Here is a 206,518-nt window from a genome sequence, read left to right as displayed (position 1 = left end):
CTGAGTGTCATTTAATTGCTGCAGGCTGCTTGAGTATTGCTCCTGACCATGTCCATCCCTTTATGATCACAGTGTGCCCGTGTCCAGTTTCGTGAACATGACAAAGACATATAGAGAAACTTATTCAGCTGCTTTTTAAAGCCATATGTGTAATTCATGAAAAACTCATGTACTGATAAATATTGCGCCTTCCTTCCGTTAGGTGGCACTGTATGCTCCCAGATGCTCAGACAAGGTATCAATGAAGGTATTTGTATTCTTTTAAAAGCAGATTACAGCGTTGGATTATCGGATACAATACGCAGAGTTAAAGTGACTGCGCAGTGGTCTTCAAAAATGTGAAATGGCATGTTTTGGTATCACGGGATGCGATGACTGGGAGAAATGGTGGAAGAGTCGCTTTTTAAAGTTTTGCATTTATAATTTCTAAGACCACCCAAGTTAGATTTTGAACACTGATTAAGAGCTTCCTGACCATGGCAGCTGGAAAATGTTCAAAGTGTCCGAAAATATGATATGTGGTATAAAAATCCAACATTATTATATTTGTACAGCCCCCGATTTAAACTTTATCATGAGGTTATTATGGATTCTTTACAGTGATGACGTAACGCTGCAGTCATCGTCATTTGTGTGTGTGTGGAAAAGTTTTATGATTTTTAATACGGGGGGAGGGATAGTGCCTCTCCCTGCTCCTGCGAGTCTACTACGTTCACAAGGCTTCTTAGAGCAGAGGGGCAGGTGAGAGTTGGACCGAGCTGGCTGCTTCACCGCAGTACTGGCACACAGTCAGCTCAGAGACGCACAGGGGGCAGAGGGAAAGTCATCCACGGACGCCCCTCTCCGGTGTGTAGTGTCGAAGGATTCCCACGCGCAACACGGACGGCGACGCGGTCACCTCGACGCGGTGAAGCCTCCCCACCCCACCAGCCCCCTGCTCGGAAGTTGGCTGTTACTTTTAAAACAACACAGAGAAGAGCGGTGAAGTCCTGGAGCTCTGACCTGAGAGGCTGTAACAGACATGTCGGGACACCGGGTGCAATTCGCGGACCTTCCTCCGAGTGATCATAAAGGAAGTCCCAAATCTCACAGTAAGAAAACAAATATACATATATATATATATATATATGTCTGTTGACCTTGATTTTAACAGATGCTAAGCCTAAATTATGAAAACTTTGCAGAAAATCTAAAGATGCCGTGTTTAAAGTTTTTACTCACAGTTAAATACTGCTGTTGCTTAACTTTAGTTACCCAAATAGATCCGTTACATTGCTGCTTTCCTTGTATCCTGTATCTGTGCCCCACTGTAGTCAAAACAATTGAGCTGCCTTCTCAGCGCTGTCTTGCATTGTATTACACTCCTCTTCATGATGCAATTACCAGCAGAAAACACAGTCAATCCTCGATGATTACATGTATTTTTATTTAAATATGAAATGTTACATGCTGCCTTTTCTGCCTTAAATAGGGTCATATTTTGTCTTGCTCATTGATATCTATGTTAATGTCATACCCCACATGTTATATATGAGTGACAGTGTGTGGCCTTTGTGTTGACCCCCTGCTTTGCTCCACTCCTCGGTGTGATCCCATTCAGTCTCCACTCAGGACACTTATCTGAAGTGGCAGTTGCCCTTTACGTGCTGCAGCTAACTTTTTCTCCTCAGGCCTCCTCTCATTGAGTGTCATGCTGTGTCTTAGGTAAGGTGACACTCAGGTTGGGGCGCATTTATTGACCACTACAACTCACAGCACAACGCTATTGGCTAAAGAACAGAGCCGGATTTGTGGACTTGGATTTAGTGCTCTTTATTGCTCTGCTGGTTTAAAGGCGTGCTTCTGATTGCATGTGAGGTGTGACAGAGTCAGCGGTGCTCGCCTCTGCTGCTGTATGCTGCAGTGTATGCACTCCAGCATGAGACACAGCTCATCTCCATGGTGACAGGTTGAGTGACAGAGCACGTGAAAAAGGATGCAATGGAAAATTGCCAGTTTGCTGCAAACCCCTCCAGAAGGGTGGCATCTATAACACACTGTGGTTCCACAACGGCACATGTGCACGGCTTGGGATTTATATCTTCGATGGCAGCTGTACTAACACCATGATGTGTGTGTTTGTGTCACATTCAGTAGTGTGCGTGTGAACAGCAGAAGTGCTGATGTTGTGTGCAGGTTAGGCTCAGCTTGTATGCAGGGCATGCTGGGTTTGATGGTGGAAGGACACAAAAGCAGCTTCAGCAGCAAACTACACATTCTGACTCAGCCCATCCATGTTTTTTGTGGGTTTTCCCCCCCGCTGCTTGCTTGGAACCAGGTGATAGTGGGGTCAAGTTTCAGGCTCTTCTCTTTTTGTGATGTGCAGACACACAGCATCCACATTCCACAATAACATAAGCAACTTGACGAGTTTATTGCGAGCAATCATCTCTCATTCAAATATTGTATTAGCAGCATCAAATTAAAAAGAAAAAAAAAAGTACCTGCATAGCAGCAGAACAGCAAGTCATTCATCACTCTGTTCATTTTCACAGCTATGACAGCTAATGATCTTGGCATCATATAGAGGGAACATTACAGCAGATGCGAATATGTCAACTCACATTACTGGTACTGAGGAAGCATTGTTGCTTTTGCCGCTGTGCAATTTGCATGAGTCAAAGAAGGAATCAGCAATATGTTTTTGTCGACATTGTCAAAAATACACTGTTGTTGCTGCGGCGTTTCTGCCCTGGATTTATCTTTCCGAAAACAGGCAGCATTGTGGAGTCTTTCTTCCTCGGTTATTTTATATTCATAACGTTTGCTTTGCTATCCAAGCAGACTTTTCAGTTTATAAAACTGTATACGATTGCAAGTTATTACTTCAGTTTTTAGAATTATTGAGAATCTGTGCATGATAGCATCCGTTTTATCATACCTATTATCCACAGAGCTATGTGCATACAATGTAAAGTATTTAATTTATTTGAAAACGCTAAACACATCCACCCCAGTGGTCACTTTTGGGGGAAATTCAGGTTATGCTAGTGTGTATCAACAGCAGCAGACATGTTTTCAGATGGATGTGGTCTTGAAGACAAGGTCACGCTCTTAGTTAGTCCATAGGCTAATGTTACTAATGAAAGCATGGCCCACTAATTTTGTAGTTCTGTGCCACTGCCACTGCCATCTTTTTGGTACTATCTTTAGCCATTATTATTACTGATGATGATGTTTGAAATTTAAATACATGGAACATTTTTCTCTATATTATCCACCAAAAAATGGCATTGCATTGTTGAAAAGAAGTAAAACCTTAAATCTATTTCTAGATGTCTTCACCTTTTCCTTAGTAAACACTTAATAGAATCTCTACGAATTTCAATGATCAAAGAGTCTTTTAGATTTTACATTGAAATATTACCACCATTTATCTTTTGTCTTTCAGAAATTTCACAATGTATATGATCAATACATGCTTTTGATTCAAAGACTCATCTGTGTTTTAGAGAAGGATTAACTGTGACTAAGATGGTGATATGTCTTTCAGTGAGCTATTATACCCTGGACAGCTGCACTCGGGACCATGATGTGCATCATCTCATGTTTCCAACAATATTTGCAGATTATGTCAACAGTCTTGGGTGGTGAAAAGAAGATATCTCGTACGGAGTTCCCATCAAAGTTCTTATACAAAGAGAATTGTTTCACTATTCATCTCAGTCTTTAACTACGTCTTAGGTGGTCTATACCAACATGTTATGTTAACCAGTGCTGTTATCCTGTAAGGCTTCCATGGCATAACAAACTATGACCATATTCCTCTTCATGCCCATTACTGATCATCACTAATCTCACTTTGACAAAGCTTATCCGGTCGTTAAGTCTGACGTCACTAGCCGTGTCTGGGCCTAAACTCCGCTGCAGGTCCATATATCAAACGATCACTATGGCATTACCGAGAGTTGAAAAACTGTCTAAAGTCTTTCATCTTTAATAAAATGATCAGCGTTCTGCTCTACCAGGTGTAACAATTGAGTTTAACATCCAGGCATCCATGAAAACGGAATTTATGACATTTAACGGAGTTAGAAGTTAGCAGGAAGTTAGCTCGCTAGCTTCTATCAAAATACAATATAGCATGTCCTGACTGCGGGGTTTTGGAAACAAATTAAAACGTACAGCTCTGTTATCACTTCCAACATAAATGAAGACAGAAAACTAAACAGCAGTGACGTTTGTAGGGTTACTGAAGTTTGGCCAGCTGGTATATAATGATGTGCTACGTGACCACTAGCGACACAGCTATGTTAGCATAATATAAACAAGCGAACTTTTTTTCCACTTGATAAAAGTTAACGTGAGTGTTCTCGGTGGTCAGGAACAAATGTAATCACATGGCAGGATGCTGTAAAAGAACCAAACTTCAGCCAGGAAAACAACTGAGATAATCCATCCACAATACGAGGTTAGTCATAGTGCTGCATGGGCTGGGCTGTAGTTACATCCTAAGCTATTAAAAACTGAGCGTTTGCTATCTTCTTTTTCCCATCACCACCAACTGGTTGTGGCAAATAGCTGCCCCTCCTTGAACCTGGTTTTGCTGGAACTTTCTTCCTGCTGAAAGGGAGTTTTTCTGTCCCACTGTTGCCAAGTGCTTGCTCATAATAGATCGCCTGCTCATTGGGTTTTTTACTCTAATATATTAGCGTCTTTAATCCACAATGCAAAGGGCCTGGGGGTGACTTTATTGTGAATTGGTACTTGTTATGTGCAGCAGTGAATGCAATGTTAGGTTTGTTGTAGTGTGAATGTGTAAAAAGCTGCTTTAAATTAAAAGAGCAGGAAGACAACTCGAGATGTATAACCAGTGCGTCACATTTGCATGTTCAAATGCAATAACTTATCAGATCTTGATTTAATTACTTTACTAAGTTCTGAGCAGATGGCAAAATTTGCTTCATATAATGTGAAAAGTTGTTGTTCTCACATAGAAGAAACACAATTTAATAACAACAACACTGTAAAAGAAGAGGGTCAAAGCAAATGAACCAAGAAATATTCAGTCATAATTAAAAGGGACCATGCCGTGTTGTTTAATCCATTAGCCCATTAACTTTTTGTCAGGATGTCCATGGCGGCATGTTATCATACTTTTGGTCTCCGTGTGATCGTCTTGGGAAATTGGCAAATGATGTGTTGGTGCGATAATCCCAAAATATGCTTCTTTACCAGCTCAGGAATGCAGGCAGTGTCTGTGCCAGTGTCAGGCTTTTGAAACCAGTGGGAGATGCACTCTCTGCAGCTTAAAACACGCTGTGGAAACAAATCAAATGAATGTAAAGTTGAGGATGATGCATAGCTTTAATTTCCTCACACAGACTTTTTATTGATAGTTCACTTACTACTATATTAACACAATCTTTGAGTGAATGGCTGTCTAGTAAGGTGTGAAATGTAGCGGGCTGATCAAATTTGATGGTCACTTGAACGGACTCTTCTGGAAATGGCCAAGCTCCTGAGATGCATAACAGCTGTTTTCACAGCAGATTGAAAGTGTGTCCCTTAGGGGCTCTTAAGTTTCTTAAGAGAGTAAAACAAAGATTTAAGGGTATGCAGTGGCTTTATCTGCCAGACAACAATATATTGGTGCTTTTCTGCCTTTAACTGGGGATGCTGCATTCTGACAAAAGGCAGTAATCTTGAGTTTTTACCCACTGTGTTTATTTTTCCACTGAAAATACTGATACAGCTTTGTATCTAAGCTTATGAGCTCCATGGGTGTTAGACATTGTGACTGTTATTACTACCACAACATTACTGAACATTTATATTTTTAAAGCAAGTTTAATTCATTGATATTAATATGTAGTGCAGTCATATTCAGTTATTGTTTAATTCTGAACTCTGTTATCTCACCTGTGGACTTAAATACGAGGACACAGGAGTGTGGCGTTATCTGTGACCTTGCAGTGCTTTTGATGGGAGCATCTCTTATCCAAATAACTACAAACTTGACACTAGGATTAGATCTTGAGCAACACATGTGCCAAGTTTTGAATAGGATTGACTGGTGATCAAGATTGGCAAAGAGCAGACAGACTAACATATACAACAGGTACAGCAGGTTGTCCACTGCTGTTATAGATTCGGTGGTTTGATCTCTGACCTCACCTCACCTCAAGTGTCCTTTGACAAGATGCTGACCAAGTCCCTCCCAATACCAGGCAAGGTCCTCATGTGACAGCTCTGCAAACATTGTGTGTTTGTGTGTGAAAATGAGTGAACGAGAAACACATTTTAAGCACTTAAAGGACACGAGTACAGACCATTTACATACAGAGATTCCTTTATTTAACAGTGAGATTACATGTAATGTACGTGGAGTGCTCAGCAGTCTGTAAAATGTCCATTTATGGTAAATCTTTTCAAATATACTTGTGTGTATTTGATCTTACATTTCATCCATTTTCTGCTGACATTTTCACGTTGCTCACTTTGTTCAACTTCAATGTTATTAAGGAAAACTCAAAGCACTCTCTACATCTGAATATTGAAAAGGGGGAAAAAAACAGAAGCGTTGCATTCTGCTTCCTGACTTGTGATTTTTTTTTTGTTCCATCATCAAGTATTTGTGAGAAGGGCGAGTTAACATAAAGGTCATTTTTGAGAAATGAAGTCAAAGGCAAATATTGTTTTGAAAAGCCCCCACCCCCACACACACCCCTCGCCAAAAAAAAAAGGAAATACCACAAGAGGAGTGCGACTTATTGTACAGTAGATTGTGGCTAGAATTACTTTTGGTTGAGTCATCACTGCTGTCTCACAGAATGGCTTTGCATCATTAAACGTTGCGTGCCTAATGAATTATCCATCCTCTTCTGGCTTCTCTGTCTATCCAGCAGCAGGACGCTGATTTGCTGCAAAGAGGAACCAGATGTTTTCTCTCCTTTTTTAAAAAAATTCTGTGGGGTTTTTTGTGTTTTTTAATGGTTCCTTCTCATGAGTTCCTTCCTAAAGAGGATGTAATGAAGTATCTACATTTTTCTCTCAGAAGCAGTAGAACTTTGGAAGTGCAAAATTTGACAACGTCAGACGAGACGAATGGCAGGATAAGGAAGTATACCTGTGTTCCACGGCAACAGCTGCACACAGGCCGCTAAGCACGATGCAGTTAAAGCTCCTCATTGGCTGCTGCAGCTTAGAGCTCGCAGACTTCTCAACATTGTTGTTCCCGTCACTGAGTTTTCGTCGCTTGTGGAATGAGTTGAGGAGTAAACAAACACGTCTATCATGTTTATAGTCATCTTAAGTCTGGGAGGATGTAAGGCTTGATAGCACACAGGCAGGAAAGTACACTGTTAAAATGATGACTCCCGAACGCGCCATAGCTCCCTGCACAGCTGTCATTCATCCACCCCGAGCAGTGGTTTTTGAAATATCTGGACTTCTTTATTGCTGATTAGAGACAATCTGGTTGCCTTTCTGTGCAGTTGGAACACAGAGTGTAATAACATTCTTTGCATGTTCTCCCCCAAGCACTAATGATGCATGATATCAGGCCTTATGACATTTTTTTTAGCAAAGGGAACAAAAAATTGACTCGGACACAGATGAGTGAGAAGTCAAATAGCCTCTCCTTTGATGCTGCAGCGAAGTCATGTTCAAAGGAAAATATCAAATAGGTAAGTTGGGGAGAAAATGAGCCAGTGTTCATGTGAGTGAGGCTGTGTGGTGATGCTTAATATTAAGTGTGTGTCTTTGTGTATATGAGTGTGCAGGGTTACCTGATAATTAGGCTTCTTTGGGGGGGCTTATCATCAAACTCCACGCTGATGATATGAAGTCACCAACTGGGATTTTAATGACTTTCCAAATCAATCAAAAGTTCTGGGTCACTGCCACAGAGGTCAGCCTAGACACACACAGACACACACACACACACACCCATGTTTGTGTAGTCTTTATTGTCTTAATTAGAAAAATACAGAGCCTTTTTTTAAACTGATTTTTCATGTTGTGAGAATAGGACACATTCTGGGCAGGAGGTCTGTTCCCTTTTTTTGCAACTAACTTTTATATCTGCTCATTAGATGTGAAGTTAAAATCCACAGCTAGTTAGCTTAAGTGATCAAAGACTGGAAAATTAGTGATGCACCAATTGCAATTTTCTTATCTGATTCCAATTTCCAATTTTTCTCTAAGGCTACGTTCACACTGCAGGTCTTGATGCTCAATTCCGATTTTTTTGTCTGCTTGTTCACACTACAAATAAAATGCGACAGCAAACGCGCTCTAGTGTGAACGCTCAAAGCGGCCCGCATGTGCAAAAGAAGACGTCACACACAGCGCGCTCTGTTTAGAACCAGAGCAAACAATATTGTTTGACTGATGGCCCTTAATATAAAGACTTCGGACTTTACGTTTCCCAATTTTTGCTTGAAGTTATTTTGTTATTTACATAATAATGTACATAACCTAATAATTATCCTTATTGCTGTTTTAAAGAGGAGCGGTGCTTCAAAGGATAGTTGCAGATTTCTGTCAGAATCTGCAGATTATACAGTACAAATAAAATGTTCAGGTTGTCTTCCCAACAGTTTGACTAACATCTACACTGGATGGCCAGGAAGCGTTCGCGATGTCTTCTCCGGAGCTGATATTTGGCGTCTGTTTTGTGTCAGTGACGTAAAAGACGGATTTAATGCGACTTGACCATTCAAACAGCAGTCGCTTTCCAAAACATCGGATATGTATTGGATTCAGTACCACATAAGAAAGTGACCCAGATCGGATTTGAAAATATCGTATTTGTGCAGCACGGTGGCACGGTGGTTAGCACTGTTGCCGCACAGCAAGAAGGTCCTGAGTTCAATTCCACCATCAGGCCGGGGTCTTTCTGTGTGGAGTTTGCATGTTCTCCCCGTGTTTGCGTGGGTTCCCTCCGGGTACTCCGGCTTCCTCCCACCGTCCAAAGACATGCAGTTTGTGGGGATAGGTTAATTGGATAATCCAAATTGCCACTAGGTGTGAATGTGCGAATGAATGTGAGTGTGAATGGTTGTCTGTCTCTGTGTGTTGGCCCTGCAACAGACTGGCGACCTGTCCAGGGTGTACCCCGCCTCTCGCCCTATCACAGCTGGGATAGGCTCCAGCGCCCCCCGCGACCCTGAAAAGGATAAGCGGAAGTGAATGGATGGATTTGTGCCGTTCACACTGTCATACCATGATCGGATATGGGTCGCATAGGGTCAAGGCTTTCGCCTGCAGTGTGAACGTAGCCTAAGGTGACCTGCCAATACGGATTTTTATCGCTTATCTTTCTAAGAACTAGAATAGAATAGAATAGAATAGAATAGAATAGAACAGCCCTTTATTATCATCGTACATATACAATGAAATTGTGGATGCTCCACACCAACTGTGCCAGAATAAAATAGAAATAGTAGACAGCAGGAATAAATAGCAAACAGGAGAAATATATGCAATCAAGAGACGCATTAGAAAACAAAGTTGTGCAAAGAAAAGACTGAATAAAGTCTGTGTGTGAGTGGCTGAGTGATGGGGGTTACTCAGACCGTGGCTCAGATTATTGAGGATGTGGGGGGATAGTGTTTATTGACAGTTCGAATGGCCCAGGGGAAGAAGCTGTTTGTGAGTAAGTACTGTAACTGATGTGCGAACAAAACCCGACTTCTCTTCAGTTTTTTTTTTCATAATAAAATAAATTGTTACATTTTCCCCCCCACACTGCAGTAAATTACAGGATCTGCTGTCAGTTAAATTTATGAAAATAAAGTAATGTTCTACTATAAGGAGGTACAAATAACTGAAAAAGCAGTTTCTTTACACCCACATTGAAATATGACATGACATATTTTACCTTACCAAACAACAGCAAGTGCATCAGATTTATACAATAAAACAAATGTCAGGTACTTACATAATTTTCCATATTTATAACTTCACTCATTTTTTTTCACTCATCTCTTTAATTTTCCTCAAATTTACTCTGATTCTCTGCTCATACCGAGGCTGTTGACTTGTGGCTGGCTCTGAGCTCTGGATAGCTTTGGCTTTCGTCACTTTGCCTTTGTTGCCTTCTTTAAAATGTCCATGTTCAGCTGGGTGAAGGTCATTTCAGCGTCTGATTAGGTTTGTTGTTAAGAACGTTTCCCCTGTGGTTTATTTTGGTGAGCTTTGTGTCTTCCTCACTCACAGTGAAGACACACTAGCGTCCAATCACCAGTCGGGGCCAAGACCGCTAAATATCTCTCGATTTGTGTCCCTGGCCAGTCAGTCTGTGCTTGAACAAATTCTTTAAGTTTTTGTTGCCTCGGTTTTGGTTCAAGTTCAATTGAGTCTTCTTCTTCATGTTTTTTCCAGAAACTAATATTTTGTGGTAAGTATGCGTTGCGTTGACACACGATCTGTGCAAACTAGGATGCAAAAGACACATTTCATCAGGACCTATAAGGTAAACACATTTTCTCACTTACATAGTCTCTCTGACAAGCCCCTCCTGGTTATACGTAATTTATGCTCACTTCGATAAAAACAAGCCATCTGACACCACTCATTTGAAATTCCAAACATTTTGCTTCAGTATCTAATTTGATAACTGAGCTTGTGGATGGGAAAATAATCCACTCCCAGTCAATAACCACAAGCCACTCCTGTCAGTGTGATAAATGGGAGGTTTAGCACGAGGCTACAAGTGGGGGTTTGTAAGTGGATGGGTTCACTGATTGGGTGCGGTCGTAGCAAAGGGCTGTGGGAGGAAAACACAGAAAAAAAGTTTGGTGATGACCCTATAGCACATTATAGGAGTTTCCAGCTGGTTGCTGGAAGACTGAAGGGAGAATAGGGAGTGACAGACTAAGCAGTGCCCTGTTGCTTTATCAAAAAACTTTATCAGTAATACTATTTCTCATGAGAGAAGGCAAATAATTATAGGCATTCTATGCGCAGTAAATTCTTTGCCTTCTTTTCACTTGCTGTGAATTTTCAGGTCAAGTTGGGCTAATCCACTTTGCTCCAGCATGCCAATAAGTGTGGTGCTGGCATCGGCAAAGGGCTGCTGATCCTTTGATTCATACTTTAATCTGAAGACAAAAGTTTTTGTTTTTTTTTAAATTAGAGCCCTTTCTATTATATTAAACCACCTACTGCATTTAAATCCAGCCATTCTCTATTTGAAAGATGAATAGGGCTCTTACAGAAACGTAATTCTCTCTCATTTCTTTTGTATAAATGCTCCCAATTAGAAAGGGAAAACACATTTGAAATCACTCTGTGGAGTTCATTCTTTGTTATGATTGATGACTGATGATGATTTTGCCTCAGCCCCGGCACCTTTCACCTTAGCTTATCAGAGTGCGTACAGCTGCTTTAGTGGCCGAAAAAATGTGATATTTAACGAGACTCTCTGTTATGCACTGTATGTGACACTGAATGCCATGATGATGCGGACTTGGCTGTCAGGAGCCACTGCAAAGGCCAGCAGTTGTGTAAGAGATTTAATGGCTGTGGCTGGGAGTCTAAAGAGAGGGCAGCAATCATCAGACCTTTTGGCAAGGTTAGCTCGGTCCTTTATTCTCTGCTTCTCTCTTTCAATCGCTCTGTTAGTCATCCTAAAGTAATACTCTGGTGCTTCCAAACTCTAGTCCTTATGTTGCCAGTAACTATTTAACAGAAATCACAAATGTAAGTTTGATGATATCTTTGATGCACCAGTGTAAGGAAGGATGAATTAAAGCTTTCATTTTACCTGTTTTCTTCTGTTTTCTTCTGTTAGATCTGCCACTTAATGAAAATGTTAAGTCTTGGAAATGGTCTTTTTATATATATATATATATATATATATATATATATATATATATATATATATATATATATATATATATTAGGGGTGCAACGATACACAAAATTCACGGTTCGGTTCGGTTCGATACTTTGGTGTCAGGGTTCGATATTTTTTCAATACAAAAAAAATGTTCATGCCTTTTTAATTTGTCATTTATTAAATTTTCACGGCACATTCTGCACCACATCACTGTGCGTTCATCATTTGTTTGAAGCCAGCTCACCTCCTGCAACCACTTTTCCGAGAATACGCGCTTCTTTTGTGGTTAGGACTCCTTCTGACATTTCTTTGGAGGTGGAGGAACACCAAAGTAATTGCTTAAAGGAGCTTCTTCGACATCTTTAAGAGTTCTAAACAAATGTCTGTCCTCCTCCAGAAAATCTTATGTATGCAAACACGCGTTGCAACTTCTTATCTTGTGCGCGTTTTTTATTTTGACAGTGAATGCGCACCTGCGGACCACTTATGTGCAGCCCTGGTTATTTAGCTCGTCATATTGCAGCCACAGAAATTCTTTGTCCATGAAACCATAAAGCTGCACTTTCTTTTTGCCTTATAGTCTGATTTGTCATAACTTTTCCGTTTTGTGGTAAGCTTTTCTTTGGCTGTCACTTCTTCACCCTGACCTGTCTTATTTGGCTCAGCAGAACTAAAATATATATCCTGCTGCTTTTACACAGGCACTCACATAACGCTCAGATTCTCTGCGCGATCAACCTCTCACATGTTTAAGCTTGCTGCGGGAGATTTCACTTGTCATGTTTGCATAGTAAGCTAACGATTGATAAGATGATGTCAGAGAAATTGGTGCGCAAATTATCATCACTCACCAATCAGTGCTGTCGCTCTCTATACACAGTTTGCGCGATTGCAAAGTGAAAGCAAAAAACAAGCGCAAATTCAAACGCGATTTCAATATGTCACATATTGACAGTGGCTCACCGATGCCAATGACATAATTACCCAGCTACATTTCCGAAAGAATGCAAAAGCATTGACATATATTTTTCCTTCCTATGATAGGCCGAAGGGCAGGGCAGAGATAGATTTTGGTAGCCCGACTGGAAAAATCGCTAGCCCCGGGACGTCGGGCTAGCGATTTTGGAGCCCTGTATCTGATTGAGGAATCACTCATCTTTGGAAAAGAGAGTTTATTACAGAGAAATGGCTCTTTCCAAAATAAAAGCTATACTATACGCTTCTTCTGGGCTATATTCTCAGCAGCATATTAAACATATCAGGTCCCCATACGGAGAATCATGTGCTAACGGCTGTCTAAATGACTCGGGTAAAGTTTGTAGCATGCATGCTTGTTGTTTTCGTCTGCTTCCACTTGTCTTTGCACTAGGATGATGTCGGTGTAAATGTGCAGTCATATTCGTTGTGTTCCCACTAGTGCTGTCAGCGTTAATCTGAAATGAGGTTAACGCCACAACACGGCAAATCTCTGTTAACGAGCTACCGTGGATCGCCTCGTGCGTGGGGCTGGACGGCCAACACGTTAACGAGCTAACTGCGCTAACACACTAGTTCCCACCCATGTAATTGAGCATTGCTGGCACATCCAACATACTGTTTTACTTTAGTCCATGACGCGCTTACCTTCAGGGTCATACGTCACATGAAAACCAAAATAGTTCCAAACGCCAGATCTGAATGAGGGTGGGGGAGGTACAATTTGCCATGTTGCAAGGAGAGCTTAACTTCTGTCTCGCTAGCTTGCCCTGCGCTCAGTGAATCTGCGTTCGACTACTCCGCCTAGGCTGCACTGTCGAGCACAGATCCACTGAGTGCTCAACACAGACAGCACCGTCAGAAGGAAAGTTGATAAAATAAATTAAAAATGTTGTATTGTTCGATACATATGCGTACCGAACCGAAAGCACTGTATCGAACGGTTCAATATCGATACGAGTATCGTTGCACCCCTAATATATATATATATTGTTTTTAATACTTGGATAAAAATGCTTTACAGCCAGTGACTGTTGGAAGTGTAGAGTCCATGGATATCAGGAAATGTTGAGCTTCCAGATGCTGCTTGTTTGATTTTGTATTTGATAAATAGAATTCATGCTCTATTGTGTTGAGACTGATTTGGACATTGAAGAATGTCTAATTTCTTTGCCTTGAGAAATGCTTATGCATCTCCTTTGACATTGCAGTGTGCCATTACATACACAATTCATCCTGCTACATTCCACTCATCAATCACATTATCAATAAAAACTAGCGGCCCTGATCCGATGGGAGCCATACATGCCAATGATGTAATCCAAAGAACTCCTGTCCAAAGAACTTTTTAAAGGCCTGTGTAGGTTCTGTTACATGTTTTCTGACAAAGTCTACTTTGGCCTTTGGTTCTTGAGTGTAGCCGGTGCTTTTTGCATTCACAAAGGCGTCTCTTGACTGTAGACCTTGACCATGATATGTCTAACTCCTTGAGAGTATTCTTGAATTGTTTAGAAGTTTTGAAGTTGTTTTTCTTAATCATGGAAATAATTCTGTCATCCTGCACGTTAGTCAACTCATGTGGTCTTTCCGGCCTTTTGGTGTTGCTGAGCTGTTGTTGTTGTTGGTGTTGCAGTGCATTCCTTATTTAAAAAATATACCGGATTACTGATTTTGCCATGTCTAAAGGTTTTGCTAGCTTGTTTATTTTGGTTTTTCCATGTAATGGCAATTATGATTTCCGATGAACAGCTATCAAATGCATATCCAGCACTCTGGAACCTACTCCAGAGCTTTTATCTGCTTAATTTCTCATAAAACGATAAGGGAACAGGCTTCAACTGACCGTGAAACTGGTTGTCAGTCAGTGAGCCTGTAAAAATGGGGAACTATGAATAATATTGGTTATAATTCCTAATTATTTAATGCAATACTTTTGTGAAAACCTTTGAATTAAAGCTAAAAGTTTGCACTTCTTGATATATCTTTTTTGATGAAATAAGAAAATCCACCATGGTGTAAAAAAGGCAAAACTACAGAAATTATGTAACTGTCCAGATTTTTATGGAATTAACCGTATGTCTGAAACAAGGTATTGTAATTCTGCTCACTTTAAAGTTGACTACAGTGACTTTAAGCTAACCTTTCCTGGCTTCTTGACTTTTCTTCACAGAGCTCTTTTGAATACCACTTGACGGAGATGACCATATTTAAGACATCCCCTCACTTGACATTAAGCTGAATCATAAAGCACAGAAGTTTGCATGTGTGTGTGTGTGTGTGTGTGTGCTGTAATTTATTCAATTAATTTATAAGTATTTCAGACTTACTTTTCTTTGGATTCATGCCTCACCCGAGCCAAATAAAACAGACATTGTTACTGTTTTTTGTCCCCAGTATCAACAACAGACGCTGCTGGTTGAGTCATTCTGGTATGATGCAATTAGAGTAAGCCCAGCTGCACATTTTGGACGACCAAGATCAAATGTATACTCATTAACTGTTGTAAACTGTAACTGCAACGTGCACTATTACGGTTAAGAGTCCATTTCTCTAACAATTAATACCTCCAGAATCTAATTTTACTGGTTGTTTTTTCTTTCTTGTGCGTCTTTTTTATACCTTTGTGTTTTTTTCTACTGCCCACACATTTTTTTACAGTGAAATTAGCAAATGTAACTGTAAAAAATAAATTACTTCGGTTAAATAAACTGATGCCTTGTCTTTGCCTTGAAGCTGGTATAATCAGCATTTTCATTATGATAAATAAAAAAAGTTGTTTCCCATCTTTTTTGAAAATGAAAACACAGCATACTGTGATTAGCATTCATTTCAAATAAAACGAAAAGTCACCAAGCGTTACCTCAGATGTTTACATTATTACTACCACTGCTATAGTTATCATCTGTATGGGGATAGCTATAAGAAGTAGCTCTTGAAGAAGTGACCTTGATACAGCTTCAAAGCGAGAGTATAAATGTTACTGGAAAGTAAAGCTGATTAGTGACTCACGTGCATGTGACTAAACCATTGTTGACTGAGCCAAGAATGTACTCCCAGCTGCTAGTTAACATTATTAACCCACAGCTGCTAGTTATCATGGCCGCCTACTTTTTCTGCCATCAAAAAGCTTTTTCACAGTAGGGAGTGACTGAGGTGAGGAAGAGTTAGCTCAAACTTTCCGCTGACCTTCATAACCTCAAAGTCTCTCTGGCCCAGATTTACCCGAGTCCCTGCGCCTTCCTCAGAACTTGACACTGAATGGCGCCCAGGACTTTTAATATCATGGCGTTTGTGGGTGCTCCTGACTGATAGAGGTTTGGGGTTAGTCTTTGATGTTCTTTGTGCTTCTTAATGAGGATCAGACTCGGGGGTTTTTTTTGGCCAAAGTCCTCCCTCCTCCCTTTTCCACTTGGAGCAGTGGGGCAGCAGAGATTGAAGAACTAGTTCCACCTCAAGAGAGGAGCATTTCTTCCCCCCTCCTTTCCCCCTCTATACATTTTATCCTTCCTCTCTCTCCCACTCTTTCTTTAATCAGCCTCTCTGGCACCCAGAGCGTCTCTGGGTCTCTGAGTGAGTTCATCATTTCATTAAGGAGGCCTTGGCCCAGATGAATCAGGGCTCTGAAGTTCTTTCATCAGCACCTTGGGGAAGCGGGAGAAACAGTTAGGGAGACCAAGTGCGACAAAGCGCAGGAAACACACCAAAGGGGGTTCAGCTCAGTCTGGACTGGGCCCGAAGGCTGAAACGTGTGCGTACACAAGCCTGTGACAAGGCAAAGGGTCAGGGCAGATGTCAGATGAGGGTTGGGCCCTGACTAACCTCTGATCTAACTTCTAAGAACAAAGGCCAACCAAAAACACGTGTGGGCTGGTGCTCTAGTTATGTTCCCTTTCCTCATGAAAAGACACGTTTGATGAATTAACTTTAGAAAACAAAGACCCACTGAAGTGACACTTAGGAGTTATGTAGAGCTTAAGCACAGCACAGTCTTGAAGCTTGTGAGTGAGTCTTGTCGGTCAGTGGTTGCAAAACATTTCACTTCTAAATGACACTGACAGAAACCCTGTGTTTTTTTTCCCCCCAAAGCTTCTCAAGACTGAGCAGATAAATATGTTGTTGCGTGAGAATAGATTTGTCCTTCAGTACATTTCGACCTAATGCACTGTTTCCCTTTAGCTTGGGCTGCCAACATTTGCTGCTAGCTATTTTGTATGCAATTTATTACAATTAGCCTGAAGCAAATGCTATTTCTAGCCCAGGAACTGGACTGTTAATTCAGATTATTGCCATAGAGGAAAACCATAAAGCTTGGGGGCCATTATTCCTGCAGAATTTCAGGCATGACATATTGAAGAGGAGTGGAGCTACTGAATATGTTTCTTTATGTCTTGAGAGAAAACCCTTAAAACTCAGCCTCATATCTTGCATGAGTGGCCCCTGCACCCCTGTTACTCGTCCATTCAGTCATGCAACTTTACCTCCATCCCATCATTCATAGCGCCATTAACTGCGATTTAATTTAACACCACCCACCTATCTCACACCTCATATTTAAACCCCAATGTGCCGCCCTTTGTGTCTTCATTCCTTTTGTGTCCCTCCTCGTCAGATGCTTATCTCTGTCCCGCGTTTATCCAGGCGGAGCCCATGCTGTTGGTTCAGCAGATCTCTGCTGCTGACTGAAGCCTTGCGTGTTTGTGTGGCAGTGCACGTGTGTGTATGTAGGTCTGCCCACTCGCATCTATGCGTACCGCTGGAGGACTTCCTGTGGTGTTGTGACATGGATGCTGGTGTTTGCTGTCACTGCAGTTCATGTGTCGCTTTGCCCCCACTGTTGCTCCCTTACTGCAGAGACTTTGGGAACTGCACACACGCACACACACAGACACATACATTTAGGAAAAAACATACTTATTATGTAGGTTTTTTGTCTTAGATCTCTGGCTCTTGAAAACTCTTAATGTTTCATCCTCACTAGAGTCAGTTCAATATGTAATATAAATGTGTAGCTGATACTAGCTTGTTCTGCACGTGGCTATTAGGTCAGTTGATACCTTTTTGATGCTACTGTTAATACTCCCTGTAGCCAGAACAGTGAGGATGGCTACTTTTGAAAGCTTATCAACCCAAGCTTAGCATATTTGAGGGTGTTTGGGTGTTGTGCATCTAAGGTCAAGAGCAGTTCTGCACAGTTCCTGCTAAGTTCAAACTTAGGCTAACTATATATAGGAGTCATTGTTCATTGCTATGCTAACAATTGGGTACAGAGTATCCTGTACCTAAAACAACTAGACTCCACTGTAATGCAGGGTCGTAAATCTTATATAAAAAATTCAGTGGCTACCCTATGAAATACTTTTTTTCCTTTCTTGTTTTTCCCGATTCAACAATCAAGAATGGGTTTGATTGATATCCTAACTGACAAAGATGGATCTACTGCTCATTTACCATATTACCATGAGCATGCCAGTTCAGTGGCTGTCATGATAAATCAGGAAAATATGCTGCACTTCTTGTAAAAAAAAAAAAACCTTATTCGTCAGCCTTTCCTCTGGCTTCTGGTTTTTATGGCCAACTACATTTTGAAATACATGCACTGCATTTATCTGCATTTTCATTAAATATAGAAAAGCAAATCCACACTCTGAACATTCTCCTTTGTCAGCCACGAATGGAAAGCACAGCACTAACAAACATCACTGGATGACACTGAAAACTTTGTCACTAGACAATTGAAAACATCAGATATGTTTGAATGAATTAAGGTTACATAAACACTGATAGCAGCACCACTATAAAATTAGTTCTTGTCGCCCATCCCTTCGAGTGACACATTGTTGCGGTACAAAAAAACATATTTGAAATAACTTATCAACATGATCTACACAGCATAGTTTCTGCCCTAAAATACACCCGAAGAACACCCTCAGTTATTCCCCATGTGGCTACTTCTTGTAACCCCCTATTCCAAACCTACATGTTGCTGTTGTCTCTAGTTTTAATTTGGCATACCTCAGCCTTTGTCATAGCTTTGTTACTTTGTTGGTTATGCTCAAAATTATTATTAGCTTTTTTTTTTTTACAGTGCTTTGTACCACGCTTATCTGCTGTCTGTTGTGTCTGTATTGAAAATGTGCATTGAGGATGGATGACTCATGACTGCAGACCAAATCTACCTACGGGTACAAATAAAGTAACCTGAACCTAGTTCAACTCGAGAGCCAGATTTATCTCCGGATTGCCGTGTCTTTGCTGGGTATGACTTTCAGATACTGTTCATAACTTTTTTTAGGCCTTTTACTTCCTTTGTTTTTCATTTACTTCAACTTTATTTTCAAGGACACACTGCACAGAATGCTGAGACACTCCACATTGCTAATTCTCTTTGGGAATCACTTTGTTAGTGGAAAAAAAAAGTATTTTCTGTTTCATGAACTGTGCTATTTTTTATGATTTTGCATAGATTGAATTTAAAAATTGGGAACTAATCATGTATTTTTGTGACAGGCTAAAAGACACAGTTTAAAATTGGTTCTTTGCTAAGTTGTCTGTTATGTGTGGACACAACAGTGGCACACACTTTGAGTGAGGCACCTTTTTATGCTATGAATTATTCATAGGTATGTGTAAGGTGGCCTGACAAACAACCAAACATACATCGGAAAATGCTCAGGTACTAGGTTGGGACTTAAAACGAGTGAAAAAACAACCGGTGTCCAAAGAAAACCTTTAAAAGACCTTCAGAAAGCCTGAAGAACTTTTGCTTATAACCACACAAAAAAGAAGGTTGGCTCGAGATTTTTTCTCAGTTCTGTAAGTCACATCTCATGCAAGCACTTTGCAGGATATACGGTTTTATGCACTGGAGGAGGCCCAAGATGCTCAATGAGGAATGGAAGAAATTTAATGCCACTGAAGCTCTGCAGAGCTCCTTGCATGGCTGGCTAGCTTAATCTGTCTCCCCTTTTCCCATGTAGGTATAAAGATTTTGAGATTAAAGCAAGCTTTGAAATTAATTACAGATTTTAATAGACACTGTTAAGTGGTGACAATTTATTACTGATGAGGTCACGTTGTAAACAATCCTATAATGTTTTATGCATGCCTCCGTGCCTTTACCACTGTAAAACTCCCATAGTGTGTTCCACATAGTCTGATTTACAACTTGTGATATAATTTAAATGACTGATATATTTGTGATGTGGTGCGGAGTGGTTTTTACCAGTGAAAGTGTGCAAAATTATGGGCTGGTAATCGCTCATTTGAAAGCTGTCAGCTCAGTTTTGAGACTGAAGCCATGAAAACCTCTAATGAAAATCTACTTTCTTGGCAAGCATGTTTACACACAGACATGCACACATGCAGGATATAGACACAGACACACACACACACACAGATTATTCCCAATCCCCCTGAGAGCGCTTAGACAAATGGCATTTTCACATGTTAAAGGTCACAAATGAAATAGCTGTTGTGAGCATAAATTTGGACACACTGCAGCTGCGACAGTAGAGAGGAAGTCATCGATATAAAACACTGGTTACTTCAGGTTGAAAAACCTCCTGAGTAATTGCTGTAGGATTTATGGTTGGCCACATTAAGGCTCATATTGTTCTGCCAGCAGATTCTTGAGCAGCAAATGTCAGCTAGGATGAAACATTTCTTAGCTTTAAATCATAATATCCTCACCATTGTCTGGAAAATATATATTTTTTGTTCTTTGCACCATAGAATTATATTCACGTGAGCTCACTGGTGAATAAAACAGGAGAAAACAAATAAAATGTATCACCAATCACCGATTGGCTCAACCCCAGATTTGCTGACCTTTGAACCAAGAACACGACACACACATAAGTTTATATTTCCATAAAGTTAAAGCTTGAATTCTGTGCGCTATTTTGTTACTCACGAGTGAATTTATTTTGTTACTCACGAGTGAATTTAAATTTAATTGTCTATATTTGAACGTGTGCTCGATCCCTCTTTCTTTAAGAGCCAAAAGCAGAAAGAAACCAAGGTTGCAGCTGTCCCAGCACGCCATCGTTCGTCCTCCATAATATATGATTCCCTAAAAGGCTCCTTTAGCTCCTTCTAGCTGTTTACATGCTGCTAAAAACAAGATCTAACAGGCCCTTACGGCTTGGATTTGTGTGCTCCTACTTGGGTGTTTTCATGTGTGTATGTTTTTATATTCACATCTAATTAAGCTGCGCTAATGACGAGCAGCTTGGAGATAAAATTACAGGTTTTTCAGATATCTCATCTTGGAGTTATTTGCTTTTGAATATGTTATATTTCCCCAGCTTGTAAGAGAAGAAGAGCCGATGGAAGTGTTTTTCCTGGGTATCCTTTGCTTTGGAGCATTTTCCTTTGACTGCTCAATCTAAAAGAGCTCAGAGCTGATGTTGGAAACCTCATCTGCCTAATTCCTTCACAGAGGTACTATTGTTTTCACAACATAATACATTTTTTGTGGTTTCTTATCACATCTGTCTGGTAGTTTTCCACCTTGACCAGAGACAGAAAGCACTGTACCACAGGAATCTATGTCATAAGAATCTGGTACTTTTTGCTGGATTGTATATATGCAAGTCCGTACTTTTTCACTCCCGTGAGCTTTATGATATCATTTGTTATGAATGTGCTCTGTCTTTGTTGTAAGACAGATGCTGCTCTTTCAGGATTTGGTAACAACACCTCTCTGTCTCTTTTCTTTCTATTGCTTTCTCCTCTTTCTGTCTCGGTCTGCAGCCAGTGATTGAACTAAAAATCAATAAGCCATAAAGAGAGCAGAGAAGCCTCTTATTTACATCAGTCTGAATGGAGAGGTAGTTTGTCTGTCCTCATATCCTCTTTATAGACTTCAGGCAGAAGCATTCAGTTTTCCTCCAATAACACACTCGACAGGCTGTCCAGATAAGAAGCTAAGCTCTGATAAAATGCTGAGGCGTAAAGGATAGGACGAGGCTGTGAGTTTAACGCTTAGCCGCTGCCTCTGGGGTAAAAGGGGGAAAATATATGTTTGGACATTTCCAAACTGTGTGTAAGGAGGCGGTTAGCATGTGACTGCTCACATGTCCGTGCCCGTCGAGGGTGGAGAGCCGGAGTGACTCATAAGGCCACAGGGGGGCCCCAAAGACAGGACTTGATGAGGTAGACTTCACAGTGACGCAGAATCAGCATTCTTACTAAAAGCTGTGTTAATGACTCTTCATTCAGCTCATTCTCTTCCTCTGTTACAAAATGACAAGATCACACCAAAAAGAGATGGTATGACCATAGAGTTTGCTTTCTGTTGGGGTCATTTTAAAGGTAGATGGTAGAGTCCATGCAACAGATCAGTCAGCTCGCATCAGGCATTGCTTAAGTCACATTATAATTACATGGAACTGCAGTTGTTTGACGATCTTGTAAACTCTCTGAACGTGCTCTAACGTGCTCTGAAATCATTTGATACGAGAAGATAAATTCATCATTTCCTTTTGAAGAAACTCCCGTTCTGTGCTTAGTGGCTCCAATGAGAAGTTTGAAGTTTTCTATTATATTTCTGCATATTCCAGATGTCCACACCTGGTACCACACCTGAAAAGTCTTGAAACTTTAAAAACGCAATTTGTTTCCAAGAGTTAGTGATCAGACACTTGAAGCATAGCGCAACCAGATGAAAATCATAAATTAAAAAACTTGTCAATTTGCCAAAGTAACAAAGACCACTGTGTATTTTAGGCTGTCGAGCAGTGGTGTCGTGTGTCAAATCCACCAAGAGTCTAGAAATCTAATTTAATCAGTCTAGCTGTACTTCTTTAACAAAAACGTATCATGTCATTTGTTTGGCAGGACAACTGTTGTGTTCTGTGCTCCTAGTTCTAAATCATATACACTCGCTGGCCACTCCATTAGGTACACCTGTTCAACCGCTTGTTAACGCAAACATGTAATCAGCCGGTCACATGGCAGCAACTCAGTGCATTCAGGCATGTAGACATGACTGCTGAAGTTTGAACTGAGCATCAGAGTGAGGAAAAATGGTGGTGCCAGACAGGCTGGTCTGAGTAGTTCAGAAACTGCCGATCTACTGGGATTTCCAGAGATTAGTCTCAAAAAGAGAAAATATCCAGTGATCAGTGAGTGTGCTGCTTTGAGCTGATAGGAAGGAAATAGCAATTGAAATAACCACTTATTGCTGATGAGCATCTCTGAACACACAACTAAAGCTACAGTTCACAAAATCTGCAACAGAACATTAAAAAAAAGACCATTGTCTTGATTTCTGCTGAACGATTCAGATGGTAGGGTCAGAATTTAACGCAAACACGATGTAAGCACGTATCTCTCCACAGCCTGACCCTCCTATGGATTCAAAAATCTGTGCCATGAGGAATTAAGGCAGTTCTGAAGGCTTTAGGTGCAACTAATGAAGTGGCTAGTGAGTATATATCAGCTCATCGCTCATGATGTACCAACATAACATATCCTACTTATTATCTGTGGCCTTACTGAAAGCTGCTGTGTCTTCCTTTAAGTTTCAGTCTGAACAGAAAAGAGTTGCGAGTGGACTGTAGCCAGCTTTAAAACATCAAGCCGCGCTCTGATGTTTAATTAGTGCACAGATGAGTCAACAATAATGTAGACTCACCTCCGTCAATTTTGTTTGTTTAAGCAACAGCTGATGATAATGCTCTAGACAGCGGCTCTCCTGACCGGGCAGTCGTCTCTGCTGTCTGTTGAGTGAGTGACAGCCCCTGCTGCTGTGATCAGTCCTGCATTTAATGTCTTGAAGCAGCAGATAATGTGACATGCTAGGTGACTTTCCCCAGGGAGCAGCAGAGCGTTGGGACTAATTGGTTCTGACTGTCAGTGAGTCTCATAGTCTTATAGACTTCTTTAGTTGCCTTTTCTTTACCCCGGGAGCTGTAACCAGTCCAACAGCTAAATCTAAACTGGAGAGTAAAGGATTTTGTGTTGGAAAGAAAAAGGATAGTTTTAAGTTGTTAATGCTGTTGATCAATTTTAAACAGAGTGTGAGGTCTAGACAGAGACTCATTCATTCATTTTATGAGTATGTAAAGTACGGAGAACAAAAGTGTGGTGGTTTGCTTGGCTGAGGAGCTGTTATTCTGAAGAACATTTACATTTTACTGTAGCTTCCATGAGAGTTTGACTCTCAGTGATGTGGGTTGCCTGGTTAAATCAACTAAACCCGTTCTACACGATACAGCAGTTTCCAATGAACTGTATGTTTAAAAATTATTCAACAGTATTTCTGTGGCGGTGTGTAATGCGTCGTGGACGATGACAGAAAAGCCAGGAGAGAGAGAGCGTTGCAGCCTAGTTTGAAAATCTGCATTTTTGCACATAGACAGTGTAGCACAAGTTGCCTCCCTGCTTGCTGTTGTGTCTGCGTGTGCCTGTGCGTTTCTGTCAAGCTTGTAGTGTGCCTTCAGTAACTGATTCAGCTGCTGATATTGAGTGAATGTTACAGTCAGTAATGATTCACGATATGGTTGGGAGGGAGCTCTGAGATGGAATGTAGGAAAAGAAACAACCAACCCCCCGAGGGCTTGGAAAACATACACAACTTACCCTCTCCAACCCCCGTTCCCTCCTAAATCCCACAACTCTCAGGTCCACCTCCTTGTCCTTTGTAAGTTACAGATACTGACATTTTGGGTTTTTTTTTACATTAACAGACAATCAAGTCTGTCTGCAGATACTTTGCGGTGATCCGCAGCTTTGATTCACTCTTTTTAGCTCTCATCAACCACAGCAGACAGCTGTTTCCAGGAAATCAGCTCTGATAAACCCACCTGCTCAACGCAAAACAGCTCCCAGACAAAGTTGCTGAACATACTGGAGCTTTTTGCTGATAAAGAGACAGGCGTTTTCCAAAATAGTGCTGTGCAAGTCGTGAGCCACAACTTATTTCTTCGTATTTGTTGTAAAAATGAGAAATAGGTGAAAACAATTTATTGAAATGTGCAAACATACACGGAAATACAAGGCAAAAACAGAGTTTGTACAATTCTAATGCGCTTGAAAGTCAATATTTTTCAACACAGCTTGGACTTTTTTAGGCAAGCTTTTGTGTCGTTTTTTTTTTTTCGTCAGGAATAGTTCTTCAGGCATCCTGAAGGACATTCAAAGCTCTTCTTTGGATGCTGGCTGGCTTTTGTCCTGTTCTCCCCAAGATGATCTCACACTGCTACACACTGCTACACGCTCTGGGGAGGCCAATCCATGACTGATATTGTTCCATTGCATGTTTTTTTTTACCTAGATATCCTTTTTAGTGCACTGACAGCGTGTTTGGGATCATTGTTAATGAATGAAGCCGCTGTCAGATGCTTTCCAGACAGGACTGCATGGCTAAAAATCTAACAGTTCTGCATTCATAATTTCACAGATTTTGACAAGCTCCAAACCATGACAGAGCCTCCACCCTGTGTTAGACATGGCGGTCACTCCTCACCTCTGTATATATTATTACCGCGGAAGCACTAGCTGGTGGTCGGGCCGTACGCGTGTCTTAGTGCAGTTGTACACAATCCACAAAGTCCGCTTGTAGTCGAAAAACAAACAGGCAAACATTTATTTCCACAGTGATCCACAAATACAGTGATCCGTTTGAATGTTCATGTACACTACAAACACGGAAAGAAACTGTTTTTCTCCACAGCTAGTTAAAGCCCCCGTTGCTCCACACTGTCCGTCGCAAACGCTCCCCCCGTGCACAGTTACCGTGTGTTAAAGGAACAGTACGTAAAAATTAAATAAGGCAAGAAAAAATACAATTTAACTGTAAATCTTACACTAAACAAATTATAAAGTAAAAACTGAAATTCCCCATTATCTTACACTTATCCTTATCCAAAATGATTCAAATTATTAACAAATATACACTCTGTGCAATCTGAGTAAACTAAGAGATGATTATACCTTTATCCTATACATATATCAATAATGATTCAAGCCAAAAATGTTTTGGATTTCCCGTTGTTAGGAATGGCTTCTTAACAGCCACCCTTCCACTGAGCCCATTTCTGATGACGCTTCAGTGAACACTTGGTCATCTGAAGGGCCAGATGCAGTCCAATCTCAGGTCTTTGCTGGAATTTTCCTGTTTCTTAAGGATATGATTCCTGTTCAACTGCTGCAGATGTTTTGTTTTTTTGTTTGTTTGAATCACCTTGTTGCTACAAAAATAAAAAATTTTGTCTGACAAACTGTTTTATTTTTGCAATTTTTTGACTATTCGACAAAAAAGAAATTGGAAAAAATATGTTTCTGCAACAGGCTGCAAGAAAGTCTGGCTCCTTTGAAGCAAAATATAAAGATTCTTGCATAGTAAATAAGCACTTTCAAGTTCATCATAAGCCACGTTGCTGATGTTCACAGTTTGTTTTTGTCATTATTCAATTTTAAAGGCATTTTACTAAAGAAAAATGTGCTTTGAAAGTGATGATAGGGATAAGAAAATAGAGCTGCATCTGGGTAAAATAAAAATAATTGGATGAAAGTCACAGAAAACTCCAATAACCACCTGACCTATTATGACAAAAATGTTCGTGATAGCAGCTTTAGACTATCTCTATCAGACGTTTGTCAGGTCTGACAGCAAGCGTTCTGCTGATTATCAAAAACTGTGCATATGCTGGAAAATATACAGGAAGCTGTGGCTACAGCTCAGTTAATGGGGAGTGAGTTTTTAACCTCTGCCCCCAAGTCCAATAATAACTGTCAGATTCTGAAGGCAGTTAATTAGAGAAATACCACAAAGGCACTCAGACAACCCTGCTGAGTCTTCTAACGTTCTTAAGTATGCCGAACAGCCCCTCCTACCCACACATATAAGCCATAAGCAGAAGTTTTCTAGGATTTTGCTCCTATAACAACCCATGCCACAGTGCCACAACTCAAACATAACAGTCCTCCAACTGCTGCCTACTCCCTGCTTATATTTGAAACATTGACAGTAGGGCTGCCACAAACGATTATTTTGATAATCGACTAGTCACTGATTATTTTTGTGATTCGTCTACTAATCAGATCATGCATCCATTGGACGTAAAACATACAGCTTACTGCACAAGCATGCATCTGCTCTTATATAACTATCATTAGCTTACAGCTTTAAGTGTTTAAAGTATGTGCTAACTAAAAATAAAGACAAAATGATAGTTTATTAAATTTTAATGAAATTTGCAGATTGTTTCGGTGAAGTTTAATAAACTCCTTGCTATCTAAAATATAACGGGACACCGGAGTATATTCTGGAGCATCTCACACGAACTGTAACTTTAATCTCAGCCAAACCGATTTACTCAGGAACAAATAAAATACTAAAAAAAGCCAAACAATAACATTTTTAAGTTATTTAAGTGACTTATATATATTTAACCTGAGTAGCGAAAGACGGCGGTGGGTTTGAAAACGATTTGCCGGGAGTCCGGTGTTCTCACAGGCTCTAGTGAGCCTTGCCCCCGGCTAGCTATCGAGCTAGTGGGTAACAGACGTCTCCAAAAACTTCGGAGCACTTTTGAAAATATGTGGTGTCTTGATAAACTGAGCAGATATTTGAGGTTTACACAGCTACATTCTCGCCTGAAAATATGTTAAACGTTTATTTTGTCGACGATTTTGATAGTCGACGTAATCGTGACTAGTCGACTAATCGTGGCAGCCCTAATTGACAGTTTTTGCTGTCAACACATCAAATAATCCTCTTTCACAAATAGTGTTTTCTGAAGGTAGAATACTTGTGGGTGATTGTTTTGCTCCTCTAGTTTGAAACGCACATCGATGCCATGTCTGGATATTGCTATTTTATGATGTATCACATTGCAAGCTCAATTGGGAAACTCAAATTACATTCCCATGCCTAAATACTATGTTTTTAAAAGCCTTTGAACCAAGTTCCCGGCGTTTGTCTGCTGTACAGTCAGAACTGGCTTCAAGCCTGGGAGGCATCCAGCCCACAAAGAGGGCTTTCATTTACTCCCAGCATACAGATGCACAAACAGCTTCAACTATAGTATGAGAGAGTTACCATTCAGTCACAGAGTAAAACCTATATGGAGTTGGTTTTATCACGGTCACTTTTTAAAATTTTTTATTATTGACGTAATCCTTGGCGCTACGGTTTCGTAAACATGGGAGAACTCTGCCAAACGGGTGACACAGAAATATAATCTGACACAATTCTGATGTTTAATCTTATGGTAATGTCTCTAGCTTCTTCACTTTTTCTCCCTTTCTAAAATCCATCTGACATACAGCAGTTCCCATGAGGTTCTTAGCCCTCAGATTTTTGTCAGCGAACGGTTCATTGGGAAAGTATGTAGGTCAATCTGCTTCGCTCTTTATCTAAAGCAATACAGTTATGTGGCCATATAATTATTATTTCATATCTATATGATGAGTAATGTTTCCCATCATGATGAGAGGGTTTAGTAGTGAAAATGGCAATCCGCTGGAGGGAGGAGCTTGAATCTTCTGTACAGAGAGTACATGTGTGTGTGTGTTTTACCTCTAAATTGCTATGTAAACTTCTATTGCACTATTTAATCATGCCATCCGGTTTAATAGTTCCAAGCATAGCAGTGGATGTCACATCTGGCTTTTCTGTATTGGGACTTTTCTGTGGTTTTTTTTTCCTATCTGAGTGGTGCAGAACCAGTTCAAAAAGAGAAATTGTCACTGAGCTCGTAGCCCAGTCCATGTGGATTGTTGCTCTTTTATAATGTGTTGCCTGGCCACAGTTGATCCTTTCGCTCACTGTAATCCATTTTCTAGTGCTTAGTCAGTACGCACGCAATCACATCCCTGTGCAATATATCACATGTCCATTTTGCATCTTTGTTAATATTACACAAGTGCCACAGCCTCAGAGCTAAAAAAAAAAAAAAAAAAGGGTGACCTGCTGGTAGAGTTAATGAGCCTGTCAGCATCAGCAAACTGTGTATATATATATATATATATATAGAGAGAGAGAGAGAGAGAGAGAGAGAGATGTATATACATATTAAATTTTTTTACACCATATAAACAGATAAAAATTAATGACAAGTGTTTTGCTTTTAAGATCGAAAGCTGCTCTTTCTCTGCTTGCCTTACCAACATCGATTCATACTTTTATGTGCTTGTCTGGCAATGATCACTGTGTGCTGTAGAAGAAATTTCATGGGTCAGCTGATTGTTTCAAGCACATTGTCAGAAAAAAAGAAAAAGAAATGTGTTTGCTTTATGTGAGAAAAGAGAGTATTTTGGGGGATTCGGAGAGAGAGAAGAGCTTGATGTTCCTGTCTTTTTCTCTCCCAGCCAACTTCTTTTCTTTTTTTTTCCCTTGTCACAGCCGATGTCGTCGGTGCCGCAGTTCAGAATAGCTTCACTGTGTGTGTTTTGCACACACACACACACGCTGTAACATTCCACTTCTTAGGGCTCTGTAATTCTCTGTAAATTCCACCACTGAGTGTGTTGTGTTGTGTGTGCGTGTGTGTGCATTCCTGCCTCTGGAAGCCGAACATCTCATCACATTGGGAAGGCTACAGGCTGACTGGATGTTAATAACTAGAGACCATCAGAGCAAAAAGACGAACAAAGAGAGGGAAAAGAAAAAATAGGACGAGGTGAAGTGGTGATTCTACCAGAGCGTGGCTCTGAGCGGTTGGCTGATGACGTGAAGTGCTGCACACACATCTGGAACAGCTTGAGCAGCTGCACCTGAAGAGCAGGGCTCCTCCACAAAGCCTCTGCCGGCACTTTTTCTGTATCCCCGGTGCTCTTTTTCCTCCCCCGTTTTCTCTCGCAGTCTCTAAATCTTTTTCTCTCACTCTCTCTGTTTACCGCCTGCCGGAGCGCGGGGATGGTTACCCGCTGTGCATCAGCAAAGAAGAGCGAGTGAACCGAAGCAAAAGGGAAGAGGAGAGACGAGGCGCAAGAGGATAGTGACATGGGGGAGAAGTATTTACCATGAAGTAGAAGAGAAGAAGTTGACAACCATATTATGAGCGTAAGTGAAGAAGAGAGGGGGCACGAGAAAAAGAGAGAGGGCGATGGAGAACGAGAGAGTGTGACAGACACGAAAAGAGAGGCAGAGAGGGGATTAAGAAGCCGGAATGCGCTGACACTGGAGACCTGACTTTCTGTTTGCATTTGGCACAGCACATCCTGTCACTCCACAGGTTTATCCACACACACACCCATTTACCAACACATACACACACTTGCACACACATCTACCGTTTGCTTTGGATGATGATCTCAGGAGGCCACGCCAGGAGAAGGCAACACCTTCCAAGGAGCTATTAACCTCCAACCACACAGCTCCCCACCCCCTCACCATCATTTTTGCCTCCCACCCAGCTTCCCAAAAGTGCCCTCCCTCCTGCCTTCCCTCCGTCTGCCCCTGTCAGCCTACCTGCACTACCACACAACACGCTGGAGCTAAAGAGTAACAGAGTCACACTCACTGAGACCTAAGAAACTTCTGGATTGCTCATGGGACATAGCTGCAGTACCATCAGCTGAGAGGGATAGAGAAGCTTTACTGATCCACTAACCTGCAGGATGTCTAAAGCCTCCAGGCTTTCGCGGCCCCCTCCGGCAGGGGGTGGATCCAAGCTGCCCTCCCCAAGGAAGGAATACCCCAGTGCGCCCGCTTTTGCAGGTCGAACCCGGGTCCTGAGCGTGGGCGAGAAGCTGATGAGAGCAGGTAGTGATGCTATCCTGAGCAGACAAAAGTCTTTAACAGCAGCTGTGGCACGGGACAAAGCACAGAGTGAGACCCAGTCTGAGATTCAGGCCCCTAGCCAGAATCCAGGTGAGAAGAGCCAAAATATGGAGGGGGTCCCTCCCAAAAGCAGGATCAGCCCACCTAAAGTGTCAAGTCACCAGCAAGGCTCTAAACACAGTAAGTAATAAACAAACCACACACCGCAGTAATGTTTTACGTGTGAAAATATGATCCGTTCGCAGTAGAAACTAGAAATTCCAAATTGATTTCAGCTTGCAAATAGTGCAGTCATTGCTACTGTCATGGTCCAAGTTGTGTTGTCTGCATCCTTATAGACTGTTTAACACTTTTGGTTTATGACTTTTATTTGCTGTCTCTTCCCTGTGTCGTGACAACGGATGGGTACAAGCATTTGCTCTTCGTAGGCCTTGAAATCAGACTGAAAAAAATTATATATTTTCACTGACGATGCCATGTCCCCACAGCCAATAAGCAGATCAAACAGGAATCAGAGCATCCACTTTGAATCATATGTCCATGAGTTTTAAGGATTTTTGAATGCCAGACTCCTCCCAATGAGAGCAGGATTAAAAAAGAGTTTTTGCTGGACACCATGTTGCATTAGTGGTGTTCAATGTTTCTTCTCTTGTGCCTTGTGTAGCCTTAACTCTGCTGTGCTGATGTATTGGTCTCACCAAAACAAATGGGAAAGGTTTGTCTTTGGACACTGAGTAATGATCTGTCTGAGCTGGGAGAAACAACTGTTTATGGGATCTTTTTTCACTATCGCACTGTGTTGTTCAACTCTGTTGGGTGCACATTTTTCTTTGAAAAAAATGAGGCAAGAAGGTTGAGCAAAGTATCGTTCCCTTTTGGCCTTCTCACTAGATTCACAGGTCTGCAGGGCAGCGACTTTCATGTCTCATCAAGACACAGTCACCTCACACTCTCAAAGGCAACTTGACCAAGATTGCACGAGGGTGAAATTTGTGTCCTCTGTGCATACAAGCTGTTACTATCTTTAACGGTCTTTTTTTCCCCTTATCTTTTAAAATGCGAACTGACAATCACTCTCGACTGCTCAGCCTGTAGTCAGAGGCAGCAGTTGAGGAGTGCGAGGGGGTTTTAAGTGTGGGGGGTGACGTCGATGTAGGCAACAGGGGTGAGTCAAGTAAAAGAGTGACAGAAGGAGGTCAGGAATGTAAGCAGGGCATGCTGGGAAATCAACAGGTCTGGAGCTGTTTCTGTGTGCGAATCCCTCCCTGCAGTAAAGACAGGTTATAAGGGGGGCAGTTTGTACTGGAAACCAGATGCTCTTTGTGGTGTTATAGAAATAAATGGCCTTTCTACACAGTGGATTCCTTTTTTAAGTGTTAAGGTCAGTTTCTACTCAGTTAATTTGCTTCCAATACAAGTAACTAAGCTACTTTTTTAAAAAAAAGAAGAGATAGGAGCAGGAAATTAGACCTAAAATCTAAACTGAACACACCATACACCTTCAGCTGAAGGACGTAGAAAGCATTATTCTACTTTTTAAAGTAATTATTTTTTTTTATCTTCTTGCGCAGTTCTGCTTTTTTCCCATCTCACTCATTATTTTTCTGTTGCTCACTGTCTTGTTTCTTTGTCTCAACAACACCCTCTTCACTTTTGTTTCTCCTCTTCATTCCTTTCTCTCCTGTCTAGCTTTGACAGCATTTGAATCGGTTATTGAAAGATGCCACCATCACCACCCACCCACCCCCACACACACACGTATAAACTCACAAAAGGCCATGAAAAAGAATAGATTAACTGTGTGTATTCTCTATATTTCACCCATGTCCCGCTGTGCATTTTCAAAAAGCTTTTTTTTTTTTTGAAGGCTGAGAGAACTCTACATTTCTGGACAGTAACTTTGAAGTTCTACACTGAAAAGCCAGTGCATCAGCACTTCAGTCTCTCTAGAAACTGGCTATACAGTGGAGTGATTCCTCTACCCTTTGATACATCACGCTTTATTTTTACAGGACATGGAACTGCTGTTCACTACATAGAGTCGTGTGCTGCCCAAGAATCGATATTAAGTAGGCCAGCACTATTAAATACCCTTTCATTGCAATCTAATGGGCAGCTCCTCGTGTTCCCTAGTCATTCATAGTCTCTATACAAGCCAGGCTGGTTAATGCAGGGGGTTCTGACTGCAGCAGGTCTCGATCTCCCAAGCTAATTGCAGTTATAGGGCATGACGGTAGCTAAAGCACAGACCCAGAGGGTCAAACAGAAGTGATGCACATAGGGCTGGCAAACAGTAAGTCCGTATGACAGGTGACATTTCCGCCGTGTGAAAGTTTCAGAGCTGACTGCTGCTCACCAAAGGGCCCAATTTCATCCTGTGAATGAATCCTGTGGCAGCTTCCACCAAAAAGCAAAATCCGTTTGACATTTTCTGTCCAGGGACGGTGTAATACAAGTGTCAAGCATACATTAAAGTCCAGCTTTCCCTTGATGGTGCAAAACACTGCAGCAAACCACTATCAAACATTTTGTCAAACGCTTTTTTTTCTTTAGGTGTCGCTCATCTTATATGTGCATTTATAGATTGGATTTACTTCTTATCGAGTATGCCAAGTTCAGAAAAACGGAAGCTGACACCCAGGCTTTAAACCTGAATGTGATTGTGAAACCTCCGTCTTTTGAGAAGGCTTTGAAAAAGATTTAGAACCTGGCTGTTAGGATTTGCAGCAACAAGAGCATTAGTGAGGTCTGGCTCTGATGTTGGATGATAAGGCTTAACTCGCAAAAAAATCTTCTCAAAGATGTAGGGTGGGATGGACGTCAGGGGTCTGTTTAGTTCAGTCGAGTCTTCTGCCATTCAAAACTAGAAAAGAATAATCAGACCAGGATTAATTAGACCAAGCTGTACTTTGGAGGTGATCTTCAGTTACAGTAAACAACGGTCACTGTGGTGAACAATCCATCCGTTTTCTTCCATCTGCTCATGATCACAGTGTGAGTTAGGTCCTATTCCAGATGTTGTAGGGTGAAAGGGGGTGACACCCTGGGCAAGTCACCAGTCTATCTCAGGGCTTTAGACACAACCAACCATTCACGCTCACATTCACACCTACAACCAATTCTAAAACATGAAAAATTAGTTACACACCAGTCGCTGTTATCAACCATTATTACTTACTGAGTGTACCAAACCAAGTAAGATTGTATTACCTTAACAGATGAAGGTATATTTTTATATTCCAACTTTTCAAGGCAAGATTACTGTTATTTATCCTCTAAAAGTGTAGTCCATTCATCTTCATGCTTTTATTTTCTGGAATTAAAGAGTTAACCATGAACATCAACCCGAACTATTGTGCAAAGCTAGCTGGGAGGTTGATAAAACTTCATGGAAAGGTTAAAGTCTGGAAAGACTTTGGCTGATAATGACTTAACCTTTCTCTAACTCACATCAGTCGTTGCTATCTTCAAACCTCGCAGACGCTTTTCTGTATTTCTTCTGAAACTTGAAAGTTTTGCTGCTTGTGAATAAGCATTTAAATCCTTTGATCCTTTGACCGATCGGGCAAGGATTTGTTCTCAAGATGCATTTGAGATAAAAGTCACTGCTCAGATTCTGGATGACCTCACCGTCTGGCGATTGAGAAAGTGTGTCAATAAAAGGTCGTAAATTATGTCTGCATTTGCTTAGCTAGTCCGGACATGGGCTGCACTCGGGTTTTGTTGAGTTTTTCTGCCTCACGTGGTTTTGAAATGTGTTACCACATCAGTATGTGAAGAGTTGCTTCAGCTTGTTTTCAAGTGTCAGAGATTATTAAGACTGCTTCCTGTTGACAACAGTGTTAGTAGCATATGGACGTGATTCACTGGGTTACATGTTTCTGCATGTAATTCTGCTCACCCTTCAGTATATTTCACAGCTTTGCACAAGCATTAATTGTTAATAATCTTGAGTAATAGGGACAGTTTGTATCTATGACTGGCTGTCTCACTTCCTTGTAGGAGAAACTGTTTTGTGTGATGGGAATGCGTTTCTGAATTGGGATGCAATCATCCATTTCTTTGAAACTGAACCCAAAAGTGGGGATTACAGTAATTGCAGTCTCTCGTGACTCTTAAAGCCACCAGTTGTCCCAGACTTTTTCCTCTTTGACAACCATCAGACACACAAGAGAACACAAAATGCTCCCACCACCACAACAACTGGCCCAGTAAAACAGATATGTCATTTGAATTCAGGAATCGGTTTAAGTGACTTTTTATATATTTAGTTTTCATTCTTGAGGATCTGTGAGCTGCGTTTCATTCTGCCAAAAGAGGTTTGAGTTCCATTTACCTTTTTCGCCATCCACATTTTTGTGATTTACTTGACAAATTGATGTCAGTAAGCAGGGGGTTGATTTTAAGCAACCCCACCTCCCACCCCCAGCACTCCCACCTTGAATCAAGCAATCACAATTTTTCATTGCTGGGATTTATATGATGAGTTGCTGTTTGCATTCATTTGCATACGACTGAGGAAAATATGTTTAATCTTTTACACCGTATGAAAAAGAAATGCACCGCGCTATCTCAGTAGTATTCGAGAAAAGACCACACAGCGAGAGCAGTAGCAGCATACCAGCAGAAAATTAAAATACTGACCATAAAAGTCAACATAATTTAAAGGAGGCAGCATTTTTTACTAAGGTTTGAGCTTTTGTGCCTCTATTGACTGAAGTCAATTAGCAGAGACTAAAGTTTTGAAAGAACTTTTCCTCCAAATGCCGCAAGGGAGGAAGCGACAAAGCCTTGGTGTTTTCTCAGCTGTGGGAGACGGCTTAGCTTTGTCATTGGCTTGTCAATAAGTACCTAGTGACTGAAGAGGAGTCCAGTGAGTCAGTCTGGGAGTAGGTGAGTTAATGGTGTGTGTGGACCCGGGGTCTGTGTTCAGAAAAAGAAATGTGACTCATCCGTCAAGAAAAAAAAAAGCAGACAATAATTGGGCCACTGAGCAAGAACAAATAGCTTTGGTTATGTGTTAACTCATGAGTGTGTACTGTTGAGTCTGGTGTGTGTTTTTCTTTTGGGGGTTTAGCTCGGGGCAGCGATGCTTCTTCCTGATTCCGGAGGCTGTGTGGTGTGGTTCTCATAGAGAGACAGCAGAGGGGATTGGGTTTTACTGCATGTCAGATTAAGGATAAAACAAAAGCCTTAATCTCTTTCGTGCCGGCCCTGTCTTCAAGTTCCAGCATTTTCACTTGTTGATGTCAAACTGGTTATCAGCCCTACATGTCTTTTGCATATGTACTTTCCTCTGTGGCCTGTCATTTGGCTTGATTACACAGACAGTTTCTTCAAAGTTAACACTGGAAATGGGGCATAAAATTCCTTCAAAGTAGACATCTCACTATTAGATTTTTTTTTCAGCTTGTGTGTTCTTGCCCAAAGCGTAAATGTGGTTAATTCACTCAGCTAAAGGGATGTAAGCGGATGCAAGGGCTCCCTCAGGGTTTTCTATCAAAGAGTTGACAGAGAAATCAATATGTCTCCCCCTCCCCCTCTTACAGCTTTTTGCCCCTCAGGCAAATGTGTATGTGCGCATAAGTGTGTCTGTGTGGTTTTCAGCATGTCTGGGTGAGCATGAGTGAGTGTGCACAAAAATCGCTGTATGCCAAAACTGCGAAATGTTCTCATACTTTCGTCTCTGTAGCTCCTGCTGTGTTTATTTCCTTGATGGTTCAGGGGAACTGGATTTTCATGAATATGTTTCATTAATCGATCGAGTTATTTAAATAAATGTTATGTCCATGTGCTGTACAGATAAGCAAAGCTGTTTTTGATTTGTGTTGAAGGTATGTTTGAAAGAAACTGTTCAATACTTTTTGGAAATATCTTTATTACCTTTCTTACTGGGACTGTTGTTGTGTCCATTCTCATGTCCATGTGGTGTTGAAGAACAGTGAGAAAATGGTCCTAAGTACAGACAGCTTTTCAGATTATCGTCTACATGCTGTAGGTATTTTCTGCCACCTGCCACCAGGGGGCAGGTTCATAAACAACCAGTCTGTGGGCTACTTTTGCTTTATCTGCTGTTGGTGTTTCATCCAGCTGCAGAAAAGAGCAAACTTGTACTGAAGGAGGTGAAACAAGTGTTAAAACAGTGAAAACTGTCTCTTGGAGCCACAACTGGCTTCAGCAGATGCCTGACCTTCACTCAGCCTGGTTTTGCTGGAGATTTCTTCCTGTTAAAAGTTTTTCCTTCCCACTGTCGCCAAATGCTTGCATGTAGGGGGTCGTCTGATTGTTGTTTTTCTTTGTATTATTGTACGGTCACGCGTGTCTCTTTGTGGCCACATCCGCTATCACGCCTTTCCCTGTTCTGGCTCACTTTTAAACCAGTAATCGCTCGACTAATGCACAGCGTCCTCTACGCTGAGCTACATGCTGTTGATCTTTTGAAGGACTGCGCACAAGTATGTTTGCAAATAGATTGCATAAGGCTCTTTGTAAGTGCTTCATAGGCAAATGCATACACAAACAGACACAACCATTGCACCATAAATCTGCCATGAGCACTAATCTTGTGGACTGAAAAATTACTCAACATGCAAGTGCTGGAAACTGCAGTGTCCCAAACAGCCACTTCAGCCCTATAAATATGTCTCCAGAGATTCCAAAATGACAAAAACCTACAGCAGGAATAAATATGCAACATCTGACACACACAAAACCTCTCACTGTACACTAGCTGATTTTTGTTCCTTTTGTTCCTCCTTAGTTATGCATGATTAAAAGAATGGCCTCTTTGAGAAGAGTGCTTGCATAGTAACTCTACCCCTTAGCTGTCTGCTACACATCACGGATGCTATTGTTAGCTGATGATGTAATACTTAACCCTGTCATTGAAATATCGTCACTTCTAGCCGGAGAAAGATGCAAGTGGCCACATTGCTAATGTCAAATGCCATCTTTTATATACAGTCCAATGTGGAGACCAATGGAAAATAAGTCTACTAACATGTCACATAGTAAGCTCACATACAACTTAATTTGGCCAATGGATATGCTACACAGTCAATAAAAAAACAAACAACAAAACCCAGTAAGGAAATATATAAACAAGCTTTTGCTGTGAAAACTCAAAAATGAGTTTTGTGCTGTAACCATTTACTGTGATCTTATAGTGATGACAAGACTGTGGAGGTCAAGTCAAAGCACATTTGGAGTGAAGTGGAATGAACATTTGATTCAGGAGGAAACCCCCCTCCCCCAAAAAGCTCTCTTTAGCATTGAGAAATATCACCAATCTACAAATCACAAAAACCCTTTAAAGCTCAGCAATGAACCTGGTGGGGGTTTTTTGTTTTTGTTTTTTACAAAAACTAAAATATAAAACATATAAAGCAACATTTTATTTGCGAATAGATTGAACAAGACAAATTTATTGTCCACCAGCCTTTATGCCTATGTATCACTTTCATGTTGATTTGGCATCATTTCCTCATTTATTCTGGCCAAATAAAGTGCACACTCATCCGTTTTCCTAACTGCTTGTCCAGTTCACGGTAGTCGGGGTGGGAGCTGAAGCCTGTCCCAGCTGTGAGTGTGTGTTGTACCCCGCAGCAAAAGGCAGGGTAGAACTTAGACAGGTCACCAGTCCATTGTAGGGTTAACACAGAAAGTCTGTCAGGCACAGGCTGTGTATCAGGAAGGAGTTGGACCCAAAATGCAAATGTCAGGAAATGAGAAATAAACTCAAAAGCAACATTAATGCAGAGCTCTCATTTAACACAAAATAAGGCAGGTCAGGATAAAGTAGTTAATCATTAACTACTTTCAAGTAATGACACCCTTTCAAGAAGTAATGTCACTCTTTCAAGAAAACTCGCACTTCGAGGAAGGACACAAGACATGAGAGAGAACACAACAAAGGACAAAGAAAGACTGAGACAATATATACACAGGATAATGATTGAATGGAAAACAGGTGGGAACACAGCTCGGGGATAAATAACGTAATGACTCTGGAGGAAGTTAACCAAGACACACGATACAGAGAAGAACAGGCAACGAAATAAAACAGGACGAGAGTCACAACTGGAAAGGGAGACAAAAAAGACCAATCCAGACAGAAAAACATAAAGGAGGCAGGAATAAACAGGGATACAAGGAATAAAGTATACACCAAACTAACACCAAGAACAAGTATACATCTACCACCAGTTACCAGATTGTGTGTACCATAGGATCCAATGTGGCTGCTAGATTAGAACATGATGTTGCTTTCAAGCCCCTTTTAAGTTTCAGTGTTTCGTTTGTGCTTCTTCTGCCTTAACCAATGTAGAAATTTGTCGTTCTATCGGGGAATCAATTTTCCTTCCCTGAAATGTCGGTCTCTTAGACACTGACAGTGCTGTCATTATGTTACACTGAGGCAGACATGAAAGTGAAACTGAAACTGAATTTCTGGGTTAAGCCCTGCTGACCTTTAGCTGACACTAGTCTGGTTAAATGCTCCTCATGCAAATCACTTATCAGAAACATAAAAAAAAAAAACAATCAGTCACTGTTTTGAAAGTGTGTCCAGACATTTGAGTGAAACCCCAAAGTTTCTGTATCTGCCAAGTTTGTTTCATTTGGCCTCTTTGTGCACTCTGTGTGGTCTGCGTTTGATAAAGCAGGATTTCTAAGCCCACTTACCAAATCAGAAACTTCCAAGATGCTCAGTAGACAGGCGGCCCTGTGAGATCCTCCATCAGGTCATACATTGAAGGTCTTTTCTTGAAAGTATATTTTTTGGTTGGTTGTCAGTTAGAGCTCTATTTATTCATGAGTTCAGAGAGGGTTGGCTTGGCGCATTTGATTTTTTAGTTGACCCTTGATCTTTGTGAAGGGGAATGGATACTTCGTGTTAACAGAATTCCATTTCCCCGCTGGAATAAAAGCCTCCTTTTGCTCAGTAAATGGCAGTTACAAAATCAAAAACTGAAGCATCATCCATGTCTGAAGCGCCACAGTCATTTCGGATTTTCCCTTTTGACTTTACCCTGTCGTCGTCTGTGCCCCTTTACTGCAACAGCAGCTTTTAGTGCCTCAGAAGTGCACTCTTCTGTTCCAGTTTCCTGCACTAAAAGTGACAGAAGACTGTGAAGATATCATATTTGGTGCGACAGTCACAGAGCTCAGCAAATAAACAAGATAAAAGGAAAGAACTGTTCAACTTTGTTCATTTGTGATCCAGATAGTTATCCATGTATGATAATTTATAAATTATCAGATGTAGATAATTTATACATTTCTTCACTTTTCGTTTATTTATTTCAAAGAAGTGAAATGCTGCCAAACCACCGAGCACACAGCCAGCATCCAGTCTTTTAATATCACCATATAGCCAGCTAGTTATATTATATCCTGGCTGTCTGGCTCTTTTTTAAATGTCTTTATGCAATTACATGCAGAAAATAAAGATGGAAAATGAGTTCCAAGATGCCTGATTGGGAGCGTGTGGTTCCAACAGGAAGGCGCTGGCTCGTAAAAATTATTGATGCTGTACACCATGTGATACGAGGGCTGAGCAAGATGAGGTAGCATTAAATCCCACTGATGTATAGGCCTCGTCTTCTCTCTTTATCACTCCCTTTCTCTCTCTCTCTTGTTCCTGTGAGAGCGGAAGACAGATGAAGAGGAGAAATTAAAAAAGTTGGAGCCGGGGGGAAAAAGCGGATATAGCTGGTTCGAACTTTGCTTTTGTATTTTGAAGGTTTTCTCTATATTTTCTTGGCAGCACACAGGACGTTTCTTAGTCACAGCACAGTTGTAGCTCTGAGACAGTTCATACAGGTACATGTAACAACGTGTATTTAATAAAGCTCGCTGTGAGGTGCGATATGAAAAAGGTTTGTTTACGCAGAGTTGTAGTTACCTGCGTGGTTGATATGGAGGTTTCCCCTTTTGGTGGGGGAAATTATGGGTACTCTACCGGATTCATTGCATGGATGATAAATAATGGTTAGAGTAGCGAATGAGTAAACAGCTCTTTCAGCAATAGCTTGCTTTGGGTTTGCAAGTTGAGACACATGAAGTGTTTTCTGTGAAGCCAACTGTTGCTCAGAGTGAAAAAAATCCCCCTTTTTCAGAGTCTCTCTGTGAATGTGAAACTGATAAGTCAGGCAATCCCCACTGCTTGAGATTTATTTCAACCCCCATCAGTGTTTTCTCACTACTAAAATCCCACCTCAGTTTATTTGCAAAAGCCAACTTTTTCAGTTTCTCCGTAAACCCTGCAGCATGTGTGTGGTTTTACTTTTAGGGGTGAAATGCCAGGAGTCAAGTGAGAGGGGCTTTCCCCCCCCCCCAGTCGTTAAATGTTTATGAGTTGTGGTGCTTCAGGCTTTTGATAATCAAATAGTTCATCAAAAACTTGGAGTATAGAGTGTGGATATAGAGTTGACCTTGGCTCATCACAGCACCACTGAGGGTTTAAAGCCAGAGTAATCATGCATTATAAATGAGGTGAAACAGTAGAGAATTATGTTTGTTTCTCACACTGTTCCCATTCACCAAAGCACTAAAGTACAGTGGCTGCTTGTAGTTAGAGTTAGTTTTTGTCTGCATAATTTAATAATTTGACATTTCTACCTAAAGTTTGAACCACCAAGGGGCAGTGTTTTACCAGAAAGTTTTGATGTAGCTGTCCAGTAAACAAGAAGTACATCCAATGTTTGATTCGAGATTGTGGTGGTAGATTAGCAGTGAGTGGTTTTCTGCTTCTTTGTGTCAGCCATGTTCACGGGGCGCTTTATGCTTGGATTGGCTCCAGTCATGTGACCCTAAGTTGGATGAATGGTTAAGTAAAAACTGAAAAGATGGATGGATGGATAGATGGTCCGGTACACCCTGGTTAACCGTTTTGTAGATGGTTTTGAAATGCTCATTGTGTTGTTGCTGCAAGCTGAACACTGAGCGTATAAGCATGAGGGATTTTTAACAAAATAACGCTACTGTTAAGCTAACATATAACCTGCAAGTAAAATTATTAAACATTCAAAAAAGCACCAAAAGGTAATAAAGAAGCTAAAAATAACTTAATCAAATATAAAGGAAACTACAGTTACTTAAAGCCATTTTCACCATTGAACTAATATTGTTTAATTATTTACAGAGAGCTAAAGCCTGGATTAAACTCTGTTATGGACACGGACAGAGAGAGTAATCATTCCTGTTATACTTCTTTGAAGCCCACTTACAGTGTGCCGCCTGGGCACAGGCGTAGTTGGTGCATAGTAATGAAAATTAAATGTAAATTAGTCAACATTCAGGCAGACACGTATCCTCACATTTACTGTCTGATGGCGAATTTGACATCCGTGGGACCCTGGTGGACTTATAATCCCTGCTTTATTCATCCATTGTTGTTATTGAATACAGTTAAATGGGAATCGGACCTCTCTCGTCTTCCTCTTCATGCTGGAAATGGGACAACCCACTGTCTCTCTCACCCACTGTGTTTGCACAAGAGGTGGCAAGAGTAGCTTTCTGTTGAGGTTTTCCAGTCATGCTAACCACACGCTAACTTCTCCACCATTGTGGACGTGTGACAGTCATGATGACAGTTTGTGTGAGTGTAGCCTTATTCCATATTCCATATACTGGAAACAGAGACTGTTAAATCTTTTGAAAAGTGTTGGCATAACTTTTACTTTGGAGGCAAAAGTGCTTGGTGTCACACATTTTCAGGTTTTCACTATCGTTTGGTTAGCGGTTGGTGAGCATTTGCAGACAAGTTAGCCTTTCCAATGAAAACAACAGTTGATCACGACAACCTATTAGCAACCAAAGCAATCCTAAAGAGGGTTTTAGTGCGACACCCTCATTGTCATCTATCAACCGCTTTGAGTTATTTGCCAGCCAGTTGAGAAGCGATCAATATTCTTTCACAACCAACAAGCGGACAACTCTTGAGCAATTTATGCATAACGTCGTGTCAGAAACCTCTGCCTATTAATTTATACTACAAAATTAACTTCATAATGAGGGTATAGAGCTACATTAATCATTTTCTCCGTTTTTAAGCTATTATTACAAGACAGACATTAGTTAAAATAGTTTTTACTGAAGTCAAGAAGATAAGAGAAGCATCCTTCAACAATGTAATGAAACATGGCAGTGACTCGCTATACCATCTATTACACAAAGCTTCAGTAAGAACCCATTTTAATTGCAGTTGACATCTCTTCGACACAATACATAGATGTGTGAGACATACTTGTGGATTGCTTTTAGCTATTATTTTAAACATATTCCTTACCTATCCAGTACCTTTAAAGGCAACAGCACTGATGAGAGAATATTGTCTAAAACGACCACTGGACTCAGACAGGCACTAGCTCCGTATGTGCAGCCTAACTGTGCGTTAACCAAAAATAATTGAGCCAATTTTCAAATGTACCACTTTTCCTGCAAAACAGATGTGATCTAACTGCCATCTCCTCAGCAGGGTCCCAATCAACCACATTTAGCACAGTGGCTGTACATGTTCTTTCTGTTCTGAAGCCATTAAGAGGACGCTAACCCATGAACCCTGAATTATAAACTGGTTTTCGGTTAATATAAGAAAATTAAAAGAATAGATTCATAACACAGACTACTGCTTCTATCATTTTGTCCTGAATTGTGTGTCTGACATGTCATTTTACTTGATTTTTGTTTCCTCTAACACGGCAGCTAAGTATATTTTTGCATCCAGCTTTCTTTGGTCTTTTGATATTAATATTAAATGTAGAAGTAGCATGTCTGTTCTTTACACGGCACGAGGAATACGTAGAAAAGGATCATATTATATTTGTTTCTGCTAAAAGAGAAGAGATTTATGCCTCGTGCATTGAATTTTAAATTGAACTTTTTTTTGGCTGGAAATAAAACAGACTTCCTGGTCAAAAATGGCACACGCCATCTTTTCCTTTTGATTCAGGTTTCCTATCACGCCACATAATTACATCTTACAGCACTTGAATCTTTGACTTAGGTGAAAGTGTCTTCTGCTTCACATACTCCTGCTGCTCAGTAGCTCCTGGCATGTACAGTAGTGCCCTCAGCTGTACAGCTAATAGGATTTCAAGTTGAACTTGATTTATTTTTCCCCACACTAGAGTTTCACTTCTCCCATGCTGTTTTGTCAAAGTGCACGATGTGACATTTATTCATTTTATCCCTGCTAGCACAGCTTGTTCAATTACAGTGTGACTAAAAACTTCACTTCTCGCCAAGTTTCTTTCCCCCTAAATATGAAACGCTGAGATGGGTTTGACAGCAGCCCTGTGCCTCTGAGCATCTTTGGTACATTCTTACAGTATTAAACACTAGAAACATTGAATAAGGGATCAAGTGCGCTCCTCCCCCACCCATATTTAAATCTGGGGATTTTTACAAAAAGGGAATAATACAGTTTGGCTGTGTGATGAAGCCATTGGTGAGGCAAGCGTGTTTTTCAGCTAGGCAGCTAAAGCTATCATGAGACTGACGCAGCATTTCAGCCTGAGCTTGCAGGCAGAGGATGAGGGGATTTCTGCTGAACGGGTGCTAACAGCTGGAGGTTTAATATTTCACAGAAAACTGGGAAGAATTCTGAGACAGTCGATTTCTCCACATTTTTTCACATTTTATTTTTATCTAAACTCCGAACTAAGACATTCCAGTTCAGGAATCTAATCAAAAAAAGGTTAATGTGTTGTCAGGGGTTTAAGAAGTGGAAACAAATTAAACATTCAGTGATTCAGTGCAAACTTTTCATTATTTTCATTCTGCACAAGTCAATTGTTCATAGCCATTATTTGTTGAAGCTGCTTCCTGACAACGATTGTCTCCTAGAATTACGCCTAGCCGAATGGCCATTTGTCTTGATCCGTCCTGACCAACGGCTTTGCAAGCCGCCCAGCAGAAAAATGTAGATGGCTTTGATAGGCATCAGAAACCCTTATCTCACATCCCATGTTATATAAGATTTGATTTCTTATGACCAGAGAGACTGGACGAAAAAGACAATGTAAGGCAGGACAAACAGGAGCCATCGTGCTGTTATACAACTGGCAGTGAAACAAGGACAGGATTCAGATGTGACTGTTTTGGAAATGCAGTAGAGTGTGTTTTTGCATGCAAAGAAAGTTTTGGAGTTCTGGTGTGAAGTCGTCTCTTTTTACCCGCCTTTGAACAACAACAGTTTCAAGACAAACAAATCCACAGGTGTATAGTGTCAGGAAAGATGGTTTGTGTCATGTTCCTGGATGGTGATGTATACACAGTGTGTGTGTGTGCGTCTAGCCCTGTTGCATTAAACCATCCTCTTCTGTGTTTGACTGCTCCCAGTTGTTCATCACAAGCAAGTGGTGGTAAAGTTAGAGTAAAAGTGAAGTCAGCATACCAAAAGCGGTTTGGTTTCCACTTTGTGCGTTTGCACGTGCACAGGTTTATCATGTATCTTCACACTGTGACCATACGGAGCTGCAAAACTGCCACAGTTGAGATGAGAAAGCAATAATTCTTTTGTTTTCTCTGCGCTGTCGTTTTATCTTCTCAGAGGCAGAATATTAATTCTTAGTGCTGCATCATAACACGTTTGTTTGCTGTTTTGTGATCCCATAAAATCCTTTGACAGGCAGACGGGGAGCGTTCTCATAAATAGGAAGTCAACAAGGGTATGCAAAGTTGCTGATTGAGGCCCACAGTTCACAGTGAGACAGCCAGCAGTTAATGTGATGCGTAACCAGCAATCATCAATTATTCATCGTTGAAACATTTTCCAGAGTACCAAGAAAGAGTGCTTTTATGGATAGGCAAATTACTTATATCTTTAGGGCTGCTTTATCTCTAAATTCCTTGCAGACATGCTTTGCATGTTAAATATTTTGCTGCAACAATGCTAGCTTTAAAGCCCTTGCTTATAGGGAATACTTATTTGTTCATTTTTATTGTGACATTACATAAAACATCTGATAAATATTTTAGTCTCATTATTCTTAGACATTATAAATGCATTTTATGAAGTCGGTAATTCGTGTCTCGCACCAGAAGGCACAAAAGTGCACTTATGGGGCAAACTCAATTAAGCTAAATGCTTTTTATTACTCGATAAACCTGATTAGGAATCACATTTCTGTGACAACAAAAAACATGCATTTACTGTTATTGTTTCCTGGGCTGCACTTGCTGTGATTTGAAAGAGTTACGTAACAGAGAGAATGTATGAGAGGTAGGGATGGAGGGATGGCCAGATGTAGACTCAGGTGGGAGAGGAAGAGAGCCTGACCTGACTGACTAACCCAGCTGGTGGCCCAGCATTTCCATCAGTCATCGCCTTTTGTCTGTCTCTCACTTCTTTGTTCACAGGTTAGTCTCAGATTTCTTTCACTTTGTAAACCTGCATGCCTCGGGTTAATAATCTGATTGATGTCAAGTGAACTCACCTGTTAACTGGGACATTTTTGTTGTGTCTTTGCAAAGTTCAGACCCAAACCTTACCAGAGTTTTGGTGTTAGATACGAGTTTTTAGGGAGTTTAAATTCTGACATATTTCCCATGATGGAATTTCGGTTCAGAGCTTTTAGGAAGTGTTTATGTAAGCATTTGTTTCCCATAACTTGGCAGTGTGTTGTGTTAATATACTATAAGGTTGCCAAAATAGGAGAATCAGGAAAACACTTGATATCATTCTGACAATAGCTTGGAGTCACCAAATGAATTTTTTGGTCTCTTTGGTCTTTGCACCTTGCTGCAGATTGCTTCCTTTGCTAACACGGATTTGCACAGATATGGAGATGTGAAAGGTACGGAGCCCCTCTGATGACATGGTCCAAAATATAAATAAATTGTGGCCACAAAATACTATTTATGGGCACGAAACACTTGACCAATAACGGTGATCCTTCCCAGGCTCTTGCAGTTGGTTGACAATAAAATCTATTAGCATTATACCCTCGAAATAGTATTTCGTGGCCACAAATAAGTATTTCATGGGCACGTTATACTATTTCGAGGGCACGAAGTATTTTGTGGCCACAATGTATTTATTTTTTGGACCATGTCATCAGAGGGGCTCCGTAGAAAGCAGTGTTCTGAAAGTGCGATAAAAATCTTCTTTTCCCACTAAAATCAGTGACTAATCTGAGATCTGATATGGTTATCGAGATGATCATTTTGGCCATAATCGTGTAGCCCTAATCTCCAGCAATGTAACTTCTGCAAACTAGCATGGAATGTACCAAAGACGCCAATATTTACTCAGATGTGCTGCGTACACTGCTACATGTGCTCCGAGCAAAGGACATGGTACTGCTCTACTCGATTTTTGATTAACAGAAACAGTTTCTGCATTAGGTTCTGTTGAATACATACATTGTATATATATATATAATATTATTATTATTATTATTATTAATATCAGTGGAAATTGAACAACACACATGGAGATATATAGTTCAATATTGGCCAACAGATCTGCAGACTTTCACTAAGACCTGTTGGTTCATGGGTATAGCAATTTGATACAAAGCGGATGTCTGTGGAGGACAAGAGGGTAATGGCATTACCTTATCTTTCAGCGTCCCTTGTGTCATTCTGACAGTTGCTTCATGCTTCACTTACGTTGCGCTTTAGTTGTCAAAATGTTGCTGCAGTAGCCAAAACAACAGGCTGCACTGTGTGAAAGTCAGAGTTGTATGCAAGGTCAAACACTGCCTAACATTTGAACATAACATGGACTTTAAAAGCATCCCTAAGTCCACTTTCAAAATACCAATGTTTTGTCAGGCCAAGACGATTATTCACAGTTTTTTATTAAAGCATGAAAAGCTTGGTTGATAAAGAACACGTGTTTGTATATCAAAGTGAGGATCCAGCTGTTTGCCGTGAGTTATTGTAGATTTAAACAGCGGGTTCACAGTTTTTCAAATCTGTCTTGAACCGAGCCATAAAGACTCCATCATACTTGCTCACAAGCCGAGAATCAGCAAAAAAAAAAGAAGCTGAAACTTGGCAGGGGTGTGTTGAATCAGAGTTTGGTTAATCACTTTAATGCATGAATGTCTCTTTGTGTTGTATTTGTAATACTTTGCTCACATAATTACACCCTACAGCACTGGAGTCTTTGACTCAAGTGAAAAGGGGGTGAATTGTTAAATTGAAAAAAAATTGTGGTTTTTAGTCATATTCTTTGCCCGACGGCTCTTATTGGACCTTTTTTCTGTATTTTATGGCATTACAAGCTGTTACATTGAAACCACTTCCAAAACATGCATTTAATCTTTTGCCCAAGTTGGGATGAAAGAGCTGTTTTTGTAATATACAGAAGATTTAAGATATATTAACAATTACAATATTAATGCTGATAGAAGCTGAGACCTAAGACATTGTCATTATGAGTATCAACCAGTAAAGATTTAAAGGGTGTGAAAAATTAACATAATTCTTTACAACTGCACATGGTTGTAAATGGATTTTCTTTCTATTCTGGATTCTTTTTTCCTCATGTAAAGCAGTTTTTAAGCCATTCTGACGCTTGCTCCTGAAGGAGAGAACTGCTTGTGTCTTCTCCTACTTTCTGCTACTCCCTTTAGAGGATCTTCCTGTCACGATCAGGTATCTGGGAATGGAGAGAGCGGACCCAAATGAAAGACTCGGCAGGCCAGCTCGGAATAGACACAGTCTTTATTAACTGGAGCTAGCTTAATAAACGATTGAAATAAACAGAGTGCATGCACACGAGGAAATTACGACAGCATGACCGGAAACAGAGACCAACTGAGTTCTTAAAGAGACAGGATAATAACAGGATAGGTAACAGGTGGGAACACGGCTAACTAATGAAACAGAGTAACCAAAAGTAAACCGCACATAGGACAAGAGACTTTCACAATAAAGATGGAAACCGACTCGAGAAACTAAACAATGACAAAAAGTCCCAGGTGCCATGACACTTCGTCTGTCTCATCCTATCCCTAGCATCCTCTTCTGCCACACCAACCCTCTGCATTTCCTCCTTCACATCCATGAACCTTCTCTGTGGTCTCCATCTTTTCCTCCTGCCCCAGTTCAACATACTTTGTCCAATATATTCACTCTTCTTCCTCTGCACGTCCAAACCATCCTAGCCTCGCCTCTCTAACTTTGTGTCCAAACTACTCAACCTTCTTCTCCTGACTTTCACTCCTCTTCTCTTCAGAGCATACTTCCATCTCTTTTCCACTTGCTCCCTGCTCTCACAGCGCACCACGTCATCTGTGAACATCACAGTCCACAGAGTCTCTTGCCTGATCTCATCTGTCTACCTGTCCATCTCCAGTGCAAACAAGAAGGGTGTTCAGAGCTGATCCCTGGCATAGTCCCACCTATACCGTGATCCTCTCTGTCACTCCTACTGTACACCTCACCACTGGCTCACTGTCCTCATACATGTCCACGTACAGTACCACAGATTCTCTTTTGGCACCTTATCATATGTTTTCTCTAGATTCACAAACACACAGTGAAGCTCCTTCCGACCTTTAGGTTAAGATTTTCGCTACTCTGTCTTGTGAACATCTCCATACCTCCACAGATATATTATAGCTGCCTTCACTTCCTTCTCAATAATCTAAAATTGTAAACTTCCTGATTAACCACTTATGTAATTTACTTTGTATTAACCAGTTTCTTTACTGAAATGTCTGTGCAGTTTTACATTCAGGGCTGTGATGTTAAAGTCACAGGCCACTTTTTCAAACCATTAGCAGGCTAGCTGACTTTGAAGTAGCTTCCTGTCTTAATCTGTGATGACTTCAGTGCCTCGCTCTGGTTGTCTTGTTCTTTGCTTCTGAGTTTTGACTCTGACAGATCAGTGCTGGCCAGTCTTCACCACAGAATGATGCACATAATGCTCTCTGTAGAATATAATTTCCGGTGCTGCCACTTTAATTCATTTATGCACGTGTGACTCAAGGACAGACAAACAGAAACAGAGTCATGTGACCCCTCTGACTCTTTGTGCTATGTTTCCTGGGTGAGTTATGTCTCATTGTTCCTTTCTGTCACTGTTGCAGTGGGCCACAGGACAATCAGACTGGCCTCATAGTGCCACATTCACTTCTCCGGCCAAGCTGTGATCTCACACCTCTCACTTCGCATTCTCATTATTTCAGCCTCTTATTAATTTATTTAATCAATGGCCGTTTAAGATCTCCTCCCCGGAAATGCATAATGGCAGCAGATTCATTGGGCTGCTACATCAAATTATGGGCTTGACTGGTAGGGTCTCTGGAGGCTCAGATGTGTGTTTGTGATGGGTTAAACACAGGTTGTGATGCCCGGTACTGTGCATTGTTTACATAATGATAGCTCATCATCTTCAGACAGTCCCTCAAACCTGAAGGGCAGTGAGCCTAAACTTCAATAAGACTTCTCCTCCTGTACTCTCAGAGTATCCGATGCTGACTCAGAGATCACACTCGTCCAGTGACTCCATTGTTGCCATAAGCTCAGCTCTGAAGCCTCCCTGTGGAAGATTATGAAAGTGGCTTTAAAATACAGAGCAGCAGCTCAACAGGGCTTTAGATGATTTCAGGCTAAATATATGTAAAAGGCAGCTCGGTCCACAGGGTAGAGTGGGATCTGGGTGGAAGGCAGCCAAGGCCTTTGGTGCCTCCTTTTTTTGCTGTTTTTGTTATGTGCTCTGTATCAGTTTGAAAGATGCCCTGCAAACTAAAACCAAAAATAAGAGCCAACAAAAACTGTCACTTTGAGTTCAGAGTTTTTAAGTTAAAAGAACTCAGCAACAATACCCCTGACTGTAAAAACAGATATAAACAGGTGTATTATTTTAGTTTATATACTGACTGTTCCATCTGTGCCACTTATAGACTCAACTTCATGGAAAAACAGTTGCTAAATACATCAATAACAATTAAAAAGGCTTAGAGTTTATTCATTGTTAACGCTGCTTAAATGTTAGAAGAGAAAAAACAAAAAAAAAGTACATTAAAATCATAGATGTCAGTGTCACCAGTAGGTTTCAAATGTTTTTTGGTTTTTTGCATTACATTGCAGTCCTTGTATCAGCCTTGTTTAACACATCCAGCAGCAATGCATCAGCTGGCTTAAAGCAAAGGTCACATGACAAGCTGTCCTTTTCAGATAAAAGGAGGTGACACAGTGTATCCAGTTCTTTTTCTTCGTGTGACTCATCTTTATATTGTTAAGCACGTTGGCCTAAAGAGGAAAAAAAAGTTAGCTTGCAAGCCTCCTTTCCCGAATCTTCATTTGTGCTATTGAAAGCGAACGGCTTGTCATTTCACTCTCTTTGCTTTACACGAGCACGGCTGAGATCAGCCTCTTCCAAGGCACACAGGTGGCTCATTCACTGGGTGACTGCAGGTTCGGCTCCTTGGTGGCAAACTGGCACAGGCTGAGCCGCCAGGCTGAATAGCCTCAGGTGTAATCCTCACCTGCTTCTTTGCCATTAAATCCCGAATATTTTGATTTATTTTGCTTCCACTTCTATTTTTCTGAATGTCTTTTCAGCACTGGAAGGATTTAGCGCTAGAGGATTAGTCAGAGTGGGCCCTGTTTATAATGTGCATGCAGTAAGAGAGAGTAAGGAAGAAGTATTTCCATTTTCTTATGGCAACACAAGTCCAGAAACATGTTCACGAGTACATGGGCATACAGTTACATATGTGTACACACCCATCCAAGTACGGCACTCTATAGACATCACTGCACCTGCTTTCTGTTATCGTGCACAGAGTCAAAAGCTCTTTCTCTGTCTTTATTATGTGATAAAAGCAGGAGAAATAAATGCTGACGTACAAAGCCTACATGCCGGCACACCTGAGCTGCTGAGGGAGTGACTGAGCACTTTTGATCTTTTCATGCTGTTTTTGTAATAACTGCTGCTTTGAAGTTTTGCCGTTTTGTGCATCTGAGCCCCTAAACAATGAACCGCAGTTGTGATTGTCCGGATCATGTCTGTCAGCGTGGGGGTTTTTGTGCTTGTGTTCACAAGAGGAGGGGTCCGTGAAGGAGAGCAGGCTCCCTGCTCCAGCACATGGTGCCCAGACTAAACAACAAGATGAATGTTTCCTGAATTCGACTTGGCACAGAGGCATCCCCCAATCTACCCATGCGGCTGAACTCTAAAAAGACTCGCAAGCCTAGCTGGAACAAATGTATTTGAAAGAAAATTGCGGAGTTACAGTAGCCTTATTGTTGAAACGATCTATGTAAACACCTCTGAGCAGAATCCGCTTTAATCTGCCAAACTTACGGTAGTTTGGTTTATTATTTTCCCCATTGGAGTGCCGTGATTTTTCACTTTACCATCATACAAAGTGGTTTAGATCATCTATGTTTGTCTCATAATCCAGAAATCGTAAAGTTTATCCTCTGAATGAAATGCTTTCTTTTTATTCCAGTGCAAAGTTTTACCTTAATAGCAGATTATAAGCGGTACAAAGTCGAAGTGCTTGCGCGGTGCCTGAGTTGTCTAAGGACTTCCACAGCCCGCATAGTGTTACCATCTTGTGATGATAGAACTGTTAACAGCGCCAACAAAAGCTCAGTGTGCCGCTGTCAACCTGTCCCCTCCCACACATCACCTTTCACCTCACTGCCCTGCACCCCCCCACCCCACTCCCCCCCCCCCTCCACACACACACACACACACACATCACACCTCTACTCTTTCTTATTTCACTCAGAGGCTGGAAAGAGCTGGGGATGCATGGGGCTGGGCAGCTATAGTGAAACTGTGAATTGGAGGTTGGCACTGTGAGAGCGCATACAGTACAGTGAAAACCTTTGGCAGGCTATGGTAAAGGGAACTTGCTGTGGAGACCAAGCTTTGAGGTCTGTGACGGGCTGAGCCTCATTGCGGTTTATAACAACAAGCTGTTGGATTTGGAGAGAAAGTTCCAGTCACGCCCCCCAGCTCTCAGTCAACACAGCCAACCCCCTTTTTACCCATGCCTGAAAAAGTGTATTTGTCTCAGTAAGACTGAAGCTGGCAGCCCCCACTGTGCATTTTATTTCCTATCCTATCCTATCCTCCCTCCACCTTCTCTCTTTTAGCTCATAGTTTGCGTCTCCCAAACTCTTCTTCTCGTGACTGAGGAGAGCCCAGCTCCAGATAGTGGCAAGAGGTTAAAAAACCTTAGTCATGAGGGAACACACACATACATAGACAGACGTCTACATGTGACAAGCCCCTGCCAAACAATCGCTGCTGGCTCAGAGAGAGTAGGTGGGCGGAGGGGCAGCGGTAGTTTCTTGGATGGCCTGATTGGAGCATAAACAGCAGCCCAGGAAGTCTAACAGAAAGAGAGAGAGGGAGAGAGCAAGAGACGGAGGGAGGGATCAGTGGAAGTGTAGATCTACCGGGAGAGAGCAAAAAGTTTTGGGACTGAGGCAGTGTATTAGTTTGTGTCACTCTCGGTGAGTGTGAAGAAAAAAAGACTTGGTTATCAGGACATACTTTACCACAGCCTACCAGAAAGAAAAGGTGAGTAGCTACATCTTGCACAAGAGCACACACCTCTCTTAACCGATACATAAATGCTCACAGGACTATAAACTCCCATCTTCATCAGTTTTTCCATCCATAGATTCAGATTGATGCACTGTAAGGCAGACATCCCTGCACTGTGAGAGAAGTAGCACGCTGTTACTGTTGCATGCAGTGTCATTTAAATTTCCAGACAGTTTTTTGGAGTTGCATTCACTATGGTGTTCTTGATATGTGTGTGTGTATGTGCTGCTTGCTGATGGTTTCCCCTGGCTCCGAAAGCTGCTTGTTTTCCATAGCTGTTTTCCTTTTTTTTTGCTGTGCCTTGAACCGCAGCCAACCATTCAGTGTGTGAAGCAAAAAAAAGAGAGAAAAAAGGGGGAGACCATCTAATGTGTGTGTGGCTGTGTCTAATTAAGCTGTTGGAGGGAGAAGAGTGGTGAGGGTCAAACCATGAGAGGGTGAACTTGGAAAAACAGCGCTGTCCCTCTTATAAAACGCATCCCTTGCACAAACTATCAGTTACATTAATTGTCTGGGATCAGAACTTTGAATAAACTAACAAGTTTTCTTAATCTTCTAAAATTCATCTGCCTTTTGAGATCACACAGAAATGTAATCTGTATCATCAAAGTGGCTGTTTGGGTATCAGCTTTAGTGCAGATTTTGTGATGCTGTTTGGTCACGTCAAGCAGATCGCAACATTTCCCATGCTGCTGCTTCTCTCCTCTCAAAGGGAACATCAGTATATGTCTTGCGACCTTTAAGTTACTGTGTTCTTCACACTACATACAGTAGATGTATTAACTAGGGAAAACGGTGAACTACTCCTTTTTACAGTTTGTCACTAATCTTAAAGCTGAGTCGAATTTGAAGCATTTTACTGTCTTAACAGGCCTATATTTTCCTGTCTGGATCTCTTCAGCACTGTGGGAATTGCATTAACTTTTTTCCACTGCTGAGTAGATTTACATCTGGAAAAGACTGGTCTGCCCAATCCTAGGCAAATGGGAAAAAAGTGAGAGTTAATTTCACAGATTTTCACATGCAACTGTGTAATCTCTATTTTTATTACCATAAAGTCACACAATAACTAATCAGAGGTTCTTCTTCTTTTGTTGTTGGTTTTGACAAATAAAGAAACCCTCAGTTGTGCTTTGTATTTAATCCCTAAGCCATATTGGTCCTTTAAGTTCCATCATCCACTTTTTACCACTCAGATGTTTAGTGATGGGTGTGATTTGTTTTGTCTCTCACCAATAAACACATCAGCTTCCCTCCGTCCGCAGGCGGGGAAGGTAAACGGGTCAGAGAGACAAATGAGCTCGCACACTCGCACCCCTTTACAGTGCCCCTAAACCTCATCTTTCATCGCTCGTTTTGGCACTTTCACAACGTTAGACTGTCTCTCACAAGTTTTTATCACCGCTTTGCTGATGTAGCAAGTTGTCAGTTTCTCACAAGACCAGAGGAAACTGTTATTAACGGGAAGGCAGGGGTTTGGATGCCAGTATAATTCTACCAAGCTATTTGTCTAAGTGATAGCATATGAGGTGCAGTGATTTTGGCAGTGTTTTTACAAGCAAAGGCACACAGTAGCTCCTGACCATATGCCTCCATTTGTCAAATATCATTAAGAGAGACTAAGGTTAGGACACGAGCACTTGATTACTTGGCTGGACTAGTCTGTTACATCAGTATCCAGACATAACACTGCAGATCAGAATCTCTACAGGAGATCAGGCATGAACCTGACCAGAGTTTGACGGCTTCCATGAGCTAGGGGGAAACACACCTGGGCCAGCGGCATGCGGCCAAGCAGCAGTGAGGCCAGTGGGGGTGGATGGGGTGAGGGGCCTAACCAGGTGTTTCTCTGCACTGTCATCCTTCGCTGGGCCTCAAGCCAGCTCACGCCACGTCTCATTGAGCTTCAAGGATTGATCAAAACTCATTAGAGAGCTTTCATTCTAGCTCCCATTGGTGGGTGAGTTATGGATGCAATAAAAACACACCCACGTAGTGGAGATCACCAAAGTGTTGGTGAAAAAGAAAGAATGATCGTGAAAGAGAGTAGAAATGGTGCTAATGCATATTTTTCTAAACTTTAGACGTCATTGTGATCTGGTCACATGGGGGATATTTTTATGGACAGGGAGCTGCAGTTGTTCACTCTAAGAAATAGAGAAATGGAGAGTTTTATTTAGTAAGCCCAAGTCAAACTTGTGACTTGCTGACTTTTTTGTTGTCAGATTAAAAATTCCCAGGTGAAAGTGAAACCTTGTAGCCATCTTGGGTTTTTGAAACCACATGTTATTATGACATTATAACTCAGAGGTCAAGAACACGACATCCTTACACTTAAGTCAATCACAGAGAAACCCCAGACTTTCCTTTATCTTTGACTATGAATTTGACTATAATTTGACTATAATTTACATCATAATTACAACAAGAAGTAAAAGAGTCAGTAAACTAGGGTTGAGACCATTAACTCAATAAATTGTTAATAAGATCACAAAGCAAGTGATCGTTAGAGGCGCTTTCTTGTAGACTTATTTACAGACTTCTTTGTATAACTTGGAGTTGCCCCATGCTGGCCATTAGAAAAGTAGTCTATGCTCAAACCTCAAATTTTAAATTGATATATTTTGTTCTTGTTCATCTTTCGACTTGCTACTGTTAGAGCTCATCACAGCGGATCATCTGCCTCCATCTCCCCCCATCACTAGCATCTTCTTCTGTCTCAACCAACCCTCTGCATGGTCTTCCTCTTTTTCTCCTCCCTGACAACACCATCTTTGACATCTCTTATCTAATATATCCACTGTCTCTTCTCTGCACATGTCCAAGCCATCTCAGCCTTGCTTTTCTAACCTTGTTTCTTATTTTGTCCATCCTGGTCACTCCCAGTGAAAATTATAGCGTTTTCAATCCCAGCATCCTGCACTTCAGCGTGTCTCTTTGTTATCAGCCAGCCCTCTCTCTTTACCAGTCATGGTCTCTAAATTTAAAGGCCCTGCTCTCACTTCCACATTCCTTCCTTTCCTTCTCTTTCGCTGCCTAAGAACACACCTTCCCCATCTCCTGTTCTTTTGTCTTTGACCAACAGTAGCGCACTTTCCTCCAGCACACGGCTGGCCAACAGCACCGGAGGTGGTTGTTGTTAACTTGGACCAATATATTGACAGATGTTACACCAAGCCATCCTGATGATACAATGTACGTGTATATAATTTGGATTGACCCTTTAGAGCTAAATATTCTAGTTTTTGTTATTCAAACCAAGCTAATCTCAATCTAATTCTTGGTATTAAAGTTGATAGAAAGCTTCATTTCTCTGGGACTGTGTCCACTGCTCGTGTAACATCCACAGTATAAAACTTTGTTTTATTTTAGTCATTATGCTTTAAGACTCTGACTGAGGCAGATTACATTCTCAATTAGCTGCGAGTAACATATCTCATCTTGCAGGAAGATTTTCTATCAGTTCAGCAGCTTAGACCAGAAGCTGTCTTTATGGCCAAAACATCTTGAGTCTAATAGAGGTGGGGATTATAAGAAGGTGTTATCACACAGAATCTCTGTCATGTTAATTGACTTCTACTTGTTGTAAATTAACCTCATTGTAAGCCAAATAATTTTCTGTAGAATAGTTAAAGGTGCTCTTTGAAAATCTTTCTTCTTCTTTTTTTTTAAATTCCTGCAGTAGCTGTAAGATAGTATAAAAACACCTTATCTTGCTGTTCTTTAAAGCGCCAGAAGATATGTCATTTTTTATGCATTCCTCTTAGTCACAAGTAAAAGGCGGCTGGTAATGGCAACATTTTAATAGAGAAATGTGACAAACCAGCAGAAAATGATTTAATAAGGCAGCAATGTGTAGTTAGCCTAACAATGATTCATTAACACCAGCCTTTTAAGTTTTTTTTCCTCATTTCTTTACACTCTTTGATATTATAATAGGTCTGGCTTGATGGTTTTTAGCCTTATAACATTTCTAAAGCTTTAGGGAGATGCATAGTTAAGCCACAAATAAAAATCTTGAGATGTGACCACACAGAGAAAACAGGAGTGGTATGGCAAATATCTTCCCAGTCTGTTATTGCGGCGCTATGGGCAATGGTAGAGGTCACTTATGTGGGCGGCTTCTATGCCAGGGATTATCCACAGAGGGAAATAATAGACTTGTAGTGACGTCAGATGCTTGTGGAGCTAACGGAGACTTTGCCAAGATAGAAAACTAAGTTCGTATGTACCGTGAGTCTACATGCAGGGAGGATCTTAGATCAAATTGGGCTTAGAGTAAGAGAGCAGCTATAAAACACCTGGCAACTGGTAAATACAGGTTTTGCTTCTTTTTTTTTAAGGCTGGCTTATTTGCCTTAACTCGATGGGGACAGCTGAAGAGACGCAGGGCTTACCATTCACTCAGTGAAGCCATTTTGTTGAACATCCTCTTCCTTTGGCAACAACGAGAAGGGGGTAGATAGAGGTGGGACACACTGCCGCTGACAGTTGCTGTTAAATGCCCTTTTCTCCCAATGTAAACACCTACGCCTGTCCCATCCATCTCCTCTGTTAGTTACTTGGTTTGACATAGTGCCTCCCACAACACACAAGAACATCCCCGGGTTTTTTTTTTCTCCTTCTGTTCAGTACCAAGCATGCTTTGTGTACACATGAAAAGGAGTTGTATGTTTTTATCTACAGGGTCTGGTCTCGAGCGAATTAACCTTGGGACCAAACTTATGTCAGAAATAGATGAAATGCAAAAAGTGCACTGATAATTAGAATTTTGTCTCTAATTGGCAACCTACAAATGCCCTAGAGTGTAAGGTCTGTCAGACTTTATTCGCTAACATCATTCTCACTCTTTAAAAGCATATAAAGCATTCAAGGTTTTCTGTCCTCATAAAGCGTTTTTTTAAGGAAAGTATGAATTTGAGTTTTAAAGCTGCCTAATCCTAATAAATATGGATGAGACTTCTGTCCACCACCCTGTTTAACAACCTGCAGTGTCTTGCCCTTGTCCCTCAGATGTTGGCTTTCTATTGTTTTCCATTGACCCAATTGACTGCTCGCTAATGACGCCATTATGGTGGCACGATTTTATAATTACCCCTCTGCCTGACAAACTCGGTGCACTTTCGTTTAGCTATGGTCCACATTACGAAACTTCAATCTCTGTAAATATATTCTGTAAAGCCTGTGACACACAGGATGTTTTTGTTAAGCTGGGATATTCTAGGAACAGTGGCTAAGTGAGCTCTGGAGCTGGAAGTTTTGAGGAAACCTGTCCTCTATCTGGACATGGTTTGTTTGAAGAACTCCATCCTGCTCTGACTGATAAATAGGCGGCACCATGTAAATACTGGAAAGAGGCCCGGCAGTATCAAATAAAAGCATTCCAGTCAAAAAGTAAGGACAGTTGTGCAGAGAGAGTTGAGCGAGTTTCTATTTTTTACTGTGTCTGGCTACATGAAGGCACAGAATCAAGTCCGTATACTCTGAGGACTTCATTTAAGTAGTAGAAGGATTATACAAGCGTGACACTGCTTAACTTTAAATCCACATTGCATTTCAGGACAGATTTTGTCACACGTACCAAGCATAGCCTTTGGTGGCAGTTTTGTGGCTGTTTTCTGTTTGTATAAAACCAACTGTTTTCCACGCTAGCATGGCAACATTTGTCTGTTGATTGGTTGGGTCGACCAATTTAGGTGACACTCGTTTTTGATGTATATGTCACTGCCATTAAGCTTAAACCAATCTTCTTCCGTAGAGCAGGAATGTTGATTGTGGAGATGCTCTTTCTTTAACATCCTTTCCTTGTGATGTGGTATAGTGGACACCTTTGTTTTTCTCCAGTTGTCTTGTCATCATATCCAATACTGTGATACATATTTGTATGTATGCAACATCAATACTCACTTTCTTCTTTCTCTTCTTTACTCTTTTAAATGTTCACTTGTCAGCCATTGTCAATGTGATCACTGAAAGATTTGTAAATAGCTAATGCTGGCCAATAGAATGAGCCTGTTTCCTGATTGATGCTTGTTTCCTGTTTAGCAGAGCTAAATTTCAATTTCAATTGAGTTAGGTGTTGCAAACGTTTGATTTACTAAGTCAAAGTTTGGAAATTTTGACTAATGGATGGCAAACAATGTGGCAGCAGTTACTGTTGTAAATCCTATGTCTTTTTGTCCAATCATACCAGCAACTTCACAGTGTTTTGTATTGAAATGTAAATTAAAAAAAGAAAAAAGAAAGAAAAAAAACTCATTAATAATGAGTTTGGTGCAGAGACCTGTGTGGTTCGTGTGCACGTAAAATAGGGTGACCAACTGTCCTCTTTTCCCCGGACATGTCCACTTTTCACGTTCTGTCCGGGGTGTCCGGGGGGATTTTCAAGATTGATGAAAATGTCCGGATTTCCGTATAGAGGGCCCAAATGTGTGACGTCATCCCCGAGCTGCTGCTTTGTGAGTTGTTGTTCTTTCTAAACAAATCCCATGAAAACACCAAAACCAGCAACAATCAGTTTGTAGTTGCAGCAGTCAGTCCTCTAAACTTGCTTAGCATCTCCGCGGCGTTCATCCTCAAAGCCTTTTCATTCTTATTTTAGCTTTTTATAAATGTCACCTGTTAACAAACAGGAGTAAATGGTGCATTTGTCGGGGATAGGTTTCAGCTAACGCTTTAGTGAGCTTGCTTGTATCAATAGCAATAAGAGCCCACATTCGCCCTAACAGAGAGCATGTCAGCCACTGCAGCTTGTACAGTTTGTTTCTATTAGTGGAGATTTTATAGACAAAACAAGAAGTGCAAGATAGGGATTAATAAGTAAGACTTTGGTCATATAGGCTAAATGAGCATTAGTGAAATCTATTTGTTGTTGCGTTTGGTCTTGGATCTGTTGACAATACAGATACATACAATATTTCCAAAGGCTCTTTGTATAAGAACATTTTCAGTTCCCTCCATATTTCCTGGACCAAGCTCTGCCAGTGAGCTATTCCACCCCAGGCTCCCCTCAGAGTAATAAAAGCCATCTTGTAAAACTTGACATTTTCAATGTATGAGTAAGTATTATACCTTTCTACTCCACCTCAGTGCCCTGAATGAGCTCTATAATATTATTACTTTTAATAAAAGCAGCTGCTTTCCCTAGGGTGAGAATATTTTAGTAATATTTTGCCATCTTTATTGCTGAAAATCACAATAGCCTTTAGGTATGCTTCAATTTTAGCTTGCCAAGTAGTGGGAAGGACTTTTTAAGTTCAAAAGCTCAAGATGAGTGCCTGTGTATTCTGAAGCTCATCTTTACTCACCATCTCCGCAATATAGAGCAGTCACAGGGTCTACCAGCCTATCATTACATTCTCCTTAAAAGCTATGGTGGAAAATATGGCTAGCTGTTGGTTTTCTTGGATTTTCCATTCACTCAAGATCCCAATCTGCTTTTACCTAAAATCCAAGGCCAAGAACATTCCTCAGAGCATTTCCATTAGTTTATATAAAAGGCCGGAAGAGCTAAAAACTGCGTCTTTACACACACACGTTCACCCACACAGCAACCCTCTCCTTGCGCCTTTTAGCACCATTTTCTTAGCACTTTGTTTCGAAGTTTCCTTCCCGTCCGGGTTTCCTTTCACAAGCATGTGCATCCTTCCCCGGCAGCAGCACAACAATGCCCTGCTTCATTTCAGCTCTCCAAGATCTGAGACGACTGGAGCCAATGAGCGGCAAGGCACATGCAAAAGCCATTAGCTAGTCGATGATGGTGGTAAGCCGCAGAGGCATCACAAAAACAACCGTCCCAGAATGTACATTTTGTGTTGAAACCCGGCACGCTGCCTGTTCAGCCAGCGGACCACCAATAATGAAACAAGCCCTCGAAAAGGAGGGTTGTGCCTTACATCCCTCGTTCACATGCTGAGCGATCAATTCATATTTGGCTTTGTGTGAATTAAAGCAAAAGTTCCTAAGTGTCTGCTCAGTCTGACAGATGCCTGCCATGGTTGTGGAACACTTTTATTATTAGACGCATCCCATTTGGCCTCTCAATGCTCAGCTCAGGCAGTTTGATTGAGGACTCTCTCTGGAGCTGCAGAACGACTTAATTACAGTCACGATCTCAATCTGAATTTACTGGGAGTGCATTCATAATGCATGTCTTACTTAGTATCAGTGGCCCCAGTTAGAGCAAACCAATGATCATGTCATCATGCAGATGTACAACCTTATGTCAACAACTGAACATCAGGGTTGTAAGGGAGGTTGATGTTCATAACAAAATAATCAGTAGATTTTTTGCTTTAATAACTGCAGTGTAGGAGATTTTAATGACAAATATTATGAGAAATGCCCCTCAAAATGCAACTGGGCATGCTTGTATTCAGGATCTATTTAATATATATTTCTCTAAAAATTCCATTTTACTTTATTTCACACTATTTTTAGATAAAAAATAGGGGTCGATGTAGAGAACATTTCATTTTGGAAGACTAATACATTTTCTGAACTTAACTAGCAAAATCGACCGTTCACTGACAGAAAGCATGTAAAACTAGGACAATAAAGTTGGCAGACTGAACCCTATTAAAAACTCATATACAGGAAAGTTCAAGCTTCCCAGAAGCTGTTCTAAGTCTCTAGAGAGTTCTTCATTGATAATTGCATCCTGCAACCTAGAGCAATTTCTGGCAGTTTAGCCACTAAATGTTCCTCTATCTTCCCCAGATGGTTGTTGTGCATTTTATTGCTGGGCAGGTGGGGAACAGTGAGGTTGTCATAGCCATTTCACCAAGAAAACAGCTGCTCAGTGCTTGTTGAGTTGCAGGGTGGGGTCACAGATCCACAACAGTGTTGCCAGTGGCTCCATATTTGCATGTTCAGACTTGAAACAAAAGATCTGCACACTATTTGGCTCCAAGGAATAATGTCATTTTAAAACAATTATACAAAAGGAACATTTGATCCAAAGAATCTTCCTCAGGCCTCATTCAAGAAGTGTGCAGGTCTTCCTCTTTTTTAGCAACACATTGTGTTTTTACTCAGGAACCAAAGAAAAACCCCAAACAAATGTTTGCCTGGATGTGCACACATCATGAAACCTTAAAAAAAAAAAAAAAAAAAAAAAAAAATATATATATATATATATATATATATATATATATATATATATATTTTTTTTTTTTTTACTTACTTTCTGTCAGGCTTATGAAATTAAATGACTTAAGCTTTTGCAGATCCAGAAAATGTTGTTCTGTGTTTCTGGGATTTGGAATTATGTTGTTGTAATCTCAGAATCAAAGATGTATCTGTGTCACCAGAGGAAATTTTCCAATACAATTTCTTTGGACTATTTCGAGTACAATTTCTAAGGCGCAGCTGACAGCTGCATGCTTCACACTTGATGGCTACACTTAGAGTTCAACTTCAGCTTTTTTTCTGATGAAATCTGTCATGACGATCGGAAGGACACATACAAAAAAGAAAAAAAAATATCAACTGATCCATTTAAACATCTTTGGTGCTTTGTCCGTGAGCCTGCAGTATGTACAGTATCACTTCCATGGAGGTTATGCGTTACACAGTATGCCCCAGTAAGCTGGATTCTGCGCTGCTTTGATCAGGGTAGAGTCCCCTCACTAATCTGCTTGAGTTCTGGATGTTTGCCCAGGACACACGTACACACATACAAACACTCTCGCAAATTGTGATTAAAAAAACAGATGTGAAGTCAAGCCAAAAAGAAGGAATAGTCTGAAAAAAAAATCAAATGGGGACAAAGTGACATAACACTCAGATGGCTGACTGCACATTTGCACGTACTTACAGTATGTGCCGGTTTAGGTTACTTAGATTTGATTTAAAGTTCACTACATAACATTATAGCACTGTGTCTATTCATCTAAGAGTACAGACTAGTCTCATGCTTTGTATTTACAGAGGTTATAACTAGAATCTAATGACGTAATGCACACCTGGGTTTTTTTAAAAGTCTTTACTCACACTCAGCTGGAATAAAACTGGCGTGATCTTTGATCCATATTTTAATTACAGCTGCGGGACACAGACAGGATTAGGAAGTGTAAATGCTTCTGTCATTGTTCCTTGTCTTTTTAGCAGCCGTTTAAAATCTCTTAATTGCTCTGGGCTTAACTGCAAATCTCCATGTCCTGTATTTAAGCACTAATAAACAGGTGGGAAAAGATGTTATCTGGCTAAAGCCGATGAGCTAAAATGGAGTGATCAAATAGTGAAGCTGGAAAAGGGAATGAGAAAGAAGAAATGGGAGAAAGAAGTTAGGCAAGGAAAGAGGAAAGGGGTTCTACTTGACTGTTTGCTATGGCCCTCCCTGCATTACATCACTGAGATGCTTCGGCACTGATGACATTGTTGAGCTGAGGAGAGGGTTGGTCCTGGAGATGATGTCATTAATAACCAATCAGGGGACTTGGGGGTGGTGGATGGTGGTAGGGTCTGGCTAGCTCCTTAGGCTGAAATATAAAGATCTCTGAAAATGTCTTTTCTCCCCTCCTCAAATCATCGAGCCTTTGTGTCCGGCGCACTTTTCCTGAGGTTATTTTTAGGCCTGTGTTAAAAATAATTTATATCAGAGGCTGTTTCTGCTGCTGCCACAGAGCGAAGGAACGAACTACAGCGGATTCTGCTGAAGAAGACAGACACGTTAATATAGCCTTAAAGGATTTAGCGTGAAACAAATTAATAGTAAATGAAGTGACGGTTTTATGTCTGTCTTCTGGAACAGATGAGTGTCTTGCTGCACTCTTTTCTTGCTGGTGAGGCTTTTGATTCCCAGAAAAATTTGAGATTTGGCGGCGCACGCTTGTAGCTATACTGTTAAGCTACTTTTGGTGTGGCCCTTATTTACAGACTAGCTCGGATTCTCGCCTTGTTTTGGGCAGTGCCGCACATATTAAGCACCAACATATGATTAATAAAAAGCGGTTATGATGTAAATACTAGCAATTAATTTGGAGTTGACACTTTGGCTTCCTAAGAAATCTAAATTTGTACTCTGTAGCTTGAGCTTTTAGGTCTGTTTTGGTCTTTGCTGCCTCCTGAAGTGTCTCTTTAGCTGTGAAGTGCTCTGCTGTGTCCACCAAGTACTTTCTAATTTTGTCAGTGTATTGCTTGCTGCTGTAAAGGGAGCATCTAATCTGTTTATCCGCGAATTTCCCATGGAAACAGATTTAAAACAAAGCAACAGGAACGCTGAAATCCCAGAACACTAAAGTTGCTGTCTGTGAAACCAAAACAGATGGCTGAAAGACTTAAAGCCCCTTTGTGAGTTCATCGCTAGGAGTGATAGCTTGCACGTTGCATGAAGTCATTGATCAGAGCACAGTTGAAAATCATTCGATGAATAACCATCTTCACTTTGCCCGTTGCGACTTTTAAACGGGCAAAGTTTTTATACTGTACAAGATGACACGATGAAGGTCACAGGCCAAAACATGTTAGTCAAGTAATAAAGCTGTTCTTTATACTAAGAGTGGAGCTTGTAGTATAAAGCTTTGACCTCTGTAGTGTCCAGTTGCTACAATAGCCTATTGTGCCAACAGTGTGAGCACTCAGGGAGTTTAATATAGTATCAAATCAGATTTAAATACAAATTACTTTCACTGTTGGGGTAAACCAATCACTGGCTGAGAAGCCTTTGCTCCCGTGACCTGATCCCGGCTTTTGCTTGTCACCACACTGTGGGAAAACTATTAAACTTTGCAGGCACTCACTTTTCTCCTGCTCTGCCATGGGAAAGCAACAGCATTTCATCATCCTGCAACCACACTACAATAAAGCTTGTGTTGTTTCTTTTCTTACTTCGCCTCACAGTTGACCACCTGAACTTTTGTGATCCCATAAAGCAAAAAGAAAGTCTCCTCTTTCAACTACTGAAAATATTTACAATATGTTTTCTGTGGTAAAGCAAAAAACTATATATCTTCAAAATGACCATTTTAGTGAGGGGGGAAGAATGCACTTAGCCTACAGCATTACGGTTAAATCACCCTTTGTGCATTAAGGAATTCTCTCCGTCACAGTGGTTGGGTCTTCCAGCCTCAGTACCTTCTGTTCCAGAGAGGTTTAAGCCTGGAGTCAGTCCACCACATGACTGAAACACATATACATACATCAATACAGGAACACACAGCCACAAACACGCAACACATGGACAGCAGGCAGCAGGCTTTACAGATAAAGTCTGGGACAGAGGCACTAGTGTTCTCTGGATCTCAGAGTGACTTCCCCTCCAACGGCCCGTTTCATATACCACCAGCACCTGCATCACTTATCAGCTCGAACAGCACTCACCTCTCCAGAGTAGAAACCCTTTGCAGCTATTCAGCTTCACACAACAAGCAGGGACGGCACCGTGGTGCAGAGGCCAACTCACAGTGAGGAGGTTCCTGGTTTGGATCTCCTGGCTAGCTGTGGGTGCTCTGTGTGGAGTTCCCAGGGGCTCTCTGGCTTTCCTTCAGGTGCTTCCTCCTAGCCTGCATGCTGTACGGCACTCCGCAAGTGCAGTTAAGAAAAGGGACAGATTGCTCAAATTCAGTCAGATTAAAACTACCTTTGTAATCTGCATTTTTAAAATGTCGGTTAGAAACAACCTTTAACGCCGGTTATGCCCTGCTAGCATGAGCGAAAAACGGAGAAGGAGAGATATACAGGGCAGAGGGGGAAAGTGAGGAGCATACGACTGGCTGGTTGAGAAAGTCTGGGCCCTAAGCTGCTTATCACTATGAAGAGAGTCAATTGCAGTGCAATCACTTTTTAATAAACTTGAGAGAGAGCTGGCATATTGAAAGGCGTATTTAAATGGATGCCATGTGCTTTCATTTGCTTAGGACTTTGCTGTACTCTAACTAGCGTATCTTCATCTGTCTTAAAATCTGTCTGAGTCTATCTAATAATCAGAAAAGAGTGCTTTGTCTCATCAATTTAAGCCTGGTTGTTCATAGTAATATATATGTATATATATATATATATATATATATATATATATATGAGTGTATGTGTGTGTTTGTTTGTGCTAATATGCTTGTGTGAGCTTTTGTATGCAAAAGTCGCACATGCATTTCTGCTGTGTGCACTTAATGGTAAATGTGTTGACGCGGAAAACTTGCCAAAACAGATAAGAGATACCTTATCACCAAGCACACAGTGTGTGAGAGGCCTGGCAATTTGACTTTTTATCACTTCATGCATTTAAACTTGCTGCATCACTTATGACTTATGAACACTCTGTAGGCAGACTGGGCGTATGTGGCGAAGTTATCATGAGATGCGCAGAATTCAGCAGAAAATGACATCTCTCTGTGTCAGGAGAAAAATCAGCAATGTAAGATTTTCATGGAAAAGCTGATAAAGAATAAAATTCACATGCAATGAAAGGGCATGGAAAGTGGCATCAGTTCCTTGCCAGTGAGGTATAGCTATGTCAAAAGATATTGAAACCCAGAGATCGAATCTGTGCTGCTTTTTGGATGATACCAAGCTCCAGTCACAATTGGTAGGGTATTAAACAGATGAGTCACGCTGGGGATCGGTTGCCATTCAATTAACTGCAATGAAATGTTTTCTACCCCAGCGCACTCTTATCTCTTTATCCAGGAAGAGAGTTCAAGACAGGATAGTCTCCGGAGATTCGGATACAAAGGAAGGATGACTCGAGATTCAAAAGAAAAAAGTTCTCTCAGACAGGCAACAAGAGGCAGCATATACCTCCCCTCTGACTCATGGGTAGTTGTCCTCCTCCCAGTCGCAGCTGTTGTCAGCGTCTCCCCATCCCTCACCCTTGGGACGCCACCAGCTTCACCGTTGGCCCAGAGACTGTTGTCACGGGAGACAAGCAGATATCTGAGCCAGTGGCTAGGTTGACTTACACCTACTCTGGCCAGGAGTTAATGAAGTGTGCACGCTGCTGGCGTTTCCTGGCAAACATATGTGCCTACACATTTATAATTGTGCACACAGGCACACTAACAAACACACCAGTTCATTAAGCAGCTCTTACTGTCTTAGTTAATAAATGACAAAGACAGTATTATAAAACCTGTTTCCTTGTGGGTGCCTGAAAAGCTACACAAACACGCAGTCTTCTTCCTGTTCTCTCCGTCTCATGCTCAGGCACATGTAGGCGCTGTCATTTTCTCCTAATCACTACTCAGCATCCCAGGCGCATGTTCAAGAGCACCCCCTGGTGTGAAGAACATGCAGGGCATGTTAAAAGTTACCACAACATATTTAGTTAGAGAAGTTTGTTTCTTGCTTTGAAGTAGTCCAGGGCTGATGTCTGTTAGAAAGTTGTAGCAGGTGGATGTGCCCATGAATGCAGCTTGCCAGTGAACACAGTTGTTAGTTTGAGCTGTCCTCTGAATGCTTTAGACGCCGTTATCTGAACTAATAGGCGTCCTCTTTCCATGGCTCTTTTCCTGGCCTCCCCTCTTGTTTGCTTTGTTAGATGGACAAGAAGTAACAAAATGTGTGTGTGTTATCAAGGATTTCATCAGGTCTCAAGTATTATTTCATTTCACAAGAAACTAAGACCATGTCCTGCTTATGTCATAGACTATGGCTCTGCTCACACCATGTACTGAGATGCATTTTGCAGTGATCCGATCACAAATGAGCAGCTCTAAGTGTCGATGAAGAGCCTCAGTACTTCACGCTTGATTTTTTAAATTTGTCTCGGGCCACATGGTATGTTTATCTGATTGCAACCAAATACTACTCAGAATTTAGATTACAAAAGAGATTACAAGGATGTTTACCTTGCCAGATTTGGCTATCAAAGAATATAAAATCATTCATAAACTACTATACCTGTGTGGATTCCTCCAACAGCTGTCCACTTATTCGTCGGATTACCCACGATGCACGTTGATGTCAGACCTGACCTGAGTTAAATTTTATTGAAGCTGTAGTCCATTGAGATGCCATTAACTCTGCACTTCAGTTAAAGATCTGCGAGTCTCATCCACCACTTGCGATAAGCCATTCCACTTCAAGGTAGTGTCTAAGCAGTAAAATCGGTTTGCCATGCTTCATTGAGTCCAGCTACAGCAATAAGCTTTACTTGAACGTTCTCAGCATATCCAGTTTGATAAATATGTATTTGACCATCACTTTGCAATGCTAAGCTGTCACATTCTCTGCTCTTCCATAACAGTTTTCACATCACATCCACTTTACCACACCGCTGCTACTTTTCCCAGCGCTGACAGCCACATACACACGAGACCAAATGTCTGTAACTCATATCTTTTGGCCGACTGCCTGTCAGGTTGGCAGCCCTGTCTGTTTATATGGCTTCAGCAGAGTGGAAAGTCTGGAAAGGCCAGAGTATCTGACTACGTACACTCAAATGCACACAACATCCACAGCGTCTGTATCTGTGCATACGTACGTGCATATATCTTAATTGAAAGAGAAAATTGTGATCGCGGCGCGCGCCGTGGAAGTTTGAGTATCTGCTCGTTTGAGCTGAGACAGATGTTGTGGTGGTCTTGGCTAACAGGGTGAAGAGCAATGGTCATTACTAGTGACACGGCAGCTGGGATATGCCTCATTAGGTGCGAGATAGCAATGGGAACAAGTGTGGGAGGGTTGAGGGGGAAAAAATGACAGAAAGGCAGAAAATTTAAAGAAAATAGAAAAATAACTTATATTATATTTCTAAATAGAGGAATCTATTTAAGAATTTCTTTGTAAGTTGTAATACGTTTATGTCATATGCAGTGTTTAAATCCTCCACGATGGAGTGGACTGTTTTGTATTCTTAATGGGAAGGATAGCCAGAGACATTTGGAAAACACTGCTGTTTATTTACTGTAGGGTGCAATATGACAGGCCCAGTGTCCCGTATGGACACCACAGCTATGGGTGAATGCGCTTCTGCACACAGAGGCTTTGTGGAGCACTCCTGATTTAACAAGTCACGCAAACAAAGGCAAAGGAAGAAAGAGGACTGTATTACACTAGCAACAAAAACAACACATGTATACGATAAAATTATAGAATAAAAATTTAAGTTCTAATAAGTCATGAATTCCCGCTAGATCACAGATTTTCTTTCAAATATAACAGCCCGTTGTTCTCTGCAGATTGGTGTCATCCTGACCTGAAAATGATATAATCAACCCCTTGAATCAAAACAACAGCCCACTCAGCCACAGGATTTTCAAGGGAAGGTTTTTGAGTCACTTTCTTCACAGAGCCTCTCTGATTGGTGTGCAGTTTCCTTGAGCCTTAAGCTACACTTGAAGTGGCATTCCTCCTTATGGAAGTAGTCTATCTGGCCCTTTCTCTGTATCAGAAATCATTTTGCATGTGTTGATTTGCTGGACAAGTTTTTGTTTTTCTGCCTCGTATCTGTAAAAAGTGAAACAGATACCCACACAGGAAGTCAGATATCCCCTGCATGCGAATGCTTGAATGCCTGCGTTTGTGTTCATATGAGTTAGTTTCGAAAAATGTTGCAGAGCTGCATTGCAAAGGGGTTTTATAATTCTTTATCACTTACCTCCACGGAAACAGCTTATCTATCAGATCAGCAATCAGCGAGATTTCACTGTAGAAACTGGTTTATTTTCAGAAGGTCACCTCCAATGGCACTCGCATTAGCCCGTGACTGCAGCTTGGCAGTGTCAGTGTGCAGCTCTGGCTGTGGGTGGAGGACGGTAATGTGATAAGTCGAGGACATGGAATCAGCTGGTCTTAACAGAAAAGGTAAAAGTGATAGGAAAGCAAATGGAAAAACAAAATTTTAGTTTTTGACAATAACTATTTGGACTGTTTAATTTAATTTCCAGTACTGTGTAAAAGTCTTTAGCATCCTATTTATTTATTTTTATTTTTCTAGGAAAATGGGAAATAGTCTATAGAATGGTACAGTTTGTACTTAACAGCCTGAACTCTCTTAGACAAGCTTTCTTGTAAATTCTTTAAGTAGTCTTCAGGAATAGTTCTCCAGGCTTCTTGAAGGGCATTCAAAGCTCTTACTTGAATATATGGGTGCTTTTTGTCCTGTTCATTGTCAAGATGATCCCATATTGCTTCAGTAATCTTGAGGTCCATGCTCTGGAGAGGCTAGTCTAGGACTGAGAGTGTTCCAGTGTGTGTTTTTGTTTCCAGGTATGCCTCTACTTCATTCGCAGTGTGTTTGGTATTACTGTCATGCTGAAAAATGAAGCCATTCTGAATCAGATGTATTCTAGATAGCATTGCTCTCTGGTGGATCAAATTTGATGGTGCTTTTCTGCTTTGATAATTCCATCAGTTTATACAATACCTCCAAGACCACTAGTTGAAACCACGACAGAGCCTCCACCTACCACTTCTTTTTTTGGCCTCCTAAAATACACTTTTATGTCTGTCAGACTTGTTTTTGGTATTTTTCATCTAAAGAAATGGAAAGTGTTTTTGAGACAGGTTGCTAATAACAAAGTGCCTGAAGATGCAATTTAAATTTGGTTCTTTGCTAAGATGTATGTCATGTGTAGACAAAACACTGGTTCATTCCTTCAGCATGGTGCCTTTTTTATGCTTGAATCATTGATAGGTCAATGTTAAGTGACTTAAAGATATATTCCTCTCAACATGGTCAGGTACAAAGGCTGGACTGAGCATGAATGAAGAAGCAGCCAAAGTCTAAAGAAAAACTCTGAAAGACCAGTCTCGGTCTTTGGGAGCAAACTGTAAAAAGATGAGGAATGGCTTTTGAACTGTGCTATATATCAATACGTTCATATTTCAGGTCACTGCCACTGTAAAAAAAAGAAAAAAGAGAGAGCGTTAGCCATAGCTAGTTGCCTACCAGATCTCTATCAGTACATTTAATTCAAAACCAAAAGGTTAAAACTCTAAGAGGATGACATAAGGGGTAAAGTAAAATAAAATCACAAAATACATTAAAATTCAGACTTAATGTTCAGAATTTGTGCAAAAGAAGAAAGAAAAATGAAAAAAATGAACCCAGGAGATGTTGAGGTAAAACATTTGTCTTGCCAGTGGCTGAATGAGAAGTCAGAGGAATTCATGCATGTGTGTGCAAAATTTTATATTAGGCCACTTGGCTAACAGATGACACAGCACTGTTATCCCTCACCACTAGCATGGTTAAAAATTTAAAGTGAGTCATAATCATTACACCCCAAAGGCAGTGTTTATTCAAACAAGGATTTTTTTTGTCTCTGTAATAGTCTTAATGACTTGTTAAAATGGATATTATTACAACATTAGGAGCCTGACTTCCTGTAATCATATTTAAATGAGATCCTCTGTGTATGCATGGCTCAGTTCCACACGAAGGATTAACTGATATTCTAACTCTGATAAGTTTTACATAATAAAAATGCTTTCAGATACTCGACAGTGGACCAGAGCGGTTACGTGCATCACCAGTCATGTCTTTAGGGCATTTCTACATGAACCCTACTTTTATTGCACACAACAGGGCTTTGTATCTAACTGCGTAGTTATGGGATAGTAATAGTAGGGGAGAGTGGGAGTGTGCACAGGGATACATTCCTCCATAAATACGTGACGGCGAGAAAGTAACTGCAGTAACAGTGGGACGCCCCTGCTCCTTGTAAGACCTGGTGTTCATGCACAAGTGCTTCGTGTTGTCTTTCAACTGAGAGGGCCATCATTTAGTCAACATGGCAGCTGTGAAAGAGAGAATTACACTCTTGAGCCACTGGAGTGAGAAGCAATTGACTTGAATATCCCCTGTGACATTCTTAAAGAAGCAGGTCATTTTTTGGGGGGTCTGGAAAGCTGTCAGTAAAGGAGCGCAGGATGTAATTGTTGGTTTGGAGGAGCTGCTTTAATTATGTGTTTGGTTTAGCCGAACTGACCTGGTGGTTGCCTGGGATGATGTATGTGTCATTGTCCTGACTGAAGAATTTTTCACACACGAACACTGATGTTACTGAGATGGCTAAGCTTGCAACAAAGCTAGTTTTAGTAAAGCAACTTAGTACTCATTTTGTCATTGCCAGCCAATAAAGGCTTTTAAATAACATTTTACTGCAAAGTTAAAACAGCAGGCTGCATTGACTCATTGTTTTTCCTACTTATCTGCAGTCACACTGGATGAAAATACTTCATTTGCACATATTTCTTTTCACACTTTGACTCAATGATTTCCCTGTCTACTGGCCGGCTAATTCTGACTTTTACAGTGAAGCGTCTGGGCACATGGGTGGGTGAAAGCAGACAGAAAGTGGGTGGAAGAAGCCTCGTCTCCATATGTTAGACATTATAGGTCAGCTGCTGCATGTTTGTTCGTGCCCTTGGCCTGGCAGTTTCAGTTACACGGCCCACAAGCTACGCTATTGATCCCCTCACGTCTTCTGTTAAGGTACATCAACTTTTGCCTTCCTCTCTTACATTTAGATCCGGTCACTTACATCAGCAGCTGCAAAGAAATGACATCGGATGTATGCCTTCCCTATCCCCCTGCTTTAAAAACAACAACAACAACAAAAAAAAAACAAACCCAGACACACACACACACACACACACACACGTATGAAGCCAGCGAATGTATTTGCACAAAATGTTGTGTTGCTGTACAGAAGCTAAAGATCAGGAGCCAGCGTGAGCCTCTGGTGTCTCCTGAGAACTTCCCAGTTGGAATCAACACTGCCTGCAGGAGTGATGCTTGTCTTATTCTGTTTTGCTGATCAGATAACTCGATCACATATTAGCTCGCTGCCACAGTCTGAGAGACGTTTGGATGTGGCTCAGAAATAGGTTATGACACATTTGGATGCATGCTAGCGTCTAGTGGGCCTCTCAACAGGGACGGAGAGCTAAACAAGAGACAGCCTGCAGACAAAGTCTTGATAAAGAACAGACTCTGTCTGTGAGAGTATGCATATGTGTTTGTGTGTCACAGGCTGTTTGACACCTCTCTCAGTGTCCAGTTTTAAAAAGATTTCTTGCTGCTTCTTGTCAGTATCTTCTTTTGTAGTGCTCTATATACCATTTGCTTTACATAGTCTATGACCAATGCGTGGCAGCAACAGTAGAGCTTTTAGCTCTAGGGGTGAGGGTCTAGTCACTCTCTGTCCTGGAATGCAGTTGACTTTCTAAATCCCCACCAGTCTATCCTGGGGCTGTGGGGCAGGGCCTATCTCAAGCCCCCTTTTCCATGTGAGCCATGTCTGGAATCTCTAAGCAAGCAGTTGGCTGAGTCCCCCGGCCTCGCTTTTTCACGGGCACTGAGCGCGTTGATCTCAGAGCGCGATGGAAGAAGAAATTGCAGATGAAGACAGAGATTGCTCACTTGAGGAAGGTAATGAGCTTTGTGACATGAAACCAGCAAATGAATTCACATCCTTTAGAGGGTTTGAGTGTGTTTTGTCTGCTGAGTGTAATTTGGTTAGCAGTGGGGAAAGCTGTGTTTGGGAGTTAAAAATAGAAATTGGAAATACATGAGAGGTCTTGCTGTTCTGAACTTGAGCAGGGTGGGAGTGTGGGTGCGCTGGTGACGGGCTCTGAGCGTGACGCACCACCGCACGATAATTATGAAAAAAATTAAGCCTGCCTTTTGTGCTTAGTGATGAAAGCAGTTTTATGCTTTGCAGATCTGCAGGTTAGAGCAAAACAGACACAACTCTAGATTGAAAGAAAGGTGGAAAGGATGTAGTAGATGCTGGAAGAAAACAAGCACTTTTTTTTTTAGATACAAATTACTCCAATAGTTAAATCTCCGAAACTAGTTTAGTCCAAACATGTCTGAGAAGAAAACGAGAAATTGCCTTTTCATCTGTGGCTCACAGCACGCTTTCAATCTTTCAAAGAAAAAGACAAGAAAAGCTGCGTTAAGCAACCTGCAAAATAGTGGCAAATCACTCGAAATTTCCTCCTTCAGCTGTTGAAGAGCTGAACTCTGTAAGAGGTCCTTTATTTTCCGTCATTACCCTCTGAAAGGTACACATTACAGCTCCAGCTACCTGTCTACAAAACAAGGCAGCAGATCAGCTTGCTTTATTGCTTTCCCCCCTCTTTTCCACAGTTGAAGAACCGCCTCCTTCATTCTCTTCTCTTCTCTTCTCTTCTCTTCTCTTCTCTTCTCTTCTCTTCTCTTCTCTTCTCTTCGTGCAATGATTGATTTAAGACATCATAACAACAGTATAGGGCTGTGTTTACCTCAGTTCCACGCCACATAAAATATGTGTCTTCTGCGTATTTTTAACATGTGATAAAGGGTAAAAAACATGTTCCTGATGGGACTTAAAAGGTTGAAAAATGCCTGGAGGGCTGCTTGCTTTTCTTTAATTCTGTGAACACATGGAATATTTGGGAACTCCACATGTGCAGGTAGCTTCTCTGATATTCATTTATTTATTTATTTTCATTCCTGAAAAAGTTAAAATGATTGCACCTGGCAGCTTCTGCTTACTCCCCCAGTTTCATGAGGCACTTGATGCATAAACAGATGCTCTGGATATCGTCTCCGAGTTTCTCCATTTGTGCCTCCTTCTGTTACTGGGTTTCCTTGTGTTTCGTAACGGAAAGAAACCTGAACAGCTGTTTCAATTTAGCGTTTTCATCTTCAGTGTTGTGTCTGTCACGTTCAATCCAGGATTTATTGCAGAAATTTAAAACTGCATGAATATGTAATGAAGTGTGTATCAGTGTTGCTAACAGTCATTCAAATATGCATAAAATGTTTGTTATTCATATTCACACACAGACTTTGTTATACCAGGAAGAGAGAATATTATTTATTTCCTTTTCACAAAGTTACAGTTGGCTGATTTGCACTGACATGCCCTACTTTTGACTTATGGAAGAATGACATGCATGCACACACATGCTCTTGATGTCGAAACGTGAGTGCGTCACATTTGACCCCTTTTCTCTTTGTGTGTGTGTGTGTGTGTCCCTTCCTCAGAACAAACCAAAAGCAACCTAAAGGTAACGTCCCCAGAGGACGCTGAGCACATAAGCCGCAGACAGGCGTCCCCAAATGGGACTGCCCCTTCAAGAGGGGACGCCAAAGGCAGCCGCACAATCCCCCGAAGGCACACTTTAGGAGGAGCTCGCAGCACCAGAGAGATTCTGGCTATGCAGCCGCCAGATATGGACAAGAAGAGGGAGGCCTTTCTGGAGCATCTGAAGCAAAAATACCCCCACCATGCTTCGGCGATCATGGGTCACCAGGAAAGGCTGAGGGAACAGGTCAGTAGGCTGCAGAAAGATCAACGTGTGTTATGTTGTTCGACCAGGCGCACCTGGTTTGAACATAAAAAAAATATGAATAAATAAACAAAAACTAGACCTCTTGAGATTTCAAATGCTGGGAAGATCTAGTGTCCTGGGCCAAGGTGCCAGCCACAACTTCCCCAAGTTTGAACCCCCCACAGGTGTTATGCATTGAGCCACTATACTTTCTTTCTATACTTTCTTATCTGTGGAATAAATAAGTGCATCAACAAGCATTTCAGATCCTATTTTTTAAAAAGAAATCTTCTCTCAACCTTGTTTTGAGCTAAATTCATCTGTATGGTAGGTGCTGTTGCTGATGGCACACTTAACAGTTAAAGAACAAGACGTTTTCCTCTACTTCACAAACAAACAGCTTTACTGACTAAGTCCGTCTACACATACAAGGAATTGGGCTCTTTTTTTTTTTCATTGCTCTCAATGTACTTCACAGAATATTGAAACGGATAATCACAACATGTATAGCATATTTATTTTGATACGTACACAGGTGCAATGCGGTGCAGAGTGAGAAGATGTTGGAATAAATTATATACATCATGACTTGACAGTAAATATTGTCAGTAATAATATAATATTTATTGTGTACAGTGATGTATAGCTATGTACTTATCAATATAGTACATACAGGACATTTTAGCTGAACTAAAAGAAGATAGTAATACTGTTTTTTAGAATTGCATTAATCAGACTGTATTTAATGTTGCGATTTAGTTCAGTTCATTACAGCACGACCATATTCGACACGATAGTGCAAGTTAGGTCAAAAAGTAAATAACTAGTTTCCACAGAATTAGGTATAAACAGATATGAAAATGCCTTTATCCAGTCTTGGAATAGATAGTTTTCACTTCCTTTATAAACCGCAGTTTTATCTGCACAACTCTTTCCTTCCTGTTTTGTTGCTGCAGGTTAGATGTGAAATGTGTCCAATAAATCTGCCTGTCACATTTCCCTCCCACAGCTGCTGTGGAGCAATGAGGTTGTATTTTTATGAAGGAATAAAAAGGATCCTCCAAACCAGCGGGTCATACCTTCCTGTTTTGGTATCCAATATTTAATTAACAGGTGTTAGTATTAAAATATGCGTTTGTGTGAAATATGCCTTTCCCACTGTTATGTGGGAACTTTTAAAGGTTATAAATTCTCCTTGTGCTTCACCTTTCTGAAGTCAGTAAGGACGTAAGCACAAAGGGAGTCTCTAGGTGGACATTTGGCTCACCTGATCTGGTTTGTTTGCTCAGGGTCAGAGGAGATAAAAGATGGAGGGGAGGCTAGCTGGCTTTGTAGCCAAAACAATCGAGGTAATAGTGAGACTGGCACAAAGCCACAGGGAGCTCCAGGAAATGGCACAAGGTATTGTGAAAGAAGAAAGAATTTTGTGTGTGTGTGCTGTTTTCGGGCCAGCCCACATGCAAAGCAATGCCTTTTCATGAGGTGCAGCTTCAATCCGCTGCCTTGATTAGTAACTCTGTAGGTTTGCATATATAGCCTAATATCACTCGTCATGAATGATAGTATCGAATTTGCCCAGGTTGATCAACCGGTTTGTTTGCTTTCTGAATACGGTGAGCTTGCACTGTGCACATGCATTGTTTTCTCTTCCGAATCAATTACCGATTCTCATTGGTGAGAAAAATGGAGGGGAGGGGGTAAGTGTATATTTGGGTGGTTTTATCCTGCGCACGAGTGGGGATAAAAAGGAGGACTTCTGTTGTGAAGTTTAGATAGTCAGACAGGTAAGTTCGGCTCCCGGCTGGGTGGAGTCAGAGTTGCTATAGTGACTCGTGATGTCACAGCTGGAAGGGCTCAGTTTACTTGTAGGTGCCTGTCGGAGAGAGCTGGGATCCTGGCAGTGTGAGAGCTCTCTCTGTGTGTGTGAGTGCAGGAGCGCTCTTAATGCTGTGCAGGCTATGGACCGGAAGGTTGTTTGGAAGCATGGCTCGCTGTACGTGAAGCCCGCGGAAGAATAAGAATAAACTTTTTTTTTCCTTTTAAGTACAAAGGAATACATTTATCACAACGGAGACGAGAGTCCAGTCAGAGAGGAGAAGAAGAAAAGGTAGGATACATCGGGAAATGTACTGGTTTCTTTTTTTCTAGACGTCCAGTGCCTTTTCACATATTAGTGCGCGTGGAAGTACTACAAAGATGCATGGATTGTTGCTCTTATGAGCACACTGAAACGCCCTGGAGTTTTACTATTGCGCCAGAGACAGCGCGCACCAGGCTGCTGTCAGGTGCTGCAAACTTCCAAGAGGAAAATGCAAAACTTGGCGCACGAGTTTTTTTCCCCTTCTCTCCCAAGAATACAAATCGACACATTTAATTAGGTTGACGCCTTGAGGTGTAAATTATCCAAAATGTGCAATCCCGTGTGCAGCATCCCCGTAATTTTGCCACTTATGTAGCTATAATTGCAAAGCAAATGATCCATTGTGAACGGACGTCTGGGGTTATACCTTAATAACGTGCTGCATCCTGCGTGATAATGATGGTGATGATGATTATATGACAGTATAGCTGTGATTGCTACGCGGCTGGTTCCTGTTGTTGTTGTCGCTGCTGGTGAGTTGAGGTGAAGATTCATACCAGGCATGTGAGATCTTGTGTGTCATCTTATATTTCTTTTGGCTGTGTGTTTATGCGTAAAAAGATCCGCAATTGGAGCTTGTTGAGAGTTGCTGTGTTTTCCCAAACTTTGTGGCTCGTGCTTTAATGTTGCATTTAATATTTTATGCACTAATACGAGTAGACTAAAGCTGTGGGCTTGTTTCCCTGATTAGGCTGCCAGGACTGTTCCGGTTTCTTCTTTATCTCTCAGGGCTTTGGAGAAGGTTATTTACTCAGAAAAAAAATCAAGGCTGCTGCTTGCCGCCTGTAAACATGCTGTTATATGGTAGTTTCTTTTGTTTTTTTGATGAGCTTGTATAAAAAAATGTTATGGGTCATTCCGGAGTCACAGAGAGCTTACTGTCTTTATTTGTAGGTGACATAGTTACTCTAAAAATGTCAAGTTTTATGTCCTGTGAAGTTCTTCTCTCAGCTGCTGAAACACTGAACTGAGATGAGAGATCTGCTGGTGCTGACTGTCAGTTTGCAAAGCGTGACACCTTCAAGTTGATTTTTTTTTCTTTTGGAGAGAAACTGCATATGTGTTACTCAGACATGTGGGATGGGATTCGGGCGCTGATGGGTCTTGAATACATCGTGTCCAGGATGAAGATACAAGACGCTGTCAAAAAGCAGGCAGCTTTCGAGCACCAATGCCTGGCAAATAAATTCAACGCTGATAAATGAGAAAAAGATGAGTGAAGAATGCAGTTGGCATGATCCAATTCTGGATGTCAAGAATAATGCAATAAGTCACTGCTAACAGAAGCAGCAGAAAATGAAAATAATGACAAGTTTATTGAAGTGTTTGTCATTCGGTGTCCTGAGGGGTGTAATTATTCAGATTTAAAGGAAAAAATAACTGCCAGAAAATGTGTCATCTTGCCCACAACAACATTCTTGTGAAAGTGTGGGAAAAAAAAATAGACCTGCCACCGTTCTCACGCAGATTCAAACATGCCTACCATACAGGAAAAGCAACATCAGTGGCGATGCGTGCTTCAGAAGGAAGAAGCAGGTTTGAGTTACAAAGGCGGAGATGCTTCAAGGTCAACCAGAGGTTAGGAAGATGATATTGTGTCAGCCCGAAAAGTGATGACCCCAGTCTTTTAGGAATAATCACACAGATACCCTCACACATAGCTACAGACTGCTTGCCTCATGCTTATAAAAGGGATCCCTTGATTCTTGATTCTTCTGTGATCTTTAAATCCGCAACAAAAGCAGAAGCGTTTTAATTTCCTCTGCTCTTCATTGGGTTTGCAAAAAACCTGGATTCCACCCAAGGGAGGTGAGATAAGATCCCGTTGGCCTGACCGCCACCTATCCTCTCATCCCTCTCCCTCTGCCCAGGGGCTTAGACAAGCACAAACCGAGCTGCTCGACTGGTCACGAACACACACACACAATGAATTCCCTCCTTCCGCTTGTGTGCCAGTGTCTGTGTTTGATGAGCTGTGACTTGCCAGGCTCCGGGTTTCTCTCCAGAGTGGGGCGGCCATGTTAGGACAGCTGTCTGCAGCTGTGGGCATCATACAGACAGACAGACAGACAGAAAGGTCTGCACCCCCAAGCTGTGATAATCTGTTGGCCTATGTCTTATGAGGGCACATATTTCAAGATGGGCAAATGTTTTTGGGAAAGAGATGCTCATAATGCAGTTCTCCCGCAACATGAATGGTCAGAGTGTGATCTGAACAGTTTGTTCTGTTTTATGAATTTTAATTAAAGAGAAAGTTTTTAAACAAGACTTTTTAAGGCACTCAACGCACCCAAATATACCAAATATACAGGGTGCCATTGTCATGTTGTGTTCTGTGCAATTACCATAGGTATTGTATTTATGGCACACATGTTTGATAAAATGTGAATTAAGGGTATATGTTCGCATGTGTAGGTGATAGGGTAAAGTTTTCCAACCAGTCTCTGTCAGTCCACCAACCTGCGGTCAAGATATTTGCGCAGGGGTACAACAAAAAGTTGCCTCACTATATATTACAACAGGGGTGGGCAACTACAGGCCTCGAGGGCCGGTGTCCCTGCAGGCTTCAGATGTGTCCTTGAACCAACACAGCTGATTTAAATGGTTAAATTAGCTCCTCAACATGTCCTGAAGTTCTCCAGAAGCCTGGTAACAAACTAATCATGTGATTCAGGTGTGTTGACCCAAGGTGAGATCTAAAACCTGCAGGACATCGGCCCTTGGGGCCTGGAATTACCCACCCCTGTATTACAACCAACAGTGGACTCTATCAGCTACCCAAACACAGGTAGCTGATGTAGTCATCCAGTCGGCCAACCCTGCAACACATGTGAAACATCATGCTATGTCTAAGCCTCTTTTTAATCCATTTGTCATGTATTGGTGTGAAGGTGGACCCAAATGCAGATTCTTTAGACCGGGGTAAATGAACAAAAATCAAGCTTTTATTCAGGTAAAGAAGAATAACTGCAATAGGCAGAAAACAACATCCATAAATTAAATGGGGAAAGACTCGCAGGCAGGCGTGCAGGAAAATAAACAGTAAGACGCGACAGTGATCTAAGACAGACCGAGGCTATAAATAAACACGTGAGGAAACCAGGGAGATGGGAAACGCCAGGGTAAGAGACACAGCTGAAACAAATCCACAATGACAAAACAAGATACTAAAAACAAAAGACTACCAAAATAAAAACATAAATAATAGCAAAACTAATCCCTAAGCAAAATATTAACTGAAAACAATTCACTAATACCAAGAACTCAAGAGTAAAGACAGTGATCAAGAATAATCAATCTCAGAAGCCAATGGAGCATTAAGTCATAAAGAACAATTCAAAAGTCCAAAATGGAAAAACCCAGAGTCCAAAATCCATAACATTGACACTAATAATTAATACAAAATATGATTTCTACTAACAATTTCAGTGTCTATAAGATGGCAGCTCAGCAATCCATGTTGAACTCAGATGCTTAAATACACTCAAGTATACATAGAGAAAATACACTGTAAGCACTTCTCTTGAGTCTTTATGAGGCATTGCAACATTTAGGCACATACTTTTCTCTGTGTGGCCCTGCTACACTCTTGCTCCCTGAAGCCAAGGTCAGCTAGATAAATGCTTCAAACATGCATAGACTCCCTGAGAGAGATGTGACCATGATCAGAGAAAAGAAGAAAAAAACAGAAGAAGAAGTAGCAGAGCTAGTCTTGGGGGGAGTGTTCTTGCCCACACAAGAAAAGATCATTTGTCATTGTCCCTTCTGGCACAATAGTCGTGCAGTGACTGGGACATCACCATGCACACATTCAGGTGTTGCATGCTGAAATATTTAAACCCACGGATGTCTTTTCACAAGACACTCCCTGTGTTGCACCTTGCATCTGAAACCACACAAAGAGTCGGTGTGTCCTGCAGGTCTGCGGCAGAACATCTGTTTTTAATTATCAAACCCTGGAAATGGCTCTGGATGGCTTTTTAATAGCATCTGCCACCTCTGCATGAAGTAACACTTTGAGAGCTGCCTTCGGTAACACAAACAAGAACCGTTAATGACGGACAGGCACTGACCTGCCAATTAACTGGGGTCACGTGGCGGGGGGGACGCAGCACCCCAACCGAGAGGACAAGTGGTCTAAAGAGTGGCGCCACGGCTGTGTCTAATCCCGAGTGTCGTTGGGGGTTTGGGGTGGGGGGCGGTTAAGCTGCTCTGACAGAGGGCCCTGATGGACCTGCCACTGATCACTGCTGATAATGAGTGAAGCCAGACAGAATTTTGCACACTGTCTCAAATGCAATGCCAGTGTGTTAATCAGACCAGCTAATCAGGTCTGAGCTCTTTTCAGTCTTCTCTTCGGAGCCGTATTAGCCCTTCTTAAAGTCGCACATCAGCAGTTATCTTCAGATGCATTGTTGGCTTAACGTACAGGTAGTTGCTACAAGGATCTGCAACAGTCTGATGTATGGGACACGTTTAAGCTCACGCCCTTACATTCCTTTGTTAACATTCAGGAGCATTTCTAATACAGCGGTTGGAGCCCGAGGAGCCTTACATGAGAGTAACTGCTTATATTATTTCATTAACATCGCTGCCCTCTTACAAACCCTAATAACTAAGCTACAATGTTCAGGAAAGGGTGATTAGACATTTGAGTAAAGCACAGTTTGATATACGATGAGTCCCATATTAATTTGTTGTATTCAGCAATCTTAATGGATTCTCTGATCATTTTCTAATCCACCTTTTGCTGTTTAAGATTACTTAAAGATGAGCACAGTATCTCTGAGGGTCCTTTTTATAAGCATGCTTGACCAGTCAACTTTGCACATTCATGTACCTCTGGTATGAAATAACAAGCTCTTGGTCATTTGGTGGTATGGGGATTCCATCCTTTATTGGCCCTGCTGACTTTTTGTCCAAACTTGCAAACTTTTGTCTTTAAACTTGCAGCTTTATTAAAATGGAATGCTATCCTGTCAGTGCCACTATGTTGCAGAGATAACAAGCAAGGCTGCTCTTGTAGGGACTCTGTGTACAGGAGAAGGGACTCAACACCATGCTAGCCTTATCTCACTTAGCACTGACTTCATTATTATTAACACTGTCCCTGCCAATAATGTTAAATTACAGCAGTCAGTGTTTTCATATCATGTGGTCGTGCTAAAAATCAAACTTTCTGCTCTGTCTTTTTAAAATTGTATTTACATATATTCATAGAACAAAAAGGTTTTTGCGAGGTCTTGAATAATTAGAGATTCGCAAGTGTGGTAAGTTCAAAGCAGGACCCATTGATTACATCCAGCGAACTCTGCAGTGCAGTTTTAATTCTTCAATATTAGTAGTAATAATATAAAAATATGGCTTGCAGTAAAGCCACTCACATAATTTGCATCGCATCTTTTCCTTTAAAACTCCAAAGTTAGAATCATTATTATTTTAGAACAACTTTAAAAATTTAAGGTGTGCTGGAAATAAAAAAGAGGGATGTGAGGTGAAACAATCTCCTCTATTTAGCATTGCAGATTATTTTTTATTTCTTTATTTTTTACCTCTTTCATGCTGTAGGAAAACAAAGAAGGTAAAAGCTGCCTTTGTAGTGCTTCTCTGTTTTAAGAGGTAAAGTTGCAAGTCGAGTCGACAAGAAAATGTTCTAAAAAGAGTGTAAATTCAATCTACTTTTTATCTTGTTTACTAGTTTTCATTCTAACTTGATGCTGTAGAAAAATAAAAGGTCAAGGAAAAATGTATTTGCTAGATAAAACATTTTTGTCAGACAGACTCCCGGGCTCAGTTTTGCTTTGGGTAGAATCCTGAGTAAATGCCAGATTCATTTACAGTGTTACGCTCAATGCAATGTTAGTTTAACACAAAGTTAAAGCAAAGGCATTACTCACTCTGAGCAATCTTAACATAATACACTTCAAATTACAAGTAAGGGCATGTATTATCCATTGAAATGGATTTTGAAAACCATCCCAACACTACAATATAAAATAAGCAATATTACTTTATATCATAAATTGTTACTGTTCTTATATATAGGCCAATACATTCCAAACATCATAACTAAGCAAAAGGGGCTGTTTTTCCCATAGTTTTGGGTTTTTTCCCCCCTTTTTTGTGTCCTTCTTTTGCAAGCCTTTGCATGCAGCCCAGCATCTGGACTCCACCTTAGGCCAAAGGTATGAGCCTGATTTCAAAAGGCACACCGGGAGGATTTTTGCCACTGACAGGACCAGTTCTGAGCATCTGGTTCAAACTTCATTTTGATCTCCTGCATTTATTTCCACTTGGCCCTTCTCACTGAAGATAAAGGCAATGCAGTGTTAGGTGCACAGAGGAGAGCAGTGCAGCAACACTAGTCGAAGTCGGTATAGATGCAAAGGTTCACACAGGTTTTACTGTTGCTAAACAAGATGATAAAGAAGATAGGGAACACCTGGAATGTAAAGTAGTGTATAGCAGGCAAGTATGGGCAGATACTGGAATTAATAAATTAGCCGGTTTGACAGAAGTGGAGCGTGTGCTACAGATTCAGTTCTTTACCTTAGCTTTGGTTCGTGTTTATACAACCCTTCACACAGTCGTGCAACTCAGCCCGTGCTACATTGTGTTTAGCGGGCTGTTTAACACATTGCAGTTAGCGCTAACATGACAGCCAACAAAACAAGTGTGTCATAGAGTGGAAACATGATGGTGACTTAGCATCTTAAGCTTTAATTTCCACTGCTCTCCGTTGAAGAAGAGGACTGGAATCTCACATAGCAATTGCGTAACCTCAAGCTCATAGGCCAGCATTTTGTGTCTATTTATTTGTGTGAATAGCTACTTTTTGGTCTCATTTGCAGCTCAGCAGTAAGACGCTGGAATTAGAAGTGGATAACAGACACTGTATGCTACGGCCAGTCCTTGGTGAGGAGGGGAAAGACAGTGAAAACTAATGTGGATCAGGCTTACTGAAAAGTTCAACCTATTAGTGATTATCTGTCTTTTTTGTCTGTCTGTGCACACAAACACACAGACACACCAAAAAGCTCTCCTCTGGGAGAGCGGGTATAATAAACCTTAGGTTCGGTGGAGGAGCTGTGTGGTCTTTGGTGACTTGTTAATTAGGCACGAATAGCAAAGCCATTATCAGGCTTGCTTTCATGGGAGTAGAAGGAGACTTGACACTTGACAAAATACTGTGACTTAGAACCAGAAAAAATGGCCTGTTCATGGTAATCAAAAAAGGTGAGGTGGAAGAAAATCAAATTATGCTGCCTTGTTTCTATTAGATTATACAGTGTGTGTGACATCATAGAAGATACAGGATTAAAAGTGCCCTAAAGAGAAGAAAACCCTCTTTATCATGTTGACCACAGAGCTACACACACACACACGCATCCTCTGATGCCCAGATATACACACAGGGTGGCTTAAATTAGACCTGGAAAGTCCTTTATTTCCCCCCCCAGAGAGAGAGACGCTCTGTGTTGACAGCCCAGGACGTGGATGTGGTTTTTGGCCATGAAGGAATACTCTGTTGCTTTTGTGTTATTTTGGGATGCTCCAAGGGTTGGGAACTACGAAACCTGTCTTTCTGTTGATAAAGTCATATTGAAGAGCAAGTCTGAACAGAACGTGTCTCTCCAGCCCTGTCAGCAAATATTTTGCATGTATTTGTTTGGTAAGAGAGACAAGAGGGTGAGAACGGGAGATTTTTTTTTTATTTTTATTTTTTGCATGTACACATTTATAGATGTGTGCAAATCGTTGCATGCAAGGCTAGTACATGATCTGTCAGTCTAAGTTTAAGTCTGGGCCTGCTTTCTTACGTAACGGCTTTGAACGAGTGCAAGGCCTGAAGCACAACAAAGCTTTTTAACAAAGCCGCACAAATTGTTTTTGTAATTATCCCAACATTCAATAAAGCTTTCCCAGAAACACTGCAGCAAGGTGATCATACATATATTTTCATGGGTGTGTCCATGTGTTTATGCTACTGGATAAGGGCCTGCCAAGCCCTCGAGATCCTTGGAGAAGGGTCTTATCTCCTTGAGACACAAGTGTCATCTTTCTGTCTTCCATCGCACCCTCAGGCAGTGCGATGGAAGCTGAGATTGGGCTGAGAGTTTATTGTGAAGCTGCTGTTTTAAGATAAATGTATTTAGTTTTTTTTCCTTTTTTATCTCAAAATGGAAACATCATAGAATTTAAAGCTGTTTGCAGGAATCTGATCTTTTGCACCCCTCAGATGTTGGAATGGCCTGAAAATAAGAAATATTGAGCATCATGACTTGTGCAGATGTCCTTCACTCTCCGATATAGTCTTAGCGTTACACAAATGTAAAAAAGCACACAGAAAAACAATGGCTTCCCCCTGCTGTCTGCCTGGTGTGGACTGTGTGTGTTTGTATTGTGTTGCTGGATCGTTAGGGATGTGGGAGAGTGTGTGCATTGGACTGGGCGCAGGGGGGGGCATCCGCTGTGAGGTAGAACAGAAAGAGAAGGAAGCTGGACAGGGCAGTTGTACTGAGTGCTTCGAGAGCTGAAATAACACTGGAGGAAGAAACCCTGTTTCCCTTAGGCCAGGGAGTTTCCAGTCTCACATGGAAGTCACCTTCGGAAGAAGACTGTCATTTCTGAAGCATGGTAAATGCTGTCTTCACATATATTTATTTTTTAAATCTAATGTGGAACTTGATTTTTGCTTGATCATATTCATTTAGCTAAATCTGTACTTTTATTCTTGTATGCAAACTAAACGAATACGACACGAAACAACCTCGTGAAGTTGGCGTTCTCTACTTCATGACCACACATTGCCGATTACATCCGATGGGTTGCGCAGAGTTGCCGTTTTTTTAACCTTGCTTATTCAGTGGAGAGGGCGATGTCTGCTAGTGATAACGCTGGCTCACTTGTGTGTGAGCAGATAAAATCAGTTGGGGAGTGTTGCTCAGCTGTTGTCCAGCATGTCCTAAGTGGTGTAAGAGATAATCATCCTGCAGTGCACTGTGGTTATATTTGATTTTTCAGTGTAATATTTTACAAATGAGATGGTAACAGTCAAGGTTACTGTTTTGCATATACATTTTTGGAACTTTTTTTTTTTAAGTAGTAGGATCTTATCTTTTCACACTTCCATGGTCAGCTGTAGATGCTATAAATGAATGCAACAATTAAACAAATATAACCATCTCTGGAAAGGTCATCTGGGGATTTTGATGAGGGGATTAGAGGAGGAATGCATCAGAGGTGGGGGGAGGGAGGGATTCGGTAGCAGTGAATAGGAATGGATGACTGGGGGATTTTGGAATAATGTCATTTAGGCTAAGGTAGACAAAGGGTGATGGTCTGTCCACAGACATACAGACTGAGAGCTGACCAGCTGACTGACAGGGGCTTTATACTTCGGAGTTGTGTAGAACTGCAGCGGCATTAAGTTTTTGACTCACGTTTGCTAATTAGCTCTGACAATTTGGCGCTTCCAACTCTTTTCTTGATTATGTTTTACTACACATTCATTCCTATCGTATCAACTACGGCAGGTCCGATCTGCATGAAAGACGACGGTGGCTCGGTGTACTGTTAACCCTTCGCTCAACCTGTCTCATTCTGATATTTTGCTTATAGCACCAAGTTGAGCGAAGGGTTAACAGTACACCGAGCCACCGTCGTCTTTCATGCAGATCGGACCAGGTAATTACAGTTGGCTCTAGCTCTGCTCCCCAGAGCTCGAGCCAAATTAGCATCTTAAGTGGAAAGCTGTGCTCACAACAGTTGAGTTTGTGTTTAAAGCTTCAACCTCAACTCTCATGTTTACATTCTTTCATGTCCAGCAAGGAAGTATAGAACGAGTCAATGAAACCTGTTCCTCTGGTTGCCTGTGTGCATTCTGTTTGTTTACATAGGACATGACGCGTGAATGAACACTATTGTAGTCGGACCCTGGTAGTGGATGTTGTTTAGGCTAATACATCCACAGACGGGTCGACTTTGGCTTTTTGGGATGCTTGTGAAACCTGCATTGTGTCTTTTTTTAAAGATCTCCAATGTTATGCAGCCCAAAGGGGAAAATGATCACCATGACTAGGGATGGGTATTGATAAGATTTTCACGATTCTGATTCCATTTTCGATTCGGTTTAACGATTCGATTCTTTATCGATTCTCTTATCGATTCTTTTTAAAAGAGGAGAACACTAAGGTCTAATAGCTTAGAACTTTGTTTTATATCTTCTCTTTGAACAAGATAGAAATTTAGGAGTAGCATGGCCTTACAAACCCAACAGTGACATCTTAAGAGATCCACAGCCTATGGCTCTTCAATGGGGTGTCACAGGGTCCCCAGGAAAAAAATTTGTAAATGTAAAATAATAAAATAAATATTCTTCTGTAGCAATAACAAAGTATAACATAAATTATTCTGTAGCAATTACACAAGAATATCCAGCAATGTCCCTGCCTACAATTAAACACATTCACTTACCAAAAATCGGGGGCATCTGCTGTGGCAAATGGGTGCAAGGCTTTTACCACAAACTTAGTCACTGCTCGGTGACATTCGTCTATCCTGGCCTGAAAGGAGACGCTACCGGTAGACTGCAGCGACAACTGCCAGCATCTGAGCCAGCCAGACTCTGTCTCTCTCATCATGGTCACCTAAATGCAGCGCACAGTAATGGCAGGCTTTGTAATAAGGCAGATCGCGGCTGGGTTGTGTGACCCAGTGTTTGAGTTTTATGTATTTTTGTATCCATTTTTGATCTAGTTAATTTCTAGGTGGCTATTTAGTCCTTCATTTCTTAGTTGTTTCTGTCATCTCCCCCTGTACTCAGTCTCCCTGATTTGTGCGTCTACCTGTCATGTTTCATGTCTGTGTGGTTATGTTAAGTTCATGTCATGATTTATCTTCATGTCTCTGGGTTTCCTGTTTTATTTTGAAAGAGTCTGGTGTTCTTTGTTCACTGCATTTAGGTTTACTCTCCCCTGTGCTGTAATTATGTTTCATTCTAGTCAGCTGTGTCCTCATGTGTCTCCACTGCCCCTGATCACCTCATGTGTGTATTTAGTCCTCAGTCTTGCTGTGTTCAGTGTCGCGTCGTCTGTGTTCTCACCTCCATGTTTTCACGGTCAGTCTTTGCAGTGATCATCATAGTCTCTGAGTCTTCTTAGTTTGTCACAGTATTAGTTTTCCCAGTTTAGTTATAGTCTAGTTTAGTCACGCTATCCCCGCTTTGTTTGTACACTTTGTCTTCAGCCATAATAAAGGCTCGCTTTCTGTTAAGTTCACTACCGTCTACTCACTTGTGTACGCACCTGGGTCCATCACACACACCACCGCACGGCCTGTCTCCGCAGACCGTGACAATATGCACTGTTAGTTGATTATTTACCTGCCGCATTAACGGGAGAGGACGTGCAAACGTTACCGCTGCTGCTGGGTTGAGATTCATGAGTCCGGAGCGGAATTAAAAACACAACATTCATTTAAGGTCATCGCGTGTTTTGTGAGCAAATGCTTTTGCATATTTGTAGTGTTTCCTTCCTTAAATGAAATATCTACTTTTCAAGTATTGCAAGTTGCCCTGTTGTCATCTGTTCTCGTAAAGTATAAACAAACTTTTGAGCGTTTGAGCTGCTTAGGCGCCGTGTTTCCTGCCAGGTAAATGACGCTCCGCAACGTGGTGATGTCATTCGGGGCGACTGGAATTGATAAGGGAATCGTTTGCAAAAATGGCAAACAATTCCAAGGAATTAAAACAGTGGGAACCGGTTCTCAACAAGAACCGGTTTTCGATACCCATCCCTAACCATGACTACAGGGAAAGCAGACTAATACCCCTGTTTTTAAGGTGAAAGCTAGGCTAAGCTATTATAACACCATATTGATTCTATAAGAAGTCAAGCTCCAATCAGTGGGCTTTGTGTGGACTGGCAGCAGGTGGGGTGTATGGCAATTTTTGGACCATATCTATACTTAAATCTCAGTGAATGACACAGTAAGACTCTGATGGTGGCTGCCATTATTCTTAACAATTGTAATTTACTTTAATCGCTCCAGCTCAACTCCACATGTCAACCTGTCAGTCTAAGACCGGGAGACCGTGATATAACATATTCTGCTCTGCTTTGTGAAATCATGTAACATTGTCCTTGCAGTGAAAGTAGCATTGCAATAATCAAGACGGGTTACAGTGAAAAGCGCCCACACTGTACACGCATGATCACGAGGTGGAACTATAGTGAAAAGTGAATCGAGTGAAGTATACGGGGCATGGTATAAAGAGCACTGACCTATAAAGTTTTAATATTACATGTATTTTGTTAATGCAGACATGCAAGCCAACACTTGCTTTCTCATGACAACATACTGTTTGTCAGAGCACTGTTGCATAAATGTTTGCAGGATGTCCTGGGTTCGGGTCAGATTTTCTGGAACAATGGCCTGACTCACTCATGCACACACTGAGTCTCTCTGTGTATCCGTCTTTCTTTGGCTTTCAAACACACACACACACACACACACTGGGACAGACAGAGTTTGACTGAAACACTTTTATCTTGCATCTATTTTCTCCACAAGCATGGTTGTTTGCCTAATTATTGCTTGCCCACACTGTACAGTTTTTGACATCCATTTAATATAATCAAGCTCCAGCAAGTAGTGTTCAAGACAGTTCTTTTTTTTTCTAGCAAGAGCCTGAGGAAAAGGCTCTAAGCCACACAACATCAGCATTTAGATGAGGCAAATTTCACTGAGTTATTTCTAGAGCTGCTCTAACATACTCTAATCATGATGACTATTTGACACAGGTTTACTTTTAAAGAAAAAAGAAAAAGGAAAAACAGCCCACTGACACTGGCTGCAGCAGCAGACAACCAAGCCATCGTTGAAGTCGACATTTTCTGATTTCTTTGACAGATTCGAGCTTAATTTTCTAGACACATTCCTTCCCAAGGGGTTATTTTCATCAGTTTATGACTTGTCATGTTCCTGTGTATGAGCTAATGTTGATGTCTCAGTTTCACATTCATCATAGCTGTCAGACCCAATGTGGTGTACAGAGGCAGTCGCTGCTGAAAAAGCAGAATCACAGGCCGTTTGGTTTTGACTGCAGTGAGGGGAAATTGCTGCTGTGGAATGTACTATAGGTATGTGTGGGCAGAAGCAGGTTTTATACTGCTAATCAGCGGGCGGTCTGTGGCTTTCACATTTGGCCCTTAAGGCAGGAAGGGGTAAGCTTGGACAGGAAGCGTCTGTGGCTCAAATACTTCAGGACGATATGATATGTACAGAGATTTTGTGTTGAATTGAGAATCTATGCACGTATGCAAGTGAGGGAGAAAGAGACGAAGTTAATCTGAACTAAACTGTTAACCTTTTGAGGAGACACCTCATTTGTCAGATGTGGAATGGTGTGGAGTGGTTTAACTTAATTACCCCACCTCTCCACAGGGAGGTAGAAGGTCTCATTTGCAATTTTCTCCATCGTTCTGTTTGACTCCTTTCGCTTTAACAGCCTTTCTCTCCTGTGCAATAACTGTCACATTGTACCCATTGTAACATTTTCTAGAAATTAAAAAAAGTACATTTTAAATAAGACAACTTTCCCTTTGAAGTAAAATTTGAGTACATATCCAATAAATATCCTTTTCTTTTTTTTAGATTCTGTACTATCGAGGGTGTGCCATCCCAGCATTATCCACTGTTTAGTGTAAAGAAGGAAGCATGCCTTCCATGTGAATGAGATTCATTTTGGATGTCAATTTAATGATGTCTCTTCTTTTGCATAGTCAAAGTAGTCTACTGTCACTGCAAAGAAATGCTGCTGCTGTAACAAAGAAACGTGCCACCATTGTTTAAAGATCTTATCTTGAGTACTATGATGAGCCATGCATACTGTTTATGTCACTGAATAGGGTGTAATACTTTCACAGCCTGGTCGATTTGTTGAGGGTCTGAAATTATCGGCAGATATTCGATGGTCTATCAGATCCAACGTTTATAATGGTTGATAAATGAAAATCTAAAAAATTAAGAGACAGGAAAAACACCATTCAACCATGTTATTGTAGTGTTATTAGTGTTGAGTTGCTCGTTGACCACGAGGCAATCTGTAACTTCCGTTTTAGCAGCATGCTTGTTTGGAATGGCTAATGACTAAATGTGCTTGTATTTAAAAAAAAAATAAATATATATATATATATATATATATATATATATATATATATATATATACAGTAAGTACCAAAAATGATATTTTCTTACTTTAACCATGGTTTTGGTTTTCTATCATTTAAATTAATAGTTTAAGGACCTTCTAATTAAATATGCAGTTGAAGCCAGGAGGGGTTTAGCTTAGCATAGCATAGCTTAGCTTACCTTATCTTAGCTTAGCATAAAGCCTTCAATCAAGGAGGAAACACTCTGTATGGTAGTCACTCTTCTTAACTAAGTTACAGCAAAGAACAAAATGATCTAATCTTCCTCTACTCCCCTACATTTTGAGTTCCAGCCAAAACTATGAGTAATTTAAGTTTTTGTTTACTGATATCAGCCTCATGGCCAAGCACATCTGAAACCACGCTATCAATTCGCACAGCAAACTCAGAAATGTAATCCTTAAGGGAACTTAAAGTTAAAGTTTGAATGTGGCTGCCGCTTTCTCCACTTCAGTATTTTTAGAAAACACTGGATTACACTGCCAGACCGCTCTGACATAATTACTACCTACAGGTGATGGAAGAAACCAAAATGATTCAACACTCCCAGGGGTGACACAGTAGCATATGAGAAGCAGTGTGGGAGGGCCACCAACAGTGAATAAGGTCATGTATCATTCAGTGGTCAGATTAAATTCCAGACACATGACTGGTTTCAGTTGGCAGCCCAACTGTGTCACCTCTCTTTTTATTATTATTATTATTATTATTATTATTATTATTATTATTTAAGTGGCTATCGTCATGTATTAACAAAATAAGAGTACATTTTTATTCATTACTTTAAATCTCTGAGTCCTGCAGTATAAGCATATTTTAATGGAATTATAAAAGTTGAGTTGCGGCTCACCAATTTGCCCAGCTGCTGTGACAGTACTTCAGAAAAATGCTTCCATACTGACTCAGCAAACATCACACAGGGATGTGAAGTTTGATTAACTTAAATGGTCTTTTTTTTTTTTTTTAAAGGATATGGCATTGTATAAATGGCTGCAATTAATGTTATTGTAGACATTTTTAAGAGGTAGGATTTGTAGGATTATCATGTCAGTGCTAATTTTAACAAACGTAAGCATATAAAAAGTGATGATTTAAACTAAATACAATCTAACTTTTTAGACTATGTTTAACTTTTGCACTTAGGCTGTCTTTGCACTTTGCCTCATTCCTCTGTTCTATGGCCTGCCGTCGACATTGATTCGTTTCCATGGTTCTTCTGTTTTGTCGGATGAACATTTCTTTTCCATTTCAACCTCCCACTGGCATTTCTAAGCTTTTTGCTTTTTTGTTTTCTCCTCTCCTCTTTTTTTCTTCCATCAGTCTTTACAGGCCATGCTCTCCTCCCTTCACTCTGAGCTTGACATTCAGAGGTATTTGATGAAAATCCAATTGCCCCACAGAGTTAGTCAGCCTTTTATCTTATCTGCATCATACTGCAGTGTTGTCAGAGTGTGTGTTTGTGTGACTATGTTCGCACACTCGCTAACATCTGCTTTGTGACCATGTTCCTAAAACCAAGTGCCCCCTTGTCTATCAGTGTCTGCCCTGTCTCTGCCAGCCAGCCTTGGCTGTCAGGCTAAACTACATCTGGCTATAAATGTCAACGGCACTTATATTAATATGCTTACATTCTTTATTTGCCCTTGCGAGTATGAGTGTGAGATAATGGCAGCATGTGCAGGCTGGCTTGTTCAAGATAACCCAAAGGACCTGGCCTGGTAGTCTTGTGTCTTCATCTGCTATGGCTTTACATCACCATTTTTGATGCCAGAAAGGGGAGCAATTTCATAAAGAGCCCAGTGTTCAGAGTTTTCCCCCTGAGGTGGAGCTCACCTTACCTCACCGCACAATAGCTCAGTGGGCTCAGGAGTCAGGTCACAGATCTTCTTATTGTATCCCTAGCTCGAGGATGCCACGCCATGCAGATATGATTACAGAGAAGTGAACTGATCTTCACGTTTTGATGTCAGAAGTCCTGATGTTTAATCAGTGGTTAGTAGAAATTTCTCGTTCTGGAACAACATTTTAGGAATCTCTTTGAACTCCTTTAGGATGTTGTTACTTTTAGTAACCATGCATACCTGTGGGTGTGTATTTAATAGCAGCAGAAGATCCTGTAGTGCAATTAAAAATGTCCTCACGTTTGGTAACTATGAGGAACTTGTGGAATAGTGCAGAAAGGTTTTGAGTGTGTTAACATGTGTAAGTCACACACTGTATTAACACTTTGTTGCACATTTGCATGAGTAGACTCATAGTTTTTTGTGTGTTGCTGTAGTCAAAGTCAAAGTCACCATCAAAGATTTCTTTTTCTCGCTTTGCAAAGAATGCGCGTGAATCACAGCACACCTGACATTGTCAGGAAGTGTTATTTCTGCTCCACTAAATGCATGATAACTCAAAGAAGTTTCTTATACTGTGAAAAAAAAAACATTTTTTGTTGTGTCCTTGAGAGAATGTAATACGAAAGCATGAAAAAGTATCATCTTGTGTACACTTGTGTACAGGGTATTGCTCTTACGGTGTTGTTTCCATGTCCTCCCATTTCAGAGCAGAAGCCCAAAGCACGGCGCCAGCACCCAGCACAGTATCGGCGACCAGGTCGACCACCTGTCCTTAGCCTCCCTGGAATCATTGGACACCATGTCTGAGGCTGAAGCACCCACAACCTTCACCCGTGGCAGCCGGGTTCGTGCCAGCCTGCCTGTTGTGCGATCGGCCAATCAGACAAAGGACCGCTCACTAGGTATGCTGGATGTTATATTAATTTTTGTTTCATGGCAGTTCTGTTAGTTTGAGAAAATTCAGTTGACAATCTTGTAATGCTCTATTTCAAAATCCCCAAATAAATTTGCTATAAGGAAGTTCCTGTATCTGCCCTGTCAAAGACTCATAGCATTAACTAGCATTAGTAATGTTTGACACATTCTTTTAGCATAACCTTGGCATAACTCTTTGTAATAGCTCCTAACCACAGTATGATGTCATTGTTTCACTAAAAGTCCAAATTTGTTCCTCTCACTCCATCCGTCTGCTAGTCTCCACCCTTCCTCCTTTCTCAACCTGAGCGCACAGTTTGGTTTTAATTAGTATTCATTTCTTCTGTAGTGAAAGATAGGAGGAAAGCATCCACAGTGTGCCATCGTGGTATTGACAGGATTAGAAACGGGTCGTCTTATCAACGTGCACGGTGCTACATTTGCATACATATGCAGCAAAGGCTCAGAGCTGTGCAGAATTAGGTGGCTGCGTTTGGCTGAGAGGGATGCAAAGTCTTAGAAAACTCTCCAAACAAAGTGTAGCGTCAGCGCAGCTCACAGCTCGGCGAGGCGTCTGCCACGGGATAATAGGAAAGCGTCTGAGAGACTTTTGACCAAAGTGAAAATGAATGAAACTGCAGGGTGTCGTATTCCTTTCCCGTGCCAGTAGTGCCTCTTGCTTTTTCTGAAAAGTTTTTCTACACATGTCCCATCATTCTCTGTCTTTCTATCAAAAACATCAAGACAGAGTGTTAAGGCAGTGGGGGGTTATGGTGTGAGGAAAAAGGGGAGGAGGAAAAAAGGGGGGAGGTGGGGTGTACCACTTCACAACACTGTCCCTCCCACCACTGCCTCTCACACACATGCACACACACAAACAGACAGGCACACGCTTTGCTTGGTCCCAGCGGACATTTGGGACTTCTAAGTATCTTTTTGGTGTAGTAGCTTCTGGCTTTTTCAGAGCATCTTAACCGCGAGCAGAAAAACAGGGATTCCTTAAAACCTCAAATGTGAGTATCAAATTCATCCTTAAGTGTGGCATCAAGTGTATTGAATTTCAGTCTTTATTTTGCGGGTGTATTATAGTCGTCTGCCTTTTCGCTGCATTTCAATCGCTGCGATGAGCATATATTTCTAGACTTTATTTGTTTTAGACTTTTGTGTCTTACTGGAGAGATGTGGAAAAACTGTGCCCATTTGGTCAGAAAAACCCACTAGCTATTTGTTTCCAGTCCTCAGTGAAACCAGGTATTCAGGAATGCAGCTGTTAAAACTGAGCTATTCAACTTTGTCATAGCAAATAAGAGTAACTTTAAAGTACAGAGGTGTGCACGATGCAATCTCAATCAATGGTGCTTTGTCATCAAATGCTTTCGCCCTATTTCGAACATCTGGATGAAAACTACACGGCCGTTAACGTAACAGCTCTCAGGGGAAAGATGAATTTATTCTGCAAATGGGCACTTTAAGTTTTTCCAACACAGGAACCCAGACAGACCAGAGAGAGAAAGCAACGGATAGACTCAGCAATTTTATTTCCTGGATTTGCCCTCTCTCTCTCTCTCTCACTCTCTGTCTCACTCTGTCTCGTGGTGCATGTAGGATCTTGTATAATATTTCACCAACATCTGGTAGCTTTTACTGGCTAGCTCCTTTTATGGGGTTACACCAAGTAAAACCAAACCCTCCTCTCCTTAAAGCAAGTTATTTCCAGTGCACAAATGCACAAGTGACAATTTTGCCTCTGCAGCTAATGAAATGTGACATTTTGGATGATTTCTTATGAATTATGAGCAAAACAACAACACGAGCTGATTGAACTGCTTTGATCATTTCATTACGTTCTATTGTTGCCACTGATTGCCTGTGAAGATCAGCACAAAGCCGTTTGAGGTAATGAATCGCAGATTGAAAGTAGAAATTTTTTTTTTTCTGTCGCCCCCCCCCCCCCAGCACTGTTTATACAACTGCTCTGTAGGCGTGTCCATAAATTTTGTTCAAGAGCCATCTGTTTTTCTAAAGCACAGTACAAATGCCACACCCAGGGTTCAGAGGTTCAAGCTTTGGTCTGTTTGATGCACAACTTGTACTGATCCACCCCTAGTTTTGTCCTTTCTTCCTGACCCCACCCCCAGGCTCACTGCCTGTACCAAATAATTTATCCTGTGCAAGTGATAAGCAAAAGATTCAGCGCAGTGCATTACTAATATTTAGCAAAAACCTTCACACAACATGATTACATTCATGCACTTTTGTTTTTGATGCTTTCCAAGCCACAGTTCAACTGAGAATAAATGCTGAAGCCCAATTCAGGGGCAAAAATAATGGCTCTCTTATCCGTTCGGGTCTGTGCAGGAGTTGATCCAAATTGCACCAAAACAAAAAAAAGAAGAAAAAAAACACCGGGAACTTTTGAAAATTTGAGTCCGGCTAGTAATCTGCACTGAGCGGCCATGACCAGACGTGTCACATGGGCCCAACTCTTTTTACAAGGCTGGAATTATGCTGTTAGATGTTTTTTTTTTAATTTTATTTTTTTCACCATTGAAGGGTTTTTAAACCAACCCAAACTTCTACAAGCGTCCCTTTTTGTTTAACCACCACAGTTTTGGCATTGTTTACTGCACTAACATGAAATAACATAAGATTTTACTGCTATATAGTGAGCATTCTTTGCACAGTCAGTACTCTATACAGTAGCTCAACAGTAAAAGCAGACCACTGGTTTGTAATTGAAATAACACCGACACAATGTCAGTGAGCTGCGTGAAATGTTCTATTTGTCTTGACAGATTAACACTGCATGCAGGGCTGAAATTCTTCAGGCCTTTAGAAAACATATGGAAGTGAAACAATGCGTCACTGCTAATGCAAGTTATGGAATTCAAATAGGGCTGTCTTAGTCACGGGAAACATTTGAAAGGACTAATCACCTGGTCTCCCTGCTTCCTGCCTTTAGGTGTACTGTACCTGCAGTACGGAGACGAGACCAAACAGATCCGCATGCCCAATGAGATCACCAGCATCGACACAATCAGAGCTCTCTTTGTCAGTGCCTTCCCGCAGCAGCTCAACATGAAGATGTTGGAGTCACCCAGTGTTGCCGTGTACGTCAAAGACGACATGAGGAATGTGTATTACGAACTTGCTGATGTCAGGTAAAGATGCACTGTGTTTGCACATGATAAACATGGTAACAGAAACGGATCGGGAGCATGTATTTGGCATCGCATACTGTGTTTATTATTTCCTCAAGTCGATCTGATATTGTCGTGTTCGTGTTGCTCTTGGATCGATGTAACTAATGTTGCAAGTGACCAATCACACGTGATGTCAAAGTTTTAGGACATGGAAACAGCGTCACACAACACACCAAACCATAACCCCTTAACCATAACCGTAACTATAGTCCCGTAACCCTAACCCAAACCACGACACACCCTCAAACCTAACCCTGACCCTAACCGCCCCCCTTTTTGGATGTTTTTCCTGAGTGGACATTGGCAGTTTTCTTCCCCAAGTCACAAAGCTATGACATCATAACAATGTGATTGGTCAGATGCAATGTTGATCCTGTACAAACATTATTATGGAACAATGTGAGGATATCGGATAGACCTATTTCCATTTACCCACTGTGAACACTTTCCATCCTCTTCCTTCTTCAGCTCTCCCTGAACAGGAAATGTCACTGGTCAGGAAATGGGCTCACTTCCACTTTCCTTCAATGTTAAAGAGAAAGTTAAAAAAAAAAGAGCATGAACTGTAAACAAACTAAGGTTTACTTTTAGCTGACTTTGATACCTTTCCTTGTGGTTGTTGCCAGTCTTAATGAAAAAATTTGACTTTGCAAATCTTTAAGAAATATTTGCTTTTTTTTTTTTTTTTTTTTTTTGCATTTTTAAAGCAAAAGCATTGTGTGCTTCATTTATAAACATACATACCAGTACTATCCTACTTTGATATTCACCTGCATGTCTTATGAGTAATACAGCAGATTCTGTCTTCTGAGAAAGTAGGCAGCCATTTGTTGTAGTTGTTTTTCAGAAGGAAAGGCTTTACTCTTGAAGGCACACGAACTTTGCCCTTTGCCTGCAGAGCTCCTGCTCAAGTGCAATGTGTACTTTGTGAGTAATATTTTATCAGGGCTGTAAAAAAAAATTGTCTCGTCATAGCTTAAGGGCTGTACGAGCGACCATAATGCCATAGTTAAATTAAGCCCAGGACATGAAACAGCAGGTGTGCTCTCAGTTCATGTAGCAAGATAGTATTAGTTAATATTTTTATGGATTTTTAATATTTAGAGGGAATGTCGGATAATAGCGAACAGTCAGAGCCTCTGTCGGGGTATGTGCCCTTGGTGGGGCTGTTACAGAGAACCCGACTGAGGCAGGATCGGCCGCTGTCTGATGGCGAAATCTGGGCTAAATTCTTACCACTGAGCACCTCTTCCTCCTACAGGAACATCACAGACCACTCCTGCCTGAAGGTTTACCACAAAGATCCAGCACAGGCATTCAACCATGGACCCCGACCTACCAATGGCGATGTCAGGGTGAGTACTTTACTGTCCATAGCACAGCAGTGAAATAGTCTCATTAAAAGCGGCAGCTGAGTAGAGAAAAGATTTGCTGCAGATAGAATAGTGAGCCCGGTCTCCGGTTTCTCACATCTTGTATGCAGTAAAGGGAAGGAATGTCCCCCTGCCTCTTGTTAATCTCTTCAGAGGGGGTCTTGTATTGTTCTCCCAGGGGCCTGCGTTTGGCCGTCCTCTACACGCTCCGGTGCGACTTGTTTAAGGGGCAATTGGACTCAGCTCTCCTCTCTGAATTCTTCCTCCCAGTATCTGCTCTAATCTCTTTTCTTTTATTCTGATTCTATCTTGTTTATTTCCTGCTGATGTAACAAACTAAAACCCCCAAAGAGCCTTTTTTTCGTGTACTGTTCCTCCTCAGATCCGCTCCTCTAATCTGCCCTGACCAGTCATCTGTCCTCGCTTTGTCCGTCTGCCAGTTACAGTTAGCATTTTGGCACAATTGCATTGCTTTAAATATTAACCCCCGCTATACTAACACTACATGCAGTGCTGCGTATGGTCACCTAAGTTTAAAGTGAAATTGGTTAAGTTTAAAGGAGTGATGAGGCAGCTATGGTGATGGTTTTAAGAGCTCTTCATTCAGATGCCACAGTGACATTAAGGTGCTGCAGAAATTCGTTTTTATTCTTCGCTGCTGACAGGCAAGTTGCTGACTTTCTCCAATCGGGTCCTTCAAAGGGAGGCAAATAAAAGACGGCTCTTCAAAAAAAAAAAAAAAAGATGGCTAAATAAGATACTGAAAAAGTGAAAAGGGGAATCTTACTTTGAGAGCTTAAAAGTTTCAAAGTACATCAGCAGAAAAACTCCAATTGTGTAGAGAAGTTTTTCCCCAACTTCTTTTTTTTTTTTTTTTGCTGTTGTTAAAATTTTGGTTCTCGTAGAAACTGCAGGTGTTAAAAAAAAGAGCTTGGAACTCGATGAACTGAAATGTATGAAGCAACTTCTTAAAGGTTCCTATGCAAACACAGTGCAATGCTAACATAAAGTAAAAGAAAAAGATTGTTGCTGTCATTTTTTAACCCAGCAGCAGCTGACCCAGATACAGAGGATGGCTGTGGGGTGGTGTTTTAAGTGTAAACACCACAGAAAACTACCTAAAATGCCATTTATTGATTCCCACTCAAGAGTTTGCTTCTATTGCAGTCAAGTCGCTTTATTTAAATACAACAACAGAGGTTGATGAACGTGCTGCGCATCAAGCAAGCTGTTAAGCTGTTGGCAAACTTCCCTTCCCTACAATCATATTGAAAAGCTCTAACACTCCACACAGTTTTCAACTTAATATTTATCAGCCTCTCTATTCTTGGCAGTGTTAAACATTCAACCTCTTTTAGTGAGGAAATAGAAAATTGGCCGCACAAAGGAAAAAAAAGGGTGTCGCTAGGGCTTAATTAGCACCTGTTCAAACAGTGTTTCACTGAAGGTGCACCTCACATGTGTTTGGGCCGTAGAGAATGCCCTCGCCTTGCAGGGATGCCAGGCCTCAGATCTGATTCAAATTGAGATCTGCAGTCATCTCGGCTATCGATTTGAAAATGTCTGGCAAGCGAAACTTACATAGAGCTGTCTCTGGTTATAAAAACAACTGCTGCAATAATACGAGGTGGATAGAATGTACACAGGAATGGACATGTAACTTGATCAACTTCAGGCGGTCAAATAACTCTCCTGCAATTCCATTTCAAAAGTTTGACTCATTAGTCTTTACCAATACATATATTTATATATGTATTGGTAAAGTCCTTAAGCTTTGCTTTGTATTCATACAGTATAGTCAATAGTGGCTGTCGACAGAGACAGTATGTACACACCAGTTGAGTGGATGTTTTGGAAACAGTAGCTGAGTTATTAGCTAGCCTCTGATTTGCTCTCCTAAGAACAATCCACCATTTTTTCTTTTGTCTTTGTCCAAAAAAAGATGACAGCTCATCCTGTGTCAACTTACAATTAATTAGTGTTTTCTTTCACCAACACCATTTAGTACCCTACAGCACATCCGCATAGTACACTCAGCCATTCGATCAGCTCTTTAAATATTTACAACTTTCTTCATGAACATTGCAGCTCGACTCTTCTTTATCTGGCCTGCTTTGTTCGCTGTGAGGCTCTGAAACGTCTGTGAATTAGTCGGGAAACTCGCTCCAACTCTGACAGGCCAAGAGATTGAGGCAACTTTTGTTAACTCCTACTAGACATGCCGCTCTCATAATTGGAAGCTTAAGAGAATGATGGAGAAAGGAGGGAAAAAAGGTCTGGGAGATAAATTGCATCTTTTTTGCCTGATATGGTTTCGCGTGCGCTTGTTTTTCGAGCTTCTACCTCTTTGTTTTGTCACAAAGCAGGGAGATCTCTGTACTGTAGGGATATTTTTAGATGTTTTGGTCGGTGTTTCAAAGGTGCAACATCTGTTTTGGATTGAGAGCTGATGCCTTTTGGCTAAAATTGTTCTTATATGGCTTTGCAGGGATTGGAAAAGCAGTCAGATGTTATTTAGGGCTTCAGAGCAATTTCTACACGAGGACGACTTTTCTTTTTTTATGAGCGTGTGCACCTTAAAAAGTAGAAGTCTTTATGGTTTTGTGACGGTCAGCAGTGGCTCTTTGCGCTGAAGTCTTAGTGTTTTGCTGCTTGGTCGGACTTGTTGCAGTCATATTTACTGCTGCGTGAACTTTCCCTGCTACAAAGTTTCTTTCTTTTTACTGTTGTCACCACAGCCAAGCCTGAGCTCTTTTGTTACTGTACTCTCTGTGTGCATTTGTTTTCCAGTTCGCACCTACTCTGGCACACACAAGGGTCACACCCACTTTATTGTTCACCTCACTGTGCTAATCTTTGTTGGCACTCTGGGAAGTAATAAATAATGACGAGACTGAAATAACAAAAACTTTGCGTTACGTTTTTGACTTGTCTTGACTTTTAGGTGAGACCTGTGAGTCATACGTCGGACAAACAATAGTTTGTGTGTTTGACGGGAATAGAAAGTTAGACTGGAAAACAGATTCGATTCATACCCACTTGTGACACCCTGTAGGAGAGTGTGTATCCATGAATTCTGTCTGTGTTTATAATTTAGGTTTCAAATGTGCTTGTACATGTTTAGTTCAGTAAAAAAGAGAGCGAGAGGAAAAACAAACAAACTAAAGAAAACCCAATCTAAAATGAAATGACTTTTATTGTTTTGTTGCTTGTTCTTTCTGAGCCGATATCAAATTTCCATTATTGCTTTCACTGCATGGCTGGCCAAGGGTGCATGTTGCATATTAAGTAACTTTTTGTTTGCAGAGGAAATAATTTAATTCTTTTTTTATTCGTTAAGCAAAACACAGTCTTGCTTTATGCAAGGTGTCAAAATAAAAGTAGAGGAAGTAATGTAAAGACTGAACACTGTGCACCTTTAAGACTTTTGCACTGACTATTCTTCTATATCCCTTAACCAAGAAAGGTGTTCCAATTAATTGAGGTTAGGTTTTTGCACATTAGCCTTCAAAGAGCTTTAAGGTGGTTGAGCTAAAGAACTGTGGGCTGTATTTGCTATTCAGACAGACAGATACTGTTGCAAATTAGCCAAGGTACTGTCTAACCCCGAAGGCTTCCATGAACCTCTGGTAGAAAGCCATAGTTTTATCTCCTGGAGCGCATTTGCAACGCGTAACCTCACCTTCTTTCAAAAAGTAGAAACTGTGCAATTTTTTTTTAACAGGGAGAATAGCCTTGTACTTCATGCAATATTGTTTTATATGGAAGCCTCTGGGCATGATATCAAGGGCTTAGAGTGATATGCTGTGTGTCCAGGAATTGTGTAACTATTTTCTACTTCTGGGAAAATTTGCTGACAGTATACATTCTTTGAAAAGCAACAGTGTAAGATAGATAGATGTTTTTGTTTTAAGGGCAGCTCCAGTCTAAAGTTACAAGACCTACACAAAGTAAGAAGTAACTGAAGTTGACAGAAATATATCTTTAATTTAAGATTTTCTACTAAAAGAAGGAACTTTTTGTGTACTTATATATATATATATATATATATATATAAAATCATTTTTTGTGTGTTTTTATGATTTTTTTTATTTTTTTTTCTAGATGCACAGTGAAATGGCACTTGCCAGCCGTGATGGCCAGCCCCCTCTAAGGCATCCTCCCATGGTTCCCCCGTCCCACCACCCAATGCAAGCAGCACTCCCCCCAACGCCCCACTCTATGCCTCCATCCCCCTCCAGAATCCCATTTGGCCCACGGCAGGGCTCTTTACCTGGGAGCGCCACCATCCCAAGGGACAGAATCTCCAATGCCAACCCACCGGCCCGCTCTAACTCTCCTTGTCCCAGCGCCATCCTAGAGAGACGAGATGTCAAGCCAGATGAGGATATGGCTGGAAAGAGCCACACTCTTTCTAGGGGGAATGAGGGCTTGTACGCAGATCCATACCTCCTCCAAGAGGGACGAATGGGCATTGCTGCAGCACATGGACCACACCCCAGCCCTGGGCTTGATGGCCCAGAGCATGCCATGGGGGGATTTCACCGTGCCTCCATCCGCTCCACGAGTTCTTATGGTGGACCTAGCCCTACAGACACTATAGATCACCCCTCTCTGTACAGGCAGAAGTCCAGAAACAGCCAGCTGCCGACTTTGGGTTCTAAGACACCTCCGCCGTCCCCTCATCGGATGACTGAGGTACGAATGATTGACATCCATGGTGGACCTCCTCATGGCATGCCATCTCATAGTGTTACCATGGAGAGAAGCTCGCCTGTGCGCCAGTCCTTCAGGAAGGAAGAAGTAACGGGGACAAAGCCACGGAACAGCATGGGCTCACCTGTGGTTCCAGACCTCCAGGGGCCAATCCCAGCTGCCAGTGACCATCAGACACGGTAAGCTACCAGAGGACACAGTGTTGCAAATAGTAGCTGGGGGGGGGGGGGGGGGGGGGGGGGTTGTTAAAATAACTACCGAGACATTGCATGGGAGCATGGACTAACTCTGCATCCCAGTGTCACCCTAACCACGAACTGCTGCTTTCCAGTACCTGGTCTGACTCTGTTTCATCATCCATGTGTGAAGAATAAATATAACCTGCCCTCTCACTATCTTCAGCATAAAGATCTGCACATGAAGCACATTTTGATGAGTTTGGTTTGTGTATATATCCAGCTCTTGCTTATCTTGCTAACTCGAATTTTGGAGCTGATATTGTTGATGAGCGTGTAAGCCCAGGCATAGCTACCACTAGTGAAACAGGATAGTATCTAAAGGCTCTATTAATCAGTGTATATTTAAAAAAGAACACCCCTTACAGACTCTATTCAGTTTCAGTTAATCTACCAGATATTTTAGTACCTGGGTTAGGTTTGTCTTCTCAGACTGAGAGCACATAAACACAGAAAGGGTGCAAGAGGGATGCTGGCCTCTTAGCAATGCTTAACTAGAAAGGAGGGTACATGGGCTCTGTGTGTAACTTGGAAACCCAAAGCAAATACTGGCCAGGTTGAAAAAGTATTTGAAATGGCCAGTCATGCAGATCAGGCCAGACCACCTGGGAAGCCCAAAACCTCCATTAGAAATGCCCTGGGAATATCTGAAAGAGTGAAGGAATTTGATTGGGAAAGTCCCATACTTCACTTTCAAAATAAACTGTAGTTGTCATAGAATATACTCGTGTAAAATATTGTAGTCATTGTTGTATTCACATAGACTTTGTGTCTGCACTGTGTCCTTAACGTGCCCCGTGCCTCAAGATAAATTATGAATAGAACAGAATAGCCCTTTATTGTCACTGTACATGTGCAATGAAATCGTGGGTGCTCCAAATAGACTCTGCAGGAAATATAAATAGCAAGGCAACATAAATAAATGACAAAACAAGATGAAGGCACACTAAATAAGGCACAGCTTATGTGCCTTATAAAGCAAAAGCAGTTCTGTTGCCAGTTCCCTCACCTGCCTGCAGTGTATGCTTTCTTAAGGCAGTGTCATACAGTTCAAATAATCCTTTCACTCTCTTTTTGGCAGTCACCACATGTGACTCAATCAAAAAAACAATATGACCTGAGCACCTTGGATGTCAAGCTTAGGCTTGTCAAGAAGTTGTCCGTCTTGTTTATTCTATTTGGACACGAGCTTTTGGGGTTTTTACATTTTTTTTAATTTGTAATTCAGAAACGATTCATATTTACCAGAGACAACATTTACTTGTGGCATATTGCAAATCAATTCCAAAACAAAAGAAAAATCTCTGCTGTGTAATCATCTCACAAAATGGCAAAACGTTTCATGGTTAGGTGATTAAAAGCGATTGATTATTCTGTTTACAACCCTCCCCGTTTTCATTCTGAGCTAATATTTGCTCCAGTGGCAGCTGTCATATCCAATAGGCCTCGGTGTTGAAAGCAGAATTTTTTGATGTGTCTGCAGAGAACGAATGAAGGCTATGGAACAACAGATTGCCAGCTTGACTGGTCTTGTTCAGCATGCACTTTTAAAGGGCCCAAACACTAGTGGCACCAAGGAGCCTCTAAGGTAAGCAATCACAGTATAGGACAGAGTGGAGGCATCGGGTGAAATGGACTTTTCAAACGAAAAGCCTGGTGATTCAGTCAGAGGAGGAAGGATAAATTATCCCTTCAATAATGGCCATATCAGACACTCAGGTAAAATAGTGTCTGCTAAAAAGGAAATCGGTTTGAATGTGAATCTGTTATCAAAGCCTTTTGCCCTCTAGATAAATGGCCACTATTGTTCATCTGGCTGCTTTTCAGCTCTTTCTCTTCTTTATTTATATTGTTTGGAAATGTTTGCTTGACGCCTAGTCTAAAATGTCTGTTGTGAATTTGAATGTAGCTACTGTATGCACTGATGATGAAGCTTTAACATCATTAACATCATTTTAACCTTTCTGGTTTGTCAGTCTGCCCCATCATTCTTTATTTTACCTTGTTTGTCCTTACTAATATCGTGCTGTAAATCTAAAGTGCTGCAAAGTGCTGTTTATTTCTGTTAAACAAACTCTTGTCCGATAAATTTCTCTCTGACTGCAGCGAGAGACCCCCGAAGACATCATCTCCAGCCCACAGTGCTCATAGTTCAGGTTAGTATCTCTTCTATTATGTGGGATTTCTGGAGTTTTTTTCTTTTTAGTTGATATAAATGCCATAATATCATGTGCAGACAAGCCCACACATCAGTGTCAGTCAGCAGTCTGCAATGAACAGCACTGGAGGGAGGAAAAACAAAGTCAGGCTTCTTTGCTTGTCATCAGTTCATATTTCCTTGCGCTCCTTTACCCAGTTCATCCAGTTTAATAGGAGTTAAGAGACGAGAGCCAGCGCAGCTAACACAAGCCCCTCAAAGCACTACTTAAAACAAGATGCTATTACTTCTCAAGCCTGCCAAGATGATTCAGCGATTCAATCTCCGCGCCGCAGCGTTCTGCGGCCAGACCTTAGCTTGATAAAAAGATCTGCAACCTCACCAGTGGCGAAGCACAAACGCAACGCTATTTATGTGTCTTGAAAGCTAAGCTCGTGTCTCAAGAAACATTTCATGGAGTATGTAGTTTTCAGAGGGATTTACTTGTCATGTGTTTGAGCAAATCTTCAAAACATCAGAAAAGTTACAGGGTCTTTTTTGATCTCGCCAGACAGCCTCTAACATGAAAAAACGTGAGCATATTTGTTTAATCCCTCACATGCTTCTTGATTGTCACCACCCAGCGTGTCCTTCTTTCAAAATATACATTGTAACCAGTAGTTCAGGTCTGTTCACGCTGTAAATAGATTTGGGGGATTACAAAGACAAAAGTGTGTTCTTTCACTGCGCCATGGTATATGTCAAAAGAATTTAGAGAGCACTGGTAAGTTTCTCTTAACTAAAATGGATGGACACTACTTTCTTTGTATTTTTTGAGTTTAAAGGATTGGCTGCTCTTAATTACACAAGAAAATTTGTACTTGCCTCTTGTGGTATCCATTCTTGCAGATGGTTTTTACATTTGCCTCAAATATACAGTGACAGACATTCATTTCATAAATCTGATAAAAATACAGCACAAATGCGTCCTTTCTGAAAGAATTTCCAAGTTACTGTGGATAATACACAGACCTTGAAACTGCTCTCTACCAGAAAATTGGCCCTACTTCAACTATTTATATAGTGAATTAAGATCCCAGGTTAATTGACACACATTTTTGAAAAGATATGTTACTGTAAAACTGAATGCATGCAGTGTTAATTTAGCTACACAGGACACAAAGTCAAGCTCAGCTGACCTCACTGTCATCCCACATCAGCTGACACCTCTGCTGATATCCTTATGACTAGTTTCAGGTTTATTTAAAAAGAACAATGCACGATAATTAAGATGAGCACTTAGATCCTGCAATTGCAGTCCCTGATGGCATTCATATATGTTAAAAGAAAAAATAATGGAAGCACATCTGTGTATAGATAAGAGCTAGAAGATGAGGTCATTTCAGCTGTTTATTTCCCAAGGGGTCACCACAGCAAATGAATATGCCCTCCCATTTATCTAGGCTTGTTATCGGTACTAGCCTGTGAAACCCTGAGGCTGGATTTGTGTTTCCTCCCAGGCTCAATTTTTTAACTTTTGTAAGGCAAATGTGTTAACAACTAAACAACAAAGTCCCTAGATAAGAACCAGGAGAACATAAATACTAAAACAAACACAACAAGTGGGGTGCAGTATTAAAATTGCTTTAGCCGACCTACAGTTGGTGCTCATTGCAAGCTGCTTTGCAACCCACTCAAGCTCCTCCTTTACATGCTGTGTTTGACAAAACCAGTGTCGTCTGTTGTGACTGAACGTGTAGTTCTATAGGGTCATTACATTTCAATCTCATGGTGCAGTTTGAAATATTGCTCTTACTTTCTATTTAGGGACTTCCACCATGGATTTAAGTTACTTTGGTTTCCATGGTTTCAGCCTGTTCTTCATCTTTAGCAGTGACTGAAATAATTAGTTGACAGCCATTTCCAGCTGTAACTAATAAGGGTGTTAACATATCTATAGTACATATGAAGTAGAAATGATGCCACAAAAATTAGAAGAAATCTTTGCTGAACATTTGGGGAAAAGTGTGTTTACAGGCATTTACAATCTGCCTGCTAATACGTAGAGTGAGTGCTTGAAAAAGGGAAAAAAAATCTACACTTTAAAGCCTCCCTAATAATGTTTACTAGAATTTTTACAGTTCATAAGAGTTATTATGAGCTTTGATTTCAAAGGTTTTAGTATGTACATATGGGTCGTAATTTTCAGAAAACAAACTTAAGCTGTGCTGTGTGGTTTTTTCCTTCTTCTCTTGGTCCAGGTGGTTCTCCGGTCTTGTCTCCCAAGAACAGTGCAAGCCCACCAGACAAGGGCTCAGTTCCACTCAAAGTAAACCTCCTGCAGTTCAGGAAGAATGTTTCTGACCTCAGGATGCAACTGCATCAGATGAGGCAGCTGCAGGCAAGACTCTGTCTCCATTTTAATCAAATTAAACTGTTGTGTTTGTCCACATTTCCAGCTGTGTATATGCGTGTGATTAAGTGGGATACCCAAAAAGCCATATATCTCGGTTTACTAGTCCAGGTCGTCTAATAACTTTCACTTTGCTATGTACATCACTTCAGCTCCAGAATCAGGAGGCATTACGGGTGCAGCTGAAGCGGGCAGAGCAGGAAATCAGTATTAAACTTGCAGAAGCAATGCGGCGTATGGAGGACCCTGTTCAGCGACAGAGAGCTGTGGTAGAAGAGGACAGGCACAAGTACTTGGGTCTGGAGGAGCGTGTCCTCACACAGCTCAGGTAAGACTGCTCAGGACTCGCTCATTACCCAACACAACAGATGCTGTTTTGTTTAAATTGTGTCTAAAATGGATAGACACGTTTGTTTGCATTCAACAAAGTTTTTCAAAAGTCTGACAGTTGATTTAGTGCACATATCTGCAACTACATTTGCTGTGCCTTTGTTTATAGGAAGCGCCCAAAAGGCTTCGCTGTTATCAGCTCACCTGAGCCATTCAATCCTAAACACTTTGACAAGCCAACACCCTCTAAATTACAGCCCACAGGTTTATGCAGGCAAGCTACGCCTGCCTCTCAGAGACAGCGGTCTAAAACAATGGACTCAACTGTGGAGTAATTACTCACCGCCCTGCTCTTATTTGAATTCATTCGCCTCGTCTTGCCAACAGGGAGCAGTAATTGAATCCTTTTTATTTGGATGTTTACAGACAAGGTCAAACAGTGTTGTCTTGCTAGACAGCGGCGAACATATGCTCCAATAAACACAATCATAGCAGTTCTTGGATTCTGGGAAATGAACAGGAGGAAGTCGGGGCACTGAAGCTGTGTTAAGCCCTTTGTTACACTTGGTATGCAGCCATTTGTGAGTCAGCAAAACACAGCTCCTGGCCCCTTAAATAAGGCATGGCAATTAGGGCTGCTTGGCTTTAGAACCATTTGGAGTGCGTGGTGTGAAAACTGCTGCCCTCTTGAGAGAATTCAATCTATCAGACCATATTTTGTAACCTTTTTTTAAAACTCACCCCTTAAAATATGGAAAGTCATACCATAAAAACACAGGAAAACCTTAATGGAGTCACACAGAAAAAGAAAAAAAAACGTATTAAATCTGACAGTGGTCATTTTCAGTGGATGAAAGCTGAACAACTGCAGTATTTGAAGCTATTTTCGCCTTAAGTGGAATTCTTGGTGTCCCATACTGCCCGTTTCAGTTCACGAGAAAGAATTATGAAAGAAAGTAAGAAAAGTGCCAAATTCCTCATGCAAATGCAACGCAAGTGGTCTTTAAAGGCTGCCTCCTATACCCTGGCAAACAGAGGGATACATTATTGAACAAACAGTATTTTTGTTCTGTTGGAGGCTTCATAAAAAAGGAAAAATCCATCATTCTCACTACCAAAAAGCCTTTGCATAGAAGGGCATTTAACACACTGTCTCCTTGTTGCCTTTCCTAATCCCTTCAGGGGACTCCTATAAAAGAGTGTTTCTCAAGGGTACCTGGCCACAATGAAATGTGATTTTAGTTCCCTCTCATGCAATCCAACACTGCAGACAATGTTATCATACAGCACATTTCCCTTTGGAACAGCCAGCTTTTTCTAGCACCGGGATGGCTCTCAGGCAGGGTGATATGATTTCTATGTGAGGAAGTGCTTTCTCACAAATAAGCCCTCATTCAGTGTGTAAATATTTGGGGGTTTGGGATAAGACCAGATCCAGTCTAGATTAAGCAATATAGTGTAGACAGGAAAGAGGACTGCACAGTTAATATGTTTATTCGCAGCTTAAAATATGAATTTTACATATCATATGCACTATTGCTTTTCATGCATCAATCCCAGAGACTTTTTCTACCTTTCCCCAGTTTTGGCTTATGATCTTTAAGAAACATGATTGTGTCCTGCCCCCTGGTGTTTATACAGTGCAAACAATCATAATAAGAGCCTGTTTATGCAGGGTTTTTTGGCTTGTTTGTTTTGTTTTGTTTTTCAAGTATACACTCATTAGATGCCAATTTTGGGCCATAATGGCATGATAGCATCACACAGTTTCTGAGAATCTCCCATTTCACCACATCTCACAGGTGCTCTAATGCATTGAGGTCTAGAGACTGAGTACAGAAAACTCATTGTCATGTAAGAACCCAGCTGGAGATGATTTGAGCTTTGTGACATGGTGTGTTATCCTGTTGGAAGCAGTCATCACATGATGGGTACACTGTGGTCATAAAGGGATAGACATGGTCAGTAACAATAGTCAGGTAGCCTGTGGCGTTTAAGCAGTGCTCAATTTGTAGTAAGGTGCTTATACTATTCTATGCCATTAAACCACGTGAACCACTGATACAAAGCAGAATAGATCCATGTTGTTTATGCCCAGTTCTAACCCTAATATCTGAATGTCTAAGCAGAAACTGAGACTTATCAGACCAGGGATTGTTTTTTTGTTTTGTTTTTTTGTTTTAGTCTTCTATTCTCTTAATTTTGGTGAGGCTGTGCCAATTGTAGCATAATTCTGCTGTTCTTAGCTGACAGGAGGCTTCCAGAGATACTGTTGTGTATATCTTGGTCGCAGTGAGTGGTTATTTGAGTTATTGTTGCCTTCCTATCAGTTCAAAGCAGATTGGCCATTCTCCTTTGACTTCTGACGTCTTCAGGCATTTTCGCCCAGAGAACTGCCACTTACTGGATATTTTCTCATTTTCAGACTATTTTCTGTCACCCGTAGAGATAGCTGTGTGGGAAAATCTCGGTAGATCAACAGTTTCTGAAATATTCAACCCAGCCCGTTTGGTACTAACAACCACGCCACATTCAGATTCATTTATATCACCTTTCTTCCCCGCCCTGGTGCTCAATTTGAACTGCAGCAGGTCATCTTGACCATGTCTACCACCTGCAACGCGATTGGCTGATTAGATATTTGCAGATACGAACAGGTGCACCTATCAAAGTGGCCAGTGAGTGAATTTGCCAGGCAGTTTTTTTTAAAAGTCACTCAACTCTAGATTACTTTCCGTTTTTTTCTGCAGCGAGCTGGAACAGTATGTAGGTTCTCTGCAGAACGACTCAGCCACAACACACAGAGCAGTGACCCTAAAAGATGTGGAAGAGGGAGCGGTAACCCTGAGGAAGGTGGGAGAATCTCTGGCAGGGCTTAAAGGTATGGTGACTGCCTTCCCATCACATTAATGTTCCTTACTCCAGTATACTTGCATTATCATTCAGCTTTGCGCAGTAAAATCCATGCCATAGGAGTATTTTACAATTTTTTCCCTCTCTGTTTAAATTTCATCAGGAGAGTTCCCAGCCCTTCAAGCCAGAATGCGGGCTGTGCTCAGGGTGGAAGTAGAAGCTGTCAAGTTTTTGAAAGAAGAGCCCCACAAATTGGACAGTATGCTGAAAAGGGTGAAGAGCTTGACCGACACACTCAGCAGCCTGAGAAGGTAGGGGGGAAATGGAGAATGAAAAGATAAAGCAGGGAAAAATGAGAAGATGTGTTGGAATATGGGAGCTGAGTGCAAGAGGGGAAATTGAAGATGAAAACAAAAAGCACTTTGCGGGGCTCCTCGCTGGGGTCTATGATGTGGGAGATTGTACCGTTTGATTATAGTGGCAAGCTAGCCTTCATCCCATCAAAGAGGTCATTCTGTGCGGACAGAAGGCTTTGGCATCCAGATTTATTTCCATCACCTTCCCTCAACCGATAAGTGAATTAATTTGGTGGGCAATGCAGCACCTAATTTCCATTTTAATACAGATGCCAAACTGGCTCCTGCTCTCCCTCTGTTTTATTTTAACCAAAAATATGCCCTGTTGCCAAACCCACCTGTTGCATTATAGATTTTGTGCTGGTTTATCCCTCATGTCATTAAATATGTAGTATTATTTGTCTACTTTACAGCAAGGTTTGATGTAGTATAGTCCTAATAACAGTTTTAAAAGACCATAACTTGCGAATACAAATTTCTGAGCGTTGTTGCACAAGCATTTCTTTCGCCAGTGTTTCTGTATGATGTGTATTTCTTATTGTTTCCCTTCCCTCTGCAGGTGTGCTACTGAGTTTTCTCAGAAAGGGCCTGAGCTTTCCAGTAATGCCACAGTGGACAACAGCCCCGCAGTAGCAGTAGACACCCCTGCAGATGTTTCTCCTGCACCAGGCCAACCTGACTCAACCTCAGCCCCACTAGAGCCTCAGAGCTCCACCATCAAATCCGAGGTGATGCCTTCATCCCCGGTGGTCATCCATCATGTCCAGAGCTCCCCGGTCCACATTCAGCAGTCCCAGCAATCTGCGGCTTTGACATCTCAACCTAGTCCCCCAGCCACACCTAGCCCCACTCATATCTCCAGTCCCAACCTTGGCAAGAGTCAAGACCGTGAGGCTCCCAAAGCGGTTGACACAGATCCACCGAGTCCCACCCGCTACAAAAAGACTCATGGGAACAGTAATGGAACAGCCAGCCAGGATCTTGTGATAGAAGAGCTTCAGAGCAGTAAGGAAAAGAACAAAAGCAGAGCTGTTTCCATAAAGGTATGTTTAGCAACATTGTAATTTTCATTTACTTATATATGCTGACATTAGCCGTGCTAATACTCAGTTTATTTTATGAGTGTTCTGAAAATCTCTAATGTATTGTTTTTGTTTAGAAATAATAGTCCCTCATTTAGTTTGCACTTCTGACAACCGTAAACTTTCTCTGAATCTTTGGTATGTTTTTTTTTTTTTTGTCTGCACTGTCCAGGCGGCAGAGAAAGAGTGGGAAGAGAGGAGGCAGAATATGGGTCATTATGATGGAAAAGAGTTTGAGAAGATCCTACAAGAGGCTCAGGCAAACATGATGAAGGGAATTCCAAGTCTAGAGGTAGAAGAGAACACAGCACTGCCTGCTGCTGGTATTGTAGAAGAAGACATTCACAACCCTGTTGAGCTACCATCAGGTAGAAATCACACACAAATGTAACTTAAACAACTTTTTTTTTGCTTTAGCTACATACCTTAATGTTGTTTCCTATTGCCGTGTATGACAGAAGAGCCCCAGTCAGGCCCTCAATCAGACAAACCAGCAAAGAAGGGGTCCGAGAAACTCGCTAAGCCTCTGGTGGAGAAATCTGCCAAGCCAGCACTAGAGAAACTCTCCAAAACTGCCATCAAGCCAGCAACCACTGAAAGCTTGACAAAACAGGGGTCTGAAAAGCCGAACAAGTCCCCGCCACCGCCTCCGCCAAGGAAAACCTACCCCAGCTCCAGCTCAGGCATGACCACTACACGCTCTGGTGAGGTCGTCTACACCAACAGGAAGGAGTCTGTCTCGACTCAGGTTGGTGCTTTAAAAGGTTGGAGAGAGTAAAGAAAACCATTCTTGTGCCTGTGCGCTAAGCGTACAGCCAAGTGGGATTTACTTAAGCCACTGCATTAAAACTGGAAGAAAAGGGGAAAGAGCTATTTAGGCTTTCTCCAAAGTGTAAAGGTTGCCATTTTCAGGAGAGATACTGTTTAACTTTGCCTTTAACTCTGTCTTTACGCTCATCCAACATGAATGCAGTATCCATTTTCATTTCCACAAACTTTGCTGCTTGTTAAAAATACAAGAATAATTTCCCTCACATTATTTCTCACAGGAGGGCGAAGAGGAGGCCCCACCTCCCTCTCCCCAACCCAAGCCCACCAAGGTTGCGCCGGAGACCAAGCCGAAGCCAGCCACTCCCCCCCTGGTTACGAGAGAAGAGGAAGATGAAGGGGACAAGATCATGGCAGAGCTCCAGGTTAGATCCATATACAACACGCACACTCACACGCTCCTTTCAAACATGTGCAAATACAATCAATTTAACCGACATATGGAAATTAGGATGCTGGATTTGATTGATTTCTGCGTTGTGGGAGTGGGTTGCTTATCATTTATTCCTGTGGTGGGTGACTTCCTTGGAAGTGGCAAAGGATGGGTGCTGACAGCTGCCGAAGAAATAACTTTCATTGAACTTTACTGCACTTTTTTCAAATTGTGGCGTTTTACAGCTGTGCAGTTGTGAAGATACTCCTCAAAACCCTTGTCCCGTTGTTCCCCTCACCTTTCTCCACTCTTCAGGTTTTCCAGAAGTGCACAGTTAAGGATGTAGGGGTGAAAAATTTGGTAGAGCCCACCGCTCGAATTGAACCACAAATCAGAGAGCTAAGACCGGGGGCTTTATTACCCCTCAAAGAGAAAAAGGTAAAATATATGTCCCGGTGCAGCTGCCCAGCTAACTGCCTGCCTTTGCCAACTGTATGAAACAATCAATGGCTGTGTCTTAACACTCCTCTGCTCTTGCTTTTGCTCGAGAGAAACCTGTAGCAGCTGCCTCCACAAAGCTTCCTTTCCCTGCTGCCTGAGTTTTCCTCCTTCTTTTTATCCTGCTGGATATCAGAGCTTTAATTTTTTTTTTCAGGATTAAGTCTGCATAAAATTGAGCTTCTGAAAAGATGCTGTGTCTTCTGTATGCCTGGTCTAGACTATGATGTGTTTCAGAACTCTCACTTGTCTTTTCATCCAAATCAATAAAAACCTCAGCACTGTACCTTACAGGCTATTAAATCGTCTCGTGTCTTTCTTTAATGACATTTGACAATTGCTTGATATGCCCTAGACAATTGAAAGAACATCAGTAAAATGCACTGTAGACACGATCTATTTTTGCAGACTTGGTTCACTAGAGGTCAGCCTGACCACTTTGCATGCTCCTTCTCCTCTCCTCTACTTTTCTGAGGAATGACTTTTCCGTTTCTCTTTGCACAACTTCACCTCAGTTCGCTTTTCCCAGCTTTACACCTCCCTAACCAATCATTTGAAACATGTTGAGTATTACTTTTTTAGTCAAAATGATAAAGCAAATAGGACTAGGTGTGTGAAGTGCATCAACTTTTACTAGTTTTGAAAAGATGAACTGGAAGTATCCGCTCTCTGAGAGAAACATATAAGAGGTATGCTATTTGGTTAAGCTTATAATCACAGTAAATAGTACATTACATTAAAGTTTACTGTTTTGCTGAAATTTTAAAAATTTAAATTATTTCACTGAAAAAAAGAGAAACAAGTTAGGAACATAAGCTGTATTTAAAGATGTACATAGGCTCTGTGATGTCCTCCATTAGATTATGGGGTCCTTTTAAGCCGCCATACATTATAATTTTTTTTATTTGTTGTTTGTTTGTTTGCTTGTTCTTTGTTTTTTATTAGAAACCACAATAAGTGATGGGTGATTTTTAATAGATTTTTAACCCCTCCCCCCCCCCAAAAAAGCAACTTATCGATTAAAGGTTGCTAAGTTGATTAAAGGTTAACAATACCCTAAAACATATAACAATTTACAAAATAAGCTGCATGCACCATTAAAGAAGACTCAAAAGTTCCAAAGGAGACTAAGCTCATCATTAATGTGTTTAACGAGGTCATAAATTAACTAAAAAATAAGATAAATATGTCACAGACTTTTATTGAACAGTCACAATTTAGCAGTCTCCCCCTGTTGGTCATTAGAAAGAATGCAGGTTTAAGGCACTTCCACATTTTCCACTTTTTAGATGCTGAGTCTACAGCTGGCTTTTAAATATAGTATAATGATGTAAAGCTCGATATGTGAAATAAAAAAACAGAAAAAATATTCAATTCGGTTTTATATTTATATTATGTGATTTATATATTTATACATCCATCAACATGAATTATATTCTATTTTGGCTTTTTTTAAAAACTCTGTACCATGTGCGTTTTTATGTAGGATTTAATACTGTAACAGTATAAAAAAGCAGTTGTTAAAGGTAATTGACCAATCTTGTGGTTTTGATGCCGCAGATCGTTCTGCAACCAAATGTGATTTCACAGTTAATCCAGCACAGCCTGGCACGCCAGTTACACTGTAATATTATTCCCCCACACACTGTCCTAGCAGAGCTCAGAGCCCAGTCGAGAGGATAAAGATCCAGACACAGATGAAAATGGGAATACAACTGTTCGACAGAGCCAAGGGGTATGTATGAATTTTAACTACATATACTATAATCACATATGTTTAACTTATACTCTAGCGTTAGAAAGCTATGAAACATTGACACATTTTTAAATTTCACAATCACAGGTCATATATTATGTGACGGGCCAGATTCCCAAAGATCATCCACCCCCATCGCGACTGGAAGACACCAACGACCATCACAGAGAGCCCCCACAGTCTCCGACACAGGTGTCAAATGTCAATGTTAATGACATTTCTCCAAGCCAGCAGCAGCAACAACAGCAGCGGCCACCACTGTCTCCAACACCCAAATCACCCCCACCTATATCACCTAAACCTGTGGGACTTAATGCGTTTAAACTGCCAAAGAAGCATATTAAACGCTCTGAATCCTTGAAGACCAGTGCAGAAATGCAGAAGGGAAAAATCCTTAAAGTTCATACTGAAAAGAAAAGTAAGATCGTCCAGGAGCCTGTTTCGTCTAGTAAGAATATAGTAACTGACCCAGTGGTGACCACAAAAGCAGGTGCTGTTAAAGCAGCACCTAAACGGTATGGTGCTCCATCCAAAAAGACTTCGGACGAGAACAGCAGTCCACTTAAAAACACTATTGATGATCTTGATGGGGGTGCTAGTCTCAGTCCTGACTTGCCTGGAGAAGAGGCACCTCCACCCCCAGACAACATTGCATTTATGATCACCAACACCAAGGTTCAGCCACTGTCTTGTGGAGAGTACCAAGAACTGGTCAATGCCAAAAAAGGAAGTGTGCAGACTGTTACTGTAGGCAATGCAGCAAATCGAGGAAACACCACAGTTGATCCTTCAGTGCCGCAGGATAATGGCTTCAACAAGAAGCCTGTCATCATCATCTTTGATGAGCCGATGGATATCCGTTCAGCTTACAAGCGCCTTTCTACCATCTTTGAATGCGAGGAGGAACTGGAGAGGATGCTTGCAGAAGAGCGCATTGATGAGGAGAGTGAGGAATCCGACACAGAGAGAAGTAGTGGGCTGCCGGTCATCGCAGAAGGGGCTGAGATGGTTGGTGGCAAAAAAATCAGCAGCTCACAGGGAGCTACAGATCATGCCAGCCTATCATCTTCATCCTCTTCTTTGATATCTGAACTAACAGACAACGGGGTAAACTTAGATTCAAATGGAGACTCCAAGGATGGGAAGAAGAAATTCAAGTTCAAGTTCCCTAAGAAACAGCTGGCAGCACTGACTCAGGCCATTCGCACAGGCACCAAATCAGGCAAGAAGACGCTACAGGTGGTTGTGTATGAAGATGAAGAAGAATCCGATGGTACAATCAGGCAGCACAAAGAAGCGAAGAGATATGAGATTACGCGCTCAAAATCCTTTGCAGATACTCCCAGGGGAACAGACACTGCCCCGCTGAAAAAGCAGAACTCCGAAGCTCTCGGCAGGACGGATGAGATTCGGAAGAACACCTACAAGACGCTAGACAGCCTGGAGCAGACCATCAAGCAGCTAGAGACCACGATTAGTGAGATGGGACCACGCTCCCCTGATGAGTCGGTTAACACTGAGGAAGCAAATACAGGGAATGGAAAAATCTCAGTCGGAGTAGGGCTGAAGAGGGCGTCCTCTCTGCCTACCTCCAAAGGGTCTGGCCCTAAGGTACCTAGCAAAAATTCACTGCAGAAGAAGCCTAAACCTCAGCTCCTTCCACGCCCTGTAATCAACCCTTCTACCACCACCAACACCAACACTGTCCCCAGTGTCCCCAGCACCGTACAACAGGTCTCTCTTTAGCTCTTGTTGTTCCCGGAAGCTTTGGGTTTCTTCTCTTTCAGTTTTCTAACTTACCTCCACTCCCACCTTAACCACTGAAATTACAAAATCATTAATCCCCTCCTCCCACAGGTGCTTGGAAATGGAAATGACTCCCCTCTTCAGTACAAAATCATGGTGACATGATTGGGTGTGGCATTTTGTTTGGTTCCTGGCTACCATCTTTCTTCTTCAGTTTATTGCTAAAACTCAAGAGGTTTTCAGCAAGTGGCACACTCATCATCAGAGACACTGTCATGATGATCAAGCTCTAATTATCCTTGTTCTTGACTGCATGCCTTGTGTATAATGGCTTAATGGTCCCACTGGGTGCATGATCTTTCACTGGCGTTGATTGTTGACGTATTGAATGAACGGGGATTTTTTTTTTTTTTTTAAACCTGTTAGTGCCTCGACTTTTCATACTTCCTATTTGGTGTGTTTTTTCTATCTTTTTTTTTATTTTCTGTTTTGTTTTTCATTTGGATCCCCTGCAGAATACCAGTGTCGCTTCCCCTACTAGTCGGATGCCCGTCCCTTTATCTGCGAAGTCCAGGCAGTCACCGGGTACAACTGACAAAGCAGGAAAACAGCAAAAACTGCAGGACGCTCAGAGGCAGTTCCGACAGGTAGTTTTACTGTAGGGTCTTAACAGAGACTACAGGGAACAAATATAGGGAATCGAAAGCATGTGGCATATGAGGGAGGGTGGGGGTGGGAAGACTTCCAAAGCTGTGAGGTTTCAAGTGTTGTGAAAAAAAAAAAGTCACGATAGTGGCGACTGTGGATCTGTTCACGTTTCTCTCGAGTCTGCTCTGACACGAAGGCATGTTTGACTCTTGACTGTTATCCCCATAACATCACTGTACTGTATGCTTCTGCATGTCCACACTGCTCATGGTTTTCACTGTGTTGGTGGCTAAAAAAAAAAAGAAGGAAAAAAGGCGGAGACAAACGGAATCCTATCCTGTCATCATCTGAGTTGTCATCACATCTCCAATTCCCATCACAGCTGAGTTCCTAAACAGTGTTGCCAAGCCCTAAGATGCTTATGGCTATGTTTGATACAAACTTACCTGATTTTTTAAAAACATTTTTTGGCTATGCTCCTCCCTTCTCACAATGCACCTCTGCTCAAACCCAACATCACTGCACAGCTTACTTAACCCCAAGGTGATACATTCTCTTACCGTCAAGACTTCGGCATAACCCACCCACCTTGCATCGTCACTTTCACTGGAACACTGGCCCACATTTTCCCCTATCTGCTATCACTCTTCAAACACCTAACCCTATTACCTAATTCTCTCCGGACCTCTTACGCGTATCTATTCTCTGAAATGTCTCCAACAGCTCTTCCCAAGGCCTAACAATCCCTCTAACAAACAGCCACTCTGTAGAGAGACCCATCCTGTCTGCCATTGCACTGTCTAACCTTTGCCTGGTTCTGTTTCTTGGTAACATGTCTGTCAGTTCAGTTTCTCACCTTTTGTGCAACCCAGTAAAAAAAAAAAAAGACAGCTTTTGTATCTGGGTATTTTTATTGTTTTGTTTTTTTTGTTTTTTGGTGTCTTTTAGTTCTGTCTTAGTTATATTAATGCTTGTGTAGTCATAGTGTCTGTCCATGTAAATAACTTGTAGTTTTGTTTAACATTGTCTTGCCTTTTTTAAATGTATTATTTTGCAAGTTTTCTTTTTTTGACAACAAGTATCTGTTTTGGCATCTCTGTTTACAGGCTAACGGAAGTGCTAAAAGAGTGGGAGGGGATCATAAAACGACTTCCCCTACTATACCCATCTCTAAAATCCCTGCTTTTTATCCTAGCTCTACTAAAGGCAGCTCCCAGTCCACACAGAATTCAGATGCTACTAACCCCATTAACCCTTCTTCCTCTTCCTCCTTTGTGACAAAGTCCTCCATTCTGTCCTCTCACCCACCTCGTTCCAGCTCCCTACCTTCCACCCATATCCCCTCCCTGTCTAACGGATCCCTCAAACTTCCCACACCCTCACAGCACACAGGTAAAGCTCTCTCGTTTTCCTCGCAGAATGGTCGAGTCCACTCCTCCTCCTCTTCATTCTCCTCCTCCTCCTCCTCATCCTCTTCCCCCTCCCCTCTGTCGCCCACACCTTTGGGCCCAGGTGGAAAGAGCATCCGCACCATACACACCCCCAGCTTCACCAGCTACAGGTCCCACAACGGCAGCAGCGGCAAATCCTCCATCCCAACAGCCACAGCAGCTAAGGACACTACTTAGCCCCATTATCACCCCTCTGGCTTTTACAGCATAGCAGGTAGACCTGATCATATTTTATATTGGTTTTGGATTGTTGTTCATTTTCTTTTTATTAAAGTTTTTTTTTTTGTAAAAGTATTAAGTGATGCACTCAAATCATGTTTTTCCTTTGACACTGGCATTCACACACTGCTACTTTTATCTTCATTTTCACATTTTGGATCATGCTTACTTGGATATCGATTCTCTCTTGAAGGCGTTCCAGATGACAGAATATTTTGTAATGTAACTATAAATGATTTAGTGTTGCCACTTTGTAGCTGAAGTGGAAGGCTTTCATGGTGTTTAAAAATGTATTTTCTTGCTGTAGCTATGAGTAGGGAATAGAGAGTTGATGTACAATCACAAAATATCATGTAAAAAAAATTGTGTTATATTTTTTTGAAACAAGAGATTGAATAACCGTAGTATATTTAATCTTCTATATTTCCTATGTTGCCGGACATTCGACGCTGCCCTTGTAAATGCCTTTTTCTGAATGTATACACGATGTATACAGACATTTTAAACTCATTAGTAACTTTAGTTTTTTAAGAGTATTTTCTCATGTTTCCACCCATTTGAACTGCCGGTTTATTTTACTGATTTACAACAGGTATACTAAATAATAAAAGTTTTCATTTTATTGTGCCTATTTGCCAAAGTTGTTGTATAATGACTCACTTCAAGCCTAACTCAGTCATGACCTTTTAGGGGAATTTACATGCAATCTTGTGGGTGGCTGAAGTGTTGACCTCAGTGTTTGCACTGCTGGTCTCTGTTTGTTAAGTTAACATGTATTGTTGTTTAAATGTACTTAAGTCAAAGTGATAAACCTGTTCTACCACGTGTACATAAAAGCTTCTACTAAGAAAAAAAGTAGTTTTGTTAACATACCAAAGTTTATTTGTATGCATGCCTTTCGATTACTTTAGGAGAGTGGTGTAAAAGACGACGTTTGCACAGATAGATTTTGTAAATATTTGATTTTCTCTCATTTTTTTTGTAAAGCTTTAAATCATGCTATAAAGAAACTATGTAATAAAGACAAAAGTGTGTTGGAGTAGCAAAAAATAAAGACTTGCATGCTTGTAGTGCATCAGGCTTCCGTGGCTTTTTCAAGTTCTTTGTAGTTTCCTATTTCCTTGAGTGGGTCTGATTCACAGATGGTATTTGTGTGTAAATACAAAAGTGGATATGCAAAACACATGACTTCTCACTTCTTCTTCGCCCGTATCCTGTGCACACATCATTGCTTTTCGACTGGTGGCAAAACACGGCTCTGCATTACTGTTACAGGTAAGGAGATGATTTATGATTATTGCCAGTTTGGAGTTACCCTACATTTGGATTAAACTATCAAACATTTAGGTAATTCACTAACATATAAGCTCTAATAATTTTGTACTTAGTCATGTAGCCATGTTTGGTACACTTTATTGTTTAAGTGAACATGCAAATTAATTTTTCTGCAACAGAGCAAAGTGTCTTTGGCAAATGAAGTTACAAAGTTGCTAACTGGGTTTTAAAGGCAGTATCATTATCAGTATACATTTAATTAGATTGTTATAGTTTATGATTGGTTGACTTTTTTCATGTTCTGGTTGATTTTACCTTTTGCGTATGTACACACATACACATACACAGTGATATGTTAGTTCTACTATATAGCATTTTTATATGCTATACTACCAAAAAAAAGTACCTTTTGAATGTAATTATTCTTTTGTTGATGTTAATGAAAATGTAATCCTGCTTGCTTGTTACACTGACGTTCCGCAAGAGTAGTTCCTCTTTCTAATGTGTAATACACACATGATTCTGCATATGATTTCATAACGTTATGTCACATTTTTCTCTTTGCATTCTTAGTTTCATTATGATAATTTAAAAAGTCACTAAAACATCATGTGAGTGAACAAAGGCTATCATGTGGCTGTCAATCGTTATAACAGGCTGTTTGTGTCTAATTTGTGCTGGACCAGGCCGATCCTCTGCGCAACAACTATGAATGTTTCCGGGGAGGAGGGAGAGAGCTTCTATGGCACTTCTGGAGCTCTGTGGAATTATTCTCTTTCCATTTTTTACATCCTGATTTTCATCATCGCAGTGCCTGGGAACATCTTGGCTCTGTGGGCCTTCTTTCACCAGAAAAGCACATCTCCATCAAGAGTCTTCCTGAGAAACCTCTCTGTAGCCGACATATCTTATGTCCTCGTCTTACCCATGCGCATAATTTACCACCTATCTGATAACCACTGGCCCTTTGGACACATCATCTGTCAGCTGTTAGGCTTCTTGTTCTATCTAAACATGTACTGCAGCCTCTACTTGATGAGTTTCATCAGCCTGGACAGGCTCCTGGCTGTGGTTATACCTTTAAAGTCACAATCATTCAGGAAGCCTTTGTATGCAAATGTAGCGGTTGGCATACTGTGGGTGATGGTTATTGTTTGCATGACTCCTACACTCTTTTCTGGAAGAAAACAAACCAACTCATCTGGCATTTGTAACAAACTGTACTTAGAAAAGCCAAATCCAACAGCTTTAATTTCCACTATTGTGGCATTTGCAATTCCCCTCGTCACTATAGTGGTTTCATACATACTGATCCTGCTGAAACTAAGAACAGTGCAGCAAAATGAAGAACGACCGGTGAAAGGCAAAGCTATAAAAATGATTATACTTATTGTGATGAACTTCCTGTTCGCATTTGTGCCCTACCATGTGTGCAGGATAATCTACATTCAACAGCAGAGCCTTGGAAATATTACTGAGGGGCTGAGAAAAGCCAATCAGATAACATCTGCACTCACCTGTATCAGTGGTATACTGGATCCTGTCATGTATTTCTTTTTGAACCGTCTATACAGGAAAACCTTTCTTAAGCTGTTCTGTAAAAATAGGGAAGATGTCATATAAAAAATGCAAACGGAAAAAAAATGAAGGTAATGGTAACCATGTTAAAAACGTCAGCGTGGTTCCTATAGCACCTAACCGCAAATCAGATAAACTGCACTTCCCCTGATTATTATGAATCGACTTTGAAATTGTCAGAATTAGCCAGTACTTGTTTAGGGAACTATAATAGGTCAAAGATAATTTGTCAGTTTGGGACCTGTTAGCTTTCTGGCACTGAAGACTGAGACATTTTTTTTTAAATTTATTTACATTTTTTGAAATTCTGTTTTTATTTTATTCTATTTTTAATTTTTATTCTCTGAATTACTCAGAAATATTATCCAGAATGAGTGAAACATCTAAGCTTCTGCTTTACGATACTTTATTTGTCACACAAAAGGTAACTGAAAGTCTGTGACCTCATTTTCCGAATAAGAGCCCTAAACTTCAGCGGAAGTAAAATCAATTGTTGCCTCTTGCAGTCTATTTTGGTTCCAGAGTTCAAAGTTTGAATAAAGAATCCTGGTTTTCATGACAAAAACCCCTACCTTAATAATCACATTTCATTGTTAAGAAATAGAGTGTGTGTGTGTGTGTGTGTGTGTGGGGGGGGGGGTTCTGGTAAGAATGCCAAGAGGTTAAATCCACATCAGATGCAGAAGCGTTATTAGGCAACTGCATTATTCAGCAGTAGAACTGTGGACTGCTAAAGTTTCCTTCCTGCAGTCTAAATGCGTTACCTAGTGGAGCCACGTGGTACATTAGAAAATGAGACAGAGGGTTAAGGATATAAACAGTGTGGTGCTTTCAGTGCCTTTACTTAACACCTACAAAATGTTGCTAAAAAGAGATGATGCAACAACGTGATAAGCATGCCACTGTTTTAGCTTTTGTGATGTTGTTGGGATCAACACAACAAGAAGAATGTGCACATTTTCAGAAAAATAAATGGTGTGTTTACAATGGCCTCAGTAGTGTAAAATATGCAGCACAGCTGCTCAGGCCTCCCAGGTGAAACGTCGAGGAGCTATTTTACAGTTTTGGTTTCTTTGTGTCGGGAAGTTGAAGGTTCTCTGTGTGCTGTTGGGGTTTTTGTCCACTTTACAAAAAGTGTACCTCATTTAGAAGCTTTAGCACCTAATTATCGCTTATTTTGAAAATAAAATTAATCATCTGAATATTAAATAGTTTGCTCGTAACTTTCTTCAGAGTATTTGTCTAAGATTGAAGAAGTTTGCAGCAGATCAAATCGACCACTTGATGGTGACAAACACACAGAACAGTTGATTTTGTGATTGTAGATTACGTCATAGTAAAATAAACAATATAAATACCTTATTTGATATTTGACACAAGTAGAACATTGAACCAACTGATAGAGTAGTTTTAACACAGTTTTTAAAAGATCAGACCTGATGATGTAGACTATAAAGTAAACCTATTACATGAAGTAAAATTTGTTTCAGAAAGGTTTACAAGATGGTAGTGAGACCTACTTTGACCTGGTCAGTCAAAGTGAAATGCGCAGAGGAGGCATAGAGGATGTATTTCTTGGGCACGGGGTGAATATGGGAGTGCCAGGCAAGAGGAAAAGAGGAAGACCACAAAGAAGATTCGTGGACGTGGAGAAGCAGGACATGTAGAAGGTTAGTGTGAGAGAGGAGGATGCAAACTATAGGGTGAGCTGGAGGCAGATGATCCACTGTGGCGACTCCTAAAGGGAGCAGCTCAAAGAAGATGACGATGATGATAAAAATAACAATGTTTTAAGAACTACGTGTTGGGGCAGAATCTATTACATCATGAAACGTAATTCTTTGATTACCGAGAGATGGGGTAATTCCCATACCTTTGAGGGGTATAAACTTCTGTTGTTTTTGACTTGTGCGGGTACCCGTATTTTCTCCTTGTTACCAAGGCAGCCAGGAAGAAGCTGTGAGGGGAGCGGACCGTGAGTGTAGTTATTTGTTTAACCTTCATTTGCCAAACTTGGGCGTGTAGGCAGTTGTCTTCTCAGCTAAAACACTTTACTGTGCCGTTGCTTTAGTTTTTACATTAATAAATGACGCCGTTAGGTGTTGAACCGCTCCAAAACTTAATGTTAACGAAGCTAACTAAGTTCATCTGGATTTGTTGCTATTAGTCGGGTATGCTTAAACCCATTTCGATAGTAACTGCAAACGCGTTGCTTTGTCACTTTTTCAGTTCTTAATAATAAATACATGAATAAATAAATACAAATAATTCTAATGCTACCTGTTGCTTTTGTGGAAAGAGCTTAGCCCTTTGGTTGTTGTTGTTTTACGAGACGGCCTGGAAAAAAACGACTTAAAGATCAGAAATGCCAGTGACAAACCATCCAAAAAAGATTTCCTTAATTGACACTCCATCCCCGCTCCGTCTTTTATTACACAGGAGCAGCTATGAGCATCGAAAAAAGTTGAGCAGTTCTTTTTCTCCAACTTATTTGGCCACCATGGGCACCGCATCCTCTATGGTTAGCCCAGGGGAGGTTATCGAAGACGGGTATGGGGGTGAAGGCGGGGAAGCCTGTGAGATACCCGTCGAGGTGAAGCCCAAAGCCCGACTACTGCGCAGCTCTTTCCGCCGAGGACCTCGTGTGATTGGGGCCAGTTTCAAATCCACAGCATCTGTGGATCTAGAGTATGCTGCAGAGTATGAAAGACTCCGTAAAGAGTACGAAATCTTCCGTGTCAGCAAGAACAACGAGATCTCATCCATGCAAAAGAAGGAAGCAAAGCTGGATGAGGAGAATAAGAGGCTGAGAGCAGAGCTGCAGGTGATAATGAACAAAATGCACAAGGCTTATTCTAACCTCACTGAAAAAGTTGTGGGCTTTTGGATGATTTAATGTGATGGTGGGATGCTGCTATTTTCAATGTCACTACAGGCTCTGCAGAAGACCTACCAGAAGATCCTCAGAGAGAAAGAGAGTGCTCTTGAGGCAAAATATCAAGCTATGGAGAGGGCTGCCACATTTGAACATGACAGGGACAAAGTAAAACGTCAGTTTAAGGTACATCATAGACTTAGGCAGATTAATACCAAAGTCGGTATTGTTATCAGATTGATACTAGTGATCAAACATCCTCAAACAGTGCCCACTATGGAAAATGTCTAAATCTTAGTGGTCATTAAAATGTGTTTGTATAGAATTTGTAAATTTATTGACACATTGCTCTCCGCTACACAATCTGGATTTATAGGTTAAAAGTATCAGAAATACTGACCCTGTGTTTATTTGGTATCGGATCTGTACTAAAATTTGCAGTATCCCACAGCACTAGTACACCGCATCACGCCTCATTTTACAAGAGGGTGAAAGTTCACCCTAATACCTCACATGTTTTTCTTTTACAATCATCAACAATAACCAAGCATAAAATGATCAAATTTGAAGTAAAAGTCAAAGTATGATAAAAGTACAATAACATCCATTCATCTTAGTTGACCCAAAATTTTGGCTCTGGTTGTCCAAGCCCTGACACAGCTCTGTGCCCCACAGTTTGAGAACGATTGTGGCATTGCATTCTTTCTAGTGCAGCTTTAACCTTTTGGCAAAATCACCACCAGATTTTCCGGGAGACAAAAGAAAAGGAGATACAGGATCTCCTGCGGGCCAAAAGGGACTTGGAAGCCAAACTTCAACAGTTACAGGCTCAGGGCATCCAGGTTTATGACCCAAATGACTCAGATTCAGATGACAACCAAACCACTGTCACTGGTAAGACAAAAATTCACACTATTGGGAACTTTTTGTTATTAAGCTGTCAATCTGTTCTGCATAAGTTTTCCTGTCCAGCAAATATGATGATAAAACACCACAATGATTTATTAAATGTCTTCAGCTGCAGGAACACAGTGTGAGTACTGGACTGGGGGTGTGCTGGGAAGTGAGCCCTCTATGGGCAGCATGATGCAATTGCAACAAACATTCAGAGGACCAGAGTTTGCACACAGTTTAATAGATGTGGAAGGGCCCTTTGCTAATGTGAGCAGAGGTAAGGAAACTTTGAGAGGGAAGAGAGTGTTTCTGAGAAACTGACCTCTAGATGACCTAGTTATTATGATTTTTTATTAACATATTCACTTATCTCTTCATGGGCATGACTTGTATATTTTACCATATGTGTCTGTCTTTGTCAGATGATTGGGATGCTGCTGTGGCGAGTCTGTTGCAGGTGTCACCTCACGTTCCCCAGGCACTGTGGAGCAACACAGTCCGCTGCTACTTGATCTTCACCCAGGAAACCAAAGCTGAGCTGGATATTTTTATAAAGGTCGGTAAGATGAACACTGTAAACACTGTAAACATTCTGTTTTCATGTGATGTTGTCGTACCACCATAACGCTGCCCACTTTTACGTGGCTGTTTCTTGGACATGGCTTAAAGTAACACAGTGATAGGACCGTAGCGTTATATTATGAAAGGCTGAACTAAGCTCAGATAAAAATGAATGACTCGATAAATATACCAATAAAATCATTATTTGGATTTTTTTTTCTTTTTAATTTTGGACATTTTGTATTTCATTGAGTCAGATCCACTCATAGAATTTTAATTAAATCAAATTAAAAGATAAAACAAAACTTGATTTTATCATTGAGAAAATCTGTGTGTGGGATTGTGGGTTTAAAATGGCAGTTTTTGTGAAAAATACCTTTAACCTTATTATAACCTTATACCTTATTATTAATCAGGTCTGGGAAAACTGTGCTTAATGTTTTAATTGCAGAAACACACCTCTGTATTGCGGCGAATATGTGAGAGTCTAGGCCATTTCTACCTTAATGTCTTCTTCCCAGAGGAGAATGCGGCTTCATACGCTGTAGAGCGCAAGCAGGAGATTGAAAGGAGTTCTCTGTGTGTTCTTCTTCTCAAATCTACTGTGCCTAGGTATGGTGAGTTTAGGAAATTGATAACCTTATAATAAAGATTGCACACAAATTCTTTTTTTTTCTCCAAAGATTAATGAAGGTTTGTGTTTAATATTCACGCATAATACATTGCCGTAGCTCTGTGGTGGAGGATTGTGAAGAGGCTTTTGTTAAGAATCCAGATGGCCGTCCATTGGTGCTGTATCTTAGGACCGAAGAAGATCACAATTTAAATGGACCCATCAGGCAACTGCTCGAACGGGTCAATGCTGCAGACAAGGCTGCTAAAATCAAGGTACTTATATGGTTAATAATTTTAGAAAAGTTTTTTTTTTAGTTTCAACCCATTTCATGCAATGCATCAGTATAAATAAAATAATAACTGTGGAGAAAAAGCTGATATTTTTCTGTTTATTGTCTTTAAATGCAATCGAATACTGTGTCTGTCCCAAACCTGTTTTGAACATTACTAGGTAGTGGATCATAGTGGCTCTGCAGAGGAGGGGGCCAGCCTGATTTATGCTCAGCTAGAGAAAATCATCAAGCAGGTACAGACTGTCTTTTAACATCCTTATTTTTATCAATTCACAAAGCTTAAAGTCTATGGTATAAGAATTAAAACTGAAACCTTTTTTTGTCTGATTTTTTTTTCTTTCCTGTTTCGTCCAGGAGTTGCTGGGTCTTGAAGTAGCAGATGTTGAGTCTAAGGACTCTGGGATAGACGAGGGGTGCGAAGAAGACTCTGGAGATGTGCTGTGGGACCTACATGATGAGCAGGAGCAGATCGAGGCCTATCAGCAGGCTTGTAGCGGCACCACCTCACAATTAAGCTTCCAGAAGGTACTTCAGTTCTTACTGATCCCTTCAACCTTATGATTTTGTCTTCAGATCCTACTTTTCATTGATATTACTAATGCTGTGATGCATCAATGACCTCAGTATATAGATCGTTTGAATGACATGATAGCTGCTCCCCCTCCAACACCACCTCTCCTGGTATCTGGGGGTCCAGGCTCAGGAAAATCTCTTTTACTCTCCAAATGGTAAGAACTAATTTCTTCAGTTAATTATAACATATACGTCATGAATTCCTCTTAAATAAAACTGTTGTAAGTCTTTAATAGGTTTCCAAACTTTTAAGCAGTACATTTAGAAATGTTACAAAGTAATTATAACCGTTCAACCTTCTCTGTTTTCTTTGTATTGTTGTAGGGTCTTTACCTTACAATATAAAGCGCCTTGAAGAAACTGTTGTTGTGATTTGGCGAAATATAAATAAAACAGAATTGAATTGAACTCTCCAATCACTTCAGGCCAACACTCTTGCACCCTTGGAAAAAAGAATCTTGTTTTATATTATATATTAAATGGACAAGTATGTTCTTTTTAATGATCTGGAATATTCTGGACCTTTTGCATGCTTTGCCTGCTTTGCTAATTATTCTTGAATTCTCTTCAGGATCGAGCTCCAGCAGAAACAATCCCCCAACACCTTGTTTCTGTATCATTTTGTTGGTCGCCCACTTTCAACAAGCTCAGAGCCAGTTCTCATTATCAAACGCCTCACAGTTAAAGTAAGGGATATCTCTGATTGCTTCTTGTTAATGCTTTCTTACACTGATGACTCTGCATTATTAAACTACTGAAAGAAACAGCTTTTATTCCTGTCTGTTTTCAAACAGCTGCTGCAGCACTTCTGGTCCATTTCCGGCTTATCCATGGAGCCCAGTAAGATCTTAGAAGAGTTTCCCCGCTGGCTTGAAAGACTGTCAGCGCGCCATCAAGGAAACATTATCATCATCATTGATTCCATTGACCAAATACAGGTTAACAGCCTCTACAACTATATAAAATTCAAAATTCAACTCAGCTGGGTTTACTCTCTGCTGTATATTTTTGTCTGTACTACTGTTTGTCCCCTTTTGCTCTAGCAAGCAGAAAAACACATGAAGTGGCTAATTGACCCTCTGCCTGTCAATGTCAGAGTGGTGGTGTCTGTCAATGTAGAGACTTGCCCTCAGGCTTGGAGGTAATACACAATCGGTGAATTCCCAGTATCCCAGTATTGGTCAAAATGGCTATTCATATGCTTTTCTGCGACTTTGTGTGTTTAGGTTGTGGCCCACACTCCACTTAGACCCACTGAGTCCCAGAGAGGTCAGGAGTATAGTCAATGCAGAGTGCCAGAGCATGGATCTCAAACTTACTAGGGATCAGGTCAGTTGTGACCCCATCACAAGGTCCTTCAAAGACATTTAAAAATCCTTAGCGGCAGTATGTTTGTTTGTTTTTTAAAGATTGTGATACCTGAATGTGTGTATTTTGTTTCAGGAGAAGAAGCTGGAAAGGCACTGTCGCTGTGCATCGACATGCAATGCATTATATGTCACACTGCTGGCAAGGATGATCACCAGGTTCGCCACCTCTGCTTTCACAATTATAAATACATTATTAAAAAAAATAAATAAAGAAGTAAATGAATGAAAAAAATAAAAACCTTCAAATCCAGCACGTATCCTCTGCAGAGTTGGACAGCCTGTTTGACCCTTTTAAATTTTTTTTAATTTGCTTCCTAACAGTAGATCCTGTGGGTTGCTGGAGAAGAGCCTGGAGCAGTGTCTGCAGTGTCAGGACACCATGTCACTTTACCGCCTGGCACTCAAAATGACATTGAACTCTTTCAGCACGGACAGAGAGCGCCCCATTATGAGAGAGGTGACTTAAACACAGATTTTCCCGTCCTTATTGCTTTTAGTTTGAAATATGTGTGTAATTTAATTTGGCATCAGAGAAACACATACCCTTTCTGGTTTTAATGTGAATGTGAAAATTTTTCTTTATTTGATGTTTTTTTCCAATGTGTAGCAGAGGAATAGGTGATTGTTTTTTGTCTGCCTTTAGATACTGGGCCTTGTATGTGCCAGCCATAATGGAGTGAGTGAATCAGAGGTACTAGATCTTTTCCCAGAGGTAGAGTTGCCTGTCCTGTGCTCTCTGCTGTACCTCTTGAACAGACTCTGCATTGTAACACTCCGTTGTGGACTCATCAGGTTTCAACATCTACAGGTAATTAGGCTTCTTAGTCGGTAAAATGATACAGCAGCATCAATAAAAACAAAATGCATAATAGAATTATGCTGCAATTTTGCATTTTTCATCTTTCTGTTTTTCTGACAGGCTTGGGAAGCTGTGAGGCTAGAGTTTCTGACTGGAGGAAGTAGCTCCACCACTTATAGAGAGAAACTAATTTATTACTTCAACCAGCAACTCAGGTCCTGCAGAGATCCACACAAATCACACAGCTCTGTCATAACAACTCATATCAATGTATATGTGTGTGTGTTTTTAGCCAGGATCGAGTGACGTGGCGTGTCGCAGATGAGCTTCCCTGGCTGCTCCAGCAGGAGGAGGACAAACCTAAACTGCAGCTCAGCCTCTTGAACTTGTTTGTCTCTCAAAATCTCTACAAGAGGTACATGTTAGTGTTGCCTGAAAGCATGCATACATACGAGGCATTGTCACAAAGCCTGATGCATTTCTTCAGCTACTTTGCCAAAGATGTGTGTTTTGTTTTTTAGGGGTCATTTCTCTGAGCTCTTGGCCTACTGGCAGTATGTCGGCAAAGACAAAAGCTCCATGGCCACCGAGTATTTTGACTCTCTGAAGCGCTACGAGAAGAGCTGCGAGAGTGAAGACAGCATGACCAGGCTCGCAAATCTGTATGAGACTTTGGGACGTTTCCTCAAAGATCTGGGCCTCCCTAGTCAGGTAGGGTGAATGGCTGTAATATTAAAAGCACTATGTTTATTCCTCACCACACATCTTTTCCTGCCTAGTCTTAAAAGGCTTAAATTTTGCCTACATTGTCTGAAGAAGTCTAATCTTTTTTTTTCCTGCTAAGAATGAGCTCATGGTAATTGTGTATATGTCTGATTCTGTTTATTTTTTATTTGTTTAGGCTGTAGCACCTTTACAAAGGTCTCTTGAGATTAGAGAGACAGCCTTGGATCCAGACCATCCCAGTGTAGCTCGCTCTCTGCACCAGCTGGCTGGAGTTTATGTCCAATGGAAGAAGTATGGAAATGCTGAGCAGCTGTACAAGCAAGCCCTTGAGATAAGCGAGAATGCCTACGGCGCCGAGCATGCCAGTGTGGCTCGAGAACTGGAGTCACTCGCCATGCTCTATCAGAAGCAAAACAAGTAAACAGGACTATCTTGGGGCTAATGTTATGAAATTGCCGTTAATAGTTGCAGGTGTTTCAGTCAGGCTATATCTTCATTAAAGACAAACACCAGCTGTTGTGATTATTTAAAAAATTCAGAGGACTAAATCACACTCTGCCAAGTCAGGATTCAATTAAAGAAACACATTTAAGAGCTAACATCTGGTGCTTTTGTTCAGGTATGAACAAGCAGAGAAACTCAGGAAGAGGTCTATGAAGATCCGTCAGAAAACTGCTCGACAGAAAGGTCATATGGTGAGTGTCGTTCTCAGATTCCTACACACTTAGTCATACTCCTTTAATGAGAGATATTGGATGTCTTTTATCTACTCCTCCTTTCAGTATGGCTTCAGTTTGTTGAGGCGCAGAGCCCTGCAGCTGGAAGAGTTGACCCTAGGAAAAGACTCTGCAGACTGTGCCAAAACTTTAAATGAACTGGGTGTTCTTTATTACCTCCAGAACAACCTAGAGTAAGGAAACAGCACCTAGCATGTCCACAGATTTTGCTTTATAATATTATAGATTCTCAATGCCCTCAGTGTATAGTTCCAGTCTAGTACCTGTACTTCAAATGATCAGTAATATGTGTGTTTTTTTTTTTTGTTTTTTTTTTTTTTAATTCCATCAGCTCAACTAAAACCCTTCTCTTTGCCCTCACCAGTGCAGCCAAGGTGTTTTTAACCCGCTCTTTGGAGATGCGCCAGCGGGTCCTCGGTCCTGATCACCCGGACTGTGCTCAGTCACTCAACAACCTGGCTGCACTGCACACTGAAAGGAGAGAATATGAAGCAGCTGAGGACATGTATGAAAGGGCTCTAGACATCCGCAAGAAAGCCTTGTCTCCTGACCACCCTTCTCTGGCATACACACTCAAACACCTCGCCATGCTCTATAAACGCAGAGTAAGACAAATGGCACTCACATGATACTTTCTGTTGATGTTGTCTTGAATTAGGCAAATGATTTCACTTCATGTGTTTTGTTCAGGGGAAACTAGAGAAGGCTGTTCCACTTTATGAGCTCTCGCTGGATATCAGGGAAAAAAGTTTTGGCCCCAAGCACCCCAGTGTAGCCACCGCACTGGTCAACCTGGCAGTAATCTACTGCCAACTGGTGAGACTTACCCTGCTTCTGTTGTCTCAACTGCGCACTGCAGAATTGCATACCTCAATAAAAAAAGGGATCATCTTACTTAAGAAAAAATAGCTATATCCGACTTCAAAACATTACATTAAGGAAAATGTAAATCAAAATAGATTATTATGAACATTTATTCACAAAATTAAAGTACTTCTTATACATTATGGCGATTGGCAACAGTCAGTCAGTTCTTTCTACACAGTACATTGAAACAGTGATCGATGCTTTTATTTCATCCCATCTGAACTACTGCAACTCACTTTATGGTAAATGGACTGGTTCTTATATAGCGCTTTTCTACTCATCTGAGCACTCAAAGTGCTTTACATGTGCATTCACCCATTCAGACCCATTCGCACAAGCACATCTTTCTAAGTGCTTTTTTTATAGCTAACATTCACACACATTCATACTCCGATGGATGCATCGGAGAGCAATTTGGGGTTAGTATCTTGCCCAAGGATATTTGGCATGCAGACTAGGGGAAGCCAGGAATCGAACCACCAACCTTCCAATCAGTAGATGACCTGCTCTACCACCTGAGCTACAGCCACCCCACTTTATGTGGGAGTCAGTCAGTCATTGCTCTCGCATCTGCAGCTGCACAACTGATAACAGGAAATCGTAAAAGAGAGCATATGACCCCTGTCCTGGCCTTTTTCTTTTTTATGTTTTTTATTTATATCATATGTATTTATATTATTTAGTTCCACTGTAAAGCGCTTTGCATCAGTTGTGGTTGCTTTAAAGTGCTTTATAAATAAAGAGGATGATGACTTACATGGGATTTTTACAGTTACTAATGCATGTGAGTACTACTCTTGAGTACTGCATCTTAGAAACAGCTGGTTAAATTTTTAGAACTTTATGTTTATTATCTATGTTGTGATCCTATCAAATGTTATATTTACATTTTTACTCTCACATTAATAAATGTAAAGTACAATTTTCTTCCCCCCCGACATATTATGATGCACATAGAATGAGTATGTAAAACAGTAATCGTAAATAAAGGCATGCAAGGGCAGTTACCTCTGCTAGCAAGTAAATTACTTATAATAAGCATATTTAACTTGTATTGAACCAGTGAATTTAAATGATTTGCATAAATTTTTATTTGTCATCTCACTGACTGTTAACATTTTAGGTTATGCAGAGCAAAACTAACTGTGATTTCTTTTGTGTCTTTGGCAGAAGAAGCACAGCGATGCCTTGCCCCTTTATGAACGAGCACTGAAAATCTACGAGGATAGTTTGGGTCGCTCTCATCCACGGGTTGGGGAGACCCTCAAAAATCTGGCTGTGCTAAGGTACATTAGTGAGTGAGATTTAGCAAAGGTTTAATTATGAATGTTATTGGTTTCGTTATAAATTTTATTTCTTAATTTACATTTCAATCTAGCTATGAAGAGGGTGACTTCGAGAAGGCAGCAGAGCTTTACAAGCGTGCAATGGAGATCAAAGAGGCAGAGCCATCATTAGTGTGTGGTAACGCCCCATCTCGCCATTCCTCCAGCGGAGACGCATTTAGTGTGAGAGGACCTGCTCCCCTCCCACATGCTCAGAGGTGACCCTGCTTAGGTGTACTTTGCAGCTGATTAGTAATGGCTGTTTGGACAGCTCTAACTATTATACAGTGTTACTGAAATCCTTTGATTTCACTAAAACTAATTTAAAATTCACACATGCATCACATGTGGTTGAAGGTACATACTGTACCTGCCAAAAGGAATGTGAACTTTACAGTATTCATGTTAAAAACCTGGATATCTGTCAGTGGTGTTTTGCATGCAGTCATGTGTAATACACTTCAGAAATCAGTTCTTTAACAGGCTTTAAACTCAGGTCTACGCTACACTAAACTTAAATTTCAGCTTAGCCTAGATTTATTTGTGGGTATGAAGTCACTCCAGCCATAAAAACATGCTTAATTATAGCCAACATCGTATGGTACAACAGGTTATATTATTATATTCACATTTTAAATGTTAGTTTTTCAATCTAGGCATTCAAATTGTTCTGTGTGAATCATGCCAAACACCCAGTACAAAAGGGTGTTAGTGAGAACGTGCAGAAGAAGAAACATTAGAATGTGAACTATCTCCTGATGACGATTAACACGACTGTCAGATCCCAAGCACTTTTTGTTTTTAAATATACATTGTTTACATTATGAATTTTATATATATTTTAATGTTTGTTACATGCAATGCATATCCAACAGTGTTTTGAAAAAGGAAAACTTGGACCATTAAGTAAAACACATCTGAAGAATCATTATCTGTAGCTGATTTAAGGCTGTGTTTATGCAAAATTAAGTACGCATGCATTTATTCATTTATTGAAAATATTTAAAGGGTCTTACCAAAGACATCACTGTGACATATAAGGCTTCAGGTACAATACATTAAGGCCAAAAGGGACACATTGTATCAAAACCTATTGTCTTGCCACGTATACAAGATACAAAATGTTTCACTGCTTGCATCTATTCATGTATTAATACCATGTTAATAACATCTGTAAAAGCTGTATAGGAAAATAAAAATAAAGTCCAACATGTCCATCTAATAAATATTTTATTGAGACAACTTGAACAGGAAACATTTCTTCTATTTTTGTGGATGTTGAAAAGTTGGGACACACATTCGGTAAGCAAAACACTAACTGATATCTTCAGCTTTATTGATATTAGAAAATGTTCCCATTTCAAGTGCTAAACACTTTACCATGTCAGCAAATTACATATCTGATGTTTGTGTGTGTGTGTGTGTTTTTTTTTTTGTTTTTTTTCCCCGGCGTGTGAAATACCACAAGCAGCATTGCATTCCACGTCTTCAGCGATTAGATGAACTCATTCTTTAACTGGTTGTATCGTACAGCAATTAGCATTTTCACAATGATGTTGGAATGCACAGGCAAGAAAAGGTTAGTCTCATATTAACAGGAGAAATGCACCTTCAGATTGTTTCCTACAGTTTTTTCATCTGAGCCATTAATTCTTCAAGGCTCTGTTCAGTCTCCTCCACTGTCTCGCCATCTGCTTTTTCCTAATTCAAAGACGAGAAAACAATCCAGAGAATGTAGAATCAAAATTGAGTTGAATTGGGTTCATAGTCAAGACCAAACACTAAAACATTACAACAAAATGCCGCTTTTTTAGAAATTATCTTCAAGCCCAACAGTACTCTCCACAGTAATTTCATTTAAAAGCAGTATGGAACGAAAGTAAAACTGAAGAGTCACTGAAAGTCACTTAGTGCTGTAAATATTTGACTTCACCATTATTACTTGAGGCAAAAAAGTATTTGATATAAATGTCAGTATATTTTTTTTAATTAATGAGTCTACCCATACAGGGCTCCTAGTTAGGCATTTCAAAGCTGTGGTATCTTAAAGCGTACTAACCTCAGTTGGAATGGTATAAGCCACTGTGATGCCTTCTGGGAGGTCGGGCACAGTACCTGAAGCAGCCTTTAACTCTTCTTCAGTCACCTCTGATACCAGCTCAATACCTGCGCACCACATTTTTGTATATTAATGCACATTAACACAAAAAAACAACAACACAAAAACTATGTTACAGTTAGGACACTGTACAAGTTTCTTTTGCTCACCCCATTCATTGTCTTCATGTACAACCTCCTCCTCTTCCTGTACGACCTCCACTTTGGGCCGCTCTGCTTCTGTCCTCTGAACAGAAAACCAATGAGTAAGGTTAGCTTTTCTAACACTATATAAAAGCAGTGAGAATGGGACTTTAATCAGTCTTGTAATCCTGTTACATGAGCAAACAGTGAGCACACACACCTTGTACTCCTCCTGTTGTCTCCTGCAGTGACGGTCATTACACTGAGGGTTAGCTTTCATTGCCATGGCAGGGAAGAAGTCCTGCATGGCATTGTAGCCAAGATAATAACTAACAGTACCAAACTTTAGAAGATATCTGGAAGACAAAACATTTAATAAATAATATTGAACTTCACTTTACACTTTTAGATTTGAACCTGCCCAGAAAAACATGAAAATAAACCTACTTGAGGACATTTTGCACAAGGAGACCTGCCACAACACCCATGGTTGTTGGTAAGCTGGCAGCACACACACCCTCCCGTTTTAGGGTCTTCTCATCAATGTTGGCTGCCACCACAAGTGGAGGAGCACACTAAGAGAGAGGGTGTCATATGGTTTTATAATGCAACTACATTTTTCTGTAAGAGCTGGACGTCATCGTATTGCAAAGATATGTTGTTGTTATTTAAGTGTGAGCATACAGCGAAGCAGGCCGTCTCCCCAGGAATGATGAGCTGGATGTGTCCTGACACAGCATTCTCACTGACACCAGACTCCATCCAGATCTGACCGAGTTCATTGCAGGCCTGAAACAAACACCAAAATGAATTCAACTTGTAAGAGTGACATGTATTTTTTTTAAAATCTCTTTTTTTTGTGACATTGACATGTATACACACTCACTGTATTGATGGCCATTCTTGCCTCAAAGTTGTCCACACAGCTCAGGACCAAATCCACTGGTTTTCCTTCTTCCAGCCCTCCATGACTGAAAACACACATTATTTGCTGGTGCAAAAAAGGGACAGAGGAAGAAAACATAAAATATACAATATGAATCCTAACCTGATACGATCCATGAAATGTGTAAAATTTTCCATCGTAGTAATGTTGTAGTTATGGGTTTCAAATGACACGTCTGGATTGATGTTTCTGTTTGGGGAAAAGGGAAGTTACATATATTTGAAAGAAACTGAATGGCTTTGGTGAAAAAGTGGATATCTGTTGAAAACAGTGTACCTGAGTGTGTGTTCTGCTGCTTCCACTTTGCTGAGGCCTGCTTGGTGAGGCTGGAAGAACAACCTGTTCATATTGGCCAGCTCTACTTTATCATAGTCAAAAAGGAGCAACTGGGATGCCACAAAACAAGAACAAGCCACGGTAAGGGTAAAATCAGCACAGATGGACATGGATTTAAATTTAAATCAAGTAAAAGTGAAAGATAATGAAAGCTTCTATTACCTTACCAATGCCACATCTAGTGAGCATTTCAGCTGTCACACTGCCAACTCCCCCAACTCCAACCACAGCTACTGTGAATGTCCGAATTCTCTGTCAACAAGTTTATAAACAATAATTACTCACATTTCTCAACACAAAAGCCTCCAACTTTGCTTTGATAGCTACAGATGTGAACAGAAATTTACATACACTCATCTTGGGGATGAATGTCATTATGTTTGGGCTTTTCAGCTTCACCCCAAATCAACAGCTAGATGGCTGAACCTTGACAAAATTGGGTGTTCCAGCAGGACAATGATCCCAAACACACATCAAAACTGGTTTTGGAATGGATAAAGGAACTAACATTAAGCTGCTGGATCGGCCATTCCCAAAGCTCCGACCTCAACCCTGCTCAAAACGTTTTAGTTATATATACATGTTTAAAATAAACTCTTTTCTATCTCTCTATTTAAAATTAGCGGACTATGCCTAATGGCTGTCAAGAGTGGCCAAATATACAGTGAGAGTTATGGCAAAACCTGGTTGAGGTTCAACTGGCAGAAAGACAATTAACCAAGTATTAGTACTAGTAGTACTTATTTATTTACTTAATGTATGTTTTGAACTTGTGTGGATTAGACAAAATCCAACATGAATTCAATCTTATGAACCCAATTTTTGTTTTGTAAATGATTAAAGATGTATCTTACGATCATTCCACCCCAGAAAAAGAACAGATCAAAGAAATCAATAAAAGCCCCAAATCACCACGACATTCATGGCCATAATGAGTGTAGGTAAACATCTGTATGTAATCATGCTATTATGAATATCGGGTTTGGGTTTCTATAAACATATATCGCTAGATAAAGATAATTTAATGTTGTAACAGCAGTTTTCCTTTATTGTTTATTTTAAATATGAACACTTGGAAGGGAGAGCAATCAGAAACCGTGTAGTATTAAAAAAAAAAAAACTTTGAACATACCTCGTAATCATCTACGATGCCCATTCTCTTTAAAGCCATGAGGCGACTAAAATAAAAACACAGCTGAGATTAGCTTGTGGTGTATGACTCACAGGAAGGCGTCGGCTCTCAACATAGTGAGCCGTCTACACAAAAATCAATTGAAAGACCATATAATGAATACATTTAAAAAACAAACTTACCTGTACGGGTTGGAATCCACAACTTCGGCGCTCATTTTGTCAATTTTCGGTCTATTTAGTGCCTGACTGTGAGCATCTTCCGCGGCACATTGCTTCTGCTTACACTTTATCAGCTCATTCTCCAACTCTCTCACCCTCAACTTCAGCTCCTCCACCGTCGCCATCAGGAAAACAGTCAAAGGCTAAACTATGTAAAAGAAATAATAATGCTGTACACAAAAACGTAAATTAAAAAACCCTACAGGAATCGACACAGAAAGTACACGTCTTCGCTGCTCAAACCAGCTGTCAGGATGTGTGTTCCCGTTAACAGTGTTCGTGCAGAAAACGAGCACAAACACCCTACAGTGTTCCCACATCAACAGTGGATTGTTTAAACCCTTATTTTATTATTTTATTTTAGTATCGAAAATCTTCTAGTCATTAGTTTTTAAAGGTTTTATAATTTTATAAATTTGTGACAATAAATTAACTTTTAAGGGGCGTTACCTCGTTGTGCCTAGCGATAAACGGTCCGACCATCATATCAATAATGCTAAACGTAGCTAGTGCAACGATACATCTGACAATGATTAATCCAGAGTTATAACTGCGAAATGGAGGAACCGACAACTCCTGTACGACAGCAGCATAAATTCAATGTTGGCAGGCTTCAGAGATATCTGACTGCCAAGACACTTTTGTCAAACAATGACACCCTGACTGTAAGACAGTACAGGTAAGGTAGCCAGGTCTGTCTTCATTTTGTAGTGTCAAAGTTAATCTTGTGCAAATGTTTCGCCTGCTGATAACATGCTAAGGACACTCTCTTATCTTTTCAGTGCTGGTCAGTCAAACCCAACTTTCCTAATCCAGACGCCGTCAAACAGTTATGTTCTCAGGAAGCAACCCCCAGGTGAGCTGTTGCCAGGAGCTCACAAGGTAAGGCTCCCCCCACAGTTATTATAGTTTTGGTTAAAAAATAAATAAAATATTGTCAATGTCCTGAGTTAGTTTCCTCACTTAATTTCTTACTATTTTAAATGGATAGGTTTAGTTTGTTTTTATGTGTTCTCCTATAACTTTTATATATGCTTTATCATGTCAGTATTGATAAAAAAAAATCTCTGAAGAATGTTTCCAGCACCTTAATGACTTTGTGCCACAAAGAATTAAGGCAGTTCTGAAGGCATAAGGTCGTCTAATCAGTATTAGCAATGTGTACCTAATAAAGTCTTCATCGTTTATAGTTTGGTTTTATAATAACCTTGTTTTGACCACTGAAATAGTTGACAAATACAGACAAAACACAGTGGTTTTGTGCATCAGGTAACAAGTCACAAGTTTATTTTTCAACCTTGATCTTTTTTTTTAGTGAGAATTGTTTTTTTATATGGTTTGACTGCAGGATTTACGTATTTGACCAGAAATGGGAATATGTGAGTCAGGGAGCGCTCAATGATAAAAAAATAAGCTCAAAAGTTTTACAAAAATGTTCCTGGCCACAAATCTGAGCAGTCATTAGACGACCATGTAGCAGATTTCCTGGAAATTTATTTATTTATTACGTGGCTATGTTGAGTTTGCATATAGTTATTAGTTATAAAAATTAAGCTATTTTTTTAATAACCCAAATGAATATATTTATATCTAATGAAAGCTTCATACGTATTACTTATGTTTAATACTAAATGTTGCTTTACATTTACCATCTGTGCACAAACACTGTTTTGTGTGACCTTGTAACTAATTGGATTTAATCAAATGAAAGAGCTCACTTTTCCCCAAATGTTTGGGAAAGTAGCACGTGATCATATTAGCTTCACTCAGTGGGTGAAGTTTTCTCATAGAAGTGGATTTTCCTGCTTCGTTCACAGGTGGACAGGGAGTATCGAGTGCAGAAGGCCCTCTTCTCTGTTGGTTTCCCCGTTCCACAGCCCCTTCTGCACTGCGCTGATATTGAAGTCATTGGAACAGAGTTCTACTTAATGCAACATGTGAAGGTACTTAGGAGTCACAAGTCCCTGAATCTAATATTTTTTTTCTAATGGTTTTGCTTGACTTGGCTCTAAGTCTCATCGGTAAAAGGTTTAATTTGCCTTTTCTTGCCAGTGTATTTTAGTGCGAGCTTGTGCTTTCATTAGAGATGAAAATATTATTTTTGTTTGACGGCAATCGTGCAATTCTGTTTATTAGGGGCGCGTATTCAGGGATCTTCGTCTACCTGGAGTGAGTCCAGCAGAGAGAACAGCTCTGTATGTGGCTGCGGTGGAAGTCCTGGCAAAGCTGCACTCACTGGATCTGCCATCACTGAACCTTGAAGCATATGGAAGAGGGCCAGGTTATTGCAGAAGACAAGTGAGTTAACACAGCATTCATTAAATCGAAGTCATTTTACTGTTTATTTGATCTGGAACTCAGTCAAGATTTGTGAAATTAAAGGATGTCCTATTATCTGTAAAGGTTTCCACCTGGACCAAGCAGTACACTGCGGCAGCCCACAGAGACATTCCAGCCATGAATGAACTGTCTGATTGGTTGATGAAGAATCTACCAGTCAGTGACAATGAGGTGACCCTTGTCCACGGAGATTATCGACTGGATAACTTAATATTCCATCCAACAGAGGTACACTTTCTCTGATCTTTATTTTTAAACCTTTGCTACATTTGTCTGTGAATACTTCACAAAGTCTGTTTTATGTGATAAGGCGCGTGTGATCGCTGTGTTGGACTGGGAGCTTTCTACCACTGGACAGCCACTGGCAGATCTGGCCTACTTCCTTATGCCACAATACTGGCCTGCAAGTCTCAGCGTTATCAGCACGATGGGCAGTTTAAAAGGAATAGAGGGTAACGCCAACAACTGTTGATAACTCTGACAGTGATTAACATTTATAGACAGTGGAAAAACAAACAGATTTGTTGTTTTCAGAAATTTGTATTTGATTATGATTTTATATCTGTTATTTATTTGTTTATGTCTGCTCACAGTCTTGTCCCTCTGATCTTATTCCTCAATGAGCAGGTATCCCAACTGTGGAAGACCTGATCTCCATTTACTGCAGGTGCCGGGGGATCCCCCCTGCATTGCCACAACTGAATTTCTACTTGGCCCTGTCTGTCTTTAAAATGGCAGGAATTGCCCAGGTTTGTACCAAATTACAACACTAGGCTGATTTTCTTTTTTCTTTTTTTTTACTGGCATACAGTATTGTGAAACTCACAGCGCCATACCTCATTTCCTCATATTTAATTAAAAGTAATAGACAAGCACATAATGTAGTCCCTTAATCTTTCATTAAAATTAAGATCTTTTTAAATTATTCTTTGTTTTTCGTAGGGGATTTACGCTCGTCACCTCCTGGGTAATGCCAGTGCACAGAATGCAGCTCAGTTTGGCCAGTGTGTGGAGCCCTTGGCTAAGGTTGCCTTGCAGCTTGGGCAGAGGTAGGTTTCAGTAATGAATGAATTCCTTGTGCAGCAATGCACTGATATCCTTTGACACATTCAGACATAAGTTTAGCATAAACACTCTGCTATAGCAGGAATATTTTCAAAATCCTTCGTCATTGAAGGTCAAAAAAACTGATAGATCCCACCTGTTAATTATATGTAAGACAGCTGCAGTTGGAATTTGACACCCAGCTGTTGTTTCTGATATTCTCTGTTAGAATTTTAACATTTGAAATGTGTTTGATGCCAGGCCCCTCACAGGTCCAACAAAGGACCGATTGTTTTTCCAGACAGCTAAAGGTCGGGCTGTTCTCCAGCAGGTCAAAGATTTCATGAGACAATATGTGCTTCCTGCTCAGAAGGTCAGTTCCAAGAGCTGCCAAGAACAGAGGGGTTTTGTGTGCATTGATGAAATTTTAACTTGTGTACACAGCAGTTCGTTTCTTCACTGAAGGCTAATAAAGTAGAGTCAAAGAACAATGTGTCTCCTGGTTACATAAAATATGCTGCATATGGGCATCATCACATGGCAGGGCTTTGTAGCATTCTCACGTAAAGTGAAACAGATGAAGAACCACAAGCTCTTGCATGAAGCTATCTCTGCATGAATATATTGTTGAGCTGATGTTACCATTGAGTGCCTGTAATGCTTGTAGCATCAACATGAACTCACTTGACAATTCACTTTGTGGAAAAATATTGTTGTTCCTTAGGAGGTTGCACGGTATTACACCAAACACGCTGAGTCTCCACAGAGATGGCACACCCCTCAAATTATAGAGGATCTGAAGGTATGTAGGGTTGATTTCTTTTGTTTTTGTTTTTTAAACTTAGTAACTCAGTCTCTTTTTTACACAAATCCTACAAGTTAAAATGACAGCACATAAGGGGAAAAAACCCTTCAAAACAAAAAATACAACCACATGTGATAGAGGACAGTCTAAGATCAAGTATTAGTCCAGAAAGTTCAACACCCAAGTTTATTTGACTCTTGTGTAAATAGCACACCTGAGACAGCCACGCACTGCAACCCATCATTAGTATTTAGCGTTTGAACAAAATTACTATTATTTGTGTCTGCGTGGATCTGTTCCAATTTCTGGAGCTCTGCTTGTTATCAGCAAGTTATCTTGCATTTTCACTCTGTATAATAACATGTGTCTGTGTGCAGATTAAAGCCAGGGAAGCCGGGCTGTGGAACCTGTTCCTGCCTGCAGTCAGTGGGCTCACCCAGCTGGATTATGCCTATATTGCTGAAGAAACCGGCCGCTGTGTGTTTGCCCCTGAAGTCTTTAACTGCCAAGCTCCTGGTAAAATATCTACATCAAAGACCTTTGATAATATTACAGATCAATTTTATCCCTTACTTTGCTCTACTAGGATGGGCTTGCTCTGTGTATATAGAAGCTAGACTGCATTTTCTCTCCTATTTTTTTTAAAAAGACTCTCCAGATGTCAACATTTCAACCTCGTTTTAGTCATAACACTCCATTTTGGGGTTTTAAAAATATATCTTCCAAACCACACAAAAATCTCCAGATTCAGCTTTTTAAGGTATTTATTTGTTAGGAAAATCAAATCAGTCTTCCACGAGAGCATAAAGGTTCCCAAATTCAGCTAGTAATTACTGGAAGATTATGACTATATTTTTTTTCCACAGATACAGGAAATATGGAAGTGCTCCACATGTTTGGCGGTGAGGAGCAGAAGAAGAAATGGCTGGAACCTTTACTCAGAGGAGAGATTCGCTCCTGCTTCTGTATGACAGGTAGTTCCAAGAACTGGTCACAAAAAATGCTTAGAGAAAAACATACCAAAATCTGTGTTGGTGATTAAAAACAAAGTTTGAGGAATCTGTCATAACTATAAGCATAGCTTTCTTGGTGTCGTTTGGAACACTTTCTGTTATGAATTCATAAAATTTCTTCCCTTTTCCAAAGTATTTCTAATGTTCACTTCTCAAAATATGTGTTGTGGTCTTCAGTCACATTGTTTTCTGCCAAGTGCAGATTGTGGTCTTGATTAGGCTAACTTATAGAAGGCATGGCTGCTACTGACTGAGTGAAAGGCCCTTCACATGCCAATAGCAAACACGTGATCCCGATGAGTAATTTCTCCCTGTTTTGTTCTCCTTTGCTTTTAATGCTGCCTGGAAACAGCGACATGCTGCTGCCAGAGGTGATTACGGTGGTTTTGAACATCCTTGTTTTTTTTGTTTTGTTTTTTTATCAACACATAGAGATTAATAGTGTTTTGGATACATTTTGTTTTGCACAGCAGTGCAGTCATTTTCCAGTATTGAATAAAAGTACTCAGTCTGAAGTGCTGAAGGAGCCAGACATTCTTGTCATTTGTTTAAAGTGGTTTTGATGAGTTCTCAAGGTCTTCTGGAGGTCTTTTAAAGTTGTCTTCATTTTCATTGCAGTTCTTATACCTGACCATTTTCAGAGGAATCTTTTTTTCCTCCCTGTTTGTTTGTTAAGCCACTTAACACTGACCTATGAGTCATTTCAGTGCTAAAAGGCACCCAGTTCAAGGGTTGAACCAGTGTTGTGTCTACTCATAGAGACAACTTGGCAAAGAAACACTGTTGCTAGCAGCCTGTCGCAAAAACACATAATTTGTTCCCATGTCTTTATTTAAACATGGGTTAACATGGGTTGACAGTTTTGTTGTCAGATCCTGATCCACCATGAAATACCATCTGGAGAGCATCTGATTGGCAACTGCTTCACTTTTTATCACGACAATGATCCCAAACACACTGCCACTGCAACAAAAGCATAGCGGGATAGAAAAGCACACAGTGGGACGCTATCAATCCTGGACTGGCCTCCCCAGACTGCAGACGTCAATATTATTGAAGCAGCGTGGGATCATCTTGACAGAGAATAAAGGAGAACTATTCCTGAAGACTACTTAAAGATATGACAAGAAGGTTCAGGCTGTGAAGAAGAAAAAAAGAAAGTCAAATCAAATATTGATTTTTCAAACCTGTCAAAATTGTCAAAATATATTTTATTTCCATGTATGTTTGCACATTTTTAAATACATCACTGCAACCACTTTCCATTTTCCTAACAAAATCTAAAGAAATTAGAGAGCAAAAGAAGAAATTAGCACTTTTGCACAGTACTCGATTACACTGGATGATGAGGAAAACCCTTTGTCATGCACTGATAAATAATTTAAACTTCTGGTAACATCTGCTGTATATTTGAACCCTTTGGCCGTGTAGGGAAGCTTAAGATAATTTGGGTTACCAGACGTGTAAAAACATGAGTCTGAGTTGAGTTTCATTGAGTATTGTGATATGTTATCAGTATTGTCGTGGTACTTCCTGTAAAATAGTACTTCCTGTGGTCCCCTCCTCAGAACCTGATGTGGCCTCCAGTGATGCAACCAACATGGAGTGCAGTCTTCACAGGGATAAAGACGACTACATCATAAATGGGAAAAAATGGTGGAGCAGCGGTAAGTATTTGTTTTTTTAGCTGGCATTTGTTTGTTCATTTGTCTCCTGGAGACATCAGCTTTGGCAGAACTGCCACAAAAGCAGTTTGGAGTGTTTTTACTGTTTTGTCAACGATGCATCTATGTACGAAACTTGAATGGGGGCCAAGTTTGAAGATGGGTGTGCTCCAGCCCATGTGTACTGAGTTTAGGATGCTGGAAGTAACTGGTTTTGCTGTTAGCTCATAACTTTGTTCCTGTCGCCATGGCAAATTGTGGCCTTGGAGATTCTTAATGTTGCAGGGAGTACCCCACAGGAATTTTGTAGTATGCTGATGTCAGCTGGAAAATGTCCCAAGTTTGCAAGATTAATGAAATGTTGCAGGTGTGATTTGACATAAACAGCAGGACTGAGTGCAACTGCTACAGAGAAGAAATTAGTGCTGTGGCTCGTGCGATTTCATTGCATTTACTTTAGAGAGCCTAAAGTCTGTAAACAAAGAGCAGTTGTTTTATCACAATCCCTGCTTTAAAATATTTTAGAGCAAGTCCCCATAAACCAAAGAATGTTTTTAAAAGGGTGAACCTGAAAGTGTTGTTGATCATAAATGTCTTAAAGAGCCTTTCTCAGTAAGATGAGATGAGTTTATGCAATCAAAATGTTACTGTAGCAAAGCAGCGCAGAGATGCATGTCAAACCAAAGTGCGAACATATGGACAACAAAAAAGGGCAACAGACTCTTGCGGGAAGGATTATATAACATAAATAATTTTAAAAGTCAGAAAAATCTTGGCTTCATGCCTTTCTGAGAAACCTGGCTTCAGTTTTCCAACAGGTTGAACCAGTATAGGATCATGGATCAACTGGCATTTTATTTCTAAATGAGTCATCGCACATGAATCAAGTTTCAAAGACAACAAAATGGCCTTAAAATCCTAAAATAAATCTGCTGCTGCAAACGGTTGCATTCCCCCCAAAAAAATATTTGCCTATTTCCCAAACGAATGTGACATAGGTTAAAAAAAATCTTAAAGAGCAACACATCACCCCTACTCTAAAGAAACTCAAGAACAGCTGAGAAACAAAGTCATCAACGTCTATCAGTCTCAAAAGTATTACAAAGACATTTATAAGGTTTTGGGACTCCAGTGAACCACAGTGGGAGCCATTATACACAAATGGAAAAAACAGAATAGTGTGGAACCTTCCCAGAAGTGGCCAGCCTACCACGAGCACATCAATGACTCTTCCAGGAAGTCACAAATGAACCCAGAACGTCATCTAAAAAACTGCAGATGTCATTTCCCTCAGTTATGGTCAGAATTCATGATTCAACAGTAACAAAGAGACGAGACAAAAATAACATGTGTGGGAGAGTTCAAGGAGAAATCCACTGGTGACCAAAAATACACAAAGGCTTGTCTCACATTTAACAAAAAAAAAAAAGCCATCTTGATGATTCTTAAGACTTTTGGGAAAATATTCTGTTGACTGATGAGACAAAAGTTGAACTTTTTGGAAGGTTTGAGTACATCTGGCATAAAACTAATACAGCATTTCATAAAAAGAATATCATACCAGCAGCATGGTGATAGTAGTGTAATGATCTCGACGACTTGCCGTAACTGATGGAAGAATGAATTGTGCTCTCTAGCAGAAAATCCTGAACAAGAATGTTAAACCATCAGTTCATTCCCTGAAGCTCAAGTATCAGAAACACACCAGCAAGTGAACCGCCGAAAGGCTAAAAAAACAAAATGAAGGTTTTGGAGTCCTGACTTAAATCAGATTGAGATGCTTTGCTATAAACTTAAACAGGCAGTTTATGCTCGAAAAACCTCCAGTGTGGCTGAATTAAAACAGCTCTGCAAAGAAGAGTGGGCCAAAATTCCTCCACAGTGATGTGAAAGACTCACAGCCAGTTATAACAAAAGCTCGATTGCAGTTCTTGCTGCCAAGAGTGTCCAACCCAGTTATTAGGTTTAGAGGGGGCAGTTACCTTTCTACACAGGGTTAGGTAGGTTTGAATTTAAAAAAAAAAAAAGTTTAAACCTTGATAAATTAAATTTACTTGGTTTATATTTGCCTAATATTCAAAATAGATTGATGATCTAAAATATTTTGCAAATATGCAAAAAAATAAAAATAAAATCCGGAAGGTGCAAATGCTTTTTCACAGCACTGTAAGGTCATGGATCCACTAAATCAGCTAACCTCAGCTTACTTCTAAATGAGTCATTATATACGAGTCATAATGAAACAGAAATTGGCCTTAAAATCGTAAAATAAACGTGCTGTTGCAAACATTTACAACTGTTGGGTAAATCTTACTAACACTGCATTCATGCTCGTAGGCACGTGTGCGTAGGCCCTCAGTCTGTGTGTTAATGCTCTGGAGGTTAACACAAATCTGTGACTCATGTGTGAATCACTGTTCTTCTTGGTCATTTGGACTATCTTTGTCTTTATAAACAAGCTTGGTGTTTAATATCCTGTTTGACTTGATTTGATGGTGATAGCTAAATGTCAAAAACTCAGAGTAGTGGTTTTGTTTTCCGCGTAACCTCCTTAGACCCGAATGACGCTTGCAGAGTCTGTGTACTCCGAGGGCTTCGCTTCCAAGTTAAATGAAAGCAGCGGCTTGTTGTTTTTATTAATTGGAATTTCTTTTCGCAACTGAAAGCTTGAAATTCTGCGGTTTTTAAAAAATAAATTGAGCAGAATTTCTGCAGCTCATCATTTTTATCTAGTGCACAGTTTGACTTTATCATTCATCGGCGGTTATGTTGGCCTTTTCGAATGTTTTTCTTTTGACTGGAAGTGAAAATTCCATCAGGAGAAACAAATCTTCTGGGGTTATAAGAATTTCCTTTCCTCGCATGAATATATCTCTCTGTCGGAAAAGAATGTGGGTGTGATTGCGGGTTCTTTCATACTTTGTGTGACCCCATTGTCGCTTTTGTTGCAAAACGTATGATACTTGAGTGGAAATCAGTCTCTTCTTTTCTTTTTTTGTTTGTTTTTTGTTTTTGAGTGAGACAAGATTTCCAGATATTCAATCCAACTTTAGTTCGAACAAAAGTAGAAGTGAAACCAGTGGTTATTGTATTTAGGTATTTTATTTTTATGGAAGGTGTTTCTATGGTAAAACTCATTCTTTCCAATCACAAAAGTAATATGAACTCGCAGTTCCTCACTGATGTGCTATGGGTGTTTTCCACAATATGATTTCCAATAGTTGGGAATCCTTAAAGAGCTGGATCTCTGCCTTTATTTGTGCAGCACTGTTTCCAATAACAGAAACTACAGACTTTTTCATGCTGTATTACGTCATAATCGCAGAGCATTCCTAGTTGCGATCTCTTGACTGCTGCTTTCTCTTAGAATTACCGATCATAACTAAAAGCTACCGAAAATAACCCTTAAATTAAAAAAAAAAAAAAAAAATGCTGTCCATAAGCCACACGCACTTTCGCGTTCCCTTTTTCTCTAAAGCTGTGTGGTGCAAAAGGCAGTTTGTTGCTAGATGGAAGGGTCTATAGACATTTCCACTACAGCTTTGCGGTGTGGAAGCTATTGAAGCTGGTCCCATAGGCATGTTAATGCACTACAATGATTCCCAGACGTTTAGTGTTTTATCTTCAAGCCACAGGCGTTTGTATTTGCATACACACTCACGGAGCTGATATACATGCTTTTCATTATTAGCAGTAGCTGTGAGATTGTCAGTGGAATTATAGAAGACATAATCATTTTGGCTTCAGTCAGGCCACAATATGATAAGTCCAAAAAAACGAAGCAGTGTTAGCACTGTTGTCTCACAGCAAGCAGGTCCTGAGTTCAACTCCAACACCATCTGGCCAGGCTGTGTTACTGTTCAGGAAATAAAAAGATGAAAACACCTATCCAACCGTGTTTTTATCATAACTTTCAAAGGCATTGTTCAGGTAAGCGGAATCATGCAGGATTTGAGGCTTACTTTGGCTTATGTTGTCTTATGATATGCATCTTTAATACTCTTGTTTATCCAGTCGTTTCTCTGTTTAGAAATCATTCAACTTGTGTCCTAAGCATGTGCTAGACACACCTAGTTCGGGGATCATTCAATCACGCTTCTAAGGCATTGCTCTGGAAAAGAATGACTAACAAGAGGGAAAGAATGGTAAACAGTGAATTCATGTTTGTCTTTGGTGTTCATGAGGTACTTGTGGTAGTTGTGATCAAGAGATTTTGACTCTTCTTTGTTGCTGTGTAAAAAGGCTTGAGTAAACTTTGACCTCTTGGTTTATCACCCGTCCACAGCAAAGGGCTGAGCCTAGATTCTAAGTTTAAAGCATAATCTGGAAAAAGAAAACGGTGGATTGGGTTTTACTGCAAACTATAAAACTTGTGTTATTGAAAGGATAAAAAGAAGATTAGATGAAAACAGCAGTCGCTCTTTAAACTTCTCCAAACAATATTCAGCTTTGATAGCATGGTGGGGTGCTTCCTGCTGGTTGCTGTCCTGTCTTTGCTTGCCAAATGTTTTTCCACTTGATGGGTCACCCACTGTGCAGTCAAGTCATCCGTCATCAGAACCCAAAACCACGGGATGTAATGAAATGAGATGCAGATGAGCTCGTTTAAGGCGGTGTAGATTGTAAAGCTGTATTCGATTAGTTGCAAAGAACTCGAGAACGAGAGCGTCAGCTGCACTCAGTTGCGACAGATGCGTGTTATTGAAAACTTTGTTCTTTTATTTAACAAAATACATAATTTATACAAAATACTTTGCTGGTTAGTGCATATAAATTCACTGTACATATACAATTATTAAACCTAGAATTAACATTTATATTTATGGGGATCTGTCTTGCATGTTAGTAAGGGAACGTAAATATATTTATACTGTGTACATGCAATTTTGTATATAAGTTTACAAAAAAATAGACAAATATTTCGAGTCTTAAATAGTAAAGGTGCTGGTGTCTTGTTCTTCTGAATCCGACTGGGATTGGGTTTGATTACACGCTTGGAGCGCAATCTCCACGGGCTCTTCGTTGACGTGTCTCTGGTGCCTTCCAAGTCGCTGTCCAAGGTGTTTGGCAGTCTTTAGAACGTGACTCCTGAAGGACGACCCCATGAAGGCGTACAACAGCGGGTTAATGCAGGCGTGGGTGAGAGCCAGGCTTTCTGTCACCTGCATAGCGTGATCCAAGCCCTTGCTGACATCACAGTCGGTCACGAGCATGTAAATGATGTCCATCGCTCGGCAAAGCTTGACTACCGTGTAGGGCAGCTGGGTGAGAAGGAATACGGCCACCACAGCCAGGAGGACCCGCAGGGCTCGCCACTTTTTCTCTCGTCGCACTGCGACGGCCTTACTCAGCGCCAGTCCCACTCGGCAGTAGCACACCACCATGACCAGGAAAGGTATCACAAATCTCAGGATCACCTCAAGCAGCTCCAGGGAAGCCTTTGCAGGTCGGGCCATGCTATGCGGGTAGATGGCTGTGCAGCTGATCCTGTAATGGGTGTGCTTCACTGTGGAGAAGATAAGTTCAGGAAGGCCGAGAATGCTGGCTATAGTCCACAGCATGAGGCACACCAGGAACCACTGTCTCCTGACTTGGGATCTGGTGCCAGCTCTGCCCGTTGGATTTTTGGTTACAGCGCGGTAGCGATCCACACTGATGCACGTAAGCATCAGCATGCCGCAGCTGAAGTTGGTGCTGTAGAGGAAGGATGTGACCTTGCAGGCTGCTGTGCCCAGCATCCACCCGTGGACAGCATCAGCCGCCCAGAAAGGCAGGGTGAAGAGAAGCAGCAGGTCTGAAATGGCAAGGTTGAGGATGCACACATCCGTCAGGGTTCGCAGTTTCAGCCGTGACGTGTAAACCACCACTACCAAGGAGTTTCCCGCCAGGCCTACTATCAGAGCCAGGGCATAGATGACCGGAAGGAAAACGCCGGCAAAGGAACGCACTGTTTCCTTGTCACAGATGGTGTGTTCATAATTGTAGTCGTAAGTTTCATTTGAATCATCGTCGTGGTGATAGTCAAAGTCGGCCATACTTTTTCTGTGGGAAAAAAATACAAGAGAAACAAAGAGAAACATTTCTTTAAAAGCTCCACCTTTTTAGTTGGTAATGCTGTGGTACAGTTTACTCTGAGTACTAACAATTCAGTTCTTGCCCATCATTAACATGTATGGCATCATTTAACAGAACAAGAACGAACTGCCAGCCCCCCCCCCCCAACCAACCCCCCCTTTTTTTCTTTTTGTACCAGGAACAGGAAAGGCGAGTTCTTTGTGTGTTCTGCATCAGAGGAATCTTTCCTGCATGGTTTCCCTAATGGCTTTAGCTCAGCCTGTCAGAAATGAGCGTGTGGGCTTGAATAAACTCCAGTAGGGGAAAAAAGAGCAACAATAGAGTTACACATCTTCTAGTGAAGTTTTTGAATTGAATTACTTTGTATTCCAGTGGGTGCTGAGTGATCTACACATTCCAGAAAATGGTAGCTTTTGATTTGCTAATCCTTTAATTACAGGGAAAAATATGTTCTGCAAACTAATGATGTCTATTATGCAATGCACAGGACTTTTTTTTTTTTTTTTTTTTTGGAGCTTGTTAACACCAATCCAATTTCTGGTCTTTTTTTAAAGTTTAGTCAGGAGGAAGTATGCGGAGAAAGACCTGAGGATGTCATGCAAGTGCGGGATCTTTTTCTTTCAGATTAAAATCCAGGATGTTGGTTTTTACTGTATGTGGCATTTGCTGGTTCAACAGGATGTCCCATTGATGTGACCCTTTCATTCAGACCCATTGTTGTGTTAGCCAAGCTGTTCCCTGCCAGTAAGGATCTCACTCAAGGATTAGCAAGTGGAATACTGTGCCTGCGTGGATACTTTTACTGTCACCAATAGATACTTTTTTTTCTGTTAGATCCAATAATCCCTTGAAAAAATTAACTGAGCTCCAAGGACAGATTTTGCATTGTTCCCCTGTAGAGAAACCATAAATCCCTTTTCATTCAGGTTTTTGTTCATTTCCTGAGGAAGAAGAATTGAGGAAAGTGCGAACTCCGAACAGCAAAACGTATTACGTGGCGGATGATGTAACGTCTGGCTGAGGACCAAGAGGTGATGCATTGAATATTTTGCACGTCAAGAGCATTTTTGGCAACTCACACTTGTTACAAAGATGACAGCAATCCCTTAACGAGCCATATAACAAGTGTCTCTTTTCTGAATTGGGAGTAGTAGTTACTGAAGCAGATGTTCACTGGAACGTTCAGAAAAAATGTCAAATATTGACTTTTGGCAACAGATGGGCTTCGTGTGTCAGCTGGGTTTTTTTCTGATTTTTTTTTTGTTTGTTTTCACAGCAGCTATTTGGCTGTTTGGGTTTCACTAGTCAAATTAATTTAAAAAGATTAAAATGATTTTATTATCAATTATATGTGTACTGCACATACATGTAGAATAAAATGAATTAAGAAAATGGAAAAAAGATAAAAGGACACTCCAGGGAGGATATTTAAAAAAATTGAACCTATGCACAGTAGTGGCATTAGTGCAAATAAAGTAATGGAAGACGATGTAAATGGACATATAATAGATATACAAAATATTATAAATAAATAGAGCAGCTTATAATATATACATACAATAGCAGGTATGACACTAGGATATACATCTACAAATACATAGAAAATGTATTTAGGTGAAAACTTTTGTAGTTGAGTTAAGTTGTCAATATTGTTTTGGTAACATACATAACATACATGTGATACATCACATAATGATATCGCAAATGCAGGTGATTTTATTGTTGTATAAAGAGCCCTCGATCGAAAATATATGAATATTTTTCAGTCATTTTTCTGCATGCTCTGCTCAAAGGTGTCGAACACGGGCATGGGAGTGGCATTATTGTGTACACCTTCTATGAATTTGTGCATTTTATAATCTTTAGTTAAACCTAAAATCTATGAAACAAAAGTTGATATAGTCCAACAATGCTTATAGTAATAATGATATACTACCTGTATTTAGGTAGAAGAGTAAGAGAACAGTTTGTTTACAAAGAACTATGCGCTCAGGAGAAAAGCAAAGCAACACAAACCTAACACAACAGTGTTAATGAGGTAATATAAAGAAGCTTAGTCATAAAATATACTAAGCAGGACTTTGACTGTGAGTCAAAGACTAAAGTAACCGTTCACTAAGTAAAACAACAATGCACCACATATCTCTGTGTATAATAAGTATATGTAAAATGTAGCTATGTATTTAATGATGTAGTTTAAAGATTTAAAAGTGTAATATTATTTAAAAAAACCCAAAAGCTCAAGGAAGGAATATGAGGAGTATATCTCTTGTCAGCATACGTTACACTAAAGGGTATGAAAGAAAAGTCAAAAATGCTCTTACCGTGTTTCTGTTCCTGTCCAAGAACCGTAAAGTTAACACTGATCCGTTTATTGTTGTGTATTCTGAGGAAAAAGGTTGCATGCACTCTGGCACTGCAGTGACTAATCTCTGCTTCAGCCAACCCCACTCCCTTCACTTCTGACACTGTAGGAGCGTGTCCCTTCACCACGTAACACAGACGTAGCATTTGTCAGTGTGAGTGCATGTGCGCACACACGTGTGTGTGTGTGTTTGAGTGTGGATCAGGTTCAAGGAGAAATGTCTAAGACGAATACAAATTCCTTGAGTCGTCTGTTTTCTTATGCTGTGCTGTGCAATGCACCATATAAAGAGAGGCTGTTTTACACACAGGGAGTTCCTGTTGGTGGTTGTCCTTTTCTTTTCTTTTTTTTGTACATACTTCACCGGCCTCATTCCTAGTAGCAGCAGCTTTGGTAATTTGAAATATACAAGTGAAACTAGAGTAATGTTTTTTTTGTTTTTTTTCTACTATTTCCTTATTTCTGCTTCCTCAGAAACGTTCGGCTATTTTTTGACTCTCCCACACTCTTATAAATATATCAAACAAAAATATACAAGACAATTGGATTTGGGACAGAAATAAATAATGAAATGTATTCATAAAAATTCCAGTCAGACAAAGAAAAGGAACATTAGTTTTCATTAGAGGAGAAAAAGGGCCTTTAGCTATGTTAAAATTGCATATTGACTTGATTTCTTTCTTTCTTTTTTTTTTTTCTTTTTCCGGAAAAATCAACTGCATAGCATTCTGTCACGAAGTCTAATTACTGGGTTGGGAAGGTTTAAATTCATACCAGGAATGATATGACATGCATGGGCATGCTTTGGATCATGGACCCTTTTGTATGGGTTCACAGGAAAACCTCACCTGCCTCTGAGCCAAACGGGCTTTCCTAAATGTGGTTTATGGGTGGTGTCTGCTGTAAAGTTCGTGTTCTTTGCTACAGTCTGAGAATAATCAGTTACTGTTTGTTTGTGTTTCTGTAGCCAGAGAGTAAATGCAAAACCTCAACCCCTGTCAAATCAAGTTTAAGAATTCACATGCTCTCACACGTGGTTCTCGTGTTGTGAGAGCTCTTAAACTAAAGATGTCTGCTGCTGTCTGGTGTCCATATGTCCTGTCTGGAGGGGACAGTTCTGCCAGCTGAACCAAAACCTAAACAGGAAGGCGACACCATCAGTTGGTCACCCTGTTTGTGCCCTTAGGGTTTGTCTCAAAGTGGACTCTCAACCAGGGAAATTCCAAAGGATTCTGCAATTGCTCCTTCACGCAGATAGGGCACATTTCACATTGCCGCTGTCACCACTTTTGTAATATCTTGTTTAGAGGATCTCTATGATGTATTATCTGCTCATTGAAGTAATAAAGTTACTGTATTTGAGGAGAGGAAAAAAAAAGACTAACTCAGGAAACCGGGTGTCATCATTCACATTATTAAGCAGCCACATGGTTGCCACATCCGTGACAGCAAAATTCGCAGTTTCCGGCCGCAATAGGGGTCATGGAATGGTTAAGGACGGAGGCAGTCGCTGAAAAGTTACCAGCCCCATTGTTTTATAGCACCAGAAAGCAACGTAACCTGAATGTAAATGACCCACAGGATTTTTGCCTTGTCCCGCCAGGTGCCGGCAATCCCCAGTGCAAAGTGGCCATTGTCATGTGCAGGAGCGGCATTCGGGATGAAAAAATCAGGTCAGCAGAACAGTTATGTGAAATATACGTCCACGTTTCTTTGTGGGAACAAACGCGCAAAGATTTGTTTCTGCCTTTTTTCCAGAGTTTTCTGATGTCATGTTTTTCACCACAACAACAGGATTTTTATTAGTATTGTTCATTTCTAGTTTTGGTTTTATGTGAGATTGTTTTGTGTGTTCCTTTGAACTTTTTTTTAAGAAGCCATTTGTCCCACTAGACTTCTTCTGTTTCTGCTGCCAATATAACTGAACTGGACTTTGCTTAGAGACACAGCCTACTTCCCAGCATGCCCCTTAGCACCGGTCTAGCTTTCTGCCCTGATGTTTGTATAACACATAGGGGGGAAAAAAGTCAGTCTAATGTTGATGCTCGTGTGTGTTAAATTTTGCTTGAAGTTTAATTGGCATAATTTAGGATATTAATTAAAAGAAATTCCTAACAACCACACCCAGAATATAATAACTCTTCTCCTTGGTTTGTCAGCAGTAAAAGGCACACACCCTTGCTTTCAATGAATGGAGATTCCCATCAGTATCATATTTATAGCTGCGTGAAAAACCTGTGAAAATGGCAACTGTGCTCAAAGTATAATTCCATCACATGCTTCGGCTGTAAACCTGTCTCTTAGGCACAGCCAGCACAATATGATCCTCGTACCTATGGACACAGCAGGTGTAAAGCTCATCAGACCACTCACCGTGTTCGGTCAGGATGGTAAGTTAATGATATCATCTGTCCTTGTTTATTTTTCCCACAGTATGGGCGTGCAGAGATGACATCTGAGCTTTCCTGACACGATTTAATCCTTGTATCTGTTCTCAGATGCGATCCATGGTGGCCACTTTGAAGTGCATTTTGAAAATGTGCGCGTACCCGCCTCCAGCATTATTCTAGGTAAAAGCCTTTATTGTTTTGTCTATATTCCCAAGAAACAGAATATGTTTGAACGATAAAGCAGTGTTGCCTTGACATATTGTGAATGAGATAATTACGGCCTCCTCTGTTATCTCTCTTTCTGTGTTACACTGTTGTGGTTTCCAGGGGAGGGCAGGGGATTTGAGATTGCCCAAGGTCGCCTGGGGCCAGGCAGGCTGCACCACTGTATGAGAGCTGTTGGACTAGCAGAGTTGGCATTGGAGCTACTCTGCCAGCGGGCTGCCACCAGACACACCTTTGGAAAACAACTGTACCAGCATGTGAGTGAAGCTGTATCTGAAGGAGAGCTTCTCAGAGCTTTGATGGCTTTCTGCCAGTTTTGGGGTGGCAGCATACAGGAGAAGAAAAATATCAGGAAATGGGGTTTATAATTGCAAATTTTGTGCGTTTTATAGTAAGTTAAATTCATTTCTGATTTGCCAGCATTGGGAATGTTTATTCTGCCTAAATAGAAGATATATGAATGACATGTACAGTATTGCAAAGAGAGAACCCAAGAGATATGCCACATTTAAATCTTGGGGCTGTGGCAGTATGTGCTGAGAGATGTCCTACTGTTGACACCTAGTGGACAGCTTTTTAGATGCAGCTTGATGGATCTCTGTGTTATCTGTTGTCCAGGAAGTTATTGCTCATTGGATAGCAGAGTGCCGTCTCATGATAGAGCAGACTCGCCTGCTGACTCTCAATGCTGCTCATGCACTGGATACACTAGGCAGTCGGGCAGCTCGTAAGGAGGTAAGACTATTTTTGACCCTCACATTTAAAAAAACCAAACAAACACATATAAATGTCCTGATATCTTACTTGGGATGGACAATAACATTGTATTTCTAAAACCAATGGCTTCTCTGTTGCATTATGGATTTTTTTTTTTTTTTGAAAGTCATTTCTATCATGACATACACTATATTGTCAAAAGTATTCAATCACTTCCCTTTACACATATGAACTTGAGTGACATCCCATAATAGAGGTGTTTATGGGAATTTTTGACCACTTTTCCAGAAGTCCATTTGTGAATTCCAGTAAAGTTCTTCTGCACCAAACTCGCTAATCCATGTCTTTATGACCTATCTTTGTGCACTGGTGCGCAATCATGAACAGGAAGGGGACATCCCAAAACTCACACAAAGTTGGGAGCTGGAAATTGTCCAAAATGTCTTGGTATGCTAAAGCATTGAGTTCCTTTCATTGGAACTAAGGCGTCCTAATCCCCCCTCCTGCAAACTTTACAGTTGTCACAATGCAGTCAGACAAGTACTGTTCTCCTGGCAACCACCAAATCCGGACTCATCCATCAGATTCCAGACACTCCAGATCAGTCCAGTCATCCCTCAATAACTCCAAAGACCAACCTCGCCACTGCTCTTGCACTGGCAGCGTGTTTTACACCACTGCATCCGACACTTTGCATTGTGCTTGGTGAACCAAGGCCTGAATCCAGCTGGTCTGCCATGGAAACCCATTCAATGAAGCTCTCTAGACACTGTTCCTGAGCTAATTTGAAGGCCACGTAAAGTTTGGAGGTCTGTAGCGATTAACTTTACAGAAAGTTGGCAACTTCAGCCTTTGCTGACCCTGCTGTTTTTTGGGGGTTTTTTTTACATGGCCTTCCACTTTGTGGCCGAGTGGTCATTCCCAGTCGCTTCTACTTCATTATAATACCACTAACAGTTGACTATGGAATAGTCAATAGCTCAGAATTTCAAAAATTGACTTGTTGCACAGCTGGCATCCTATTACAGGACCACACTAGAATTGATTTGAGCTCCTGAGAGCGACCCACTCATTCATAAACGTTTGTAGAAGCAGTCTGCACGACTAGGTGCATGATTTTATAACCTATGGCTATGGAAGTGATTCAAACACCTGAATTCGATAGATCAGTGAATACTTTTGGCAATATAGCATATGCAATCCCAGCTTGAAATCACTGTGGGATGGAATTGGGAAAGGGCAGTGGTCTTTTGAACTCTAACATTTATCTTTATCACTGCCTACTAGATTGCTATGATCAAGGTTGCAGCAGGAAGAATGGCCTGCAAGGTGGTGGACATAGCCATACAGGTATATGGTGGTGCAGGTGTGTCTGGAGACGTTCCACTAGCACAGATGTAAGTTTGGACCCGTCCCAACACATAAATGGGTATTTGATAAATGCCTTCCATGATGCCAATATTACATTTGTCTTCAGGTACTCGTATGTGCGGACTCTGCGCATCGCTGATGGACCAGATGAGGTGCACCTCTCCTCTATAGCCTATTTGGAACTCAGAGATCAACTAAAGAAGGCACAAGCAAAGCTCTAAAAACATGGCCACACCTTCATTACACTGCAGTAAACTATTACTGCCCCGATAAGCATTTTTGGCCCTAAAGTGAGATTGCTTGATTTTTATTCACTATTTGCAAAAACACTGAACTTGAAAAATTAAAAACCTTATTAAACATACTACCTGTAAAGAAGCACCCTTACATATGTGCCAGATGAAAATCAAATAAAACATGATTAAAGTGTCTGCCTCAGCTCTTTGTTTAAAAAAAAAAAAAAAAAATCACTTGTTTATTAGGAATTATTTTTAATGTGAACTACAAAAACAGAAAATGACAGCATGAATAAGACTATTGTCGTCACACTCTACAGGTGTGGTCTACCACATGGATGAATTCCATTTGGAGGTGATGGGGAATCAGGAAACACAAGCACATTATTTATTTTTTTTACAATATAAAACAGCAGTGGCGCCATCTATCCGGTACACCAGATGGAAACCCATGCAAAACCCTCCACACTTCATTGTCCTCACTTTAACATCAGGGCAGAAATCTTCAGCTGCCAAATCAGTCAATTTTTATACACATGGCGCAGAGAATAGGAGGGAGGAGTTGGGGAAGAAAAGAAAAAAAAAAGATGTCAGTGTTTACTCTTCTTTGACTTTTTGTGAGATCGATGTGGAGATCTTGATTTGGAGCGGGATTTCTTAGCTGATTTCTTGGGTGTCCTGGAGCGCGACCTCCTGGATCGTTTGGGTGTGCGAGGTGATGACGGTGATCTAAATAAGAAAAGGGCAAAACAAAACAAAAAATGGGAATACCCAGAAAAGCAAATATCCAATTTGTTGAATATTCAGGTCAAGGACTACATATGTAGCACTTTACTACTCTTAGTGACAACTTCAAGCACACTGAGTATGTTAAAATGTTAATATTAGTAGTGCTTAACACCATCTTACCTCTTGGATGACTTTCTGTTGCTGGATCGAGGAGAGTCTTTATGAGAAGAACGTGAGGATGTGTCTTTAGAGTATGATCGGTCGGAGCGCTCTGATCTTTCTGACCGCTCTGAACGAGGTGAGGACGACCGGCCTCGTCTGCTGCTGCTCCGCGTTGGGCTCGGTGATCCACTGTGACGACGCTTCCTATCAACCGGAGGGGACAAATATCTGTCACACAGGAAATTAAATAAATCCAATGTTCCATGAATGAAAGAAAAAAAAAACCTAAATCCACACTTTGAATCACTGAAAGCACGCAGCAACTAAACAAGTGTCTGACCTCTCCTTTCTGGTTGGTGTGTCCTCCTTCTCTTTTTCCTTCTTTAACTCTTTCAACCGTGCCTCAGCTTTTTCCTTCTCTTTCTTTTCCTTCTCTTTTTCCCGCTCCAGTTTTTCTTTTTCTTTTTCCTAAAGGGATCAAAAAAAAAAATCTCTTGTTAGGGTTTGATTTTAATTTTTCATGGCATGTAAAAATTATAAACCAGTAATAAATGATCAAAAGTGTGCATTTTTCATCCAAACTTTAAGCACACCTGATCCAATACACACCTTTTGTAGTAGTTTGTCCCTATAATGTTCCACCTGCTCCTGAATACTCTGACCAGGCTTCTTAGGTCTTTTCCCAGACTCCAGCTCATCCTGGAACTTCATGACTTTAACCTGCATGGAGAAATACAATCAACTATTGTCGTATACTGCCATGTGCAGTCTGAGATCTGTGGCATTTGTAAAGTACATCTATCTGGGACTTCCGGTAATGGCGTTTACTGGGTAGACATGTTTTAGGTCCGCTCCGCTACATGGCTCAGCATTTACCTAACGAACCTAATTCTTTGAGATTTTGATTCCCAGTGTTGCCTTTGTCGACTACCAAAGATCCAAAGAATGTCAAAGTCAAAGGGCAAACAAGACAGAGACCGAGAAACCTCGACACCTGCGGCACCTGTAACTGCAGCCGAGATTAGCTTAATGCTTGAAGAGCATAGAGCTGCATTGCTAGCGGACTTTAAGTCATCCTTTGAGGACTTGTCCTCTAAGTTAGACAATGTGCAGTCTGCAGTGCAGGGCCACGGTCAACGCATTAATTCTTTGGAATCGACATACACTGAATTACCCACGCCCGACAGCTTTCTTTTCTCAGCTCATCGTCGATGTTTTCGGAGCGCAGGTGCTTCCGTCGCTGCCCGAGCTGGACAGGGCGCACCAGAGTCCAGTTCCGAAATCGATGAAACCACGGCCGGTTATTCTGTGATTTCACCAGTACCAAATAAAAGACCTGGTAATCCGTGAAGCTTGTAAGAAAGGCGAGCTCAGTTACAACGGCCATAGGATCCGGCTATATGAAGATTACAGCCCGGAGGTGGTGAAGAACCGAGCTGAGTTTAAAGATGCAATGTCTGAACTTTATAAGCGGGGATTTAAACCTGCGCTCCTCTTCCCAGCTAAACTGCGCATCGTTCTGCCCACCGGGGAGAAAAAGTGTTTTACGTCTGCTTCAGAAGCCGATAGTTTGTGCAGGGTTTGAGGAACGAAGTTGAAGCTCAAAGGCCACAGTGACTGACAGCTGCGACTTGAATCCTTGTTGACTTACAAGCACTCGGACAATTACAGAGAATGCAGGCAAGCACTGTATATTTCTGTTATTTCATGGTATACTAGTTGTCACCGTTTTAACACCTGGTTCTTATGTTTCTTCTGTAATATTTTGAATTAATGTTCACTGATCCCTAGAAGGTTTGACTTATATTGGGATATACACTTAGTACTTTAAAGTTAAGGTTGTATGGAGTTTCTATGTAGCAGGAGTTTGGGCTAGGAGGTTGAAGTTGTTGGGAATATACTGCGGTCACCTTAGTTCAGAAATGGGACCTAGTGGGTGGGGTGGGGGGAACTATACATCAATACAGATGTAGCTTTTCTCCAGGAGACTCATTTGCGAGTCAAAGATCATAAAAGACTTAAACCTCCATGGATAGGTCATATGTTTCACTCAAACTTTGATATTAGAGCCAGAGGAGTGGCAATCTTAATTAGGAATAAAATACATTTTTCTCTCATTAAATTGAACAAAAATGGACGATATCTAATTGTTGTAGGGACCCTCGTGAATAACCCAGCTGTTTTAGTGAACGTCTATGCCCCAAACTTTGACAACGGTCTGTTTGCTAATAATCTTTTGAGGATGATTCCTGACTTAAATACGCACCTAATTCTCAAACACGTACCCTAAAGCAGATGACTCGTAATCTGGAGAGGAAATGGCGTGTCACAAATTTAGAGGATCATCATTTAGCCTGGAGAAATAGTTTGTTGCTTTATAAGAAAGCCCTCCGCAAAGCCAGAACAGCTTACTACTCATCACTGATTGAAGAAAATAAGAACAACCCCAGGTTTCTCTTCAGCACTGTAGCCAGGCTGACAAAAAGTCAGAGCTCTGTTGAGCCAACCATCCCTTTAACGTTAACTAGTGATGACTTCATGAACTTCTTCACAAATAAAATTTTTATCATTAGAGAAAAAATTACCAATAATCATCCCACAGATGTAATATTATCTACAGCTACTCTTAGTTCCATTGATGTTAAGTTAGACTCTTTTTTTCCAATCGATCTTTCTGAGTTAACTTCAATAATTACTTCCTCCAAACCATCAACGTGTCTTTTAGACCCCATTCCTACAAAACTGCTCAAAGAAGTCCTGCCATTGATTAATTCTTCGATCTTATATATGATCAACCTATCTCTAATAATCGGCTATGTACCACAGGCCTTCAAGGTGGCTGCAGTTAAACCTTTACTCAAAAAGCCATCTCTAGACCCAGCAGTCTTAGCTAATTATAGGCCAATCTCCAACCTTCCTTTCATATCAAAAATCCTTGAAAGAGTAGTTGTCAAACAGCTAACAGATCATCTGCAGAGGAATGGTTTATTTGAAGAGTTTCAGTCAGGTTTCAGAGTTCATCACAGCACAGAAACAGCTTTATTGAAGGTTACAAATGATCTTCTTATGGCCTCTGACAGTGGACTCATCTCTGTGCTTGTCCTTCTTGACCTTAGTGCAGCATTCGATACTGTTGACCATAATATTCTATTAGAGCGATTAGAACATGCTGTAGGTATTACAGGTATTGCACTGCAGTGGTTTGTATCATATCTATCTAATAGACTCCAATTTGTGCATGTAAATGGAGAGTCCTCTTCACACACTGAGGTTAATTATGGAGTTCCACAGGGTTCGGTGCTAGGACCAATTCTGTTTACATTATACATGCTTCCCCTAGGCAGCATCATTAGAAGACATAGCATACATTTTCACTGCTATGCAGATGACACCCAGCTCTATCTGTCCATGAAGCCAGATAACACACACCAATTAGTTAAACTGCAGGAATGTCTTAAAGACATAAAGACTTGGATGGCCACTAACTTTCTGCTTCTTAACTCAGATAAAACTGAGGTCATTGTACTCGGCGCTGAAAAGCTTAGAAATATGGTATCTAACCAGATTCTTACTCTGGATGGCATTACCTTGGCCTCCAGTAACACTGTGAGGAACCTTGGAGTCATTTTTGACCAGGATATGTCCTTCAACGCACATATTAAACAAATATGTAAGACTGCGTTCTTCCATTTGCGCAACATCTCTAAAATTAGAAATATCCTGTCTCAGAGTGACGCTGAAAAACTAGTTCATGCATTTATTACTTCCAGGCTAGACTACTGCAATTCATTATTATCAGGATGTCCAAAAAACTCACTGAAAAGCCTTCAGTTAATCCAAAATGCTGCAGCAAGAGTACTGACAGGGACTAGAAGGAGAGAGCATATTTCTCCTGTTTTGGCTTCCCTTCATTGGCTTCCTGTTAAATCCAGAATTGAATTCAAAATCCTGCTCCTCACATACAAGGTCTTAAATAATCAGGCCCCATCTTATCTTAATGACCTTGTAGTACCATATCACCCTATTAGAGCACTTCGCTCCCGCTCTGCAGGCCTACTTGTTGTTCCTAGAGTATTTAAAAGTAGAATGGGAGGGAGAGCCTTCAGTTTTCAGGCCCCTCTTCTGTGGAACCAGCTTCCAGTTTGGATTCAGGAGACAGACACTATCTCTACTTTTAAGATTAGGCTTAAAACCTTCCTTTTTGCTAAAGCATATAGTTAGGGCTGGACCAGGTGACCCTGAATCCTCCCTTAGTTATGCTGCAATAGATGTAGGCTGCCGGGGGATTCCCATGATGCATTGAGTTTTTCCTTTCCAGTCACCTTTCTCACTCACTATGTATTAACAGACCTCTCTGTATTGAATCGTATCTGTTATTAATCTCTGTCTCTCTTCCACAGCATGTCTTTATCCTGTCTTCCTTCTCTCACCCCAACCGGTCGCAGCAGATGGCCGCCCCTCCCTGAGCCTGGTTCTGCCGGAGGTTTCTTCCTGTTAAAAGGGAGTTTTTCCTTCCCACTGTCGCCAAAGTGCTTGCTCATAGGGGGTCATATGATTGTTGGGCTTTTCTCTGTATCTATGAAGCGCCTTGAGGCGACATTTGTTGTGATTTGGCGCTATATAAATAAAATTGAATTGAATTGAACCTCCTGATCTTCGGAGGTGATTTAAACTGCGTTATTGATCCAGCTTTAGACAAATCTGCCACTGGCTCTAAAGCATCATCTGTTATGTCCAAGGCTTTCTCACACTTTATGACCCAAAATGGATACATTGATCCTTAAAGGCCACAGAGAATATTCCTTTTTTTCAAATGTTCATCACACATATTCTCGCATCGATTACTTTTTTTTATAAATGGCTCCATGGCTTCTAAAGTTTGCAACTCTGAATATCTTCCGATTGTTATATCTGATCATGCTCCATTAGCCCTGGATATGGCCTTGTCTCCTGGCTATAGACCTCAGCATCCATGGAGGTTGAACTCTCTATTCTTGTCTGATTCAGCTTTTGGTGACTATATCTCATCTGCAATTGATAATTTCTTAACTATGAATGAGTCTGAGGACGTCTCAAATTCTCTACTATGGGAAACTCTTAAAGCTTACCTCAGAGGCCAAATTATTTCCTATTTATCTCACCTATCTAAATCAAAGAAAGCTAAGCAAAATGAACTTTCTGCCAAAATTCAAGCTCTAGACCGGCAACACGCTCAAACTCCCTCACCTGAAATATATAAGCAGCGTCTTAACCTACAATCTGAGTTCAGTCTCCTGTCGACCCATGATGCAGAACAATTGTTATTACAGTCCCATGGCAACTATTATGAACATGGTGATAAAGCCTCTCGTCTGCTAGCCCACCAGCTACGTCACCAATCAGCATCTTGCCAAATTTTCCAAATTAAAATGAATCAGGAACTTTGACTTCTGATCCAACGGAAATCAACTCAATTTTTAAGTCATTTTATAGTTCTCTGTATACATCAGAGTTCACCTCTAATTCTATAGATATGAACCAGTTTCTTAACAAATTGGATACCCCTACAATTACACCTTCAACAGCAGCATAAATTGATGCACCGCTCACTTTGGATGAGGTTATATCATCAATCACATCCTTACAGTCTGGAAAGTCCCCTGGTCCCGATGGGTTCCCCGCCGAATTTTATAAAAAAAATTCCACTTAAAACCGGCCCCTTTGCTGCTGTCGGTTTTTGAGGAGTCACTGAAACGAGTCTCTCTCCCTCAGACACTGAGACAGGCTTCTAATCTCATTACTGAATAAAGAAGGAAAGGATCCTACTTGTTGTAGCTCCTATCGACCAATAAGCCTTCTTAATGTAGACTTTAAAATCTTATCCAAACGGATTTTTTTCCTTTCCTGTTTCCCTGTTACAATTCACAGACAACCCTGTTCTAATTGGCCCTTTAAAAATATGGTATCAATTCCGGCGTCACTTCAATTCAGTCTCTGCTTCTGCTCTGACCCCAATCTGCAACAACCACCTCTTCCCCCCATCCCATTCCCCTAAAATATACCCCGGCATTCCTGACCTGTGCAACAGATGCAACGTCTCCCCCTGCGATTTAACTCATATGTTTTTTGCCTGCCCATCACTTCAATTATACTGGACTTCTTACTTTGAAGTGCTCTCTCATGTTTTGAGCGTTACTCTCAAACCATGCCCATTAGTTGCCATTTTTGGTGTTTCTGAAGATGCCACCCTAAACCTTAGTCGTAAGCAACTGGATATTATCGCTTTCACTTCACTGCTGGCACGACGTCGAATTTTGCTGTCTTGGAAAGCTCCTCACCCTCCAGCCCGATCACGTTGGCTGGAAGATGTTATATTCTTCTTAAAAATGGAGAAAATAAAATTCAGACTCAGAGGAAATGTTAATAAGTTCTTGCAGATGTGGCAGCCTTTTATCATTTACTTTAACTCATTGAAAACACTTACAACAGAATAAACGTTTGTATCATGGGGTTCCCTTTTGTTCTGGTTTTGGGGGGGGGGTTGATTTTTAATTTTTAATATTTTTTTTTTGGGGGGGGGTTGTTTTTTGTTGTAGTTGTCTGTGTGTGGGTTGTTGTTTTTTGTTTTTCTTCCTTTTTTTCTGTTTTATTGTTATCATCCGAATTTTTCGGTTGGTACTTGCTGTATTGGGCCTGATATGTCAAATTACATGTGCAAAACTTCATAAATAAAGAGGGGGGGGAAAAAAGTACCTCTATCTCTCTGAGCTTAGAGCGCTTCTCCTCGTTCATTTCAGACATCTTTGACTTAAAGTCAGAGTCATCTCTGATCGGGTTGGAATAGCTCTGATTATCTTCTGAGCGAGGGCTTCTGTCCTCATCACTGTCTGCATCATCCCTTTAGAGGTGAACACAATTAATTTTTTTAAACAAAGGCGCGTCATGGCATTCACAAAACATCAAACTCAAAAGGCAAACACACACAAACAAAAAAAACTTACTTTTTTGTTTCTTCTGGCTGCTCAAATATCTCCCACTTGGAGGTTGTCACAGCTGAGAAGCAAACAAAGGCAATTATATGAGTCAAGTAATTGCAAAACCCTCACGCCAACTATGATAACATAATGTAGGTAACAACTAATCTGACACTTTAAAAGGCCTCACCTTGAGATTCTAACTCTGCCTCATCCACTGCTTCCCATTTCGATGGTGCTACCTTGAAGGGAGCATCCTTGGACGGATCCACTATATTAATAGAAAGAAGAAAAAAAAGAAAAAGAAAAAAGAACTGAGTCGCTGGGAAATTGATGGATCCAACAACTCTTGGAAACATGCTTTGTTATTGTATGCACTACTCACAAGGTATTCCATCTAGGTCTTCTTCCATGGACTTGATAGGAACTCCATCTAGGTCATCCAGAGGGGCTCCATCGATTGGTGCCCCATCAATGGGAACTGAGTCAATGGGCACTCCATCCACGTCCTCCAGTGGAGTACCATCTACATAATCTCCAATAGGAGCCCCATCAATGTCGTCTGCTGGCTCAGGCTTGATACAAATGTAGAGCAATATTAATACAATAATTTTAATGGTACTGAAAAGACTAAATAATAAGGCCTCACTTACCTCCACAACAAGGCTTACAGGCTCCTTCTCCACAGCGAGGTTTACTAGACCAAGGAAGATGTTCTGCAGCTTGATAAGAAAAGGGTCAGGGTACACAGCCCAGTCCTCCCATGCCCGGAAACATGACATTACCCGTTGCTAGCACACACACACAAAAAGAATTAGGACAAAAAGAGCTAAGTAACCTGGATGTTTAACTATATAAATTATCAAGGCTGTGAAGTTTACTTAACAAGACTTGGTACCTTGAAGTTTTCACACTGAAGGTGACCTTGTATTGTTTTGTAAGTTGCGTTTAGGTCGGCAAAAATCTGGCAGAGTTTTGTCTCAAAGCTATTAAGAACAAGGAAAGAGCAACTTATTTCCTTGGAAAAAAGGAGTGACTAAGTGAAATTGATGATAATATGGTTCAAGTATACAAACGACATAACTTACTATTTTCTGTAGTAAGATGCATTGGCTACTTTGGCAGAAGAGTTATACAGCACATCAGAAACTAGATACAACCGTGCAATCTGAAACACATCAAAGAGCAAACAGGAGTTTATGATTCTGGAAGGGTTTTCGGGTAATTTTATAAACAGGTTGTTATCAAAATCTTTCTCTTCTTTTGGTCAGTGTCTTGCCTTCTTGGGTAAAGGGGTCTTTAGGATGGAGAGGGACTCTGTGATACACTCCACAATTTCTTCAGCAGCTTCAGCATGGCTGAGACAGAACAGCATGGCCTCTGCAATATCTGCCCTCCTGGGAGTCAAACCACGCAGCATCTCCTCTAGTTTGTCCCGCTCCCTGCAGAGATGAAGGACAGTGAGGACAGAGTGCATTTAACCCAGCTGTTGTCTGCACTACTGTACTTTTCATATCTGTCTAGGGCTATTCATATAACGATATATATCGGATGACGATATAAAAACATCTACCGTTTCATTTTACGCTATTGTTTGTTTCGTGGTGTCGCAAAATAAACTGTTTACGGCAACATTTTTTCATTGTTTTGATGGTCACTGTAGTGGCTATATTAATTTCTTCAAGTTCTCCCTTTCTCTTATATTTAATATAACCACACTACGGACGGACAAGCGCCTGTTTTTATGCGTTGTCGTTAGCAACAATGACGGTAAAACCATCGCGTGTCCGCTTGTTTATTTTCCACATAAACTTTTCACAATAAAGCTCAAGATCCTGTTGAGACTTTTCAAAATAAACTGAATCACGTGAAAGAGTATGCAGAGTGTTTATGGATGAGAAGCAAAAAAGAGCTGTCAGGTGCTAAAAAATAAACCTTAGACTCAAACGTTAGAACAGGTGTTTCCCCGCACCATGCTGTGTAATAAATACTCACAAAGAAAATGGCGGCCAAACAACTTATGTCTAAAAATGCATCCTGTAATGCATCGGTTAAAAAACTCGACTCCCGGTACACGACGTCCAGCTGGAAACACTTCATGCAAGTTGAGCTGCCCGAGATTCACAGAATTTACAGAAAATGTTAAATCTTTGTGATTTATATCGTTATCGGGACGATAGATGTCTTATATCGGGATATGAGATTTTGGTCATATCACACAGCCCTATATCTGTCACAATAATAAAATAAAAGCCAGGACCAAAATTAATTAAAGCTTCATTTGCGTGGCTGCTTTTTTTCTTAATACACCTAAAATTTTAACAATAAAAGTCAGTGTTAAGTAAAAAAGTATTTCTGTCCACTGAAACTGTAGGACTCCAGAGGGGGCATGTTGGGGTAGGCCTGAGTTTTCAATTGCAAAGCACAAGTTTATTCCATTACAGTTGACAATTCAGGTTCTCACTTTGTGTTTTTACATTTACTTTCATGTTAGATTAGCAAAACTGTAGCAGTGCGAGTGCAGGCGTGAGCTGTGAGTTGATGTTCAAATTCATGGATATGCAGATAAACTCGACTATCCTGCTGATTTCTAAATACTGAGTCACTACTCAGCAAAGTATTAACAGTTGTAACAACACTGGAGCAGGTGGGAACATCAACAAAGCCAATTAGAAATCAAAGCATGACTCCAGTGTTCCTTCAAGTAAAAACCTCAGAACTTCTGCAATTTAGCAAATACAACATAGATGTAACAGAATATAAACAAATATTCTTACTCTTCTTTTAAGCAGCCTTTCTTATTGGCCTCCTCTTCATCTTCCTCCTCCTCACCGTCATCATAGGGACCATGGAGGTACGGATTAAGAGGAGGTGGGCGCCACAAAGAGCCATTTTTAAACATCCTAAAGTCATCTGTTCGCCATTTGGCTGGTGATTCACCCTGAGGAAGTAATAAATCACAGTGAACACATTGATAAAAAGAAGAAACTTAGTGGAATGGCTGGATCCCCCTGAAATTTTGCAACTTTTTTCAAGATAGAAAACTAACCTGCAGTATGGAGTAGAGCTTCCATCGGTAGTATACATGTGCTGGGCTCTGGTTCTCAAATAAAAACCTGTCATAAAAAGACATACACAACCTTTGTAACTCAGCACATAAAGAATTTTAGCTAACAGAATAACACTACATGTCTATTGTGCAGCTAAGCTCACCTGTACATGGGATTGTTGATCTCTCTGTTCATGATCATGGCTTCAAACATTGGTCCTTCACGCACCACAAACTCGATCATTCGATGGATGAGAGAGAGCAAATTCCTACAAGAAAAACACAGTTAAAGCAAACGGATTCAGACTGGACGGACTCTTGAACACTACTAAAACCTCCCAATTAAAGATTAATTTATTCTTGGTGGTCTGACACACTCAACAGGCTGACTAGGCAAAGACAATTTATGTCACACAATGAAATGCTGCAAGCATAAATGCAGCTGTATTGACCTATATCCGAATAATAAATTTCTACTGTGACATTATATACTTGGTACAGAATGATGCCTAAATCACTCTAAAATCTTACCACAATACCCATTTATTATTTACTATGGCGACGGTTTAAATGACGGGGAATATGAGACAACAGATGACTGTCAGAGTGCGTCACATGACCAGGAATAAATTAACCATCACTGTGGCTACACCTCTGGGCCTACATATAACATCAATGAATACACGCAAAAAATAAAAATATGTATATAAAAACATTTTGTGACAGTACGACATTCATGTCAATTTAAAAAAAAAAAAAGGAAAAGAAAAGCTTTTTTTTTTATTGCGTCTACTAAGGTCATGCCTGTGTTCTTTGAGGCTACAGTGCAACAGCTTTTAATTACATTGCACTGCTCGGAACCTTCATATAAAATATCTTTAAGTTCAAATTTCACAATGTAGGGGTGAGTGGAATTGGGAACAACAGGAGCGAGACATTAATAAGACACCGCACTAACAGGAATATTTGTCAGTACAGTGCCTTTCAATTCCCACTCTTTCCTACTAATGTAACGTGAAAAAGCAGTACATGATCTTTGGCCTAAAACGGGTTATCTACTAGTGGAGTTGGTACCGACTTAAAACTGTGCAAATGGGAACGTTAGAAGTTCTTCTGTGATAATTTGTAGAGGAAATAAATTGTGCAGGCTGCATACAATTAGCCTAAAGTGGCCAACAAGACAAAGGATGTCTTTCATTTGACAACACAAATCACATTTACTTGTATTGGAGCCGATCGTACCAATGACGGGGTAAAATTCTGTATACTTTCCCAATCCATCCCATGATGCTTTTCAGGTCCCTCGCTGCTGCAGACAGTTCAACTTGTGCTGCTCACCAAGGCCAATGTCAAAGGTCATATATAGACTAATGATGGCAGGTTTGGATTTGTCAGCAGGAGCCAAATTTACTGAGCTCCTCATAGTGACAGAGGCCAAGGGGGGAGACGGTCTGAGTGAGCAATGGTCAGAGAACAGGTTTTTACAACTACGGATCTAGAATCAGCAGATCATGTATGTAGCAGAGTACAACATCACTAAAGTTGAGAAACACGATTTAATGTCTATGTATGGAGTGGGACTGTGAAAGTAATGATCTTTTTCTCTAAATAGCATAGTTATTAAGATCTATAATGATGTTTGGCTACACATGTAAAGAAAATATGAATGATGGAGGAATGTGAAACAAACGTCAGTCAGTATTATTCTAGGTACTAGTATGAAGACGCCGTGCAGCTGCCTCAACCATTGCTCATCCACACTGACCAGCCCCCTGTAGCATGCAGTGATCAAATGATCAAACTTATTAGTTTCATTATGGGATGTTTTTTTTTCTTTCTAAGTTTGTACACCAATTTAAAAAAAAAAAAAGAAAAACATGTACCTTTCTGTTGGGATAACCACTTTGACTATGGCTTGCGACAGAGTCTGTATATGAAGTCACATCAGATAATAAACATAGAATGTGAGTATTGTTACAAAGGCAACAGGTGAAAAATATAAAAAATGCATTTAAAAAGTGCAAAAAGACAATAACTTTCCTTTCCTGCTGTCAGTTTTACTAGTGGCCAAACAACCCTGATACTTTACCATAGTAACACCTCTTTGTAACACTGAGCATTTTGCACACATTGACATTTGATAACGACACTTTCTTACACACAACAACTAATTCAAAATCTAAATCCTGTACTGACTTGCTTATTATGACTAACATCTTACCACCACAATTAACAAAACATTGCCATATCCCATGAGAAAATCCTAGGCTGACGTATTGAATTACCTTGTCGAACTCCTCCTTGTTTTTAGGTGGAGGAAGCAGAGGAGCATTGGGGTTCTTTAGCCTCTCTCGGGGCTGTGCGTTGAATGGGAGGCCAGATGGAGGCGGGGGGAGTGTATGCTCCATCATAGAAGGAGGGATATAGATGGGATGGGGTGGAATGGGCACACCTTTTCCCCATCCTAATTTCATCTCAAAGTTCATTATCATCTTTCCTATTATGGGAGTAAATGTGCATTAAATTATACACGCACATGTGAACTGGAAAGAAGATAAAAGGATGTAATCTAACAACTTAATAAAAGAATTCGAGATTCGTACCATTTAAGTTTTTGAGTGCTCGCTCTGCATCCCTCCTGTTCATGAAAGCCACAAAGCCACAGTTCCTCTCCCGAGCCCTTTCCTCATCTGTCCTCGGCCACATGATTTTCACACTTGCCAGCGGGCCATACCGGCCAAACTCTTGGCACAGCATCTCTTCGTTCATCTATGAAGTAAATGATACAAATTGAGAAACACAGACATTGCATAAATATTTCCCATTCTGAATTAAGGGCATATGTAGCAAATTTCTAAGGAATAGCAACATGCTTAACCCCCTCCTTTTATGGCAAGCTTTACATTACTTCCATTTCATGCATGTTTAGATGCAAACCTGTGGATTGATGTTTCCAAGGTACAAGTTAGTAGTGGATGGATCTCCAACGTCATGGGAACCTGGTGCACAGTCATCCAAAACTGCAGACACAGAGAAGAGAAAAGAATTTCCTGCTGCTGTCTGACAGGACCAACATTATTTTCTTAGCAAGATAAAGGTATTCACGGTCACTATATTAAGTCAAAATTACCACTGGACGGACGGTTTCTTCGTGAAGAACCATCCGCTAAAAGAAGCAGAAAAGCAGTATAAATTTTGTTTCAGGGTAGATGTGGACAAAGGGACAGAGGGTGGCGTAAGGCAGGAAAGGGCCCTGTCAGGCCAAGTTAGTGCACGTATGGCAGTCATGTGACTTAAACAACACTTACAGGAGCGTCTTCCATCTGTCCCAGAGAGCGGTTCGAAGCGACTAACACGTCCTTTCATCTTGTGTCTTTCATCTCTCTCTTCCTGTATTCTACAAGACACAGACACATATCACAGCTGATTAAAATCTGTGTTTAATATATTACAACTTTAATAAAAACACCAAAAGTCTTAGGAACATCTAATCTCTGCCACTAAAATCTTTTAACACCTTCCTGTGTTAAAACTTACTGTTTAAGTTCTTCTTTGAAGAGCTCCAAATTACTCTTCTTCTTTTCCTTTTCACTGCTCTTCTTTAAGCCCTACAATGAGTAAACCAGGTAAGTGTTATTCAATGCAAAAGTTAGACGAGATGCTTCTCATTCTCAGAAACAGTACTTACATGCCGTTTGTCTAATGCTAAAAATTGTGGCGGGGTTTCCAAAGGCAGGATGCTTTTTGGTTGGGTCTCAAAACGTGACTTAGGCTTGTACAACTTTCCTCTCTTGTCATCAGCAGCCGCTTCCTCTGCAAGGAGAAAAAAATCTTTTCGTTTTCGCCCTCCAATCACATTACTATTTCAATTTCCGAAGTAAAAAAGGTTTGGTGAACTGTTCTTTAACATTTGCATATTTTGCAATCAGTTTGAGAAATATATAATGCAAAACGTATACCTTTCGTTGCATTTGCAATGCCACCACGGACAAAAGCTTTGACTTTTCCCTCCCCTCCTCCTTCAAAAGCAGCAAGAAACTCCTCATAAATTTCAGCTGCCGCTCGTTCATCTTCCTGAACACACGCACACAAAGACGTCAAAGTAAATAAATCATATAAATCTCTTAACAGCTATTACGCATGCAGAGAATATTGTGCAAAAGGAAAATCCATACTTACTTTTTTCTTTATTTCATCTTGTTCCTTTTTGCTGAGGGTTCTCTTTGCCACTGCCATCTTGCCAATGCTGAAAGACTTCAGTTTGCTCTCAAGCAGCGCCTGTACATGTCAACAAAGTATGGTTGTTTTCACCAGGTATTTAATAAGCACACATTACGACTATTTAATAACTGGAAACAACCACGACTTGTTCAAGTAATGTTGAGTCCTGCTATTATTATTATTTAATATGCCTATCAATTATCACGTAAACAGGTAACTTCAGCGCGGACTGTAGCCGCTGGTTTATAAAGTCGGCTGCATTAAATAGGCGCCTGCAACCGTTACTCAGACATTTAACACTAATTATTTAAGTATAATACATTACGCATTTACGACCAAGCTGCAGCTGGAGACCAGGGAAGATTAAGAAATTAGCTAAATTAACAAGAGGCCTAAGAAGTCGTCTTTTGGTGCAGCGCCACGGACTGAATGCATTACGCTAAACGGCGAATGACGGTTAGGCCCCAGCTCCCAAATGCTTAATTTACTATTTCCACACTGAAATATACAACCACTGTACGTCATCCAGAAGACAATGCATGTGTAAAGCTTGTGATTTGCGAACAAGTTTATTCCTGTGATAACTGCTTCCATTAATCCAGTTTATGGTGACCAACACATTAGCTTAGCTTAGCTAAAACCAGCCAGTGTGGCTGCGGCGCCTCAGTTAGCCGTAGCGCGGCAGTGTTAGCAGACACTGTTGCGCACACTCTCTGTTGTGGTATTTTACAGCAAACAGCTAGTGCTGTTCAAGCACAAGATTATTCGCACAGTTCTCATTACAACAGGTGCAAGTGAGCTAAAACAACTACAAACTATAAGTTTACCTTAGCGCTAGCTTTCTGAGAGCCACCAGGCGTTCGGTCCGCCATCTTTTGTGGAACTGAAATGAATCGATCGCCGAGCTGATGATAATGGCAACTGTAAAAAACCAGGCGTCGCAATCAATCACAGAATCGCCGACGCTTCCCTTCTCTCTTCTTTCAGTTTCTCAAGCGCGACACCAGGATTCAAAATGCTATCACGTATTAAAACTATAAATATGTATAAATTGTATAAATTAATAAAATTAATACCACTATTACACCGATCAACAGAGATAATGAATTGGCACAGAAATACTATGAAAGAGAAAAATTAACTAGGTCGACAGGCAGGTCTAACTCATTTGCTGCTCGAAGTGACTTCAATCTCACTCTATCCTTTTTGTTTGTTTTTGTCCCCACTGAAAATTCCGATGTGAATGGTGTGTATATGCCATAATCAGCATGCAGGTTCCGTATAATTCAAACTGCAGACTCAGACTAAGATATCAGGGTAAATAAACAAAGAATGAAGGAGCCTAAATATTACCACACGTGTACCAGTGCAAGCAAATAAGGTAATTTCACTATTCATGAAATTTTAAAACAAATGACATGGACTGAGCATTTCAAGAAATGCAAATGGACAAATAGGTAACATCTAAAATGGAAATAATAATTATATAATCAAATAAACAACATAATATGATGAAGAGAACAGCACATTTTTGAATTGGAATTTGAGTGATAATAAAATTGCTTACACCATAGTTTGTCCAGCAGGTGGTGCTCTCTTTCAATCCTCAGATGACCCCTTTGCTGCGCACAACTCTAACAAGCCATATTTCATGTAATTGTATTTTATATTTCAGTTTATAGACATATATAAAATATAAAATAAAAAAATAAGATTGGCGAACACAACACAAGTTGCCTCATTCACCTTTAGGCACATGCAGGTATTTGAATTCAGAAATATACACGTTGATCGGAATGTGAAACCATGCATAGATAACTTCTGGAGTCAAGTTTATTCATGCCATCTCCTTAAAGGTTTTTCGTTTTCAAGCCAACTAATGCAAGCGCCCACTCCCTCCCCTCCCAGCGCGTCTTTAACCCCCCTGAGGAAAAAAAAAGAAAAAGAAAGGAAAAAAAGAAAAAGAAATGTGCACCCTGCTCCCCGTCCCTCCTACCACGCAGAACAAACGCTATATTCATCTGCTTGCTTGAGTTTTCCGTTGCTGAAACTCCTTACAGGAGCTCCTGGGTACTTTTCCCCTCCGTTTTAGCCTGTTGAACACAATGCCATTCACGCCACCGGGTGAAAACAGGCGAAGCTCCTGCTCCGTTTTCCCAACAATGTGGAGAACATGCAGTATTTTTTGCGCATGGACTCTACTGTTCTTGACAGAAGTCTTTGCGCAGTCCCAGCAGAGGTACTTCTTTATTTACTTTTTACACCAAACTCAAATTTTCTTGAAAGATTTATTAGATTAAAAAAGTAAGGATCCCATTTAGCCTTTTGAAAATCACCGTCAGATGACTGGAGTTGGAAGAATATTGTGCAGTATGGGCTGCCTCGGGACATGTGGCGCACTGGCGAGGAACTGAATGCACTGAATCCAATGGATATTATCAATTTTGTTTTTAAATTTTGCTTTAATGCACCGTTATTATTTTATATATATGTATAGAAAATATCTTTCTCCTCAGACCAATCTTTACATGTGGCGGAAACATCACAGGAGAGTCTGGAGTAATCGGGAGCCAGGGGTACCCAGGAGTTTACCCTCCAAATACCAAATGTGTGTGGAGAATCACAGTGAGTCCAGTTGTGTTTTTCATTCATAGCATATGACGACAGTGATAAAGCATTGTTCATTAAAAAGAAATACAGTATGACAATCTTTGGCTTAGTCCAAACTCCTAATTTCCTTCTAAAAGAAGTTAACCACAGCCGCAGTTAGCTTGGGGCAATCTTTGCTGAGTGGCTCTGTGATGTTTCTGTACTTTACTGCAGTGAAGCTGATGATTAGGTTGGAAAAACGGCATAAGCTGGGTTAAAATGCACAATTAGGTTAAAATGTTTGAGAGTATTAAAGTAACAATATTTAGTATTTACTGAAAGTTCTATGCTCATTTGTTTGTCATGCCATTTAATAATAATAATAATTTAACTAAGCATTCTACAACTCCCCACCCAGGTCCCGGAGGGCAAGGTGGTGGTACTGTCATTCCGCTTCATTGATCTGGAGAACGACAACCTGTGTCGCTATGATTATGTGGATGTCTACAGCGGCCATGTCAATGGACAGAGACTGGGTCGCTTCTGTGGGACGTTCAAGCCAGGAGCCCTTGTTTCCACAGGCAACAAGATGCTCCTGCAGATGGTATCCGATGCCAACACTGCTGGGAGTGGCTTCCTGGCTGTTTTCTCTGCTGCCCATACACATGAGCGAGGTAAGAAAACATGAGGAGAAGAAGAAGCTTGGCATGCTTCCTCTTAACACAGCTGTCTTAGTCAAAGGTGGCAAGTTTGCAAGGGTAGCAGAACATCTCGCTGCTATCCAAGCATGTAATGCAGAAATATGTGGAGCTTCTGTAATGTTACTAAGAAGTAAATGTTACCTTGTTTGTATGCAGACACCCAGTAAAACAACAGGATGTATCCGTTCGTGTAGTGCTCAGTAAGAGCAGGTCTGTGGGCTAAAAGTCTATGTGGATTAAAAGAAACCTGCTTTTTAACTCTTCTTGCACTGTGATGTGGAATTTCTCATGTTTTTTGGCTATTGTGCTGCAAGGCAAATGTCAGAAATATCACTTAGAGCCTTTAGCGTTTTCCTCACTGGGACATCTACTGTTTTTAGAAGTTTAATGTCTGGTTTTCTGTATCGTAGGAGCTGACAGCTGTAGTGGACAGTGTCAATTAACCAGTCGGTCAGGCTCTTACCCGCCGGCAGAGAGACTGTTGCTATCCTGTCTTTAAACATGGTTAAAACTCTGCTATACCACGTGTCACCCATTTGTAGAGATTTGTTTTCTTCAATTTGCTAAATGGATTTTTTTTCATTGCTGGAAAGGCAGAATCAGTTAAAGTATATGTTATAAGGAACGCATCTTTTTAAGTGATTCGATCCTTTGAGAGTTTGTGTTTTTTCTGAACTGATGTTCCTCTGATGGCAGTTATTTTTAAACCCACAGATGACAGACTTGCTTTTTATGGTGTTCATAATGACAAAAAGGCAGTGACTGCCCCTAGACGCAGTTAATAACACGAGCACATTACTGACTCACCATTATAGCCTTTAAAAGATTGCTAAATAACATTTATTATTTCATTCAAGCAATAACAGGAGCAGAATATAGCTAATTAATTGTGTAATCCTAGCACTAACTTCAGTCATTTCTCCTCAGGGGACCAGTACTGTGGAGGCAGGCTGGTTAAGCCCTCTGGGACTTTCAAAACACCCAACTGGCCTGAGAAGGACTACCCAGCTGGAGTGACCTGCTCCTGGCATATAGTAGCACCAAAGAACCAGGTCATACATTAAAATTTTTACTTAAAAAAATTAGTAAATGCAAATGTTTCTTTCTGAATAACTGGCCTCAAATGAACTGAAATTCCGGGACATTGTGCAAAAGTTTGATCCTCATTCCCGCTGCTTCACACTCGGCTGCGAACCGCTCCAGTGCGAGCTGGAGGCCCTCACCCGATGAAGCCAACAGAACCACATCATCCGCAAAAATCAGAGATGAGATCCTGAGGCCACCAAAGCGAAAGCCCTCCGCCACTTGGCTGCGCCTAGAAATCCTGTCCATAAAAATTATGAACAGAACCGGTGACAAAGGGCAGCCCTGGCGGAGCCCATCACCCACCGGGAACGAGTCTGACTTATTGCCGGCAATGCGAACCAAGCTCTTGCAACGGTTGTATAGGGATCGAATGGCCCGTAGCAATGGGCCAGACACCTCATACTCCCGCAACACCTCCCACAGGACACCCCGAGGGACACGGTCGAATGCCTTCTCCAAGTCCACAAAACACATGTAGACTGGTTGGGCAAACTCCCATGCACCCTCAAGTATCCTCGAGAGGATGAAGAGCTGGTCCAGTGTTCCGCGACCAGGACGAAAACCGCATTGTTCCTCCTGCATCAGAGGTTCGACTAGCGGACGAACTCTCCTTTCCAGCACCCTGGCATAGACTTTCCCGGGGAGGCTGAGGAGTGTGATCCCCCTGTAGTTGGAACACACCCTCCGGTCCCCCTTCTTAAAGATGGGGACCACCACCCCGGTCTGCCAATCCACGGGTACTGCCCCTGATCTCCACGCAACATTGCAGAGGCGTGTCAACCAGGACAGCCCTACAACGTCCAGAGCCTTCAGGAACTCGGGGCGGACCTCATCAACACCAGGGGCTCTGCCACCAAGGAGTTGTTTAACTGCCTCAGTGACCTCGCCCCCGGAAATTGGCGGGTCATTCCCCTCATCCCCAGACTCTGCTTCCTCCTCGGAAGACGTGTCAGTGGGATTAAGGAGGTCCTCGAAGTATTCCTTCCACCGCATGACAATTTTCTCAGTCGACGTCAGCAGCGCTCCGCCAGCACTGTACACAGTGCAGGTAGAGCACCGCTTTCCCCTCCTGAGACACCTGACGGTTTGCCAGAACCTCTTCGAGGCAGTCCGAAAGTCTTTTTCCATGGCCTCTCCGAACTCCTCCCACACCCGAGTTTTTGCTTCAGCCACTGCCCGAGCCGCATTCCGCTTGGCCTGTCAATACCTGTCGGCTGCCTCCGGAGTCCCACAGGCTAACCAAGCCCGATAGGACTCCTTCTTCAGCCTGGTGGCTCCCTTCACCTCTGGTGTCCACCATTTGGTTCGGGGATTACCACCACGGCAGGCACCAACCACCTTGCGGCCGCAGCTCAATGCAGCAGCTTCGGCAATGGAGGCGCTGAACATGGTCCATTCGGACTCAATGTCCCCCGCCTCCCTCGGAATGCTGTTGAAGCTCTGCCGGAGGTGTGCGTTGAAGATCTCGCGGACTGGGGCCTCTGCTAGTCGTTCCCAGCACACCCTCACTACGCGTTTAGGTGCACCAGGTCTGTCCAGCGTCCTCCCCCGCCACCTGATCCAACTCACCACCAGGTGGTGATCAGTTGACAGCTCAGCCCCTCTCTTTACCCGAGTGTCCAGAACATATGGTCGCAGGTCTGGTGATACGATTACAAAATCGATCATCGACCTACGGCCTAGAGCGTCCTGGTGCCACGTGCACTTATGGACACTCTTATGTTCGAACAAGGTGTTCGTTATGGCCAAACTGTGATTAGCACAGAAGTCCAATAACAAAGCACCACTCGGGTTCAGATCAGGGAGGCCGTTCCTCCCAATCACGCCCCTCCAGGTCTCGCTGTCGTTACCCACGTGAGCATTGAAGTCTCCCAGCAGGACAACAGAGTCTCCAGGTGGAGCACCTTCCAGCACCCCCCCCCCCAGGGACTCTAAGAAGGCTGGGTACTCCGAACTGCCACTCGGCGCATAAGCGCAGATAACAGTCAGGACCCGTTCCCCGACCCTAAGGCGCAGGGAACAAACCCTCTCGTCCACCGGGAAAAACCCCAATGTACCGGCAGCAAGCCGAGGGGATATTAGAATACCCACCCCAGCCCGCCGCCTCTCACCAGGGGCAACTCCAGACTGAGACAGAGTCCAGCCCCTCTTTTTAAAGTGCCGTTTAGCAATACTTCTTCAGGCTTTCTGGAGGGTTTTCAAAGGCTTTCTTTGAACATTGGCTGCTTTTTCACTCATTTTCAGGCCAGTCCTTGTACCTGAGCATTTTCAGGGGAATGTCTTTGTTTGTTTGCTTCTTTATTAGGCCACTTAACACATATCTGTGAACCATTCAAATATCAAACACAGTTTGACAGGCAGAATATAGTATTTTTGTAACAACACAGTGATTCCCAAAGAGATTTTAGAGGAAAAATGTCATATCTTGACATGGTGTGTATTGTGTGCTTAGAAAATCTGAGGAAACTGGAGAAGCTATCCACAGCAGATAAACTGAGTTTTGTAAATAAATGAAGATACAGAAGTTTTTCATCTAGTCATTTTTCCGTGCATGTTTTCCCTCTATATCAATGATGAGTAAATGCCAGTGGCGGAATAACACTCTATTGAAATAAAACATTGCAAGTTACCTAAGCCGTTCTTTTAAGAAATCTCAGTGAGTCGCAGGTGGAGTATATCTTTTCAAAAATGACAGCATACACTTTAGTCAGAGGATGCACCCTAGGGCCTGTTATAAGCTTTTGCTAGAATAAAGAGGATTACTTTGTAACTTGTCTCCTGCTGCAGATTATTGAGGTGAAGTTCGAGAAGTTCGATGTGGAACGAGACAACTACTGCCGCTACGACCACGTCTCCATTTTCAACGGGCCGGAAATAAACGATGCGAAGAGGATTGGCAAATACTGCGGAGACAGCCCCCCAGCGTAGGTGATTTCTGTCATGCAGAAGATTTCATTTTCACTAAACCATCATGTGATTTCATCTCAGTTCATCCTCAGTCTGCTTTCCCGTGCTGCTCTGTAGGCCGGTGTTGTCGGAGGGGAATCAGCTCCTAATCCAGTTCCTGTCAGATCTCAGCCTGACTGCCGACGGCTTCATTGGGCACTACAAGTTCAGACCAAAGAAATTCCCCACCACAACAGTACTGCCTGCAACTACCACACAGCCAGTCACCACCAGGCCAATACGTAGGTAGCAGCTTATATTCAATAGAAACCATTAAAAAACTTCTAACATCCATAGACTTCTAATATCTGCATTAGCTGATTTGACTGTATTTGCTTTGTGCTGCTGGATTCTTTGATAACATGTGGGATTTTATCTCCTTCTTTCAACTTGAGAAGGATCTGAAATCTGCTTCCAATAGCAAATGTAGGCAAGAGAAGGAAAGAGCGAGGTGCTTAAGTAGTAGTACAGTGTGCTGCTTGTGGCCATGCATTCTGCTACTGTCCCCACACATGTGGCTCACATAAGAGCAAATGCTCTGCTCGCGTAAATAGATTATAGCAGTCAGCCAGTGAGTCAATAGAACATACTGGAAAGTGTAGTCCAATTACAGATGCAGCCAAGCACATGTTGTAACACAGCATATGCTAAAGCTATGTGTTATGCTCATAAGACTTTTCTCTTGTGTAAACCGTACACAACACAAGGGGTGGGCGTGCGTCTGCACCTGCAATCACAGCTCATTTTCATAGTCAGACTCGCACTCCCACACATTGTTGTGTTTTTCCGTCACTCAGGCCAGGTTATTTTGGCGCCCCCCTGCTATGATGTCATGCTGTGTCACTGCTTTCTGGTTGGCTTATCTCCCCCCCTCACCCGACTTTTCCCTCCACAGTAAGAAAAATATTTGCACAGTCACATTGTATTTTCTTCAAGCCTCAGTTCTTTCCTTCATGGATTCTCTTCTATCTTTAACTTCAAAAACAGACGTTCCCTCGCCACATAATCTAGCTATTGTCTGTGATACTGACAGCCATCCATCTGGAGAGACACTTGTGTTACCAAGAATACTCAGTAAATAGGCTGCAGCAGAAGCAGATGGCATCATAACTTACATGACCGTGTCACTGGCGGGCAAAATTACAGAGGCTGATTTTTGTGTGTGCGTGTGTGTGTTTCTTTTTTTCTCTGTGCAGCTCTGAAGTACTCTGTTGCCCTGTGCCGGCAGAAATGCAAAAGACAAGGAACGCTTGAGAGCAATTACTGCTCCAGCAATTTTGGTGAGAACATAAATGCTTACTGTAACTTATCAAAAACCACATTAAGCCATAGTCACTAATACATTCCAGCCATTTTTGTATCATTTAACATATCTGCTTTCACAAATTCTAATCCTAAACAGCTTGAATTGCAGATTCTCTGAAGATATATATGAGTAGACCCCATGCTGACAGCCAAAACTCCCCTTAAGTAGCAGTTTATAGTCCTGATTATGTTGCTATCTTTGCTCTGTGATTGTTTTTCCCTTACACATCTCAAAGACTTCCTTGATAGCCTGTGAAGAAGTGAATGATTGCATACAGTAGGGCACGGTTACCTGTAGTCTAAACACACACTCATACTCAGCCACTAACTGTAGGCAAAGTGGCAATAAATGAAGGCGTTTATTCAGGCTCGGCAATCTGACACATGCGGTTTGTGTCTAGGAAAAGGGGATAAAAAGGAAAGACGAGTGATGTGGCGGCGAATGCAGAAAAAGTCGCTTTTATCTGAATGAAACAGGGAGACGAGACATGACAAGGCTGAAAATAGCTGGTCCAATCACTGCTGGTATTTTAAAATAATCAAATTATGTGGCATCTACACATTAAATCATCAAACGCAGCTCGCTGGTTTATGTAACAGTAGCAACAGATATAATAGCACGAGTAAAACAGGCAGTCCTCTGGCTAATTTCATCCCTGTCAGGAAATGAAACAGGCAGCATGCGAAGTCCAGACGCATTGGTACCATCAGGTTAAAGAATCCTGTTCATGCCGAATGAGCCGTGCCTCCTCCTCCACTCCACCGGCTCCAGTATCACTCAGCTGTCACTGCTAAACATCACTTCTCCACCAGTCGTGGAAACAAACGGCAAAACTGTATGTTTTTCTTTTGTTCTCATGGAGAGCTGGTCTGTCTAAACAGGAAATGGCTGAAACTTCACCCCGCACACTGGTCGCATTGTTTAAGCAGAATCAGACAGGAAAATAAACCTGGAACAAAGTAGCAAAGTATCTCTGCTCTGAGCAGTTAAACTGTCAGATGATTTATAATGACGTTATCGCCCCGTTTTCTGTCGAGTGACCTCGGATTTCTTTCTGTCTGTGTGACAATAATGATGTCCCACATTCAATTTCCTCTTGTTTGATAGAGTTGGAATTCTTTGATGTTGTATTAAAGGGAGCTTTTACCTCATAAGGAAGCTTTACAAAAAGGTCACAAGGGTGTAGCGCTCACAGCCTGAAAGGAAATGTATAGAGTCTATGCTGTTAATCCACAGTGACATTTTTAAAGACAGGCTGCACTTCAAAGAAACGGAGTTGAGATGTAGCACGCACATATTGTTCACAGCTCTCTCAGATCATTAATTATAACTATGGGAAACAGATTTCCTCGCTGACAGCAGTTTCTGTGTTGGAAGCGTCCCTGTGTCTCACACTGCAACATTTCTGAGTGTTACATTTCTAAATCCACTCATCATCTGAAACGTGGACATCTATTTAACTGACTCCATGAGATCAGTCTTCCAGTTTCACATTTTTATTCATAGAACCTAGAATTAAAACTTTACTGCTTTTCCAGTTAAGCCGCAGTTGTGCCCATTTTTAAGATTTAATTTAAGAAGTACAGATGAGGACAAAATTATTAGCATTGCTATGAAAAGTAAAGTGTTTTTAACCCTCAGTCGCAAAAGGCCTATGGAGTATTGTTGATACATAAGATTGTGAATATGATAACCAAACGTGAATGTGAGGATGAGGGGCTAGTACTGGCAGTTGCCATAATTTATTAACAGAGCAAGGGATGTTCAACATAGCATTTCTGAACATTCTGGTTTTCTTTAGAAAGCATAAATTGTTTCTTTTTGCACACAACAATTTAATTAATTCATAAAAAACAAAACCCAAACATTTCTAGGGTCAGTATTATTATACAAACAGACTTTTTTATTGAGCCATAGCACAATCACTGCTGTGCAGTGATGTGCTTTTACTTTGTAATGCTCAAAACATGTACAATCAAGGTAAAACCGAGGGTTATCTTCCAATTTACATAGAGTAGATAAACCCCAGCAAGGGTTTGAGCTATCGCTTGAGAAAGCCTGATGCCAAAATCAAAAGATATCACTTTAGACTTGGAAAAAGAATTGTTGAGGCTCACTAAGCAGGAGGTGGATATACAAAGTTATCACAGTGTTTCCAAGTGTCTAAAACTGGAGTGAGAAGCATCATCAAGAATTTCAAAGAGAGCCACAGAGTACAGAACAATGTTGGCAGAGGTAGGAAGTGAAAAATTTCAAAGAATCTGGAAAGAAAAATAGTGAGAGATGTGCCCAAAGACCCCAGAACAAGTGCCAAGACCAGCAAAGTTGGATATTATAGTCTGCACAAGGTTGGAGAAAAACTCCACTTTTGCAGAAGAGACACTTTTAAACCAATTCAATTCAATTTTAAGGAATCAAATCACAACAACGGTTGCCTTTACATTGCAAGGTAAACCATACAATAGTAAAGAGAAAACAGTGAGAACCCAGACAATCAGATGACCCCCTATGAGCAAAACCTTTGGCAACAGTGGGAAAGAAAAACTCCCTTTTAACAGGAAGAAACCCCCGGTTGGGGATGAGGGGAAGAAGACTGAGGTACTGTAGCACTTGCGGGAGCCATTGCAGTTGTAGTTTTCTGTACAAGAAAATGTATCTGTGGATTTTATATGTATGTATTCTGTCTGTATAGGCTTTTTTGGGGAGTTATATACACTATTTTTCCAAGAAATGTTTCATGTAATTTTTCATCTGCTTTTTGTGTTTACAACAGTGATAACTGGAACTGTTATTACAGCGGTGATTAGAGGTGGAAGTATGCACGCCACCGTCTCTATTATCAATGTGTATAAAGAAGGCAACCTGGCAATCCAGCAGGCAGGAAAGACAATGAGCACCAAGATCGTTATCCTGTGCAAAAAGTGCCCAGTTATCAGAAGAGGTGAGTGTACAGCGTAGAGATGAAATTAATTTTTCTCAGTGTCCTCGATATAATTTCCCCCCCGGTTATTATCTGCAATATGATGACATTGTATAGATGCTGGTTGACTGCTTTGAATAACTTATGGCTCTGAGTTTGCCTCCTGTGATGCGCTGTCACTCTCAGTTGAGGCGTTAGGTGAGCGGCAGAACTCACTGTCCAAACAGTCAATTCAACTCTAAGTACTGTAAGTTTATATGTATGCATATAAACATATAGTATACGGACCTGCTGTGGGCAGATTCTCACATTTTGGCCTCCCTGAATGTCTCTGCCATTCTGCCACTGCATTCAGGTTTTTTTTGTGTGACCTCACTAGGCTTGAACTACATCTTCATGGGCCAGGTGGACGAGGAGGGCCGTGGAAAGATCGCCCCGCACCACTTTGTTATGGCGTTTAAGACAAAGAACCAAAAAGGACTCAACATTTTGATAAACAAGCAGTGCTGAGTTCCGGTAGCTCTGGTGATCTTCTGTTAACTGGTCTGCCCAAGGCTCATCTGTGGATGGAAATTATTACATGACAAAACCAAAGCAATCTCCTTCTCAAGAACACAAACTAAGGATATGAAAACAAATCTGAATGTGTTTGCGGAGCTGCCGCTGCAAATCGTGGAAACTACATGATTTGTTCAGTTGATGGAAACCTTGTGTGTTCAGTCATTTTCCTGTCCAGTTACGGTAAAAAGAAAGTACATCCTCTGTCACTTCTTATATTTTATGTGTTAGGATAATAAATACATTTAAAAAATATAATCAAATGTATTTATTTAGCAAAAAACAAGTCAAAAGGTAGAAGCCACTTGTAGAACAGCCGTGCTCAGTAGGTTAGTATGAGTCAATAGCTTTAAGAACCTATTTTAGCAGCAATAACTAGAAATTAGTTGTATGACTTTTCAGTCTCACATCCTTCTGGATGAATTCTTAAGATCCTGTCCAGCACTGGACTTTGATTGGGCCACTGTATCACCTTGATTCTTTTCTTTTTCAGCAGTTCTGTTGTAGATTTGCTGGAATGTTTGGGATCATTGTCCTGTGCCAAGTTTAGTGAAAACCAAACCCAGCATATAAGCATGAAGACCTCATACAGGCTGCCAAGTACCATAGTGGAGGGGTGATGATCACAGGACCTGGACACTGTGCAGTCACTGAGCTCACCGTGAGCTCTCTATACAAAAGGACGACCAGTTTCAGCCCCGCACTAGCTGTCAGAGAGATGGCCTCACATTTGACTGTAGAATATTTTGGGATACAAAGGAGCTTTGATATGCTGTGTGTGGTTTTTGACAAACGTGAGACTGTGGATTATGACCAAACACTCACTTTGGTTTCATGTGTCCAAATCATGTGTCCAGAAATCTTGTGGTTTGTTCAGGTATAGCTTTCCAAACCTAAGCCATGCTGCCAAGTACTTTGGATGAGAGGAGGCTTTTGTCTTGCAACCCAATCCAAATAAGCCACACTTGTTCAGTCTCTGTCTAATTGTGCTACCATCCAGTTTTACATTTACCGTGTTTACTGAGGCCTGTAGAGTCTGAGATGTAGCGGCCTGACCTTGAAGAGAATTAGCTGGGATGTCCACTCCTGGGAAGATTGGCACCTGTGAATATTTTTAATGACTGTATAGAACAGGGATGTCAAACACAAGGCCCGCGGGCCAGAATTGGCCCAGTGACCAGAATCGGCCTGGAAAGATTCCAATCTGGCCCACTGGACGGCTTTGGAAACAAACACACTTACACACACAAAAACATGCATCCTTGCCGTAGAGCAGCTCTCAGCAACAGTTTCTTCTCTAAGATCATCGCTGATGTCTTTCCTCTTTGGCTTTGTGTTAACACACAGCTGAAGACACCAGACAATAGAAAACTGCCAAAACGTGCGTGTCACATAGGTGCTCACACTCGATGACGATCAGTTAATCGAATGCATTGATTAGCAGCTGCTTTCTCCTCATTGGCCTCTTAACTCACATGTAAGCAGTAAGGATGTACATACTGCTTGTGCATTTAAGGGTTAGTTTTTGTGTAATATGTCATGATTTGTAGTCCATCTGAAGCTGTATTTATCTGATTTTGAGCCCTGCTAAGGAGCAGATGTTTTTTATTATGTCCTGATACATAAAACCTTAGAAGTCAAAGTGAGTGTACTTTACTTTTTGTTTGTTTGTTTTTTCTCTCTCTCTCTCTTTTTTTTATTTTTTTACCATGACTGTAAATTGGATGATTACAGAACAAACAAGACACAGAGAAATTCCCATCTGTCTTCAATTACTCAAGGTTTTCGCATTCATGTCATGATTCTAGCACAGGATTAAACTGACCCCAGTCACCAGTGTCTGAAATAGGCAGAACACCAATTTATTATAATGTTTCATAAGATAAACATTATTCATATTTTAAAAATTCGGTGTGCACATCTGTTCTGGCATTCCATAGTGGCAGTTTTCCTCAGAGTATTCCATATTCTGCCTTTCAGTTTTACCCTTTGAGGCTCTTGAATACAATGTGAATAAAGGATGGGACTGATGCATTAAATAAAGATGTCAGTTTGGCGGACCAGTCGTTAATTTAACAAGCTCGCTTAATATCCACAGGGGGGATTTGTTGCAGCTATTTGTCATAGCTTTAATGATGGTTTAGCACCTGCCATTAAATTCCCAAGTTCGGTTTTAATGGGAAGGTTTGGAAGTGTTAATTGTGGTGATTTAATGTGCAATATGTAATACATGCAATATTCTTTCAGTTCTTCTGGTTTCACGCCAACCAAGCGAGGAGCTTATTTGCTGAAGCTTTTTTCTCGAGCATCGTATTATGATATTTTCTTAGTGTCTTTTTTTAGAAGCAAAGGTATGAAATGAAAACTATTTTCTTATGGAAAAAAACTTTAATAATATTATTTATACTTTATTTTTGTCATCTGTCCAAATAAAACGCTTTCACCACTTTAGATTGTTTCTCTTTTTGTGTAAGGCTTTTCACCTGGGAAAATGCCACATAATATCTGGTCTGTTTAGAGCAGGCGAGGCAAACACGCTCTGCTAAGCATGAGAATGGATCAGATGTTTGTATGGATCACGTGGAGCGGACAGCTCGGGGATTGGCTGAATAGTTTTCTTGCTTTCAGACCTGTTGTAGCCAAAATGAAAAAAGCCATGAAATATCCAGTGTGTGTTTTTTTCTTAAATCTTTATTTATCTATTGAAAACAATGGCTTTTTTTATTTACAAAAAAGGTTACATAGCTGAGTAATAGATAGGAGGCCTGAGTCTGGAGGCTTTGGTGGAGGATACATATTTGTCTAGTTAAGTTCCAGGCTTAAAGTGAGGTTTAAAAGCCTCTGTGACTCAAAAGAGCAGAATATTTTTTTCTTTCTACTATTTTTTTTTTTTTGCACATGCTCGGGTCACACAGCAGCCCAGATAAAGAAGAAGCAAAGATTTTGTCAAGAGGACAGGAGGGGAAAGAATAACAAGTCTTTTTTTAGCTCCTTGGGTAGAACATGGCATATTTGGAGGTCCGGAAACCCAACAGGTCCCTCATCTCATTGCGAAACTTTGACAGGTCTTGGCGAAGGTCGTTCAGATTTTCCACCGTAGCCTGGTCTGTGCTCTGCATCTTCTGCCGGGTGGAGGTCAGGTAGCGGTGAACTAGACAGCACATGATCTTCTGGTAGTTCTCATCCCGCTTCTGCTTCAGGTTCTTCCACTCCTGTAAGGACAGCATTAACACAGAGGGTCATTTGTTGAAGATTAGAAGATGGGTTTGAATCAAACTTTTACAATATTGTTTATCTCTCACCTTCAGACTGTTCTGTCTCTTCACTTTGCCCTTTGAGGTGTGTGAACAGATCCACTTGCTCAGGCTGGTCACCAAGTAGCAGACAGTCTTTGGAGAAGGGAGGATGTTTAAGGGTGGAGGCAGCGTGCACTTGTCATCAAAGTAGCTGAGCCACAATTTGGCCCGGGCAAACTTCCACTCTTTATCCTCGTGATTCTACAGGAGTCCAAAAGCCAATAAGAACACTTAAGAACGAAGGAATGTTGGAAAACTTTCATGCATTTAAACTTTCACACACAGTTTTACAGGAGGAATGTTGAAAATGCAAAACCACCACACAGTGGAAACTTAGGGGAACAGATTTTTGTGAAAGATAAGTTGCACTTAGCGTAATCGAAATCAAGCAGGCCGCAAAGAGCGGTTCCAAGGAAAGAAAGTAGCTAACATCTGTGCAACAATTCAGGGCTATTTTGAGGAAAATTAAACCTTAACAGTAAACGAAAACCGTCGGAGATTTCAATGCCATGGCAAATTCAAACTGCCCGTGGCAGCAGTGAGACCATTAGCGCCAAAACTTATTTACACTTACAGCAATTTGCCTGAAGCTTTTATGGAGCATGGCCACCAGCAGCTTGGTCAGCACAATAACCACCACGATGTTGTAGGTGCCTATGATCATGGCGCCGACAAAAGAGCGCAGCTCCTCTGTGTAGCTGATCCGGGTGACGAAGAGTGCAACGTGTGCCAGGGAGAAGATGTACCAGAACAGTGCATAGCAGGTCCCCATAAATCTGCAAAAGAGATGAAGCTAGTACGTGTGCAGGTCAGATTTAAACATACAACCCTGTCTCCAAAAAAAGATGAGAAATAAATACAAACCTACATTTACATAAAAAGAGCTTCCTAGAAAGTCTTTCATAAAAACGAGAAAGGGTTCTTTGAAGCACTATGTGGGGAAATATTTTAAGAATAGCATTTACTGCCTGATACTTATTGTAAAAATGCTAGGGGGCATGCAGATTCAAGTACCTACATATATCACTTTATTAGAAGATTAAGAGAATCTGGAGAAATCTCTGTACACAATGAAAATGGCTGAAAACCAATATTCAGGGGTCATTATCTTTGGGCCTGCAGGCATTAAAAAACAAACACAATTCTAAAGTGCAACAATTAGTCAGTTTAACATGTGATTTAAGCAGAATCATGTGCCAATTTTTCTGAAATGTGTCACTTCAAATGCAAAACAATTTCTCCTTTGTTTTAAAATTTTTAACTGAATGTAGGATTTAAATGATTTGTTGTTAAGCCGCTCTAAACTGAGGTGTGCTCTGATGCACAAAATGTCAAAAGAGAAAAGCAAGCAGAGAGAGACAAGAGCAATCTGACTGCTGTGCAGACTTTATTACACAACCTGCACATGACTGACTACTTCAGAGCTTAATAAGATTTACAAAGCTTCCAGGGAACAAGGATATGCTTACCCATCTGTAAAAAAGGTGTAATGTGCACAATTACATAAAAGACTACTTTCAAATTTAAAAAAAAAAAAGGATTATGCGTCACGTCACCTATCAGTTATTGTTATACTTTTACATGAAGATGGAAGGTGAGGAAGAGTTTTCTTGTGATGCTTCTGATGTCTTGTCTCATCTTCACAGCTTGTGCTGCAAGCTTCCCCTAAAAATCTGACTTGAATAGCAACATTTACAAGTTTTACTCTATGTATTGTATAGATTTCTATGTATTTCTTGTATTTATTTAAACACACTATTTGTAAATCACTGTTTAGTTTCTGTCCAAATTCTGTCTAAATTAGTGTTTTCCATGTACATGAATTGAAGAATGTATGAGCTACACAGTGTTTATTTTTATAACAGTCCTTTCATATGCAGTGGCAGTGCCTCATAGGCTTTTTAAACTATGTTGACTTATCTATTTTTTTTTTTAGCTCTGAAGAAGGCACCCTTGTGCTTAGACTTCACAGTACTGAATAAAGTCTGTGCTGCATAACTGTCAAAGTGCTCCCACACTTTGCTGTCTCTGTCAATGTTATGATCTAATTTTACAGTATATAAAGATCATGTATGCATATAAACATATATAAAGGATATAAACATATATAAAGGTTTTATATAACCTCCAACATCCCTCAACATATACACTAAACAGTCATTGATGCCATCGCTGTCCAAAATGACAGAATGAGGTTTGCCCATACGTGTGGAATGCGTCATTGCTCTGCTGCTCGCAGAAGATGCCCCCGCAGTCCTTGGGTGGATTGTTTTCCTTATCTTTCTGGTCCTTCCCATAGAGCTGGGTGAGTCCAATGGTGAAGGAGAACAACACAAGCAGGAAGAGGCCCAAAAACTTTCCAAACTCCTGCAGCATTTGTCCCATGGAGATCTAGCGAGAGACATTTTCCCGTTAATCTTGTGCTGCTTGCTCTAACAGCTTTCTCAAAGACATCTCAATAATCTTCATCAGCCTTTAAGCAGCTGGATCGGATTAAACTTGACTCTGCTTAATGTCTGAACATCTGAACAACACTGGCCTGAAATGAAAACAACCAAGATATTGCAGTATCACATTCTCTGTGCTAACTAGATCTCCCTTTAAAACACCAATCAATCAAGTTTATTGAAAGTCTGGGTAATGCTAGAGACTTAGAAGATTTGATAAACTAGATTTTCTATGTTCTCTAATCAAATAACTTTTGTGTAACTGGACTGTGATATATTAAAGGTCCAACTACACATTAATTAGACACACTTGCAATTACAGTATATTAGAGTGCAACTCTCTGATTTTTAAAATTCACAGAAAGTGTAAATTATGTAAAAGTAACACTGTAGTACATTTAAATTCAACTACAGTCCAGCAGAATTTGTTTCTACTTTGTATACTGAATTTTTGCTCTAGTACTTCTTTTCAAAGCCATTCAGACTTTAGAAAGACGCATGCTTGCACTGCTTCACCACTCTCTGACCACTCATAGCGAGTTTTTTCACCCATGTTCAGATTTAGTAGTGGTTCCTCAGGGAAGAGGAAGAAAACCTACTTATTCTGGCTGCTAGAGTTCTCTCAACCTACCTGAAGAAACACGGAGACAAACACGGAGAAGCCAGAGAGAGGACGAGAACACAGAAATCTTCTTAAAGCATTGGAAACCCACTATTTACAGGCTTGTGCGGCATATCTGTTTATAAGGACCTCAAGATGGTCAAACAAGGTCAGAACACACTCCTACCCTTGCAAAACACAAACACATATAAAGTGTCCAGTGTAAGAGAAAACCACTCTGGCTGCATGACGAATCATGATGTTTGATGAATGGTGAGTACAGAGTTTGTGCTGGAACCCAGGGAGTCTATTTGAGAAAGTTTGGTCTGTTCAGGTGATTTATTCCCTCAGTGTATTCATCTGCCACTTTGTACACATCTGATTTAGGAGATGTGGGTGCTCCCTGCCTGACAGATATCCTAAACTGGTTACTGTACAAACAGAACAGAAATATAGCAGGTTATTACCTCCTCACCGTGACTGGAGGAGGTCTAATGCATACCTCAAATAAATCTAACCAAAGATACTCAATGCAGCACTGTTAGATAATGAGAGGAAATTTTATGTTATTTAATTTAGAGATTGAAAATTAAATGCATCTATTTATCCATCTATTTTCTCAACTGCTTGTTCAATTTTGGGTTCCTGAGGCTGGAGCCTATTCTAGCTGTCACAGGGGAAAAGGCAGGGTACCCTCTGAGCAGGTCACAGCACATCAGAGGGCTGATACAGAGAAACAGGCAGCCACTGAAAGCCCACATTAACACATACAATCAATTAACAATTTCCATTCCACCTAACAAACGTATTTTTGGAGTGTGGCAGGAAGCCAGAGTGGGCACAGGGAGAAAATGCCAACTCCACACAGAAAGCACCCAGCCAGTCTGGAGATGTCCATGACATGGAAGTGTATGAGGCCTCATTTAGTCAGGTCAGGATTCACCTACTTTACAGCGGGCAGAAGATTATGTTGGTGGGTCTCTACTGAGTAGCCAATTGAAACAGCCATATACCATTCTAGTTTCAATAGCAGTCTAGTTTCAGTAAACACTGACATTCCCGCAACAAAAACAGCTTTGCAGCTAAACCAAATGTAGTAAAGTAAATAACAAGGAAGCTACAGCTTTGATGTTGCTGGATTCATCCTGAGATTTGTTCCTGTTGATTTCACTGCAGAAACTGTGAAATCTGTGCAGCAGCTCAGCTGTTTTGGGCCCAGAAAACTGTTAATGTTAAATATAGTGTCATGAGTGACCCAGGGTCCATGAGCAGTTATGGACTTTTATATATCTTGTAGATATGTGTGCTGCACTGTGCTGCTGCCCGTGTGTTTTTTCTATGCTTGTGTGATAGGTGGGTGTGTGCGGGTGTGGCTGAGTTCTGGGGTTCAGTCAGGCCGGGTGGGTGTGGCCCTGTCAGGTGGCTGGCCACACCTGAAGATCATCACACACACCTGGAGCTGATCAAGCCTTAGGTTTTCTTAATGGAAACAGAATCTGAAAGTATTTCATAAGCTGTACGTTTAGGAGACAGACTCAGTTCAATTTAATCCTTGCTTACAACATCTAAAGTTAATCCGTATACGTTTAGCATGACTTATTTCTATTTCTCTTACACACACTCAAATAGCCCAGTTGACTCGCAGTTAGCCTATGGCACATTAATGATGTAAGTGAGGTTAAGTCTGGGCCGTGATAAATCCACACCACAGACGCATACTCCCACTTTCAGTCACTCTTTCCAAACTCAGTTGGGGGCAATACCCACCGGAAATATGAGCTGGCCTCTTCAGGGCGGACAGAATGAGAGAAACGTTCATTATTCCAACCCACATAGTATTGACTCACTGTCTGTGTGTGTGTCCATGCATGAGCAGTACGACTGGACTGAATCCTAGCATGCCAGATATCACAGGAGTGTGGAAATGTGTGGGTGCGTGTGCATTAGAGGAGAGGTGTGTCTGCCACGTGAGTGCGAGTACGGCTGCGAACACCAAACCAAACCAAACCAAGTGTATTTTCAAAGCTGTTTTTCCATCCTGTCAAGCCAGACAGTTATGTCACAGAGTGAAGGAGAAGGGCAAGAAGAAGAAAAAACGAGAGTGAAGCAGGAAGAGCGTAGCTGAAAAATGCTCATTAAAAAGCTACAGAGCACCCTGACTGTTTTATAAGTCAACCACAAACAGCACCTCGAAATAATGACAGGAAGGACTGACCTCACTGCGCACCTCGAGAGTTCTTTACACTTTAAAAGTCACACTTTGGGAAAAATGAACCTCACGTTTGCTAACAAAAATTCAGATAATGGCAGGCTTCATGATTTCCCTCTGCCAGCTGGATAATAATATAAAACCTGATATGATAAAAAGGGACACCTATGGCGCCTGAGTAGAAAATATGCAAAGCAGACTTCTGGCTTCTCTGGAGCTACAAAGAAATCTCCAATATTCAATCAAATGTAGTCATTTTGATTTTTTTTTTTTATCTTCACAGACAAAAGTAACACTACTTGGCTAATAACTTCTATAACCTTTTGCAAATGGCAAGAAAATGCAAGCTAATTCTAAACTAATGTTTGGCATTATAAGCTAAAACAGGCTAATCAAGAGAATCCAGTGCAGCTTTTCCAGGCTTCGGGAAGCTTAGGGAATATTTTTCACTTGGATATTGAATATTTTCCACAGTGCTCCATTGATATATTTTCTATAAGAGATGTTCCTTGTCAGAAATGTCAGACAATAAATCCAATTTTGATTTGAAAAGAAAAAAAAACATCCCACAAGTGTATTTAATAAGAGCTTCCCTTCTCCGCGCTGCATTTATTCGTATAGATCGCACATACTTAAATAAATCAACTGTGTCCAATGTGAAAGCAGTCATTCATATAGATGATAGCAGTATGGCGATGTATATGGTAAATAAGCTGCAAATCCTTTTTCAGTTTATTATGTACGCATTATCAGAGCAGAACACATTAATCTGCTGCCTCACTTCACTGTGCTTATACTTAATGCTTATGATGATGGTTATGCTCAGCACAGCTGGTGTGACGCTTAGAGTTGGCTCGCCCTGCAGTGTTCACATCCACTAACAGAGGAAGAGAGTGGGTGGTGTGTGTGTGTGTGTGTGTGGCATCCGGGACAAAGATAAAATAAAGAAATAAATAAATAGGCGAAGCAGTTTTATAATCATTGCATAACTATAAGACCATTTTTTTCTCATTAAAGGGCTTTACAGATATATCACTTAAAACCCTCAGGGATCGCAGTCATATCTCGTTGCTGCCTGCTTGCACTGAGTGAGAATCAAGCCTCTCTACAAAACACTCACAGCTACTTTAATGTATATGCCAACTGTTTTCCTACCTGTAGAGGGCCCAGTATGGAGCTCGTGGTGTACATGAAGAAAAGTCGCAGGTAACTAAGAACGTTGGCAAAGGCAAACAGTCCCTCGGCCACCAGGATGGGATGGAAGGCATCCCAGTCCTTCCTGTTCTGCTCCTGATCTTTAAACTGCAGATCAAAGCAAAGAGATTCAGAGAAAGATACATATCTGAATGTACTGTCACTGTCTTTAAATGTCACAGAAGGCATTATTTTTCCAAAGGACAGCACTATGCAAGTCTTGAGCCAAGTGGAGAAGAAAAGAAGTATTTATATCATGCAGATGAACAGTTCTTAAAAAAGAGGAAAACATCCAGCAAAAGACCTGATACCTTAATCTACTGGACCTTCAGCTCATCCATTTACTGTTAGCCAAAATATCATCAGAAATGGCACCAATGAAAAGTTGGCTGCCAAGACGCCATTCTTAAAGAAGGGAGTAAACGAATACCTGGGTAGAAAACCCACACATTTATGAACTGGCCTCCCTTAAATCAGACCTCAACATAATTGAAGCACTGTTGGATTGTCTTGACAGAGAACAGAACAAAAGGAAGCCAACACCCAAAAGAAGAGCTTTGAATGTCCTTCAAGAAGCCTAGAGAACTATTCCTGAAGACTACTTAAAGACATGAAACTCTAAACAGAAGTTAGACCTCTATTTCAAAACTGTTTGGCTGTGTGTGGTCTGTGCTCCGTTTACTGCCTTAGGTGAGGCACATTACACCTTTATCAGCCTTAATGGTGCATTAAAAAGCTCAATTCCTAGAATAGCTTTGCCCAGCTTTCAGCTTGATCTGAGATCTAATTGAAACAACAGATGAAAACACCTCCCTGGATGGTAGTGTTAATATGCACAATGATGAATCACAAGCGTTATTCCACGAAACCTTAAATCTAATTATCTATCCATTAAATGTAAGGAGTGTGTGCTATGTGTCTGTACCTTGCTATGAGCAACAATCTTCAGAGCAAAGGTGGCTAAGTAGAGGGAATTCATCACAAAACTCAGCTGGTTCCTAGACTCTTCCAGAAAGTCTTCCAGCCCCTCATACCACAGACGCTTCACATCTGACCACACCATTCCTATAGGGGGGGAAAAGAATCCACCATTACCACGTACACACAGACGTATACACACAGACCCACCACTGGAAAAAGGATGTCATCCACAACATTTTAAAATCCCTTCAAGGCTCAGCCATCAGTCATCTCACAGAGAGAGCCCGGGGGAAACAGGAATGTGTGAGACACAGAAATCAAGAGATTAATGTGCTGAAAATGTGTCATCTGTGGGATTCAGGGAGGTGCGTGGAATTTAATTAAGATGGGTTAGCGTCTTTTTGTGTTTAAATGGTATTTCATCAATTCTAAATGTACAAAAGGAATAAAAAAAATTACTCCAGGTGCCAAGTTAATGTTCAGTCCGATTTTTCTATGCCTTGATTCAGAAGCTGTTACAGTGGCCAAAAACGTGACTGAGGTTTCCTTTTGTTTTAACTGAAAAGAAAACAGATGAGCGTAGAGTTTACAACAGAAATCCTATTATGTTTGGTTTTTTTTTTGCAGGCTTGCGCGCACACACACCCACACACACACACTTAGATAGCGAGAGAAACATCCAAACACATATGCATACATGTAGCCTAGTGCACTCACAGTCTCATAGCATCTGAGTTTCCCATTAACGTGAGGCCTCTGGCCCAGGGGAATACCAGGATGGAGGGAAGAGGAGAAAGATGATAGGAAGAGGGAAAGCAAACAATGGAGAGCAAAAAGAAAAAACAAAAAAGTGATGCAACTCTAAGAACTCCCCTTCCCATTCTGATGACATAAGGCAGGAGGCTGTCTGAGAACGGTTAGCAATCTCATTCCTCTCATTTAACTCATCTTGGGTGATGTGTTGACGCTGCAGGGATACTGTACACCATTGCCTCTCACCTTGGAGTTTAGGCTGTTTTCAAAATGACGCAACCTTTAGAAAAAAAAATGCAAAGTTTATCTTTGATGCTGCTCTTTTGCAATGCTTAAGGAAATGTTCTCCCTCTAGTGGGCTATTGTAGCCCATGGAAAACCCTATTACGCTTCTTATCTAATGACTGAAAAACTGATGTCAATCCTGCAGCGTACAAACTAAACTGACAATTACCCCACAGCACAGCACAACACTTTATATCATTGAATAATAGATGCCAATTGCTTCTAAATCCTTTCACATCCTGTCACATGAAGTTACTGGGAAGATTTATTAAAGAAAGAGCTGAAACCTAGATGCTGTGGTCGTGATGCTTTGTCTCTGGTGGAAGTGGCTCGGATTTTCTGCAACAAAGAGACAAACATGCCTACTGCGGAAGCAGAGCCATTAAAGAGACTAAACAGCCGTGTTAATGGTTTCTTGGCAGAAGGGTAAGGTAAAGAGGCAGAGTCAATTTCCAGCTGTCACTATCCGCCCTTTTTCTGAAAAGATAGCTGGTGTATGTGTGAATATGTTTCCACGGCTGTGTGTTGAGTTCATTGATACCAGCACTCAGAAGGGCCACAGGGGGGAAAGAAGAAGCTGCAGTTTCTTTCCTATTGTGCTCAATTAGAAGCAGGGCTGACGGATTTAATCCGGTCAAGCTGGGCTTTCTGTCATTTGGTGTAGAAACAGCCGTTTGTCATGTAATGCCTGATGTGATTATGGACACGGGATACTGGACTTTAGCCAGATCATAACAGGAAGCGCTCATTTTCACTCCACCATGCCATGTTACCGTATTAACCTTTAGTTTGTGGGACTGGGTTTTGACTCTAGTTCTAGTTCCTTAAAGTGCATTAGAAGATAGATAAGTATTAAATTATCGAAGCACTAAAATATATAAAGCACAATAACTACATATAATGCATGACACGCCTTTGGAAACAGCATTATGAGTTATTTATGGGGTAAAAGTCTGACCTATGATCCAGAGGATGAGCAGGTAATCAATCATCTCAAGCGCGGGGCCCATCGTGTTCTTCTTGTTCTCGTTGTAGACCAGAGAGTACAGATTAAGCAGCAGCAGGAAGGTGAAGTAGGAGGCGCTGTGGATGATGAACTTAACGAAAGGGGTATGGATTATTTGGCCAACACGGGAGCGTGGCACCAGAAGGTAGCAGACAGAAAGGAGAGGCCAAAGCATGGCCACGCTCAGAACTGTGGCCATTTTTAGACAGGTGTGCTTGCGTCGGTAGCTGGCCATCTCTCCAAACCAGACAGTGTTGAGGAACTGCTGACAGTTGGACTGAGCCACAAACTGTAAAAGGGACATCAAGAGAGAACGGCAGTTAAAGCATTGGTGGACAGATGTTTAATGCGAAAAAAGAAAAACTTTACGAAAAATCAGCAAAGTGAAGAAAGAGTTCAAGATTTCGTGAGAACAATTCTTAGGTTTCTGGGCATGGGTTTGCTTTGATGATCATTTCACTGGAATAAATATGAAGCTACAGCCAGAAGATTAGCACAAAGACTGGATCAAGAATAAATAGCTGTGTGATGAGCTGTGGATAGCTCCAACACCCAATCTGCTTCCCCCTGTTTATAATGTAAGCTCTAATAATCCGTTGCAGACTGCAATTTATGATTTATCGCACAAACACGACAGCAGCATCAATCTCCTCTTCTAACTTTAGGCAACAGAACCAATAAACATTTCTTTTTTAAATTTCTGATACTCGTTAGGGATCGTCACAGGAGATTATCTGCCTCCCTCTTACTCTATCCCTAGCATCCTCTTCTGTCACATCAGCTCTTTGCACATTCTTGATTCTTCTCTGTGGTCTTCTTCTTCTCTCCCTATCTGACAGTTTTACCGTCAACTTTTTTCCAACATATCAACTATGCCACCTCCACACATGCTCAAACCATCTCAGCCTTTTCTCTCTAACTTTGTCTCCAACAACTTAAGCTGAGCTGTCCCTCTGATGGACTCATTTCTAATCCTCCCTCTCCTCATCACTCTAAATGAGCATCTTCAGCTTGGCTTCCTGTTTTTTTAGGCAGTGCCACCATCTACAAACCATACAACATAGCAGGTTTCGCCACCAACTTCTAAACCTTCCCTTACGCTCTTGCTGCTATCATCTGTCACAAATCAGGGCAGCCATTCTAACAATAAATAGGAGGTGGACTCATTTGTTATTAGTCACATTGCCCTTTTGCCCTATGTAGAAACCTTATGAGTGTCTTCAGCAGTAAACAGTATGTTACTACCTGCCCAGTGATGTATGCAAACCTCTTTTTGGTTGTACTTGATGGCCAGTTTAAGTCGACTGAGATTCATGCGCTCCTCCAGTAAGCCTCTCTTGTCAACATGATCCTCGGTGGATGTGTGGTTGAGAATCACTTCTAGCTCTCGAGAGTTTCGAGCCTGAGCCAGCAGGTCTTTGGCAAACATCTTGCACTGCTTTGCCAGTTCCTCATAGTCAGTTCTAGAGCAAATAAATTAGATCAAATAAGAGGATATTAAAAGGTTAAGATTCTTATCAATCTCAGGCTATAAAAGAAAGGATTTACAGCATCGCTATACGTATTTACATCTGTTTACAGGCAAAGAAATTGGATTAACGCTCTGATGCATGTGCAGCATGTTGACTCTACCTGAACTCCACTTCAACGAGACTGAGCTCCTTTATGGTCTTGCGCTCAGCTCAAAGGCCCTGAGTATGGGATCTTCCTCTGTCAGCATGATGAGGGAGGGGCTGGCTAGGCAGCGGTAGATGTCGAGACGGAACCTAACCCACCACCATCCAGAGAAACGAGGCGATTAAAGAACCCCCAAAGGGGATAGGTGGAAACATGACAGACTTGTGCAGACGGGAGAAGAAATAAGGAGAAACATTCAGTCCTCTATCTATTTCATTTATACCTTCTTTCACCTCTATGTTGTTTGGCAGCCAAACTGCAGAGTGATTCATTTAGTGTACTGTGTGGGAGGCCACACTGCCCTGCACAGAGAAAAAAAAAAGGCCCCTGCGGAAGAGATCAGCAAAATCTCATCTGCAAGTCCGAGAAGGTATCAGAAACCAAGAATTCCTTCTGGAACTGCTGCTGTTTTCCCTTAAATTAGAGTTTGTATTGATTTTGTATTTCAGTAAAATACCAATACCGACTCTCTACAGCTAGATCAGTCGAGCTTGACAATAACAGAGAAAATCAGGAGTCCTCTGGGGGACAAGGAAGATACTTTGGGCATTCATTGGACTGTAAAAAATGGCTAAAGAATTCCTAAAACCCAGTGTGTTGATTAAATCATCGACTTCTATGAGTAGCAGACTGGATTTTCAACCTGATGCTGCCATCGAAACAAGAGGCTGCAATTTTTCACTAGAGCAACTTTACTTGGAGCAAAACTGGGTTGATTTGTTGGGTCAAAACAATCAAAACATCACCTGCAAAAAAGAAGTGGTATTGACTATTCCAATTTAAAGTAATTGAGCAAAAAAAAATAGTCCTCTGGTGCTCTTAATGCACTCGTCTGCACAAAGTCAGTGCCACTTAAGTATTTTGTGAACTCTAGTTAACTGTACCTGGAGTGGCGTAAGCTGTCCTTCTTGTTTTTAACGTTGCAGAGCGTGCACTCACAGCCAACAGCGTGAGGCCGGGGGAGAGAGATGTCCTGCTTGAGCAGCATGGTCAGGATCTCGTAGTTGTTCCTGTGGGCTGCCAGGATGACTGGAGCCACATCCATGGTGGTGGAATACTCTGGATTCTGGATGCGCTGCATCAGTTTCTGACAAGAGCATGGATTTAAAAAAAATACTGTAAGTGAATTATAGAAATTGATAAGCAGTTTTTGCCTTAATGGTGTTTCTTTTCTTTGAAAAAGAGTAATAACAACAGACTTACAGCAATAGAGGGCTTAGAAGATCTCCTTGGCCTGTGGTTAAGGAGAATGTCCACGGCTCCTACCACCTCTGAGTCTATGGCCACCAGCAAAGCGTCTGTTGCCTGCACAGAAAGAAACGCACAATTTTAGTGATGTAAATGATGTCTTGTGTATATTATTTTACCCCTAATCTGTGCTTGCTTGTTACCTGGCAGCCATACTCCAAGAGCAGCTGAAGGATGTCCAGATTCTCGTTCTCGATGGCGATGGTCACTGCATCTCGGCCCAGCACGTCCACACAGTTGATGTTGAGCTCGCCGTGTCTGTTCTCCTCCAGCAGTTTCTTCACCATGTAGTAGTCACCTGAGAAGCAAGTCAAGGACAAAGCAGCACAGCATAAGTTCTCACAAAGGCGGATCCTTTGAAGAAGCGAAACATTAGTGTGAGCGCGGTGTCAAAACGACACGAACACACAGCGCCGGTTATCAGGCGAGCTCTTTCAGAGAACAGGCTCAGATCCAGCGGCAGCCCTTAATCTTGTGTAACAATAACATCTCCCTCAAAGGACAACTTCTGTTGCTGGGCCACGTTTAGGGAGACTTTATATGGTCACAGTGGCAGTTATTGGCTTAGCACACCTCTGCCTGTACAATGTTCTTAACTTATCAATGAAATATTCTCCTGCCACGGGGACTAGTTGAGAAAACCCATGCCTCTTTGTTATTTTACACTTACACTGTCTACGTCTTGCCTTGCTGGCATTTAGCTTTTTTGCATTAACTTTCCATGTTGGGGTTTGTGAAAAGTCAGGAGACCAGGGAGAGAAACTTTAAGTGGAGCAGACATTTAACTATTAACTGCCCCTTGGGCAAATTACCACAGTATCCAAAGTGTGGGCAGCTGTGAGTGGTATACACTGGAGTGGGGGGGATCTGTAATGATTGAGTAGTTTGCCAGCTGCTAAATGAGCCTGTATGACATCTGCCATGCTGTCACTGCGTGTGCGCTCTACCTCCTATATGAGACATGTAGCTTCAGCATCCCTAATGATCACAATAACGAGCTTCCTTCATTTCGTAGTCACGTGTTGCACGGACATCCCATTGCATTGCAAACAGGGAACAACAGCCCAGATATTAAATTAGACGAAACAAGGGCCAAACCTTTCTCGCATGCCAGGAGGAAGAGCTTCTCGTCCAGAGTCGTCTCCTCTTTCACTTCTCTCACGTCTTTCAAGGCCAGGAATTTGTCCGGAGAGGAAGCGTCCGTGCCATGGTACAGAGCTGCCATTACGACGGAGAGCGAGTACGGCAAGACGCTGATGTGCATCCCACTAGAAACCGACGACCATTACACGAGAAATCCCGTCATATGACATGCGAAGAATGCTTCTGTAGTTGCGCAGCAGAGGTTTAAAGCGGCCGACTTAAACCAGTGTCAGTAATCGCTGGCATTACCGTCCCAGCTCCGGTGCGTTCGCTTTTTCCCTTTTTTCGGGGTTAAAATATCGCCTCCTGTAGCCCTTTTCGCACCATCGATCTCAAACGTGAGGTTAAAAAGTGTTCACGGCGACGGCAAGTAGACGAAACAACGCGGTCATTTCTCGCGGCGTGTTTACAAGCACCATCTTCTCACTTGCATCGCAGTGGTCCTGATGCTGCTGGCGAGGCTTGCACTGCGCATGTTTCCTCCTCCACCTGCTTAATCGTTTCGCAGGCGCAAAGCCTCTTCTCCGTGATTACGTAACAATGCATCTTTGCCGTGTACAGTACACTGTGTAAATTCACAGCGTGTGAGCGTTCACTGTGACAGTGCATGCACATGTGCTGACTCTGAAGCATGAACTACACACATACGGTATGCTAAGCGGTAAAGACTGGGAGATAGACACAGAAATCAGCAATGGCTGTGGCTCCTGTTCAGGTCACTTCCTGCAGTAATGTGAAAGTCCTGATGGAAATGCTGTGTTGGGACATGCATGGGTGACATTCAGTGCACATGGATATGGATATGGCGGCATATGGGCTCACATAATCCGTGACAGACTGTTAGGAAATACATCTGGTATCCTGATTCAGTGAAATCTCTTTATAATTATGCTGAAATGTAAACGTGTCTGTGTTTAAAGCACCTTATGCCAGCTTCTGTTATTTAAATGTTCTATAACCTATAGATGAAGTAAACAGTGATAACAAAAAAACTTTTTCATAGTGGATTTCTTGGATATACGTTTTATTTCCAAAAAAGTATTTAACACAGTGAGTGGGCTATATTGCAATTAACAGATAGAAACAAAGTCATATTGCACTAGTATCTGATACTATCATTGTTTTCGAGACTTTTGCTATTGGAATCAATCCACCCACTTTTAACAACCTGCAAAGAATATTGCTAAGAAATGCTGTAACCAGTGAAGGAAAGGGTTTAATATGGACTGGAATACAGTTTTAGGGAACATGTACTTCATTCAGTTCAAGTGAAATCAAAAGAAAACACAAAATGTAACAAGCCTTCACATCCAACTCAATAAGCCATAATGAAGTGAGTCAGCATGCTTAGTGATAAAGCAGTGATAATTAATGCTCAGCTCTCTTATGCAGGCCGAGTTAAGACCAAGATTATTATTATTACGTTTTAAATCAGATGTCATTAAAGACAGGCTTTGGTTTTTCTATAATTGTAACACAGTTGGCTTCTAAAATGTAGAAAGGTCTTTGTTTCTTTCTTTTTTTTAAATAAGAAATTTGTGAATATTGAATATCGGCTTGCAAATCATCACCACACACATTTCTGATGATGTGAGCCAAATATATTACTTTACTCACCACGCTCAGCACTTCCACTGCCAAACAGAACAAATACCATGCACTGAAACAGAAGTAATTTCCTGGGCGGGTTTCTGTCACAGTGTGAATACATGTTGAAAATAGGGCGGGGAGGAAAACGTGCACTTTCAGTATTCTCTTCACTATTTGACTTGATACAAGAAAAACACATTCAATGACGGGCTCTTTGCTTTCCAACAGCACCGAATCCTAATATAGCTTTTGTTTTATGAAGTTTTATAAACATCTGTAAAATGCAGGTGGAATGAAGCGGTTGCACAGTAGGAAAGGTTTCAAATTAACAACAAGCTTCCTTATAAAAGAATAAGATTAAAAGATTTTTCTTAAACTAAGCGCTATTATCTATATGCTTGCACACTGAAAAACGAATATAAATTAGTATGTCACATGTATTTGTTCATGATGTGGACGTCTGCTGTTCGTTTTGAAGGGTGGGACCTCAATGCTCCAGCAGAGGGCAGTCTGCACAAAGGTATTTCGCTGTAGACACCCGCATTGGCTGAGAACAAAAATAAAAATGAAGATATATTGAAAGCACACGTTACCGAGAACAGGAAGGAAATACTGTATAGCCAACGCAAAGCCTAATATGTCGCACTTCAGAAGGACTCACACCACGCACAGCACTTGAGCGGAGCTTGATGAGAAACAGTATAGTAAAATCACAA

At 41.0% G+C, this 206,518-nt stretch overlaps 9 protein-coding genes and 3 long non-coding RNA genes across 29 annotated transcripts; 6 read left to right on the top strand and 6 right to left on the bottom strand.

The window, feature by feature from the left end:
- The first annotated feature begins 674 nt into the window (after nucleotides 1-674).
- Nucleotides 675-121,678, top strand: kiaa1217 (KIAA1217 ortholog). 16 transcript variants are annotated; one of them, XM_085173236.1, is made up of 23 exons: nucleotides 28,836-30,716; nucleotides 74,987-75,273; nucleotides 92,947-93,027; nucleotides 94,177-94,372; nucleotides 97,348-97,546; nucleotides 98,850-98,943; nucleotides 103,066-103,856; nucleotides 105,397-105,501; nucleotides 106,020-106,069; nucleotides 108,312-108,451; nucleotides 108,616-108,791; nucleotides 111,544-111,674; nucleotides 111,810-111,957; nucleotides 112,562-113,045; nucleotides 113,257-113,452; nucleotides 113,543-113,832; nucleotides 114,134-114,277; nucleotides 114,601-114,723; nucleotides 116,438-116,518; nucleotides 116,627-118,273; nucleotides 118,801-118,932; nucleotides 120,040-120,325; nucleotides 120,446-121,678. In XM_085173236.1, exons 1-23 carry the CDS (start codon nucleotides 30,374-30,376, stop codon nucleotides 120,559-120,561), a joined length of 6,240 nt encoding a protein of 2,079 aa, XP_085029362.1. In that variant the 5' UTR covers nucleotides 28,836-30,373; the 3' UTR covers nucleotides 120,562-121,678. The 16 variants fall into 16 exon arrangements, with proteins under 16 accessions (XP_085029365.1, XP_085029357.1, XP_085029356.1 ...); XM_085173239.1 differs by lacking the exon at nucleotides 28,836-30,716 and adding an exon at nucleotides 675-1,091 and having other exon boundaries at nucleotides 120,040-121,678; XM_085173231.1 differs by having other exon boundaries at nucleotides 28,834-30,716; nucleotides 113,546-113,832; nucleotides 120,040-121,678.
- Nucleotides 31,580-38,510, bottom strand: LOC146511485 (uncharacterized). The gene is made up of 2 exons (XR_014876211.1): nucleotides 38,390-38,510; nucleotides 31,580-38,351 (listed from the first exon to the last, which is right to left on the bottom strand). It is a non-coding gene; the product is annotated as an uncharacterized LOC146511485 (long non-coding RNA).
- LOC146511484 (uncharacterized) lies at nucleotides 52,575-59,264 on the bottom strand. Its single transcript, XR_014876212.1, has 2 exons — nucleotides 59,155-59,264; nucleotides 52,575-59,117 (listed from the first exon to the last, which is right to left on the bottom strand). It is a non-coding gene; the product is annotated as an uncharacterized LOC146511484 (long non-coding RNA).
- LOC146511483 (uncharacterized) lies at nucleotides 59,009-59,321 on the top strand. Its single transcript, XR_014876210.1, has 2 exons — nucleotides 59,009-59,106; nucleotides 59,144-59,321. It is a non-coding gene; the product is annotated as an uncharacterized LOC146511483 (long non-coding RNA).
- Nucleotides 121,679-121,799: 121 nt separating the features above from the next.
- On the top strand, nucleotides 121,800-123,732 carry LOC146511481 (uracil nucleotide/cysteinyl leukotriene receptor). The gene is made up of 2 exons (XM_085173266.1): nucleotides 121,800-121,878; nucleotides 122,565-123,732. Exon 2 carries the CDS (start codon nucleotides 122,587-122,589, stop codon nucleotides 123,499-123,501), a length of 915 nt encoding a protein of 304 aa, XP_085029392.1. The 5' UTR covers nucleotides 121,800-121,878; nucleotides 122,565-122,586; the 3' UTR covers nucleotides 123,502-123,732.
- A 128-nt stretch (nucleotides 123,733-123,860) lies between these two features.
- On the top strand, nucleotides 123,861-136,333 carry nphp3 (nephronophthisis 3). The gene is made up of 28 exons (XM_085173246.1): nucleotides 123,861-125,431; nucleotides 125,896-126,280; nucleotides 126,392-126,517; nucleotides 127,075-127,225; nucleotides 127,350-127,502; nucleotides 127,648-127,781; nucleotides 128,238-128,398; nucleotides 128,518-128,674; nucleotides 128,853-128,927; nucleotides 129,049-129,219; nucleotides 129,319-129,422; nucleotides 129,839-129,953; nucleotides 130,062-130,205; nucleotides 130,311-130,408; nucleotides 130,494-130,596; nucleotides 130,711-130,793; nucleotides 130,959-131,094; nucleotides 131,281-131,445; nucleotides 131,557-131,651; nucleotides 131,729-131,851; nucleotides 131,958-132,147; nucleotides 132,338-132,579; nucleotides 132,782-132,857; nucleotides 132,945-133,072; nucleotides 133,264-133,504; nucleotides 133,590-133,715; nucleotides 134,937-135,052; nucleotides 135,145-136,333. Exons 1-28 carry the CDS (start codon nucleotides 125,283-125,285, stop codon nucleotides 135,311-135,313), a joined length of 4,116 nt encoding a protein of 1,371 aa, XP_085029372.1. The 5' UTR covers nucleotides 123,861-125,282; the 3' UTR covers nucleotides 135,314-136,333.
- A 24-nt stretch (nucleotides 136,334-136,357) lies between these two features.
- On the bottom strand, nucleotides 136,358-140,277 carry uba5 (ubiquitin-like modifier activating enzyme 5). Its single transcript, XM_085173263.1, has 12 exons — nucleotides 139,929-140,277; nucleotides 139,747-139,792; nucleotides 138,777-138,866; nucleotides 138,555-138,664; nucleotides 138,381-138,467; nucleotides 138,219-138,303; nucleotides 138,017-138,121; nucleotides 137,780-137,907; nucleotides 137,553-137,688; nucleotides 137,360-137,435; nucleotides 137,151-137,257; nucleotides 136,358-136,792 (listed from the first exon to the last, which is right to left on the bottom strand). Exons 1-12 carry the CDS (start codon nucleotides 140,090-140,092, stop codon nucleotides 136,715-136,717), a joined length of 1,212 nt encoding a protein of 403 aa, XP_085029389.1. The 5' UTR covers nucleotides 140,093-140,277; the 3' UTR covers nucleotides 136,358-136,714.
- Nucleotides 140,278-140,406: 129 nt separating this feature from the next.
- Nucleotides 140,407-160,405, top strand: acad11 (acyl-CoA dehydrogenase family, member 11). Its single transcript, XM_085173255.1, has 20 exons — nucleotides 140,407-140,646; nucleotides 140,750-140,849; nucleotides 141,785-141,910; nucleotides 142,104-142,265; nucleotides 142,371-142,535; nucleotides 142,618-142,759; nucleotides 142,935-143,056; nucleotides 143,250-143,356; nucleotides 143,613-143,724; nucleotides 144,076-144,153; nucleotides 144,534-144,672; nucleotides 145,023-145,130; nucleotides 146,738-146,836; nucleotides 156,877-156,946; nucleotides 157,578-157,663; nucleotides 157,772-157,843; nucleotides 157,991-158,145; nucleotides 158,507-158,623; nucleotides 159,893-160,002; nucleotides 160,083-160,405. The coding sequence occupies exons 1-20, from the start codon at nucleotides 140,525-140,527 to the stop codon at nucleotides 160,195-160,197; spliced, it is 2,307 nt and encodes a 768-aa protein (XP_085029381.1). The 5' UTR covers nucleotides 140,407-140,524; the 3' UTR covers nucleotides 160,198-160,405.
- Nucleotides 149,816-155,361, bottom strand: ackr4b (atypical chemokine receptor 4b). Its single transcript, XM_085173264.1, has 2 exons — nucleotides 155,233-155,361; nucleotides 149,816-152,875 (listed from the first exon to the last, which is right to left on the bottom strand). The coding sequence occupies exon 2, from the start codon at nucleotides 152,866-152,868 to the stop codon at nucleotides 151,762-151,764; it is 1,107 nt and encodes a 368-aa protein (XP_085029390.1). The 5' UTR covers nucleotides 152,869-152,875; nucleotides 155,233-155,361; the 3' UTR covers nucleotides 149,816-151,761.
- On the bottom strand, nucleotides 155,233-176,273 carry u2surp (U2 snRNP-associated SURP domain containing). 3 transcript variants are annotated; one of them, XM_085173251.1, is made up of 26 exons: nucleotides 176,154-176,273; nucleotides 175,285-175,383; nucleotides 175,065-175,179; nucleotides 174,794-174,918; nucleotides 174,643-174,713; nucleotides 174,414-174,502; nucleotides 174,236-174,271; nucleotides 174,043-174,125; nucleotides 173,709-173,874; nucleotides 173,391-173,602; nucleotides 172,989-173,032; nucleotides 171,270-171,374; nucleotides 171,106-171,172; nucleotides 170,834-170,997; nucleotides 169,336-169,498; nucleotides 169,145-169,224; nucleotides 168,955-169,042; nucleotides 168,710-168,847; nucleotides 168,442-168,631; nucleotides 168,247-168,327; nucleotides 168,084-168,135; nucleotides 167,836-167,980; nucleotides 161,713-161,823; nucleotides 161,444-161,571; nucleotides 161,122-161,331; nucleotides 155,233-160,941 (listed from the first exon to the last, which is right to left on the bottom strand). In XM_085173251.1, the coding sequence occupies exons 1-26, from the start codon at nucleotides 176,196-176,198 to the stop codon at nucleotides 160,803-160,805; spliced, it is 2,946 nt and encodes a 981-aa protein (XP_085029377.1). In that variant the 5' UTR covers nucleotides 176,199-176,273; the 3' UTR covers nucleotides 155,233-160,802. The 3 variants fall into 3 exon arrangements, with proteins under 3 accessions (XP_085029377.1, XP_085029378.1, XP_085029379.1); XM_085173252.1 differs by having other exon boundaries at nucleotides 161,122-161,307; XM_085173253.1 differs by lacking the exon at nucleotides 174,236-174,271.
- Nucleotides 176,274-177,111: 838 nt separating this feature from the next.
- Nucleotides 177,112-187,384, top strand: pcolce2b (procollagen C-endopeptidase enhancer 2b). Its single transcript, XM_085173258.1, has 9 exons — nucleotides 177,112-177,565; nucleotides 177,843-177,951; nucleotides 178,334-178,589; nucleotides 179,544-179,668; nucleotides 182,490-182,626; nucleotides 182,727-182,890; nucleotides 183,845-183,928; nucleotides 186,728-186,895; nucleotides 187,254-187,384. Exons 1-9 carry the CDS (start codon nucleotides 177,432-177,434, stop codon nucleotides 187,382-187,384), a joined length of 1,308 nt encoding a protein of 435 aa, XP_085029384.1. The 5' UTR covers nucleotides 177,112-177,431.
- Nucleotides 187,385-189,089: 1,705 nt separating this feature from the next.
- trpc1 (transient receptor potential cation channel, subfamily C, member 1) lies at nucleotides 189,090-204,778 on the bottom strand. The gene is given in 14 exon segments (XM_085173254.1): nucleotides 189,090-190,644; nucleotides 190,735-190,929; nucleotides 191,303-191,504; nucleotides 192,935-193,119; nucleotides 197,141-197,287; nucleotides 198,105-198,244; nucleotides 200,097-200,433; nucleotides 201,412-201,607; nucleotides 201,777-201,814; nucleotides 201,817-201,910; nucleotides 202,706-202,908; nucleotides 203,025-203,126; nucleotides 203,213-203,367; nucleotides 204,168-204,778. Coding segments are annotated over 14 exon segments (2,388 nt in total). The 5' UTR covers nucleotides 204,334-204,778; the 3' UTR covers nucleotides 189,090-190,416.
- Between the last annotated feature and the right edge of the window lie 1,740 nt (nucleotides 204,779-206,518).

This window comes from Neolamprologus multifasciatus, chromosome 9, assembly GCF_963576455.1.
Source record: "Neolamprologus multifasciatus chromosome 9, fNeoMul1.2, whole genome shotgun sequence".
Classification (NCBI taxonomy): domain Eukaryota; kingdom Metazoa; phylum Chordata; class Actinopteri; order Cichliformes; family Cichlidae; genus Neolamprologus; species Neolamprologus multifasciatus.
Note: the sequence above shows the minus strand (reverse complement) of the source record. Positions and strands in the feature narration are given on the sequence as shown.

What these genes read in the sequence shown, in the direction of transcription:
- acad11 (XM_085173255.1), top strand. Translation starts at nt 140,525, where the DNA reads ATGGAGGAACCGACAACTCCTGTACGACAGCAGCATAAATTCAATGTT. An exon ending in CAGTTTAAAAGGAATAGAGG is followed by an intron (nt 142,760 to 142,934) that starts GTAACGCCAACA and finishes CTCAATGAGCAG; the next exon opens with GTATCCCAACTGTGGAAGAC. An exon ending in GAAAAAATGGTGGAGCAGCG is followed by an intron (nt 146,837 to 156,876) that starts GTAAGTATTTGT and finishes TTGTCCCGCCAG; the next exon opens with GTGCCGGCAATCCCCAGTGC.
- nphp3 (XM_085173246.1), top strand. Translation starts at nt 125,283, where the DNA reads ATGAAACGTAATTCTTTGATTACCGAGAGATGGGGTAATTCCCATACC. An exon ending in ATCTGGGCCTCCCTAGTCAG is followed by an intron (nt 132,148 to 132,337) that starts GTAGGGTGAATG and finishes TTATTTGTTTAG; the next exon opens with GCTGTAGCACCTTTACAAAG. An exon ending in AAAAATCTGGCTGTGCTAAG is followed by an intron (nt 135,053 to 135,144) that starts GTACATTAGTGA and finishes ATTTCAATCTAG; the next exon opens with CTATGAAGAGGGTGACTTCG.
- ackr4b (XM_085173264.1), bottom strand. Translation starts at nt 152,868, where the DNA reads ATGGCCGACTTTGACTATCACCACGACGATGATTCAAATGAAACTTAC.
- pcolce2b (XM_085173258.1), top strand. Translation starts at nt 177,432, where the DNA reads ATGCCATTCACGCCACCGGGTGAAAACAGGCGAAGCTCCTGCTCCGTT. An exon ending in TGCCCATACACATGAGCGAG is followed by an intron (nt 178,590 to 179,543) that starts GTAAGAAAACAT and finishes ATTTCTCCTCAG; the next exon opens with GGGACCAGTACTGTGGAGGC. An exon ending in TTACTGCTCCAGCAATTTTG is followed by an intron (nt 183,929 to 186,727) that starts GTGAGAACATAA and finishes TGTTTACAACAG; the next exon opens with TGATAACTGGAACTGTTATT.
- kiaa1217 (XM_085173229.1), top strand. Translation starts at nt 30,374, where the DNA reads ATGTCTAAAGCCTCCAGGCTTTCGCGGCCCCCTCCGGCAGGGGGTGGA. An exon ending in GACAAAGGACCGCTCACTAG is followed by an intron (nt 94,373 to 97,347) that starts GTATGCTGGATG and finishes TCCTGCCTTTAG; the next exon opens with GTGTACTGTACCTGCAGTAC. An exon ending in CGTGTCCTCACACAGCTCAG is followed by an intron (nt 108,792 to 111,543) that starts GTAAGACTGCTC and finishes TTTTTTCTGCAG; the next exon opens with CGAGCTGGAACAGTATGTAG.
- uba5 (XM_085173263.1), bottom strand. Translation starts at nt 140,092, where the DNA reads ATGGCGACGGTGGAGGAGCTGAAGTTGAGGGTGAGAGAGTTGGAGAAT. An exon ending in CTAGATGTGGCATTGGTAAG is followed by an intron (nt 138,665 to 138,776) that starts GTAATAGAAGCT and finishes GTGGCATCCCAG; the next exon opens with TTGCTCCTTTTTGACTATGA. An exon ending in ACATGAAGACAATGAATGGG is followed by an intron (nt 137,258 to 137,359) that starts GTGAGCAAAAGA and finishes TGTGGTGCGCAG; the next exon opens with GTATTGAGCTGGTATCAGAG.
- LOC146511481 (XM_085173266.1), top strand. Translation starts at nt 122,587, where the DNA reads ATGAATGTTTCCGGGGAGGAGGGAGAGAGCTTCTATGGCACTTCTGGA.
- u2surp (XM_085173251.1), bottom strand. Translation starts at nt 176,198, where the DNA reads ATGGCGGACCGAACGCCTGGTGGCTCTCAGAAAGCTAGCGCTAAG. An exon ending in GTGGTTATCCCAACAGAAAG is followed by an intron (nt 171,375 to 172,988) that starts GTACATGTTTTT and finishes TTTTTCTTGTAG; the next exon opens with GAATTTGCTCTCTCTCATCC. An exon ending in GGGACAAACTACTACAAAAG is followed by an intron (nt 161,572 to 161,712) that starts GTGTGTATTGGA and finishes TGATCCCTTTAG; the next exon opens with GAAAAAGAAAAAGAAAAACT.